Source organism: Apteryx mantelli, chromosome 1 (assembly GCF_036417845.1).
Source record: "Apteryx mantelli isolate bAptMan1 chromosome 1, bAptMan1.hap1, whole genome shotgun sequence".
In the NCBI taxonomy this organism is placed as follows: domain Eukaryota; kingdom Metazoa; phylum Chordata; class Aves; order Apterygiformes; family Apterygidae; genus Apteryx; species Apteryx mantelli.
The window spans coordinates 127614659-127900779 of NC_089978.1; the positions used below are offsets into that span (position 1 = coordinate 127614659).

A 286121-nucleotide genomic window follows, 5' to 3' on the forward strand; every position below is an offset into this window, starting at 1 on the left:
CAAGCAGCATCTTTTGCTTGGCCCCCATCTAAAGTCTTGCATCACACACCATCTCCTCTTTTAAAAGTCTTTCAGCATTCTCCTGAATATTTCCAGTAAGACAGGTAAGATTAAAAAGCCCATGAAACATTACTATCAAGAGGATGCTCTTGATTTTACTCACAAATATACATCCCAACTTTGCTTTTACTCAGCCTGGAGGGATGTTTCCACGCCCAGTACAGCTCAGCCTACCTGGACTGAAAGATTTTCAGTCCTGTTTGCCCTACTCGCTGCAAAAGTTTGTTCTGAGACTTGATAACACATCTAACAACAGTATATTTACTTCACACAGCACTAATAATGGGCCTGGACACACACAGAACTGACCTTGCAAAAATAAGCCCGAGGGCAACATCTTTAAGACAATTTATTCAAAGGAAAATAATCTCTTTCCATCTGTAACATTCGAAGTCTCACTTGAAACAACTTTTAAGAATGTCTTCAAAATACATTTGGCACTTTAAAGGCATATAAAACAAGACAAATGGCAAATAAAATAATTAAGTATTTACTTTTACTGAAAACAGATGTTGAGTCTCGTGTTCTTAAAATCAGACTCTACTTAAAAGTTAAGATAATTATACTACCTCTTAGGGCATTTTTAAAAGAAGAACAGTGTAGGAAACAAGAGGTACCACTCACTGATTAATGAACACCAAAGCTGTGATCCTATACTAGCATCAATACAGAGTCACTGGAAACATGATTTAATAAGATCTTTTAGGCACTCTAAGATTCACATTAAGTGTAATAACTTGTAGCCTTCTTTCTTATCTCAGTACTTCCTTTAATTATCATGGCAGAGGAAATAAAATACTTTCCTGACAGCACAAAAAAGGAAAATACCCTAAATGTCTGAATCAACAGACATTTTAGTCAATACACATTTTCCTGCTGATTTTAAGTGTAATTTGGTAATTTAGAGCTGGGTCTTTGTGATGGTGCAGAGTTTTGGGAGGGAGAAAGTGGCAGATAAAATATAGGAGCATCTTTGACTGTAAGATGCTACTGACTTGACATTTAGCAGACTACTGGAGAACAGGAAAAGAGAAAGAAGGAATGAGTCCATCTGGCTTCATAGCTGATACAGAAAGATCCATAGGAGATGCCTGGCACCTAACACAGCTGGCTGTTACCAGACATGGAAACAAAGCTCACAGCATCCTGGAATACAAAATTTGAGGGATTCACTATTGATGTTGTGATCAAAATAGTGAGCAGCTTTTAAAGGCAAGTTTCAGTGCAGAGACTTTACCTTCAGGACTGTGAAAATGGAAAAAGAGAAAGTCTTTTAATAGCAACTGACTCTCAGAAAAGACCAGAGTATTTAGAGTTAGCATTATTGCTTTTTCAATAAGAGTCCCAAGGCAAATCTTTGGTTTTGCAAAATGACTTTGAAAATGTGTGCTCAGGTAAAACAGACACTGTGAACTGCAGACATTATTGATAAACACATTATATATAGTTAGTCATTCTTGCCTATGCAGAGCGAGTGTAAAAATGATACCTGTTCTCCAGGCAGAATAGCAGAAATGACCACATGAAGTGGAGGATGCTGATGAAGCAGGACTGCTGTATACAGAAGCCTATCAAAACATCTTACAGAGGAAAAAATAAATCAGTTAGCTAAAAAAACTGCTAGCCTGTAAACCAGACTTTCAAAAGACACTACCCCACAGTTTATGACCAACTCTTGGCTCAGGCTCAAGTGAACAGGTCTGTCTAAACGTTACTCAAAAAGTTGCTCTGTGACACTGACCTCAATGTGCATAGATTCAGCATTCCTGCAGGAGCAATAGAATTGGAGGTGTGTGTGGGGGAATATATAGATGTCTCCATCAAAAATAGGGAAGTTTAAGAAATACAAAGGAGCAGCCAAGAGGGATAAATGCCTGTAGACAGCATACTAAATACATTGGGAAAATATCAAAAAAAACCCCAAACAAACCAAAAAGAAAACCCCAACCCTTACACATCAAAAAAAGCTGAATAGGTGAAAATAAGAACAAAGGAGACTAACATAAGTAAAAAGAGTTTGGGGGCACAACTTGTTTGTCACGAAGTCTTTTTGCTCAATTATTTTGTGAGGATTCTAACTATAACAGAGCACAACCAAATAAAAATGTAGAAAACTTCCCTAGGAAAACAATAGGAGAATAAACGAGTAGATTAATGGGAAAAAAACATCTCTGGAGAGGAAATAAAGCAGAGGAATTAACCACGTCTTCAAGAGTACAGCTCACTATCCATCTCCTTCTGCGAGGGACATGGGCTCAAGAAACAAAGGGAAGCACCATCCTGAGAACCAGTCGTTGCGAGGCCAGTCATTGCGAGGACGGGCAAGTTGAAGAGCTCTCCAAGGAAAAAAGAAACCTCCCAGTTAACCTACCAGGCGATGTTATATGGATCCAGCTGTACCCTCTGATGCAGCCGCAAGCAGCAGAGAGCTGTGCAGCGCTAGGGAGCATCAGGGAACCCAACTCTGCGAGAGACCGTGTGTTTCTAGGGGGAAGCTGGAGCCCTCCGTTCAGCCTGGTGGGAGATCAGCCAGGGACCTCTGTGTAAAGAGAGCTCCGCCAGCACTATGACCTTTGGGAAAAACCTTACCTTGATATCCTTTTCATATGCAATTACTATTGTCAGTAGTCTAAATCCCTGCAATTCTGGTCCTGTATAATCACATATGAACCTTTTTAATTAACTGAAGTAATCACCAGAAATAAAGGCTGGTAAAGCTCAAGATAATGGTGTATGTTTTCTGCTGAAGAAACAACTATTTATATTCAAATTTTCCAGGAAAAACCTCCTCAAAGCCACAGAAACATGCATGTTAGAGAAAGGTGGGGGTTGGGGGGGGGGAAGGAAACATGAAAAACTGAACCAGAGCCCTTCTGTCACCTTGTGAAGAAATTCTGGTCTCCTCCACTTCACCACCGCAGTCACCTGCCCCAGTGCCACTTAACACCTCCTGCACAGCCTTCCCCCCACCCCCCCAAGGAGAAGCAACCCCCGTGTGGCGACAGCAGCAGTGGCCGTGCCCAAGGGACACATGGTCATGCCCAAGGGACATGCATCCAGCTGGCAGGATGCTCAGAACTGCTGCCCTGGGGGCACAGCCCCTTGCTGGGGGGACCCCCCCCACACACCATTTATGACATTTGTCATAATTTCAAATATGTCCAATTTGCTTGAAACTGGCCAAAGTTCAGGAGTCATTAGGTGAAAACGTTAAGTGATCACACAAGCCTCTTCTCCTCCAGCTGTGACTCCTCCTCCAAGTCACACTGAACTCAGTAATTCCCAAACAGTAGAGACAAGCAACTAAAGAGGGAGATGAAGAGAACTACAGGAAGTTTCTAAATACCTGTCACACTCTGCAAGAAAGAAATAGGGAAAGGCAAGACGACTCTTTGGTCCCGTCAACGCTTATTCCTTGGCACTGCTGCAGCAGGGGAGTGGTGTTCAGCACTCTTGTAACCGTCAGCTTCTGAAAGACACAGGACTGTGCTCCGACTTGCTAGAGGTTGTATTCATGTTTTTCAATCGCTTACGCTGCTCCTAAATGTACTAAAGCTCTCTATATCATTTTATTATAAAGTAACAGAGGTTATTCTACCAACTTTAAAGACTTTTTTTTTGGAACTTTGTGCTTTCTTTAGTTGATTGATCAAAATAACCACAAAAAAAAAAAAAAGAAAAAGAAAAAAAAAGATACATATATACCTTACGAGAGTATTAGAACAGCATGTTACTTGTTCATTGCATCTTTGATAGCTGTCAAGGACATTCCCAGGCTGATTTAAACCTAGATATTCAGTAAGCTTGCCTGAGACAAATCTGTACAGGAAACATAACTGTCCCATTAAATATCTCAGTTAAAATCCCAAGTAAATTCCCACTACTAAGTGATTTAGTTCAGCCACATCCTTTAAACCTAAATGGCAAGACAGAGAAGAGGTGAACAGTAGCCAAACTGTAATTCAGCTGTTGTACATCTTAGATATTCCCTAGCATGCACTACTGCAAAAAATGAGAATGTTCATTGTTCATATTGATGTGTTTCAAAGCTGGAAACGCATTACAGCATCTGAAAAATGAGATCATGCTGGTTTGGAAAAATATATCTTGATTCTTGGGGAGAGAGCAGAAAGATACACTGGATCCTGTCATGGAGGTCTAGGAATCCAACAAATGTGATCTCTCAATTTAAACTCAAGTGTGAACTTCTCAGCTCCAGCTCACATTCCTGTTGTGGTTTGGGGGAAGTGACGGCTCCACAGATGCTATTAAGAGAAATCTTCAGTCTTCATATTCCCTCTCTTCTAAGTCAACTCACCAATTGTAAAATTTTTTGGACACACAACAGGGGGAGTATGTTTTCCCATAGGCTGGTTCAACACGAGCATCGTCAATACCAGCATTGCCACAGGTCAGACCAGGGGGTCTTCACCTCTGGCTGACGCAGACAGCAGTTCAGAGTGGAAGACCAGTTCAGGCTGTGGCTTCTTTGCTGAAAATGGACGCCCTCTCCTCAGCAGCAGGGCCGACTAAAACCCATACGCTCTGCATGTCCCCCTACTCTCCAGCATACAGTAATAGTTTACAGACATTGCTTTTAAAGCTACTTTCATGCTACCAGAAAGAGATTCAAGACTTTACATCCATCTACTAATTAAACATTGGTCTTCTCAGTCTTTGGACAGTGTAATTCTCTTGGAGGACGACATCAGAAAGGAAGATATTCCGAAGGAGTAATCATTTGGAAAAAGTTCTTACTGATAAATAAATGATGCGCATCACATTTTTATACATCCCTGATACTTTTAGCTGAAAGTTTCATGTTTTTTTTCCACTATTAAATAGATTCACAGAATTCAGATAACTGTTTGCCATAGCCCGTTATCCTCAGCCTTAGAAGGAGCTTCTGCCTGGTGAGGTTTCTGTGCTCCTTTTAAACAGTAAACAGTTACACTGCACTTAAAAAATAAAAATATCCTAGAAAAAATAAAATTTGTTGAAATCTTGAAAGTAGTGATTGTTCTTCATATTTTCCATTCAGCTTTCACGTCAAATTGACCACAAAGTTCTTGTCTATAAGATTCTTCAAAAATTTCTGTTCAGCATCAATGTTATGGTATTCATTCTGAAGAAACATAAGGGAATAAAAAGTTAAATTCAAATTATTACCAGAAGCATCACTTTGTTGCTTTCCTTCCAATTACCCTTGTTACTTGGAGGATATAAGGGCAGGAAGGCTCTGAGGAAGGGACTTTTAAGCATGGACTGCAGTACAGTCTCCCAAGCAAAATGGTGACACTATAGCTCAAAACTAGACTGGACTCTGTAATGAAGACGACAGTCCCTCAGGGGCAGGAATGGATGAGACGTGCTCTCACAGAAGGGCCTTGATTAGCAAATCTCCCAACTCCTAATTGTGACAGGAAGCAGCTGCATAACCACATTTACAACACCAGGAGTCAGAAAATGACTAATCCCTAAAGCTCGTTTCAGGTTCTTGAAGAGAACACATCAGACATTTGTAAAACAGATGTGCCTCACCAGTCAGTTTCTATGCAGTAGGTCAAAACCAACCCATCTTCCACGTTCCCTCACATAAGATCCTGGATACAAGAGATCACTGAGGTAAATGGATTTCTCTGTGCTGTCCTCCAAGATGCACTGAGGGCTGCAGGGAGTGCAAAGAACCTGCCTGCCAAAAAGCTCAGGTAAAAGGTTGTGCCTCAAGCGATTTTGCTGAAAATCTTAATACACAGAATTCAACAAATTAAAATGAATGCAATACAAATACTGCCTAAAAAGCTACACTTACATCAAACAATACTTAAAAACACAATAATACTAATGAATTTATTACCTTTTTGGGGGGCGGGCAGGGTAGATTTAGTTTTAAGATTTTATGTCTTATAGGAAGATATAACGGATGTCTAGTCAACCAGGGATCAACCTTACCAAAGTTTTGGATATACTGCAAAAAGGCACCTGCAGAGAGGAACCTGAACATGAATATTTGTTTAGTGCCAGAGGAAAACCACCTCAGAGCAGAGGACATTTAGGATTCATCAGCAAGACATGAGAGGCTCCAATGGATATTGCCCCTATCTCTCCTCTGCAGGAAAGGGAGGGAGAGAGAAAACAGCCCCATAAGGGACCAACACGCTGCACTGCGGGTCTCAGCACATGGAAGAGAAAATTGTGCTCATGCTGAGGTAAAGGGCCCAGATGGAGATGCTGGGAGTACAGAACTGAAGGAAAGAGCAGAGACATGAAAGAAAACAGAGGAAAGACTGTAGCGAAGCAGGAGCCCTTCCCTCAGAGATGGGAGAAGGCCTTCTGCTGCTCCCTCCCCGGGTGAGCTGTGGCTTCCTCCTCCTGGAACCATTTTTTTCTCTCTTTCTACCACAACCCCCCTCAAAGAGCTGCTTTTCTTTTCTCTTTTGCATTTCTGAAGTTCAGCTCTTGTCCTAACTGCAAGTTTGTGGGTCTTCCACTTTTTCCTTTCCCTTCGCTCTTCTTTTTTTTCTTTTTTAAGAAATTTGGCAACTACGAAAAGTTTTGCATGCAGCTGCCAAAGAAAAAGAGAATGCAAATATGAACACTGCTTATTCATGTTCTGACAATGCTAGTAAACATGCCTACATGAACAAGAGCCACATAGCTTAAAATCAATGTTGGTAAAGCAAAATAGAATGTATAAATGGACAAATGTAATGCAGACATTGTAGAATATGGTGTAGCACAATGTTAAAATCAACTCGGTAGCTCCTCCATAGCTGTCACAAATATGATTATCCACATTTTTCAAAAACAAATAAAGAGTAGAAGAAACTTAAGCAATATTAACCCATGAGCAGCAGACCCCAGGAGAAGACTGCAGACCTTTCTAACCTGCAGTCCACATTTTTCCTTCTGATTGCATTGCCTTCCCCACTTATAACCAACAGTTATATTTCCCTAAGCATGCCCCTCAACATAAACAAATGTACATTACCTGCATCATCTGAGACATCGTGTCATTGCCATAATAGTGCAAAGAACTGTTTCTGTCAGTGAAGTCGTACTTGAAGCCCGCCAGGTGAACTTCATGGCATATGTGAAACGCTAGTGTAATGGCAATTAGACCTGTTGTCGGATGCTTGGGTTTCTACAGTCAAAGCAGAAGGAACATGCACACATAGAAAACCGTCAGCTTGGCAGAAACGGCAAACCTAAGAACAAGGACGGGGCACTCACGCAGCCTAGCTCTCCTATGATGCATGGCTTTGTGGCTGGATCCCCTCAGGGCTCGTAGGGAGTAAAATGCTGCCTGTGGCTTTTCCATGACCAGGGCACCTGCAGTGTCGGCCTTCCCTGGGATTCTCTGGTTTTAATAAGAGCTGAGCCCACACTGTAGCCTTTCCGTCAGCTGAGGCATCAGTAAGGTCTCCCCACCTCTCTGCTTAGCAACCTACTTCCATGAAACTGGTCAGACTTCAATACATTGGAGACCATTTCTCCTCTGTCAGATTTGACTGAATTAGCAGATGGGTTCAACAGTTTCTAGGTGATGGAGACAGATGAACAGAATAATGTAACATGTCTCATTTCTTTACGAAACCAGACTGAAAGCCATTAATGCTACTGTTGCATTAACTTGCCTATATTTGAGCTTTTTCAGAGCAGGGAAATTCCAAAAGAATAAACTTCCCCCCCATTACTTCCACTAGAAGAAATGAAACTGTAGATAAAACTACTTATTTCTCCATATAGCAAATTAGTCAGAAGTAAATGAAAAGTAACATAGCAAGAGCAGGTCATAAACAGTTTTTAAACTGCGCAAAACTGAGAGCACCTAAGTGAAAATTAGTATTTCTTATAAGAACAAAGAACAACTGCAACAACTGTAATCATCTGTCCTATCTAGTGATCAAGTACATTGTTGTTTTAAGAGTAGCTGAAATGATCTAAGAAAGTAAATGAGGCAAGGTTTGTACCAAGAGATGATCTGTTTCATTAGACCAACTGATTAAGTTGAGGGGAAAAAATCCTCACAGAAATGGACAAAATTTCCAGACACATACACCCTTCCTCGCTAAAATAATCGTTTTATCAGAGATCAAAGGAGCCGAACATTTCTAGTAGTTGGAGTCAAACCTCAAAATTGGGCACAAAAGTCATGTGCTTTTTTGAATTCTTACTCAAGTGCTCAGTTCACTTGCCTCTGAAAACAAACTGGGCAAAACAGTACTGGACAATTCTGCATAGGCAGCAAGATGTGCTTGATGATACAAAAAACTATTTCTTTGTATTACATGACAAATGAACAACCCCCCAGGAAAGTTATTAATTTCAGCTTTGTACGCTTAATTAAATCACAGAACTGACCTACCACTTTACAGGTGGATTTTTTTTTTTACCTTTATACAACCTCCAGAGTACTCCAAAAACACCACCAATGTAAAATGCATATAGTTGCCTGAGGGCTCTGCTGATTAGTAAAATAACTTTCTGCCTCTGGGGACCAAGGTCATAAACTTAGTCACGCACCTGTCACAATGTCCAAACTAGACAGGTCCCCAAAATTACAATAGGAATGTTACATGTCAGGATTAGCACGATCTGGAAATCTCAGGAATATCACAGGTTACAACGAGCTCCATTTAACTTTGGCTTTCATAGAACTTAATGTTCACCTCAAAAGAATATATTAAAAAAGCAAAACTACTTTTAAAAGAAATTGTCATGCTTTAAGCATGCTGCTTTGTCCACAAAAACTCGAGGGAAACCAGCATTTAACATAATGAAGGAAGAAGCCTCTATCAAGCAAAATGATCTTCTGTGGGTTCTGCAGAGCAAAACTTGTCAGTGAAATGCTCAGAATCGGACACAGCCTAACAATAACTAGAGAACCCAGACCTATAAGGAAGTTTATTCTGCCAGGCATATGGCGTGGGAATTGGCAGAGCTTTGGAATGGTTCTGCAACACATTTTGGCTCTGCTGATTCTGAGGCAGCACATCTGATTTTACAATTGTTCTTCCCAGATCTCTTCACACCACCACAGTTGCTAATAAAGCAATAAAAACGCTTGCTGGACTGCGCATGAAGGCACACAGACAGAACATAATGCTGGCTTAATGGAGAAGGCCAAGAGAGCAGGGAAAGCACTAGCGGTGTTCAGCCTCTCTTCCAGGCAGAGGGGACTGCAGCCCAGACCAAGGGAGGCAGGACCAGCCCTCACCAGGAAGGCACCATGCAACAGACGGCTCCAGAGCAGATCCTGCAAAAGGCCACCCTGCCAACCGGCTGTGCCCCAGCAACTGCAGATGTGCAGGCTCTTAGCCATGGCCCACCGTCTGTGAGACGGGGAGAAAAACGAGAACAAGTACGCCTGAGCTTCACCAGCTGCTACCTGTGACGTGGGGCTGCAGAGCCCCTAGCATGGGGCGAATGGGACACAGTGGGCACGGAAAGGTGCTCCAAGCACTGCGATACTCTGCTCCGGCTCTGGGCAGGGGCACTCGGTGAGGAGAGGAGCGGAGAGTACACATTTTATCCAAAGTGCCTGAGCAGCCTTGTGCCTCTGCATTACCACCAGGACATCACACATTTCTGTTTGGCTCACTCACAGCACTGATTTTACTTTACTCCCACTGAGGAAGGAACACCAGGAAAAAAAAAAAAAAGACAGAAGGGACTTCGGAAGTCATGAAAGCCTTGGGCATTCGGCAGCCCTTTAGCAGATCATTAGGCTCCCAACTACTCTGCTGTTTTTTCCCACCCTCACTTGAAGAGCTGAAACGCCACAGAGCCTTTGCAAGCATGCAGCTGAACTTGGAATTCCAGTTTGAGAGTCAATAAGGGAGACAAATCCACTAGTAGACTCAAAAAGAAGAAAAAAAATAAACTAAAAAACAAGAAAAAAAATCCACACGCCAAGAAACACCCCGAAAACAAAAAACGACTCCCACAAATATTAGAAAGATTAAGCCAGAAGAAAGGTTGTGGTAGACACTCCACAGCGACAGCTTGTCAGAAGTTTCCATGCCTGTCAGTTGCTTGATCCTGATGAACAGAACAGGGAACAGAACTATATCTCTACAAGCATTTATACTAAATGGCACAGGTCAGGCCTGGACTGCACAGAGGAGGTCTCCACCTTGAAGCCTTACCTTTCATCAAAAACATTCTTTAGTCAGAAACTAACAGCGGAAATGTATTTTTCTGTCCAAATAGTTGGTTAGTGCATTATAATGCTTGGCATCAAATCAGCAAGCACAAGAATGATGTTAGACACGTCATTATGGCAAGGCTGGAATATCCTGTATGCTCCCTATTCTCTACCCCCACGGCAGAATGAAAATGCAGCAGTGTTAGAATTCCTGGCTTTCAGGGTTTTTCTTTGTTGGTTTCTGCTGTTGTTTTTTAAGCTATATTTAATAATTCAAGACTTCTTAATATTTATATAGAGGCTCTTCAGATCTGCTGTGCTCCAAAGCTTGTCCACTTTTTCAAATTTTGTAAAAGGGATTATCTCAGCCTACAAATGCTGTTTCATTTAATATTGATCATAGAACCCATAAGGAGAGATTTTGGCATACAAGGCTATACCCCCCCTTTATTTCTGGACTACATTTTCCCCACCTTTCCGAGCATCACCTCAACCCAAACTCACACAGCAAGAACCTAAAAGATGTTCTAACACAGTCCATTATAATGAAGAGATAATGACTTCTGACTACACATTTGGTTGCGCATAACTAAAAGGTTAACAACAGAAGAAAAAAAGCCTACCTCCTTTTTGGGAAACCTTGTTGGGAAATGAAGCCATTCATATGCTGTTTTTCTGGTGATGCTGGGATCAAGTATCCTGATTTGACTAGATTTGTATATCATGTTCAAAGCTGGTTTCTTCCAAAAGCCTTTAGCACTCTGCAATGGTCAAGGAAATACACATTTTTAAATTTTATAAATTGTTGGTTTTGCTTTTGTAATTTCTCTAGATTTAACCAAAGTGAAATTCGGGGGCAGGAGGTTGAAGAAGAAAAGGAAGGTTGAACCTCCTGAAGCTCAATAAATGCATATGTCAAATTGTGTTCCTGCAGTAGAATAACACCACACAACTGTACAGGCTGGAAAACAGGTGGCCTTGATGAACAACACACACCAGTGGTGTGCCCTCAAGGCAAAGAAGACTAATTGCATAGTTGGCCACATTAATAAGAGCATAGCAAGCAGGTAGAGAGATGGGATCATTCCTAAGTACTCTGTACTGTGTCCAGCTGTAGTCTCACGATTACTGTTTTGGGCTCCCCAGTACAAGAGAGACAGTCAAACTGGGGCCAGTTCAGTAGAGGGCCACGAAAACGCCTTGGGGGCTGGAGCATGCGGCATGCACGATGGGTCTGAGGAGGCTGCGTTTGTTCAACCTACCTTCAACTAACTAGAAGGGGGCGGGGAGGGTACAAAAAAGACTGAGTCAGGCTCTTTTTGGAGGTGCACAGTGAGAAGATGAGGAGAAAATCTACCCCGTGAGGGTGATGCAGCAGTGAAACAGGTGCCCAGAGAGGCTGTGGAAATATCCCTGGTGATACTCAAAACTTGCCCGGATGAGGCCCTGAGCAACCTGGTCTGGCTTTGAAGTTGGTTCTACTTTGAGCAGGAAGTTGGGCTAAAGACCTCCAGACAAAAATCCTTTCCAACATTATTCTATGATTCCACTGAGTGGAAGGGCTAGAGCACATGCACCAGAATATGAAACAGTGCTAGGAAGAGAATAAAAAAAATATTTCCAAGAAGAAAACTGCTTTGGGGTGAAGAACTGATCAACTGTGTGGTGAGAAAGAATACAGAAGCATGTGATGGGAAAGGGAAACAGAACAGACTGACTGGGAGATCTGCTGCTCCTCCCAACTGGGATAACTAAGGTTAAATGCTGAACAGATATATTACATGTGAGAGATGTGTGGCAAGCCAAGCCAAAGTGCATAAATAATTAAACTCACTATTTTCTGACCACTTAATATCTCCCAAAGCCACTTTAAATCACGCGGTTTGAAGACGATGAGAACAGCAGTTGTATTAGGGTCATAGTGGACTGGATCCGAGAAAATGGATTCTGGATAAGAAAGGCGGAAAGTTGTCCTCCTCCCAACATCCTCTTCGTACCCTATAACAGGGCCATTATTCATTCTGCAGAGGACAGACAGACACAATGACTATCCCACACATCCATTCTTACTGTGCAGTGGTCTGTAGGGCAGACAGCACATCCAGGTACACAAGGGTTTAGTGGCACAGCGTTTATCACGTTACACGGTAGAGGAGCAATTACGAGATGCTTCCTGCACTCGCCCTCTAGCGCAGAGACATCAAGCATGTATGGGAATTTGGCCAAGATAGTTCCGAATACAATTACGTGATTGCTGATCATGTATCACTCAAGCAGAAGGCCTTATGATTTTGGCTCCAATGCAGAAAACAGAGAAGACCGAAGAGCATCTGGCTTGGAGAATTACTGATTGTTCTATTCACGCTTCTAGATGATCCAAATCATTCAAGAGGCAATTCAAGAATGTTTTAATATTCTTCACTGTATACTGCATATGGGGACAGAGATTATGACTGTCTACCTGATACTGATACAACTGTGTGTGTGCGCATGTGTGTACACACATGCGTGTGTATGTGTATATACATGTATATATATAAAAAAGCAAATGTGTACTATATTTATGAAACAGTTTTGAATTTATAGCTAATTGTATTTAAATGCATGACACTAATCTATGCAAGGATTTCCATTTCATGAAGAGTAAATAGATCTACAAGGAGCTTTTGAATTCAAAGATTATATCCAAATATGTACAAGACTCTAAAAATAATTCAAAGAGCTTGTTTGCATCATTTCACTATGGTGAAAGGAAGTGTATCTTTTTTTTTTTTTTTTTTTTTTTGGGTAAAGCATAAAGCTGTCGTGCAAGTAAAATTTCCTAAAGAGGAAGATTTTATCTGGATCACTTTCTGTAGTTTTACGTTTATAAGAGGAGCTACAACTAAACAATTCCACATGTTCCATTTTAGGTTTTCAGCATGTTTTTAAAAGCATGTCAAATTCCAGGTTTTGTATAAGGCTTTTTATGCTACTGTTTGAATACTGAAACGGTATTACAAAGGAGCATTACAACTGATGGCAAAGTAACAAAAATGAGGTTGACGCAATCTTGAAATGGTAAACTGAAGTGGCAGCTGAGGAGTTCTAATGAAAGGAGAGTTTGGGGTGTCAGGTATGCTGCCTGACAGGATACCTACTGGCAGGAGGGCTCTTTAATCACTTGCCATCTCACTTTATGCAGAAGAGGAAGTGGTCGTATCTTTCTTCCTTATTACGCAGGAAACTTGTCTGGGATGCTGCTTCACATCAAGGGGCAAACAGAGGGCTCGAGGCTATCACATGCTCAGACTCATCTCTGATAACAGCACCTTGCAGGTGCGTATCTGTAGGCTAGGCAGGCTGCACACTCAGGGTTCTTTTCTCCCCCATATCAATCAGTCTGTGTAACACTGATTTAAAAAAATTTTTTTTTTTAAATGAACGCATGATAGATTAAGTAATTTATAAAACACGAATTTTCATCCATTTTCATTTATATAATAACTGAACTCCAAAGCTACCATCTGAAAACAAATGTTTGTGATTTTCTGCATGCACAGAAAATGAAAAGGAGAAATATTACCTTATTATCACGTCGTATGAGTCAATTTTCTCTCCTAATGTCTTATTTCGAAGTACTCCTCCATTACCAACCACAACACACCTTCGACAGGCAACACTGTGGAACAAGCAGAACTTTAATACCCAGCATTTCACTTATATCATTAATACCAATGTTGAAACATCTGCCTTATGGGCATTTAAAAGATACGACAGGACTATAAAAACATGTTTAAACATGTCACTATGACGGAAGTGCACATTATCGTGAAATAACCAGAGGGATATGCTTGATAAACAGCTGCATTCTCATATGGCTAGATACAAATTAGACAGCATTACTAAGCATCTAGAACACTTACAGGAAGCTATAAAATACATCTTATAATACATCCAATCAAAATAATTAATCCTTTTGAATTCAGAATATATTCACAGTTAAAATGCACATGGAAAAAATGTACTCTATAAATGCAAATGCTAAACCTATTCAATGAAATTCTAATGGTAAAGTTCTCCAGTGAGCTGTCCCAGGGCTTCTAGTTGTCTCTTCTGCTCTATACTGCTTTATCTGAAAGCTAGTAAAATCTGTGCTTTGCTTTTACAAAGAGAGCAAACAGGCTTGCTGCCATGTTTACTCCTGAAATCTTGCCTCTTTAGGGAAGTTTTGCATCCAATATGTAAGACTGCAAAGTCCTCCTTTATAGCACAAGTATTTTGGTTGTAAAATGCTTATTTTAAATTTAGAGCAAAAGCTGTTCACCAGCTTGGTTGCAGTGGGAACGCTGGCAAAGGAAAAATGTTGGTATTCTGTTCAGGCACATTCACACCTTATTGAGGATAAATCCTCTCCCAACATCCCACTCACAGGGTTCTTCAAACAAGGAAAAGGCTCCATGCCACTTCTTATTATAAGGGACCAAGAGCCCAAGCAATAAAGAACACTAGAAGCTATATTAAAGGTCCAGTACTTCCTCCTCAGTCCAAGTTGCTTCAGCCGAGGAAAGTATTACTCGACATGAATGAAAACAGCCTGCTCCAGCCCAGACTGACCGACAGCTCAACATACAAAGCAGTCCCCTCTCTTTCCAGCAGAATTATTAATGTAGTCATGCCCTACTGCATGTGGGCTAGGGAAAAGGGCCTATGCCCAAAGCCAATGCTGACAAACTAAAACTTATAGAAAAGGTGAAATGGGAACAAGTGCCTTACTCCTACTCTTCTAATAACCACCAATGATTTCAAAAGAAGAGCTGGGATGTCAGCTTCTCACCTGCTGCTCTAGGGCCACATCTGCAGAGGGAGTTGTCCGCATTTCATAAAGAATTTTTGATCAGCCTGTTAAGCAGCTCTAAATCAATATGCACCTGTCCTACAAAATCCAGCACCACTAAATACAATTCTCGGGATGGACCGACACGCAAAAAGCTAGCATATCTTTCTCTAGTGTTTCTCAAACAACTTATTAAAAGCCAAATGTTCATAAAAAGAATTTGACCTAATGCCAAAATTCCATGCGATTTGGTGTCTCAGAAATCAGAGTGCTAAAAACCTGTTGATCCCTCTTGTCCCCAGTACGCCCACAAAATCCTTTTCTCTCTACTCCAGGATTGCTCCAGCCCATTCATTTTCCAATTAGTTTTTCAGTCTAGTTTTAAGATCTCCTGAGCAAGTACACAGATGAACATATACCTCCTGGAATATTTATGGTGGGAGGAAGGGAACAGAAATATCCCTTTTTCTCAGTTATGCTTCATTACTCACAGCTATACCATAGAGTTCAAAGCAAAATCCTGGCCTATGAAGAAGCAACAGCAAAGAGAAACTGGGGGGGGGAAGAAAAAAAGAAAAGTAAATCTGGACAAAAAGGGTAATCAGTAAGTGATGAAGGCAGAATGAGGGAGACACATGAAAAACAACACTAGCGTACAGTTCTATCATTTTTTCTGTCATTTTCAGTGGTTTATAGAAGCATGCTGTAAGTTTCAATAGTCTTAAACCTCTTAATTCACAAAAGCCACACAGCTGCAACTGAATTACCATGAGATATAAACAGTAACTGCTACTGGCAGCCTAACTCACCGTGGTACCTCCTGGCTCAAGCAGCCCTCCCCAACACGCTGCAGAGAACCTGGCCTGGCAGTCTGACACATCAAGTAGGAAGTCATCTTCTGGCCTCAATAAGCAGCAAGCAAAATTGCTCCTAATTTTGCTGAACATTTTGTTTTATATCTCTAACCACTTGGTGTGAAATTATAGAAATGGTGCTGACTCCTTTACAGTTGATTTATATTATTCTGACTGTAATAAGCAGCCAAAAAGTTACTTTGAGGAGGCACTGCTGGAAGTGTCCTTTGCAGCAAAGTTTTAAGGGATTCCTTATACTGTGTACCTTCCAACTTTTGGCAGAAGCTATATTTAGGAAGCTTCTTCACTACATCAATCCCTAGCTATTGCAATGATGCCTTCAACTCTGGTGTAAAACTGAACAGCTCTTCATTTTCTCCTCTTTGTACTGCACACCTGGAACGTAATGGGACACACTCAAGGCACGGGTGGGTAAAAGAAAATGTGACATTAGAGCTGGGCAACCAAGGTTAATGCAGCTCCAGAAGCTGGGTAGCTGCTCTCAAATCAAATCCAATGCCTCTTCCCCCTTACTGACTGATATAGTCTGAATCTTGTTCATGACTTTTTAAAAAGTTGACTAATGCTGCTTGGAGGGAAATACAGTGAAATGTGAAGTCTGACAAAGCTTTCAAACTCCAGTCCCCTTAAAAACAAGCCTACTCAAAAAAATGTTATCAGCTGCCTTCAAATAACCAATAAAGCATTTAAGATTGGTATGTGAACTTTTGAAGTAATATCAAAGTCGACAAGCAGATCAAATATACTTGATGTTGAACATAGTCAAACAAATTAGAAAGACCACCTTTTAATCTCTGTCAAGCTCAGGAAGTCAAATAATGCCAACTCAAACAGGAAATTTCACATTAATGTGCTATTTCTGAATTATTCTCCCCCCCCCCCAAGGTTTCAGCTGTCTCTAGTTACGATAGTAAGCCTATGTCTGCAATAGCATAGGTCCCACTGATGATGTTAAGCAGCAAGTGAAATTGTTTACGCTAGAGAATGGATAACATTTACACCTGTGGGCTAAGTGTAACCACACCAAAAACCAGAACATAATCTCAAGGAAACCTAGGTATGAAATGCAGATAAAGGATATGTAGCAAGACCAGACTGCATTTAAAGATACTTAAGTTAAACTGACACGTACTTATGGTAGATCACAGAAATCAGACATACTGGTTTTCAGCAGACTGTTACTCCCAGAGTATTTCGCCAACCCCACTTCTCCAAGTTTCCTTTTTCACAATGTTTTCATATTTAAAAAACAAACAACCCTCACCCCTTCTCTGGATCAACAAATTGGTAGGAAGAGAAATAAATTCAGAGGCTTTAAATGACACCAAGTGTGCCCTAAGTGAAATAGAAGAGACAGAAGGTCCAGCTTACAACCACCAGCACAATACTGAAGAAGGGAAAAAAGATTAAAACTTTAGCTATAACAAGGGAAGAAGCATGCAGAGGAATGACAAGATCACTCTGCTGTTATCATACAGTTTAAATCAGGACCTGTATATACCCTGAATATATCTCAAAGCCTAAACATAATCCCTTAGTCACTCGCTCAAACCATTGCCCTAGGTCACACTGTGTGAAAGAGCCTCTTAATTAAAGGCCAAACATTATTCTGCTTATTTTGTTTATGATGAAATACTGAAAGAAACATTTTCCCACTCATATAAAAGAGAAATATTGTTAAATGGAAATAGCCTTTAAAGGTCAAAAAGCTTACATCTTCCACATTCCACTGAAATACTGTTTCTCAGGGGGGTGGGGGGGGAGAGATCTGGACTTCAACTCTTTCAACACCCCCCATCCTCCAGTAGTCTGCTGAGGAATGCAAATTATTTCCTTTGAGGTTATTTGGTAAAAGAAGGATGCAGAGGTCACATTTTATTGACTCACTACTGTGTAAATGCATTTGAGAGAATTTACTGCTGATAAGCTTGGAGTCCTAAGAGCACCTGTTGAGTTCCTACGAAGAAATAGGCGCACTGGGCGTTCAGTGGGTATTCTGTGGATACACCCCTAGCTTGGAAAAGCCCTCTCCTAGAAGCAGTTCCACGGAAGTCAGTGACATGATTCAATTCAGAAAGGTTTTGCAAAGCTGGACTTTCACACAGTAAGAATTCCACCTTACTTTGGAAACCTGCACTATTTGGAAAAAGTATCCTTTGTAGTTCACTGTGTACAGTTTTATGGAAGTTGCATACAAACACAGCTCATGCACATAGATTTGACACTAACATAGCCTAACATTCACAAAAATACTTTAAATCAGTTCCCCCCCCCATAAAAGTTTACAGGGAAATTCAATTTATATTTCTATTCTGCCAACAAGACTAGGTTGCAGCAATACAGAACTGCCTAATAACAGAGCAACAGAATTACAAGAGAATTTCCTGGGATTATTTCCCCAAGTGCTTCGTATTGTTAAACCACTGTATCTCAGTTATATGGATATATAAAAGCTCTTCCTTACTACAGTGATTCATGCCCTATCAGTGCTGTACAAGTATATTGATGGATTAAGAAAGAAAATATTATATGAAGTCATTGTACATTTGATTTATTTAAAATACTGCCTATTAAGTAGTAAGAGTTCTCATTTTGCTTTTGTACTACTAAGGAATATCACTTTTATTAAAATGAAACATAACTCTCAGAACCACTAAACATATCTGCGTCTTGAATGGAGAACCTGCATTTAAAGGATAAGTAACAATCACCTTACTTTTGATCTATAGGAAGGACACTTATTTAAAGATTTTTATGCTGTATTACAAGGTTCTTCCCTTTACAACCAAAACGATTATAGCACTGAACTTGTGATGTCAGTGAATTTCTAGCACATTTGGCATTCTCTTTCTTCAAACTCCAGACTAGCCTAGTCTCTGTAGACCACCTTTGTATAAATTTCCTGATTTTCACACTCCTGACAGAGAGTAGTTTTTTTGTTGTTTTTTTGTTTTGTTTTGTTTTAACTTCATAAAAGTAAATGTGAACATCCTAAAACTAGATACTAAACACAGGGAAAGGAAGGTGTAGAGGAGGTGAAGAAAACAGTAAAGAAAAAATACCCACTTGGGTTGGACAGGAAAGTTACATTAAAAACAAGATAAGGCTTAGGTTTGAACACAAATTATTTTGTTTGTATTCCAACTAAGTTTAATTAAAATATGAACCTTGCATTTGACTTGAAGCAATAATGTTCTGTTTGATCTTCTTGATTAAAACAGTCAAGTACAGCCAGCCTCATCATTATTTGCATCCAGCTCTTAGGTATTCTGCATATTACCATGATATATGGTAGGTTCTCAGCCCATGTGCTTGACTGCAAATCTAAGAAGTCATTTGCATCACTTGGTAAACACATCATTTTAGTATATTTGCCCACTTTACTGCCCTACCTACAAAGATAAATATATCAAAAGCCTGAAAGAAGTGGCTTCTATCCAAGAGATTTAAACAGGACAATGAAATACAGGGAAAGTGAGTTGTCTAGGGCATGCTCCATTCTGCACAGATACAGCCGCAAACTCGTGACTGCTCGCCTGGAGTGTTTTCTGAAGAGACAGTTAAAGTAAGCTAGTTTACACCAATAATGACTTTGAAAGAGGAGATCATAGGCACTTTCAGGGGTGGTTTCATTTTCCTTGAGTATAAAATGACATTAAAGGAAGATGGCACTGTGTTTAGTCAGCAAACTCCTAGGGCACTTAGGAAAAAAAAATCCATAAGTTTAAGTTACCTCACAGAAAGATTATTCTTGAATGTTGGTGCTACATATGTTTAAAACCAAACTAATTTAAACCTTGGAATCAGTTGCACATTGCTTTGACACCATAGGTCAAATTCTCATCTCAGCTAACTTGTATAACTCCAGGATAACATCACTGATGTTGTTTTTCAGGTAAATACTGAGCACTAAAATGTAGGAACAAAAAGCAGTAGCAAACAAACCATCTCACCTGTCGTCTTCAGTGGACAGGCCACAATTTTGCAGTCTTGAAAGGGCTAAACGAAAGAATTGCTCTAGAAAACAAACAGGAGAGAGAAGATTTTAATGAAAATACTCAGTGGTTCCCAGTTTAAAAATAAGCATGCCATCCTGACTACAGTATTTTTAGTCACAATTGTTTTTACACACTGTGCTTAAAGAACTCAAGAACACTTGTAATTTAGGGCCATACACGAATCAACAATGCCAAAGAAATTCAGGTTTCTCATAGCTCCTCTCCAGGAGGCCTTTCCTGCCCTCATACTCCCTTGTTGGAAAACAGAATGGGATTTGTACCTAAAAACTCCCAAATACAGGTAAATAAATATTAGAGGAGTTTCCAAGACTCACACCCTAATTGGCTTTGGTTTTGCCTTCTACCCACCTTCAGCTGGAAGAGAAGCAGCCTTGACCCAAGAGGAGGGGCTGCACAGCCAGGGCACAGCAACCATGTTACCCATCTGGAGAGAACTCACCCAGCCAGTGTGTGCTAACCGCAAAGCAGGACAGAGGCATCTTCCCAGCCCTCCCTCAGTAAACTTGTGCCCATTTGACACTTCTATAGCTCTCATTGCAACAGGACGTGAATGACTCATTCTCAAATGTGTTTTTCCTGCTTGCAACCCCAGAGGTGCAGGACAACGCACCATCCTCGTTACAAAGACAGAAGGCAAAGCAAGAGGCTAAAGCCCAGATTCGTAAGGGCAATAAAATGGTGCACTGCTCAGTGTTAAAAACTGAAGTCACTTGGACTTTACAACCTTTTTCAAGAGGGCGACTAAGGCTTTTAGTGTCTCTGGCCCAGGCTAAACTGTGCCTGACCAAGGCAGGCAGCAGGCATTACTAGGCAAACACTTTGCCTTGGCGTAGCCACGGAATGGTGGGACTACCCTCTGCAGCCACGGTAACACCTCCTCTGACTACAGGGGCTAGCCTGGTAAAGGGGAAATGTTGCCCACGAAATTGCCTCAACCTGGGGACACTTGCCACAGTCCTCAGGAGGACTCTGGACCCTGATCAGCTTAGCTGTGTTGAGCAAATCCCACAGCACTGACACAGCTAATGCTCCACTGAACAGAGCACTGGCTAAATATCTTCAACACTCCAGCCTATATACAAATGAATGCAAGCTGAAATTAAAGTCCGCTCCCCAAAACTCCTGCCTTTTTGGAGCTTCTCTGCTCAGAGGGGCAATCCCCAAGTAGTGTTTTGTTTGTTAAAGACAAGATCCAGATCAGAGGGACTAAATAAAACTATTAAGTCACTGCTAGGTGCCCCTAAAGAATTGGCATCAGTGAATAGACAACACCAGGTCTAGGGATTCAGATGGCCTAAATGTAATTTATTTATTTAGGCTTGAAAAATAGGTACATACAGAACACAAACCTGCTCTCTTTATTCCATAAGGTAGTTCAAACTTATCACTTCCACGGAACTCTGCCACTTTGATAAAATCATTAGCACACAGGAACGGGTATATTTTGTCAACGCTAATAAAGGGAAAAAAGCAAGAAGTTTCAAAAATCCACATGACATATCTGAATAAACCATATAATTCATGCAATCACTTAGTTTTCTTCTTTTGAAAAACAACAAATGATAACATTTGGTTATTTTAAGTAGGATAAAACTCATGAACACAGGGAAAGCAAGTAAGTCACAGAAAAGGGAAAGATTTTATAATGTAAAATTCAGGTAGCGAGTGAAAGATGAGAGGACTAATTCTCTGGCAGTTTAAGTTATACAGATTCATTAAAGTCACACATACTGAAGAAGTTTACACCATGAGATAGAATATTTGAAAGAAGCTGTGATCCAGTAACACAACCAATAACTTCTGGTATGAAAAATAAATAGTCATGGTGAGAAAAAAAATAGGGGCAGCAAAGAAAATTAAAAATTATTATATATGGTAATAACATAAATAAGAAATGGATTTGAAACAAAGTGTTTTAATTTGAAAATATCATCTCCTGAGCACTTCAGCATGTTTGAGAAGTGCTCCCATTCCAAACAAGTGGCACTTTACAGCTGTGTTAACATTAGTAAGTAGGTTGGGCGACAGGAGCAGATCCATATAGCAACACAATGTGAGGGTCCCATGTCCACATTACACACACTGCAGGGGTTTTACTTTGGACTAACTCTACTACTCTAACCCCCCGGCTAAACACCTGATAGCAGCTGCACCACATCATCTGTGCCCTTGCCGTGCACCTTCTGGATTAGGTTTGTCTGAAAAAAAATCCAGTTCCCGTGCACCACTCTGCAATCAGAAGTGTGGCACATGGGGATCATGAGGGCATATGCCTCAAAAGGGAGTTCCTCCTACAAACTGGAGCCCTAACACGTCACACCTTATGCACGTCAAGATAGAACAAGTCACTTGTTTCTTGCGAAGGCAGTAACCACAGCCAATGGTCATTTCACACCACAGAAGGGACTATGTTGCCATATCTGCCAAGTCAAGCCAAATGAACAAACGGCAGATCCAGTCCTGTCACATGCTACCTTGCCCTTGGCTTCACCTCATACTTAAGGCTGTACGCACTCACTGAACTGGCTGACTTTGCACTGATCTTGCATACTATGTCTTATATTAAAATGCTAACACAGAAGTGTGCAGTCACAAGGAGAAAAATCTAGAGTGTTGACCATAAACACACACACAGCCAGCACATGACTTACTGCTCCATTAAGAATACTAAAGGCTGTAAAAGAAATAACCTCCCTCTCACAGTGTCACAAATCAAATGTCTCACTCATTAAGCTCCATATACTCAGAAGATACTAACAGCGAAAAAGAATCAAGAACTGGACTATAGGTTAACGAAGTGAGATCTGCTAACTTCCTGAGACATCATGCACTAAACATCCTTATTAAATTTAATAGCTTGCCTTGCTGTTCAGAAGCAGCTGGTAAGCTTAGCCATAATAAATAATTTACCTACTGCAAAGGGATTCTTAATTCTAGATCTGGTTCCTTTCCAATAAATAATTCTGCCAGGCTAGAAATCCTTTCAACCACCCCAGGCTATTACCAAAGTGCACAAACCAGATCTTCAGCTCAGGCAAACTACCCCGTCATGCAAATAGGCATGAGACTCAGTCCTAGCTCTGCACCTACTTTATTCTTGCTGTTCATCTCTGAGACCATTTCTGCTTCCTTGCACAGGAACAGGGCTACCCTGCTATGCCTGACAAGGAGTCAGCGTGGGCCCGTTTTGTGAACAAAAGACCTAGTATCACCTCTCTGAGATAAGCAGCTAACCAAAACCTGGGGCTTAGAGCAGTAGAGGACCACTTCGGGAGAAGGAGAAACAAGAGATCCTTGCACATTTGTTGAAATAGTGACAAGATTGAATCAAAGTCTTTCTATCTTGTACACAAAAAGGACTAAACAAAGAAAAAATGGTGCCTTTGCTTAGAACTTTAAGCCTCTTTTAGCCGGGACTTGGTCTAAACACCTTCCCAAGCTTTCCTCAGGGCCCTTCTCAGTGTTTGCTCAGATAAAACACAAAGTCAACCATAAAGCCTGTCTGCTTCTGTTCCTGCGGCAGTTCCTTGATCTCTCTTATCTAATACACATGCTTCTAATATGGAAAACTCCCAGTATTTCCCCACACACATCTTGGACGCACTTCTGTGACCAAGCATCTCCTACATCTTGGGTGGAAGCTCTTCTTTTTTTCCAGCTTCCTGCTTCTTTAAAAAGGATGCTTCCTACAAGTATCTTAAAGCAGAGGACACCTGCACACACAATTCAGTAGTACTATCAGAAAAGCAAACCATGAACAATTTCAAATGTTGATTCATTAAAAAGGGGGAAAAGGGGAAATCTTATTTCATTAAAGGTTGGGTGTATTTGGACGTATTCATGCTCCTTTCCAGACAAATTGAAAAGATTTTCAGAACTTCTCTGGCCGCTACAGAAATGCTGAGCTATCAAAAATCTTAAGCTCTTAATTCCAGGCTCAATCACAGAATGACTGAGTTTTAGTCTTGGACATTAAGGCTTCTTTTACAAGAAAAGAAAGGGGGGGAAGGGGAGGATTAGGGCTTGTATTTTAATCAAGAAAATAGTTTCACTGTTACTAGTTACCATATCTGAAGACAAAATATTTGTTTATTCACTACATACACAAGCATGTCAAGCCAGTTGTGTTGTATTGCCCAGGCAGTGAAGGATGGCAAGCTGAACAATTTGTGTTGCCAGAACCAGGGAAATCAGCAATGAACCCAAGCCCAAGATCTGCACTTCTTGAGGTGAATCAGAGTGTGAAATAGTCCAGAATATGTAAATAATCAATAGTTCTCCTTAAATTGGCACAAGCTTTCCCTTCTTCCCACCTTCTCACGCAGGACTCACCCCAGCAAAGATTCAAATGTTGGTTTCAGGAGACAAGTGTCTAGTGCATTCTTTCTTTCCACAGCTGTGGGTGGCAGCCTGCAAGAGAAGAATTTCAAAGAAATAGCAAGAACAGAAATTTGGAGCATCAACAAGCTGGGGGAACTTGGACAAAAAAAATTAGTAAGTTGATTACTGAGTTACCAACAAGCCAAATTTTCATGATTGCCTTTGTCTGTATTATGAAGACAGATCTTTCTGGTCGCAGTTTGATTCCTTTTACTAGTAAGGCTTTTATTTCACGGTGCTGCTCCAAGGGGTCTGTAATTTTCCTTGCTGTGCAACTATCACAGCAGATAAAACCAGAGGTTAGATGTGAGGGCCACCTCCAGAGAAGCAGAAGCCTTCTGCTGACTCATCCTTGCAGCCCTGCTAGACAGATGTCACTAGGGCTCCTCAGAGATGAGTGGGGACTCTTTCTGGAGGGGGGAGAAGACAGCACCACACAGCATACTTGAAGAAAGCAAGATTCTTTGGGGATGAGTCATTCTGCTCATAATAAGGCCAGAGGGCTAAGACTTCTAAGCACATTCCCGCCTTAGCACTTTAGCTCATTTAAGAACAAACACGAAGCCTGGGAGGGAGGGTAAAGTTCAGTTTGAGCAATGCTTGCATCTGGGCTGCATTAAGAAAAGAAGGATGAAACCACCGCATTAGAGCCACAAGCCAAACAGACCATTAAGGTTAATTGATTTTGGTAACCTCAACTTGCCATGTGAATACTGACACTGAGAAAGCACCCTGTGAAATGTATCAGCTGGCCAGTTAATTGTTTTCTAGCAGCAATCTCACAAACAGCATTTTTTAGGCCTGCTTCAGAGAGAATGGAGGCCTGCATATAAGTTTTAGCATAGATGCTCATTAGTCCAGCAAACCTAATTGCAGGAATTTACTAGGACAAGATCTGCTTATACACGCATTTGCACATCACATAAGTGAAATGCACTTCTGATTTATTCAATTTTAAGCACAAACTTTGTCCTTGTAGTTCTGCTAATTTTGTTCAGGTATACCTCAGAATTGCAGACATTTGGAGATTGTTAACAAATGCCCTTCCAACAATTCATTGCTTATTACAGACAGTCACTGTAAGTGGCCATAAATATTAGCCAAACACTGAAAACATGACATGGACAAATTCATTTCTGATAAACATGTTACAGTTGTGTTCATAACAGAAACAGTCAATGGACACGGCTATACGATGACCAATTGAATAGGGAACCTAGCGATAAAGGATACGGATTTTAATCTCAATCCCTCCCCCCTACCCAAAAACCAACCAACCAAAAAAACCCACAAAAACACTCAACTGCCAAACTTACTGAGTAACTCCACTAGCCTCATAGGAAGAAGAAACCCTCACAGAAGACATCTGTCCGTAAAAGCTAATCCTGCAAAAGGGGAAATGTGGTAACACTGAGTTTTGCTATAAACAGAAGCCAAAACGGAGAGCCATTAATATCAGTTGTATGCTATAAATGAGACAAATAAAGGCAAATCAAAGACTCCCTTTAAAAGCTACCATTATCATCTTCATAATACAAACACACTGTCAGCCCTGGTCACAGCTGTGCAAAGGTCAATGAAATCTCAACTTCTTAGATAAGCACCCTGAATTTTTAGGTCCCAAATCACCTATCCTGCGAGCACTGGAGATAGCCAGGTCTCACCTCCCAGCAATTTGCCTCAATGAATTTCAGCATTTCAGAAGGTGCCAGCTCCACCTGCAGATATTCCCATGAACAGGGCAGATCTCTCCCAAGTCGATTATCAGACATCTAAGGGAGTGAGCTCACACTAAATACACCATGGCAGGAGGGGTGGGGAGTGGGATTCTCACAAATAAGATCTCTCTCACCTGGACATCTGTTTTCAGGAAATTCAGAGGAACATCCTATCTTTGAGGTCCCAACTTCTCAATACAACCAATTCAAATTGGCTGCTAGGTTTAAAACTTACACAAGAGAAGGGGAGAAAGGATGTCAGGACAGAACAATTGCATTCATTCCTCATGGTGCAAAACAAACCCCACAGTAGTAATCAGTTCTACCGGTCACTAGAAAACATGTTCAGTAACACGGTGACTAGGGGTCACAGATATCACACAGTCATGAGGATATTAGCACTATAAATGAATGGAACATCACCATACCAGTAGATGTTATTCCTCCACAAGTTTCCATGAAGTATACCATACATAACAGCAGCAGCCAAGATAAAAAACAGAAGGATTCGTTTCATGACTGGTAGACCTGAAATATAAGAAAGAAATAAAAGAAGAAATGTAAATATAAGTTATGATTTTAAAGTGAGCTTTCATAAAACATCTTTTGACCTAGGAAAGGAAATCGCCATTATCACCATTTAGCCACACTCCATCACCACAAATTTGACTGGGGATCATTCCAGTTTGATTTCTTACACTGGGTCACACAAAGTCCCTGTGACAGAAGCTGAACACCGCACTCCTCCACACCTCATGTACATGCATATTTTGCATGATAACAGAGAAGTATTGACAAAGGCTTGCTTTAGGTTCTCTCTGAAGTTACTAGAGAAATACAGGCTTTTACAGAGCCACAGAGTAGGAAACCCTTTCTGTCTGCTGACAGCCCAAAGAAATCAGCCTCTTGGGTCAGAAGCTGGCCTTTAGGGATACCTGCTCTTCTCTTCTTTCTTACTCCACCCACTATCAGTTTCCATAATTACATGGTTAAACAAGCATGCGCGTTTTGGGGTAGGAAGATAGGCTGATGCCACTGCAGCAGGATAGGGTACGGTCTGCCACAAATTGCTACCAGCTTTTTTAGGACTACTGAATATTCTGAGAGTCTGGTTTTGGTCCCTCAAAGCTGCACCAAAGCTGTCTGCTTATGCTCTGATGTCTCACCCAGTCTCCGACTCCTGACACAGACCTCATGGCTGAGCTGAGAGAAGCATGCTATTCTCAAGCTTCACAAAGTGAGGAAGAGGAGTCAGGACCCAACTTGTGGAAAGCACTTAAGAATTTACTAACTTCTGGAGCAACAGCAGAGAGAGTGTTTGTTTTTCAAACAGAGTTTTCACCTCATTGCACAGTTTAATGAAACAAAACCAGAGAAATACTAAGCTGCTGCATCTGGCACAACTTACTGGGGGAAAGGCAACAGCTTTGCATTGCTCATGTCTAACACACTGAGCCGCTCTTTCAGTAGCTATGAATGAACTGTTGTTACTTAACCTTCTGAAAGTCCAAAATAGCCATTCTGGCCACAAATTACTGTGGAAATTTACTAGAGAGCTATATCCTCCTATTGTTTGCATTTCTCTCCCTATGGTGGTAAGCAGGCTCCGCTAGGAGCACACAATGCATGTTTACCTACTTGCGCATACATATTTTTAAAAGAGAAGGTAACAAACAGTTCTCCAGCAGAAACAAGTCCATATGAGAACAAATGTACTGCTCAGTTTTCCAAGATATAGGCCTTTGGCTTTATGTCTCTCTCTCTCTTTTTTTTTTTTTTTTTTTAATTCTATGTGTCTTTTTAGAATGGAGTTGCTGTTATTTTAAACCTGCAGGAAAACAGATGGCCTTAAGGCACCAAAACTCAGTCTTCAAGATAGATACAGCAAGTGATTTACCATAATATGTTTTATACTAGTAGCATCTTAACACCATACCTTGTATTAAAGACCAAGAAACAACCATGGAGAGCTGCATTTTGTTATTAAAAGTTATGAAGCAAACTATTGCAGCTCACACATGCTTCCACCCTGAAGAAATATCTAACAGCATATCTACCAATATCCATTTGTTACAATGAGTTGCGTGCAACAAGCCAACCACTTCCATAGTTTTTTTATTTCAATATCCTTCACATAAATTTAATTGTAGGGTCAGAGCTGGGGTTTTATAACATCCTCTACCAGTAACGAAGCCACTCAATGAACAAGCTATAATCTGTCGATTTTAAGCATACCAATCCAGACTGTCCTGCCCTGTTTGGGTGAAATACCCACAGGAGCCAACTATTCCAGTTTCAGCCTTTCATCCCTCACTGGGAAATGACACTGTCTCTCTTACAGCTTGAACTCCCTTAATTCCTCACTGCAATTTTTTGATAGCCATTCTCTACTTTCAGAGCTAACCATGAGTTTTTGCAATAATTTTGTAAAAGTCTTTCCCTAAAACCTCAGGAACATTACAAATAACCAACTGATAAGGTCTAGTCAAGCGTCAGCAACTGGCTAATTCACTTGAGAAAGACACTGTTTTCCTTATGTTTTTCATTTCACTGGCAGTGTTTTTAACCTCTATTTCACAAAAGATTGCTAAAATACAATGCCAAAATGAAAATGTAGAAGTGTAAAATTTACATTGATTGAATTAGGGAGTAAAGTGTAGAAGGGAGATAGTCTATATTTTACTCCCTAATTCAATGTAAATTTCAGTTAAATCAACAGAAGACAATGAATCTGCTCTTCAGATAAAGTTGTTAAACTACCATTTTACATTAAAGTTAGAGAAAAAAAATCAGTAATTTAATCAGTTATCAAAGCTCCACTAAGAGAATCCTGCTGAAGAGTCAGACCAAGTTCAAACAAACAAACAAACAAAAAAAAAACCCAAAAAACCCACAGAGCAAAGAGAAGGCAAAGCAGTTCATAAAGGTTTTTGGGGGTGGGGGGGAACACAGAACTTTCTTTTCAAAAAAAAAAGAAATTTTTCTTAATTTCTGCTGTTGTAAGGTATTTACAAAACTATTCATTGTGCCTGCAAAAGCAATCATAATCTTTAACGACTGTCAATACCTTATGCAGGACATTCAATTTGGCGCACATATGATAACATAGCATCATGAATGGTGGCCCTAACTCGGCTGTGTTGTACACAAAATGGTCTCTAATGATATGAGTGTCTTCTCACTATCTAATCCCCCACTGTCTGACTACATTTAGTGCTTTGAAGAGAGAACTTTGCAGTCATGGAAGATGTTCTTTTTAGTAAAGGCTTTTTTTTTAAACCTGTTTTAATAAACAGATCTATTTCTTGTTTACTGAAGAAATTATGGGTATATTTTTACCAGTAACAGCATTTTTCAGTCCTCCCTTCCTCTCTCTAAAATAGCTGAAAGGCATAGAAAGCTAATTAAATGAAAATAAAAACTCCTACGATGCAACTATTGCACTGGAAAATTCCCATACTTAGAGATGCAAGAAAATAAGCAATTGAGAAGACAGGATTCAGATGTAAAATGACAGTCACACTCCAGTTTATTTATCATAACACAGACCCCAGCATCTTGATTTCAGCTCATCAACCTCACTGACAGAGGTCACGGTACTGTTAGGCCAAGGCCGATTGGGTTTAAGTAAAACAAGAATTACAAAGCTGGAACTCAACTACTGAATTCCCTCCTCTTTCCAAAAAGCCTACAGTGACACACAGGAGAGAAACCGAAAAGAAATAAGAAATCAAACATGCCAACATTGGGCATTCTTTGTATATACTGGTTAGTTTTCTGAAAGTAAGCAAGCATCTCTCCTACCAGCCCACTGCGGAGATTCACTGGGCATACGACACACACGGGCTCCTCTCCGCTCCCCTCGGTCAAGGTGGGCAACAAACGCCCTTGCCAGAGTTGCATCTTTACTTACAATTGCTCTTTATTCTTCTACTTCAGGAAGTGCTATATCTGATGAGAACAAATACCTCATAGCCTCTGTTTATCTTTCGACTTGCATATAGGGTTGAAGTAGCCTTGTTACAGAATAAAACAGTCATGCTGGAAGCTCCAGCTGATGGATTGGGCAACCACCTGACCACACTATAATCACCGTTTTTCTCCTCTTAATGCTTGCTAGCCTTCCTTTTCTTCTCATGCTTAAAATTTGATTGTTAATAATACAATGCAGGAGGTTTTGCCATCTGTCCTATTTATTTTGTAAAGCACCTTTGACTATTACTAAAGTAAATATTTAACTAAAAGCGGGTTATTACTAAATTAAATACTACTCATCTTAAAACAATTTCAGCTCCACACCTAGTTTTGTGACAGTTTTTCTTTAACCTTTTGCTGCTGCCAACTAACTGACAGCATGAGAATTTCATCTCATTCAGACCTCAAGTTCCAAGCCCTTGTAGTTGTGGGGATGGAGGGGAAGTGAGCTTGAAAATGTGCTTCGAGTGGACCTTGAAATTTAAAAGGCCAGGGGAAAAAAAAAACCAACATAAAAACATTCTAAAAAGTTTTTTTTTAAATCAAATGATTTAAGACATATTTACTATTTTGTGGGACTGGATTTGCGATTGCCAATCCTGTGATATTGCTTCCTTTTGATCGGGATGTGGTATATATCTTTTGGAACAACTGTGCAGCAGGATGATGAGCAGAAGAGAGTTTCAATGTCATGATTTTTCTCAAGTTAAGCTGCCAAAACGCGGGTATATCATGACACACATACACACATTTCTTCTTCTAAATCTATACAAAGTGTGTCATTAGCTTTCCCAGTTCTCGCTAACTATCCTAAGTATGTGCAGCATATTTCATTCTCTCTTTTTTTTTTTTCCAGGAAGGAAATGCTGTATCAAACAATACGATAGCACTGCAGTAGAGTCTTAACGATATTAAAGTGATCAAGTCATTCTAATGCCTTCTCCTCACATACTTTTTAATGAAGTTTTTCATCATTTCCAATGCTGCTTTCAACATTAGTTTACTAAGAAACAGAAGTCCTCAGAAAGATTAAAATTAAATGAGGAAGGTAGCTGTATTGAATTATTCTCGTGAAGTAGCCCTGAATTAAAACTATGTCTCCAAGACTCTGGCAACAGTGATTTGCTTGGGGAGTGGTAATTTAACAGCTTCTTAAATAGAAAAGATTTCTTTACAACCTCCCCTCACGCCACACACAGATCATGAAGTAGTTATTCCTGTTCTTGAAGTTCTGCACAAACCATGGCATCACAAAACTAAGGTTTTACTTTGTCAAAATGGCATCAGGGACTTCCGCCATCACGCAACATGCGATATCCCAATGCTTTGTCAAAGACACAACAGGTCTTTACCAACAGTTAAAGATTTCTTCTATATTCAAAGATAAGTCATTTTTAGGCTTTCTGCCCTAGTATCTGTAAATGATGAAGGGACAAGGTGGAAAGAGATGGACATAGAGAAGAATTTGTTGACTCTGAAAGCTGGAACCACTTTCCCTTCTAACAGCATATGGAACTAGCCATTTACTTCCCTGGCATCCTGATTACTTTGAAAAAGAGATGGCCTTCTCCAAGAAACCTTCTGTTGTTAAAGAAGGTTTCCAAAGTTTCCCCAACAAAGTTTCCCCTTCCTTTAACAATTTATAGAAGACCTAAAAAGAAGCAGCAAGATGGTCTTTTCTGGAAGTACTCATCAGCAAGCAATGATGTTCTGTAAATCCAATAGCAGATGTAGACACTCGTCATCCCTCTGCCTCTCCTTCCCCCTCCCCCCCCCCAAGAAATCCCTCTTCTCCTTATCAGCCACTACAGACAGAAATTTAGGCTCTCCAATGACATTAATCTATTGGGGAGAGGGCTGGACTAGAGGTGTATCCACCTCCAACCTTTTGCATGGCTGCACAGTTCATTCAGAACAAACTGCAAGAGTTAACAGATTGCCTTTAGCATCTAGGTGCTTGCCTCCCCCTCTTTCATTATCCCACTAATGGTGAAATCTATTCTGTATCATATAAGGTACAGCAGTAAATTTATAATTTTGTGGGGAATTCATTGTTACTTTACTCTGTTTTTGCCTTTTGACCATAGACACTAACATTTTGCTCCCTGTCAGAACATGCCTGCCAGCTGGGTCAAGTAAGGAGGAAAAGCAACTTCAGCAGTCTTTTTCATAGCCAACTGCCATCTCGCTTTGCTTCTGTCCAAAGCCTTCAAGGAGATTTGTGCATCAATTCACTTTTCCTCTTGTGTGACTCTCCAAACCAAACCTACTTATAAGGCCAGAAAGTCTTCCCAGGCAGGCATATCCTTTGCCTAAAAGGTATTGATAAAGAATTCAAGTCCGGTCAACAAACACATTGTCATCTCACCCCCTGCAATCTTAATTCACCTAAATGGGTGGAAGCTGGTGGAAGAAGAAAGTGGGCTTGCTTCCCGAAGGCTGCAGGCAAGCCCAGAAACTAGCATGGTTTATCTCTGTGTCTTGGGCATAACAGACAACGCCAGCACCTTCTCCCCTGCAAACCGTAATCTCCAGTCCTGCCTCTTCTGCATCATTCCCATCAGCACAGCTGAACACAAGGAATCAGGCACAGCAGCTTCTTGTTCTAGCCAAATCTTTACTCAGCTAAGCTCTTCTGCATTTCACCTTGTTCTTTCCTCCTATTTATCTAGTCCAACACAACTTGTTCAGTGATGTAATACCTTTTTCACTTCTTTTTCCTCTGCCTGGGCACCCAGCACCTTTTACATGTGCCCTGTAGTGGGGGCAGGAACAGAAACAGTAAAAAGGAATGGGCCAGAAGAAAGACAAAGTTTGCATGTACTCTGCAGACTGTTATTTGGATAGCAAGTCAACACAGGAATGCAAGCCTGTGTCAGCTACTACAAGCTTTTTGTATCTGGTATCTATTAAAATATAACCCCCTTTTGGCAGCAAAAACTGCTGCCATCCTGTGCTCAGAGGTACCACAAATAAGGATGTGCTCTGTTTCACAGAGATATCACTTCTGGGTCTACTAATGCAAAATTCACCATCACGTTTACTAACACCAAATACTTACTATATGGATGAAAAACAACTGTGCAAAGCATTAGTCAGTGTATCCTGCCTGAAAGCACTGATGTGCAAAATGTAGTGGAGCCTGAGCTTTAGGTATCATTGAAATGGCCCTCAAATAGAAACAGTATTAGGTGTAGCGGTGTGATGCTGAGTTAATTAGCCCTGCTGAGAGGCAGAACATGTTATCTCCATCGTGGGGCTACAGTAGGATTGCTAAGCCACCCTTGAGATCTGAGCTAATATTTTGGCTCAGCACAACACAGTACAGCATGGATCCCTGGTACCAGCTTGAGGTGACAGCGTGCTCTGTAGCATGGCATAGACATACAATTACAACTGCAAGAGTAAAGATAGCTGGCTTGATATTTTTCAGCTGGCAAATGTTGTTTTTAATTAAATTTCCCCTCCGAGAAAGAAAACACTATTCCCTAACATTCCAAAAAGGCTTGGGGCTCTTTCCAACAAATGGCACACTTTTTTTTTTCTTTTCCCCCTTTTTTTTTTTTTTTTTTTGTAGTTCAGTTAAAACACGGCTAACTTGAATTTAAAAGGCAGTCCTGGGTAGATTCAAATCCAGCTTGCAGCTTGGAAGGAACAAGGAAAAATAATAGCTACTGGGCTCTGATCTAACTGGTGCTTTCTAAGTATCACAGATTTGCAGAAACCTTGCCTATAATTAGGAACAAGAATAGGAGCAAGTCCACGGTCTCAGCTTCTTGCCTGTGTTTATACTTCAAGACCAGGACGAGCAAGAAGTGACCAATTTCTGCAAAGCAGCCCAGAAGTCGGGAACAGGCAGTTTTACATGCTTTCCCTGTCCTGTCCCTCCACAGGCCTCCTGCAGACACACTTCGCTTCCTCCCCCCGCACTCGAACACAACCCAGCAGTTCCTGCCATGGCCGAAGCAACAGAACTGCAGTGGGGTGCAAAAGCAGCTACTTCAGCTTTGGTCAAAAGCCAACCTGTGCATGCAAAGTCCAAAGCACATATGAGCTGAGCATGTATAGTTCTGCTTCCTCAACTGGCCAAGCTTCAGTCGAAGCAAATGCAAATGAAAGAAAAAAAAGCCAACCCCCAAATCCCCAAAACAACAAAAATCCCCACCAGTAACGCAGCCTTAACAGAAAGGTTTCCTCCAGCACTGTTGTACTCTCCTAGCTTAACCTTTAAAGCTTTAACCAGCCTAAGCTACACTGCTATTAATATATTACACATCATAGGTGCCCGTAGAATACATGATAGAACAAAATACACATAGAATAGATAAATGCATAGGATTACAGTCTCCTCCCACGTACTGTGGTGCCAGTAGTATTCCTTCTCAGCCCATGTTTTCCCCTCTCCCTTCAGCTCTTCTTCCAGAAAGACTGGAATATAAACAGGCCATGCAACATGTTCTGCAAACCAGAGTTCAAGTCATTTTCTCTCCATGCGTTGGCAAACAAAACTGAAAATGTTTCTGCCATCTTAAGGCAGCTGCTCTTCCTGAAGGAACATGGCTTCCTGGCTTTGAGCTGATTTGTTCCACCCCCCCTCCAAGAGACATGCTACACACCGTGCTTGAGAAAACAGGAAGCGATTAACCGAAAGATAGGCATCCCGCTACAGGATCATTTATTGTTCTTTGCTCACGGCTCAAGGTCAAACGAACAACCCCTCCAAGGTCTCCCAAAGGGAAAAGATGGAAAAAGATGGAAGGAAACAAAGGCTAGAAATAGCCAAGTTAGTCAGGTTTCAACTGGATTCAGTCATAAATCATATCAGCTCACTGGATTTTATTTTTCCCCAGAAGCCACGATCAAGCAAAATAAATTAAGAAAGACCAACCAGAGAATTTTATCTGTATATGTCAATACTCACTACAGCCCTAACAAGATCACCTTAAAACAGGGCTTTTAATAATGCCTAAGATATCAAAACATCTAGCTCTGGCAGATTTGGAGCTGCTGATTTAACCTCAGATCTCACAAAAATGACTGGGAATTATGCAACTAAATCTGCCAGTCAACTTGGGGGAAAGTACAGAATATATATAATCTTAGTCCAAGGCTAAAATAAACCACATAAAAAATGAAGAACAAAAGGAAGCATAAGAACAAAATTAGGGCTCTCAGAGGAGCAAAAATCCTGCTTTTTTTTTATTTTTATTTTTAAGAGGTAGCTGAGAGTACTAATTTACCTGCCTCAATACCAGCACCTGGAGAGTAAAATGCTCCTCATCTACATCAGCAGTAAAACAGACTAATCCCTCGCTCGGTCAAAACAGCACAAATCCAGATGTGTACTGGTTTCAGAATTTGGCCCTAAGCAGACACAGGTGCTTTTTTTTTTTTTTTTTTTAAAGACTAGTTTTCACACTAACATCTGCAAGCTCCAGTCTGGATTAGGCCCAAACACACAAGGACTGTCATTTGATGCCACAGATCCTATTCTTATTTTTATTATTATTATTATTACTATGGGGACTAAAAAGAAAGAAAGAAAAAAAACAACTCACCATCAAGTTATGTTGTGCAGATTTGTGCAGAATAAATGGGCCGGCAAATAAGTGAGAACATGCTCCTACCAGCATGGAACACTGAACAGTCTGATTTTAATTTAAATAGTGTTTGGGGCGCTGACTACAGACATGCTTTGCATGTGTATGCTCACTATACAGTGAAATGCTGATTTTTGCTGTGCTGCTCCCTATCTTTTCTCAACAACTGACATAAAAAAAAAAAAGCAGAAAAACAAGCTGCTTGAGATAAAATTTACTGCCCAAAGCAGATTCTGTGAGTCAGTCTGCAGTGATGTGTACATGCCAATAGAGAGCTCTGAGATTCTCAGGAATGTAGCAAAACAAGCCAATGAAAAGTGTAAAGCTAAATTAATTGAGGAAGGGGAGGGAAAAAGGCAAAAAAAACCAAAAAAAAGATAAGTGGCAACACTTACCCCACACTACTACGCTACTACTAAGTCCTGGAAATCTCCCAGGACAGTGGTGCTGCCAGCTCAGAAGCAAGATAAAGTTGCAAGGCATGAACAGAAGTTTGAGCAGCTTCTCTGATAACGTTAATGCATTCAGGTTCCAGTGCTCTCAACTCAGCATTGCAACAAGTACATTCACATGGCTTCTGGATCTTGAAAATTAACCAGAATACATAACTTTACTACTAACTACTAGTAGAAAGCTAAATCCAAAGTGACAGTGTCAAATTGGAAAAGCTCAAGTATTGGAAATATCAAAGCTGTTTTCAAAAAACCTTTATCTATAGCTTCACTATCTTAGCACTAAAGCTCAAAAAAATCCAAATTATTTACAGCAAAAAATACATAAGAAAAGCTCTAACGAGCAGCTTTGTAACTGAAAATGCACTGTGCATGTGAAGCATTTCTGAGCTAACAAAGAACTATTGTACAGGTAGCAGTAGAGCCTGTATCTAATCCCCTAAAGGCTTTTAGTACTTTGTTCCATTTTTTACCTGTGAATATAGGAAAAATTATCACACCATATCCAAAGCAGGACTTATTCTGAAGATATCAGAAGCTACTAGATACACAGCGTAGTTAAAAATATAATTCACTTAAATGCAATATGTCAAGTCCTCCTAATTGATACCTTCTTTTCTGAACGGGAAGAGCTGCCAATCAGCTTACACCTGTCAGAATAAAATCCATTCACATCTTACTGCATTCATTACTATTTTCAAAGAAATAACAGATTTGTAAAGTAATGGACTTCCCCAGGGGAACAGAGATGTAAATGTATCTGATCTGAACATTAAGAGTAACATTAATTGTATTTCCTTAAATAAAAGCTGAAATCAAATAAACAATAAAACCCCAGGACAAAGGTGCTGACTAAAAGGCATAAAACCAAACCAGAGTTCTTCACAATGCAACTGTATTAGTTGTTATAAGGGAACTCAGAACAGTGTTCCTTCCTACGGAAGAGTTTGCACAAATTCACTTAAATGTTTCTGTGTTACAACTGCAAAGATCCAGAACTATAAAATGGTGGTACAATAGTCTTCATGGGAATGCTAACTTTTAGATGTGTGCCTCCTATAGAGGAATTCACAACCCTGAGTTATGCACCATAGTTTCCATACCTATACATGAGGAAAGCTAATTATCTCTGATTGTAATCTTCAATTGCCATCTGTCTGAGAGGAAAGCTGCCTAAATTAGTCAGCAGGGAATGCTGGGAAAGCTTAAATGCTTTTCTCAGTGCTATACAGAGATGCCCTTTTTTTTAAACGACTTTCAACCCTCAACCCTCGCTGAAGGTTAACACAATCCAGTTCCTCTCAAACTGAAAATGAATGTGTCACTGTTTGTTGTTGTTTTTGAAGAGGCCAGTCATTCCTAAGATCGTGAGGATTCAAAAGCTACATTTTACCCTGTCCAAGCAATCTAGAGTTTAATGTCCCAACAGCTGTCCCGCTGATGTTGTTCTGCATTGACTAAATACCTACCGGCCCAGCCAAGAGCAAGGAGCGAACGCGGCTCAAGGTCAGTGGTTAGTGTTCCTGGCGAGGGACTCAGCAAGGCAGTCACGGTTTCATATAGCCACTTCTGCTGCAAATCATCAGTTACTGGTATCACCTTCACCTGTTACTTTCTAAGGCAAGCTTGGTTTGCTCTAGGTGAAACAGTGTCCATTTCTGCTGTTTGATTCTCAGTGTCAACAGTCATTAAACGCTACAACACATGAATAAGGGTTGCTGATTTTGCAGGACTGTAGTATTCCTAAACAGATTAGCTATCCTTCCCTAACGGAGGCTTTGCTAAGTGCCAGCCTCTGCCCAGGGCTGTACATGCATGTAGCTCCTCTTACGGAGGATTACTCACAACAGAGCAGCAGGTAAGCCCCAGCACAACACTGGGCTCACCTTGCTCTGAGTCACGACAGGATGATGAATTCCTTTGTAGCACAGATTCGCTGCCCCTGCAACCACACTGACCAAAATTGCAGCAGGGATATCACAAGAAGTTTGATACTGCTTTGGGATAAAACTGGAAATCCTCTAGAGCAAGACACTGACGTCTTTTCCTTGCTACCCTGACCACACCAAATCCAGAAACAGCACGTCCCGTCAAGATGGCGATTCATTCTGCAGAAATCACAGAACTCCATTAGAGCAGGAAATGCAGTGAAGTAAAAGGCTTTTTGTTCTATTAGATTGCATATGCTTAGTATGGAATGAGATTCACGCAATCATAGTCTGTATGTGCATGTGCATGCCCCTTCCTTCCCTACAGGACTTTTGAAGCCTTTTGGCTAATTTCAGTCAGATTTGACAGGAGATTAGGGCTTTAATATAACTGAGATCATCACAGGTTTTGTGAAAATAAATAGGCAGCTGTGTAGAACAAAAGCACTATAAGCTCATCTTTCATTGAACATGAGAAAATCTACATGGAGGAAAGACATCAGAAACCAGTTTTCATGGGTTTCATTATTTCTCTTTGTCACAGAATTGTGTGTTCCAGAAATGATATAAGAACTTCTGGACATAAAAAATAAAATAAAACAAAACTTTGAAGAGCCTGGCACAAACATATAAGTTTCCACATTTCCAAAACAGAGTTGCCTGAAGTTAAACATTTTAAATATACTTTTCAGCTGCTTAACAGATAAAAACATCATCTGACTTCAGTAGTCCAACTTTGAAAATCAGACTCCGACATCATCCGACAGAGTGTTTACTATAGGAAATCCATGAATCTGTGAAATTTGAAGAATGAGATGCATGTTCTATTTCACTTCATCATTCTTTCCAAAAAACTCAAAACAACATTCTCAATTTAGATTTGAAAAAAATCTTCAAACTAACCCAAACACTAAGGTTTGGGGCTAAGCCATCTAAGACTTGATGTCCCGCATTGTAAACAAACTACGGCATGCCACAAGCACAGAAGAACCAAGGAAGGAAAGCAGCTCTTCCATTTCCATTGCTCCAGTGTTACTGTTTTATCAGTGCTGCTGAACCATGGGGCACTTCACTACAAACACAGCTGGGAGGCCCTTGACTTTTTGAGAACCACAAATTAAAACTGTCACGGGTGGTTATAAAAGCAGGTGGGGGGAAGGATAGGCCCATATGGCGTTCCAAATTCTCATGTGAGGCAAATAACTGTCACCCTATTTCATTAAATTTTGCAAAACATTTGGGCAAGCAGAGCTAGCTGTAGTTTTCCCTCACCATAACCATTTCCTTTTGAAATAGAGGCTTTTCCCAGCTAACTGAATAAAAGGCAGTAACTTGTCTACACAAGGGACACAGTCAAGACTAGCTACCACATGCTAGCAAGCCTTGGACGCATTCAGCAATATGGACAAATCCTAACTTGCTCTGGCACTTCATCAAGTGGATTTAATATTATGCCTCCATTTAATCTTGTGCAAATTTTCTGTTCAAATGGGCCCTACAGGGTCTCTCCCATCTCCATCCCTAACTCTGCTCCTAGATCCTCCTCAATGCTACACATCGACTCCAAGCTATCTGAAGTGCTGTGAAGATTGGGGTGATAGTGTTTCCAGGGTGCTCAGACATGACACCGATGGAGGTTGTATACAGGCAGGTTGGAGAACTTCAAAGAAACAGGAAATACCTATTTTGACTGCCAAAAGATGAATAAGGCTGTGGTTTCATTCAGTGACGACACTTCCGAGGCAGCCAAGCACCTTCCCCTCTCCTCACTGTGGGGAAACCCACCCCCCCACTAGTTCCCCTCCCCTCGTGTTGTGTCAGAGGAGGACTTGTACACTTCTGTCCTTCCTCCTTCCCTTTGACAGATCAGTTCCCTCCCACAGGCTGTCATGTCATGGTACAAAAACTGTACCAGCACAACACAGACAGCAGCAATAATTAGCTGCCCAGGAGGGTACTACATAAGCCAAAACTTACACGGGGGGAGGGGAGAAAAAAAAAAAAAAAAAGATAGTGGCAGAAGCACAGTCTCAGTTCCTTTCTCATCCTGGGAAAGGGATTCCTCCTCCCATGCCCACACTCAATGTTTTCACATTAATACACGCACACACTTTTTGTATTTGTATTCCCCTTTATCACATGCATAGTTCACTGCCCATCTCCGCTACCAGTTAAGCTGATGACATTCCCCTCACACCATTTTAATTTCACTGCCAGCCACAGGACTCTGAAAAGCAGCAGTGAAAGAAAGCAGCGTCCAGCTACTGCTGTATTAAGAAAGTGTCAGCCTGCAGATTTGGGCTAACAAAGAGCTTTTCCGAGCTCTGCAGCAGCTGATCTTTTTAGTGTTTCCATCTTGTACTCTCAAGGGCTAGAAACTGTTCTTTTAAAAGTAAGTCGAAGAGTCTGTGGAAACCTAAGACTGCTAGCCACTCACTTTATTTATAAAGTTTTCTACTAACGGCTAACGGCTCGAAAGAAAGCAATTTCCATGTTACGGGAATGGAAACCTGCATTGTAAATCAACAGATTCTAAAAAGAGCTTAACTTATTAAGTCTGAACTTCATTTCATTCCTGTCTGTTCTTAAAACCAGTTCCTTGGTTATTCCATTCCTGCATTCATAACAGAGGGGAGGATCGGTTTTGTGGCTTTTCAAATTTTCCAACCTTCTCTCCCCAGCCAGGGCGAGTGGGGGCTATTCAAGGTTTTGCCTTGTTCCTCCTGGCTCCCCGTGGATGCTGGAATGTAAAGAATAGCTCCAGTACAATGTACTGCAGCTTTACTGCTGCTGCTAGGGCCTGGGAGCAGAGCAACATGGAACAGTTACATGTAAACATAGGGTATTATCAAGGCAACGCTTAAAAATTCACTTACTCTGTTACAATGGTGTAAAGGGTCTTCCAGCTGAGATACCAGGGCTTCGGTTTGCCTTCAAGACAGAAGAATGACCACCGTCTTCTAAACACTGAAGAGTTACCCTAGCAAAATGAACTTTAAAAGGAAGTGATAATTTAAGATGATAGATACAGAACAGAGCAAGAAGCATTACTGCAAAAGTATTCTATCATATTCTGTGCCCACATTTATTCAAAGTAATTTTCAAAAGGTAGCGATATTCCATTCAGGTTACCTGTTCTCTATTTTTACTGCACAGCACACACTAGCCAATGCTGCCCATCTCTTTTCAGCTTTTCAAGCTATCTGCACAAATATCAGCTACTGGTATCAGCGATCACAGCACTGAATCACAAAGTGAAAGCAAATTAGTTTCAATACAGCACTGAAAGGTAACTTGCAAAGGAAACAGCTTGCACATCACATTTTCCTCCCCACCTCAACACACATCAAGAAAAGCTGAATTTGTAGGTTCTTCTGTAGCAGGAGGATGAAAGAAAAACTTAATATACAAAGAAATCCACAAAAATAAGTAAAATCAGAAGTTCTATTTCAATTTCCCCTGAAAACTATGAATAGCTACAGAACTAGTCATGTGTACCATTGCGAACATGGAAATAGAAGCAACTGGATTAAAGGGGAAGTTCAGGAGTATTTTATTTTGTTACTAAGCTTTTGGTTTTCTGAGTAAATTGATGGTAGGAACCAAACTCAGAAAGACAAAAAAACCCTCCACAGTCAGTTACTTCATAAATTAATTTCCCAGCGTTCTTTACTAGCTTCTTCATAAAGCTTGTGTAATTGATGAGCAAATTATTCGAACACATGACAAGCAAGGGGTTACAAGCTTTATAAATGTAACTCTTTAAATGTACAGAGCACTTTTTAGCTGATTTAGCTAAAACACTGCAAGCACCTGTAAGGATAGATTTCCATAGAAAGGGATATTTCAGTGATCTTGAACTCATTTCGAATATGTACTTGACGAGGAAGCCACAGTAGAGTATCTTACTACACACACACATGCAATAAAAACAACCTTTAACATTTGTAAGTAAAATAACCTTATTCTTAAGGAACAAAGACAACAGAACCTGTGCTACAGCTCAGTCTACAACTGTGAAAAAAACAGCTTCTCCTTACAGGCCCCCTTTGCGGCAAATTACCCAAGGAGACTCATGGTGGTCCTCAAGCTATATCTTTAGATTGCCCATCTGACTGGGGCCTCTTCCAGGCTGAAATACTTAAATCAAAATTTCCAGCAACATATAAAGCAACACACAAGCAGCAGAAAACCAAAAGTCAACCGGAGCAGGTTATGAGAACTCTCACCATTCTGTCTCAGGAGGACAAATCAAACCTTCACTGAAGGGCACTAATCACACTGTGCCCAGGTACTAACAATGAAAACAAGATCGGGATAAAAGCACAAAAATCATTCTTTCTATCATAAGAAAGAATCTTCCCACTCCCTGCCATCTTCCATCCAAAAGTGACCAAAGAATCAAGCAACCATCCAAAATCCTCTAAAACTGTCCCTGCTTGTAAGTTTTCAAAGCTTGAGAAGGAGGTGAACAAGAAGCCCCTCAAGCACTTGCCACACTGAACAAGATCACTCATTGTCTCAGTTGCTGCCTTCCCCTCCTCAGCGAGGCAGCATCGAGGCAGCAGCCACACAATTTCCAAAGCCATTATCTAGCAGAGGACACGGTACGTATCAAAATAACACCTTGCCAAACACTTTGTTTAGCCTAACGCTGTAACTCACCTCTTTCCCCACAGATTGACAACCCCATACTCACACACTTCTGGTCTTTGAGCCACCCTTCAGGTTTTGCTGTCCAGCCTACACCCTTTGCAGCTGCACCCTTGGGTACCTCCCTGTCAGGCAATCGATCCCACAGAGAAGTTTCCCTTCTGCTTTTGATGGAGACGGGGGAAATTTGGACATGGGAGGTTTCACGGGTTTCAGGGGCGATTTCTACATCCCACAGGCAAAAGAGGTCTCCTGCACCTAGGAAGAACCTCAGGGAGGCCACGGGACTTCTCTGCCTTTAACATTGTTGCTTTAATGAGCAGTGTTAGGCTTAAAGAGTAGCTTTTCAGATTCTGCTTCAGGTTCTGAGGAGAGACAAACACACTGGAGAAGCAGGTACGTGCATCAAGCTGGAAAGAAAGATCCATAGGTTTATTTCATGTAGGTGGGAAGAAAAACAAGAATATTGCTGCTGCACTCTTATGTAAGGAAGGAAAAGTACTTTAGTTATAAAAATATCACATCTGTGACCAAATCAGATGGGAATATTTCCTGTTAGGAAACAGGTGGGCAAAAAGCCTCACACCTATTTCCTTTAATCTCTGCCTAAAGGTTTTTGTGGGTTTTTTTTGTTTGTTTTTGTTTTTGTGAGTGATCAGTCTGGCACAATGACATTCTCCACATTTAAAGTTACATATTTTTATGTATAACATAACACAATGATGCAACCTTTTTGCAGTTCAGCTACAACAGAATTCTCACATTACAGAAAATAATCTTATCCCATTGCAAAGTTCATCCTTTCTAAATTGCTTTGCAGCCATATCGTATGTATAAATAGCTTGACGTAGAGTGGGCAAAAAACAGGGAAACCAAAATGAAGAAACCTAGACAGAAAGTTTCAGCGGGGTAACAGGAGTGTAACATTCACAAAAACATACATCAACTCCCGTTGGCTTTACTAAGCTCTGGTTCAAGCTTTGGATCAGGAAAAATTCCTGTTCACCTCGCTGGAAATTTTAACTTGAAAAAGGATGGCGGGATTGCTCTCACAGTTTTAAATAACTGAAACAGAAACGCCAACTCCACTGCCAAATAATAACCCAGAGACTTAAAAAAGCAGAGAACATGAAACTTCCCGGGTTTCTTTGTTTTTCCCCCTAACTCTACAGAGTGGATTTGCACAAAGGCAGTCTGCCCCAAAAGCCGTTGTTGCTTTCAGTAGGCCTTTGGTATTCCAAAGAGACAGTACCTTCCTTTTGATATTCCCACCAAAAGTGATCTTCGATCGGAACCTGTTTAACTGGTAACCATAGTAACACTGCGGGATTACCAGACCGGAGCAGTTTAGCAGAAGAAAACCAAGCAAATCTTCCCGCGAAGGTTACTTACGGGCTGCTCCTGGCAGCCGCCGGCGGGGCTGCGCGGCTCCCTCCCTCCCCGCCCGCCTCCGCGCGGGCTGTGCTGCCGGCCGCGGCCGCGCCTCCGCTCGCCCTCGCGGCCGCCCCAGGGCTCCCGCCCGCCCGCCCGCGCCGCGCCGCGGGGCCGGGGCTGCGGCCGCCCCCGGGGCTCCCGCCCGCGGCCGCCGGGGCAGCGGGCTGCCCGCCGCCCGGCCCCGCCGCCCCGGCCCGTTACCCGCCCGCCCCGACCTCGCCGCCGCCGCCCCGGCCCGCAGCCTCCCGCGGGTAACTCACCGGCCCGGCCCGGCGCCGGCTCTGGCGGGCGGCGGCCCCCGGCCGGGCGCGGGCTGCCCCGCTCCCGCTGCCCCCGGCGGCCCCGCGCCCTCACCGCGGCCGCTGCGCCCCACGAGCGGGGGGCTGCGCTCCTCGCTGCCGAGCGGGCCGTGCTCCGGAGGCGCTGCAGGCTGCTATTTCCATCGTTCTAGGAAACGCCACCGGGGGGGGGGGAGGGTAGGGAAGGGAAGGAGGGAGAGGGAGGCTACTCTGCAGGCAACGCCGAGACCCGTCTGAATTCAGACTCCAGTCCTGACATTGCTTGCCGCAGTCTCTAGCAAATCTCTTAATCTCTCCTTTCCTTCAGCACAGGAAGTTCTAAGTATCGACTATGTTTATGAAGTGTATTAAAATGCTACACATAAGCCTAACGTCAGCAGTGCTTCCACTGCTCTCACATCTACTCAGCACCACGCATAGCTAGAAGGGGTAGAGCACTAAGCACTGCCACACGTCTCCAGTGGTAATCAAATACGTCGCACAGCAATGTTGTTTTTACCAGGCAGTTTATAAGGACCTCTGAGAAAGCCCTGGGCCATCTCACCTCAGCAGCTCAAAACAATTATAATTTTATTCATTTTAAAGAAGGCTTGTACAGGCAGGTTCCATCGCTGTGGAAGTTCAATTAATTCCTTGCTTTCAGAGAAGAGCGTGCTGATGTATTGCAATAGCTAGTTCTACTTTTGAATATGTGGTCATTTACATGGAATAGCAAAGCTCTTGGCAACTGCTCCCATCAGTGCTTACACAAGGTAGGTTTTAAAATTGGAAGTACACACAGACCCTACGTGAAATTAGCTGGAAGTTCCCCCATTTGAAATAATGCAAGAGGGCAGTGAGAAGATTTCTCACAGCAGAAACACCGGCAAACTCAGGAACAAGTATTTTCTGTGTACCAACTTCTGTGGGTCCTGGCACCACCCTTAAGACCCCCTCAGTCCATGCAACAGTTTACAGGAGCTAGTTTTGCTTTATATTGTAGAGGCATTCACTTACCAGTTATCTATAGCAAAGATATTTAGCTTTAAATCAAATAAATAAAACCGCAGAGACAAAAAAAAAAAGAGAGTATAAGGGTATCTCGCGCTTCATACCAGGGCTGTTCAGGCTGCTGTGGATGGGCTCTTGATAGTTCAAGCCTCTTATTCCAGCACCGTTTTGGTTACAATAGGGCTGAGGAAGAAGGGCTTGCTTCAGCTGTGCCTCATCTGCAAGAGAAAATGTAAAACGAAGCACACTGTGTGTTTAGATATAAATGTGATCTTGGTTGAGCCTGCCACAATTCCTCCTTAATTTATATCAAAGCCTTTCCAGGGGGAGGAGAGCTTTTAGCTCTCACCCAGGTGAGGAAAGGTAAAACGCTGCTCGTTCTCTCCGCGCACAGGCGCTGAACAGCTCAGCTTTCCCTGACTTCAGCCGAGCCCTAGGGACTGTCCCTCCTTTCACTCCCCGGGTGGCGGGGTGCTCGGCCCCGCGTCCCGCCACCGGCCTCGCCGTCACAGCCAGCCCTTCGCTCCCGCTTCCGCAGCAGCCTCGGACTCTCGCAATCAGCTGTTGAAGAAAACCTGTCACCATTAGCCAGGTGGGAAAAAGCCCAGCCAGCCGAAAGCCACTGCAGCAATTTCAGGTGCAGGTTTCTCCCTTTTCCGGGTACCTCCAAAGGCGATTTCCCCTCCTCCGCCCCCCCAGCAAGCCCCAGTGAAAGCGAACAAGCCATCAGGTGAGGAATTACCCCTTTGAAGAGCGGCTGCCAGGGGCAAAATGAAGCCGCACCCTGTACTAACAACCCAGGAGAGAGCCATGGGGTTCCTGGAAAACCTCTTCTCACACTACAGCACCTAACTGCATGGCATGGAGAATTCACATTTCAAAAGAAAATTAATAAAAAATTCTGCCACTGATAATGCAAAAAAAGCCGTTTGTCTAAAATCACGTGCTGCATCAATGTTATGTTTTGTCCAGTGGGCTATATCATGCTAGGAGAAATTGGAGAGGGTGTTAATAATTTAGTGGGCTTTTCCTGTTTCAAACATTATGATTCTAACTACTTATAATCCTAAACTTTTCCACACAGGGCTTCAGGGAGCTTGTAGTATGGTTTTAGCCTTATACTGGAGCAAGATGCTCTCCTATCTTTTCCCAAAGTCCTTTATTGAAAGTGCAGCTCCTGGGGTTTTTTTTGGTGGTACCACTGCCACTGCTGTAGTCAGCCTCAAAAAGTACAGGGAATGACCAGAGGCAGAGTCTGTTCTTAGCAATAGCAGTTTTATATAGCCTATATGTATCAGCAATAAAATCACAGATTAAAAGCAGGGAAATTTTCTCAGGTCTTAAGGGAATATTCCACTTTGTAGCCAGCTGAGAAGGCTTTCAGTGTGTTCTGGGCTGGGAACCAAAGTTCAGTAATTTGTCTTGTTGTGAGCTGAAAATGTCTTGATACTTATTCTCCCTTTTCCCTCAGGTCTTCACCTTTTGCACACTGGTCTTCACAAAGCCAAGCCGTTGTTCAGCTAAGATATCTGCCTTCTAAAACTAGTTCATTTAATGCTGCTGTATCTCTTTCCTGGTACCTCCTCTCTCTTCTGGATATGCACAAAAGCAATTGAAAAAAATCATTGAGGTTGTACAATGAAGCAATCAGAAATTTGGAAAAACCAGAAGATTGGTTACGCAACTTTCCTTCAATCCCTTTGCACATGTGTTTCATGACAGTCTTAAATTATGTAGTCCAGCATTATTTTGTTTTGGCCATGCTTTATTTGCAAGGCCTCTCCTTTGTTTAGGATACAGAATGGACTTTGGAGATGTAGCAGATTTTTGTAGTGTAAGATGCTAGGACTCTACTTTATTCACTGCAGAGGACTGGAGGAAACCTTAAGGAAACGGATTCTGTTCCTGTCTCTGTTCCAGACAGGATGTGTATAATGCAGCTGCATCTTTTGTGCATGAGTTCATGAACGTGGACTAATTTCACGCTAGCTAACTTTGGTATTGATAACAGTATAACACGATCTTTTGGGCAAGCTCAAAAACAAAGGAGTAAAGAACATGTATATGTTATCAGCACCAAACCACTGGCTCAGAGAGGCCAACTCAAATTACTGACGTACCTCTGAAGTCAGTTCCTATGTGATAAAATGTGACGACTTAAAGCAAGTCATTTGACTTCACAGGGGGCAGTAAGTTATGTGCTTATCAATTCCTTGGGAGTCTTGCACAAGGCATCTAACGCTAGGAAGAGTAGAGCACTCACACTTGCAACCACTGTCCCGGGGAGGTATAGTGCTGTGAACAGATGACCAGTTGCTCCTGGTTTGATATATCTCTATATATTACTATAAATACAAAGAATTGTGTCTAAGATACCTGAATCCACCTCTACCTGGAATAAACTGCAAAATCTCCAATTCTAACTGCATTGGTCAAATAACGTAATAATCTAGTTCCTCTACAGTTCTTTCAGTTCAATTTCTTCTGGCAGCTGTAACTATCCATGATGGGCACTGGAATGGAAGTGGGTGTTCATTGTTATCTAAATATGCCTAAATTCAAGAAAGCAAATGGCAATTTGAACCACTAGTGTAGTGCAAAAGAGTATCATTTAGTTCCTAGCCTTTTTCAAAATGATCTCGCAAGCAAGAAGTTAGTAACTAATCTGCATCACTGATGATTTTATTTGGTGGAAAGTATAAGTACTCAGTTCTCTGGAATATATTCTACAGCACACAAACAGAATCAGCAATGATTTGACAGCAATGAAGAGCCTTAAAAATCCTTTGGAGAAAGATGTTACAGGAAGTCAAATGAATGATCCTGCCAGCAGAAACAATGCATGTGACCATAAAGTCAACAGATTTTTTTTTTGCTATTTCAGTTCAAAATCAACTCTCCTGAGACAAGAAACCTCTCCCAAAACCAAACATAAATGCCACAGAAACTTTAAAATATGAAGCAATAACTAAAATAAATCCAAGTAAAATGGAGTCATATTTAAGTTCCAGAAGAAACTATGTACCTCCTGAGTCACTAGTAAACTGAGAAAAAGTTACACCCAAACTCTACCCCTGCTTGCAAAAGAGAAGAAAAACAAAGAGAAAAATTACAGGAAATGGAAGGAAAAAACATTGTATATGAGAAAAGCCAAACTGTGGAGAACACAGAATAAATAGAACAGAAAGTTGCAGCATCCTGAAAGTGATTTCCTCCCCTGCAATCCAGTAAGCGAGATGACTTTGCTAATCTGGCTCTGTGTATGCATTGTACCATGCAGTCTATTATACACCTCAGGTCCTGCAATTAAATGACAATAGAACTGCCCCCTTTATTAGTGATTTTAGGAGATGAATGAAGTTATAGAAATACCAGCTGCCACAACATCCATTCTCCATTCCTTTCCTAACTTTACTACCTCCCATCAGTCCAATTCCAATCTCCGTTGCACCACAACATGAGAACATGCCCAATATATGCTATGGAGCTATGCTCCAAAACCATCTCAGCACAATTCTGGTTCTTAGAGTTCCTGTCAGTCCCCTCACCTCAAGTGCTAGGGGACTGCTATCCACTGCACCAGACTGCACAGGCTGTAGTAAGTGCCAGTCCTCAAGTGGCTTGTTCAGCCTCTGATCTGTGGTTGCGTGGTGTTTCTGCCAGAGACCCTCTGCCAGTAGACAGCTTGCAAAAGCTTGCCCCAGAAATAGGAAAAATCCAATTAGTTGCTGTAGGACAAACCGTCAGAATCCAGAGCGTTAGCCATGGGTTGAAAACATGCGACCCCCACCTAGTTTGACATCACTTTTTCAAGACCTGCCCAACCAAAGAACTATCTTAGGCTGTGACTGCTCTCATGGTACATAATGAATGCTTTTACCTGGAGGTGTGCAGAGTGCTTTCGCCTGTCCCACTATAGCTGCACTGGGCTCTGCAGCACTCCTGTACTCCATCTGGAAGACAGGATACAAGTGAACAAAACGTATAATGGCAAGAAGCATTACAGACATAACCCAGGTAGGCTGGGACACCCAATCCAATGCATTCTAAAGCAGTGAGCATGTTATGACGCACTATTTCCCAAGCAAAATGAAGCCCTCAAGGTATGTAGCTACACAGAAGAGCATCTGCAAAACTTATCAAGAAATATATCATCCAACAGGCACTAAACAGACTTCTGCTTCAACAGGTGTATGCAGAGAAAGAAATAGATCAAAACACAACCACTTGAAACAACAGGAAGGAGAAGGGTAAAGGGGTGGCAAAGTTATGGCAAATGCATTCTGGGCAGCTAGTGGTTTTTACCAGCTCAAGAGCAGTGTTAAACTGCAACTTCCTCCCCTCCATTTGTTGCTGTGTTTCCATTAAACTACACTGTCATATGGACTCAAGATAAGCTTCCCACTTCCCCCGCCATCCTTCCATCTTGCCAATATACTGACATGACTCCCTCTTTATGTCTTTCCAAGGCTAACCCAAACTGAAGCTTCACAGCACTGAAAGCAGTAAGAATGGGGCAAGAGCTGATGCCTTCTCCCCAGCAAGAGGAATGAGATGGACCTCTCAAGATCCGTCTGTCCCGTGCTTGTGACCAGGGGTCGTGGCAGACATCTTCCTTCCCTGTAACTCAGAGGCACAGAAAGGACTGGTGGTCACACAGGAAGCCAGCTGTGGCACCTGGCAAGCAGACGACTGGGAGAAGGCGAGAGGTGAGGTGGTGCACTGGAGCGAGCAACCCTCCTGGCTGTGGTGCTACACGAGACCCTGACTCGCAGCCTGTTGCTGCATCACAGCCCTGGTGCCAAATGCAGCAGGGCTCTGAGCTCAGAGAACAAGAAGTGCTTGTGCCTGTGGCTCTGGGTCCCTACCCAGTTGGCCTCATGTGCCCAGCTAGCTGGCATAAGCTGCTTTGGGGAAGATGAAACACATGCTTTTTTAAGATAGTTCTGTCATTCCTATAGTACCCTGCCAGCACTCACTGCTCTTCATCTGCTGGTGTACTCTTGTTTGTTTTAAGGAGAGGATAGCCTGTGAGAAGCCTTTTCCATTTTAAGCACAGCTCAATGCCCAGTTCTTTTTTCTGTGCATTTTATGAAAAACAGCTCCCTCCTTTTCCCTCTGATTTCCTATTGCACAGCCTATCATTCTGTCCTCCAGACTCTCAAGTTTCTGTCCTGTGTCCTGCTGGCTTCACCCACAGAGTCAAGTCAGTATTACAAGCACCAAGGCAGCTTCTGCAGCTCTCACCTTCAAACTCCTACCTTCAAACTTTTGGCCTATTTCCTTGGCCAGTGTGGACTGGTCTGGATTCATTTACCAGTTTGCAACAGCTAAAAATCTGGAAACAGGTGCATGATTTTACCTCCAGGTATTCTCCAGATTGGGCCTGTGCTTAAAAACATGATGCAGCAATACAGGACATAAGACAGGGCTAGAAAAGTGTACAGATCACCATGACTAGACCTCAAGAAAAAGTAGACTAAGGCTAGGTGAGCCAGTATAAGTCAGGAATGGTACCACAGAAGCCACTGGAAGCCCTGTAATATGTGAACCAGCAGGCTGATTTCAATGAGAGAAGGACAGGCTAAGAAGGAGAATAGTGCTTTGGATGTTTCTTATAGTTAAGACTTCAAGCTGCTTTGAACTCAGTACCTTTTGTGTGAGTACAACAGCTGGGAAAATTTTAAATGCATTTCTTCCCATGACTTAATTATCAGCTTACAAATTCTGCCAGGCAAGGACTATTGCTATGGGCCAAATGGTCTCCACTTGCAAATGGGTTAGAAGACTCCACTAGGTACCCACAGGGAATAGGGCTGGGGGTGTGGGAAGGGGAATCCTGCACTCATGGCACTCCATGCTGTACAGTGCAACCTTAAGGCAGAAAAAAATTGTCTTGGTCTCCTCAGCTAGGGCAAGCTCAAAGAGTGGACCTTTCTTTTACTGCTCTGCTCCTGTTCCAAATAGGAGCCAGACCTGATCCATGTGAATTTTATCAGTCAGCCAATATCCAAGACACTTCTAATCTTAGTACGTTACTCCTTTTAATTCAGTGTTTAACCATTTCATCAAGCCAAGTGGAAAACACCAAATAATATCAGAAGTTTATTTAGATACAAGACATTTGTCACGTAACTTATCATCATTTAATTCATCATACAATTCCCCATTGTACATCAACAGGAAACTTTACTTCCAGCATCCCAGACCACCTGTTTGCAGCCTTTGTTATTTTGTTTTGGGCTGTTTTTAATTTGGACACCTCACTGAAACTTAGCCTTTCTTGTCTGCAGCTAGAAAATAAAGGTGCAAGAAGAGGTCTGTCACTGAAATGTTATTGTAGAAACACTACTAGGAATTGTGCCATGATCAAGTTTAACTTTGCAGATACCATTTGGGAAACAAATGCTGCTAATAATAAACTTGGGCCCAGCTAGCCATGTGTACGATAGTTGCCAGATTTCTTCAAGCAGCAGTCACTGAGATAAAAAGAGACAACACTGACTTAGCAAGTAATGAAAACACTCAGAAAAGCTGGTCATAGAAAATATCTTTGGACTGAGTGCTCAGCAACTGATTCCATTTATATTAAATAGAATAACAAACAGAAACAGGTCGGTAATTATTTTTTTCAACTTTAGAAGGGCAAACTTTATCAAACTAAGAAAACTCATTAGTGAATTTACCTGGACCAAAGAACTGAAAGACTTGAATGTAAGTTTAGCTTGGAATATATCTAAATCAAAGGTAGAAAAACTATCCAATATGTATATTCCAAGCAAGAGAAAAATTGTATTGCGAAACACTCTAGGCCTAAATAAATGAAAAACCCCTACAAAGAAGATTTTAGATAGCAAACAGTGTTGGTCAGCAAAGACAGCTCTGGTGCAGAGATCAAGATGCATGGGAATAAAGCCAGATTTGCCAAAAGTCAAACGAGATAGGCTGCACAAAAAGCTACTGAAATAAACAGCAAATAAAACTTCAGCCATTCACAGAAAAGGAAGACATGTCTTAGTGAGATACTAGATACTATTTCCATACTAGAGGTAGGGAAGCATTGATGCAATTCTGCAAAAACTCTGGTGACATTTCCTCTGGAATGCAGTATATGATTTGGGCTCTCACGTGCAAAAAAGAGTTCTGGAGAAGATACAGAGAAGGGTAACAAGGAGAACTGAGAGTCTGTCTTGTGAGAGGAGATGAAACAATGCTGGCACGAGAACAAAGGGGTACAGACTGGCTGTGAATGTAGCAAACTCCTTGCCATTGCAGAGACCTGGGAAATTGTTGGTGCTCTTGCTCTGTTTTCTGCCCCTCTGTCTGTAGCACATCATCCTGTGGCTCTTTCGCTTTTTCCTACAGGCCTCAAGTTTGTTATAAAGCGTTGGAAAGGACTCTGTGGCACAACGTGAACAGTGATGTATAAAGCAAATGTTCTGTGGATGCTTTTGACCAAGAAGCTCCCTGTGCAAAGTAGCATGGTCATGCCTCAGACCATCCAGCTCCCTGAATACTACTGCTCTTCTGGTGCAAAATCGCTCATTCTGCTCTTCATACCCTTCCCCATAAAGAACTCCACCCCATTAACATCACCCCCCAGGTCCAGCAGCCATAACCTTCTGTCTTGTTGGGAAAAGGCCCCCTCTTTCTTGGGAACCCCTTTGGGCCCACCCTTTTTGAGAGCTCCCCATCCTTGAAGGCATACTCCTAGCCCATCTCCTCCATTTGGGATAAGCCTACCTAAGCCTGCCAGCCAGGAATGAGAGCCTGGGGCTAATTCCCTTACTTGTAACTATAAAAACCAAGACAGCTGCCCTTCTGGTACTTAAAGTTCCCCCAAGCCTTCTCACATGTAGTTGCCTGTGGTAGTGGGAGGACTTAAACTGATGACACCAGTGTCTGTGGAACTCTGTGGAGCTCCTGAGCACGCTGAGACTGGGAATGACGGGAAGTCACGGGGACAGCCAGGATCTGGCAATCCCTCTCGCAGCAGCAGTGGGGGCAAGAAGCCCTGCTCACTTCTGTTGGTTGACATAATGGACTCTGACACAGGCCCCTGCACTCTCAGGGATGGGACTTAGGACACCTCTCCTACTATCTTTGCCTCCATGTTATTTTTGTCCCTGCTCTGGATCTGTGTTATGTTTTCACTGTGCTTGTGCTATGCCTGATAAGCAAGAAAATGATGATCCATTCAAATTAATGACAAAAAAATCCATTTCAAATTAATGGAAAAAAAAAGAGTTTACAGCGGTTGGATATATAATAAAGGAATGATGTCTTTGATTCAGATTCTCAGCAGCACTTAGCCAATTTAGGCTGCCTAAGCAATGCAAACCGGGCGTTAGCCCAGCATAGGAGTCATGCCTGTCTATTCAGTTCTCACTGGGTAAAGGCTAAGAAGCCCTGAGGTGTCTTCTAGGCAGTTCAGCCAGTCTCCTCCTAACCCTTCCCCCTGCACTGACCTTAGCACAGGTGTGCACTACACTCTGTGCTGAATAATGTTACTGCAGACATATTAAACAAGGGCTCTCATGGCAGAAAAGATAAATCCAAAACACTGGGAGCTGGATTTCAATCTCCACGGAGCTACCAGTTTGGAAAGCCCAATGGGATCAGAAGCGAGTCCACTGTTAATATCATTAATAGCCATTGCCTTGAACTAATGGAGTGAGATGCAGTGTGCAGCTCTCCTTCTCTGTGCCAGGCTCTGCAGAATGCATAGGGTCATGTTACATCTTTAGTGCCTATTTTAGGAGTTGTTTTGGAACCACTCTCACTAGTGTACATTTAGTATGAGTTCAGCACAATGATACCACTGAGGATTCACAGCCTTGTTACAGGTATCATGATTTGTCACTTGGTTTTCTTTGGCTGGACATTAGATTTAGAAAGTAGGCATATTTATCTGGCTCAACATACTATTTAAGTGTATAGATAAGTGGGTGCAAAGTCGTTAGTGTAAAGTTCTCCCCACATAAGGGACTTAATTTGACTCCCTAGGGGCCTTCACCTCTTTCTTTTTCTTTCTTAAAAGCATGGAAGGGCTAAGGCAGAACATCTATAAACACACAAAAAAAAGGTTTCTTTTGTAACTGGTCATTGTTTATAGTGACCCAGTTGAGAAGAGGCTACAGACTCTCACCCTCTCAGAAGTATGACCAGAATTAAGTAACTTTCAGTTAACTTACCCTCTCCTTGGCATAGCTGATGTTTGCATCATTACTCTTGCTTTTGAGCTGGTCGTTAGAACTTGTTGTGAATATTGTAGAAGTGTTTGTTGTCTCAGGCAAGCACAAGTGAAGTCCAGTTGTCAGTGCAACACAAATAGTGAGCCAGATTTTGCTCTTCAGTTATTCTGATATAAATCTAGATTCAGTTCCACATTACTGAAACGTTTGTTTAAATCAGTACAGCTAAGAACAGAATCCATCTCCTTGTCTATTTTAACAAACATTATTTGATTTTTTTTCCTGAGGATTCTCTTTTTTCCTCTTTTCTATTTTAGCAACTGGGAAGCTCAGTTTTCCAAAAGGCCTATTCACACTTTCCTGTGAACATAACTGAATCAGAGCTGATTTTTGCCCTGCAGGTATGTTGGAAGAGGAAAAAGCTAATTATAGGATTCAATTACCTGGGACAAACAGCCTTGTTTTGCCAGTTTAGCCAGCTATCCTGTGATCTAGAGCAATTTTGACAACACAGTATCTGCAGTGGTCAGAAGTAGCTGTTCAGATCAACTCTAATGTACATAAATCTAATAATTTTTCAAGAAACTTCTGTTCAAATAAATAACTCTAGTAAGCATTTCCCAATATAGAGCTTGGTATGAGCTTCTAGGAAATAGCCTTGTATCACCACAGCAAATGTAAATAAAATCTTGGTTGACTGTTGCCTAGAACTTTTGCTTAAGCATGCGTAGTTACTGCTGAGTTCAGATATCAGTTTGTTTTATGAAGTGAATAGTTATCTTTAGGTGACAGAGAGATGATCTAAAATCAACAGAAGAGTCCACATCCTGCAGGTGGATATGTTCTTGTAACTGCTGTGATGCTAAAGTGTCATGAGTATGTGGAACAAACGTGAGAATTACCCTAATGCTGCTGTGCCACTGTTGCTGACAGGCACACGTCATTCTTGCTGGTTTACTCATTTAGCTCCTTAGAAGTTCAGCAGACAGACTTTGGGGAGAGCTTCTGGTATCCAGGCCTCCAGGCAGCTTACTGAGCAATTTTTTTTCAGAATCAGGAATATCAGAGGTCCTACAGATCCTGGCAACACTCTTGGGAAGGGGATTCTAGGATTTTCAGATTCCTTGCCCCAAGAGCCTAGAAATTAGAGAATCTCAGAGGCTTCCACTCCCTGGCATCCCGCTGTGAGGGCTGAAAGGGAACAAACAAGCTCCAGGAGCTATGGCAAACCCAGGAGTTTTTGAAACTGGAAGCCTGCACTGCTTTAATCTTCTTCAGCCCTCATTTGTTGAAATTAGCAAGCCAACATTTTTTGGATTTCTGTCCTGTGGAGAACTTAGCAACTATCTTTTCTTTCAGTTTGGAATGAAAACAAAATCTTTGAGTTTCAGAGTCTTCTGCAGTGTGGAGTTACTGTTCTCTCTTCCTGTCTCTTGTTTGAGAATGTGTCAGAATGTCATTGGAAAGACAGATGGGAAAATATAAAGTTTGAACAAGAAGTAATTAATAATTGCAGATATTACATGGCCAGTTTCAAGAAGAAAACCCTCTTTGGCAAAACTGACAGATAAAAAAATACTCATTTCAAAAACGTATCTAATCTTTGGCATGAGAATAAAAGAGATTTAAAGGAAAAATAATTTGAAAACTTAAGTGAAAAACTGTATGTGGAGATTTGTAGAAGTATATCTAGTATGACCACTGTTATGGCTGATTTTACTATACTTCTTTAGTGCTTCTTTATGGCTCAATTTGCTGAAAATGTTGAAGATGCACTATTTTTGGCTGTTGAGCTGATTATACTGAGCAAATGCAGCTTTCCCCAAACAGCAGGAGAAAAAAAACCCAGTACCAGGAAATAATTTCTTAGACTCAAATACTGTAAACTAGAATTAAACAGAGAGCCTGAATCAGATTCTTTTACCTATTGGTATCTTTAAAATGAAGTTTATCCACAATCCTCAGAGGCCATAAAGAGACAGCCTAGCTGATTCAAATACTGGGCAAACAAACAGGAATCCAGGGCCAGCCATCATGATGTATGTTTGTAGTCAAAAACTATTCTACTCTCACATATGTGTTTAAGTTCTATACCATAATCTTTAAAGAACATTTTTTGTCAAAGCAAAAAAATTAAGGATGAAAGATGCTCCACTCTGGAGTAAGTAAACACTTACTTGATTAGTATACTTAGTGTCAAGCCTGCTAAAAAGGAACAGCAAATGTAACTGCCAGTGTAGAAAGAGAAATAAACAATGACTGGTGTCCATCCCAGAAAGGAAAGTGTCATGAATGCACATCCACCAGCTGAAATGTCAGTAAATGTGAGTCTGACTGTCCTGTGCAGGCGAAACCTGTGAAGAAACCTATATCAATTTTACAAAAAAGCAGCTTGTTTAGCTGAAAGTAAGAACTAGTAACTATGAGAACTCCTTTACCAACTACGAAAAAAAAGATGTCCCTGATATAACAGTGTAGAAAACCTCATTCATATCTACAATACAAATTTTCCTCTGCCTTTTACACTTTTCATGTACCTGGAGGCTCAGCTGCATCTAATGGTTTATCTTGTTTGAGTTGGGACTATGTATTTTATCCCTCAACATAATATGGTCTGTTGTGAGTATCAAACCTGACAATGTTTTGTCTTGTAAAAAGCAAAAGACCCAAGCCTAACTATAACGACTAATATTACATTTGTAGAATAAGGAAATACATTTTGCTAAATTTATCACTTGCAATAATGTGAGAAACATTTTGCCATATGCATGCAAGCATGGGTATCTGTTGGGGTGGGGAAGTGACAAGTACTAAGAAGGAGCTCACCAGTGAAACTTTGAGTCAAGAAAAGATAAGACTCAAATTCTGAAGAACTGCCAAACAATTGTAGAAACATGTCCCTGGGAGTGACCTAATAAGCATTTTCTCATACTCAAACAAAATGAACTCTGTTCATTATCATTATCTGAGAAGGAAATAAATTGACTACATTGTTAATCTATGTAGCTACAAAATATAGCCAAGTTTACAGTGCTTGAATTACTCAATGAGTATAAAGTTGCACTAATGATTCCTACAATCAAAAATGCCTGATGGAAATAAGAACAGTTTGCTCAATGCTGCTTGGTCCAGCTAGCTTCTAATAGCAACGATGAGGGTCTGTAAAGCCTTGAGCGTGATCTCCATAACACAAAGGGCTATTAGTCTGTTTCTTATTAGGTACCCCCATCTCCTCAAGAAAGGAGGAACTGCAGTGAACTGATAAAAAGGAGTTTTGTTTCTCTAATGTGTTGTTAGTGCACTGGTCAGCCAACACTCCGTCATTAATGGAGCTGAAAGCTGGTAAAAGAGAGCACCTCCTCTGATGAAATGTTTTAGGCCAACTTCTGGGCATGACCCTGATAGTATCTGTCCTCTAACAGACATTATGGTTTGGTAGAGAGAGAGATATACACATAAAACCTTAGAAAATCAGACTAAGAAACCATCTGAAGACATCACTTAGTTTATCTTTGTACCCCAAAGCAGGATCAGTTCTGTCTACTCCATACCTGACAGATTTTGTCTGAGCTACCCTTAGAAATATGCAGCAATGCACACTCCATAGCCCATATTCTATGAACTTCCCAACCCATGCGTTTCTGTTTGAACTCAGATCTCCCAGTAACATCTACAAGAGATTATGAATCAACACTACTGAATGGCCACTGAAATTTAAAGGAACTAACTGAGGCAAAACAGACATTAAATTTGAAGCTTGAGTTGATAGTCCTGGGTATGAAAATTCTTCCTCTGCCCACGGAGTGGAAAGTCTGAAGGTTTCTAAACAATAAGTGGCCACCTTCAGAAACAGCTATAGCTACCCAGAGAAGCCTTAAGCTCTTCTTGATATATCTTATCTATTAGATTGTGTTTTAACTCCCCATAATAATACCACAAGGCACAATCATGGGAACCACATGCATACACCCACTATTCCCTCACCCTCCTTCACACTGGCCATTTTTTGTTTTAAATAAGATATCTTGGTTAAGGTATAGCTGGTATGCCACAAATTTCTTAGTAGTGGAAGATAAAAACATACAGAGAAGTCTGATAGAGCTATTCTAGGCCAGCATTCCCACAAATGAAGAGCTGCACTCTCTCTCCCTGTGGCACCAATTTATTCCTATGATGTCTTTATTTATTCATAAATGAGCTGTAACCTACCTCTTATCTTGAGTGACTCTATTTCCATGTGGATGCCCTTTCAGTGGTCCTGTTATCCCTCATATCCTCTTGCCAAGCTCCCTTATTTCTGTTCTGCTCTAAAGCATGCCCATTCCTATACCTTAGTTTTTCTCTTTATGCATCTCAGCCTTCAGTATCCCCTTTTTTCTTCCTGTGAAAAGAAAAACACATGTACAACAAGCTTCCCTCCCTCCTCATTCCTCCTTTCAGTCCTGCTTTTCCCATGTCCTTGGTTTCTGTTCAATTCTTAGGCTACTTGAAAAGAGAGACCCCTGCTACCAGGACCTGTGTTCCTAAGAAAGTCCATTTGAAAAGCCAGCCCCATATGTTGCTATACCCTGTACTCTCAGTTCTTAGCCTAGTGCCTCAAAGTGTCCAAAGACTTTTGCATCCAATACTGGAGCACCTTTGAAGAAAAACAAGAACTTTAACAAAATTCCTCTAGTACAGATCTGTTATCGGTCCCCCTGTGTATTTTTGCAGATCTATTTTGCTTGAACTTTGCTAGGTGTTTCCTGTTTGTTGATGTGATACTGAATCCACTGCACATTTAGGCTTTATCTCTACTTAGGCTAAAAAGAGATAGCATTATTGGTATGATGGATTCATCTGTCCTGCAGACAGTCAATGGTAGGCTTGCAATTTCTCGCTGTATAACATTTTCAGCAACAGTGGCTCCAGCTCTGGCTGTTTTCAAAAATGGTTTATCTGAACTGGTTTTAATGCTAGTTAGGATTTTTAGAATTTTTTCTTTTTAAACAGGTCCTTGATGTAGAGGATCCCCCTGCTCCTGCAAAAATTTTTAGCACTTTATGTGCTAGAACTGCACTATATTAAATTAGATACTGTCTTGGAAACTTGTGCATCTATCAAGGGGTGCCACTGCTGTAACACCAGGGCAACCACACCAGAGTTCATACTATTGACTAGTGTTCATAAAAGATTTCCTCCACAGAATTTAACAAATACAAAGTTTTCCACTTGGTTTCAGACATGCATGAAAGTGAAAATATCTCCACAATTAAAGCTGTTGCTTCAGCTTTTGTCAACACACAAGCCCTTTATGGCAGTTGTGGAACTTAACCATTTCTTCTCCTGCTCTCATCAATATAGTTGCAAATGAGTATGTGATTTTTCATAAATAAGTCCAGTGTATTCCTTGACTTCCTAAAACCCTTGATAATGGCCCAACCTGTCATCATATTTGGTGGCGATGCCAGCAGACACTTTTATGCACGTAACAATCTCTGAAAGTCAAACGAGAAATACAAAAGAGCTCAAAGGAGAAAAATACACCAAGACAGTTTTGAAATTGCTCTTGTTGTATGAAGAAGTAAAACCTATGAGCCTCATCTAAACCACTGAAAACCTCTGGAAATTACAAACAGACTGTTTGTTAAGCTTTAAGGAGTGAAACAAAATAAGGAGGAACAAAGGTGAATGCAGTATAAAGCCTTTAATATATTTTTAGGAAATATTTGATCTGGACTGGAAGACGGAGAAGACAACAAAGCCTTTGACATTAATCACAAACAGAAATTTCTCTCAAGGGTACTGTGATGACCTTGTTGAATTTGCCTTGTGATAAAATGAAAATGTCAATATTGCACTATGATTTTAGCTCAGGGTAGTTTGCAGTTGAAGGGGGATGTCTACATTAGCATTACTGTTCAGATCAGGTGAAGGCTTTTGCAGGCAGTCTCCCAGCAGCTCCCACATTCAGCGCTTGGGTTCACAATGCTGAATGGTCCCAGAGCACATGGACTGGATTTCTTTTGGACAGAACTACATTGGAAGATGTGCTCTGTAAGCTTGCCCAGTGTATTCCAGTTGCTAATGGGCATTTAGTCCATGGGACCTAATGACAGCCAGTCCAAATTAACCCCCCAAAAGGTATATAATGTAGGGTTTTCAGCACTGTTTGGCTCCACAAATTCATTCGTATTGTGCCGTACTGCTCACTAATGTAGACATAGCCATAGTCATCTTGAGGTAAGATATATCTCTAAATGCACAAATACACAAGTACTGCCTCTGCAACTTCCTCTTGGTGAGAAGACAAGGCCTCATTGCCAAAATGTGTTTAGAATTCTTCCAAATCTTTTATTATCAATACTTCAAAAACTGACAATTCATTTAATTCCCTTTTATCTGAAAGGTGATTTTCACTGAAACAGTATTTGAAGATTTGCAACCAGCAAGCCTGGTATAGACCAGCACTTTTGAGTGTCAGTGAGTAGAAACCTTGGGCTACTGAGTCCCTTTGTAAACACTTCTTGCTGGAAGAAAGAAGTAGCATATTTCTGTATGATACTCTTATTTTTCTTACCATATAAAAAGTTCCCTTGATATCATAAGCATCTCTTTTTTTCTGCTTTGTAGGCTTTGTTTTAAAATTGGGAGCAAACATCCTTTTCTGAGTTAATATTCAATTAGAGGGCAGTATGAAATTATGGCTTTTAGTGTCCAAACATAATTTTCACATCTAAGTTTGAGAAATATGGTTAAGCATCAGGTAAGGAAATCCTCTAGAGCTGTAATTTTCTTAGTTTTTTTAAAATTATTATTATTTTGCTATTAAATTTCTCACTGTTGCTTACAAAGGTAAAGTTTCATCAAGGTTAGCAGTACTGGGAAATTTCCACAAGGACCCTTCCAGCTACAGGTGTTATTCCTGCAGTATCCTATAACACTACTCAGAACACGTTTGGCCATCAAAACATAAGCAACCTATGTCATTTTATTCACATAATATTCCCTACAATTCTGTGCCAATACAGAATATTTCAGAAAAATAGGTTGTGATAACACTCACAGGTTCTGCATGAGACTTTAAGAAAGATTCCCAGCCCCTGAATCAGTGGCCCAGACTCAACTCCTCTAATGGTAATATTTGAAGTCTTATAAAAAGTACCAAACATAGCACTGCTTTTGCAAAAACGGGAGATTTTCCCTCAGGCAGCAAGCTGTGCTTGAAGCCAAAAACTGAGAAGATCTGTCTCTGCACAATTGTTCAAATCCATTATTATTTTTTCTGGCATTCTTTCCATTCTGATCAATGCAATGTTTCCTGTTGACCTGAAAGGGAAGGGATGACTTCTTTACTACAGATGCTCATTTCCTCACCTTTAGAATGTCAGCAGTGATGCTCACACCCCATGTAAGAAGACAGCTGGCCAAGACACGGGTCTGCCCATTCACTTCACTCTGACCTGGCTCTACTGATCTAGTTAACTTGGCTACCTGTGTAAATTGACAATCATAAATTGATTTAACAATAGATAATGCACTGAATCAGCTTTTTCAATCAAGCTATTTATGACCTGATTTAGGCAAGAGCCTGCAAAGGTGCTTGCATTGATAAAAATAAATCTATTGGATCAAATGAATGCAACTGTCTTGACCTCAGCTGACAGTGCTGAATCAGCGCTCATCTTCCTCTCAGTTTTTCAGCTCTGCATTGTTTAAATGGGACCCTGACATAGGGTGTTCTTGGAAAATGCACATAAAACAATTCTCTTCAGCTACTTAGAGGACTTTCCTAATTAGAGTGCACTCTAATCCAAATGATTAGAGTGATCATTTGGAAAAGATTATGACAAAGTGGAATGAACAGATATAGAGAACATAAAAACTGTTATACTCAAGCCTAACACTGCTTGGGAAGGGCTGCTTTTGTGTGGTTTCATTAATAGAGGTTCTGCACTTGCTGTACTATGTCAGCAGAATTGTTTGTGAAAATATTTAATGATGTTTCCTGCAGAGCTAGGCACCTTCCAGGTTGTCTGTGTCAATAAAAAACTGAATAATGGCAAAGCTAGAAGGAGAGGGACAACTAGGTGAGTTCAACATGTCTGGGCTAAAGTAGTTTTCTATTTGAGACCTCGCAGTATGATAACATACCCACATGGAACAAAAATAAATGTCTGGTTCTACACAGTTTCTCTGTCATACCACATTGCTTTGCCTATCACCATTTATTATGCTGTGATCACATATAGGTATTATGAACCAATATATTAGGGTTGATGTACGTTAGTGAGAAGACTAATCAGGTAGGAGAGTAGAAAGAAGGGAGCGAACTGAGGTGAGCTGGAGTAGAAAGACAATGATAGGAAGAGATTCAGGAAAGGAGGAAAGAGAAGGGATGATAAAGAGGAGAAAAATGTATATAAACAGAAGACAAATTAGAAGATTAAGACTGAATCAAAGAGAGGAAAAAGGCAAGATACTCTAGAATTTCTTTGATAATAATGCTTGCTCTCTGAATGGCTAGAATAATAATTAAAAAATCATCCAAATGATTACCATGGTTATCATGTCCAGAATTGTCAGCCCAGTTTGCGTACCTAAGGAACTCACTTTTCACTTGTGAAAACTTTAACCAGGACAGGGCCTGTTTTCTGTTGGCATTAAAAATCATATAGCTCTCTGCTGCCTCCTCTTCCCATTGTAGGGGACAGACTATGTCACATTGCCTCAGCAGTCACTAAGACCCCTATGTGACTTTAGATTTCTTATGTAACCTAACATTATTTTTCAATAAACGAGCCAAGATTAGGATCCGCCTAAAAGTGTATATGTCCTCAGGCTTGGGGAGAACAGAGCCCTACATCTGAAAAGTTACAGGCACAGCCACAGACTGGTTGTGAAACAGTCACACAGATTCAACAGTAAAGCAGCCTCCTCTCTCTCTCACACACACATTTTTTCCTGACTTATACCAATACATGAGTCAACTGTGAAATCAGCCCAGAGATCTTGCCTTCTAATACCTGCTTTGCCAGGGGCTCTGATGTGACCACAAGAAAGTCATGTCACCCCAGTTCAAGTCTCCACACCCTAATTACTATTTCTTTCATTTTGACTCTTTAGCACTAAGCTTACCCTTCAAAAAAAACCCCACCCAAACGAAGGGGGTTTTAATTCAGGTTAAGGCAGCCACCTGGCCAATGTAATCTGGGCTGGCTGCAGTAGTTTAAGCTTACAGAGAAGACCACAGTTGATAAAGAGAGACTTGCCCTGAATTCTATGTGGAATTGCTTTGTCTTCACTATCATTTTAGCTGAATGCCAGCACAAGTTGATCACATGTCATTTTTTGTTGTATAAGTATAGTCTTTAGTCCTTTGAGCAACACTGAGAAATGGTATGTGACACGGGTACACAAATTTCATTTCAGTAAGGAGAGGTAAGACAAAGTTTATTAGTCTAATAAATCTAACATCATCTGGTTTGGTTTAACCTGCACACTGGGGGATAGAAATAAAGCATAAATACAGTTGTGATGAGTATGGCTTGCTCCAAATTCCGGTCTTGAACTCAGATCCTCAGAGCTTTCGAGTGTGTGACCACTGGCAAGATGGATACTAGAGCTGCTGCTAGGTCCAAACATGCTAACTGCCAGTTCTGTCCTGTAAGTCCCAATGGAGAGCTGAGGTTAGCAGAGGTTTTGCATTTCACTGTTTAGGAACATGTGGCTTCTAGGCTTCACTGAGGCCACCAAAGAGATTCTGGCATCAATTCACCCAATAATGACCCAGTTTTTAATGTCATGAATGCTGCCTCTCACAGCGGAAGGATGAGCCATCAAGATTAGATTAAAGAGAGGATGGTTACATACACAGGATGGTGACAGTCACTTTCATCCTCCAGTGACAGGAGAGTGCCTGAATCTTGATTGTTATTTCGCTTTGACACACTCCCCAAACTAGCCCCCCAGAGTAATGTGGGGAGCATTCATTGGCATAGAACACACTGTTCAAAGAGTATTTTATTTTGCATGCTGCAAAATGTGATCTCCCTGTGGCTATAAAGAATATCCATCACCATTCCTTGAGAATACAGCATCAAAAGGCTCTATTCATATTTTTAGGAAGAGTAACTAGAAATACCCTCTTTCCCTGGTGCTGAAAAGCAGCTTAAAAGGACAATAATGTTACTCCATATTGCTAAATCATGTAATATCTGGTGTTGCTTTCTGAAGGCTAACTCATACAATCACATGATTGCACATGACCTTCAGCTCCCTTGATAAAGGTAATCTTTCATCAGCCTGGTTAAAGATCTAAAGCTGAAAAATCTTAACTTCTAGGCAAGAAGGCAAATAGAAAAGAATCCCCAATTATTATGTATTTTAAACAAATCTTTTGACTTTGGAGTCTTCTTTGAATGGATTATCTCCAGCAATGTTGCATCCCTAATCTTTCATTATGCTTTGCTAATAATCTCAGTGCCTAAGTTAAAATTTTACTTAACAGGCAATATAGTTTTGAGAGAATCATTGGGAAAAGATTGTGCCTCCAGCATGTTTGTATAGTACATGGCAGTAGAAGGCCTCATTTCCAACTGCATGCTGCAGAACTATAAATGGCATTTGAGCAAATGAAACATCAGGCACTGTGTCAAGCATCTTTTTTCCATCTCATTGTTTTCATTTTACTTCTAGGGAACTCTTGTGTGTAAAACAGAGTAACTACTTAAGCGGGATGACCTGCTGCTCAGATAATTAAGGTTGAGGGCTAGGGACTCTGTATCTCTACACTCAGCTCTGCAAAGATTTATAATGTGGCTCTGATGAGATCAGAAGCAGCCAAACTGTATCCATGTGCTATGACTACTATTAATAGCTAGTGTATTGCATAGCCTGCAAGCCACTCAGATCCAAACCCCTGTAATGTTACACACTGTATGAATGCAGAACAGGAAGACAGGCTGAGTCCTCAGAGAACGGACCACATAACAACCCATGCAGTCATTTTTGGGTACTCAGCTTGAAACACATTACACTAGTCTTCAGAACTCCCAAGGGGAAGTAACTCAGCCACAAGAACCAGGGCTGCAAGTCCTCAGCATCCTTCAGAACGACGCTCAAGAAATGAATAAATTCTAGCTAAGACTTTATGGCCAGCATTTCTGGTTGGCAATATTTTTAAAGGCCTGTAGTCTGCCAATAGGAAACTCCAGACAGAATTTAAGCTGTCTTACTAGGGCCCAGAACATTGTAAATCCCCTAGATATCGAAGCTCAGCAATGCATCAGCAAACCTTCTGAAAATGTTGATAGTTGTCATTCTGCACATCAAAATGTAATGCGAAGCAGGACCCAACTAGGTTCTCCAAAGGGGTAGTTAGTCATTGCTTAATGCTTTACAGTTAATATCATTTGACTGATATGCTTCAACAACTCTAATAAAAACGTCAAACAAACAACTTCCTCTCAGCTAAAGAACTCCAAGTACTATCCAGCCTGTTATAATAAAATAATAATAAACAAGAACAATGAAAAAAAAATTCTGAGAAGAGAACCAAAGCAGCGAGATCCAAACAGCTGCTATTTTATTTCATGTCAGCACTGAGAAGCGCAACAATATGTTAAAAGTTTGGGAGGAATGATCTTTATCAGATCTGCACAACAGATTGTAAGAATCAGAGCATATCAGTGAGTAACTTCCTATGGGAGAAATGGGTGATTAGCACAGTTTTCAGGGGGCTCCAGAGTACATCAAAGAATCTGAAGTTCTGAAATTGTATCCAGTGCCTAATCTGGTTCTGTTTTGGCAAAACTCCACTGAAGTCAACTAGGACTTTTGTTCAGTTGAAAGATGAGCTTAAAAGCAAACACACAAACAAAGCGGCTATGTTACCCCTTCCTTCAGAAGGCTTGCCCTTGTGAAAGGAGGTTTGGGCTCTGGATTCTCTCATGCTGAGTCTGGAACTTCCTGGAGGTTTTGAATTCAGTTATTGGATTTGTATCCTATTTATTTTTTCTCAGTTCAGACTGTAAGCCTATCTGGGATTGGGTTCTAAGACCCAATTTTGTTTGGTTTTTAATTTTGCATATAGTGTATAGAAAATAGGCTGGCATCCCTTGTTTAAATGCTGACTATTTTGCTTCTGATTTCAGTGAATCTAAGCCAGTATGCTTAGTGGATCTATTTTAGCTTCAGATATCCCTTGTACTCAACTATTTACACATTCTAATTGCTCGCATTAAGATGCCAGCTCCACATTCTTTGCAGTACAGGCCTCAAGATAAGAAATGTCTGTCCTCCTTAGAGGATACTCCTTCACTGGCGCTCAGCAAACAGGCCTACAATTTCCACGATGATTAAAGAACTGGAGTTCACCCGAGGGTCTGAGTGCCCTGCCAGAGATTCTTTGAAAGGCATGCATTTTTAGCAGTTGGGTAGAATTTGCTTTCATATTCTTTAGGTTAAGCATCCAAGCTTTTGAAAATGGAGGTCACGAAGCAAAATAACTGCTGTATGGAATCAACTGACTAGGCTGTCGCTCTGTCACATACATTTTTGAGCTTAAGTAGTGGAAAGTCTTGATTTTCTTTTCTCTGCCAACTTCCCTCTGCTGCTTTGCCACTTCTCATTAACACACTAACTGGTTATCCTGTGGTACTGTTTCAACATATGTCAAGTCCATCTTCAACAGAAAAAAATACGTCATTAGGTATAAGGTTAAAAAGAAAAATGTATCTTATGGTTTCCTTTGATGAAAGAAACTAGTGATTTATACTTGAAAGGAAGAGGAGCTCATGTTTGGAAAACAGTGCTGCTATTTTTTAAAGAAACTTTAATGTCTTCAAAGCCAGTGACATTTTCCTGAACCCATCTGGCTTCCTCTGCAAAAGTGTATGGGTGGATTTAATGAGCCTTGCACCGTCAGAGCTTACCAGAGCCTACGTCTGCTTTTTTTCACACCAGAGATATGCAGAGTGTGAAAATGTACTACTTCTCCATGCATTTGGTCTGTCTTTCACCTTCTCTCTAGTCTTCGTGTTCTTTCAAACCCTTTCATCATTAAAGGGTTTGCAAATAGAAACAAGATAACAAACCAGAAGTCGTCTCATGTTTAGATTTATCAAAACTTGTGTGACAAATGGAAAATATGCCCTATTTTCTATTTGTAGCTGCGATAGCTTGTATGATACAGGATGTGGTTTCTATGATACCTGGTGCAAATACAACAGCATACATGGTTTTTTTAAGCATCCTAAAAGACAATCAGCCTCACAAGGTAAGACAAACAGGCACAGGTGAGTCCCAGCTGGCAGACATAAAAGTCCCCCAGTCCAAGAAATGGCAAGAAAGATAAGCATGAAAGCAACTCTGAGGCAAACATTTCCTCTTCTCCATCCTCTCCTGCCACCACAGAAAGGCACAACTGCCTGGTATGAAGGAAAGAAGTGTTCTTCATCTCCTGTGAAAGGGGCCATCCCATTCTTGACAGAAAATAAACAACTGATTCTGTGATGTTCATGCCTGCGTTATAGCACTCTCTGGAAGATTTTTGGTGTTGGTGCTAAACTGAGTTGCAATAAAATGCTGTTACCAGCTTTACGCAACCACGTTATTTTTTTGTTTGTATCATCAAAGCATCAATGAACCCCACTGGGGTAGACACTGAAAAAATCCAGAGCCTGGAGCTCAGACTCTTCTTATTTTAAAACAATAGCCAAAAAATGGACCTCTAAATGCTCTTGGTATTTAGGATGTACATATTGAATAAGGTACAGCTGGAATTTCTAGAATAAATCTCTGGCTGGTCTTAAGGATAGTTCTTCAGTAAAGAATGAGAAAGAGAATATAAACAGAGTGACAAAAATTCAAATGTATTACTAAATAAATCACTGGTGTTTCTGTCTTTCACAGGAGCAAACAGAGTATTATCTAGAAGGGATGAGAATGTCAGATACTCCTCTCCAGACCCTACAAAAGCAGACATGTGAGACAGAGAGTAGGAAAAGAGAGAAAGAAGGAAAACATGAGTCAGTAACCATAAGTCTGATGTTAGATGTAATTTTTCCAATATCAAATAAATTAACAAACACTATATAATTTGTCTGCTAGCAGAGACCTTACACCCATGAAACTATCTCAGTATAATGATTTCATTAGAAAAGGCTAAAGATTCACTTCCAAAAGACAAACAGGACTTTCACCTTGACCAAACAAAGCAAGTATTGAGTTGCATATAATCCTCAAAGGAGGTTTGACATACGTACAAGACCTTACAGTTCTCCAGCTCTCTCTTTGGAACTCTTTGTATAATTGATGATTTATTTTACAAAGGTGCAAGTACCTTGTTATGGTAACTTTAACAAAAAAGGCAATCTTTGATCTCTGGCTTTGGTTGTATCAGGGTAAATCTGAAGCAATCCCACTGTGTTATGCAAGTTTCTCCAGACACACACACGCAAACTGAAGTCAGAATCTGTAGCTCAGGTTCCAACCTGAACTGGAAATGAGACAGATGATAAGTATTTTCAACTCCAAGAATGAAAAGCCCTATATAGTGATGAGATAGTCACCTTTACTTACTTCCTTGAATTGTCATCAAGCACCAAACAGTGCATATTTTAGTACTGCAAACTAAATGGAACAGAGTCCTGTAAGACACTTATGAGAAGCTGCCCTTTTAATTTGTTTTTTCAGAGTAAGTAATTGTCCATATTGACATGTCATTTTCCTCCCACAGAAGCATAAAATAGGGGCACTGATTTTACTGTGAACCTTTTTTTCTTTTTCTGTTTCTGGCAAGTATCCTAGATTTTGTAATTTAATATTCCTGCCAAAAGCACTGGAAACATTTGAGATGATCCTCATGAGATTAAGGACAAACCATGGATTACATTCCTGGCATTGGACTGCACTGGAAGCCTGCATTTTTCATGCTGTTCCTGAATATTTGTGAGCTAACCAAATAAGGCCACAACAGAATTAAGAATAGCTTGATGGTGTTTTAATTTTTGTTCTCAAAGCATCCCAGGATCTAAGTGCACTCTTACTCTTAGTCTTGAGAACACACTCAGGTCAAATGCATGTGTTTTGCTCATTAGCCTTGCATATTAACAAAGTGAGAGCACATTGTGGTATGGCTGAGGACATGGCTTTAATTTTTTTATTGCACAGTAGTAAATGCATGCTTGGCCGTGAATCCTGTTCCGGTTCATTGATGTCAGAGGTCAGTAACATAAGGACAGTCAAACTGAATCAGACCAAATCTATAAAAGCCAAGCTCCTTTCTCTGACAGTGGCCAATAATGAGTACTTTGGGATAGAGTCCAAAAAATAGGGCAAGATTGACTCTTCCTTTAAAATAGTCTAGTGAGGTCTAGTAAGTTGCTGTTCAGGGACAGGGAGAGCCAGAGGCCAGTTTTGCATCTGTGCATTTAAGAGCCTTTCCATGATTTTGTTCAGTTCCTTTTTTGAGCCCCCTTACACTGCTGGCCTCTGTAACACCCTAAGCCCATCAGTCCCATAGTTTGTTTGGACTATGCTATGTAAAAAGAATTTACTTCTATTTGATTTAAGACTGTTGCCTGGTAATTTCAATGGGCAGCCTGACTGTATGGGGAGAGAATAATCCTTCCCTAACCACTCCCTGTGCCAAATATTGGACACATGGCCATTCGCAGTAGAATCACTATCTGTCCAACCACCTTGTGCTGGGGCAGAGGCTGAATTTGAGGTACAGATGGAAGTATAGAGACAAGACAAAGAACATAATTTTATCTTTTGCAGTCACTATACCCACAGACTACAGGGAAAACTTTCAGAAAAATTATATTGTATCGCCACCATTTTTGAACTTACTAAATAATATTTAAAGCCCTCAGAGATCTAGTAGATCACCTTTGCAGAAGAAGCCCACAGTTTTGTACTTTAAACAAAAGAAACAGCTCAAGCTAATGAATGACACTTGTTGAACTTCACCGTCAGTGTTAGTACTTCTAGGAGGGCCTGGAAAACATGTTAGCTCAGACATTTTCCATGACCCAAGGACCAGAGCACTGAAAAAGTCAATCAAAATACATCAACCTGCTTAAATGCAAGCTATAACTTGCCAACTGAGTTCACGAAGAAACTGTCAAAAAATTATACTGGAAAGTGTACAACAAAAATTAAAACATATTAAAACATATCAAACTCTGTTGAACGGTTTGAAAGCCATTTGTATTTTACAAAAGTGCAATTGATATAACTGAGATAAAGACAGTAAATCCAAAACCCTGACTTTAAATTAGCAAGAATTCATTTTGTTTAAAAATCAGAACATTGCCTGTTTCCTATAATATAAGATTATTCCTCAGAAAAGGTGGATATTCTCCCAAATGCTCAAATGCTTTGATGAAGACCGCCGAGTTATCCAGTATATAACATTACTGTAATCCTCTCTGACAAAACAGCCCTAAAAATGTAACAGGAATGAGCCAATGTGGTTTTAGAGAAATATCTTACAAAATTCTACAGACTAACAGAGAATATTAACATTCGCATATGTTTTTTAATCATCTAGAAAAATTCTACAGCAGTATTAATAACTCACTGTTCTGTTACACTGGATGGTTCAAATAATGCTCCACAAGTGTGCAGGACTTAACGAACAGTTCTAGAAGAGGTTAATATCATTCCAGCCTTCTTATTATATTTCCAATATCTTTTCCTTTACTTCTTATAGCTAAATACAAAATGAAAAAGAAACGGATCACAATGATAGAAGAGGTTCACAGTAATATTAGGGTGAGGCAACTGAATGAATATTCAGCTATTGCAGTATGCATATCTCCTTCACTTTTCCCAGTGAGCAGAGGTAGCCCCTTACTTGTTTAAGAAAGAGACTGTAACCACACTAATGCTGGATTAAAGTCTAGGTTTTAAATGCATTTTAACACTGTTCAACTCAACTTTACAAGCCAAGCAATTTAAGTAGCTATAGCCTATCTTAAGAAGCAACAAAGGCAGGCAGGCCCCTATGACCATGGTTTTCATATGGCCCAAGGTCTCCTGGTTTTAAAAGCAAAAGCAGTCCTCTACATCTTCCTTTTTATAGATAGAGAACTTCTCCAAGGTCTCTTATTCAGAAAATAAGAGAGAGAAATCTTATTTCTCAAGGAAGCAGGCACAGTGCTTCTGTGGCTGGTTTGTATCTCACATTAATGGAGACTGAAGTCTGGAAGAGAGGAAAAGTTTAATACTTGTGAGAGAGTAAACTTTGCAGGAATTTTCCACAAAGAAGAGTAAAGACAGCTCTCTGGGTACTTTAAAAGAAGATTCAAGGTGACAGCCCTAACTACTTGTGTTTCTTGCAGAAACACAAGTCTTGGGGAAAAAACAGTGATGAGCATGTGATAATCTAGCTAGGGACCTTCAAGGGAGTTTTTAAAGAGTTGGGGAGGGAAGACATCAGGACAGGGCTCTGGGTTTTATTAAACTGGAAAATAAAGAAACTGAAGATGTATCCAGAAGGCCAAGATAATACAGTACTGAGATCCAGTATTGTTTGGGACAGTTTGTTTCATTTAAATGCTGAAAAGACTGAAATCGCACAGAACTCATGACAAAGCACACTTTGGCAAGAAGGCTGAGTTATATAAATAGATGAGGAAGGAAGTGTGATGCCGAGGTGGTGGAGCTGTTCTACAAAGTCTTATTTCTTGTCAGAATTTTTGAGATCTACGATAAAAAAGTCTTATAGAACAAGTTCTTGGCACATACTAGTACATAAGAATTGCTTCTGCGGCTTTCAATATATGAGCTTGTTTCTCAGATCACTTTTAGTTCTTGCAAGCCAAACCATACCTGACATGGCAGTAGTTCAGCCCACTTGGGAAAACCAACTTTTAAAAAACATTAATGGTTTCCAAACTAATTGTCATAAACTGCCCCATAGACTTCTTGTCTCTGCCCTTGCTATCCACCCCTCCCCCAAAGTAGACCACCTACACTTATCTGTATAGGGGCTCCTCCTCTTCTCCACTCTAGCCCAGGCCTGAAAGTCGCTGTCCTTGGACTCGCCTATGTGCCCTCCAGCTCCATCTCAGGCCTGAGTATTTCTGCTTGGCAAAATTGCCCTATACACAGAGCTAGACCAATGTAAAATAAAAGATTAAGAAATTCAGGCAATAAAGGAAACGAGAGTTGTGATTCAGCAGATGGTGATTTCTCTCAGACTAATATCAGAGTTCTGCTGAGACATTTATAGATGGGGCTTTTAGGCGCTCTTTTTCAAACCAGACACAAAACTGGGTGCTAACAAAACATCCTTCTTTGTTTCTCAGAGTTGTAAGAGAAGAAAATTTTGCCCAAGGCAATGGGTTAATTGAGAAATCCACTAAAGTGTTGTTGAAGATCTGCAGTGTTTCACTTGAGAAACACAACCATTTCACAGGTAAACAATGTCTTCCTGGTATATACTTTGCACATGGCGACAGTGGTGGCCATATGAGGAATTAGTAGACTAGAATTCTCCATCCTGGCAAAGAGACACCTTAGGGAAGACTACGTCAGAAAGGCATGGATAGGAACAACTGTTCACTGTCTCTTCAGATATATAAGAATGAGGCACTATCAGTGAAGCTAAGAGAAGCCAGGTTCTAAGCATGCTCTACAGACCCATGGAGCTCCTTGCTAGAGGATTTTCTAGCTGCAGAAAATCTAATTATCAAGGGAGACTGAACAAGCATTTAGAAGACAGATCTATTGATAGCCGCTAGCAAGATAAACCACACCGCTGTCAGGAAATCCCTAAACTTGAAGCACTCAGAAGCTGGAAAAGCACCTGGGGAAGTATCACGTATGCTTGCCTCATTCTTCCACTACTCTGGTGTCTGCTTTATGGCTTTTGTTTTGTTTTTAATCAGACAGCTCTGTTTTGTATTTTGTTCGACAGTACCAGGTCCCAGTTCCTGTGCACGTTTCAAGGGTTGAACCAGATTCTCTTGCTGAGTTTCTTGCAATCCTGCTCAAACAGTATTTCCCACCTGATCTCCCGTCACCTCTTGTTGCAGCTACACCTCTGCAGCTCATTCTCTTGCCAGCCCCACAACCACGCATGAGGTCTGTAGGGTAGGCCTTGAAATCACAGGCTGTGGGATTGCCTGATTGTCATAGAGCCTGAACAGGGCTTGCTTCTCCACCCACTGACCACCCTCCTCTGTGTCAGAGGCTCCTTTTCCTGGAGACAGCTGGAGACCCCATGGCTAAGATACCTCATGGCCTGAGTAGGGGGATGCCACAGCCCAGCAGACCCATCAGCAGCAGTCTCCATGGTGCCACTGTCCCCATGGAGTACATGGGCTTCCTCAACTGCCGGCCTGTGCAGACACAAGACAGGCAGGTCTTCCCTAAACTTGGATTGGAGCTGCTTCCCAGAACGCACCCATCCACGTGCTAAGTTCCTGGTGGACAAGAAGACAGTGAGCTTGGGCCACTGCTGGAGCCAGAATGTGGGGATCAGACAGTGCTTGGTCTGAATCAGTCTGGCCATTTTACATACATTTCTTTAAAGGCACAGCCCTCACTGACACTCAGGAAATGAGTCCCACATGTCAGGTACTCATTGCACCAAAAAGTGCCTTTGGATTCTTCAGAATGATAAGTATTTTGAAAATGGAAAAAATATTGATGAATAAACTTAAAATCCAATGAGGTTTCTATGCTGAGGTAAAAGACCTCATTCTCCCCTACCCTGTCCCTCATTTCATATCCACCGTGCAGGAGAAAAATGACCGTATAAGATTTAAACCAATGGAGTAAATTAGGCTTCCTAGTTAGATCTGGTCATTGAATAATAACCATTGAAAAACTTGTACTTATAGCTTTTATGAACTAATAGCATGGATAAAGAGTATGTGTGGGGAGTGCTGTATTTTGTTTTTTAGACACAAGTAGTTTTGGAGGTGCTGCTTTACTTTTCAAAGGAAATAACAACACTTCTGAAGAGTTTACCTACTACTGCAGATACATGTTTTCAAATACTGACAAGAAAATTAATCGTATAATTTGTAGTCTCTTACTTGACAGCAATTAATTTAATTAACAGGCCTTATCATTAGTTTTCTCGAGGCCATGCAGGAAAACCTGTTCATCTTCTTTTCCTTGAAAGCCCTGCCTGACCTTATCCCTGCAGTACAGTTCAAGGGTAAGATGGTGTATTAAGCTTATGGTTTCACAAGACGGTAAAACTGGCCTACCCGTACCGAGGCAAAAAATGCCACAGACGGGAACCATCAGGAGTCCAGAACTGACAGCTTCTAAGTGGCCACAACGCTCCTCTTCTGTACTGTCTCTGATTCTTATACTGGTTGTCTTCCTTGTCAGCAAGGGTGAGCATAGCACCTATTTCCATGGAAACTGCCTTCCCCTTCCTAAAACTCTCTCTCCCCTGTTGATTCTCCACATATACATTGCAACCCTCCCTTCCTCCCTGCTAATGCTAGAGTGGGCAGTGGCACTGCTAAAGCTACATTTTGACTAAAATTTCTATTTTAATAACTGCGACTGTTAGAAAAAAGCTGAATAGTATACAATGTTTACTTACGTGTTTCTTACAGAAGTGTCATCAGCAAGTGCAGACTGTGAGATTCTCTGATTTTTAAAATCTTGAAGACTGCAGCAAACTGTACTAAACAAATGTGAACAATTACAAAATGTTACTGGTTTTAACATGATTTAGTGCTGTTAATTAAAGATGAAGTAGAACCTAATGACATAGCTCTCATCCTGCCACTATGTCTTACACCAACAAAAGTTCTGGACACACAAGATAAGGAGACAGTTCTGAAGCTCTTACAACCCAGCAACTTGGGTTGCTGGGGTTACTACAGCCACAGTAAGAAATTTTAGCACCTGGGACACTCTCCAGCCTCTTGCCTTTCCCTGTTACAATTTCTTTCCAGAAATAGGCAGCAGGCCTGTTGCAGCAACCTTCCAGCATGCTCATTCTCTCTCACATTTCACACTCCTAGGTGCTCCTCCTAATCATCACTCCTCCTGTGGGCGTTGGTGGTGGAAAAAGCTCCTAGGGTTCAGGCCTATTTGCCTTTTTGCTCCTCAGAGAGGCCACCAGGTGAGAACTCCTGTGTCACCCTGCCATTGCTATAGCTCTGTTCAATACTACTGTCTCGCTACAAATACTTAGGAAGATGCAGAGATAATTCATACTAACAGTGTGAGGTTTTGCCCACGCTCCAGGGACTAAATACTAGGTGGTGAATTATGAATCTGACTGTATGTTTTGTCTCACTGTTTCTCAGTGCTCTTAAGTTCATGACTTATCTGTAGTTTCTGAAAAACAAAAGTCTGGAAGTTTCTTGAGCCCCTCACCTTTACTGTAAAAATGAAAAGTGCCTCCCTTACAACTTTATATGATTCAAGTCTGCTTTCTGCAAAAGGTTAACAGCAAACGTTTGGTCCTCGGAGAGCAGGAGACCAATATCTTATTTTACAATATGATAAAACTTGTAGTGCTGTCTGACACCTTAGAACCAAGACTTCTTGACAGACACTGCTGAACCTAAGGGAGCAGAAGCTCATGATTTTAGATCCACTAGTCTGAAGTTCAGTCCTTATAGCTATACAGGAGGATTTCAAAGACTATAAACCTCCAGACCTCAGTACAGCTGCTCAGTCAGGGCAGCTTCAACCACATTATCACAGTGTATGTTTGTTACTCAGAAATGGCTGCAGACACAAGTCTCTTAAGACCTGTGAGCTAACCCATCTGGCCCTTTCACTCAACTGTAAACAACGCACCAATTATTCCAGGGAAGAAGTAAGGGTGTGTATTTTGGCTTCAGGATGGACTTTCATAACAGCAAACATTACATTTAGTCGGTATAAACAGCTACAGTGGCTGCAAGAAAAAAATAAATATTATGACACTGGGGCAGGGGAATTACTGTGTTTGACCTGGGTCTTGGTATAAGAAATGAAATAGGGAATCCAGTCCAATAGATCACTTCTACTCATTCTTCCCCTCTCCTTGGAAGCCACGAAGAGAGGACCTGCTTTGGGTTTTTAGCCCTGATGAAGCCACATGTGTAATAGCTATGCCACAGGTTTTGGATAATTCTTGGTATTTTGTGAGGCTGGTGTTATGTAAGTCTGAAAGCGAGCTGAAGGGCCCAGAGGAAGTGGGAAAACAAGAAAGAGACCTCTCATTGCAAGGAATATTGCATACCTGGTCCAGGATACTAGTCCATTTCCAAAGGAGGTTGCATACAGAGTGTTTTGGGGCCTGACTGCTGTGCCGAAATTGCTTCAGGAGGTAGACTGAAGCAATTTCTGCACAGCAGTTTCTTGTTCTGTAGCTCCCTTCTCCTTACACCCAGGAGAATCAATCCTGCATTAATGAAAAACAAGAGAAAAAAAAGGGGGATTAGTATGAACCTGCCACCCAGGCAAACTACTGAGATCAGATAGAGAAGGAAAGGTTTTCACCTTTTCTTATGACCTTCACATCACCTACTGTTGTCAGCTCAGTGCCCAAAGCTTTTACTTCTGTCTTTGACACATACTGAAATATTAACTTCATTCAGCTTATTCTGTCATGCAAAACCTTTGTTTGGCGACCTCTGTTAAAGAGGAGTATTCTTCCAACTTTGCAAGTTCTTGGCATCACTTTGAAGTTACAATCAAGGCTTTGTGTGATACAGTAAATTGAATGAGATTGGCTCTTTTAACTTTAGAAGCATTAGAAATCCCAACTTGATGGGGAATTTTTCTGTTCACAAGGAATCCTTTTCTTCCAATTTTCTGATAAGCTACTGCATTAACTGAGTACACAAAAGTATCAAACAGCCCCAGTTAAAGAATTGTGTCTGTCTCAGTCTGATCAGACTTGATCATGCTTCACTACCTTGGAACATGCTGCGTCCCTCGTTCTTTTGTTAGTACTCTATTTGTGCATAAATACTCACAGAAAAGAAAAGACAGACAGGAGCTAAATACACAGTGTAGAGAAGCTTCAGGGCTTTCTTAAAAAGTAGAAATAAAAAAAAAAAGAAAGAAAGTTAGCAATATTCTTTTCTTCACTGCAGGTCACCTTAAATAAAAATGTAGTTAAGAATCCAGTTCTTCAAATCTTCTTCTTGAAGGTTTACATCAGGGACAGTTGTGGCTACAAAGTAACTGCAGATTGCTTCACTCTCAAACAAAACACACTCCAAAACCCTCACTACCACATTACATACAAATATGAACAACATCAAAATGGATGGCCCACTAAGTGCAACATTCAGTCAGCTCACCCTGTAAATTTTCAGCCAGACATTTAAAACTGACACAAAGATTTTCAAGGGAAGTCAGGACCTTGGAAGTCCTGCTTTTAGATTCAGCAGCAAGTGCAGGAGGCTGGCCTAACCTAAAGCGGTTGCAGCAATAGAAATTCTGACCAGATATGAGAAGAAAATTCCTCTTGCGGGGAATTTTCCAAACACAGGTGAAGAAGGGAAGCCCCAGCTACCTCATCCAGCTCTGGAGCCAGCCTTGCTGTGAGTCCCTGGGGGTTAAGCTGGAAACCACTGGAGGTCCTTTCCAGCCTGAATGACTCCAAGACCTCAGTTTGGAGTCACTGGGTGCCAGGGAAGGGGCAGGGCTGCCATGCCCTCTTGCAGTGAGAGCACCAATGCAGTCTGCACAAACCACCCGGACAAGGCCCGCAGTGGAGAAGAAGGCCTGGGGCTGGTGGAGCCAGGTTTCCCAACTGGTGACTGACCACTCAAGCCAGTGATGGAGTTAGGTCTCCTGGAGAGGCTTGAAACAGGAGGAAAAAAGAAAACTCTGCAGAGGAACGCAAGGATAATCCTTCAGCATAGGAGACAGCGTGGACTAGGACATGAGTGAGAGAGAGCAGGACCTATCCGGGGAAAGGCTCTACAGCAAGGCCATGTGAGGGTGGAAGCATAAACAGAGCGAGATGAATGGAAGGAAGAATAATGAAGATGAAGGCAGGTCTGTGAGAAGAAAAGAATGAGTGGGGAGATCTGAGGAGTGCTGAGTCCAGAACAGCAGAAACGATGGCAGTAGATAACACAAACAGCATTTTTGTCTAATTTAGGGCTGCAAGAAGGGGTGAAGCAAGGATGCCCAGAAGGTGAACTCTCTAATGAAGGAGAGAGGTTGTGTTGGACCAAACTCAAGACAGGAGTGTTTCACTAAAGGATGTAGCCTGCAGGAGAGAACAGAGCGGCAGGCACTCTGCAGCAGAAAGAATGAGCTATGCAAAGAGTGCAATTTTCAAAACAAGAACATCACATACAGCAGTGCTTGCTTCGTCCTCCACTGGGAAACACAAACTATATACTGATAGATCTGCAAGATTTCCATGCACTCTGAGCACAACACAGCCCAGGGAAGCAAGCACTGTTTGAAAATAATCTAATATAGGCTGAACCTGGGTCTTGTGAACTCTGCCAACCAGACTGTATTGCCCAACACTGCAGAAACTAGATATCCATGGGATGGCTTGTACGACTGAGCTCTATCACAGGAGGCACTTTTGAGCCTTGCCTCCTTAAAAAATTGACTAGATTACCCTATATTTAATTAAAGTGGTGCAAATCCCCACATGGTTATGAGCAACCTAAGTTAGGTTCTATGTACAAAGGTATCTAAGTAGGAAGAATTCACATACCCTTTTGAACATCTTTAAGTGACTTCATTTAAAATTAATTTTAAAATTACACTAGTGAAATTCTCTCTCACACACAAGCCTTTCTTTAGTAATTAGTTATTTTCTTCTCTCTCGCTCTGCTGTTCCATCAGTCCCTAACATTCATAAGCCTTGCACAAAAGGATGATAACTTTTCAATTTAAATACATTATACACATATAAACTATTTTACACCCATCAAATTATACCTTTACCTTAGTTCTGATTTATGGGGTTTTTTTGTTTGTTTGTTTGTTTTTTTACGTTAGAAACACTTCTTTTTCTCTTCCCTCTCTCAGTCCACAGCATCCACTTACTGGGACACAGGGCTGTGATTCAATTCAAATTGTCTGCTAAAAAATCAGTAACACTTGACACACATTACTGTCACTGAAGTGTATGGTTGTCCCTTTCTTCAGTTAGCAATAAGTTCCCCAGGCTAGCAGCATAAAGATTTACCATTGGTGTCCAGAAACAATACAGTGCAGAGAACAAGATAATATCATTCAGAGTCTGCACTCAAACTAATGTGGAAAAAATAACGAAATGCTCAGCAACATGAATGCATTTTACATGTCTTTTGGTCTCAGCACTTACGTATTCTTTGCATTACAGTAGTGTCTAAATCCCACTAAAAGAACAGAGCTTCACTGCAATAAGTAGCATGGAAGTGGGCATAATGTGCATTGTTTATCATGAAAATGTTTAGGTAAATCTAATGGATGCAACTTGAGAAGAAACTGAGCTATCACAGCAATCTAGGATAAAGAAATGTGGGAAGAGCTGCTTCATGCCTAATTAAGCAGACTTACCCCAACCCATAAGGATGGTAGTGCCCTTCTCACTCAGCCACAGAGCTCTCCTTGAAACAACAGATGCTGTGCTCACTCCTATCACCAGTGGTTCAGGTCTCCTGGCACATCCTGTCCTCCCACAGGCCTCAGAAAGATCCTGCCCTCCAGCTGATGGCAGAAAAGAGTCCAAATCAGAGATCTCCCCTTCATACTGCCAGAGTTTCTGCAGCTTCACAGCATCCTCTGCTGCCAAAGAGCAGAATCAGATCAGAAATGAGGAAATGCACTGAGCCTTCGAGTGGACATTATTGCTTTACACAACCCCCATGAAATTACTCTCTAATGAAAAGAGCCAGATAATGAAGCCCTGAAAACCACCCTTGAGGTTGATCTGCTCTTGAGTACTACAGAGGTAAAACAGTCCTGAAATGACAGGAACCCACCATTTCCAAGAAAGACCCATACCTGGGTACAAACCCTGCAGGGTTGGGGTTTTGAGGTAGCTTTTATTTTTCTCAGCCAAACCCTGTTGTGGGCTCTCAATCAATGTCAGATCTAATAAATGTCTCCACTTATTAGAAAATAATTATAAATTTATTTAAAAAATAGCATTAGTAAATCTGCTGCTTGAAAGATAACTCACATAGCTCAGTTCAGTACAGTACCATCATCCACTGTTGTGCTGTCACTTAAGTGTTTGCTTGAGAAAAAAATGTGGCTTTATTTGTTTGCTAAAGTCTTTTGTCATTGTTCTAGTTGGTTATTTGTTCTGCCCCACAATTGATATAGCTTCCCACTGGCTTCAAGGCAGCTGAGAAAGTAGATAATCAGTGTACTGGATGTGGTACCATCAGCTGCAAGAAAAATAACCCCTGAAATCTATTGGAATTTTAAGTTGGTACCTTTCAACATTTGCCCCTATATTAACCCATCTCCTTATTACTCTGAATTCTCATTTTGTTAGAATGAGTCAGTGCTTTAATTTTAGAGAGAAAGAAGAAAGCATAAGCATGTGCTGGCTGAAATCAGTAGGAAACATGCTCATTAATTTAAATTGGAAGAACAAAAAAGAAAACTATACTCTGTGGATCTACACCAATAAAATATAACTGACTTGCTTAAATGTCAAATTCCACGGTTTTTTGAGGAGTGCAAAATTTTTCTTAGCTTCCATTTCATTTCTTCACCTTTTTGTGATCCGAGCACTGGAACCCCGGGCTTGTAATCCATGTCCAGAGGGTAACGGTTAGACTTGATACTGCAGGTTAGGGGCTTGCACATGTGCAGCTTGCACTGTCACAGCGCACAGGAGCCTCGCTGTACTGGTCACTCTCCAGAAATACTTAGAGCCCGGCTTCATGAACCAAACAGCACTGTGGGCCACCTCAAAGGGGGTTATGAAGTCTCTGCGCCGCTTAGCTGCTGCCGTGCGTCAGCGATGGCACACGGCTCGCACCCGGGGCAATAAATAGGATTATAGCTCCTGGCTCCCCGCAGAGACCCAGGTGGGGTGGCAGCGCCGCCCCGAGGCACTGCAACACCCCGGCCCTTGTCCGTACCGGTACAGATACACATAACCACACACACATAAATAAGTATGGGTATATACACACACACACACATATATATTTACATGCATGCATACACACACACACACACACACAAACACGCCGGGTCTGTATGTATGTACACGGGCGTGAACCCCCCGAACGTGCGTCCCCGGCCCCGGTCCCGGTCCCGCCCCATCTCCCCCCGCCCCGGCCCCGCTCCGCCTCTGCCCGCCCCGGCTCCGCCCCATCCCCGCCCCGCGCCTGCCCGCCCCGGTCCCGGTCCCGGTCCCGGTCCCGCCCCGCCCCGCCCCGCCCCGCCGGCAGCCCGGCGCTGGTGCCCGAGATGGCGGCCGCCGCGCAGCTGCTCCGTGGGGCTGCCCGGGGCCCGCCCGCCCTCGCCGCTGCCGCCGCCGCGGGCCGCCGCGCCATGGGCTCCGCGCCGCCGTCGGGGGCGGCGGGCTGGCGGCGGCGGCGGCGGTCGGCGCTGGCGGCGGCGGCGGGGGCGCTGGGCGGGCTGGGGCTGGGGCTGGGGCTGGGGCTGTGGCGGCGGCGGGGGGCCGCGATGGCGGCGGGGGAGGGCGGGCCGGGGGAGGAGGCGGCGGCGGAGGAGGAGGAGGAGGTGCGGCGGCTGTGCCAGCGGTTCATGGCGCCGCCGGTGAGCGGGCCGCGGGAGCTGTGGCGGCGGCGGCGCCACATGCGGGGCCGCATGGAGCTGCTCATCATGGAGACGCAGGCCGAGGTGTGCCGCGCCCTGGCGGCGCTGGACCGCGGCGCCGCCTTCACCGTCAACACCTGGGAGAGGAAGGAAGGTGGGGGACCCGGGGGGGACCCGGGGGGACGGGGGTGCCAGCCCGGGGGCCCTGCCCCGGCATTTGCAGGAGGCCACCAGCGCTGCTGTCAGGCTCAGTAAATCCACGTTTCTCCCGTGGATCTCTCCTGCCCCTTTGCCGTCAGCCTGCGTCTGCTGTAACATGGTGCTGTAACACAACACGCCTTGAGGAGACACCTGCCTCACAGGGCGCTTTGGTGGCAGCGGGACAGGGTAACCCCACTGGCGCGGGGCACACCGGCAGATGCAGAGGGGGAGGGTGGTTTGGGGGCACGGAGGTAACCCTGGCGCGGGGCACTTGTGTTGGCAGGTGGTGGTGGCATCAGCTGTGTGCTCCAGGATGGCCACATCTTTGAGAAGGCAGGTGTCAACGTGTCCGTGGTGTTCGGGCACCTTTCTGGAGAGGCTGCGCAACAGATGAAAAGCAGGAAAACTCTGAAGGACAAAGATGGTAAGAAGACTTGCAGAGGAGCTAGGGAACTGTAACACGTTTATTAACTTATTGTCTTAGGGATGGTTTGAAAGCAGAACAAGGCCTTTGCGCTCAAGCAAAACATAAAGGCCAAACTTATAAAAGTATAAAGTACTTATAATGTACTTATAAAAGTATAAAGTACTTATAAAAGTATTGCAATCTCAAGGAGGGAAGATTTCATTTATAATGTGGTTTCTAACTATTAAGCATTTCACAGGGACTTTCACATCCCTAAAAAACTGGTATCAGAATGTTTCTCCCTCTCTCTTGCTGCTTTAAGCAGCGTAGTGCAGCCACAGGTCATTTTTTTAATAATGGCATTGTAGTTCAACAGTGAAATGGCACGTGAATTACTCACTAAAAAGGTGGAGGGAGAAAAACAAAAAGGCCTGAAGACTAAAGAGGATTTATTGTTATTCTGACTTGAATTGACAGCTGTAAAGTAAAAAGGTAATTCTGAGGGCAGAGTGGGGTGGAAAGCTTAGAAGTGCTTCACATTTTAAGTGGTCTTCATCTAATGTGTGCTTTTTTTTTTTTTTGCTGCATTTTAGGCCCAGTATAAAAATGTATTTATTTTTTTCTGAGATGCATTAAAACATTTGTGCATGGGAGTAAATTGTACTTGGATTGATAACTATGTGACACAACATGAGAAACTTTCAAATAGTAGAACAGTAGCTTGGAAGCTGGGGATAAATAGTGAGACTCTTCAAATAACTTTATGATCATCTTTTTCTCTAGGGAAACTGCCTTTTTGTGCTATGGGTGTAAGTTCTGTTATCCATCCAAAGAATCCTCATGTTCCAACTGTGCATTTCAACTACAGATACTTTGAAATTGAGGAAGCAGATGGTAGGAATTGTAATTCAGTGAAATTTGTATGAAATGTATGACTTTGTATGAAGGAAGCATGAATGCATTGTTACAGTAAGAGGTTGAGAACCAGTCCAGTTTTTTTCCCAGCTGTACTAATAACTTGTTTTGTGGTACTGGATCTCTTAATCTTTGGGCCTCTGTTTATGCATTTGTAAAATGATTACAATGCTTGCATCTCCTATAGTAAAAGCTTTTGCAGTTTACTTTTTGCAAAGTACAATAGGGATTTCAGATTTAAGTAAAACTGTAAGGTGATTATAAGTGTATGTAAAACATCTATTCAGAGAAGCAATTCTGTGAGTTAATAGAAGAAAGGTCTGTCAAGGACTGATAAACATGCTGGTCAGGATATGCCTCTGTCCCTGAAGCTGGGAGCACATGCTGTGAGAAGCATTGTTCTCTAATTGCATCATGGTTTGGTTTTTTTTTCCTACGTTTCTGCAACTTGCTATTGTCAGAAGCAGAATTTTAGGTGAGGTGGTCTAACACTGAGTGGCAATCTGTATATTATGGCAGTACATGCACCAGTGGTTCAAACAGAAGCTCAAAGAGGTTTTTCTTTGAATTCTTTTATCAGAGCATTATGGACCATTTCCAGTTAATTACTTCCCCTTGATTTAATAATGATGTTTCCTTTCTTTGGCACGCAATAAAATGTTTGTGGATTCTGGAAGTAACCAGGAAGTTGTGGTTTTCTTTCCTTGTGTAAGCAATGAGTGGTGTGACAGTAGGTGTTGTCAGCCCCGCATCTTGTGAAATTGGCCTCCTATAGCATCTGGTAGTCAGAGCAACCAATCCAAAAATATTGGACAAGTTTCACTGCTTTGAAATGTGTTTCATATCTTCTTGGGGTCACTGGTCATCACACTACCTTGAACTAGAATTTTTCAGGACTTCATGAGGGAGTGGATACAAACTGAGTAACGGCTTTATATTGTGAAAATAGTTGTTAGTTTTCTTGGTGAACCACTAGCAATGTATTTCTGTTTGGAAGCTAATAAATAAGTGTTGCTTGTGCCTCTCCTATAGGGACTAAACAATGGTGGTTTGGTGGTGGAACTGACCTCACTCCGACTTACTTGAACAAAGAGGATGCTGTACACTTTCACAAGACTCTGAAAGAAGCTTGTGATAAGCATGATCCAAAGCTGTATCCCAAGTACAAGAAATGGTATGTGGGGAGAGATGCACTTGGGTTGTTTTTTGTGGGAGCAGAAGGTGGTATTGGATAGTTCCAGTTAAGTGTATTCTAGGGACACTAGTTTCTAGTCTGCCTTTTGATAAGTATCAGGAGATCCTAATAAAAACCAGCAGATAAGTACTGGGACAAAACATATTCTACAGCAATTTGTTATTTACAAAAGCCTGAGTTTTTAAAACCAGAGGGCTGAAAACTAGGATCCTACATCCATAGCCTGAATAAAAAATAAGCTGACTCTACAAGATATTGTAAGCCCTTATCTCTGACACAGACCTCACCAGGTGACCTAAAAATTCCTTTTAGCCCCTGGTGTCAAACTAGGACAAGATTTTTGACCTAGAAGCCCATGGACTTGCACTAAATTCTGCTCACACTGAACTCATGGTAAATGCACATGACTTTAGGGTGAACTGTTGGACCAGCACTGCAGTTTTGAAAATCCCACTCCAGTTCCTCTGCCTTTAGTCTGATGTTACTTTTTTTGCCAGGTAAGTAAAGGAGCTTGTCCTTACTGTAGAAGTGCCATAATTTTGATGGAGCTGTCCCTTTTTTTTTTTTTTTTTCCAGTGACACATTCACTGAAAGTTCAACAACATATTCTCTAAGGATATAGACTTTGTATGTTCTTCTTGAGTTGAGAGATGCAGCTGATGAAATCTTTCATTGTTAGCTGGATGCTTGCTGCTCTATGGCTGATATCCTATCTGCTACAAGCTATGGTATCTTAGAAGGAGCATTACTCTTCTGTAAGCTACCAGGTCTTGTCTGAGGACAGGAGATAAAGTGGGTGGTATAGCTTGGGTGTGAACTGTTAGCAGAGAAGCACATGTTATCTACAGTCTCGCTCTTTGAGGAATTTTTGCATGGTAATTCTGAGGGCCTGCCTTAATGGTTGGGTTGTTGCGAATCCCTTTGCAGAGCAGTAAGCTGTCAAAGCCAACTGCCTTTTTTTTTAGTTGGAGAGAAGGACTTCTGTTCTTAATCTGAGGGCAGCTCATGGGAGGACTACATTGTACCCCATGGACAAAGGCAGTTTTTTCAATCCCAGCTGAAGTGTTTGCTGTAAGCAGCAGCTGTGTAGGGGCACGCTGTTTTCACTGCCAGAGTAGTGTGAATCTCTGCTGTGCCTATATAGAGTTGCCCCTGTTCCCACCTTTCTCAAAACAGAGAAGCTCTTGTTGCATTTGCCATGCTGTCTTCCTGATGGAGCTTTAAAACTTTTGGGTCAGGTTTGTTTTCTATTGCATTTCTGACTCAGTTTTTTTTCCCTAACTCTTCCTGTGGCCATAAAATAAAAAGTTAATTCTCCCAGTGAATAAAAAAATAACTTACATTATCTGTAATGTCTCCACCTCTCCTGCTGTATAGTTACACCATTTATATTACTTGAGAGGTGTGATTGTGGATGGATACATGTATGGAAGGCTAGTACTAAACAAAGGCAGGGTTTCCTTGCTGTTGGTGGGTTTTACCCACTACTTTCCCTTTGTTCCTTCCCCCGCTTGCAGGGCAGGGCATGGCTGCCCCAGCAAGTCAGAGAGGGAATGGATGCAATGAATCGGCTAATTTACAGTAGTTGCACACCTACACACTTTTCTCCCAATAAATATAAAATTAATTCCCTCCTCTCATAAACTGCACTTGACTCTCTCACAAACTTGAAAATGAGCCATGAACAGCCGCTAGTAGAATGTCTCCATCTTTCAGGATTAACTATTAAAAAGCCTGCTTCCAGAGAAGGCTGCCACATTTTTTTTCCCTTAAGTGGTGGTGGCTTTTTAATTTGGTCCTGGGTTTATAGCTTTATTTAGTTTTGATGGAAAAAATAAAATAAATTCTTTCACCAAAATGGCAAAAAGGATAAAGAGATTCTCTTACAAATCTATTTCATGTTCTCCCAAAAACTGTACAAATAATTTGGGATTTGTGTGCAACTCTGTGAACAAAGTCTAGAAAGAGCTCTTAAGGTGAAATTTTGAACTTCCTCCTTGTAGATAGAGGATGTGGATTGAAATACTCTGTGTGGAAGTATCTATTTCAGAATCAGCCATGGTGTTTGGGTGATGTGTTCATTAACTATGCAGCGATATGTAGCTCTGCATCAACCATCTAATCAGAGCTTTACTGTAAGTGAATGCAGGACTGCGTTTTGGGTGGTCCCGTACACTCCTGGCTCTCAGCAGTCAGTGGAAAAATGGGGCATCCAGCACACTGTAGGGAACTGACTTTTCATCAATATTTCACTAGTGGCATCCTATGCTGTGTAGCTGTTTGGAGTTCTGTTTGTTTCTTTGAATGTTGTGTATCAAATTCATAATTGTCTGCCGCTTCTTCTAGGTGCGATGACTACTTCTATATCAAGCACCGTGGTGAGCGAAGAGGGATTGGAGGCATATTCTTCGATGACCTGGACTCTCCCTCCAAAGAGGAGGTATTCCAGTTTGTGCAGAGTTGTGCCAAAGCCATTGTGCCTTGCTACATTCCCATTGTGAAGAAGCACTGCCATGACCCCTTCACGCCAGAAGAAAAGCTATGGCAGCAGCTTCGCAGGGGGAGGTGAGTACTTAAGGAGCAAAATGATGCATGGGAGGTGAACAAAACTGGAGAGGAAAGAATTGAACTAGTTATTCATGGTTGCAGGATTTATGACTTGACGTGCATTTTATATCGTGTCATGATGTAGATTAAGTTTGCATGAATAAGTTTGCCAAAGAATTGCAATATTATTGTGTACAGAACTGCTTTTGATGTCCAATGCTAGATTGCCAGGGAGGGTGCAAAGAAGGTACAGCCTTGTCAATATTCCCCACTATCCTATGTCGCAGCACAAGCAACTCTTACAAAATGCCACAGCTCCTCTCTGACTCCTTCAAAAGCTGGGAGAAGCTGCTACGTTGTGTAGCAGGCATAGGGGTGCATGTGTGTTTGTGGTGTACTGAATCCTGCACTCTCCTTCAGTCCCATGATCACATGAGGAGCATGAAGGTGTCAGTAAGGGTGAGGGAGTCATGCTTCCTATTCAGAACTAAAGCTAAACCCCAGAAAGTCATGGAATAACTGCATCTAGGGTTGCTTTCAGCTTGTTAAGTACGTATTTACTCTCTGTGATCTTTTTCTTGGTGTTGAAATGAGTACACAGTGAAGTCTTTTAAAGGCATAGAGGGGTTTTGTTTTTCCTGACATAGTCTGAAGTCACTGTAAGTTTAAAGACTTTAGAGGTTGCTTATTAATATGAATAACTGTTAGCACTTAAAAGCTTAACTACATTGGTAGATAAAACAATTGCACTCCTCTCTTTGACTCTGTATCCTGTGATGGTGTGAGTGCATGGAGAAATGAGAATCAACATGTACTTTGCGCAGAAATGGGGAATCTTTAGTTTCTGCCTTTTCTGCAGAGAAACTGAGTGAACCTGTGAAAGGGGCATAGAGAGAGAATGAACATTCAAGTTTAGATCACTGTCCTGCAGCAGTTACTGGACTGTGCCTGAGACTGTTGGGCTTTGCAGGATCCAGTCTGTGGATGGGTTGTAACAAACTTGGTAAGGTTATATAAGGGGGAATAGGTTCCTTTAAGTTGCAGCCAGGACCACCTCAGCCTGCTTATTTCTCTGTGTATCTTTTCAGGTCATTGGGATAGGGAGAGCTCCCCATTTCTGCAAGTAGATAAAGAGCTCCTCCTTTCCTGTACCTCTGTTAAACAGCACTGGCTGTTTAGATTACGCCTGCTGAATTGCCATTGCTCTGTTCTGGTGCTGGGGGCAGAAAACCACCTTTGCATTCCCTCTGCTCTGGGACTTACAGGTCCCAGACAGCACTATGAAGCTGTGTGACTTCTGCTGCTTTCCAGGCCCCCCCCCAAGAAACTGAAAAACTTGCTCTGATCTTGCTTCTGATTTGTCTTCCAGAAGGACCTTCAGCCTGCAGAACTGTGCAGGAGAGTTTTTCACATGGTCATTTCCAGTTACTTTAAGACTCTCTTTATGTCTGCCACAACCACACAAAAGAGCACTAGCATAACCAAGCTAAATTTGATGGCATCAAGTTTACTAGCAGACTTGAGGCCTGGGAGAAGTAAGCTAGCACAGCACCTTGCACAATGCTCTTCATGAATGGTTTGTCCGTTCTTGTCTGTTAGAAACCTGCCCTCTTTAAAAGAGTTGTGAAACAAGTAGTCAGGGCCACTACTTCCTATGCTGTGTGGAGTGATGAGGTCACATTTTCTTTCCTACACAGAAGATGCTAGAGAACAGTTGGCCCCAAAGCAATGTTCATTCTGTGACCGAACAAGGCAGAAAGACAGGCTGTTTTTATTTGCTATTTTCTAGTTGAAGAAGGTGCAAGCAATTTCTGATAATAAACTTGTTCTTGTATTATATCTCTTTACTCCCCATAGGTATGTGGAGTTCAACTTGGTTTATGACAGAGGTACAAAGTTTGGCCTAGCAACACCAGGATCAAGAATTGAAAGCATTCTTATGTCTCTGCCGCTGACTGCAAGGTAAGGGCATAGTTACACGGAGTTGCAGGCAGGCACTGTTCTTATTAAAATACTTCATAGGATTAAATCAAAGGTTTGTCTTGGTGTCCAGTCTCTTAACAGTGGTTAGTTTATGCCTAATAAAAGAACAAGCCAAATATATGCAGGTGCTTCTCCGGTCTGGTACACTCACCCAACTGCCAATAATGTGTGGCCTCGATTATTTTCTGGCAAAAAGTGATTTTTTTTTTTTTTTTTTTTGTTGTGCTCAATACATCTTGAGATATTCTGCCCCCCCCCCCAAAAAAAAGAAAAAAAGGTTTTGTTTAGTAGCTCTTTGAAACCATGTGAACTTCTGACAGGCCTGACAAGCCTGTGGCAAGGTGTTCCTCAGTAACCTGTCCACTGTATGAAAAAGTGCCTCTTTATTTTCTATTTGCACTTGATGATTTCATTTGACTGTTCAGTGAGTAACCAGCTCTTCTTCCTGTTCGTTGTCTCCATAACAGTTTGTATTTTACAGGATTCTGTTGTTCTTCATAGTCCATTTTTCAGGCTGACAAGTCCCACTATTTAGTCCTTGTACAATAGCTGTTCCATACCTTTGATCATATTTGCGACTTATCTCTAGGCTTGCATTTTACGTGTCCTTTCTGAACTGGTGATGAGGAACAGACAACAAAAGCTACATAGGCATATGCAAGATGCAGGTGTGCTGCTGACTCATACAGTGGCATAATGATGTTTTTGTTCATTAGTCCTTTCATAATTCCTAATATGCTGTTTGCTGTTTTCCACTAGTGACAAGCATTGAGCTGGCCTTTTCACAGAACTGTTATGATGCCAAGATCTTTTCTGGCAATAAGAGTTAACTCAGTCTGTCACTGTGTATATAACTTCTTTCTCTATGTGCATCACTTTAGTTCAAAAGTGAATTTCACCTACCACTTTACTGCACGGTTGCCTGGTTTGATATTAACTTTCTTGACTGTCTCTTCTATTTTGTAAATGACCTTGCTTAATCTTGTAGCACAGCAACTCTGTCACTTACTGCTTTTTCCCCTTTCCAGGTTGCTTTTAGATATGCTGAATAGCACAGCACCTATCATGCACTCTGAGACTCCTACTAGTGGCCTCCCTCCACTAGGAAAATTGACCTTTGCCTGCTACTGTTTAACCATGAGGACAGTGCTGTTCTTGGCATGTAGCTTCATCCTGCTGCCAACACCAGACATGTTCCTGACAAGTTGGTGTAGCATGGTCCTACTTCCTGATTTCATTGCTGGGATGGTCTTACCTGCTTTCATTAACATAAATAACTCACTTCACAGCATGAATATGTTCTTCTGGGGCAGGGGCAGGGGAGAGAAAAGGATGAAGTTATACCCATCCCTCCCTGACAGCTGATGCTCTCTTCCTCTGTATCATGCCTCTTGCCTGCCTTTTCAATAAACAGTGGTCTCTCATCACCTTTATTTTTAAAACCAAGAATGAACATGGACTGGTAGTGCTTCCAGTCCAGCTTCTGGAAGAAACTGTCCTAGGCAGCTGAAAATACTCTGTCAGGGTGAAGTGACAGAATTTGAAGCTGGCAATTTCTCTCAGGTCTTGTGGTCTATCTTTTGTCTAGGTTCCTTTTTGACTCATCTTCCTCATGATACTAGTGTGTCCAAAAACAAGAGTTAAATCATCTCTGCAGTGAAACCTGTATGGATTAAGGGGTGAGGGACATTATTCTTTTTTCTTTGTTCTTTCAGTCTTTCCAGAAGTTGGGATAAAGATCAAGTTAACGTTTCTCCTGTCTCTCAAGTGTTATTATTTGGTTTTGGTTTTATTGAATTTAATGATTTGTAGGCATATCTGTCACCTGATGCGTGAGCATCAACTATGTAACTTTGGCATCCTCAGAAAAGGCAACTCAAATCCAAACACAGCCCGATGTGGGACAGGTGGCAGCCAGCCAGGCAGTCTAAGTGATTGTCTCCCCTCTCCCTGCAGGTGGGAATACATGCACACCCCGCCAGAAAATTCAAGAGAAGCAGAAATCCTGGAAGTCCTGCGCAATCCCAAAGACTGGGTGCACTGATGCATATCATGAAGAAGACGGGATTACTTATACTTAGCCATTAAAAAAGAATAAGAACACCACAAACCAGCTCACTCAAACTGCCATTGCGTGGCATTTTAAGAAAGCTGTTTATACCCTTATCTGGTGCCTTAACAATGCTGTAGACTTGTCATAACTTGCAAATATGTGAAGTAATTCTTTAAGAGCCGGTTGAAGAGCTCATGTTGTTATTGCCCCCTGTCGATGTTGCCTTGTGAAGGACTGGTGATACGCTCACAGGACTAGTGTGCATGTTCCAAGAACTTCCTCAACTGATCTGTCTGCAAAATGATGAACTACTGTGAAGTGTTCTCATGTGAAATGAAAGCATTTTCTGCACCGAAGAAAAAGCGCTTTTTCCAAAATATGTGCTGAATGGCACTGCTTATACTTGGAAAAAGATAGGATGATTTGGAAATATATATTTTTTAAGAATAAAGGGTGTATTTCATATGATTTAAGCCTCCTTAGAATCTACTTTCAATTAAGTACCACCTTTTTCACAATTTTCTAAGTATATTTTGATATCATCCACACTGACTTGCAAGGGAAAAAAAAGGGGGCAGAGAAACTACTAGGGCTTCTTATTTTTAATCTTTCTGGAGAAGTTACACTGGTTGCTTTGTCTTGGGTATAGTCCATTGTGCAAATATACCTAGGAAAGTGGAATTCAGAGGCATAAATTACACAGACAAAAATGTTAAGCTGTGTTTCACATCATTTTATCTATCAGGGAAGCATGTTATTACAGTGTCTTATCAATATTTATACTGCAAAAGTCCTCTCAAATGTAGTGAGTCTTTGCTTGAACATGCTTTTTCACCATATTGGACTGAAATAAGGGCTGCCTTCTGAAGGGGAAATTGGTTCAGCTGCAGCTGATTGTGATCCATCAGCTAGTGTGGGAGATGAGGCTGTCTCCCCTTCCTCTTCTCCCTCACCTGGGAGAGCACTGTTAGGGCAGTATGCATTATGTATACCTGAATGGTCAAGAGTGGGCATTTATTGTTGAACTGTAAATGACTGCCTTTATGAGCAGAGGGAGACAAGGTTGGAGTTATAACCCCCTACTTGCAGCTGTTTCAGTCTTTATACAGGGACGAGCAGGTGGGAGTAGGACTGCTGGATGTTACTGCTGGGGCAGAACAGGGCATCTAGGTTTATTCCTGGGGCTGTCTTGCCAGTTTGTCTATGTTTACTGTTTATCTGACATGAGACATCCTTTACTATCTGATCAAGATAATACAGTGTGATGGCAAAAACTGAAAAAAGAGGAAAGGCATGACATACTGTATTCCACATACTTGCGCAGAAGCAATGCTCAAATCATTATTTGTGAATGCTTAAATCCAGACCAGATTCTGTTTCTTTTGCTGAAACTAAGTAGCATTTTACTGTTAGCATAGCCTTATATGTATCAGCAGTGCTTCAGAAATAATGGAAGTGACAGATTTACCAGTACCATATATGCAGTCTGTGCTGATATCTGAACGTCTCATGTAAACATGAGGTGGTTGTAGCATGAGTAAAAATGTAATTTTTAAACCCAGTTCAGTTACATGATTGCAGCTTTGTGAGAATACTGTTTTCAGCCCACTTTCCTGCAGCTTAGTCTGCAGCAATAAAAACAAACCTGCTCTATATTTAGGGGAGTATCAGTTGTAGTAAAAGGGTGCAGCTAATTTATGCTGCTGCAACTTGTTTGCACAGAAAGTCTTTCAGTGGACTGTGTGTTCATTCCTTGGACATTAGGCCAATTTGGGCCTCCCACTTAAAAGCCCCGATTATAAGGAATAAAAGGTCCATCTTTGTTCTAGTGTTAGTATGTCTGTTGCTTTCTTTTCTTTGCTAGAATATTCATAATTTGATTATACTGTGAATAAAACAGCAAAAGCTGGAAATCATTGTGGTGCTGGCTTCTCATAAAGAGCAAATGCAGAAATAAAGTTTGATACCATAAATATTTGCAGCAGCAATACTGCATGCTAGAGGATACATGAAGCATTTCTGTGCAAGTAATCACTGGCTCTTGAGAATTTTTGAAGCTAGTTAAAACTGGATACTCTGCTTGTAAGAAAGAAGAGTCTGAAAATGGTAAAAGGAAATTCTAAAGACTTAGAATTCTATTTTTTTCTAGTTTCTAACATTCATATGGTAGGCTGGTTGCTTGAGATTTTTGGGGCTGATTCAAGTTTTGGTCAAATACATTACAGGAGTAGAATGGGTTTCAACACTTGTCTTCTTGTGGAGCTGAGGATCTCCTGAGACAGTGGCATGTGATGCCAGTGAGATTAAGCTGAGCCAATATGCATGTGGCTTCACAAAACAAAAACTCCACCCCAAAACTTCTTCTGTGAGTTGGTTTTAAACTGAGGTTGGAGATATTCCACACTGTATAAATCAGTAGAAATAAAAGCAAGACCAGAGTAGAGTTTCATTTCTACCAGAATAGAAATAAAAGCAAGACTAGTCAAATAAAATAGACTCTGCACCACACACTTTCAGTGGAAAGCCCCACTTTCTCCTTTTTTGATACGAAGACAAAAGAATCTGTTTTCTTCCAATGGTCTTTACTAGTAGTAACTTTTAAAATTTATAGCGCTAACTCCCAGAATCAGTGAACCCCTATCTGTTGGTAGTCTGCATTTTTCTGTTGGTATAATTCCTTTCTGTTGGTGTCAGCAACTTTGTGGGCTGTTACAGAATATGTGAAATCATGCCAATAAGGGAAAAGTTACTTTTTAAGCAAGCATTTGAGAAATATTAGAGAGCAATTATGAAGGCTGATGAGACTGATAGTGAACTCCTGTTACATGGTTTTAGGATGTGCCTTGGGGCATGGCTTAGCCAATCAAAGCACCTGCCCAGTAAGCAGGAGATGCTGGGTTGCAGTCCCAGTGGTGCCTGGCTCTCCAGTTTCCTCCACGTGGCACAGCCTCGAATATGGAAGGAAAGCAAAGTAGAAGGAAAGGGTGGGTAAATGAGAGCGAGAGGGCAGGCCGGGCACAAAGCTTTGTCATGCGTGCTCAGCCATAGCGGCTGCTCCCCAGGGAGGGGGCCCGGGGAGCAGGCAGGAGGCCGTGCGTGGGTGCTCACCTGGCGGCAGCTCCTCTTCAACCCTTTACAGCGCTCAGTGCTTCCGTCGGGCCCGCCTGCCGCACTTGCCTTCGCCCGCGGCCGCTGCTCAGGAATCCTAACGGCTCTGAGGGCAGGGCCAATCCGGGAGCAGGAAAAGGTAACATCGCCTCCCCGCCGGGGAAGCGAACGCCGGTCCCGCGCGCGGCAGGCGGGGATACGCACCCCTATCCTAACGAGGAGCAGGGCAGTAGCTGCCTTACAGCACATACCAGCAAACGGTTCCTAGCGGGTCTCTGTGGTTAGCTTTTGCGTGGATTTCCATGCCCGAGAAAGATTCACTGTAGCTAGCTTATGCCCTGCTGCCCTCTGCTCATCGTCTCATGTATTTCACTCCCCCTGAAACGAAGAGGAGCCCACAGCAGGGCTCGGTGAGCAGTGCTTCTGTGATTGCTCACAAGGGGAAGGATTGCAGTGAGTACATATCTCTGCAAGATGGGAGGGAGAGTTTGTGTTGGCTAGACCCAAGGGTGGTGGTGGGTAAGAAGAGCAAAGCAACGCAGGCCCATCCTTTGCAGTTTTGCACTTAAATTCGTCCTCAAATCTAGTCGGTGGCACTCTCTGCAGTCCAAAATCTGTTCTTCCTGACCACAAAAACAGGCTGCCTTCCTCCCCTCTCTGCTGCTACTGAGTACCCACTCCTTTGTGGAAACCAGGCCACTTACAGCTGCTTCCCACTCTCCCGAGAGAGACTCTCCATATTCAGCCAGGGAGCTTAAAGTGGGTTTTTCCTCTTCCTGCTAGTGGGCAGCTGAATTAGCAGAGTAACAACAGTTCTCATATCCCTCCTCCCTTACTCTACTGATTTACGTTTTTTCTTTTTATAAAGAAAGAGCTAATACAGAGAACAGCAGCAAGGCAATCCTTCCCTTTGGCTAGTTTATATTCCTGTGTTATAGTTTCTCCTCAAGGGAGAGGGGGGAAAAAATGGTAACAGTCATTTATTTCCTTCTCTTAGGGAGATCAAAAACCGCTTGGCCCGTACGGGGATCGAACCCGCGACTTTGGCGTTATTAGCACCACGCTCTAACCAACTGAGCTAACCGGCCAGCTCCACCATACATTTTCTCCACACACACACCTCAGCCTACTGCCGCGGGAAAGAACCCGCCGAGGGCGTCACCCCCGCCGGCGCCGAAGGCCGCCTGCCCCACCCTCAGCCTTTAAATGTCCTTTTTCTGTTATTTTTAAAATAACATGTTGGATACGTCTTTAGGACCTTTTATAGGATAGCACAGATGTTAAGGGAATCACAGCTCAGCCTCTCAGAAACACATCAAAGCAGGCCTGTGAACGACGAACAAGCATTCAAATAATAGGAATGGGAGACCGAGAAGACTCTAGCTACCAATTAAATCTAAACCTGTCTTTTCCTTGAACCTGCTTTCAGTACAATTCATGAAACTGTTGATCATAATATATTCTGCTTTAACTGTCCAAGCTAAAAAGAGACATAGGGGCGATGAAATGAAAATCGTTAAAGATTTTAAGTTTTCTCTGTCTCTCCCTCCCTCATCTCCTTTTTCTGCAAGGAGCGTTCTGTAAACGTAAAGGAGTTTTTGTACAGCTGTACGCAGGACAGGAGGACGAGACCACGTCTGTCAGGACCTGTTGACGCTGGGGCACTGCACCACCCCCGCTGTTTTGCCTCCCACCACGCCAAAATGGCGGCGCCCCTCCCCGTCGGGGAATCGAACCCTGGTCTCCCGCGTGACAGGCGAGAATACTCCCCACTATATTAACGAGGAGCGGGATACTGTCACAGCCCGCCCGCCGCCGCCCCAAGGGCCCTCTGCAGGCGCCCATGCCGCCCCCTCGCGGGCCGCGGCCCCGCTCTCCGCCGCGGCCCGCACACGCCCCGCTGCTCAGCTCTGCACGCAGGGCTCGCTCGCACCGGCAGCAGCGCGGCCCGCCGGTGTCCCCCCCGCACGGCCTCCCTGAAGCTGAATCCCCCCCGTCCAGGGGAAAGGGGCATCGGCGGATGAGTTTCAGCCTTATCACCTAGCAGAAAACTGCGTGTGGCCGCGGTCACGCGGCCAGACCCTTACTTGCGAGGGACGTCGCGACTGCCCCGCGAGGAACAGGGCCCACCGGCGCAGCCGCAGTGGGGGGCGAGCAAGCCGTGCCCGCAAGGCCGCCCATTGCATCGAGGCGCCGCTGCAGAGCGGCGGCGGCGGAAACAACTAGCAGGTATCTCCTCGTTAGTATAGTGGTGAGTATCCCCGCCTGTCACGCGGGAGACCGGGGTTCGATTCCCCGACGGGGAGGCGGCGCGGCCTTTTTGCTGCGGCGGTACCTGGGCGCAGCCCCCTGACTCCAGCCCGCAGCCTTCCTTTTTCCCCTGCTTGCCCGCCGCTCCCTCTGCCTTCCCGCGGGGCGCAGCGGGCGGCCTCCCTTCCCCCGGCAGCCCGATCCTGGGCGGGGAGCCCGCGGCGGGACTGGAGTGGCGCGGCGGCGCGGCGCGACCGGGGCGGCGGCGGCGGCCGTGATCGTATAGTGGTCAGTACTCTGCGTTGTGGCCGCAGCAACCTCGGTTCGAATCCGAGTCACGGCAGGAGCCTTTTTTTTCCCCCCTTTTCCCGCCGGTGCCGGCCTCTCCCGCTCGCCGCGGGGAAGGCGGCTCGTCCCCTCCAGGCGCGCCCGCCGCCGCCGTTAGCCTCTTGTCGCTGCCCAGCGCAAGGGAAACCACCGCGGCCGCTAAAGGTGAGCCGCTGCCGTGCCTGCGGGGGCCGCCAGTGCGGCCCGGGGTGCGCCCCTCAGGGGTCGCGATTACGCAGAGAAAACGCAAAGAACTGCAAAATGAGTGGCCCGTACGGGGATCGAACCCGCGACCTTGGCGTTATTAGCACCACGCTCTAACCAACTGAGCTAACCGGCCCATGCGTACTTTTTCTCCCGGCACGCACAAACGCCGCGCCGCCGCCCCGCGCAGCGAGGGCCGCAGCGTTGTGCTGACCGCCGCGGCGGCTTCCCGGTGCTCCGTGCGTGCGGGGCTCTCCTGGGGCTGCGCCTGAGGACAGGGAGACGGGCCCGCCGCAGAGCAGTGCGCGGGGACGGTGCAGTGAGCCGGGCTCGCGGCGGTTTTGCTCGCTCGCGAGGGAAAGCTTCGCGGCGGGTGGAAGCAGCGAGGGAGGGAGGAGAGGGGGCAGTGGCAGAGGCGCAGATCCGCGCGGCGCGGGAGCCGAGGGCAGGGAAGCAAGAAGCAGAGCTCGCGCGGTAGTCGTGGCCGAGTGGTTAAGGCGATGGACTAGAAATCCATTGGGGTCTCCCCGCGCAGGTTCGAATCCTGCCGACTACGTGTTTGCTTTTTTCCCCACACCCAAGCCACGTTTTGACGACACAGTTCCCCTCCCCCCGTGCGTTTCCCTGCAATCTTTCTCGAATCCACTTGATATATTTGCGCAGCTCTCATAAAAATTTTCGGCAGTAATAATGAAAAATGAGAGTTCTGAACTTTTCTCCAAGAATCCTAATCCAGAGCAGACAACATGACAGTTCTCCAAACCCAGCCTTTCTTGGCCCCCTACAGGCTTCAACACGTTTCTCAGTAGCAGAGCACTATTTTCTCCTTCCAGCTCCCGCTGCGGTTCCCTTTGGACAGCAGGGTGGGCAGCTTATTACTGCCGGCATAGCGCCGTGGCTTAGCTGGTTAAAGCACCTGCCTAATAAACAGGAAATTGTGAGTTCGAATCCCAGTGGTGCCTCGACCCGGCGGCCGTTCTGCTACTCCCTTTTGGGCGAGCCCAGGCGCCCGCAGAAACACTTGACCCCAGTGACCGGGGAGATTCCCAGCCCTTCTTAGACAACGCTGCACACAGCAACTGCAGGCCTCTTCCTGGACTCTCTTCCAACGCGTCCAAGTCCTTCCTGGGTGCGTGGTGGGGTTGTTACATGGGGTCGGGCCAGAGAGCAAGGTAATGGGGACACTCATACTCTCCTTCTTCATTTGAACAGCAGGCCCACACTGAACACTTTAGAATCTCCTTTGCTGAAAAAAATAGTTTCTGGAATGTGCACAGTGTTGTGCCTGCAGCAATCCAGTATGACAGGGGGAGCTCAGAGGACAGTTTGGGTACAGGGGTAGGTAGGGTGAGAAAGGAGCTCATTTTTGCCATTTCTTTTGGTCCTCCCAAAAAGGCTGACTGCCTTCCCCCCTTAGGGGTGGATTGGCTAGCACAAATATGGATCTGGGCCCATTACCTTCAGACAAGAAAGTAAGCTGACCCTGGCATTGGACCTTCAATGAAGTGTAAGCTCTTGGGAACACCCTACTTTACCCTGAGAATCCCAGCTCCTGCTTGCTGTAGTGATACTAGATACTAGCAGGGAAGCTTCATCATTTTCTCATACTGGAGACCCTCTCTCCCCCAAGAAACACTGCCAGCTTATAAAAACAAAACAAAACACAACAGATGCATGCCCCCAAGCAAAATAACAGCAACTTTCACCCTTCTTTGTTCTGAAGGTCACCCACGATAAACTGCAGGTGACTCCAAAAGAACAGGTTCGCTGTCTCTGAATTTTGTTCCCTTCTGTCTTGTGGACTTTCCCGTTGTTTAGGCACTAAGTACAACTTCCACTGATAACCAAATGGAAGATGGGGGGAAAAGAAAGGTGCACCAAAACGAGTGGGCCACTGGTACAGGGATCAAACCCACCACCTTGGCTTTATTAGCACCATGCTCTAATCAACTGAGCTAACCGGCCCCATTGTCTTCAGTGCTCCACGGCGCCCCGATCACGGCCACCCCCTGCACAGAGAAGAGCAGCAGAGGCATCGACGCAACGAGCGCCCTCGCGGCAGCCCTCTCCCCCTCAGCTCCTTGCCCGCTGCCGTGCAAAAATGCTGCCTCCCCTCGCACCGCCTTCGCGTGACCCCCCGATTTGGCGGGGCCCCGCGGGCACAGCCGGCACCGGCACGAAGCAGCCCGAACCAGGCGCAGGAAGGAGCCCCCGGCCATAGTCCTGCCTCCTCCCTCATTCCCCCTCCCTCGGCGGCGGCGTCCCACGGCCACGAGGCTCCAAAACGCGCCAACCCTGGGGGGAGCCAGCAAAACGCATTTGTCAGGAGTGGGATTCGAACCCACGCCTCCAGGGGAGACTGCGACCTGAACGCAGCGCCTTAGACCGCTCGGCCATCCTGACTGCTAAAGACAAGTTGCCCCCGGCCCACTTCGGCTCTGCCGCAGCACCCACGGGCAGCAGCCAGGCACCGGGCCTGCACCCAGCGGCACCGGCTCTGGGGCAACAGGACCAAGCACAGCCCCGGGCTCTCGTTCCCAGGGCATGGGGAGGACAGCAGAGGCTTTGGGGCTATAGCACAGCTGGTGAGAGGAAGGTACATATGTTTGGGGGGTTTTTTGCCCTCAAGACTAAAATATTTTTGCTTACAGCTTTGAAAGCAGAGCTTGCTGTTCACCTACAGCAGCAGGGAAGCCTCACCAGCCAGCAGCTGCCAGGGCTCTGGCCACCAGTGTCTAGCAGCACACAGTGGCCATAGCCTCCCTCTCCCCTAAGAAAGGCCAGGGAGGGGGAGAACCACCATAAGCAGAAGATGGGGATGGGGGATTTGAAGAGGACTGTAGCAGGCTATGGCTATAGAACAGCGCCAGGGCCATACGCTGGGGGCTGCAGCAGGGCCCCAGCACCTCGGACTTGTACATGCAGGGTGCCAAAGGAGACTCCATTTAAGCTTTTGCTCAATACAAAACCCAGCAAATTGGTTCTCCCTCAGTTCTCCTTCCATAGGGTAGGTGGGCAAAAGTTTTCCGTGACAGCCTCTGCTCCATCAACATCTAGGACAATACCTTATATGTACTTCTATATATAGACTATCCCTTTGAAGCATCGTTAAACATTTCTTTATACTTGTTAGAAGCCCCTCAGTCACACGTTAGTGACTGCACTGTTTTCAAAGGAAAGCCTGATGCACTTGAGGCCTCAGGTTTGATCATCTCAAGCCATAGTAATTCTATGATAAATTCCATAATAATTCTGTGATAATTGGTGACACCTATAATACTAAAATCACTGTACACAAAATAGTTTTCTAGATTCCAGGTGCTTTGAATTTTCTGCACACTTACAATAGCTAAGCTAGCTTTTTAATACCCAGTATCACAGATGCTTTTTCTAAAGGACAACTTTGACATTCGCATATGTGAATGCTACTCACTCATGATATTAGCTGTCTATAAGGTCGTGTCCTGTTAAGTACTTACATAAGATGCCAAGTATTGCAGCCTTGCTAACTCCCTATGCCATCATCCTTTCCTGAATAGATGTTAATCTGGTTTGTTCTGCTTTACTTCTAGAGAGCCTGTAGAAGAAGATTTCAGAGTATAGTATGAGAGACTAAAGGGAGATGGTTTTTTGATAGAGGAGTGGAAAAAAGCACCCTCTAGGTTCTTTCTTCTTAAGAGTATTAGTAAAATTCAGATTTTTTTCCTATAAAGAAACAAGGCCCTGTTAGTTTTGTGTTGTAGCAAGATGTCAGTGCCTGGTTACATGTGGGCTAGCATTGCTTAGTAATATTTTCAGAAACACTTTTAGCTCACAGCTCTGAAGACAGTGCAAAACAAACTCAAATGAAGAACACCCCATAGCCTTAATTCCCCCCATGTAACATAATCAGTCATTAAAAAAAAAGGTTGATCTTGAATACCAAAAACATGTATTCTTCATTAAGGTATTAAAGGGATATTCTATTATATAGCAATAAAAAGAAAGCCATGTTCTAATTTCTCTTAGCTGTACTAATCTGCCATTTCAGAAGACAGTAGCTAGAGATACTTGCTAGATCTTCAGCTTCAGATTTTCTCTGAACTAAGCTGAATGTAGAGCGGACTCAGTCACTTCATATCCCATAGGTTTTTTGGGCCTCCTAAGAGAGGCTAAAGCCCTTTCCAAGAAGGAATCCCCAAACAGTAAAAGCAATTCATCCTAATGGCAGTATCTGCCATATCTAACAGTTACACTGCCTTCAGACTATGGTTAAATTAAGCCAAAGAAAGACACACAGGATAAACAAATAATATGTACGATGGACTGATTTAAGCTATATCTAGCAATATATCTTAAAGAGGAAAACACACTAGGCTAACATTTACTCCAAGGAAAGTGATAGGAGCTCAGATCAGAGAGTGAGCATGAACTCCAGAGAGGCAACTATAGTCCAAGTTCTGCTCACGTATACTTTTTCAATAAGGTAATTTTGGAAAGTTAGCCCTTAGCCCTCTGTTTTGTGAAAACAGGCAGTCTGATATGTTTTGCAGAAAACCAGTATGGTAAGGCACATGAGAAACACACTATATTCCACAAGCTGAGAGTTTTAAGTATGGTTAAATTGCCTAGGCTTGATTCTGAGAGCCACTCAAGGCATTTCCACCACAGCTGAAGTTATGGACATGTGTGTGTGCGCGTGTGTGTATGTACGCACACATATACACACATACACATTACACAAATACAAACAAACAACTATTTCTCTGTCCCCAAGTCCCTGTATCTGTGCAATAGGCTGGAATAATCAAACAGCTTCACTTGCGCATCACATCATATCAAATCCAGGCAGGTAAGAGAAATGATTAACACAGCAGTATCATATGCTACCAGGACAGTGTCATAAGAGGAACCACTGATCAGCAAATAAAGCTCTCCATCGTTTAAAGGGATACCAAATGCTATCATCTTGTTCCATGGGGAACGGCCATAAACAGGGACCAAAGTCTAATTACTTATCAGCACTTCAACATGTCATACTTTGCCACCTACCATCAGAAATAAACTCTTCAGCAAAGGGAAGGCCTCAGTTTGGAATGGGTCTTGTTATGGGAACTGTGCTAAATCCCAGAGAAATGGTGCAATCAATAGAAAACCAGAATATGCAGTGGATATGGCTATGGACATACCAAGGTGAGGTGGAAGCAGAGGAGATGCAATACCAATAAAGAATGTTTGCCTAGAAACTTCATTCACTAGCATACATCAGTGCTAAGAGGAGAGAGACTACAAAGCATGAGTCAATTACTGGCAGCTCAACTGCTATAAGAATAGAAGTATCTTTTAAGAAAGAATAACAAGAAAAAAAAAGTCTACATTGAAAATTTTGCAGTGGTGAAGCCTTACACTATTCACTACTTGAGAGAAAAAAAAAAGGAGGGGGGGGGCAGATTCAGGTTTCCTTTCTGTTTCAGAGGAACATACCAGAAATCCAGTCCCCTGCTTGGATAATATTTTGAGCAGGGCAGAAATACTGCTTCTTCACTTAAATATAAAATGCTCTCCTGAAAGTAAGGAAAATGAAGTATTTCTCTAAATCTTTCCTTCATTTTGTTATTAATACATTCTAAAGCTTGTATCATGTTCTTTTACTATCACTCTTAAAAAACAATTTGTTTTTTTTTTGTTGTTGTGTGTGGGGGGGAGGGATCTTTTATCATGTCCACCCAACCTCATCGTTCAACCTCTGATCTTTCCTACCTCATGCTCATCTCTCACTTCCTTGCTTCTCTTATGCCTGTTTCTCTCCTATCCTGAAGAGGAAAGAAAAAGTTTTCTAACCAAAAAGCATACATAAGAATCCATGAAACAAGCGTTTGTTTTTAATATTGATTAAAAGTATTTTAAGCAATAGCTTAATTTATAACTTTATTAATCTTTGGACACTATTTGATTTTAGTATTAAAACAAATTCCAGAAGCCAATAACTTCCTTTCCTGAAACAGTTTAAAAAATTAGCTTTTTTCAAAATAAAGGAGCACCTTAAACAGCAGTTCTTTGCTGAAGTCTCCTCAGGTACTCCTAGGTACAAAATTGCTTTCCATTTCTGTTGTAAAGGATAAATTAGATGCCGAAGAGAATTTTGAGGTCAGCCAGAGTGAGCTTAGAGAAGGACTCTCCTTTGCCTGACAGCACCTGCTGGGCGAGATCTTTCTTCCTGGTCTGGAGTTCTACTATCTTTTCTTCCACCGTTCCTTCACAGACGAACCTAAAAATAAAAAGCCATCTCATCTCAATTGCTAGGAGAAAGTCAGTGTAGTAAGCCTTTGGAAACTTATTGAGAAAGTGCTTGTCTCAGTTAACTATTAGCAACCTATTATATGACTGACCAAGTGTACCTGTTCACAGAAGACAGCTGTTCTTGTATCCAGATATTTTTAACACTTCAAAGAAAAGTCTGATGCACTTGAGGCCTCAGGTTTGATCTCAAGCAAAAGTAATTCTATGATAAATTCCATAGTATAATAGGTGCCATCAGTTATCATAGAACCACTAAAACCATTGTACAAAAAATAGTTTTCTAGATTCCAGATGCTTTGAATTTTCTGCACACTTACAATAGCTAAGCTAGCTTTTTAGTACCTAAAATCACAAATGATTTTTCTAAAGGTCAACTTTGACATTTATCAGAAGTGCTCTGTATGTTTATGTTACTGATATTAACAAGGTCCAGACTTAGGGAGCATGGTGTCTATCCCCAGACTGCTAATAAAAAGTCAGTAAGCACCCACAAGTGGTTATTGCCATAAGATCCTCGACTGCCCTGCGATGTTTAGTTAACGCACCCTCCGGGTGGTTCCGAACTGCTCCACTTCACTCTCCAAGACAAACCTGCTCAGAGAAGGTAGGGAAGGATGTGGCTACTCCTAAGCATGGCAGATGCAAGACTATTTTTGGCCCTTTATTTAGCACTATAGCCACTAAGACCAAAAAAAGTTTGATATTTAATAGCCATAAGAAATGGCAATTATTCTCTTGTCCTTACAATTAACATCTCCATTCCACAAAAGATAGGGACTAAGGGGTTCCCAGGAAGGGATAGGATATTCCCACCAAACCATGGGTCAGTGTTTATTTAGGGGAAAAAAAAAAAAAAAAAAAAAAAAAAAAAATCACTGCTAGCAATCCAGACAGCCCCATAGCACCATACAGGCAAATGCCACATAAGAATATCTTCATATATTCTCTTTTACCTCAGTGACCCTCAATCCCACCTTCAGACCTTGTGCCCAACATGTCAGAAAACAAGCCTCAAACCAAGGCCTTGTCCCCCAAACTAAAGACAGACAGTACATGAGCAGCAACTGCCTCTTTTACTGCTAAGGATGATCCTGACCTGTGTATCATAACATCCTTCCGCTGCCCCACTCGGTAAATGCGGTCACATGCCTGGTCCTCGAGAGCAGGATTCCTGCAAGAGAAGAAAGTTTGCATAGCCTTGGAGCTTATTAAACTCAGGAATAACAGAAATACCAAAGCATTTGTCTGCCTCCAAAACATCCTGTCTTCTTTCTCTGTAGAACAACTACAACCTCCTCTCAAATTACCTTAGGTTTACTAGCTTGATCACCATTGATCGCCATTAGTCAGCCCAGCCAGATTTCCCTTAGCCCTGGGTAGAAATCTGCCACAACTCCACACACAAAAAAAAAAAAATCAGCTTTTTGAATTAGATCATTGTTCCACATAATTCCATATTTCTATCCAGTAGTTAGTATTCACAGAAAGCTGAGTAGCTGGTAAGGAAAGGGGAAAGAAGCAGAAAGGCAAACTCCATTGAAAAAGGCCTTCACTCATGAATATTTCCATAAGAAACAGTTCACTGTAAGACAAGCAGGGACAGGGATTACTTGTTGCCATAACTTCTATAATGTAGAAGTGTCTCCTTAATGCTGCTACTCAGCAGCTACCTTATGCTGTGCTGAAACGCATTTTCATAGCCCTGTAAAACTCCAAGGCACACTAGCCATACTCAGTCACTGACTATTCTTTATCAATTTGTTTCAAGACAAACTCCCTGTGGGCATCACTGCACTGTTTTTTTATTACTGCAAGAAGTTAAGCCAGGGACTGCCAACTCCGCAGTATCCTTTTGTGACACAAACAGCATACTTAGGCTTCTCTGGATTGTTGTTATTCCCCCCCCCCCCCCCCCCCCGATGGTATTTCATAGCAGTGAGCACTGACAGATTAGAGTGATTTGGAGGAAGGCTGTATTAAAAACACTTTTCTGCAGCTAATCACTAGCCCTTACTCTCAGCTAAAATCTTCCCTCCGACCCAATTGTGTAAGAAATCATAATACACAAGGTAAGCAAAAAAAAAAAAAAAGAGCAGTGTGCCCTGCATACATCCTTGGAGATGAAACTTTTATTTGTCTTTACCAGTGCATGTCAAGGAGAAAGAGGTGGTTGCCTCCAATCAAGTTCAGACCAACGCCTCCAGCCAGCAACGAGACCAACATTACCTTCAAAGGCCAAAAGAGAGTTAAATTGAGGAGTTCATTTCCAGAAAATGAACGCTTCATATACTCCACATACTAATTAGTATCAAAGATCAGACCAAAGAAAACTGTTCATCATACTTATATTCTATAGGTATATTTATTAGGATATATTTAGGAGTTAGTTTGATGTTAACTGATGAGATACAGAAACCTGGACATGGAAGCTGTGGCTCTAAGGCCAGCTTATTACTGCACATGTATCTCACACACACACACACACACACACATATATATATATAAATAAAAATAAATATGTATATGCTATTCATTTCACTTTGATTCCACATAGCCTCGTATTCAGAAAATGATGAGTAGCTGGTGATGAAATGGCAGATGGTCAATTTAGAGATGCTTTCTTGTACAGCAGGAAAAGAACCCAATCAGTAAAGGACAGAAATATTTGTTATATGCATTTGTTGCTCAATTACATGGTTAAAGTACACGGGAGGTTAAAATCCTGATCTTGTTTAAGAAGTTGACTCATATAGCTGGCAGAGAACTTCTTTAAGTTAAAAGCTAGGAGGAGAAAGATCTGTTTTGTAGATAGCATCTTGTGCAAGAATTCTAGCAAAGAAAACTAGCTAATGCCCCCCATTCACCCCTTCCAATGAGAGATCCATCCTCAGAGGAGGCAGCCTGTCCTCCCTAAATCACAGCAATGTCAATGTTCAGATGAACACATACCACTATGAGCAATAACTTTCCAGCAGCTGGAAACAATTGACCTGCTCTGAGTGGAACCGATTGGCCCTCACGTTCCACATTACCCTTTGGGGCAGAAAGGTTTTTGAGCATACTGAAAACTCAGACAAGCTTGGCACTAGCCTAGGAATTGCATGATCTCAATACAGAAGACTAACATCAGGGAGAACTTTAGCAGCTGCTCCTGCTCATTTTAAGATATACATTTGTTTCTGCAGCTACTCTTTTCCCTGCTGATCCTGGCACCTTGAGATCCAAATGGAAAGTGGCACCAGTAAGTGGAGTCATGAAGTCAGTTATCCCATCTGTTCACAGCAGTGCCAGTAACTGCTTCCCCACCCAGTTTCATACCTGAGGCCCTTTAGGATTGTTATTGAACTCTTCTACCACATCCATTCTTTGTTTAGGATTGACAGAGCCGTCCACTGTAGCATACTTCAGGCCTAGTCGCTGGAGGTGCACAGCCACAACTTTCAGCATACTCGTCCACTGAGACACAATAACACTGGAGACAGAACAGGGAGTTCAAAACAAGTGCTGTGTGTACTGTAACAGTTTGCTTATTGCAGTGCCTCACCCAAAAGAAGTAACATAAGCACTCTCCCTCACTGCAAACTGGACAGAGAAGTCCCTTCCCAATGCAGAAATAGTTAGATTCACCTAGTTAGTCTAGTGCTAAACCTGTTGTGAAAGGCTAACACCCGATAAACTTAAGACAAATTAAGTCTGTGACTCTCAACTCTATTTTTGGATTTTATGTTGCCACCTGTCATCACAATATCAGAGTATTTTCCACAAAATTAATCAATAGCAACAAACTTGGATTTCCCTGATCCTCTCACTCCCCACATTCTCTAGATTAAGCATTTTGGGCAGGCAGTAACTTGTTCAATAATTTTGTGTTAAGGAAGACAAAGCTTGTACAGTGAGAGCTGCAGGACTTCAGCAACACAATGAGATCAATACATTCATTTATATCAGGCTCAGTTCTAAGCAGCGCTTTATTCTCCTGCCTTTTTTTTTTTTTTGGCCAAAGCTGAGGGCAAATATTTTTCAGCATGATCAAATTCTTCCCAAGTCTGTTTCTGGAGAAAAAAAAAAGTGCCCTCCTGGGCCTCTCAAGGCCTGAGATTCTTCACACACTCCCCTAGTTTACACTTACCTACTTCTTAAATTACATTCAGTTTCAGCTCTTTCTTTTGTCTTTCCTTGGATTTTTCTCACAATCAGCTTTGAAGTGCTACAGTACTGTCAGCATTTTATCGTACCAGGAGTTTTGCATTCAAGTGTTTTAAACGACCTCTGTTACTGTCAAAATACACCCGTCTTTCAGTCATTATGACAAAAAGTGCAAGTTTGCTAACCTTTTCTGAGATTCTGAGCAACTCTGGATAATTTTCAGTTCAGCCAAGAGGTGAGCTATCTGCAAGAAAAGAGTTAGTCTGCTTGCTGTCTCAATCCAGCTTGTACTTGGCTACTCTTCACTAGAAGAGAAAGTGAGGAAAATTACTTAAAGTATAATGTCTTTTCTGCTCAGACTTTCGAGATACTTTAAGAGTCATTGGTAAGAACTCCCACCATGGAAAACAGCGTAAGAAATCAAGCGATACAAACATGTATTATAGACTCCAACCATTCTGTGAGAAGCCAGGTTACTACCATCTCTCCTCTCACTGCCATCCCATTTTCTCTAGTTCTTCACAAGCAGCATGCTCTCATATGCATATTTTTCTAAACTTCTTTGGATCCAGTACTCAAGATTTGCACAGACAGTTTATCAGCATAGCCAGGCTCTCACAATTTTATCAGATACCCATCAAAGCCTGATAAGTTGGAGCCTTCCTGGAAGGGGGCTGGCTGATCATCAATCTACTCATCTGATTTCATCTAAACTGCCAGGTTATCCTGATCTGCAGTTGTCAAGGATGACAATTCATTAACCATTTAAAGATGAAGTGCTGAAATCTAAGTTTCTCAAGGGAGTGCACAAAATTACAACCAGCACACCTACCTTGGTGCTCTCCTTAGTGATTTCAAAGAGATCCATTTTAAAAGCTGTGCCATTGAGGTAAACAGTTGCCTTGGAATCAGGAGTCTGGAGCTCAGACAGGGTCAAAGCACTAAGTTGTTCCTCAAGGGAGAGGGAAAGGCCTTCACTGGTCAAGTTAACTTGGTCCAAAGCCTGCAGGAGGTTTTTTTTTTTTTTTTTAAAAAAAAAAGCAATAGCAATATAATAAGAGATGGCAGGCAAGCCTGAGATAAAATTCAGTACTGATCTTCAGTCTGTGCAACCTCTGCTGAGGTCGGTGGGTTTGAAGGAAGCTATCCGAGGCAATGTGAACACAGAACCATAAGAAACACCCTGTTGGGTCAGACCAACAGTCCCTTTGACCCCATATTCTGTCCCAGGCAACAGTTGTTTAGGGATAGCATGTGAGCTCAGCCCTTTTCTACGGTCCAGTCTCCTCAGTGTCCCCCCCCATAGCATCAACTTTTGTAGGATTAAAGATGTTTGAGGGAACATTCCTGCCTGTTCCCATAGTATCTGGACTTATGCTACAGCCACTTTATATGACAGAACAAACAAATTCTGAAAGATTAGCCTACTTCATGCAGGGCTGACACAACTTGGATTGAGGGAAAGATAATTAAACAGGCACTCTGACACACAAGCCTTTAAAATAGGCTGCACTTGTGGGCTTTTCAGGACTAGATTAAGATCAAGACTTAGCCTCCTCTTTTTTGCTTCTGTGCCCTTAAAATCCCCCTCCCCCCCCCCTTTTTTTTTTTGATCTGAATAAAGGCATTTCAAGAGCCACAACTGGCCGTACAGACCATGCTGGGGAACTCAAGTGACTTCAGCAGGAAGTATGCCCAACTACAAACCTCCCATGCACTAAAGCATGGGGTTCAAGAAATGACTTAACTCATACACCCCTAGCTAAATGATCCAGGAGTGCTACAGCACACTTACCAGTTAACTTACACAAATAATTCCCCCCCCAAAAAAACAAACAACAACAAAAAAACAAAATCTGCAAAGAAACCCCCAACCATAAAAACCTCCCACCCACGCTACAAGACTATGCAATTACCATTTTCAGTAAGGAGAGGTGGCAGCAGCACTGACGGAGCCTCAAAAGCATAGACAAGATGTGAACAGTACTTGAGACCTGGGAGGCACTTTGGGAGCCTGCTAGAAGTTCCTTCTGACTGGTTCCAAACTCCTGTGCAACTGCCAAGAAAAGAAGGGAGAACACCAAGAGCTCTCAGAGGCATTTCCAAGCACTGGCCCAGCCACTTCCAGCAAGAGTTCAATCAATAAGAAACAAGAACCAACAGGCAAGCAAACTCCTGATTTAATGCAGAAATCCATCAAACCCCACTTTAAAAAATAATAAAATAACACAAATAAAGATATCACATACATTATATATCATAATATCACTAACACTGACACCTCTTCTCTGAAATATCACTCCTATTTCAGGAGGGAATTTTAAGCACAAACAGGTTAATGGATTTGCCCAGAGCCACGGAAGTGAGGACAGACCTTAGGAATACTGACTCAGCCCCACTTTAGTCACTACCCCATACTGTCTATTAACAATCTCCAACAATTACTTTATCATCCCTTCAACCATGCCTCCTTTATTACTCACAGCAAGTGAGCAGACTGGCGGATTCAGACCTACTGATACTTAAACAGGAGTCCCCTAAAAGTTAAGCAGGAGGAGACTACAGGTATGACTTCAACACTTCAAATCCAAAGGCTGTACAGCAGGATTCTCCATAACAGCAGTGGCAAAGTGTTTCTCAAGGAATTTCCAAGTCTGTTCCCCCTCTCTATCTGGGCACTTAACAGAGGCACTTCTACAAATATTTTTAGGGGAGGGTGTTCAAACCTCTCTCGAATGGGTTACCACCAGAATACTCTCTGCATTGATTCTTCTGCTCTTGTCTTTTTAGATAGGACTGTAGTGTTGACCTGGAAAAACAAGACAAAGACTGTGGGATTTAAAGCAGGAAGAAAAAGGCAAGTGTCACCTGTGTAGCAAACAAGTTGATGAATTACTGAGGTAAAGAGGGTTTCATTAACCATTCAGTATATTTCTTGAACTACATTAAGTTACGTTCCTCAGGTCACAAAAAGCCCATTTTGTTTAACTCAAAGATCACAAGCAAGATCCATTTTGGAAAACGCAGAAGAAAAGTCTTATTATCAAAATACTTTAAGCATAAGAGTTAGGTACCCAATAGACAATATTATTCATAAAAATACAAAAGGACATCTTTAAAGGTATACTCAGAAGGAAGACTTTTTTTTTTTAATAACAACATTGTTGAAAGAGACCCCGAGTATTAGGATAAAAAAAAAAAAAGGGCGAGGGGTGCCACAGGACTCTATCATTATATTTTCAGACAAAAATGGAGGTAAAAATGTATCAGCCTTCCTTTACACTAGTGCCCCAGCTTTTGCTACTACAAGTAGGATATTTTCAAACTTGTTTGACAGATAGTCAGAAAGGGAAGAAGTTAACAGGAAAAAGAACTGGTCCAAAAGATCTTCTCATCTTGAAGAGATTGTAACTTTTCATACTAGGAAGAAACAAAAAAAAAAACCCACAAGAATGCCCTATCTCCTCCTACATTCATACCTGGATCTTGCAAAGAGCACGTTGTACACGGATTGCTCCTCTGCTGAAAGTTTTAACTGATGCAACTGAGTGCTACGCTGTGGCAGAGATACCTGAAGTAAAAATACAGCAGATCAGATGTATATAGCGCAAAAACCTTACAGAGCATCACAAACACCAGTATTTCAAGAGTTAACACAGTATTCTAGGTCTCAGAAATTCCTTTCTTCATTAAACTTAACATTACTGCAGCTATGTCAAAACATAGATGCCTACAGAACTCCAAGTAGCCCAATTAATACTCAAGATATTAAATTTTTTTTATTCCAAATCAGCCAATAACAAAAGGCAAGAGGAACCTAGTATGGCCTGCCACATAGCTACCATGGAAAGAATGATTTATTGCTTTGGGGAAAAAAAAAAAAATAGCTTCTCAGTTCCCCATTCAGAATTGGGCAGTGCACCGGAACTGCACCTTAAATAGACTTACAAATATACCAGTGACCCAATACAAACAGTCTGTTAAACTGAGTAAAGAGTAATGCAGGAAGTCAATGCCCCAACTTGCACCAGATCCATTTGATGCCCAGCAGTTTTAGTTCTCAGATCTAGCCTAACTTTCCGCTAAATAGACATCTACTTGAATTAGTTTACACATTCTGCTCTACCGGTGATTTACAACAAAGGTTTAATTCTTCTCCCTAGCTACATTAAAGCTGTGTATTTCTGTTTTCTGGATAAAGAGTCAAACCCACAGACACTTACTCCTCTTACTCAAGGGACTGCAGGGGATAGGAAAACCTACTCATTAACAGACTTATGTGTGTAAAGAACTAACAACTGGCTGTTGTAAGGAAAACAATGGAAGGAGTCTCTAGTTGTGGAAAGAGAGGTTCTTACCAAGGGCTTGCCAGATGAATCCAGCTGGTCCTTAGTTCTCCGTAATAAAAGGCTCCTGGTTAACAGGCTCAGCCTCTCTCCTCCCTTCCTTGTATTGTTATCTACCTGGAACTTCCACACCTTGTATTCATCAAAAGGAGAGCAACGCAGAAACCTGCAACAGGAGGGAAGAAGGAGACTTCATATCAAGTGAAGAGAAGTTCTTCAGTTACTCCTGAGTGACCAAAACCAAGCTCCTTGCTATCCAGAACACCACACTTCCAATTCAGCCACATCTGCTAGGAGTGGTAAAACACATTCAGTTTCAGCACACCGATAACATGTTTGCTCAAAAGTCTTAGCACCACTGGCACTGTGAAACGGTCTTCCTAGTTCTGTACCTATCACTTTCTCTTAGCTTATCATCTCTCAAGCATCACCATTAAATAGAGTACATCAAGTAGCACAAGCATTTGCCAAAAGCCTATTTGTGTGTTATTTCAAAATCCTGTGCTTTTTAATTAAAAATTAATTTCAATTATACAAAATTAATTTCAGATGTGAGTTCTTTCTGGTCCTCTAACACCCTCCATAATCTTTCTCCACTCAGCACTGAGGAGTGCAGAGTGCTTAACCTGCATATCATTTGTTTAGAGAAGCCAGTTTTTAAACTTTTCCTTAAAAGCCATTGTAGCACAACACTCCCTTTAATGAGCTTCCTACCAGGCCTGCCTGGGAGGAGCAATGATTATCATATAAAACATCTGTTCATTAAAATTGGTTTTGTGGGTATTCATCTTGGAGACAAAGGAGAGTTCAACTAATTTCCTGTTTGTCCCCTATGAAAGCAGAATAGCTGCAAGCAACAGGTCAGTAGCGCATGGGCAGGCTTGTGGACTGCCCCAGCAACAGGCTTGTAATCCAATACCCATAAAGTTAAAACCACTAGTGCCACTATACCCCTTATGTCTTAGAAACCTCTCCAACTTTAAAGCAACTTCAGCACTCTGTCACTGTAGAACCACTGGAAGCCCTATCCCATTTCTTATGGGCAGGAAGCTCACCTCAGCAGAGAGTACATGTCCAGCAGGTTGTTCTGTATTGGTGTCCCGGTCACAGCCCATCTGGCACTGGCTCTCAGCTTGCACACGGCTATAGAGGTTTGAACCTTTGGGTTTTTAATATTGTGAGCTTCATCCAATATAACTCGAGCCCAAGCAACCCTGAGCAGAGGGGAACAGGGATGTGACCCACCCTGAAAGAAAAAGCAGATTATATTTACAACCCAGAGCAATAATCTGTTTAGGCTGTCTAAAGAGCCACAAACCAATAGATTATTTTTCTAGCAAGAAGCCTTTTCCTTACATTAGTCAGCACTAATCTGAGCTCTTACTTTCATACTTCCTGCTGTGAGTCTTTCTGTTTCATTACAGTAGGCACTTCTATCTCAGTAAAGCATCTCTCCAAAGCTTCCACAAAAATTAATAAACAGAGACAACATGTTTGCCTATTCTTGATGACAATTTCTAACCTTCTGCTGTTTTTCTTACATGCCCTCCCAAAAGGCATTCTGGATCAGTCCAGTTTTGCTAAGCTGGGACAAAGGACTGCATATAACTACTCTACAGCGGCATATCCTGCACTTTTAAATACAAGAACTCTCTACGGTTTTATATGGACAATTGCCACCTTTAACTTTGAAGAAATTCAAAGGACTATTTGCTTTAAGAGCTGCAAGTGGCTCCATATGCAGAGCTAAGTAACAAAAATATCAAACACAAGCAAGACAGAAGGGACTGGATTCAAAGCGTACTACTCCTATAGTGTGTAACCAAGTTCAATTGGTATTCAGCAATCATTTTATCCATTTCATGGCCTGGCAAACATATTGCTGTTTCTTCATTTAAGACAGCAGCATGTGAACTGCCTCAATCTCAGTTCACACTGACCCAGAGCTTAAGCGTGACAGGCTTCCTGTAGTTTAAAGGGATGTTAGCTCTCCCAGCAGCAAAGAACACTAAACAGGAGATTCTAGCACTCCTTCATGGTCTCACCTCAAAGGAGGAGACGTTCATCATCATGCTCTTCTTACAACTACTTTTTATTACAACACTGAACATCATTAAAATGTTTAAGATTACTACAAAAATAGATTTATTGTGAATATTTTTCCCTGTCTTCTTTCTGCACTTCACAGCACTTTCTCTCATCATTTTGTTTTGTTTGTGCAAGCCCAACAGGAGACTTATAAAAAAAATCTTCAGTCCAGTGCTCCCTGTACTATAAGGTGCTCCTTGAAACAATAATGGCTTGTACTACCTTAGAACAAAATGTTATGGCAACAACATGGTTTCTCACCCCCACGTCATGGTCCTCAGCAGGGACTTCCCCCTCCTCTTTGCTTGTGGGAACCTCCTTGGAGAGAATGCTGTAGGTTGTGACAACAACATCATATGCAGAGATCCTGTAAAAAGGCAAGTACAAATCAGGAGCAAGAACAATGAGGAATTCATTTTGCAAAACAAAACACACGCTCAAGGTTGAAGAACACCACAGTTCTACAAGAGCTGAAATGCAGAGAGTTTTACAGGAAACTGAGCTTCATAGCAGTCAAAGAATGGTATGTTGTCCCCATTTTATGGATACTGAAATTAGACAAGGCTAAACACCAAGCTCAAGAAGACAGCGAAAGTCAGTGATATTGAATCCACACCACATCGCTTAGAACTTGGCACCTAGAAACACTGCTCAGCATGGCCAAAGTGGCATAGAAAGTTTTCTGACTTACCCATATAACCAATTTGAAAAACAAACACCCCCACACACCCCCTACCCACAAAAAGCACAAGCATGGAAGAAACTGCCACTGACAATCTCTGCAAGCAAGAGACTAATTTTAGAGGACGTAAGCTTAACTTTTTTTTTTGGTTATCAGGAGCAACAATAGCCTGAACCAGAACCACTCAGCATCGGTACAGACCATTATAATTTTGCTATATAATTCTAACAATAATACATCTTAACAGATATCAGTCTGACCTCCTGAATCCTCTGCTTTTTCATACTTCAGGTTCCTTCCATCAATACTAGAGTCACTGAATTTCAGTTTTGATATACAGAATCTCTTGCTCATATTTATAGTTTTGCACTTACGCCTCTGCATGTTTATCTCGGTTTGGCCCATGGTACAGATAAACCCTCAGCTTGCCATAGCCTACATGTCTGTCAATCTCTTTCTTCCAGTGGTGGATCAAGGAAGCAGGACAGATGATTAAAGTGCCATGGGAAGGGATAACAGTGGAATCTGCAAGAAAACATTGCAAACAGATTTTCAATGTCTTTATGTTAGACTACAACAAAGACAGAAGTTTAGCGAGTCAAAAAAAATTAAGATCAGCCCACTTTTCCTGTAAGCGCAGTTTGCGAAGCAGACCTATCCACATTGTATTCCTTGGGGTGGTTAGTTCTGGGAGGAAAAAAACCTTACTTAAACACTAAAAGCATCACTTCCTCTCCACTCAGAGTTATGCTATACATCTGTGCAGCTCCTTCAGATAAGTTGAAATGTCAGGAGTAAGGAACTAACCTTGATCTTTCTTGAGAATGTAATTCCAAATAAATGCATCTTTTCTGTTTTAGGAACCACATTTTGAACCACATAAAAAGAACCAATTATATAGTCAATAAAAGTGGGAAAACGGAAAAAATTGTCTCCATGTTCATGTAATTGGTTGGACTGTGACAGATTTTGGGGTCACACAGGAACCATATTGTTTCTTAAAAACTTTATAATGTCCATTATCTCCATAAACAAGGTAAAGTAATCCCACAGAAAGAACCAATCACATGGAGATAAGGAGTAATTAATGCAAGTCTTCATGCTAAGAAAACTATGTAAACATTCAACTATTTGAAACCACCATTTACTGGATCTACCCAGTTCAGGAAGCTAATCAATTCAAAAAAAAAGAAAAAAAAAAAGCCAACCAAACAAGCAAAAAATACCCCTCCCTAAAATAATATGAAGTGACAGGTTGGGGAATCTTGCACATCCACTAGAAGAACATATGACACTGATCAAGAGAAAGGTCTCACAAGGCAGTGCTGTAAATATTAAGGCTAATGGAATTTCCCTACAGAAGGGAAGTACGCACAGATGAGAGTCTTGTTTTAGGAGCCATTAACCTATAATGCTTTAGGCATTTCAAATGGCACTGTTTCATAACATATATACTGTATAGTAGAAACAATTCTGTACCATTTTTGGATAGCCAGATTTCTAACTTCTCCTTTCTTTTCTCTGTCTTCAGCTTCTTCTGAGTCAGAATGAGAGCAATCATTGTTAGAGTCTTCCCCAAGCCCATGTCATCTGCTGGAAAGAGAGAGGCAGACAGAAATTGCGATGACCTGCAGAAATGAGCTCCCCGGACTCAGATCTACTCTGAAACAATTAACACAACAGAAAGTACCATGGAGAATCCTGGAAGCAGAAGTCTGACCATTTCAGGGCACAATTTAACGATGGGTTAATAGCTGTAATTGGTTGAAATACATGGAAGAACAAGCCCTTTGACATGCCTACAAATAACTTACTCTGAGGCTAATAATCAGCTATGTGCCAAGCTTTTCTTGGCATAAATCTGCCCCCAAAATCCACTTCCCCATTCTGTTACTTACCCAGAATACCTCCACACGGGCTCTGGCTCTCCCTCCAGAGTAGCCACGCAAGCGCTTGCTTTTGGTGCAGCAGCAGTGGAACCTGAGAGGATGAGATACAGGATCTGAAAGAAACACCTTGCACAGACACTTCTGCTTTCTATATCAAACTATCCAGCTCTGCTGTCCTACTACAGTTTTACTAAAAGGAAGTTGTCTACCCGTTGTTGGTTTCTACCCAAGAAAAGCAATTTCTGCAGAGAGGAGGCCAGCAATACCATAGGTCAGACCCACTAATGCTTCTACACAAACCATCCTCAAGCCTCACACTGCTCTGAGAGGATGAGAAGGTGGCTTATGCAAGTGGAAAAATCCACCTAAACCTGCCATGCTCACAACAGGTGTCACTGTCAAGGAGTGAGGAACTGAAAGCACTTTCTCTTTTCTCATCAAGTGTAAGACTCCTACAGGCTCTTAGGAAACATGAAGTGAGGCTAAATACTATCACCATGTGACATTAAATGACTTCCCTGGCATTGAAAGGGCCCAAGTGAATCTGACAAATGATATGATATCTACACATAAATGCACCACCTTGTAGAGGCATGTGCCTTCCAACACCTTGCACATAACCTTATAAATGGGTTCTGCACCACTACACAAACCAAGAGCTGCTCTTTAGCAGATCAGAATGGACTGATCTGGAGTCTATTGAGTTACACAGACTCAGTCTTCTGCAATGCTAAGAAACTACTTCTCATAGCTCACTAGGAGACCTAACTGGGAGAAAAGAGCAAGAAGTTTCTTGCTAGACACCTGCCTCTGCTCTGCTAGTCACGTACATACAAATAATAGTGAGTTTGTTGCACTGTCTGAGGTACTACTACTTCAAGCAAGAGGGTAGAACATCAATATTGGCAGTCTGAAACAACCTCATGGGCAGGAAGCAATTAGACTGCCTTCTCCCATCAGGTTGAAAAATGGGAAGTTATTTCAAATGTGAAGGCATAGGATGCTCTAGGGCATCATCTCTGATGTTACACTTCATGATGAAGGTGACAAGAAATCTCTAAATTCAGCAGTCAACATCTTTTCTTGCTAACTCACCTTCAACCCAGAGGGATCTTCAGCCACTGTTTGCTCTGTTGGACAGGATTCCAGAGATTTGTGAAGATGATTAATAGCATCGCTTGTGGCACTGTGTACAGCCCTGATTCGGTCTTCTGCCATTCTTCCTCCATAAAGATTCTGCACGCCAGAGTTCACTAGAAAGACACGGTATTACAGGTGAGGTACGTTTACAAAGCTAAATCTCCCAAGCACAGTTTTTAATCTCAAAGATGAATTTTAGTGGCCACAGATGCCTAGGGGACAGCATACAGCTCTCAGTAACAGAAGTTTAGGGCCCTCACATGTCCACAAGCTTCAGGTTTCTCTGAGAAGTAGTGCTCACCAGTGTTCTCTAATGAAAAATCATCTTCCCATACTTACTTCCAAAGCCACGACTGCAATATTCACTGGAACCCAAAGAAGCAGCAGCAGAGGGGTGACTGCATGAGCCTGAAGAGGCCCCTGCTGTAGGATCCCAGAGCGGAAGCGGTGTTATGAGCTTTGTACCACCTGGTCTGTCAAACAGGTCAGGCAAAGGTTCTTTGTGACAGCCACTCCTTGCACTATCCTCCCCTTAAGAAGAAAGGAATTGCAGGTTGAAAAAGTTTCACAACGGACCTCAGAGTTTTGTATTTTAGCCTTCATTTTGCAGACAGCTGTCCAACGGTCTGCTGTGCAGAAGGTTTTTAAGTGGTCATGCACAAATGAGTAACAGCAAGGTAGCAGGTTACCACGGCAGCTGAGTCACTGCAACCGCTCACATGCATGGTCTGAGCCTGCTCCTAACTGACAGACATTGAGGCCTGAGCTGAACCGCATTGCGAGGTTTATACCAACACAGTCAACTTTGCAACTGTGACCAGGTTAGTGCATACACGAGGCCAGTCCTGTGCATTGTTCCCATAGGATTTACTCTAGTTGGAGACACCTTTCTTGTCAATGTTTTGGTTAAGGAAAGGACATCCAAAAATGAATGGGTCAAGAACCCTGAGCTATCCTCTCCTTCCTAAAAGAGTCTCTCTTGCTTAAAACCAGACATGGTACAAGACATTGGAACTGATTGTTCTGTGGTGGCCTGGAGTTACTGTTTCCTTCCTAGAGAGCTTCAGTTTCCAGAGCTGACAAATTAAATTTTTTCATCAACATAACTGATAGCATAATCACAAAATAATTCCACTGTTGAGGTGACGGTGCAGCCAGCTCAACAAAATGCCTCTCTTCCACAACCAATTAATACTAGTTAATAGAATTAGGGAATTACTTTACAGGATTATCACACTGGAAGCAGCTTATCTTGTATATGATAACTCATACATTTGGTCACAAAAGGCAAAATAAACTCCCGGCATAATCAGCAGGGTCCTATACTGCAACAAATAGGAAGTTAATGCTTCACTGGCAAGTTTTCAAACAGACACTTGCCTCAAATCACATAGCCAAAGCTGAAAACAGAACAAGTGATGGGTCCTAACCATGGAAGAAAACTCTCTCAGGAAACCACCACCCTTTACAGAGAAAATGTTTGAGTTCCTCCATTCATTTCCCCCCCCACCCTCAACTGTGTTCATCTTCAGTGAATCACAACAGATAAATTCTGTAGAGCCCACGTGCCATGTATAAATTCATGCTATTTTTCCATAACATTAACAACTATAGCAAGGTAAACTGCTTTGCAAAGTTTCAAGGTTGGGGGGGGGGGGGGGGGGGGGAGTCCTACCTTTTTCTGTAGTGCCTCCTGCTGAAATGTTAAGAGCACTGAGCGCAGCTTCCAAATCCTGCACTTGCTTTAATAACCGTTTTCCTTTATCTGGCAGGAGCTGCACATTCACTGTAGCCAGTGTACTCTACGAAACAAGAAAATATCCAAAACCTGAATGTGCTTTACTAACATTGCTGCCCACAGGGAACAATCAGGAAGTCAGAAGTTTAAAAATGGTAATCTTATACCATGACAATTCATATTTTAACACAGTTCTACAACCTCCAAAAGCATTTAAGTGCACTTCAGTGTGCTTAAATAGTCTTTTAGCAGAAAATAAATTAACAGTTATTGTACTTTAGAAAACATGGAAGGATGTGGGGCCTCCACCTGTTTGTGAAACAGGACAGACAGTCAAGTGACTTGGATGATCTTTTAACATCTCTCCAAGCAACCAAAGTCCAGGCTACTTGCGCTTCTCTGTACCATTAGGAACAACACTTCTGATGGTTCATTCCAAAGTTCTGTTTTCAGCTCTGGGCAAACAGAGGGATTTTTTAATAATAAAAATTCTGGAGCATATTATTGGCAATTATAAAAAAAGCAGACAAAGAGATTGCACCACAGTATGAGTTTTCATGGCTAGATCACAACTCTTTCTCTACAAGGCCAAAAGAGACAAACAGAAACAGCCACAGTTAAGAAAGTTCAAGTTCGCTGCAAACTGTTCCATCTTATACAAATTACTTTCTAGTTAAGAGGCAGACAACCTCAGGCAAATCAAAACTGGGCAACCCCCAAAGACAGAAGGCTACACTGCCTTAGGGGAATTGTCTCGTGTTTGGTTTTATTTTAGGTTTTTTTTTTTTTTTTTTTTTTTAAATCTGTGCCTACACTGAATTTCTCCACCAAAACTCCAAATATTTCAGAAAGTTACTGCTGCGAGGGGATACTGCCTTCTGCTGCCTGACATGAGTGGGAGAAGTCACCTTCAGCATAGAAGAAGAAAAAGGAATAACAGCAGCAGTAAATGACCTTCTTCTGCCTCAGCTGCACAACAAGATGGTTGTGAAGAGCTTTAGGGTCCTGGGGTCCTTCTGTGTGAAGTGATGCTGCAGCTCCTGACAAAGATGCTCCCTGATTGCTCTTCCCTGAAGTTCCTGGAAGCACCTCTCTTGGCTGCAAACCCAGCACCAGTTTCTCAGGTTCACCTTTCCCCGATGTGGAAGAAACAAGTACTACTTCATCACTGCCACCATGAGATACTTGATCAGCAGGCTGTCCCAGCTCTGGCCTTATTTTTAGCTTGCATGGTGCTGCCTCCACCCCTGCTCCTCCCTTCAGGAGAGTGTGTTGCAATGCTAGTTGCAGTACTGTTGGGGAAACTGCATTTTCTTCAGACCTTGGTTTCATCTCTTTGTTCTTCTCACCAGTGCATTCTTTCTCTTTGGTTTCTTTATACCCACAGCTTTTTAAGTTTTTCTCTCTACACTGCCCCTCCTTTGGACACTTGGCACTTGTGCTTTGATTTCCAAGGCTTAGTGAAAAGGAATTGGATTTTCCACCCGCCTCTTTCTCCAGATATTCAGAAGACGACTTAGACTCCCTGCCACTGCCACCATGTTTCTCTCCATCCCAAGGGGTGTTTTTTGCTTTCCAAGTCTCAGACAGACTACATTTAGATTCAGACACCATGCTTTCCTTAAATTCTGTGTCATTCTTATTTCCTTTGGATTGTTTCTGTTTGGTTTTCAGTCCTTCTAGAGGCTCTCTCTCTATGGAGGAGTCTGAGGTTGATTTCTTTTCTTTATCTGACACCAGTACACTCTCTTTCTCTGGTTTCCCTCCTTTTGCTCTACTTTCCTCTCCAATGCCTTGTTTAATTTGTTTCCAGGATGATGGTTCACAATTCTTGTCTATCACTTTGAACGGATTTCGTTGACCACCAGGATTGAAAGGAGGTACTGAGGTAGGCCGTGATTCTAAATTTTTTGATGCTTTGGTAGCTTTTGGATCCTGAAATACAAACAAATTATGAAATGCTGCTAACTATGAATACAACCTAGTTACTTCAAGCAAGATTTTGGTCTCTATAAACATCACCTTTCCTATCATTTTAACAGGGTAAAGGTAAACATTTCATCCTTTTTTTTGTTGTTGTTTGTTTTCCTTGTAAAATCACTGCTGCTTTTCTGCTGTCTTTGCCATTCCCATTGTTTTGGGGGACCCAGTCTCAACAGCATCCTTCTCAAAGAAGGAAAACACCTGGAGACCAAACCCAAGTCTCTGAGACTGGAGAACAAGGATTACTTCATACAATGCATTTAGGAGTAAGAGAGGTCTCACTTGGAGTACAGCAGGCTGACAGCCTGTTGAGCTAGAAAGTGCGAACTCTCCTACTGTGTAATTTCAGAGCAAATTGTGTGTTACAGAATGAACAGTCATTCTGGAACAAGCAGACACTCTAATATAAATGACATACTCATACCTGCCACGGGATGCTTCCACACCATTTCTTCCCATTCAATTTACTTTTAAGGCATCGATAAAATAGCCTACCGGAGAACAAAACAAGACTTGAGCTGCATGAGTCAGTAAAGGAACAACTCTAAATGCTCTTTAAGAAGTAGCTTGCACCAAAAACATCAGAGAGAAGATCTCTTGATCTGCACGTCACATCTGGACTTCTGTATAGCCAAAAGTCAGTGTTAGCAACATATAGCTTTTACAACAAAATCATTTTTTGGATAAATTTTTGGTCTTATTATTTTTCTTTGTCTTGAAATGAAAGTTGAAGATGTAGTGGCAAAACATTAATTACTGCTCAGACACCGACTATGATCAAAGCCTCAGAAGACTCTTGTGATTTCAAAGGGCGAGAAAATAGCTAATCTTTTAGTTATACTGCATAGGCCACCTGGTCTTTAAAGCACTTCAGGAACAAAGACTTTGGATGAGACTTTTTTTTTTTTTTTTTTAACTGGCAGCCGACAAGAACTGCTGCAAGAGTTTTGTCTGAATTACAATTGTTGAATTTAATGCAATCATCACAAATCTTTGATGAACCTAACAACAGAGCTATGTCTAATTCTGTTAAAAACAATCCTTTTCTGTTCATTTAGGTTTATGCATTTGAACACAATTACAAATAAAAAGAGCAAACATTTTGAAACATACTGTGTGAAGGCCTCAAGCCAAGATGACTATTTCAGGCAGTTTTAAAAGGAAGCTTGGAGTGAGCTGTCGCCAAATAATTCCTAGTGTTGAAATCAGTGGCTACCATATAGTCTTTGTTTCCACTTTGGGCAAACTTACCTGTATTCATCTTTGTCCTGCTGTTGAATCAGGACTTGCAGCTCCACCACATTTCCCTCATGGATCAAACAGTAAGAAGCAGGAATACTGAAAATAAGAGATTAAAAAAAAAAAAAAGAAGAATAAAGGCAACACAAGCTGCCCACAGAACAGCAACGGCAAGAACATTACCTGGGACAAAACTTAGGAAAATCTTCTCAGAGACTACTTCACTAAGAAAAGAGTAGTCCAGAACTGCTGAGAGCACTAAATTTCCCCCCAAACAGTCAGAATGCTAATCCTTCTTCTTTTCATTTGCAGGACATAACAAAAATTAACAAACTCCTGTTCTATTTCTCCACATATACTCAGGCCACTAGAATTTTCTGCATTGCTTCAATGCAGAAGCTTGCAAACCTCTAGAAGCCAGAATCTGAAATGTAATTAAAAATAATCAAGAATAGATACACAGGTGAATCATCTGAACAATAAATGCACAGGTCTCTAGTTATCAGGTGGTGGTCTACATCTGATGACAAAAAAGCCTGTGAGCTCAAGAGAATCAATGGGCAGTTGGAGATACTAGGTGATTATCTGATTCTTATGCATCTCCTTTACCATAATACCTATTTATGCACAGGCACACATGAAAAGCCTTAAATGGCACTTACCTAAAAATAGAACTATACGAAGAGAGAATATTCTATAAAAAGGAGAGTGGATACCATTGGCAGAGCAGAGGAAAATCATTCTCTTCTTCCAAATATATAATCTGGTTGTAATGAGATACTCCATTTTCCATAAGCCATGCTTTTCATACAAAAATAAGAAAAATCTAATCTAATCTGCTGCGATGGGTTGCCTGCCTATCCAAGTGACCAGCACGTTTCCCTCTCTAACCTCTGTGTCCTTCTCCTTAAGGCTTAGGGCTGACTGTTTTCACAGCACCTATTACAATGTCATACATTAGCCCACTAACAGGACTCATAGGGACTACAGAAATGAATAAGCTTTTATGGACTGTGAAAGAATTCAGGTGCTTAAGTGACAAAAATGACAACTTGTGTTCTTTGTGTGCTCAAACTGCTAGTTTTCACTGCTTTATGTACCAGAGCACATACAGAGCAGGCAGCTTCACCTCAGCAGCACCCCCGGAAGCAACAGGCCTGTCCTCCCCCACCTCGTTTCCACCCCCCTCGCAGCCTGACTGCTGCTGCGTTACCCTAGGTCAGCTGCACACCCCCCTCGTCGCAGGCCCCCCAGCCGCCCGCCCGCCCACGGGGCACGGCCCCCCGCCCCCGGGACCTACGGCGCCGGCAGGACGAAGCCGCAGGCCGCCGCGCCCTGCGCTCCGCACACGTAGAAGCTCTTCCCCTGGTTGGGGCCATCGCGGACGCCCGTCTTCAGGACGCAGAGGGACCCTGCGGGGAAGGGGAGAGGAGAGGAGAGCGGGCCGGGTCAGCGGGCCTGGGCGCCGCCGCCGCCGCGTTGCGTCGCGTCGCGTCGCGTCGCGCCGCAGGCTCCCGGCGGCCGGGCCCCCCCCAACCGTCCCCGCGCGCGCCCCCGCCCCTCACCGTGCCCCGCGCACGCCACGGCCTCCATCACCGCGCGGCAGCCGGCAACCGCCAACCGCCCCAGCCCTGCCCTCGTCCCCGCCCATCCTTCACATCAGCCAAGCCTGCGGAGCGCCTGCGGACCGGCCGCCCAATCGGGGCGGGGCGCGCGGGGCGGCGGAGCCAATCGCCGCTGCGCTCTGAATTCTCGCTTCTTCTCTCCGCCCCGCTTCGCTCCCTGGCGCTCTGCGCAGGTTCTGCTTTCAAACGGCGAGGGAAAGGGCGGGAAGAGGAGGGCGCGCTGCCATTGGCGGCTGCACGCCACGTGAGGGCCTCGCGCGGCCGCCCCCGGTGGGCGTGGCCGTCAGGTTCTGCTCTGGGCTCATCCCGCGCAGCCTGCAAATTTCTGCGGATCTGCAGCCCTGTCGTTGCAGGCAGAATCGGGCCTTTTTTTTTTGTCTGAGAAAGGAGAAAAATGGGCATTCAATGTATTCCGCCCCCTTTGTTACTTTGGAGAACAAAAGCATGGTGAAATATCTCATTTCCTGAAGATGTTCATTCAGATTTTGAAGACCTGTCAGATTCTGATGCTATTTAATTAACTCAGATGTAAATTTGCACAATTTCAGTTACAGAATCACAGAACAGTTGAGGTTGGAAGGGACCTCTGGAGATCATCTAGTCCAACCCCCCTGCTCAAGCAGGGTCACCTAGAGCACGTTGCACAGGATTGCATCCAGGAGTGTTTTGAATATCTCCAGAGAAGGAGACTCCACAACCTCTCTGGGCAACCTGTTCCAGTGCTCTGTCACCCTCACAGTGAAGAAGTTTTTCCTCATGTTAAGATGGAACTGTCTGTGTTTCAGTTTGTGCCCGTTGCCTCGCGTCCTGTCGCTGGGCACCACTGAAAAGAGTCTGGCCCCATCCTCTTGACACCTTCCCTTCAGATACTTGTACACGTTGATAAGATCTCCTCTCAGCCTTCTCTTCTCCAGGCTAAACAGGCCCAGCTCCCTCAGTCTTTCCTCATAGGGGAGATGCTCCAGTCCCCTGATCATTTTCGTAGATGAAGCCAATTAAGCTACTCTGAAGTGAAAATGTGGTAGCACAACCAGCACCACTGTCTTAACAGTTCAGCTCCATCTTTAATTACGGACTATAGAATACTGTCAGGTAAACACGTTTATGGTTTTGTACCTTTTAATTTACAACCAACCATGTATTGTACTTCTTAAGGCTCTGAATCTTGTTGGCATTTGGCCAGGCGTATAGTACCATGCACTGCCTGGAGGTTTTATCAACTGTTTTTTACTGAACTCATCAATTATTTGGTGGACTATAAGGAGGTGCATTTGATAGGTCCAGCTATGATCTCCAGAAGCCCAAACCTGGAGTGATTTATGCAGGTACAGCTGCATACTGAAAACCAGCAAGAGGGGTGAAGCCCGTATTTCATCCAGGATTTGCCCTTGTATTTTGGAAGTCTAATTCCAGGTGCCACTGCTGCCATGTTCATCCATTTGCTTTAGACTTTACTTCCATGAAGTTCATTCTACTTTTTAAATTAAAAAGGTTTTAAGTAATTTTAAGTTGAAATAACAGTAACATAAACAAACATTCTGGACCATTAGAAGCTGGAAATATTTTTTCTTTTGCATTTAAGGTGGGGAATACAATTTTAAAAATCTGTGCACTTCTTAATTACTGGTTTCTTTAATGACAATTCAAGTGAGATAATGACACTGGTAATAACAGAATTATGGAGAAGTTATAATTTGTTGTTTAATAAAAAATACTATTAGCAACATTTACACTAAGTAATGGATTAGTGAAATTAACACTGAGAGCCAGTCAGTCATGATGTAAACTGATGCAACTCTACCGACCCGCCTGAAGGCTGAATTTGGCTCAGTACCTTTGTGAATTATGTGCTTTTTACATAGTACTAACAATTTTGTGCTTTTACATGTGCCTTGGTATTTTTCCCTCCTAAGTACTACACCATTTTGGCCTAGCACCTACTTCTTTCCACGAGTATCCATTCAGTCTCATGTGTGCCCTTTCAGTACCTTCATGCTCAGTGACAGCTTTGCTCAGCTCTTTTTGAAGCAGGAATATGAAATAAAAGGGAAGCAGATAAAACATTTCGAGCCATGTGAGGCGAGCGCATACCTTCAGGAGTGCTGACTACAGTAAACAACTGTGACTGTAACGTTCATGATAGCAATAATGACCTCAGTCCACGGCATTTCCTAGCAAGTACTGGGACTTTGTTTTTGAATGTCTGCCCAAAGGTGCCAATTTATTTGTTTAATAGGCTAGAAAGGAAAATTACAGGCATGAAGAGGAGCTGGAATCCATATGCTGCTCTCTAGAGCATCAGCTCTCCATACTGCCCAAACTAGGCTTCCTTTTGTAAGTCTTAATTCCTGAATTACACAAAGAAGCATCTTACTGGTGCTTAAGTGTTCTTGCTTTAACAGTCTGTTCTTAATCAGCAAACCATGTACTGAATTTTAAGCATGCACTTAAATCTCACTTGGGAACGTAATGGGATTCAAGCTGGTTCATAAAGTGCTTTGTCCAGAGATGGACAAAAGCTTGTGCTGCAATACATTTCTGAATTGGGAAAACAGACAAACAGGATGTCTAAATACAGTACTGGACTGAGGCTCTGCCTCAGAAACAGTTTGTTTCTGTGGCTTTGAGCAAGTCACACACAGCCATAATTTAACAAGTGTACACCCAGCTTTTGCCCAGATGGAAATATCCTGCCCCGATTTCCAAAGTATCTGCAGCAAAAATTCATACAAACCGCTTCTGGGGAAAGTCGGGGGGAAGGAGACACAAAGTATGCAAACAAATGCAGACTCTTGGTCCTTAAGTCCATTTGCCATCCACTCCCAAGAAATTATCCGACTAATCTATGTCTCTCTCTTTGAAATAGGCAATAAGGCAGGGCTATAACCCCCACAAAGTAAGGAAGGGGCCAGCCCAGGAAGGCACAGAAAGGTTCCTCAAGATGGGCATTCTCTTATAATCCAGCTCATTTTCTCTTTTCATAACAAACCTTTCCACCTTCACAGCTGGTTTAATTTCCAGCAGCTTTTTAACTGTTGCTGAGTCCCCCTTCTTGGCAAGCAGGGCTGATAAACTGTCTCACAAAGGCCTAACAAGGTCATGTCTGTACAGTGCTTAGAACATGCAAAGTGCAATATAAGTGCTAAATGTTCTTATTTCAGAGGTTAATGAATTAAACTCCAAGGAATATATGCACTGAGGTAACTATTGCTTAAATACTACAGTGTCTTCCGATAAAAAAAGAATTCAAATAACTCTCAGAGCTTCTCTCTATAGGAAAGATGAATCCTGAATATATCATTAATATTAAAGTGGTAATACCTCATTTATATTCTGTCAAACTTTCCACAACTGTAGAGTGCCCTTTAGCAAAAGCAGAATCTAGAAAGTGAACTGAAGTTTTCTGAGAAACAAAGAATTTTGCATGCCATTCTTCCACACCACCTCTGTGATATTTATAGCACTGGTCTGCTTCCCTCCATTACATCTGAGAAGTTAGTGTCTCATAAAACAGAAACAACGTACAATCCAGTTTCATATTCAGCATTCTAATGGTTGAACAGCTGGAAATATCATCAGCTAGCATGGGTAAATAGGACCATAATCTGCATGAAAGTTCAGATATTATGCCTTAGTTAAATCCATGCTCCATCATTTGGGAATCTGCAACAATACATTGTATGAAACATTCAATGCACAAGCTCCTATCAGAGCACTCGTACCTCCAGGTCTGGTGTACAGACTGATTATCCAGGCGGTCAGAAAAGGATTTCTGCACTACTGTATAAAACATTGTACATACCTTTCCTTTTTCATCCCTATATCAATTTTGGCCACTAATGGACACAAGATCTGATGGGCCAACGATGTGGTCCATGAAACCAAATCCTGTGTTCTTACGCATTGTGTGATAGATTTAAGACATGGCACAGAAAAAGTCAATAGCACACTAAACAGTAAACAAATACTGCTGTAAAATGCTGATGTAAGTATATACCACAATTCAGCTGGCTTTCAAGTGTTCTTCACAAAACACTGAAAACATCCCAACAAGGTATCCCATTTCTGTTAAAACAGTAACAGCTGTATTAGGTCATGCTTAGTGGTTTCTTCTTGTTTTTTTTAATTCTACTGCTCCTGTCAAATATTCCCTTCATCGATGCTTTGCAGCTGAAGTCTTTGGCTAGCATGGGGTCTGGTACTACGCCGTGTGTTCATACTGCTTCCTGGCAGAGTCCGCACAGGGAACAGAGCTCCTGGTAAAGCCTCCTCCCCAAATAAGCTGATTTTCACATCTGCTTCAATAGCTTTTGCTAAACTGGATGCATAACTGTCCAGAGATTTATGGACTTCCGCTTTTACATGAAGAACAGAATTCTTCGCAGCTTCTGGAAGAAAAAAAAACAGTAGAACATTAACAGTCAAATAGCATGACTGTGAATTCTTCAAGACTAATACTGGTCCTCTTGTAAAGATATGATCATGTCTGCTGCAAAATAACACTCTACACAGCACCTTTACCAAGAATAGCCAGGGTTCCCAAACCATTCTATGAACATGAAGCGACCCTAAGTCACGTAGAGAAAGATTATCCCCAATTCAAGAAAAAAAAAAAAAATCTAAAGAAGCAAAGTGCTTATACATATATGTTTAACTTGGAATTAAACAAACGTTGAATGATTTTCTGGATCTGAATCTATGCACACAGTAGTTTACTGGTCTGAATTTGAAGCCAACTAAAGTCAAAGGCCATCTTTCTCCTTACTACACAGACTACATATGAATAGGGACAGTGGAAATTGCCTGAAATCAGGCAAGAAGTCATACAGGAGATTGGAACAAAACTCTCAGTTCTTACTTCCTTTGCTGTGCACAGCACTTACAACCTTACAGGCATTCTCAGTGCACTTAAACTAAGGTCTCACACTTACTGACGTGCAGTGTAAGAGCTATTTTATAACATGCTTTAAGCCCAGCAAACACCAAACTTTGTGTTTATGGATTAGCAGTCCCCAAATTCCAAGTGCTTCTTCCAAGTAGTGAAGAAAATCAGCAAAGCCTACTGTTCTTAGGCTTAAATTTGCTCTGCTGGCTTCCGTACTTCCACTGGAGACGCTGTTGAGTTCTGAATAACAGGAGAGGTTGAAGACTGCTGTTGCAGACAGTAGAATACTTGTTCCCAGCCTTTTATTACCTTGGATACACCTAGTATCCAGGGTTGATGTTGGTGCTTTTATAACATCTATATACTTCTTTACACACCAGCATGTTGGGTAACACTGGTATTCATCCTGAATATAACACTCCAATGAGGCTGCTGAAATCATTTAAAACCTGAGACACTCCTGACAACTCCAAGACATACCAAGAAGACTTTGCTAAACATGCAGGGAACTATTGCACTAAGATCTCCCTCCTCCTTTGAATCCCACAAAAAATTAGATACCTGCCCCTATCTAATCCCTTAGGAAGATGATGGGAAACTTATGGCAATATACTGGTCCAAGAAAATAGTCAGCTCATGCTGGGAGGAGGGCAAGAGTGAATTTTGCAAAGACACTTACAAGAGAAAATTCCACAGAAAGTGTCTCTCAATAGCAACAGTATTTCAGAATAATAAAAATCAGTCAGTTTTTGTTATTATTTGATTCTTACAGGCATTATCCTCATTTTTGTGCTGTCTGCAATCATTTATTAATTCATCTATTCATGATCAAGTCTTCTAGTCCATATTACCATAATTATCAGCTTACTTTACCATATTTTACAATCACAGCAGCACTTTGCTATTACAGAATCAACAAGTGAGCTGACTGAAAAATAAAATGCATGTGGCTCATCTACTTTCACCTACTGCGAAATATGCAAAAAGTAAATGAAACAATGAAAATGTATTCAGAACATTTAAATCTGTAAATGGAAGGATTTTAACTCTGTGAATGACAAAGTTGAAAGGGGGCAGCAAAGGAAACACCGGGATAATGGAATCAAAGTACGAAGGCAGGAAAATATATTCCTTGAGAAATGTAAACAAGATAGACTGATAGCAGCTGGATGAGTGGAGTTGCAGAGAAGACACTGCTGTGCAGCATAAATGGTGTGTATGCAGTGAATCCCAGCTTCTGGTTCTTGTCATTATCTGGTACTACTTGAGAACCGGAAGACTGACCTGCTCTTACTTCTGCTGTTCCTGCATGAAGGATCAGGTCTCTCTGGGTGAGCAGAGAGACACTGGATACATTCTAACACAATTATGAAGGTCCTGGGAGGTTTCCTGAGAGGGCAGCATAGTTGGTTCTGAGTATTTCCATACTTACCCTCTACAAACCGACACAAACCCATACAAACCCACCTTTAATTTGTTCCACTTCATCTTCAAATGTCACTGAACTCCTCCTTCGAGGAGGACAGATGCAGTGCGGGGGATGAGGGCCATCTGAGCTATAATCTTCTAGAAGCATTGCATCTGTTCCTGAAACAAAGCAAGAGTTCTCAAGCAAAACAGGGTAATACTGGGACACAATAACAAGGCCACCTGAAGAAAGGAGCCAAAATTTAAGTGGTGGCAAAAACTTTTCAGTTTATAGCAATCCTTTCAAAAGATGTCTAAACCAGCTTTTGAGGGTAGATTTCAATTTGAATTAAACACTGCACATAAAAAGAATGAGGTCAGAGTTTTAATTGAAAGGATTTGGAAGTATTTTCATTAGCTATCTAAAACCTCAAGCAGCTCTGAAATCAGCTGCAGAGCTTATAACATCTATAGGACATCAGGCAAAGGCGAAACCTTACCTGCAGTAAATAAAGGGTGAAGTTGAGGGCAACTTCCTCCATGTCCTGATCAAGACAGGGGCCAACAGTGCCCGTGTTAGAGGCAGACAACCAAAGCTGCCAAATGTCACACTTGTAATTAGCACTGGATGGAAATTTGAACTGGGGAGTTTTCTGTTCAATTTATTTTGTCTCTAACAACTTACCTGGACTTTCTTAAAGTGTATTTTAATGGGGGAAAATCCCCTGTTGGCTGGGAATGATTTTCCTCCGCTGAGTCACTTTTTCATGAAACATTTTCTTCTTAACCTCCCTGCACTTTGCTTTGCACTTTTCTAATCTAAAATATGGTGCACAACAAAATTCATCTTGACATCTTTGCCTTGCTTTCACACAAAGGGCAAGACTGCAGCCTAGTCCACCCTTGTGGTGCTGGTCCCCCTGCTGTAGAAGCAGAACATATGTTTCAGGGAGACACTAGGACAATGCCAAGCAAGTACTCTTCAGGGAAACTGCTGCTGCAAGGCGTAACTTGTGTGCGCTTGGTCTGTGACACTTTACTTTCAGTCTATTTACTCCTGTGGTGTGACAACTGGCCAAGGACAAAGAGCCTTCGCAGGTTTCATAGCTCCTCCAGATGGTGGCTTTTTGCCACTCTTCACCCACTTGAATGCTTTTGAGTCCCAAATTTATTCTTTCATAGGGTTTCCAGGGCCAATTTTACAGAATGCGAGAGAAAGACATTGCTGGGGAGGGGATGTGCCTTTAGACAACATATTGATCCATGTCTGCATTTTGCTGACAATTCATTGTTATATAGCAAAGTGATAAACTTTTTAAGGTTTTTTTTTTTGGTGTATCCTTTCATATGCCTTTTCCAACACACAAGAGACAGAAGGAACTGCTCTCCTAACACACAGTACAAAATGAGCTAATTACTTTCTGTGCTGTTCTGGGGATCAATTGGGGTTTGAGGCTTTGTCTACTGCAAACAAAAAGGAAGCCCTTACTGATGTCCAAGGGTACAGAATCAAACTGCTCCTCATCACAAATGTAGTGTGCAATGGAAAGGTAGCATTAGGAAGAAAGAGATACTTTCTTCGAGGCAGAATTTTAGCATGATTTTTCAAACACGCACTGAGTGAAGAGACTAGCCTCTCATACTTACAGGGTAGATCTTTGTCTTTGGAATAATTGATCGTAAGGCAGCATTTCTATCAATTAGGACTCAGATCTTCTACCTCAGTATCTGGTATACAGCTGGCACCACTTGGATTTTTCCTTTCCTACTACTTTATCTGCTTTTTTACAATGTGAAAAGACCAGCTTTTTACCAGGGTAGATACAGACAACTGCATTGCAGGTCATAGTTCCACATACTGCAGCAGACAGCATTAGAGAGGGACTAAGGCTTCTCCTCTTCAACTCCACACAGCAAGGGTGTAAAGCAAAACTGTATTTCACAGAGGATCACTATGCATCCATTCCCAGGGTATGGACTGCATCCCCTCCATAACAAACGCTGGCACTTCTAACAGTATTCTGTATGTATCTGGTTTGGTCATTTGTTTAAACTGTTCAGTATCATTCCTCAAAAGATGCTAACACAGCATGCTCTGAAGTGATGCAGGTTTCACAGGATGCTATTCTCCTCTGTCACATACAGCTACAGAATATCCATAGCTGTCATAAAACTAGTTTAAAGCAGCTACAAAAATAAATCCCAGCTCCCTAGTCTTCCTTTACAGAAGTAAGGAAGAGACCTCTAACACCAAGCAAATGTTAGAAGATCACTCTTCAGTGTCTATAGAAGAGAAATGGTCTTTCAAATAATCTAATTACAATTAAGGATTTTAGAAAATGTCCCTAGAATGGTAGCTGAAATAACTCCCAGAAAATCCTGCTACAGTTCTGGATAGAAAATGACTGGTAGAACCCTGTGTTCTTTTCCAAACCATCTTGAATTGGGAGATTTTAAGTAGCCATCATAACCTGAAACTATCTTAAGTGGTTTTGTTTCGACTCCAGGATGAATAAGACAATGCCTTTTACAAACTAGGAAAAGAGAAGCACATTCTCCCCAGCACTTTGTTGCTCTGTTCCTTGGGGATACAAGGAAGGTCCCTGAAGAATGACAGAAACTAAAGGAGAAGGGCAGGAGCAGTGTATCGTGTTCCCAGGAAGCATTACCAAAGGAAGGTCATTAATCCCTAGAGTAAGCAGAATTTTGCAGGTAGACACGTTCAGAGCAGGAGAGAAAAACAGCAACTGCAGCAGTTCTTTGTGACAACTGGATGCTTCATGTTATTCCTCCACCAAGAACCATCTTTGTGTGAATACAGACCATCCCAGAGATTTCCCAAATTGCAAGTGCAATCTTCTGCCCAAGAAAAGAGAGCAAGAGACTTTTAGTTACCTGAATCTTGCGAGCAGCTGAAACCTGTGTCTCCTGTGCTGCTGCTGTTTCCTAATGGCCGTCCACCTGCCATGAGGGCAGTGAGATGGGGAGATAGTCCCAAATCTGCAAAACAGTTTAATTCTCATCACATACTGGATGTTTAGGGGGTCTACAACAGTAAAATCCTCTTCCAGTAATACCCACTGTATTGGCTTATTTACCCTTCTGTCCGTAAAACTTACCCCACTGATTCCAGTGTACAGCATTTGGACTTCCCATCTTAGAAACCCAATCAGCAGCTTTCAAGCATCCTTAGAGTTCTTCTATATGGCAAGTCTCCTTTCTATCTATGCCATCTCCCTCCCACTCTTTTTGCAATTGCCTGTATTTATCAGCAAGCCAGGCTGAACATAGAGCAGACATACTCAGAGAGATGGGGACTTTCTCCAGATACCTTCTAGCCAGAGAATGAACTGGTAGCCACGTGTGGCTGTGACAGACCATTAGTGTAGCAGGAAAGTCACTAGTGAGGTTGGGGCACCAAGATGCCTGCCTTCTTTCACATCCCCAAAACAGGAAGGGAGGAGATTCTAGGATTCCTGCAAATGTGCTGTCTTTGGATCTGCTTAAGGACTGTTTTTTTTTCTCTCAGCCTCCACCTGATACAGCTGATAAATTTGAAGCTGTCAGTTGCTCGTCACTTGGAAAGAGAAAGGAACTTTCTGTCTTTTCCCTCTCACCTCAGTTCCCAATGAATTCATCCACAACATCTCCCGGATACAGATTTGCCAAAGGGAGGAGTGTTAGCAGCTTGCGGTGTGGCTGCAGCTGCAGAATTCTTTCACTTACATGGAGTCTCTCCCAGTGATTCCAGGTTTCAGAAAAGACAATGGATGCCTTGCTGCTCTTCCCTCCCTTTTATATTTCAGATCTTCTTTCCCAATTAAATAACTTCAGTTCCTGCCTCTGCATGCAATGTCCCGAGGAACACCATGAAGATGTCCTAGTTTTGGAGAGTTTCAGAGCATTCTGAACAGGATCAGGAAAATGATCAGAAATCAGGATTTCATTGGAGCTCTTGGCCTGCAACTCAGGAAGGTGTCTAATAGGTTGTTTCTTCTCCAGTTATGGTATTTTCTTCACAACCATTAAGACTAAAAATGGAGTTTATAGAAATTTAAGACCAGTGTAACTTCAGTGAAGCTCAGAGAGCTGTAGCATAAAGCCAGGAATCAGAGCATGAGTGCCACAGGATATATTATTGGTAGTGCTCAAATTTGGATTACATAAAGTAGTAACAAGTACATATGAAGAAGATCTTGAGAGAGAAAAAAAGTTTTTTTCTTTCTTTTTTTTTTTTTCAATTAACCTCATCACCATGTCTTTTTGGGAAAATTTTACTAGAGTAGGAGAAACTCCCACAAAAATCAGCCTCCTTCCTGGTGTCTATAATAATTTGAACAAAAGACCCCTGAAACCTCCAGAAACACCCCACTTGCTTACAGAGCCCCGAGACATGCCAAGTACACACAGACACTAAGCACTGTTCTTACTAGTACTAAGGAAGAGTGTCTTTCGTAACTACATATCTTACCTGTGATCCTATTGGAAATGCTAAATAGCCTTGATGTCCTGTGCCGCTGAACAAAGGACTCGCGGTAGTACCGATCCCCAAAGCACATTCCTAGTAGTTCCTTGCGCACCGTTTTGTTCCACAGTCCATAAATCAGTGGATGGCAAATGGCACTGGAAAAGGACAACCATGTAGCTAATGTCTCCCAGGCAGGGGAAATACTATTTTTTCCCCAAAGTGCCTCTGATGTAATTACTACCATGTAAGGCCCCCACGTAATCACAAAAGCACCGATGACAACCAAGATGGTTATGAAAGCTTTGCACTGGTTGGCAGAGTAGACAACTCCTTGGAAAGCGTTCCTTCGGCTGCCTGAAGATGATGTGGAGGTGCTGGAGTTCTTCCTCCCATTCCTCTGAGATTCTTCCTCCACAATAACCACGCTACCACAGTGGATTTTGCGAGCTTTAATCCTTGCCACACGGAATATGAATCCATAGCAGATCATCATGACCAAGAAAGGCAGCAACGCACACCAGATCTGCCAAAAGGCAGTGTAGCCAGCCTCTTTATGCCAGGCCGCCACACACATCCATTTGAACTGGTCAAATTCCAAAGATGACCAGCCAAAGAGAGGAGGAAGACAGCCAATAAGGGAATGTAGCCACACGTACACAAGAGCTACCACTGCTCTGTTGCCTGTAATCTTCATTGGGTAAACCATCGGGTACAAGACAGCATAGTACCTGGTGGACAAAAAGGAAGAGTCAATAGGAGCACAAAAAATGTACAGTAAAAAAGGAACATATTTTAATGATATTGGTATCTAGTCATCTTTGTAGAACACGCTCTTTTCTCCAGACCTCAAAGTGGGCTCAGAGGCCTTGTTATGAATAGTTTTATTTAAGAATCACATCTTTGCCGGCAAGACTCTGAAAGTCACCTGAAGGCACACATGCAGCTATTAACTCTGTCTCTCTGTGTGAGTGCATGCTTTGGATATATTTGGAATTTTGTTTACTTATTGTTTCTCAAGTAATATGTTATTATACCATCAACAGCTTTAAAAAAACTCTAGATGCATGACAGCATTTTGCATTATTGATGACAACACTTTCTTCTGTTCTGTGTCAAAATCTCATAGGGGGTGAATGAAATCAATGGTAAGTCGTTATAATGTAATGTATGGTGATCCACTGCAGTGCTTCTCGACCCTGTGAACAGCCAACAAGTCCTTCTGTGAAACGACTAGGCAATTTGTTTTCACTCATTATAAGAGAGATGCTTACCGGTCTATTGCTATGAGCCCAAGAGTGAGCATGCTGGCTGAGCTGATCAGCATGTAGAGCAGCGCTGAGAAGTTGCACCAAACAACTCCAAAGATCCATTCCCTCCTGATGGAGCTGGTGACAACGAAAGGTAGTACCAGTACAGAGAGAAGAAAGTTGGAGAGGGTCAAGCTGAACACAAACTTGTTGCTCAATGTGAGAAGGTAAGACTTCCGGTAGAGGGTAACAACAATCACCAGGTTGCCCAAACAGATGAAAATGGCAATGACAATTATAGCAATAGACTCGGTGACTCTGACAGCCCCGTTTTCCTGTGTGGTGAGGTTCCTCAGGCCCTTCACATTGATGAGGGAGGAATTGCTGCTCATGGTCAGAGTGTGCAGAGCTGGAGCAGCCAAGACATGCTGAGCAGCTATAAGCAGAAAAACAACACTCAGAGACATTCAGGCAAGATTTCCTTACACCCTCTCCAAAGATCAAGGGCTCCTTTACTCATATTAATTAAACTTTACCTGTAGGATACAGGAAACCATTTTAGATGGGAAAACAAAGGGGCAGGAAATTGCCCATGGGCACACCAAAGAGGTTAATGACAGAGTTAAATCCTGAAGAGGGGAGAAACCGTCTGAAAGACAGAAAGAGGTAGATGGAAAGGGATGGGGGGAGGAAGAAATAAGGAAGAAAATTAAAACATTTTATTTAATATTTTTCTAGGGATCTTACTTGTTTCTAAGTACTGATCAGCCATACTTACCAGCTGTACATCTCACTCAGTCCCTTCATCTAGGCTGTGAAGAAACAATAATGATGCAACTATTAGTCTTTGTTTCTCTCAATTAAAAAAAAAAATCACTTTTTTTTTTCCTGCCTGCTTATCCTAACATTGTATTCTGCCCATGTAGCATTTTCTGGTGGTCTGTGGATGCCTGGCTAGTCATACCCTGCTGACTCTTAACAGTTGCTAGGTAACATTCAAAGAATCAGGGAGCACTGCAACATACTCTCCTAATGTCACTTCTCCACGTACACGATCACCTTAGCTACCACAGTGATCACTGCCCAACATCCATCCCCCTAAGTCATAACCTCAGTTTTGCGAGACCTCAGTATTTTCCTCAGGTCTGCAGCAGTCTTCTGCCTGCTGTCTACCACAGGCATTCCTAACTGCTTCATTCAATCCTTCACCCATCTGCAGGCCAGCACACTGAAAAAAACACCAAAAATGCATGTATGAAAACTGAATAACCAAAAAAGGAGTCCACCAAGTAATAGGAAGTTGATCTTAACATTTTTTGGAAATCAGCGACCCACTAAAGGTATCTCGCTGAGACTATGCCCATCCATTGTTCCCAAATGGCCAGGAGTACTCAAGAACCTCTTCCCTCTGTGAGGCTGTTATGGCCTTAGGCAACATTGTCAGGCTGGAGAGCCGTATTTTTTCAATTTTTATCTATGCCTTCCTAAGGGCCTAACTGAAGACATTATTGAGCCATGCTTTGTAAAATCTAGCTTAACTCTTCTCTAGTGAAATTGTCAACTGTTTGCAATAGTGTTTCTCTTAAAGTTTCTCTTTAAATATGCCTGCACCACCTTTGTGAGTCTTTCCAACACCTTTTAAAACACATAGATTTTAGAAAAGAGGCTATCCAAGACCAGCCATAGCCTCTACCTATACTAGTGACACCCAGGTAACATGCTCCTACCCTTCCCCTCAGAGCTGCATCCAGCCCTGCTTTACCCAAAAGGAGGAAAAAGTGCCCAGCAAACCTGCCCAGCAGGCAGCAGGGAACAGCTGGCTGTTAAGCAGAAGGGCCAAAGGGCCTGGCTCTGTGGGCCCCACCTCAGACAGGGGCAACTGCCTGGTGGGACAACCAGGGGGGTGGCGGCCTCTTTGCCCAGGGCCAGCACTGCTAGCAGTGCCAACCACACACTGGCTGCAGGGCTGGACGGCCAGTCACCGGCTGAACTCCTCTCAGGGAGACGAAGCAGCAGGGAGCAGGCACGCTGACACACACGCACGAGCAAAGCCCTTGAGAGAAAGCCAGTGCTGCTTCCCTGATTAAAACCACGTGCGGTTGCAGCACCAGTTGGCGAGAAAATGGGGTGGGGGGGAGAGCCGCGGCTAGCGGAGCGTTACTTTGTTAAGCGCAACCCGCAAGGGTTAAGCGAGCGGAGGGAGAAGCAACATCTTCGCGGAGCACCTTCGAGGCGAGGGCCTTCGCCGTGGGGCCCGCGGCGGGATGCCGCAGGGCCGGGAGGCAGGTGGCGGGAAGCAGCCCCGGCCCCGGGCAGGGCCCCCTCCCCCGCTGCCGAGAGGCCCCGGGAAGAGCCTCCGTTTTGCCCCCTCCACCGCCAACAACGCGCGGGGAAGGGGGGCAGCCTCCACCGGGCCGGGCATCCCTCAGCCCTCCTCGTATCGCCGCGCCGAGCCCGCCCTGCCCCTCGGCGGAGAGCGGGGTCCCCGCCCCGCTGCCGCCGTAACGGCCGCTCCCTTCCCCCCTCCCCCGCCCCGTAACGGCCGCTCCCTCCCGCGTAACGGCCGCCGCAACGGCCGTTGGCCCGGGCGCGCGCTGCCCACACGCACTCACCGCCGCGCCGCGCCCGCCGCCGCCAGGGCGGGACGTTTGGGATTACAGCGCCCCGGGCCCCCCGCCGCCGGGAGAGAGGCCCCGAGCCGCGGCCCGACCCTCCCCGCGATGCCCATGCCCCTGCCTCCTCCCCGCCGCCCGCGCCGCGGCGGCCCCCTCCCCTCCCCTCCGCTCCCGCTCCGCCTCTCTCCGTTTCCTCGCCCGCCGTCCCCTCTGCCCGGGCTTCCTCGTCACCTTCGCTAGCGCTTCCTCCTCCGCCGCCTCTCCCCGCACCCCTCCGCCCCATCCCGCTCGACTGCCCCGCCGCCGGGGCGGCACGGAGGGCTGCGCGGCGCAGGCGGTACTGCGCTGGTCCCGGAGGGCAACGCGGGGCGTTTGAACACCCATCGTGAGGGGTCGGCGATACAAACTGCCTCTCCGAAGAGGGCTGCGTCTGGCTGACCTCAGCTTGTGATGCGAGATCAGGGTCCCTCCAGCACCGCTTGCTCTCATTCAGCTGTATCTCCATTTGGGGAGAGAGGGGTCTTTTAGCAGGGCTAAAAGACTATCTATCTACTATCTACTAGTAGGGCTATCTACTGTGCCGCCTTGGGAAAATAACTCAATTACCCTGCCAAATGGGGACAATATCATCTACCCCACAGGTTGGTACTGAGGCACTGTTATTGGTCTGTGATATGTTAGATCCCTTCACAGCCTTCATTCATTTGAAACCTCGGAGGTTCAGTAGGAAGGAATCAATTTTACACAGATTAGGAGGTGAAATGACTTGCCCAAGCATATAGAACAAGTAAGTACACAAAGTAAGGCACAAAGAGGGACAGATCCTAATTCCTAGACTTCCCAGACTATGAAATGCTTTTAAAAGAAATGCAGGTGTAAATTGGGGAGGGAGGAAGGCAGATATATTTTTTTCAAGAAGCAAGACATAAACTGCAGCATAAAGGGCCAAGGGTAATTAAATACCTTTTTTTGTGCATTCCTAATTCTGAGCTTCTCCATATCCTGGCAAGGCCCTTAGTGCAGAGGACAACTGCTCTGACTGCAGCTTTGTTGTGTAACTTAGAATTTTGTGTTGCTCTGTAATTTAGGATAGATGATAGTTCTTGGATAGATGTAGTTCTTTGTGACATGTGTGTCACATTCCCATGGCCATTCTCTTGGCTTGGCCTGACACTGCAGTCTTCCAAAGGAACAAGCAGGACCGCCTGTCATTCATGCTTATATGCTACAGAAATTTCCTGGGGAGTTGGTTTGTCCTTTTGATGACACAGAAAACCAAAATGAGCATCCAGCCATCCATACTGAAAAGTTTTTAATCAGTTGTATCAATCCTTTCATATAGGATTTCAGGTTTACAATACTATCACATTTTGTTTGACATTCAAAGTCATCTTTGGACAGCATTCAAGAAGAGATCAAACAAATGCAGGAGACTGTAAATGTATGTACACATGTAATACATTAAAAAGAAAAAAAGGTGTTTGTATGTAGCAGCAGAAGACAACTAGTGACACTTCTTGATCCTCTGAACATATCAGTCCTAGTAAGGAACCTTCATGACTTAGAGCTCCCAGCGACTGCTCTTACACACCTGTTAGCAGAAACACCACATAAATCCTGCATTAGCAGGAACACATATTGCCCCACGAGCTCCGCTCTTAGCTCCCATAGCAGGGACAGCACAAAGGGAACATCAGAACAAGAACTGGTCTTTCTGCTCGCTGACTGGCCTTAGCAACTCGCCACCGGTGAGAGCCGCGGGCGGGCCGGCCCGCTGGATACACACACTTTGCACCTGTGTGGCGTCTGCAGCTGGCTCCGCGGGAGACTCACCTGAGCTCGCCGCCTTTAAGCGCACGCCGCGCCTAATTGCCTCCCCCATCGCACTTCAAACCCCCGGCACAGGAGCTCAGGGACGCCCACACATCCTGGGGGCGTTGATGGGCTCCCACAGGCACCACGGACACCCCCAGTCGCGCCTCACAGCGCAAGAGCCGAGGAAGCACGGGCGCCTGGCGTCACCGCCGCCCGCCCTCATCATGGCGCCCGGCCGCCTCCGTCACGTGACACCCCCGCCCCCGGCCGCGTTCCCTCCCGCCCCGCGCCGCCGGCTCTGCTCCCCTCCCCGCGCGCGGCGCCGCGCGGCCCCCATGGCGCCTTCCGGGGCTGCGCGCGCAGCGGCCCGCTCCCGGAACCGGAAGCTCGCGGAGGTGTTAGCGGTGCTGCTACCGTTAGCGGCCTCCGGGCGGAGCGGCGGGGCGGGGCGGGGCTAGCGGCCGCCGCCGCCGCCGCCTCTTGCGCCGCCGGCTACCTTGTCCTCGCTGCTGCCCCCTCGGTGGGGCCGCCCCCCTCGCCGCCGCCATGCACCCCGTTTTTCAGAGCAGCCGCCGCGACTTCACCTTCGGGCCCTGGAAGCTGAGCGCCGCCCAGACGCACATCATGAAATCGGCGCAGGCCGAGAGGTGGGGCGGCCGGGCCGGGCCGGGTGGGGGGCGGCGGCGGCGGGGCGCTCGCGAGAAATAACTAATGCCCCGAGAAATAAGTAATGCCCCCGCGGCGGGGGAGGCGGGCTGCTGTTCCCAGCAGCTCCGGAGTTTTTTTTGCCCTCGCTCCTTCTGCGAGTGTAAGCTTGATGCTTTGGCTTAAGAAGTGGGGATGGTTTGTTTCACAAATGCGACAGTTTTCAGGGATTGTTGTTGTTGTTGTTATAACTGCTAACGCTTTTCTGTTGGAAATATGGACTTCTGCGAACTGAAGCCTGCTGACTATAAGCTTGGTTTTCCTAATTATTTTTTAAGAATAATTAGGGACCTTTTAAATGTAGTCTATCGATTTTCATAAGCTATCTTATGCTAATGGCTATTTTAAGATAGTGGGTTTCATTAAAAATTAAGTATTATAGTAGTAATTTCCATTCCTCTCATTGTAGTAGTAATTTACATTGCTGTAAAACAGTTGGAAAAATGTTTCTGTCAGCATCAGGTACTTGAAGTCAGATTTGCTAGTGTAGATCTGAACAACTCAGCTCTTTAGAGCCATAGCTGTGCTTACAGGCAGTTGAATTTGTCAGATCCTCCTTTTTTGTGTTTTTGTAATAAATATATGGAAATTCTATTAGTCATCTTAAATGTATTTTGGTTCATATTGCTTGTAACTTTTCTGAGGGTAAGATCACTTGCTAAAATCTCATCTCTTGAAACTTTACACTTTTTTGTTGTTTTATGTAAAAAAATCAATTTTTTGTTTTAAGTGGATGTGTTCCTCAAAACAGATTAAAAATGACATTTTTTCATTTTTGTCCTATGCTTAGTGGATAAAATAATCTTCACTGAATGCTTTTAACTAATGATATTGTAGTTTTTGCAGTTACATGAAAGAAAATATGAATCTTATGTTTTAGTCATTCTCCTATAAAGAGTACCCGACATCCAGTTAAGCTATATCTGGGCTCTATTTTTATACTATCTCCCACTTTTCAGGCATGTTTTTGAAGACTTCTCTTGCAAGATGCTAGGTCATAAAAATTAAGATCTGTATTTTTACAGTCAGGAGGATGTTAACTTTTCATCATCTGTAAACCAGAGTTAGAGTTGAACTGCCAGTCTAGAAGCCAGATTATCTGCTGTGCTCCTCTTCTGAACTATTCAGTTTCTTTAACTGTAGCTGTTTTAAAATAAACAGTTGTTGGTAATTTTATTTTTTTTTCTGCAGAAATTATCTTCATCCTTTTTGATGTTTTTCAAGACTGAAAGAACAGAAAAGACTTTGCAGGGTAGGGAAGAGAAATCCAAAATTAGCTGTTTGCAAGCAGCTCTTGGTACTTGGCATGAGCGCTCAAAAATGAACAATTCCTCTGCCTCAAATCTGAAGAGTCACTGCCACTACCCAGTTGCAGTACTTTTAATCAGTTTCCTTTTATAATGTATTTCTTTTGGTGTTTTGCCTTGTTTTTTTTTGATTACTTGGAGAACGTAGTTATTACCTATAGGAGTTTTATTTCTAGCAAACATATGTCACAAAAAAACCCTGAGCAACCCCTATGGAAGGTGAAGGATTAAATACGCCATAGCTGCAGAACTCTCTCGTGGGCTAGAGTTAATTTTTGCAGGTCAAGGGGGCTGCACTGGATGAAATGGGAAGTTTTTAATTTTATGCTGCCTTCTCTGGGAAAAACATAGAATCTTATTCTTCGAGTCTATGAATCCGCTATTTTCACTTCAAATCAGTCAGCGTAATGTTCTCTTGTATACAGTGTTACAGAAATAACACTTTTGTACAGGCATGCCTTACTATTTATCAACAGGAAAGTTGTGAGCTGGAATTTTCTTAATCCTTGTATTTAGATCCGTTTCCTAAAGTTTTCTTCCTTTCAGATTTCATGTTCTTTTTAACCTTGCTATGAGTAAAGTAGGTAGGTAGAGATGGGGAGGAAATGCTAGAAGTGCATGAAGCCTTCTGGTGAATACGTTCAGTGTAGATATCAAGTGGGTGTGTATATATAAGTATAAAAACTGATTTAAAAAAAGAAAAGGTGAAACAAGTTGGTTTGGGATTTTCTGCAAGGGTCACGCATACTGCTTCTGTAGTACTTCGTTTAGTTGGGTCTGTGGCTATGGCTTTTGTGTTTAGAGGTTGCCAATGCCAGTACATATTCTCTACAAGCTCGGGAAGGTAGTGATTTGAGCACAGCAATATCTTCTGCACTTCACCTCTCAGGTATTCTGCTAGGATTGTTTTCAGCTTCTTTCTGTAGGCTTCTAAAGATGGAGGTATGGACCACTGTGTAGTGAATTTAAACTTGCTGACAATAAGCACTCTTTCCTTAAGCTACTTCTTGGGAACTTGCAGAAGTAGGTCATGGACCATCCAGTGTTTTTTCCCTGACTGAAAGCTGCTAAATTATGCTACTCGGATATTCTTGATTTCCCCTCATTTGAGACTTTTGTACAGGACTGATGAAGAGGGAAAGATTTAGGAACATTTTTACACTGGAAAAGGCATTTCTGATCAATGATTCTGCAACTCATGACAGATTTTTTAAATTGGGAAAATAACAAAGTTTTGTAAAACATATTGATGGTATCACTTTCAAATTATTGTGGTCCAAGTAATACTTTCTTATTCAGAGACATGGACTGCTTTTACCTGGCTGGTGCAATCACAAAGTCTCTCTTCATCTAAGTTTTCTCTCTCTGTGCAGGTTGGCTGATGAATTGCACATGCCTTCCCTGCCAGAAATGATGTTTGGAGACAATATCCTAAGAATACAACATGACCATGGTTTTGGAATTGAGTTCAATGCAACAGATGCTTTAAAATGTGTCAATAATTGCCAAGGTATGATCAAAGTGGCTTGTGCAGAGGAGTGGCAAGAGAGCAGGTACAGTATTTTATCACCAGTGGGCAAGTACTAGTGTTTTATAGGGGAAACTGGGATAAAGCAGTTAAAGGTACAGACTGAGAACTGGAATTCTTGAATACCATGTTGCATTTGTTTCTGCCATAGATATACTGTGTGATTACAAAAGTCACCTAGCTTTTCTTTGCCATAATCGTCCTATCTGCTAAACTGTGTTAACTATGTTTTCAGTTGTGTTGTGACTTGCTTAAAATAAATGGCAAATTTAACATGGCTTAATCCTGTTTCCATTTATTCAAAATTAATAGGGCCCTGAGCATTGCAAGATTGTGTCTTTTGGTATTCAAAGTGTAGAATGCTGTACATGTTCAAGGACAATTACCATGCATAAAAACTAATTGTACTGCTTACTATTTACCAAATTAGTGGCAGAGCACCTATGAATAAATTATAGAGAGAAATCAAAATTCTCATTAAAATTAAGTTGAAGTGCAGTGTTAATGATAGCTGTGTGTTGTCTGCAGATTGCTTTCTGTCTGTTTAAAGAAGAAGGGATCTTGAGCTATAAAATTTTCAACAATGTTGAATTAAAATCTTTATTTTGACTGATAGGACTGAGATAGTGCTTGCACAGGAATTCTGGTAATGGTTTCTAATTTACAGTGTAAACATAGATGTTGTGAAAGAAGCAACACTGTATAGTTCAGACTTCACATCGTAATTCTAGCATGGGCAATGGTGCTATTTAACTTTTTGAAGAGTAAGGACATGAGTCTTATGTGAGGTTGCAATTTCTTCAAAGAATTACTACAAAGCGTGCTGAATTCTTTTTCCTTTGTTGAGGAGTGAGACTGAGCACACTAAGGAAGTTGTCAAACCATATGATTGGACTTACACAACAGACTACAAAGGAACGTTGCTGGGAGATACTGTAACATTAAAGGTGACTTCTTTTCTCCTTAAATGCTTATTACATAGTATTTCAGTCAAGCACTTTTTTTGGAAGCTGTGGTTTCCCTTTCAGTAAGCTTATATAAAATCTCCTATGGTTCATAGGACTAAAGAGTTTCTGACTTCAAAGTATAGTTTGGACTTTTCATGTCTCAGCAGGTGTGCTTTTTTTTTAATTGGCTCATGGCTCATTTTAATTTTTTAAAGCATCTTATGATTATATAAAAGGGTCTCATATGTTCCTGATTAAGAACTTGCTCAAAGACGTAAAGCGCACAAGAATCCTTAGTGCTTGCTGGATCCCCCTTTGAAGCCCTGAGCTCCTCAGATACGACAGAACTATCTCAACTGCATAGTTCTCTGGTACCTTTACTCTGTGTTGCTTGCTGCTTTTTGTGATCAGGTACCCAGGTCTGCCTGCTTTCAGTGGCTTTGTTTTTCAGAAACAGTAACTCATATTTAAACTGTGACAGATCCTCCCTTGTCTTTATTTACTTAAAGAAAGACTGATGTTCCCAATTTCTCTTTACTGTGTACAGACTGTTTGCTGCTAACCAGATAATATATATTAATTCACTAGGATTGGTTTAGCTATAGATTGTTTGAGTTACTCTGGAATTAAAAGCACAGCATAAAACTACTGTCTTGTGTGCTCATAGTCTTTAGGCAGCAGAAGTATATGAATCTATATGGAGAGCACAAGATGGAAAACATACTGGTATTTGATTTTGAGGAAAGGCTTTATTACAATGCTATTTGGGGTTTGTAGTTTGCTAGAAATGCCGAGTGTGTGAAATATTACTTATAACCCAGAACTTCCCAATCATATGTTAAACTCAGGGTGTCTTCTAATGTTTTGAAATACGGAATGCAAGCAGAATTGTTGCAACTGGAAACCTAACTAAGCCTGTTCCCTGGAGGTGATTTATTTGGAATTTTCCACTTCAGATTTTTGCTTTGATTGATGTTTCCTCTTGGAAACTTTGGTGTTAGTTTTAACTTTTCCTCTTAGACTTGTATGTGTGTCTTCAGCTGAGTGCTCTAAAGTTTTTTCCCTTTAGAAAACTAGCAAGTGCAGGATTTTCAAGATAAAGACAAACTCTACATATCTGGACATCAAACTAATGTGCTAACTGTTCTTAATCTTGTTCTTCAGGTTGTGCCTACAACAGAACACATAAATACAGAGAAACTGAAAGCCAGGGAGCAAATTATGTTTTTTGAAGAAGTCCTTCTGTTTGAAGATGAACTTCATGATCATGGAGTATCTAGTTTGAGTGTAAAAATAGTGAGTACTGAGAGGTGTATGCAAGAGACTTGTTGACCCAGCTGGCTAATGTATGCAAAATGTAGTCCCTTTTTGCCTGTTATTTCTTCTGGAATTTAAAGTTTAAAATGCAAGGTTCTTTATAATTTTATAATCTTTATAATCTTACAATTATAATCTTGTTGAAAGCTATGATATATTAATCTTGTTTTATCAGTTGCTTCAGTATTTGTGAATATCTGACCTAACAGGTGCATACCTAAAGTAAGACTTTGTAATATGCTGAAAGGAATATCTTTATTTTTGCAGAGAGTTATGCCTTCCAGCTTTTTTGTGTTGTTGAGGTTTTTCTTGCGAGTTGATGGTGTACTTATCAGGATGAATGATACAAGGCTTCACCATGAGGTAAACACTTATTCTTTATATCATTCACGTTTTACAGATGTTCCCTTGCAGTATCACTTTCAGAGAAGACCTGCTGATATTCCTGTAATCTAATACTGATATTCTGGGGTGTAGAGGTTACCTGAATTGAACTTTCAAGTGTATTTTATTATTATGGTGGCGCTGAAATAGTGACAGAGTGCTGGATGCCATTGGGCTAGGTATTGCACAAGCAGAGCAGACTATCCTTCATCTGAAGTAATCATTTAGTTATATTGGACAGACACAGATTAGAGAGGAAGTCAGAGAAGAAAAACAGACAACAGTAAATGGTGTGATACTGTTCTTATGTTAGTAGCCCCTGGCTTCCAGGTATATTTTTCTGGCTTGTCTACCTCATGACTACAAGTTTCACTCTGCAAATAACTGTCCGTACAACACTGAGTCCAGGCATCTTTTAAACAATATACTACATACAGTTGTGGTTCGCTTGTTCTGTTTAGCTCCATTAGTACTGATTATAGGAGTTCTAGCTGAGTAAAAATTAAGAAGCATAGTTCTTTTTTGTGCACAGAAAAGTGACTTTGGGGAAGGAGCAAGATTGCTAAACTCTTTTGTTGTTTGTCAAATGGTTACTAAATTCAGTGTATTTACAAAGCTCATCTTGCACTGACGTTAAATGATAATTTTATAATTAACTTTTGCAATTTTTCCCATTAGGCTGACAAGGCCTACATGTTACGAGAATATACATCCAGGGAAAGCAAAATATCAAGTTTAAAGGTATTGTTTTTTTAAATGTTTTCTCTGTGGGGTTTTTTTTTGTTTTGTTTTATGGTCAGCATAGAAAATACTATATCTGTAAGCCTTTCTTTGTTAGGTTTGGAATCTCTGGAGAGGAAAACCTCTTCTGCTTGTACAGTGCTTATTTCAGGGCAGATTATCATTTGTAAATGATCAGTTCTGAAGATCACATGACAAGATATGGGACTAGATTACTTTTTCTACTTTTGAGTCATCAGACTTCTTAACAGAACTGTTCAGCCACAAAATCAGGCACTCCATTTTCTGTGTTCATGAATTTCAGGGCTGGTTATATACTTCCCTGTGGTACTAGTGGTTAAGATCTGTTTATTAGCACAGACTGATTCAGTTTTTCTGGTGCAGGTGTAATAGCTCACCTTAGAATTCTGATATTGGTTCAGTATCATTTGTGGCACCTTAAGAGTTGCAACTATTGAATTTTATTCTTGACCCAACACTGTGACCATAGATATTCTGCTTACTTTCCTTCTCCCTTATTTTTCTTCATCTCTAAGAAGTGACTTATGTGTTACCAAGCTTCCAGGGGGATATTTGCAAAATGATTTTCTTTTTGAAAAGAAGGACACTTTATCATTTCTTAACAATATATGATCCCCATAAAAAGCACTAAATCCAGTTATGAGCCTTTTAATAGTTTTCTGGTTTCTGAAATACAAGTCAAAGTGACATAGGTCTTATTTTACCTCATGCTTCAAAATGATCATCTACGTGGTTAAATAATTTTTCTGTCTGTCCTGATGGAGAAGAAATATGTATGGCTTTTCAGCTCCCTAGATCAGCTTGCAGAAGTAAAGCAAAAAAGATTTCTGCTTCACTTACATTTGAAATAATTGGAACAGCAGTATGATTCTTTGCATGTTAGGAGTAGCCAAAACATAGGTTGTATTTTAATAATTTTGGATACACTTCTAGATTATAGAATGTCTTTAGAAAGTTTGAAGGTGGTGTGCCCAGAATAGATTTCTTTTTCAGGTATCTTGTATGTGGTTAAGCTATGCCATCTACAGGAATCTACAGAGAAAGATACAGATGAAATTAATTGGTTTCATAAGTTATTCAAATATGAAATTACAATCAGTAATTCATATTAATGTCTAAACAATGTCAGTGTTGGACTTAATAAAACTGAGATCTATGCTGAGAAAAGCATAACTATTAATAGCTGAATCTGAGCACCTCCAGTGACTTTACTGCAGTTACTAGAAGGCATTAATCATGGGATCTCATGAGGCTCTTGTCTCATCTAGAATAGACCATAAAATGGACTGTTAGCTATGCTGAAATAATAAATATGATTTAAAACATTGTGGCTCCTCTTGAATTCTCTCATAGTTCTTGTGGTCTTATAATCTGCTACTTAAAAATACTGAATACATTTCCTTATCCCATTTATCACGCAAGAAATGGAAGATTGTATGTATGTACATTTAAAGTCATAAAGTAAATTTTAATAATGATATCTGACTTCAAGTGTTTAAAAATAATTTGGGTAAACTATAGGCTAGACATGCCCAAAAACTTTGCTTGTGAAATTCATCTTTATTACATTTTTCATTTGTTTCATGTAAAACTTTTGCTTCTTAGCATGTTCCACCTTCCCTGTTCACGGAGCCTAACGAGATCTCTCAGTATCTGCCAGTAAAGGAGACAATTTGCGAAAAGCTAGAATTCCCAGAGAAGCTGGAGCCTGAACCACAAGCATCACTGGAAAGCACATGTGTGGAGTCTAAATAAATGTGACTTTATATGGACTTGAAGTAGACTGGAGATCATGTGATCATGTGACCATTACCATTGTGGGGGGGTTTCACTATTTGTGGAATAAAGAATTTGGCTAATTTTTCTGTAGCCCTAAATGAACACAGAACTTATTGCAAGCAGGTTTTGATGATTTTCTTTTTTGTTTCATCTTTTTTTATTTCAAACCTGTATCTGTAGTTAATGATAGACTGGTGGTGAATTATAGTCTTAAATGGCAACGGAGAAAGACCCCCATGATTTGGGTTCTGTTTAGTTCAGTGGCTAGGTAGGAGTATTGCCTGGACCCTCCACCACAAACACTTCCAGGAAGATCTTGTTGTTCTTGCTTCAGATACCAAGAGACTACTACAGTTCACAAAACTGTGGGGAAATCTTCTATAGTTTAAAAAAAAAAATATATATATATATATATATATATATATATATATATATATATTGTTCCCTCTGCATATGTTTTGGGCTTTTGGTCCTAAACTATGCATATTGCTTGGCTCCCCGTACTGCAAGCTGATAACCAATTAAGTTATTTCTTGGAATCTCTGATCGGGACTTCTTACTTAGAAATATTCATTTTATCTAAGAATAGCTTTAAGGAGCAAAAATAATTGCATTTGTTTGACCCTATATAAAGGTAAAAAATACTTTATTCATGAGCCATCAACTCCAGAGCAGGAAAAAAGCTGCCATATGTCAGCCATATTTCTCTAGGCAGCTCAAGAAAGTGTTACTTGGGGTAGATGAGCTGCTAAGGTCGTGTGCTATCTTGGAAATGCATTGTTCTGTATTGACCTTCTGTTGGGCATATCAGCTAGTGCCCATGTGTGATGGATATGCTGCCCTGACGATCAAATTGTTAAATTCCAGGGTGGCTTATGGCTGGCAAAGCGAGGGGAGTTTTTAGTCTCTTATCCCTAAAGGATGCTGGTATTTGCAATTTGAGGAAACGTGAGCTTATGTAGCTTTAAAGGAATGCTATCATGTATTCCGGATATGTAATTTTGATTCATTTTTTAAGTTCTCTAAGTTTTAATATTAACAGAAATGTGTTCACATGCATATTCAGAGTTTTAACTCAACATTTTGTGGATTAAACATTTACACACTTATATTTCTTTTGGAAACTCTAAATTATGTTAATGGTTTACCATAAGAATGAGGGAGCTAAACAGACTAGTCTAGGTTTACTGCTCACACTCTTGTTAAGTGCAAGAAGCAAATGACATAGTGAAAGTAGGCCTTGTGCAAAACCTAAAATAGTTAAGAAAATGGCAAATAAGAATGTATGAATTTTGATCTTCTGGAGTTTTTTTTTTCTTAAAATTCTAAATATTCTACACTGCGTATCTTCATACAACCAACCTACTCCCAACCTCAGTGTAGTTCTTTGGAGGAATGGTTTTCACTTGAAGACCCTGACATTTTTAGAGAAAGTGTATTGCCATCTAAATGACAGTGGTCTTAATAAAAACAAACCTGCCTTGTTCTATTTGAGGCCCTCTGGTCTAATGACTTGATCATAAGATTGAAAAGCAGGAATCTAACTGCAGTTCTTATCATTGATTTACACTGTAACCATGAGGAAGTCGCTTAACTTCTGTGCCTCGGTTCCTTGTCTGTAAAAATGGGACTAATACATGCCTAGCTTACTGAAGGTTTGTGAGGATTATTTTGTAAAATGTTTTTCTTTTTCCTGAATACACCTTCAGCCTTATCTTTGGAAAGGGTTATTGCCAAAAAAAAAAAAAACAAAAAAAACCCTTATAATCAATAGAATAAAGTGAGTGAAGTGAAATTAAAACAAAATCTCTGAAAGAAATGATCATCAGGCAGGCATGATTTGGAGTGAGTGAATTTAGGGCCATTTCAAAGGGGGTTGAGATCCTGTATATTCCCCTTTTCTGAGTCCTAAATTCTTTTTTTTTTTTCACCTTCCTGAACTTGTTTCCTAATAAAGACTTCAGCATCAAGATGAAGAAGGGTGGGTGTACCTGGCTGCAAATGAATGCAGCGTGAATGTGATCAAAATTAATTTCACAATAGGGATAATTTAGGTCTCTATGTGGCGGAGGGATGTGAGGGAGAATAAAAAGGAAGGAAACAACAAATGGGGATGAAGGCATATTTTGCCTGTAAAAGCAAATCATGGCACTTTTTTATTCTAAGTGTACACTATTTTACATGCCTTAGAGGCTTATAAAAACACACTTTAAAGTCAAAGCTGGTAGTGACTAAGAGGGCATCTGGCAAAGTGCTGGCAAGAATGAAATTATATCTGCATTTCTTACTTAAAACTTTCAGGTTTGGTGAGTGATGTTGACATTAAGCTTTATGGGGCTGTAGTGGGGAAAATGGGGAAAAACCACAGAATCGACACCTAGTGTTGAGAACAGTGCTGTGCATGTTTAGCTTATATTGTGTATTTTATGCTGTCCATCGCACTTACTGATTTGTGACCTGCTGATACAGTTGTCTTGACTGGACTTAAATCCCTGAATATATAGATAAGTGATATCCATCTATTTTGGGTGCTGTGCATTTGAGTGGAACACACATGTTGGAGAAATCACAAGACTATGTTCAGAAAGTTAGAGTTCCCACAAAGTAAAACATGGAGCGCTTCTTGTGACTGTTATAACATGTAGGTTATCAAGAAGCAGTAAAATTAAAGTGGTGTTCTACAAGCTCTCTGGTGCAAATTTTCTAGAGAACAGAACCAGATCAGATGTATAATTTTGGGGGGAGAGAGTGGGGTAATTCTCCAGCTGTTCTGTGGCGAGTTTAACATGTGGCAGTTTATATTCTTACTTGTATGTTGCTAAATAAAATTTACCCAATATTTTATAGTTCTGTTTTTATCTGAGCAAAATAAAATGAAATAACTACTTGTGATGCTGAACTTTGCCTGATAATCGAAATGTTGCGTCCATGTGTCTTTTATAGCCTGTCATGAGAACTACTCAGCTTGGTGGTGAAAATAAGCTGGAGGCTTTTCCACAACAGTGGGAGGCCCATGAGATGGATGGAAAATAAAATCTACAGGACTATTAATATAAGCTTCGCTATTAGCAAATAACAGATTCAAGCCTCATGGGAGGAGATAAGATATAACTAGAAAAGTAAAACTGGCAGAGAGTGGATTCTCTTTTCTGAAGTTTGGAAAATATGAGGGTATTGTATGTTTCAGCTATTTGTATGCTTATAATTTGTTATAGTTCTTGAAGAGTTAGAAGCGTCTGACTCTTACAGAAGGTGGGAGTGTTTACTATCTCTTAAAAAAAAAAACAGTAAATGACAATGAAGATGAATTCTCTGCCGTGAAAACCAGGGCTTGGTGCTGGGCTGATCTTTCTTAATCTCACCGCTTTTGAAGGTTTCTAACACTAAAGCTCACCGACCTGTTAGAGGACCTGTGCGATGCAGGGAGAGGACAGGGCCGCTCGCCCGCGGCGGGGCTTCGCTTGCCGAGCAGCCGTCCTGCCGGCCGGACCTCGTCCCAGGGGGGCTGTGGGCGTTGCACCCTCCGCCGCGGGTGTGAAGCCAACGGGAAGAAACCCCAAATACCCCTCGGAGAGGCTGAGCGGCCTGGAGGGGGCTGCGTTTGCCCCCCTCACCGTCAGGCAGCGGTTACCCTGCGGGCAGCGGGCGTCCCCCCGGCGAACTACAGCCCCCAGCAGGCCCCGCGGCGGCGGCGGCGGCCTTTATCTACCTGCTGAGCGCAGGTAGCCCGCGGCGGCGCGGTGCATGCTGGAGCTTGTAGTCCCGGTGGAGGGGAGAGCGGCGCGGGGCAAGGCAAGGCAAGGTCGCCGGGGCGCGGGCCGACGCGGGCAGCATGGACAAACTGAAGCGGGTGCTGAGGGGGCAGGACGCGGAAGAGCCGAGCGGCCTGGCCGAGGTAACGGCCCGTTCCCCTTGTATCTGCCTCCCCGCGTGTGGCGGCTCTGTCGACGGGGAACCTGGGTGGCGGTTGGCGGGTCACGGTTGGCAGATGGCGGTTGGCGGGGGCGCGGCGGCGAGGCGAGGCCCCGCGCCGCTCCTCAGCGCCGCCGCGGCCGTCCCGGGCGCGGGTCGGCCCTCGGCGGGACACTGCGGCCGCGGCCCCGCGCTGGGCCTCGCTGCCCGGCGCGCCGCCGCGGGGCGGGGGGCGGTGGCGGTTCGCCTGCAGCCGCTTTCTAGGCGGGTAACCCGAAGTAAAAAGAGGAAAAAAGAGAGAGAGAGGAAAAAAAAAGGCCAGCGGGTTCATATTCAGTAAATAACTTTTTCTTTTCCCTCCCTGTCTGTAGGTTATTGATGCAACTTCATTAAGTTGGGGCACCAGAGTTAAAGGCTTTGTTGCTTGTTTTGTAATAGGATGCCTCTGCTCTGTCTTGGTAAGGACTTTTTGCTAGGTCTCTTTCCTCCCGACCCTCATACTTGAGTTTGAAGAGGCTTAATAAATACGGGCTGTGGTGGTGTGCTGTTGCTCGGATTTGAGCCTCTGCAGACATCTGACTCAGCTCCACAGTTGGATGAAAGGTGTTAATTGTTACAAAGAATGCCAATAAACACAACTGATGTTTTTTGTGGCTCTGCACTTTGGACTTAAGTTTTCTTCATGCTTCTTTTGTGTTGTGATGCTTATTGGATATATTTCTTCTGCAATACAAAAACTTTTTTTAATGTTCCTTTTTAGGGCAGTTGTCTGCTGTGGATACCAAAGAAAGGATTGATTCTCTTTGCAGTGTTTTACACATTGGGGAATATTGCATCTATTGGGAGGTAACAATTTTGTTTAAAGCACTTGCCTAATAAAGGCAGGAAATTGGAGTAGAATGACAGGTGATGGTGCATGAGTGGCGGAAACAGTTGCATTTGTGTGAGGATGTTTGCTTATGTAGATCATTCTCTTGTTGCTAACTCTTAAGGAACAACACTGTTCCAGTACTGTCTTCAAATAGCAATAAAATTTGTTATTTTGTTTGTTATTAGCCAATGCATTCAAGATTAAAGTTACTCAGCAGTAAAAAGAATCACACTCATGCTTTAAACTTTGAGGTTATTTCCTCTCTCTCCCCAGGATAAAAATAATTCTTTGTCATGTTGTGTTCTGTAATGGTCAGTGTTTTTTGGTGAATGACTGCCTGGGGCAGTCTGAGGTAGACCTGTTTACAATGGACATGAAAGCTTATCAAAGTCAGTGTGGCTATGTTTCAGGAACCTTTATGAATGACATAACTTTGTAAGCTAGGGAAGCTTAACAGGGAGCTAGAAAGCGGAAGGAGTGGAACTGGAAATAGTATGGTAGCTATGCATGAGATTAAAAAAATACCACCTCAGATAAAACTTTCACCTTGTAAAACCCATGCTATATTAATCATGGGCTCATCAAAAGAGGGATGCAAATCTGGTGAGGGATCAGAGAACAGGTGCAGGCCTGAAAAGAGTCCTTTATGTAGAGAGACCGATACAGATTGCCTGCAGTCTCATGCACAGTCTCTGAGGCTGCTGTTTTGAAGAGCAGGTTAACAAGCATCTGTCAAGAATGATCTAGCTGATCTTGACCTCTGCTTCTAGCCTGACAGCTCTGCTTTGCTTATATTAATCATAACTTAACAAATGTGAATAAAGATGTGGAATAAATAGCTTAGACAAAGAAGAGCAGGAAGGAACATTGTACGTTCTGTTTCTTTTGTTGTTATGCAGTATTTTTTTACCATAATAACATAGCGTATTGGTAAACTATATGACAGCAGACAACTTAACAAAATAAACCTCCTTTAATTGGGATCTAATTTCACTTATGCCTCTAGATTTTCCTTGTTCATCTTGTTTTCTTTTTTGCAGCACTGCTTTCCTCATGGGACCAATGAGGCAACTGAAAAAGATGTTTGAGCCTACTCGTTTGATTGCTACGGTTGTTATGCTAGTAAGTATCAAAGGAATCCCTCTTACTGTGTGCAAACTTGGAAACAATTTCTATTGTAAATTCCTTTCATGGACTTTGATATAACTACCTTTCAAGATGTTGCTTTTAAAAACATCCTGTATATCTGCTATAGTAACTATATATGTGTAATACCAGAAAGGCACTTTCCTGTTATGAAACACTGAGTTGAAGACAGGTTAATATGCTACATGAACATTAAGGATCTGTGGTTTGTATATGTGTGAATCATGCATATAGTTTCAGTGTGCTTGAGGTCATGTTGCTGTCATACTCTCGTGTTGCTTAAAAGAAGATGATAGGCAGGAAACTTCTTATTTATTTTAAGTTGTACAATGGAAGCTGTTAGAAATAGCCTACTCTGCATCACTTTGTCTTCTTATCTCCTATCTGATTTGCTGTAAAGAGCTGTATAGGTATTTTCACCTTGATTAAAATATTAATTTCATGACAAAGCAACTGGGGAATCTCTGTGGAAGTGACTGAGAATTTTCTGACTCGTTCCTGTTTAAAAGTGCATGTGCTGCTTTTTTTTTTTCCTTGTGTTCCTGCATTTTTCTCTTGGAAAGTTTAAAATTCTGGAAGGTGGTTTAACATATATGTAACTGCCTTTTCATTTTCAGTGTGAATATTGTCAGAGCATTCATTTGGTATCAGTACTTCCTTTTTTCTTTTTAAACATCTAAAGAGGCTGCAGGCAACTGATACAGCTTAAGAAAATCTGCTGTGTATGCTCTTAGCTATACAGCATGCGAAAGGCCCTGTTCTTCTTCCTTCCCCCCCCCCCCCCCCCAAAAAAAAAGTATACATTTAAAATGCCTGTAGCTGGGAGTATACCTGGGATATCACTTACTGGAATAAATAAAGCCAGTTCTTGGATGGTATAATATGTAGACAATCATCACCTTAAAACTGCTGGAAAAACTAAATTTAGTATCAATGATCAAGTTGAGGTTAAGTGTATGATTTCTTTGGCAATGAAAATATTATTCACTTGCATATATAATACTAACCTTTTATTTTCTTAACTAAGCAAACAAGTGCAAATCGTAACTTCTAGTAGCACCATGCTATGTGTGCATTGTGAGGCTGAGTTAGACATTGATGAGGGACAGTCAAGTACCAGCGTGTGTCATAGCTAAATAAACTGGCACACCTTAAATTGAAGATGAAGATTTGCGATAAAAGGAGGCTCTTGTTAATCTGAATGTTAAACAGAAAGTAATCCAAGATGACCTATTAGCCTTCAAGATTTTAGTTCAGTGAAGGCACAATGCAACTGTTTTTAAGTGCAAATTTGAATGGCTATGTTGAACTTTGTTGAACAAGACAGCTATTAAGCAGTAGCTAAAAGTACTTGAAAGTGTATTATAACTTTAATTTATACAATTTCAGTAGTTATGTAACTTCAACCCCATGGTAACCCTGAGAGTCAACAGCAAACATGGCATGAGCAGAAGTAGAAAGATTAGAGTTTTAACTGGAAAGTCTTACTTATTTAAAAAAAAAAAAAAAAAGTCATGGTATATACATATGATATCAAGAAGTATGTGGGAAGAAGCAGGAACCTACTGATGTTGCAAAAGAGCTGTAGGAACCTCCTGCTATTCTTCCTTTGTAGCTATGAGCTTACTTTCTGGAAATATCAGGCTGATGTTTCCTCATTAATTCACTTCAGAAATGAAATAGTGCATTTTAAGTAAGGGGAACTCTTAGGAAGATTTGAATAAACTGTGAAATATGTAGTCTGTTTCCACCTTTGTGAAAGAACCCATTACAATGTCATATCTATAAAAATTGGAGAGTTCCTATATTTATTGAAATTGTCTGTTCTCTTCTAGTTGTGCCTTGTACTAACACTGTGTTCTGCTTTCTGGGTGAGTACTTGAGTCCTGGGTGTATATATAACTGGAATATATTTTAAAAATAAGTCTTACATGGTGACCTCATTGTCTGCTTGTTTTTCTGTTTGTTCTTTTTCTTCCTTTCAGTGGCACAATGCAGGACTGGCGCTCCTTTTCTGCATCATGCAGTTTTTTGCCCTGGCATGGTAGGTGACTTCTTCTCCCACTCCATTTTCTATTACGCCTAACCTCAGTCGCTGAATTGCCAGAGGATTTTGACCTTGTATAAGTTAAAAGGAAGGAGAATTTTCCACCTCACTGGTCTAGATGTGAGACAAAGCACCTATAAACAGCTGGCATGTTCTTGCTCTTTACTCTTCTATTTGACTTCAGTGAGTCTGGAGGTGGAGCTTAGGGCTCCATTTTTGGGAGAAATTCCTTTGATTATGTTTAATTTCTGTGAGCTTGAGATAAAACTACTCTCCTCTCGCTCCCCCGCCACCCCTTCTTTTAATCAATGTATTGCTTACTCTTTTGTATTCCCCTTTAGACCATCCTGAGTTTGTCAGGTTAAATGACTAATGTGTGCCAGTCAAATTAAGCATCAGTTTTCTTCAAGTTATTGTATGCTTTGTATAATGTACAAGTAGTACAGAAGTAGTACAGAAACTGGAAGTAGTACAGAAACTGATTAAAAACATCCAGCCACCCTCAAGACTAATCTTATCTGCCTGTAGGCATTGGAGCATGGAGAGTATTGGAGGCAGGAGAACTGTGTTTTAAAATACTTTTACAGTATGCCCCATGACTTTGCCATACTGTTTTACAACCTGGATGGGCTAAGATGACTTGCAGGGATATTCATGTCATAGTTGTGCATTTTGCAATTATATCTGTTCAGAGGAACAGAGGGTTATTCCTCTTGTGTGTGACTCTAATATAATCTGACATAACAGTAACTTTTAAAATGTTCCTTCTTAGGTACAGCATTTCCTTCATACCATTTGCAAGGTAAGCCTCCCTCTCCCTTCCCTCTTACCTTTTGTCATCTTAGGGTTTAATGATAGAGAAGATTAGTTATAGGAGTATTTTAATGTATGGTTTTAAAATTTTTTTCTATGGTGGTGTTTTAGGGGGAGGAAACTGTAGTTGGAGCTGAAAATGGGATTAAGCATCTTCTGTAGTGGGAGAATACAATTTAAATGTACCAAAATGAGAAGGCTTCCTATTAAAATATGCAATTGCACTGACCATACGCTAAACTTAAGGCTTGCCTTTGGAATATCTGTGTTTATCCAAAATGCTCCTAGATAAGTATATCCTTCTGTGTACCTCTCCCCACAACCCCCTAGAGTATTTGTCTAATGCTTGAGCAAGTAATTTTCTGTCCCATTTAATCAACCTCACTCTTCCTCATTCTACCCCCTCAGGTCTGGCCTAGGGGTGTAATTTCCACTGCAGCTAGGCTGGTGGAGGGTGAGCAGACCTGCCTGTCTTTAGTCTGTTTGTATGGTCACACAAACCGCCTAAGCGTGATTAATGCTTGGCCAGCTGATTTAACGTCAGGAGCGTCAATGGTGTGGTAGTTACATGGAATGAGTCTCATCAAGCAGCATAACTGAGATGACTGTTTTTTCTTTTTCTCCCACTCATAGGGATGCTGTGAAGAAATGTTTTTCAGTCTGTCTGACCTAACAGGAATACTGGATGCTTCACAAAGTTCTCGAAGTATAGTAGAACTATGTTAAGATCGCTATGTATGTGTTTTCCTACTTCTGTTTTAAACACGTGCCTTTTGGCTTATTGTTGGATGTTCCTTGTCTTAAATCCAGTGTGTGCAGTTACTTGTTTTTTGTGAGCAATGATGCCTGTAGGGCAGGGTGCTCGTGTAATTTAAATGAAGCCCAGTCTGGCAGAAGAACTGGGCCGAGTTTGATGTGATAATTCATGTGTAAAATCATGCATTTGTTTGGTTTTGCAAAATTAGCACTGAAAGTGATGGTATGGAGTCTGTAAAGCAGAGTCCTTGATTCTGGGACTAAACCAGTTTGGAGGATCTGGCTTTCAAGAGAGATCAGTTGCCAACTGATTTTTTTTTTTTTTTTTTTTTTTTCCTATTGAGAACTTTTCCTATTGAGAACTCTTCTTTTTAAGTAACTTTCTATCACTTAATCTTTGCACTGTTTACCTTGGATAATGGAATACTGCTGTTCTCTCCTTTTTGTGCCTCTTGTAAAATTTTATGTTTATGATACTGCTAAAAGGTTTAGTTCTAAATGGAAAGACTGTTTTGGAGTGAGTATTTATGAAATGTACGCTTCTTCAATGAAGTATTTCACTTGTGGTTTAGAGTGACAGTGTTTCCTTAAAATACACGAAAGGGACACTTTCCTCTGCAAAAACTTGCTCCTGTGGGAGGAGCACTTGCAAAGTAAGGTAAATAGAAAATTTCTAGCTGCCAGGAACCAGAGTTCATCTTGCCTACAACTAACAGCAGTATAGCACAAGGCAAGAAACTGAAGACTTTCAGATGAAGTGAGGTGCTTCCCTTCTCCCCTAGCTATAGTATAGGAGAAGTGCAAAACTGAGGAAATAATAGGTAAGCTAAGAAAGAATTTGTCCCTTCTCAAAGGACAAACTTTTTGCTGATAAGGTAGAAGTGATAAGGTGTTAAATCGGCAGAGCACTGGGTAGGGAGAAGACACTGTTCTCTTCTGAATTTATAAATAAGCTAAAACTTCAACATGCCTTTTTTGTAAATGAGTTCAGTTTTGTTTCTCCTAAAGCACTCAAACACGCTAGTGCATTTCTTCTGCTTTCAGGAGAAAGGACAACATGCTATGGGCTGCCTTAGTAAAGAAATCATGTAACAGTCAAACGAATGCTGAACGTGCCTCTGGATTAGGATTATTTCATACAGCCAAATTTCAAGGCCAATTTACATTCTCTTATTTTTCTGAGCTATGTATAATCATTTACCCCCAAACCACCGCAATGGTTAATAATGTAATATCTGAGCTCGGATTCCTACTTCTGCTCTATGGGATACTGATTAACCTCTTGACCATCTTCATAACCATTGTTTCCAGCAAGATAGTTTGTTATCCTGTGGAATCTGTATATAAGCTGATGTCTCTCTTTCCACATCTACCTGGAGGTCTGTCACTTAATGCATTGCATTTGCACGGCAAGTGTGTCCTTGACTTGCAGCACAAAGAAGATTTTAACCTAGCAAATGTCTGGATGTACTTGGCAAAAAAGCAAAGCCCACAGTGAAAACAAGTAATCCTGGCTTCCAGAAAGTTACCAGAAACTGAGTTAATTCTAAACCTTAAACTTAAGTGTCCTTCTGTTGACTTAAAGTATAGTACATCCCACTGTCAGGATCCTCTAGAAAAAACATTCTTTTGAGGATGTTATAAAAGGGGGATTTTAACAGGCTTTCTCTGGGTTCCAGCTGACTAGTTGCTCTTACAAAGCTGTTCAGAACAAAAAAATGCCTTCTTCCAAGTGTGGCACCACTATATTGGGAAGAATCAATTATACAGGATGCTGTTCCTCAAGTGCTCTGTTCTGGTGCTTTTATTTCCTAGGAATTGGAAGTTAGTATCAAGATCACTAGGTTGAGTATTACTTTCCTTGAAAGGAAGAATTAGTTAAAGGCCCAGGAGAGACTGGGAATTGAGGGATATTGATACTTCCTTTTTCTTGACTCTGATGTAAGGCAAGTCTCTAAACCATGTGACTTTCTTTTTTTAACAGGGAGTTGGTTCAAAATCTATTTTTCTACTGTTAAGGGACCCTGTGTTAGTCTTTATTAGGACTTTGATAAGGTTTACAGAACTCTCTTGTATAAGGACAACTAAAATGCATCTCTAATGCCTTTCACATTCCAGTATTTGTTTAGTTTTAGTATCTCTGGGTGCTGCTTGAAGACTTTAAGTATAGCATACAATATTTTTCCTGTCCCTCTCCAGGAAAGTGCTCTTAACTTGGATAATCATTCCAGGTTTGTCAGCATAATGGAATTTGACTTCTGGGATTTTTCCCTGTGCTTCAGATCAGAAGGAGTAAAAGCTTTTTGCTTATTTCTTGACCAGCTTGTACAGAGTTGTGGTACCCTGCCTGATTCTAGCAGTTTTCCAGCAAGAACACCAGAACTGTTATGTATGCTGAATATAACTTTTTCAACCAGCATACTAGCTATCTGGAACCTTTTATATGACTGTTGTGAGCACAACCACTTAGAAGTTGAAAATCTAGGCTCTGGAACTACTTAGCTCACTGCCAGTAGATATTGGGTAAACTTGTGATCTGTGGTATGGATTTTTTTTTTCTTCCCTATCCTTTCTAAATCTAGAATTCCAGCTCAACAACTGTTGATTCAAAAAAAAAACAAAAACAAAAAAAACCCCCACCTTTTTCTGATTTCGTAGCACATGTGGCTAAGTAATAGTACCCTTAAGGGAGGGGAAATCAAAGGGAGATGGCAAAGACATAAGTTATCATCAGAGTGCCAGCAGGGTTTGTTGCCCTTTGGTGTTGTAATCTTTTCTTGTGAAGGTCAAATGGTAGGACAGACTCACCATATTCTTGCCAGTATGTGAAAAACACTCAGGGTTTGTCACTTCATCTATAAGTGATTTTTTTGATTTAAAATAACTCTTGTCTGTCAGAACAAAAGCTTTCAGATTCTTACTCATTTGCCAGTAGCTGTGCTCAGATTATTGCCAAGTTTGACAGCAAAAGATTCTTATCTTGTTAAAATACTTTATGCTTTTATTGTACTGCATACTTAATCAAGGAATAAGCTAGTATATAAATATTTCCTCTTGCCCAGTTTCAATCTGAACTAGATCAAACCAAAAAGGCGCCAATTTTTGTTGTCGGTAAAACAAACTTCATGTTAAGTTTTGATATTATCAGCTTGGCAGGAAGTATAGTGGGCATTTCTCAAAGCCCTCCCTAGCTTTCTATCTTAACATTCTTCAAGGTTAAAAAATGTTTGTTGTGTACGCTCTATTGCAAATACAGAAAAGCTTGTATTTTAAATGACTGCAGACATACAGATTGCAAGGCTCCCTCCATCAAGTCCTTGCTCAGTTGCCTGGAGCACATAACTCAAGGCTGACTTTCTTAAGGAAACTTGTATGATGGTGGATGCCCATGTCAATAGAATTTAGTGCTCTACTTTTTGAAAGCTTCACCGTAGGTCAACTTGCCTATCTGCTCTTTGATTTGTTGCAGTACAGGTAAAACAACCTTAACCAAGCAGCCTTAGCATACATTTATAGTATGAAGTGTGCGTATTTGGGATCAGGGGACTTTCCAGATCAAGTAGAAATGGAAACTGGGGAGGTGAGGTGGGGATGAGGGAATCTTTTCCCAAAGTGCTGAGATGCTATGCATGAAAATGTGTGAGGGGAATTTCATCATTTCAAGGTTTTGCTCTGGATGACATGATGAAGTCCCCTGTAAATACTGGTATTATCTGAGGTGGTTCTACAGTGATAACGTGAACAATCTGATCTTGTTTAGTATTTACAGTAATAAGATTGCTAATGAGCTATTGCAAAACCCAAAGAAGAGACTTCTGCACCAGGTTAAAACTATCTAAAGAAATCATGTAAAAGAACATGTTTTAGGTTTTATGTGTGGGTAATTATTATGCAAGTTTTGGGGGAGTCTGCAATAGGATGTCTTCCTGCTAGGTGCAGGAAGACAGGCCTGAGTTGATCATAACTTGTGGGTAGATGGCAACAGTCCTATGAGCAAATATGCAGTCTGAAACTCATGTTCTGGAAACTTGGGTATGGGCTCCAAATGTCCTTTTGCTGTGTGATGAGAGATTCAAAGAACCTCTGCTTGGCTTCTGAGAATGGTTCTTGCTCAGTGTTGGTATTTAATTATATTAGTGAAGGTAAGATCACTGTTGCTATTGCAGGCTCTCAAAACTGAGGAGGATGACACTTAAGCACATTTGTCTTAAATATAGATGTTTACAACCCTAGCAAATACTGACCATGTAGAAAGTAAAGCACAGAAATAGTATATTTTCTTAAAACCTTGTGCCTCACTGGGTCATGTGACCAAAACACTAAATTTTTTAAGCAACTGTGGAATTGTTTTGTAAAATAAAAACCAAACTCTCAACAATGTTTTATATATTAGCTGATTATTTGCTGTTGTGCTTTTTCTATGTATTTACCCTGTTTGATTTCTACTTTGATAAACATCTTTTTTCATAACTTGCAACTTTCTCTGTAATTAAGTTAAATCTTTAGACTTATGAATGTTCAGTTTTTCAATAAAGTTGTCATTGCATTTAAATGAATTGCTCTATGGTTAGTATGGAGTTGATGCTGACTCTCCAGCTGATGCTGGAATTGCTATGGGTTTGTTTGTAACTAAGTGGTTATGTCTCTTCCTCATTTCCTTAGGTGTGGACATAATATGTGCTAGCTGAGGGGAATCTTCATGTCACCACTGCTGTGCAGCTGCTTCACCCAACATGAATCTAGCTTAAGTGCTTATTGGCATAGCTGCATGCACCTGGAAACTGGCTAGCACAACTACAGTAGTTAACACTGGGTGTGTGTGTGTGGGGGGGGGAGTTGTGTGTTGTGCCCCCCCACCCCTTTGCATCAAGAATTAATCCAGATGTGCCAGCAGACTACTGGTTTAGTCCACAATACAGAGCAAATAATTCCTGATGCTATTCTGTCAGCAAAGATTAGAGTTACAAAGCAGCATGCCTCTGGCTCTTTGTGGAATGAGCACACTCTGAATGCAGACATATAGTGTAAGTAAAAAGCCAGTGATTTAGGAATACCTGTGTTAGAAATGGGATTAGAGGCAATGATTTTTTAAAAGGCTTTGGCTTTAAGACTTTCAAAAGCATTCCTTTTAGGCTTGTGCCCAAAAGACATCCAAGCAGTTGCTATGGATTTATTTCTCCTTGGCAGTGTATAGGGCTCTGCATTGGGCTGTTCCGTGTATAGTAAACTTAGTCTGCTTTACAGGGCAGACCCAAAGCAGTTGCCTCTTGCTACAGTGATGGTGAGACTTGTGTGCTGTGGAAGACTGAGGTGTCTAGAGAGGACTATTTCGCTTGCCTGATTCAGCCTCCTGCATAATAAACTGTTGAACTTTGCCACATAGTGCTTACATTGAGGTCTTAACAGCTGAATGGTTTAGAAAAACATGAAATCCTGATTTGGTGACTTTAAATTATGAATTATCAGCTGCCCTCTAGGAAAAGCATTTTCTGTTGATGATTTTGCTTCTTGGAAATGCTTTGAAATAGTTTGTCAGTTGTGCTACAGCATACAGCCCCTGAAACATATTTCTACATTTTTGGGGTAGAGTTGTTGGTACCACATTAGAATTTGGTGGAGGCTTCAGTACTCCTAATGTCTGCCTCTTTCTCTTCTCTCTCCACAAGGTTTGACTTGCATCCATAAAATACTCCCTCTTGCAAAAAGTTCAGTGTTAAGGGCTGAGAGGTGTGTGGTCTGTGTGTGTGTGTGTGTGGTGTGGTTTTTTTTGTCTTTGTTTTCTTCTCTTATTTGTCTTGCCTGTTGAGTTCAGTGTTGGTAGCAGTGTTAGTGGGGTGTAGGCTTGTACTTGCCTATCCATATAGGGAACACTCCCCACACTTTCTGAAGAAGGCTTTTGATGAATTAGAGATATGTAACAGGCATATCTAAGCTGCAAATCTTGGGAATGATATTTTTAGTCTGATATTTTTAGTTAGTCTATTTGAAACCCTTTTGATCTTTCATGGGTGCTCTTGTGGCAGCTCTCAGAGTTATTCCTGAGAGTTTGGACTTTAAAAATCTCTGTAGGAACAAGTGTGGAATAGCACTAGTATAGTAGAAAAATGATACATTAAATATATAGCTGGAAGACATGATTTTGATACAACTCTGAAGTGTTATATCTACCAAATATCACAGGGAGTGAAAACTGATACATGCCCATGAAAAAATAAGCTGTTTTCTAGTTGTGTGTAATAGGGTGTGTCAGGGCTCATACCTCAGAGTCAAATACTTAAACTGAGCTATCTTGCATAGTTTTCAAAAAGCTTTGGCTCACACATCCGAGTTTTGCTCTGAGATGTAAGAAGAACGTAAAAGTATGTTTAGAATCTCTCAAGTTCTGTGGTGGTGGTGTTGGCCTTTTTTTTTTTTTTTTTTTTTTTTTTTTTTACTGTCTAAGTTTAAAAAGGGGGACAGTAATAGTTATTTACTCTGCGGGATAATCTCTGATTGGAGACAGCATTGAAATTCATCAAGTTTGCAGGGCAAAATAGGGAAAACTATTGCTTTTTTAAGATACTTTTATATTTATCACCAACGTGGCTAGATCAGGATTTTGCAGGGGGATGGCCTTTTCTTTTGAAAAAAGCTTTCTCTGGAAGGCTTTCCATGCTCTCTGGACTGATCTCAATTATAAAACCAGGCAGGGAGATAATACTTGAACAGGCTGCCTGCATAACTGCTAAAAACATACCTGGTTGGAATTGCATTGATACTCCCTTCTCTCCACCCCGACATTAATGAAAAAGCTAATCTTCTCTAAGTCTCTTATAACCTAGCAATCTCTTTAAAGGGCTGGGTCCATGATTAAAAAACACCAGGAAAGCAGCTGTCTTTTTATCCTCTTGTAATTATTCCTTGGTAGTTGATAGGTGTTGATTTCCTCAGAGTGTCATGGTGATTGCAGTTACATTTCCCTGCCTCGTTGGGACTGAATGTTCAGAGGGGGTTACTTGTTTCAAAGCTTCGGTGGGAGCTTTGGAGATGGAAAGAGTGAGTCTTGTTTCTGGGATTTCATCTGATCATGAAGAGCTGCCTTTCATTTGGAAGCATGGGTCTAAAGGCAAAAAACAAAACAAAAAACCAACCAGCTATCCAATGTCAGGTGCAAGAAAGGCTTCTTTAATTACCTTTTTTTTCCTGCTGTATCTCACCAGCTGTTGGGTTTTAGAACAAGTTTAATTAGAAAGTCAAAAATAATGTCCTGCTTTTTCCGTGTTAGAATTTGGTGAATAATCTTCAGTAAATGTTGGAAGATGGTTCTTTCACTGCTCTCCCTAGACCTCTTTATTTCATTTAAAAATAGGAGTTGCTGAATTCTTCTTGGTAAATCCTGGACATGGTTGGAGGTGGCTATGAGTGTTGTACTTGCATGTTGACTTGCAGTGGTTAGTTCTGACTGGCTACAAGCCACATGGTGTCTGCCTCCTGGCTGGAACTGCCCAGCTCTCCCAGCTGGGGTTTTGAGGAAAGTTAAAATGCTGTATGTTTTCTATGAACATTTTCTGCTTCCTCAGATGCCCTACTGATTGACTTGTTGAATTAAACAAATACAGAAACCAAGTGCGAGAGGGGTAGTAGTTTTCTGCTGTTCATCTGTGCTCTCTCACAGTTTCAACAGCAATGATTATCAATTACCATATTACTACAGTACTTGGTAAGTGCAGGTACCTCTTCCTTTAAGTTAGGCTCGAGGAATTTTAACTTCCTGCCAAGAAATAACCCATCTGAGAACAGGTCACTCTCAATGCCCCAGGAATACCTACATCCAGGGATGTTAATCTGTTTGTGTCTTGGTTTCAGGATTTTTAGACTCAGAAAACTTCATCTTGCAAGAAGGCAGGATGGAAAAGGGATGTTTGGGAAGTATTGGATGTTGTTATTTCAGGTGAACAAAGAGACGCAAGATTAAAGGATGTATTTTACTTTTCCTAAAACAGGCTGAATATTCAAAGTAAAGATTTACACCCTCAATATTTTTTTTAGAAATGAAAAGTTAATAATAAGCAGATTACTCTGGCTATGAGCCTATTGATTTGGTTTCCCCATGGCAGTTGTACTGCTAAAGTCTCTATGTCATAAAGTAGAGCACACTCTCTGATCACATTCGGCTGATCTTTTTTAATGCATGCAAACTTGTTATTTCTTTGCTTAACTTCTATGTTGGAGAGAGATGTCAGTGTCAAGCTGTGCGTTCTGCATATGTTGCTACATGCATCACAAATCGCTCTTAGAGTTTGAACACTCGCAGCTGAAATGCCCATTCCCACACTCAAAAAAAAAAAAAAAAAAAATCCAAAAAACAACAACAAAAAAAACCAAAACACACCCAACCAATCCCCATAAGCCAGCCACAGATAACTACTCTCGCTCTAGAAAATGTTGAGGTTGCAGGCATCCTGAGCCATGCTAATGTAGTTATAAAATTAAGGTTCATGCTCTATGAAAGGCAGGTATTTTAAGAAATTGGAGTATTTTTCTCGGGGACAAGATTTTCAAGCATCAGGCCCTTTGTTTAATTGGTAAGTGTAAGTACCCAAATGTAATTTTTTTTCTTACTTTTATTATTGTGTGGGGTGCAAATTTTAATATAGTGCTCCAAAGAAAAAACCTTCATGCTTCTCCCTGAGGAGAAAAATAAAAGCTAGCTATACTAGCTGTAAAAGCTAATGGTACTGGTGTAAAATTTCCTTAGTCCGTGACTGGAACAGATCCATTATCCATCCCATGATCGTGTAACCTTCCCCCTCCATAGCTCTGTCCCAGGAGTGTGTTTCTTAGCCTGTGCTTCAGGCAAACAGTGCGCTCTGGTTGGCATCTCCCTTCCTTTCTTTGCCTTGTGGCTGTGTCTGTTTCCAGTCCATCTTAGCTGAGCAAGTTCTTTACCTCTAGCAATTCCCCAGCTGCTTTGAGTGAGACACAATTTCACTTCCTCCTCACTTTGAAACCCTTCCACCAGTGTGAACTGTTATTTTTATGCACGCTTTGTTTCCCTTATCCTGAGCATCTTGAGGAGGGTAGGTTGGATCTGATTTGTTTTTTCGTTTTGTTTTGTTTTTCCCTCCTGAGGGTCTAAGCTGTTACTGCTCCACTTGAAGACAGTGGGAGAGATGGGCAGTCAGCATGGCTGAAAACCAAGGTGCTTTTCTTTTTGTCTGTTTAAAAAAAAAAAAACAAACAAAAACTGTGTAGCTGCTGAAATATTACTACTGTTGTAAACGCTTGTCACTGTACTTGCCTCAACTTTGAATCTCCTGATTTCTAAGCAACTAACCCTTAAAAAAAAAAAAAAAAAAGTCATGTGGAAATAGAGCTTCAACTAAAAAAAAAATTCAAAAATAACAGGAAACTTTGTTGTTTAAGAGCTGTCAGAAAAACTAAAATCTCTCACAGTATTTCAGCCAGCTTTGATTTCTGTATTTACTTACATTTGTATATAATGAGACTAAAAACTGTCTCACATAGTCTCTTATGTGATTGCCATGCCATTTGATCTCCTGCAGCATATGCAGGGAACAATGACAGTTGTAGCACTTCTTTTTTTGAAATATTTGAAGAGGAGAGCTGAAACAGCAAGGTATACCTATTATCTGTCATGCAATTATTTTTCTAAATGCTAAGTGGCACACTTAAAAGTATCTAAATATCCTATAGATTTTAATATACATGCTTCAGTTGTTCAACACAAGTGGGCTGGATAGTAACTAGAAATTGCTATTTGATGCCCAAGAGTGTAACATATGAGGTGCGAGCTGACTGATAAAATAATCTAGGTAATCTTGTTATGAGTTGACAACTAAACCAAGGTACATAAAGGCTGAAAAGAACAGACAGAAGGAAGACACTTTAGAGTGTGAAGTTTGAAATTAGGATTGGGATTACCCAGAGATAAAAACACTTTAGACCTGTCTAACTTGCACCTTTTATGGTGTTGAGATTGCTGGGAAGTGAAGGTTTTCTCCTAAGGTGAACAAGTATCTCCTATTCTGCAGAATATCAAATTGCTCCATACCTGGAGCTGTGCTGTGCTGAGGGCTTGTAGCCAGAATCTACTCCCTCTAGGGTTTGAGGGATTAGTAGGACTAGTTACCAAGTTAGGTGACATACAGCACAGCATCCACAAGCTCTGGCCCTGCTGCTTAGGTAGGTGGTACCTCTTCAGTTTTTGAACTGCAACAATTGTTGAGCCTTGTAAAAATGGATTTCATTAAATCTTGCTTTACAAAGTTTGTCAGACAACTTTTTTGTCTTCATAAAGCACATCAGTGATCCACAGTGGTGAATGCATTGCCAGCAGTAGGCCCCAAAAAGCAAGTCATTTCATCTTTTAGAAAGAATGCGAATATAAGTTCAACAGGGGCTGTTCAGTTAAATGAATATTAAGTTTGCAATGGATAACTAGAAAATACATTCTCAAATCAAATTCCAACAGCATGTTTTTGAATCAAGTCCTAACTATGTCATGTCCAACAGACCAGAAACTTCACAGGCACTATCAGAGCTCGATGCATCGGGAGAAATTAGGCACTTAAATGCCTTACTGTGTGCCAAAGCCTGGTGTTCAGGGGTCACTAGTATTCCCATGGCCTTCACTTAACCCTTTAGCATAGAACTGAACCCAGGTCTCATGTTGCCTGCTGAGTGCTGAAATTGGTAATCTTCAGGGTAAAATGGGGACACCCTGCATCATTGGCCTTTGGGGGGAAGTGGGTATGTGCAGTTAGATCAGACTTGTCAGAGAAAGTGTCCCAGCCTGAGAGGAGAGGGATTGCCTATTTTGGGGATCTTGAGGGAGCTTTTGCGTGAAATAGGTGCTGAGGAGGTCAGCAATGCCAGGCCTGAGGCAATTATGCTCACACCCAGCCTCAGGAGTGTGGGTCCACCCCTGGAAATGCAGCCAGAGGGGGGCTTGGGTGGTCACAGAGTGCAGCAGAAGTTCTGCAAATGTCAGTGGTGGCCAAGGTATGGACACACAAGGCATCAACGGCAGAGCGTAGGGACCCTACCTGCTCCTTGTGTATTGAAACCTCATTGCAGAAGGGTCTCTTACTATTACACTTTATTTTAGGAATGCAGAGGGAAAAGGTTCATGCATGTGTTCAACATGCTTGATGAAAATATCTTAAGACTTCTTTCTCTGTGTAACAATCTTGATTATTACCAGCTCCTTCAGCTAGAGTCTGCATCAGCGTGAACACAATTTCCATGCATTGTTTCAGTCTGGAAATGAAACAATTTTCATTAATGGAAACCTGGTTCTCAAGCAGAACAATTAGACCCACTTCAGGTTGAAAAAAGATAAAAGCATGCTAATTTGGATGGAGGACTCTTCTTTCAAGGCAGCCAATTGAGTCATCAGCCTGCCACCCACCTGACCGTCTGACAGGTAATTAGGAGATAGTCCTCTTTTTGTGTGGAGTGTGTGCGTAAACCTCCACACGCTGGTGTCACTGCCCATTGGGACTCCTAGGGGAAGGAGCTAGTCAGTGGCAAAGGAGCAAGGAGAGCACATTTGTCAGACTGTGCCCAATGAACTGATCTGCATTTAAATTTAGCTTAGGATTTTTGTCTTTTAGCAGCTACCTGAAGTTTTTGGCAGTAAAGCCAATATGACAGACCTGGGCTGCAAAAAGCCCAGCGACTGCACCGTCTCCAGGCTACTCAGCATCGTGGAGAGCGAGCTCCGGGCTGGGAGAGACAAAGGCGACCCCACTGAGAAACAGCTCCAGGTTGTCTTGGAGGATGCTACGCTCTGGCAGAGATTCAGGGAAGTCACTAACGAGATGATCGTGACCAAGAACGGCAGGTGAGTGATCGCCTCAGCCTTGTGGGCTAAGTGTAGACAACAGCCTGAGGGGCATTAAGAGCCGTAATAACAAATGCTGCGCGTGCATGGTAGAGAGAGTGCTGTGAGGAGCATGCAACAGTGCTGTCACTGCAATCTCCGAGTCCCGTAAAGACAGCATATGAACAGAATGGGGCATTGCTGCTCTGTTTTGGTCACTGCTAAACCATTCCTGCCACCCTTTATTCCTGCTTGTGAAATGTGCTGAAGAAATATATTGTTTGACTTAAGGTTGCATGAAAAGGGGATCCAACAGGGAATGGATGCTCTCTCAAAACCTTTTGGATCACTTCTTGTACCAGTAACAATCAGGTTTCATTAGCAGGTCCTTGCCTGTAGACATCAAATTAGTGTTCAAAAGCAGATCAATGTTGTTACATCCAGTTGCAGATACTCCTGTCTCTGTGGCCTTGGGGGTAAACAGCCCATGCACACAATCTGTTCTAAAAGGAATATATTACATCTGGGCCGTGTGTGGCCTGTGCGCGCAGTCCAGGTTTGCATGGTCCCACAAGTGTTTTGCTCCATATTTATTGCTGGTGCCCTTAGAAATCAGTGCAGAGTATTGCTTAATCCACAGGGCTTTAGGAAGACAAAACATTGTAATTTAAATGGATTACATATTTTACTATTTGCTGAGAACAGAAAGGCGTAGGAGAGGGGAGTACAAAACCTAGAGGGAAGAATACTTTATTCTGTACCAGGCACTGGCTTGCAAGAGGCTCTCCAGAGAGGTTCTGCTCTAAACTGGGCTGATAACAGAGTCCAGCCCATAACAGGCAGCTACAAGAGTAAAGTTCACCTGTTCATTGGTACTAAGGTTTTTATTTAATCTATCAATCACCACCGCTGCCACCACCCCCCCACACACACATGCACGTGTTTCTTTTGCAAGACTTTCCAGAAGATCTGTGTAAGAGAGAGGAATTAAAAGAGATGGGAAGAAAGATCTACTCATATGGTGTGACTTTTATCAACTTTGCAGAAAGAGACTTTGATTCAGCAGAATGGTTGGACAAAATTGTTGTTGACTGTAGCTTGACAAGGAAAGTGGGGTGATGGCAGTCAAGGAGGAAAAATCTAGTCTGTTAGCTCAGCAAGGTTATCTCCTTGTGAGAACAGCTGTATTCCCAAAATGTGAGCTCTTGGCCAGCACGGCCTATTGCCACTCTTATTCCTCCTAATGAGCTATAGGGACAGACATGTCTTCCTGTTGAGGCTCTCTGTAGACTCAGAAGCTGCTTTTGCTTCATTTAAATTGCTTTAAAAATTGCTGTTAGGCCAGAACAAACTTCTGCGTGGACTTTCACCTAGTGTAAGGATACTTCAACTGGCTCATCAGCATAAGTGAAAAAACTGAAGTAAGACAGGCTTACCTCAAATTAATTAAATGGGTCCAAAGAATAACACCTTTACCTATTTTTTTTTCATTTTTTTCACTCTCAGCTAATGTAAATTATCATTGCAGCTGATATTATTTCACACTAAAATGTCAAGGTGAATGTGTAGATATAATCTTTTCATGATGGTGAAAAGGGAATCTATCATTATTTGCATATGCCTGGTTACTTTTTATTTGATTGTGGAAGCTTCTTTATTTTCCTTCTTTCTAACCTTCACACTCCTTATCAGCTTTATCCTATTTTTCCTAAAGCCAGTGACAGTTCTATTAATGCCAATGGGGGCAGGAACAGGTTCTTTCTCTATGATTAGACTACAGCAATCTCAAAATATAAAATTCTAAAAGTATATTACACTGTCCTCTGCATACATCCTTATAACAAAGTTACTGTACTGCTGGGGACTATGAAAAAGGCTCTCTTGCATTTCAGAAAGTATCTTCTGTTACAAACACATCAATGCACCAAAAAAAAAAAAAAAAGAAAAGAAATATAGACAGTGTTCTGCAGCAAAATCCCTCCTGAGAACTCCATGCATATGCAAAGGGGATGAGCACTCCAATGAGTGCTGAGTTTTTACAGGTTCAGGAATCTTCAGTGAATGTCTCCAGAGGGATTCTCAAAAGAAGATGATGTTGATTTAATTCTACTGATGCTTAAATCAAATAGAACTAACTCCTAGTCCTTCTTGCAGAAGGATGTATGAGCGCTTTTGAAAACTGCATTCTAAGAGTAACAAGAAAAGACAGTCTGAACTTCTGTGCGAGGAAACTAAGACAGTTTGTGTGGACACAATGTTAGCAAAAGACACAAATTAAATTGAAGGCGGATTCAGGAACATCCCAGAGAGTGCAAGGCTGACTGACTAGCGATCCTCAAATACAAAACTCTAGCATGCACAGTTCTAGCTACTTGTGTCATTTGTAATTGGTACTGAGGACTACCAAAATGTCATAATTAGATGAAAGAAATTTTACATAAATTACAGGAAGTAAGTGTCTATGCTCAATGACAAACCAGAAACTTCAATGTTAATATATAGATATGCCTCCAATGCTGTATTATAAGGGCACTCTAGTGCTTTGTTATAATGATCACCTGCCATAGCAATACACCTAGGTATGTAGGAAAGTTGGATATATTCTGAACAGAACAGACCCTAGTGAAATTAAACCACATCCTCTAAAGCAAAAAACATTCCAATGGGTATAACTGTTGCTGTAATGCTGATATGGTGAGAATCACTGTTTTTTATCTTACTCATGTTTATTGTATTCAATTTGCATTTCAATATTCAAACTCTCAGTTTTCTGACTGAGACTGTTTTCTGTCTTAGTGTTTATATCATATCAGCTATGTAGTATCCTGACACTTTGCAATTTGTGTTATTCCCTGGAGGCAGGGAGGTTCCACTAGTGCCCTTTGCATAAGGGGAAAATCTATAGTGGATCAATGCAGATGAACACATTGATTTTTAAATGCTAGACTTTAACACTTTCATCATTTGTGTGAGGTCATGTGTATACCTACCTGAACGTTGAAACAAAAAGTCTGACTGAAAAAAATTGAAAGAATGATCATTTGTCATGCTAAAAGAAAGACAAAGCACGTGATTTTAAGAGCAAAGCAACTTAATCAATGGAACAAGTCACGTGGTGGATTTTCCATCATGGCAGTCTGTACAGTCAAGCCATGGTGGTCCACATGAGTTGGGAATTACAGTGTGTGAGCAGGGATTAATACAGGGAAGTGCTGTAACATGTTATACAGGAGGTTAAAGTTCATGACAATTGTGTTCTTTTCTGGCATTAAAAGTTTGTAGATCTTTTGGCGATAAACTCAAGTATCTCATTAGAAAGGCAGCAAAGCTTGGACTGTGGGCAGAGGAATTAGCAATGTACATGTGAGATATAGTTCTGAGAAATCTAGTGAAATTAAATCTTAATGTGGATGAATTTTCCCCTCTACTCCCAGTTCAGCAAACCATGCAGAGTGTTGCTTTGAAGACCGACTGTAGGGGGAGCTGGGGATACAGGGAGCAACGCTTCTGTACTTTTTATCGCATCCCAGTTGGGTAGCTGCATGATGTTATTGTTCCAATGCACAGATTCAATCCAGTGCATCCTCGTCAGAAATACAGAGACATTAAATTAAATGTAGCATATAAATCCTTGGCTGAGCTGCAATCTTAGTTAGAAAGATCATGATTCAGTATGTCTTTCTAAGTGTTGCATTGGTCCTGTATCACCAAGTATTTATATTAGATGATTTTTTTTTTTCTCAGTTCCTGTGTTTTCCTGTGAGCAGAAGGTGATGAACATGTGCAGCAAGAGCTGTTTAAAGGTGTCCAGAAAGGAAGGGAGTGGGTGGGATGTGTTTGGGGTATAGGAGATTGTGTCAGCGATCTGAAGCAGTATGTCTGTGTGGGCAGAGACTTTTGATGTCCCTGGAGAGAGCCTGAAGTTTGAATTCCCTTCTTGTGAATGTTGCACGATTCGTACTGCTACCTAACTAAGTCTAGAGGTTTACCCTTCCTTAGCCCCATGGCCAGGGACCTCAGGCAATTGCTGTGTTTTTTTTGGTGTAACTGATCTCTCTGTATTGTAGAGAGCTTGAAGATGCATTGGCCTGTGAATAAAAATCTGGCCTGGTCCATGACAGTTGCCAGGAGAGGGAAGAGGTCAATATGGAGGTCTCTGGGGCAGGGCACCTCATGGTTGTATAGGAAGAACGTAGGAAGTGAGATATAGCAGCTATAATAATCCTCCACAGTAATGACACATATTCCTTGACAACTTAAGAAACATAATGAATTTGATATCTTTGGGAGACTGCTCTCTTCTGCTCCCTTTTCCCAGTTCCCGAAACTGTGGGAGCCCTTCTAACTCCATTGCTGTAGGCTTTTTCAGGCACTGAGATGTCTAAGTTCCAATATCAATACTTGCTTTTTATTCTGTTTAGGGAGTGTTTCCATTGTCTGGATCTATTTCCTAAAGCCAGATAAGGGTGTGCTTTCATACTATATTATACATCTTCTGAATGAACTCTGTCCAAAAGCAAATTTGTGGTATGTGGTACAGATCACAAATATTGGGACAGAGAGAAAACTGCTGTCTGGGAACTGCTGCAAATGTCCTTTACTAAAGAAAAAATAATAATTAGAAGGGAACTGAGAAAAGGTGTCATTGTACCTTTAAGCTCAGAAGGATCTATTCAAGGAAAAAGATATTTCAAAGTACTTTCCCAAAACTAAACAAAGACAGGTTTTCAGTTTTAAATGCACAAGATGATGGGAAGGCTAGATGATGTAGGTTTTAGAGCATAGTAATGGTCAACACTGTATCTCAGGTGGAACTAAAAGCCAAATAACCTGTCTTAATTAAGCTGATGAGCAGAGGGAGAGATGGAAGATGGGACCAAATTACTGAGAGAACTGCCAAGTGCAGGTCTAACAGCAAGTATTTTAACCAGACTTACCAAGCTGGAGATTTACCTAATGATAGTAGAATAGCACATGAATACTTATATTTAAGAAAGGGGAAAATGTGTTTCAGCTAATTACAGACTTTTTAATATGTCCCTGTAGTAAGAGTTGAGGATGTATTCTGAAGGAAAGGGTAATTAAATGTGTGGAAGACAATGGAATATGAGATAAAAGGCAATTTACTAAATTTAAGTCATGCCAAACTAATTTGATACAACACTGGTAAAGGAAATAGATATTTTTAGACAAAGAAAATGTAGTAGACTTATTAAGGCATTTAGAGCCTGGAAACCATTACTCAAATGGGAGATGATGGGGATTAACATAAGGACTATAGGATGTATTGCAGTGGAAGAAGAGGAAGTGCTAGACTTCCTCCAGGCCTGACCTTAGAATTCTCTTTCATTAATAATCTTGGCACAAAAAATAGGAGTGAGTAAAGTGAGGTTAAAAAAAGAGAAGAGTAGAAGTGACAAAATTGAGCAGACTATACCCCAGAGCTGGGGTTGCCCATCTCCGGCTGCTAAGCTTGGTATCCAGGAGGTTCATTAGTTGTAAGTGACAAAAGAGAGGGAGAAGACCTGGACTATCAGTCCATTGAAGGATGACTGAATGCTACCAAAGTAATAAAACTAATGTAAAAGGAAATCTGATTTGAGGACACATCAGGTATTTCCAGAGAGAAAGCAAAAAAACCTGCTATAGGTCAAAACAGGCTGGAAGGACGGTATTCTGGACACATGGATTATTGAATTACAGTTCTTGTATGACCTTGCACATTTAAAAGACATTATTTCCATTGGAAACTTATACAGAGACAGGAGCAATGCAGATGATGAGAGGAACGAAGAGCTTTTAGTTTCCTTTCATAAAATAAATCCTGTCTTACTTCGCTTAGCTCACAAAGACTATGGAATATGACCATCCCTTCAAAGGAAGGGAGAAAAACCTTCCTATAGGAGTAGTGTGACAGGAGTCTGAGTACCTGACTGGGATTATGTCCTGAGTGCTCATGATTGCAGGATGATTCCAGGGTACATATCCAGCCTGCTACCAGAATCAGACAAAATGGGACTTGGCCCCTGGACAGAGTATGGGGTGCGGGTGGGGATCGAAGCACCAAAGAAGGGCAGCTCATCACAGGATTCTGCAGTTAATGCAGTTAACCTGTGCTTCAGCTCACCTTCTCAATCACTTTCAACTCTGTCTAACCCTGTTCATGCCTTCTTGTTTCACACCTAAGGATGTACTTAGCATGTCTAAATCCCGTGGACTCTGCTGACACTGTACACAGTGCGTGAATTAAGCACATTTGTTCATAAATCTTTGCATGATCAAGGCCTTACTGCCCTACTTTAGAGATAATTTAGAGATAATTTTTATTTTATTTTGATCACTTGGACAAGAATGTGTTAAGGGAAGCATTAACCTTTAACAGACTTTCCTTCAGCTAGAGAGAGGGAGAGAGAGATGGAGATGGAGATGGTTTTTCACTTTGAGCTAATCTGTGAGTGTCTGGTTGCAAACATACAGAAGAGTCTTTCAAAACCAGATTCCAGTGTCTCTTCCTTTTCTGTTTCCTGAACAGGCGGATGTTCCCTGTCTTAAAGATCAGCGTATCAGGCTTGGACCCAAATGCCATGTATTCCTTCCTGTTGGACTTTGCCCCGACCGATGGCCACCGCTGGAAGTATGTCAACGGAGAATGGGTGCCAGCTGGGAAACCTGAGCCACCAAACCACAGCTGTGTCTACATCCATCCAGATTCTCCCAACTTTGGGGCCCACTGGATGAAGGCTGCCATTTCCTTCAGCAAAGTCAAACTTACCAACAAGCTCAATGGGAGCGGGCAGGTATGGCTTCGTGTTTCCCCATGCACCTCTTGGCTTCAATCGCAAGCACCTACCAATCAAGAAATATCAAGGGTGCATTTATGTAATTATAGAGGCCCTTACAGGCCTCTTCACCCACAGATGCCAATTATTCTCTGGAGGCCAAATGTAAACAGGAATAAACAGGCCTTAATTGGCGCTTTCAGATTTTAATGGACTTCTTGATGTTAAAAGAGACAGAGTGCTGTGGTTTACTTAATCATCAGGGGGCTTTTCAGAGTTGGTCTTGTGTGCTGGGGTTTTTTACACAGGACTTCAGAGAAGGGGGGAAAAATGGTCATGGGTATTAGGTTTTTGTTGTGTTCCCCCATGTTGTTTGGTGTAAGTGGAATGTTGGCAGGAGTCAGATAGCAGAATAAAAGGCTGCTCCTAAATGAAATAATTACTATGTCTGCTTCTGCATCATGATAATTATCAATACTCTATTGAATCAGCTTTGGCCTTTGGAAAGAAACCACATGTACCAGAAATAAGTGACTTTCTCTTTGAACCCCTTAAAAATGCAAACAGGAAAATTAGTTTTGTTTCGTCTTTTATTTTTGATGATGCATCTGAAGGTAAAATATTGCACAAGATCTTTTGTTTGCTTGTTTGTTTTGTACAAAACTCCTACATTGGATGATACTTGTCAACCCATAATCAATTTCTTTCATGTAAATATATGTTCTCTACCCATTATTTCTATTAGGTTTGTGAGGTACCTACATAAGCCTAGTACCCTCATTAGGTAGGAAATTATCTCCATTTTTACAGACTGGAGAACAGAACAGAAAGATGACCTGACTTTTTCTAAGGTCACACATGGAAGCAGCACAAGAGCTATTGTGGAGCATAAAACAGGATCTGAATTTGCCAAGTACTGGTCCTGCCTCCAGGACCTCAGGAGAGTATGCACTGGGGAAAGGGAAGGGAAGCTCCAGAAAACCAATCTGGAGGGTCAAATAGACCCTGGGAAAAACTAAGGGAGCCAGATGTGTGTATATATAGTAAAGTGCGGAGGAAGAAAGTAGAAAGCAAGGGAAGAAAAACTGAAGGGAAGACAAACCAAACAAAAGTCACTAAGTGGTAAAGGCCTGGAGCTCTCCTTGTTTTCTTTTGAAATGCAGGCAACAGTGTTAAGGTAAACTGTGTCCCCACTCTGTGCTTCAGCTTCCCCTCCTGTGCTGTTGTTAAAAAGTAATAGCTGTCTAACAGTGCTTTAGGCTAACAGCTGTGTTATTCCACATATAATGTGCACAGCACTTTTCAAAATATGAATATTTTTAAACATCTCTTTCTCATAGTAGGGAGAATTCAGCACTGTATTAGGCTTCCTGAGGAAGGCATGGTGCAGAATCGCCACTATTCACAGCTTTTAATGCCAGATTACAGAAACATCTGCCAAGACTTCTTTAGGTACACTTCATCGTGCCCAGAAAGATGAGCCAGGTGACTGCTCTAGATCCCTCTTGGCCCTGTTTCCTGTGATAGTGGTTCTGAGTCTTTCAGATAGTAGAAGTAGGACACATTGTTTCTTAACTGCTTGAACAGCCTCTCTAGCAGTGGAAACCCATTAATTTGAAGCCCTGAGCTGTTAATGCAAATATTCGCTACTGCTGCTGTATCAAAAGCTTTAAATCCAAGTCCAATGAAGTCTCACCCTGTTCAGCCCTGTGGCTCATCAGAAAGGAGAAAGAGATCTGCCCTCCTGCCCTCAGTAACCACAAACTGGGGAGTTTTAGCAGTGACATTTGGTCTATTGCAGAGCCAGAGGGAAAGAGCAGCTGTAGGATACCAGAATGGGATTGGAGTCTGTCTGTCTGTGTTTTGTTTTCTGCAGATAATGTTGAACTCCCTGCATAAATATGAGCCTCAGGTACACATAGTTCGCGTAGGAGGCCCCCACCGGATGGTGATGAACTGTTCCTTCCCTGAGACTCAGTTCATAGCTGTGACTGCCTATCAAAATGAAGAGGTAGGCGGGTGCCACGCTGTGCTCTTGGTCATCGCTGATGAGATATATTAAAAGCTTATTAACTACAAGATAAGCATGTGCCAACAGGCAGACCAGTCCTTATCTTGTTTCCCCATTAGTCCTGCAGTAATGCTCTATCTAGTCTAATGCTCTCTTGTCTTTCTGGAGCAGAACGTTATTTAATCCAGTGTCTGGTTGCATTAGTAAGCCAGATTTAGTTTAAATATCCTGCCACTGCCATCCCAGACTCGTCCATCTGTCCTGGCATCCCAGGAAGCTCTTACTGAAAGAAACCTATGGTCGAGATCAATATCTTTATAACTCATACAATTGCAGAACAGCACATCATTCCATGGGAAAACTTTCGCACAACACAAAATTGTAATAGAGGGATGCTTTGGAACGTGACTATTGCTAACTCATATCTCTTGTCTCTTAGCTATTGTTGCTGTAGATTTGACTTGTATTTGTAAGAAATCCAGCTTATAAGCTGTCTTGAAAGGGTCCACCATACCACAGAATTTGCCAGACTAGACCATGCCATTAGGCTGCCCCTGTTTGTTTTCTGCCTGTGGCACCGATCGATGTACAGTGCCCTGCAAAGAACGAAACTCCCTTACAACCAGCCCTGGATAACGTAATGTGTGGGGATATATTTTATTTGGCTAGCAAGACAGTGCCACTTAGTGTACTCTGGAAGATGTTTTGTCAAGTCGCTGTTCCAAATTGTCTTCACTAATATGCCTTGTTTTTTGCAAACTCAAGATAACAGCTCTCAAAATCAAGTATAATCCCTTTGCCAAAGCCTTCCTGGATGCAAAGGAAAGGTGAGTTCAGCTTCTTTTTCGTTTCAGTAGTATTTTGCTGCTGATATGGTTAAAGCTGTGGCAGCACAATGTGAAAGATCAATGACGTAACTTAATCTCATTTCTGCTGTCTTAAATCTGGAGCCACTCCACTGAAATTAGTGGGGAGGCTCTCTATATAAATGTTACCACAATCAGGTCTGAAGTGGGTGAGTATTCTCTGGAGGATCCTACGACTTAGTACTGTCTACACAGAAAGTCTGAAATGAGACAGTGTGAGTTTCCCCAGTAATGTTATACTTCACCTATACATTGTATTTACACTCCAGTTAATCCCATGATTTGATATCTCAGGGAGAATAAATGATAATTGCAGATGTCAGAAAGCAGAAAAGCAGAACTGAAGTGAAATTGCACTGTAACTGTAATGTAACTACATTGCTATTATTAAACTTGTATGAGAATGTGTGATATGTTTATTAAAAGTAATTCTGTAGGAGATCACTATATAAGATATTAGAGATGCTTCTGTCCTCAGAAAAAAATTGTTGTTTAATTATCTTTCAAAGATTTACTTGCATCATCCATGCTAACGAGTGTGGTTGTTCTGTCTCCATGATCTAGTAGCTGAACTAGCCATGGGACCATATGGAGGTTTATGAGCCCAGTACAGCCTTTAAAAAGGGGCTACCCAAATCATCGATTCCAGTCCATAATTGCAAATCAATTTTGTCTGGACCAGCTCAATTTTCTGCCATGCGATGTCCCCCACATGCCTGCAGGAGAACCTGTCTGTCTCTCTTAGCAGTCTCCTGATGGCTAAGGAAGATGCTGAGTCTCAGCCCCAGGGTTGCCAGCTGGGGAAGGGGAGCGCTGTCTTGGGCTTGCCTGGCTGCGCAGGAGGCAGAGTCCCACTTTGCGGCAAGTGAGGCTGAGGCTGGTGATGCGAGCAGGAAAGGTGCCCACCGGTAGATGTAGAATTCCTGGTTCAGCCCCTAAATTCAGCACAAATTTAGGAATGGTTTTTATGCATGTCACAAAACGTAAGTTCCTACTTCCTTTATGGCAGAGTGCAGATATATCTACTACTGCCTAGTGAGTGGTTAAATAGGGTGGAATCTCCTCCTTTTTGACTTAATTTTCTATTTAATTTTTTTAGTGAATAGTTTTCGTTTTTTTACTTCCTTTCATAACTTCTCAATGAGAAGACTTACCACTGAATGTTTCCCTTTCAGAAACCATCCAAAGGATGCTCCAGAAACAGTCTCTGAAGGTCAACATATGACATATTCTCACTGTAAGGTTTTTATTCATGCGAGCTGAAAGTGTTGTGTGATATGATTGGCGCTGGGAACCTGGGACTTACTTAACTGGATCAGACCAGTGCTTCATTGTGTCCTAAATTCTGTTGTTGAAAGGGACCCTTAAAAGAAATGGTTGAAGAAACCTCGCAGTAGGAAATCATGTGACAGTTTCCCCAGAGGGATCATTTTCCTTATAATCCATTTTTTGATACTAGAGAAAATCCAGAAACAAGATGATTTATGGCATTTCTATGGTTCCCCCTCTTTTTTTTTTGTATTTGTGAATATTTTTGTCACCTATAAAATTAACTTGCACTGGTGAACAGCTTGGAAAAAAGAGGGGGGAGCAGAGATTGTGTTCATTCTTGTGATGGTCAAATTTTCGTTCACTCATTCTTTGATACTGTGATTTTGTTTGTTTGTTCCCAGGTCTTGTTTTTGGGTGTGTGGGTTTTTTTGACGGTTTTCTTGATTTTTTTTTTTTTTTTTTTTTTTTTTTTTGATTGCCTGGCAGTTGCTCCATTAAGCCAGTATCTTGGAATCTGCCTGGTATTTTTGAGGCACAGCTGATTCTGCAGGAAGGCTGATTACTTCCTTTACTCTACTGAACTGTTTTAGTGCTATAATAGTTTTGTTCTGTCTTTCCCCTCAAAGTGGGTGGCTGGCTGATTTCCAACCCAGACACAATGTGTGCGTCAGGAAGCTCTAACTATCAGTACACCGGACCTTTGCCTCTGCCAGCTCCACACGCTCCCCACGGCTGTGAGCGATATTCAACCCTCCGAGGACATCGGGCTGCTCCGTACCCACCTTCATACATGCAGAGAAATCACTCACCTACAGGTACAACTGTAATTTTTCTTTGCTTCCAGAGAACAGACACAATCAGCCTGACTGACCCTTGTTTTACATTAGCAAAAGCAGTAAACCGAGCAAGACCTGAAGCTAGGAAAGAACATGATGAGTCTCTTTGTAACAGTCTGCACTGAACTCTGCACACACAGAGTATGTTTAAGGCAGCAAACACAGAAAACAAAAGGTACAGAGAGATAGGTACAAGAGATAGGTGCATTGTAACTGTTGGCTATGGATAAGAGTGAATGATCTTGCCTAAATTACAGCTCCCAATTATACAAAAATATCAGAATATTGCAGACCTGCTTCTAACATCATGTCATGAAGCAGTCGCCCTCTCAAGTAGAGCAGTCCTTAGGAACGTGGAGCTGACTTGCAATGATGGTGTTTTGGTATTGCCAGAATGTCTTTTGAGTCCCTTCCACTCTCTAGATTTGGATGTGGAGTTCCAGAAACTGATTTTCCTTTGTTAGGAGGAAATTGGCTGTAAACAAGAGGGAGGATAAAGTAATTTGTTCTCCAATTATGATTTAGTAAGGTGTCATGTTCAATTGAAATATTTAAGCTCAAAGTATAAGGAAACTTGTATCAAAACATCATCAGTCATATGTCAGTCATTATTAATCAAAGACTATTAGTCATACTTTTCCAAAATGCATATCTTATGTCTATCGTGCTATATCCTCTCACATACCACATCTGGAATTACAATGGCACCTTGCTACTCCCTTAATAAAGAAGAGAATTTTGTCCTTTTACCTACGGTTGGGAACCTCTGTCAGCTGATAAGATTGCTTCCTCGGGCCTCCCCATTTTCTGTTGTCCTAAGACAATGTCTGTGCAATAGTCACTGAGGATTTGTATTTCTCCCCCAAAGTGAATTTGTTGGAGAGCTCCAGCAATAATCTTCAGGTATTCCCAGGACATGACAGCTGGACTTTGCCATCCTCTCCACATGCTAATTTGCTTTCCGTGCCACACACCAAGGGAGGTGCCAGCCCTGGGCCCAGGTAAGGTTACAGGAAAATTACTGGTATTAGGAGCAGTGAGGCTTGTAGGTATGAACAAAGCCTTATGACAATCCTGATTTTGTAACCAGTTCTGTATCTGCTATTGACCTGGTACACAGTCTTCCTTAGGCAGGTCATTTCATCACCTCAATTTCCCATCTGTAAAATGGGGGTGGGTCTATTTACCTGAAGGGCCTGCTTGCTAGTAACATTCATCTGTGTTATAAAAATGTGAAGCCCTACAGGAATATTAGTTACTAGTATGTACACCCACTTGCTGATGTCCCTCCAGTCTGCTCTCCTGTATAGAATATCTCAAGAAAGGAAGCCTTTCAGAGGTCTTTGAAAGTAATATTTTGGCACAGAGTTCAGCTTGACTATTGTAGTTTTAGCCTTTCTTATCATGCTTATTAATATGCATACTGCACTTGCAGCATATTGGATGTTTCATCAGAACTGTGCTCTGGAAAATGATTAGGAAAGTAAATGACTTTTTAGGAATAAAAAAAGGAATTCTTCAGTACTGCTAAAAGATGCAGTAGAACTTGATCTAAGGAAGAGGAAACAAATGGAGATCTCGTGTAGGAATGAGAAATAGGATGCCTGGCCCTGGGATAGAGAGTTATCTAATATTGAAAGCTAGGACTAGCAAATAGGAATAGGCACAAAAATCCTAGCTTTGTCACCAGAGTGGTTTCACTCAGGGATGGGTTTCCAGGTGAGATTAGAGGAATGTAAGCCCCCATGGCTAGCCATAGTCTCCCCATATTCTTGGCACAATGTCACAGTTTCTCCTCAGCTTCTCAGTCCCATGCAGCAGAGGCAGGGAGCCACAGCGAAGATGCAGCACCACAAGGAGGGTGAGGGGACACCTGGGTAGGCTTCTCCTCATCTGCAACCTCATGTTCCACATCCATTCATATCAAGTAATCCAAACCAGAACTAGGCTCCTCTCTCATAGCCTGGTGTGGATGAGGGCGGAGAGGTCTCTACACCCATTCATGTCTGAGCTGCACCTGCCCTTGTGATTCACACTTATTCCCAAGCTTCAATAAGCATCCATAATTTAATGTGTGTCCCAAGTGCCCAATCTGAGATTCCTGGACAGATCCTTCAGAGAAGATAATCATCTTCTACTCCAGCTGAAATAAATGGGAGCTTTGCTTTTCCATAGCACTTCTGAAAATCAGGATCTTGGCATAGCCACAAAGAACCTGGGTATCTAAAATTAATGGACATTTTAAAGCCAAAATATTTTTATCTCTGTGCTCCTCACTAGTCTCTTGTGTGAAATGAGAATCTTACCTACATGCAGGGATGTAATGAAGTCTAGTTCATGATTCATTATAGACATATTGTTAATAGAGCAGTAAACCATTCTGGGAGGGGCTGAAACTTAGACCCTTTAGAATCAATTAATTAACAAGTATGTCCCTTCTTTCTTCCCAAAATAAATGCACACATTTCTTCTCTAATTTGGGTGCCAGAAAAGTCAGTTGAAATTATTTTAAATGTAAACATTTACAAAAAAGATTTTTAAATCTTGGCACTCACATTTATTTATTTGCACGTCTCTCTCCATGCCTCTCTCCAAGCTCACCAGGTCTATCTGTCCTTGGTGATTTTTCAGTTAAGATACCCAAGGCTGATCTAGCTCAGTAACCTGATTCAGACAGCAATCTTTTACCAGATAATGTACTTGACTGTACCAGAGCAAATCTTGTGATGGGGAAAATGTTTTGAAATAAGCCATTCAATTTCTACTGCTTTTTTTCCAGCCATTACCCATGTCTGTGGACGGTGAGCAACAGTGCTGTAAATGTTGCCAACCCAGGGAATGAGGTGAACAGCAGCCCTTCAAGCATGTTCCTAAGGGGTAATGTCCCCTTACCCGCTGGATCTTCATCAGTCCAAATCCCTCTGCAGGGGACAGTCTCTGGCAGTGTGGAAACGCAAGGGGAAACCGCTCTAGCCAGAGTAGCCGACTCTGCATGGACATCCTCGCACTCCTTTTAATGGACAGGCAGCTCACAAGGGAAGCTCAGCCAAACAAGACTGACACTAGCAGTAAAGGACCCCCTACACTCGCAGCTCAGAGCAGGGATGTGTATGCAGAAAGCCAACTTCATCAAGCATCACTTTCCATAATGTACCTCTTGAGTGCCAGAGAAGCCAAGATGCATAATGCAAAGGCAGGAAATGTTAGAGGAGCCAACTTATTAATGTAACCTTTCTGCATCATTCAGGATGATGACCAGAAAGAATCTTTATAGTTAGCTTTGCTTCTAAATCACATCAAAAAAAGTCAGATGCATGAGTCTCAATGAAGCAGACATGGCAGCTGGATATTTACATGTCTTTTTTTAAAGAGTACTTTCTGTAACTAGAGGCCAAGTCCAGGGAAATTGTGAGCAAGTTCCCTGTATGTAGCTTGAAGGGACAGCACTGCTTTAAAGACATGCAGAATGTAGAATTTGTCACACAAAGGTTCCCACAATACCTGAAACTAAATTCTTCAGGGGATGAAATTACAGCCTGCCACCCTCATGCCACCTGCATCCAGTATTCTCTGTCCCCTTCCCTTCCGCAGCTTCCGTGTGCTCTTTGTGTGCTATATAGCAGACACACTCCAGCTGAGAAAGTGGCTGCATTGCAGCAGCAGGTGAGGGGCATCTGATATAGCATTTATAGTCTCATGTGAAGGTCTTGGAAATGGAAAGTTTCAGTGTTTTACTATATATGTGTTATACATGGGCAGAGGGAAAAGAATAACAAAAAAGATATTCAGGTTGCAATTTCCCTTTGCTTTAGGTACAGAGTACAAATAAAATACAAATTATTGGGTTATTATGGTTCCAGTGCCTTTCCAAGATGTGAACTGAAGCACCTAACAGCCTCTGAAGGAATTGAAAACAGCTCAGCCAGAAGCAAGTGGACAGGACAGGAATTTTCTATTCCTCTGTCAGTGCCTGGCTGTGTGATGTTAAGCATTCATCTGTTTGTGCTTTTGTCTGTTTCAGCTCTTCTTTTCTTTTATTTTCTTTTTTCTTTTTTTTTCCCTCTCCAGGTGACAGCTTTTCCTCTGTGTATGTGCAACCTCTAGCCTAGTGGAGGCTGATCCTCTCTGAGATATCTAACCACTAGTGTAAAGCAAAACACAATCCCCCCCAGACCTTCCTTGTCCTCTTGCTCACCTCCTCAGGCAAACCCCAGCAAGTTCTTTCATGGGCAAAAGCTGGCTTACGGGCTTGCTTTGCACTGCTGCTAGTTCCTGGCATAAGGAAGTGAGCAAGCAAGCAGGAGCAAACCTGAAAACACAAGCTGCAGCCCGTGCCGCTTCCCCTTTGTCTGGCTGAGCCCCCGCCAGCAGGTTGCTACGTCTGCAGCGAGGGCAATTCTCCCCTCTTTCCTCTCGGGTGAGGACTGAGGGGACAGGTCTTGCCACAGCAAAACAGAGACCCAGGCACTGGCAGACGCAGTGTGTGCGTGTGGAGGCGAGCATACAGAAGACTGTTGTAGTTTGATCCCTTGCAGTTTTTTTTTTTAAGCTAATTTATGTAGATATGGCCCCAGCTGTATAATGGCATGCTCCACAGCAATTCAGTTCTGTTTGAAAAGTCAGGAGTAGTGGTAGGGACTGGAGAGACAACCCTCTAAGAGGAAAGCCCCAGCAGGGGTATAGAAGAGGTTTCTCCAAACCTCCTCCATGCTGGTGTCTCTGCATGGGTGTTCCTGCTTCTGCCAGATATGGTGGTGCTCCTCTGTGACTCCTCACCTATGCTGTTGAGTATACACTCATTACATACGTGTATCTACACATTTATACTGTGTACTGGATGCAAGAACAGTGTTTTATTTTGGATAGGCATTAGGAGGGCAGCACCAAGGAGGAGCAGGTTTTCAGTCAGGTTGTCAAATACATATCTGTTTGGTAAACTTGCTAAGCTGCTCTTCCACACCCTGTTACCTGGGCCCTGAATCATCCCCTTGCAGTGCTCTCGGTGTTAATGCAGCTCCCTCGTTTCCCCCATCTGCCCTGCCTTTAAATTTTTTGCAGGCGAGCTGAGGTGGCAGGATGCACTTGGGAGTGCTGTTAGTTTTACTGAGGTGTGCTGCTAGCAGCTAGAGCAGAGTCATGCAGTTGTTTCAGATGTGCAGCTCTTGTTAACAGAGGCATTGGGCAAATAGGAGCTAATAGCAGAGGGTAAAAAGCTCTGTGGCCTACTATCATGCTAATCATTGCCAGTTCTGGCTTTAAATCTTCCTTTCCAAACTCTATCAATAGCTCAGTGACAAGTTTCTCCATGTTGTCTTTCTCTGCCTTGCAGCCAGAAGTGTAAGAAGGTGTTTCTCTCAAAAATAGCTCTGCTTTACAGATGAGGTTTATTAACCAATGTATGCTACCCTCTTCTGGCTGTTCAGCTCTCCACACTCACCACAAATCACTGCTGAGTGTACATAAGATGACTATAGATGCTAAAAAAGGCAAGCAATGACTTTTTAGCGTTCCAGGATTTGCTATGCTTTCCTCAGGGTTAAGGAGTCAGATAATTTGTTTGTTTTCCCATAGATTGCATTTCTGTAATGAAAGGTTGATCATAAGAAGTTATGCAAACTGCATTTTTATTTCACAAATAAACAAGCTAGGAGAGACTCCAGTTAGCTTTCCTGATAGTTCTGTAGGATTGAGAGGATTAAAAAAAAAAAAGGATCAAAAGGAACAGGCAGGGTCATTTTGTCTGTCTTAGCACTGTAAGAGTAGTCATGACTCATGCCACAGGAGGCAAAAAGTTCTGAGATCTTTGAAGCAAACTTAGTTTTTGTCATCGCAGAGAACCTCATTTAGCCAAAGCCCGAGAAGTGACATGGAGAGAGGAAAAATTACCCTGGGCTTGCTCACTACCTGAAACTCTACCGCTTGCACGTCGGCTTTGGGAATCGCTCTTTAGCTTGGCCAGGTCACTTCTGAGGAGCAGCAGTGATGGGTCATGCTGCTCGCTGCACCGTGCTCCCTTGGGTGGCAAATTTCCTTAAACTGTATATAAGCCATTCCTCCCACGACAAACAGTATTTTAGACCTGGATTTGCCCCCACAGTGCCCTCATTCCCCTTATAGACTTGTGCTTGCCATTAAAACCATACAATAATCATTTCTGCCTGCATATTTCACCGGTCACTATAAACAATAGCTGAAACTGCAGCAAGGTAACAAAATAAAAAGTCAGTTTTTATATATTTTGGCAATATTATATGTGTAGTCATTTCTTGATTTTGTGCAAGAGAAATAGATCCACAGACTGGAAAAGCTAGAGCTGCTTTCACATCTCCAGGGTAAATATACTACCTGACATTAATATTAGTTCAAATTAACTGGATTATGCTGAGTCTCTTGGGCCATGAAATACAGTAGGTTTTATTATCGCTGAGCAGGAAAGCCAAGGGGCATGGGCTGCAAGGAAGCCACATCGTACCTGTGTCGATCACGTTTCTAATCGGGACAGCTAGAGGGCAAGGACTCAGCAGCATGCCCCTGTACGGATCTTCGTGTAATTACACAAATAAACCATTTGTTTTGCATTTCTGCATTCATACTGTATACAGCTAATAAATGCACAGTTGCAATGTGGTTTGTGAGACATCACATTTGACCGGACCAAAAAAAAGAAGAAAAGTAGTAAAAGTAGAAGATCAAAATGGTAAAAATTAAAATATTTTTTTAAATAAAAATTAAATAAAAATTAAAGGCAAATTATCTTGCCTCTAATGCTGGGCTCCTGCCTGGCGCAATTCTGGGCAGCCGCGGAGCAAAGAGAGCCCAGCCCCGCCCCCGCGCTGCCCCAGCCCCGCCCCCTGCCATGCCCAGCCCCGCCCCCGCGCTGCACCAGCCCCGCCGCAGCAGCGGCTCCGCCCGCCCAGGGGGGCGCTGTGGGCAGGCAGCGGCGGTGCCATGTTGAGGCGGTGTGCCTTATTGCGAGGCGATGGTTTAACAGCCCTTTACGGCTCCTTTTCCCGAGGTTTCCGGCCCCTTGCAGCACCGCGGGCGCCAGCCTGCCTCAGGCGGGCAGGCAGGCAGGCAGGCAGGCAGGGGGTGCGCAGCCTCCCTGCCGCCGGCCGAGGGCAGCCCCGGCCCGAGACCCGCGAGCCCGGCGCCAGCGTGCCCCAGGGCCCAAGGGAACAGCCGCCGGGTGCAGCTGATGATGGCTCTTGAGGCGAGTTTTTGGAAGGGGGCTAAGCCAGTTTCTTCGTTCTGGAGGAGCAGATTGCATTGAACGCCCACAGACACGGTTTCTGAGAAGCCCGGGCGAGGCCTTGGAGGGGCACGAGGCAGGGGGTCGCGCCGTCCGCCTGCGGGCACTCCTGGGGCATCTGTGCAGGAGCCCGGGCGGGAAGGGGCCTCCTCCGTCACTCGGCCCGCTTCCTTGCTCTTGTGGGTAGACTTTGGGCCTCTTTGATGGCACCATTTCGGGCAGAAGACATTGTGGCCAGCTGGGGACAGACAGCAGCAGCCTCTCAGCTCATAACATAAATAACGCTGAGCATTTGGGACCGCCGTGGCAGCCTGGGGCAGGGGGATGCAGAACTGCCAAAGCTGAGACAAGGCACAGGCCGAGTCTGCACCAGGCGTCTTCTACCTCTAGCTTTTCCCTCCGAGTTTTATTTTCCTGGCATTTATTTCCCTCAGAGATTTGACTGCAGCTCCATGGGTAGTTGCAGCGCTCTGCGGTGCTGGCAGAGCTCTGCATGCTGGCTACAGTTATAGCTGCTGTGAATATTTGAACTACACCTGAGCTCCTGTGACCTGCTAATTTGAACAGCAGTGTCCTCAAGATAAGATACGTAGGTGCACAAGTCTGTCTCGTGAATTTTAAGATCCCAGGTTTGGATGTTTAATTGTGGCACATGTGCAGGCCTGTCATTTTAAGCCTACAAGGAGGCTGTTTTCTGTCAACTTCCATATGTAGGTTACGACAGCTGGTTTGTGATGCGGATGTGTTAGGCAACCTTAGTGTCCTCGTCCCACAAAGATACCTGCAAACAGGGTACCTCATGTGCTTCATGTTCTCTTTCTTGAGTTCCCTGTATCTCTTTTCCTCCCTTTCCTTTGCTGTTCCCTAAGCCTCCCAGGTAGCTTTCTAAATGCCCTGAGAAACTGAAGATTATGGATCTGATCTGGACACTACTGTGCAGCCCCCCGTAGCTCTGTTCTTCGTAACTCCTCCATAAATGCTCTGCGACTTTCTCTCCTTCCAAAGTGGTGTTTCAGGCCAACAGCACACTTGGTTCACACCTGATGACCTGCATACATGCCAACAGAAGGGCTAGATTATTAACTTTGCTTTTCAAAATCCAAGACTATATTTTTAGAACCTCTCTTTGCTCCCTTACAGACAAAAGACTGGAAAGTGGATATGTACAACTGTCCTGCAGTCCCCGGCTCCAGTTCAGATCTTTCATGGTGAACCAGCCTTGGGCGCACATCAGCTCAGGTATCTATCTGTGCCTCCATTGCCATCTGAGAACAAGCAGCAGTTAACCTTCTCTGAGGTGACTTTCCCCCTTTACGCCCTCCTCCTGCCTCATTGCCCTCAGGTGACCTGTAATCTCTTCTCCTGCCTCCCCTCTGCTCCCCAGGAAGTCCTGCCTCTGCACTGCCACTAGACTGCTTGTCACTGGACTCCCCCTGGGGTGGACCTGCTTCGTCTTTCTGAGATGTTTTAACTGAGATGTTTCCAAATTGTCATTTGTTTGGGAAGTTGGATGACTTTTCTCCAGCAGTTTTTCCACACAATAGATATTATGAATTTCCTTACTCATGTGCGAGGTTACAGGCACCAGGAGTTGTGTTGTATAAACAAAGACTGGGAAGGGCAGTAAGGAGGGAGAAGGAGAGGGCTTTGAAGCAGCATGTGCTCTTTAAGGCCCATGAGGAGAGGGTGAACCATCACAAATGACCTCAGGCTTATAAATTTTGGGAGATTGTTCTGTGAGGATGTCCTGCCTACTGTGGAGGTGTGTTGGGATGACTGCTCAGATTTTCCTAGTATGTACTGATTCAAAAACACACAGGCATTTTGAAAAGGATGGGTGTTTGACTAGATACATGGCTTGCAGGGAAGAAACCCTCTGCCGCATAGCACAGTTCAGCCAGGTTTGTAGTAAACAGAACAAATGCAAATGCCATGGCCTGATTCCCAAAATGTGCGGTAGGCAAGAGCACATCTATTTGTAAACCCCATTTTTGTTAACATCACTCTGCAGTGCCTTCCGGGCTATGCTGGGGCATTGGCTCAGCCCTGATGGAGGCAGCAGGGTGCTCCTGCTTGAGTGTCCAGCATGACCTCTGGGAGTGTCTTGCTGTCTCCTGCTCTCCCTGACTCACTCTGCATTGCTCTGCTTGCCTCCATCAGTTATGCTCACGAGTATTATCTCAGTCCGAATACTGAGGGAGTTCAGGAAATCACTGGTACTACTGGCAAACCTCTGTGGCAGCCATCACTCTGTTTTCCTATCAGAGATGTGACTCAAAGTCGCACTGTAAGCTGTACTCTTCATATGTGCTGGTCTTGATCTTTTATTTTTCAAGTTTTTTTTTTTTTTAATGAGCTGATGTTAGTATGTCCTCTCTCCTAGGAGGACGGTTATATACTGCAGGTGAGGAATACTTTATCACCTATGTTCATCCTTTCTTTCTTTCTTTTTTTCTCCCAGTGTGGGATCTTCACACTAGTGTGACAGTCTTATTATGGGACCCTGGACTGAGATCTGTGTTTGACTGCTTGGCGTCCCACATTCCTGGGCTGTCTAGAGCTTTGTGCTCATGAACTGTTTTTGCAAAATGCGGATTATTGTTTGCATCTGAAATGCCATTTGGTTTGCAAAGTAAGCAGAAGCCATTTGCTTCTGTATTAGGATTCAATCAACCACTGGCGCAATCACAAATTTTCTTAGCAGACAGCAATTTTCCAAGGGCCAGATCAGTTCCCACAGTCTCAACTGTCTAAGAAAGCTGTGTCACATCTTCTGAATCTGTAAAACATGCTCGGTAGTGTCCAGAAAACTAGGCCTAGTTGCCAGTATTTCCATTTTCTCCTGTTTTTGTGACTTTTTCTGCCATGAAATGTCAATTCTCTGACCTCTCTTTTGGCTGGAATTTAGCAAATGCAGAAACAGGGAAATAAAGACTGGTAGCCTTTAAAGTTAACAACAATTATAAAACTCAGAGGAATCTGGAATTTTGTGCTATTGGAAAATATTTGTGCAGTTTAAACTTAATTGTTACTGCTTGTCCCTGCTGAGATTTAATACCAGACACTCAGTTCAGCACTCAAGTGAACTCTTGTCCTGAAGGTGGTTCCAGATTCTTAACTTTTTTTTAAAATTATTATTTCTATTTGTCTACCAGTAAAATGAGCGTAATAACAATAATATTTAACAGTATTTGTATTTTAGCCGTATAATATACAGCTCATTTAAGCTCAGCCCCGGGGCTTTCAGCCTGTGATTGAGCAATGCTGTTGGTGTGCCTGTCCCCAGCTCTGTTCCCCAGCTGCTGTTTGGCTTTCCTGACTTGAACTTGGACCTGGCTTCTTGCCTTGCCTGGTGCTTTCCAGGCTTACTGCTGTCATGGCCTGGCTCAGTGGTGTGGGATCGAGTCCAGCCTGCATTGGTTGCCTTTGGCTCCTGTTCCTGGGGGAGCAGCCTTGCAGCTGTCTAACATCTGTCTGCCTTGATGTGAACCCCACCTCTAATGAATGGCCATCTTGATGCTGTCCTGAATAGCTTCAAACCTGTGTGGGTTTGTCTTTGTTGTGGATATGCCACTTGGATGGTCTGAATGGTGACACTGGAGATGTCCCCACTACTGAGGTTTTGGTTGAGGGTCAGGCTCTACCTTTACATGCAGGTGAAATTTTGATGAGAGGACCATAAGAGACCTAGGAAAGAACCATTTTACTGCAGAAATCTGTTGTCAGTTGGGAAAAGGAGGTTGTTTTCCACTTGCAGGATGGCTTCTGCTGAGTGTTAGTATATTGTGAAAGGTAGGTTCCCAGGTGGGGGGCACAGAGATAAAGCTATTTTACACCTATGTTACACCTCTGCGTAGATACTGTTCACTTGTCCTGTCTGTTCAGATTGTAAACTCTTCTAAAGGGGGATAGTCTCTCATTATATTTTTTCCTGTCATGTCTAATTGCATTTGGAGGAAAACAGTAACAAATATAATAATGATTAATAACAGCAGTGGCTTAAAAAAACCCTGACTTTACTGATAATATATGGCAAATTAAGTGTGTATGTATACAAAGAGGTGATTTTTTTGTCTAAATATTTATTGTTGCTACTGCTATAAAGTGTTAGTCCTGTATTGGGGGGGAGGCCACTTTGATGCATAGTTTTAAATCTTTTTGGAAAGGTCAAAGCTTTGTTTAAAAATGTTCAAAATGGTGGTTGAATTCTAGTATATTAACTCACAATGACTTTCGCTTTTGAAATTGAGCGTACTTATGGCTTAAAAATTAAACATCAGAAACCTGAACTTCTTAAGTTGAGGTGTTTGTTTTCACTTCTCCAGACTCCCCTTCTCCCCCCACCCCCAGCCCCTTGCTTTCTGTCCCAGTGTGGAACAAGGAAAATTTTGATAATCTTTCGCAGGAAATTCATATAACTAAATGCTAGACCTGCTAGAACTATATTATCTGGTAAGAATAAAGTAGGATTTTACTGCTAAATTATGTTTTTCCACCTAGCTGTACACTCTTTATGAAGAAAGATAACTTGTGGGTTTTTAAAGAGGGCTTTTCAAGGAATTATGTTTTAAAAACCTTAGGTGGACAGATTTAAGCATTTTCAAGTGTATATATGCATTTTCTAAGTCTGTTAATGCTCCAAGCGTACTCTTTCTTCTAGTAAAGCCAGTGAGAACAGCACAAAACTTGCTGAAGAAGTTATGCAATAAGTCATTTTTCTATAAACTCAATGTACATGCTTATGCTTGGGTAAAAAAAAAAAACAAAAGATCTGCTTTTCTCATTCTGCTTATTTGTGTCCTTACATGACAGTTTTGACTTTGTTTCTGGATACTATATCTCTGCATTTCTTTTGCTCTGGCCTCTATTCAGATATTTCCCCAGGGGATCATGGGATATGACACCTAATATCAGAGCAGAACTGTGGCAGTCTAAACAAGGGGAAGGCGAGTGTGGAGTGGATATAAAATAAGTATACAGGCACAGGGCAAGACTGGCTAAGGTCCTGAAGGCGGTTGTGACAGACAGATGTTCTGCTGGTGCAAACCTCCCTCCCTTGGCCGTACTCTCTTGGTCTTGGACAGGTCCTGCTCTACCTGAGGTAGTAGTGTAACCTGGTAGACTGAAGGGCTGAGCTGACTCTACCAGGGTGTGCATCAGGGAATTGAGCTGTCCTGGGGTGGACTTTCAGCTTTTGTAAACTGTCACTGTGCCAGGGCAATTCATCATGGAGCATCTTCCTCCTAAGCTGTACAAGGCCTGCAGACTTTAATCAGATTTTAGCCTTGAGACAAGCCCTTTGTGTGTGTGACTAGGAGCTATGAGCTATTTGTAACCCTTCCCATAGCAGTAGCTGGCAGACAGGAAACTGGCCGTGTTCTGCATCTGATGTGATTGAATGCCCTCAGGTCCATGCTGTCCCCCTGCTATAAAAGCTCCTCTCTGCACAAGCAAATAACCAGACAAAAAAAAAAACTATTTCTCTAACATATGTTGCTCAATTGAACCAATTTCTTCCTGAAAAGGCAAATCTCCAGAAGGGAGACATTGCTTTTGGTATCTTCTGTCAGCATAAAATAAAATGCTTTGTCCAAATTGATTTTTAAATCCAAGATTCAAATAACCTAGAGCAGATTTTCTTGATGTTGTCTGTAGCAAGAGCTCTAGTTTCTAGAGCGTGTATATGTTCTCAATTTTTCTGTTAGAAGGGTTGATATAAATAGACAATCAACCTAAGACTTTAAGATTGGAAGGGGCCTCCAGGAGCACGTTCTATACGCCTGCTATTGCAGGGTCGCTGTGTCAGCTCCTGATCTCACTCAACACAAGGGAGTCAGTGGGAATTTTGGGCAAGCAGGACTGCCCTTTTGGTAGCAATCTGTTATTGGATTAGAACAACCATATTGTAAAGTTGCAACCCCAGCCTTAATTTTGCTGGCTGACCAAGCCAGGGTTTGGTGTCGTTTCACGGCCCTTTCGTGTAGTAGGCTTTCTGTTCCCTGGCTCTTTCTGGAGTCCCTCTCTGTGCTGGTTCCAGCTGAAATTATCCATCCTGAGCTTGGTGACCAGAGCTGTACATGGTATTGCAGAGGCAGTCTCACCAGTGTCTTGTATAGTGCCACACATACTGTCTTCTCTCCTGGGAATACTTCAAGAAATTCATCCTGTGATCATATTTGCTTTTATCACAAAAGGTAATCTTCTACTTTGGGCAGCATTGATGAATCACAAGTGACCTTTACTTCCCCTTACTGTTAGTGAGATCTTATGGTTCAGAGCTCCTTGTAGCTTTTACAGTGTTGTCTGAACCAGCCAGGGGACTTGTTAATGCTGTGAAATTTGCTTTGCTAAAATATGGGTGGTCCCAGAAAACCTGTAACAGAGGAAATCTTTGAATAAGGGAGGAGATGCCTTGTTGGTTATGAGGGGTAAAATCCTGGCAGTATTTTCCCTGACTTCAATAGGATAAGGATTCAATAAGGATAATCCTTTGTCCTTTCACAGTGTTTGGCTGATTAGATCAGGACCTTACACAGTTGTCTAATAACCTTTGAATGTGTGATTCATTCCTAATTTCAGTATAAAAGGAAAACAGTGGGGAGAGAAAGAAGAGTGGAGAAGTAGGAAACAGAACCTCCACAATGTGTTATATATGTTTCTTTAGTTTCAGCCAGGCCTTGATTGTCCTTAAGTGAAAGAAAAAGCTTAGCCACTGCATCCAGTATTGCAAAGAGCTGGGTGATGTGTTTTGACCTGAAGAAACAGGAAGGGGGTTGCAGTTGCCTACCATAAATAAGCAATTGAAAACTATCTTGCATCCAACAGCAGTGTCAGCTGCCTAATTGGATGCTAAAAATATCCCTGCCAGCCTCTGAAAAGTACATGTTTGCATGGTGGTGAGATAACTGGTACTTTGGCCTCTGTACAGGTTGCAAGAAACCAAGCGCTAACGTCTGAGCTAATGGCTGAATGTGTGATGGCTGTGTCTGGTTGAGCAGGCTGTCTGTCTCCGGCCTCTGGCTTATGCTGCGGTGCTGGATTTTCAACAGAAATCCAGCTCCCTTCTGCACTCTTGCTCCTTCAGAGTTATATTCTGACTTTGCAGAAAGCTTGTTTTCAGGGTAACTTTTTTTTTGGTGGTGTTTTCTTTTTGTTTAATCATGAAGGGGTAAAGCTGGTTCACAGATAAGTGATTATCTTGAGGCATAATTACATGGTACAGCCTCCAGTACAATTTGCACAGTCCAGAGCAGAGGACTTTTTGTCTTTAACTATGATTGTTCTGCTAATGCCAGCGGCAGCCCAGAGCAGTTTTTCAAAAAGGGAAACGAAAAAACAGAAAGAAGTGTGGGGGAGGGAACCCTAGTCAAATCCAGTCTGCAAGTGCCTCTACATTTTGCTTCCCTTCTGCCTGGCAGCAAGTTGCTGGTGTAATTTTTTTTTTCTTCACAATCCAGCAGATGGTGTTAGATGGCTATTGAATGACTCACACAGGGCTCAAAGAACATCTTGTTGATGATAGAGCTGAAAGATGCAAGAAAAAACAGTTTTGTAGGGATGTACAGTGAATCTGAAAGCTGAGATATGCTCTGTTTTAAGCATCTGTGTGTGGTTTCAGCTTACTACTAGTGGGGAGGGGAGCTTCATGGCTGTTATACTCTACCTCAAGCTACGTTTTGTGACGTGTTGTATTTTTTCTACCAAGGACATAACTGTGTTTGACTCCAAAGCTGCAGAATGGCTATAACTAACAACACCCAACTAAACCCCCTTGGGGTTGTGGGTTAGAAGAAGGATGTTTAAGTTACCGCTTCTGCTTGTTTTCATTGTATTTTTCTCCTTGTGTGGCCCTGAAGAGGGAGAGTGACACTGTACACATTCTCTGCAGTGCACTGCTGTGACAGGAATATCTCCTAAATCACACAGTCCACACAAAGGAAACAAGTGAGGTGGAATGAATAAAACATGAGCTCAGCAGGTCCCACACAGTCCAGTGGGGCTCAGAGATGACATCAGTGAGTGTCTGACGCTATCCATTAGCTGTGGAGCGAACATACTGGGTCTTGGTCAAGCTCCCAGAGCACCACTGTCTGTCTACACTGCTGATTTGGATCAGTTATGGGTGATAATATTACCTGTGGAAACTGATAAGTGTGAAGTGATTAATGCCTCTGCATGGGGGAAGAAATAATCCTTATTATATATACACAGGGATGGGCTATAATTTATCTACTACCATTTAGGAAAGATCTTGGTGTCATTGTGGATATTTCATAGATGATGTCTGGTTTAGTGCACAACAGTTAAAGTCTAGCTACTAGGAAAAGAGCACATACTAAAAAATCCATTTTGTGGCAGTATAAATCAACAGTGTAGCCCACCTCTGGGATATTGTAGCTGGTTCTAATAACTCTACCTCAAAAACAATATAGCAGAGCTGGAAAAAAATATGGAGAAAGGCAAGAAGAATGGTCAAAGGTCCTTCTCTGCCTCTGAAATGATATAGCAGAACTAGAAAAAAATGGTGAAAGGCAACAAGAATGGCCAAAGGCATGAGCTCACTTCTACTTGAAGGGCTTTAGTTTCAGACACCTTGTGCTGGAAGATAGGTGACAGGGGCAGGGCATGGGGGAGTGCTGTAAATGATGTGGAGAAGACGAATAGGGAAAGAATATTTGCTGTTTCTTGTAACACAGTAGTTAGAGGGGATGCCCAAAATGATTTATTTTTAGACCTGCTGGTTAATAAATAGAAGCTTCTTCTCCTGAGTGGAATTTATTGCCACCTGATACTTTTTTTTTTTTTGGGTGGAACCCAAAGAAATAAATGAATCAAAAATAGGGTAGGCAAATTCAGAGTGGAAGACTCACTGGTGGCTATAAGATGTGACTATGAGAATGCAAGTTCTGACAATATGCCGGAAGAAGGGTCCGTCTATACATCCCCTTTTCAGTCTTTTGCCAAGCCTAATCTTTGACAGGTCACCTGTAGGTCTGCGCTTCTGGGTTAGTGGTTACTAAGGGAGGCTACTGGGAATACTGGGAATGGGACTATAGACTTGTGAAGGTTTTCCTTTCCTGTGAGATAATGACAGATGTTTAGTGGTGGGTTTGAGTGGTGGAGGTACAGATGTCCTCTCCTGTACCTTGTCATTCGGAGAGTTGCTTATAAAGCTCAAATCTAAATCTGCTTTTGACTCTTAAGCAACCTTTATTCTAGGACCCGAGGGTTGAATTCAGGTATGCTGTTCAAATTCACCTTTACATCAAATAGTTAACAACATGGTGTAAAAAATCATCAGCAAAGCAGTCCTGACATGCCAATCAAGGACATAATTTATGCAATCCCAATTGTTGTGCAAAGTGACAGCTTTTAGTGATGGAATAATGTATTCTCCTTGGTAGACTTGTTCTTGAGCAGTCATTAAGAATAGCAAGCAGTAGGGTATACAAATGTCCTGGGTAGAGGCACAGAAGTCATGCTGCTCTATGATTTTCTCATTTTATCTGCTGATAGGCTGCAGGACTAGTGTTTCTTGGGAAAGTTTTTTAGTTGTCTCTCTTCCTGATAGTTGTGCCTCTGAGTGGATGGAGGCTGGCTCCTGTCCTGTAGTCCATGAAAATTAGTACATTAATCCACACCCAGTAATGAGAATAATTTAAGTTTTGATATTATCTCTCATCTTAAAGGATCCCAAAGCAATTAATGGGCTCTTAAGGAAGAAGGGAGCCTTATCTGTATCTGATCTGGGAAACCAAGTCGTTCTGAAGTGTGACAAACCCTTGGTTAGGATGTCAGCTGGAAATCATGGCTGTGCTGGGCACTACTCATGCCTGAATAGTTGATAAAGCTCAGCTGAGGGATAGAGTGAATATTTAGATTTTTTTGGCCTTCTTTGTCTTCCTTAAGCAAATGAAGAGAAGAGGTTTCAGGACATGTAGTGTCCATTCTGGCCTGTGTAGAAATTGTGCTGTAAGGATACCTGTTTTCTGGTACTCCTGGCCAGCTTGCGATATCCCTCACAGAGAGGAAAGAGACTGTGATCGTGCCCTCCACCCTGGGTCTTTAGAGAAGATTCTTCATTACTAAGAACGGCCATGTGCTTCCTGTCCCTGGCTGACTCAGGAAGTTGGGAGGAGAAGAAAAGAACATATAAGGAAAGGCATCTGGCCAGTGCTATCTCAAAGCCCTTGCTAGTTTGAAGGGAACCAATGCCATGGGCAGTAGTACCAGTTTGATGCCTGCTACATGTGCAGAGCTATACTATGTCAGATCTGCAATGCAGATAAACAGGCTGAGCATGTAATGTGCTGTGCTTGGGCATTAAATCTGTCTCCTTGGGCTTGCTTAGTTCTCAGTTACTTTTTAAAAATTGCTTTGCTGCTTTCCTCCCTTTTTCATGTCTGTAAATACAGTCCTTAATGGAAATGGACTCATCCTCAGCTCTGCAATACTAAATTCTCTTAAGATACTGATTTTCATTTTGCTAGTGTCAGTTTAGCTTATTGGCCTCTGAGGCAGCTGTATCCCCATCCTATGTGGGCTGAGGGGGAGCAGAGGCTTTCAAAATGGTTCCTGGGTGGCCAAGAAGGTGCAAGTTCATAATAACTGTTGCTGTGGTAACAAATCAGCACTGTCCCTGCATTGAGTTTTCACTAGTAGGTGTTAATATTTGAAATAATTAACCTGGGCTGGGAGCTGCTTTTGCGGCATAGAATTGCAAAATGGGATTAACCACTTGAGGTGTGCTAGGCAAAGAGACCCAGTCCTTCACCCAAAGTGCTGGCTGTCTGCTTCTCACCTTCAGAGACTCTGGAGACTGGATGGCTCAGAGGACTGGAGAAGGGGTAATACAGCCTTTGAGGGCTTTTGGCTGTTTAATGGTGTAAATTGAAAGTGTGACTATGTTAGCCAGCATTATAGCAGACAAAGTCCGTAGGCTTTCCCTTACCTTTTTATTGGCAGTCTTAGCAAAAAGTCCACAATCTAAGAAACTAGTCCTCTTCTGATTCACTCAGAATCCTCCTTTCCTTGCTAATGGCCATTAACCAAGCAATGTTGGGACTCTGCACTGGTACTATCCATGCTGAGGCCAGGTCTTCAAAGCCTTCAGGACAATTTTCACCCGCTAAACTTGCACTGAAGGTTGCTATCAAATGGAAGTGTTGCTCAGGGATCTAAATATCTTTCTCTTCTCCTCATTATGTGCTTTAAAACTACTTGCTCTGTATTTAGAAGCCATCTAGAAAGATTAAAAACACTATTTCATGTAAAAATATTGTCTCCTGGCTGAAGTAACATCCAGTATTATTCAGCTGGCCTGAATGCTGTATGTTTTTATTGTGTTTTGGTGTTCATTCACAAAGAAAACAAAGTCAGAGTAATTTCACTCTGTTTATGTTCAGTTTCACTTTCTAGTGCTCATGTGCTAACTCCCTGCCCTTGTGTTATCCTTTGCATCATCCTCCTGGGGTAAGGCAAGATTTCTCACCAAAATTTTCCTTATTTGGCTTTTTATTTTACTTTTAGTGTAGAAAGATGTTTCTTCTATTCATATAGCAACTCTGGAACTTGAGAGGCCTATTTTCCAGAAAGAGGAGTTCTGGTTTTCGGAATGAATTAAAGTGTATAATCCTTCTGCTTCTGTATAGTCTTTTTTGTGTGTGTGTGTGTGATAACTGGATTTCATGGGCTATAAACCTCCTTTTTTTTATGGCCTCTCTTCCCACTGCCGTTCCATCCTTGCTTTGTTCCTCACACAAAATGTTTTGTTAATATAAAACACGAATATTTCTTCCAGACTTCTCGATGGTGTTGTAAGATATTTACTCCTCTTGTAAGGTGCATGCAGAATCACATTAATGGACCTTAAATGGACAGATTTTGCTTGGTGACTTGGTAAAGGGCTTTCAGAAATTCCAGATACGGCAAATGCTGTGACATGAAGATCCCATTCTATTTTTAAACACTGTTATCTTCTATGAACTTCTGACCTCAGCAGCTTTTGCTTGAAGAATTTTACAATTGTTTTTTGTATCTCCTTATGATACATGTCTTGAATTTAACCTAATCTCTGTTTGCTTCCATTTCTCAAGGAATTATCATCCCACAATAAACCAGTGTTCCTATCTGTTTTCAGTGATGAAAGAAACTACCTGTCTTCCAAAAGTGTAAAACTGCAGTACCTCATCTTCAGAGTAATTTGGTGCCTGAGAATCAACCGCTAGTGGTGACTGCAGACACTGGCAATGTAAGCCTCCAGAACTCAGATATGCCCATTTTTAAAGGATACATACACTTAGAAGGTGCATTTGAGTCAGGATGTGGTCTCACAACATAGTTCTTAAATTGTTAAGCTGCATATTTAAGCCATATTACAATCTGGTAAGACTGGAGTACCATGGGGGATACCTTTCCCACGAGTTTCTGTCCTGCAGAATTTTCTGAACTTTATCAGGTCAGAAAACCAGTCATAGTGGTAATTCACTCATGGCCACCTTCCAACATGAGCATCAGCTGGTGAATCTTCATTCTATCTTCAATAGGATGAGGAACAAAGAGCTACTGGCCATTTTACAGATGCTACAGAAAGCTGAAGGGATTCGCCTCCCTCTCCTTCCCCCCCCCCCCGCCCCCTCTTTTATCTGTAGCAAAAGAATGTAGCTCCATTTTGGAAATTGGCAAGGTAGCTAACATGATAAGGAAGGCTTCCCACCGCTGAAATCGTGTCCATATGTCAAGTCTTTGAAACTTGAGCACTGGAGCCTTCCTTCAGCAATCTGTATGTTCTGCCCTAGATCTAGAATTATCTAGTTAGTATCGCGTTAGTAGTTGGAGCATGGAATGAAGTTTGGGTGAAAGGCAAAATGCCTGATGAATTCAAGAAGGTAGTCAGCATTCACTTGCCTTTCCCTGCTCTCATATTGCAAGTAACCTCTGTTAAAAGCACTTTCTTACTCCGGTTGTACCATGATAGAAACAGGCTGGGGCATTGAAGAAAGATGATCTGGAAACCTGTGAACTGAAAAATGAAACTACATTGAGTAGGAGTGTAGAGTCCCATTCTCTTCTCCCCATCCTAGAAGAGAATGACTGAACAAACTGTATTTGCAAATAGCTAACTAGTGCCCTTCACATCCGTTTGTACCTGTGGAGGCCCACAGTAAGGGGTAAATACCCCGTGGGGTAGTCCCACAGGGCCATGGGTATTACTGTTTCCTGCAGGGAAGATTTCACCCAGCAGACTTAAGTGGCTTCTGTTTCTTTTAGCTGGTTTGCTGGTTTTCCACTTGGATGGAAAACCAAGAGAGGTTCAGAGTGGATGTAAGGAAAAGCCTTTTCCCCATGAGGAAAGTGAAGTGGTGGCACTGGTTGCCCAGCAAGACTGTGCAGGCTCCATCCTTGGAGGTTTTCCAGACCATTTGGATAAAGCCTTGAGCAGCCTGGTCTGACCTCAGCTGTCCCTACTTCAAACAGGGGGTTGGACTAGAGACCTCCTGAGGTCCCTTCCTGCCTGAGGTATTCTGTGGGCCTATGAATGTGAACTTCCCTTAAGCCTAGGGCAGTATAGTGATGTTTAATGCAAGCCTGTATTGACAAATAAAAGCCCAAATTCTCAGCATTGTTCACTCATATAAGTTGGGTCAAGGTCTTAAGAACACATCCCAGGAGGAGGTGATCTATTGGAAAATAATAAAAGTACTGGAGTACTGCATCTTTTTAATCCCTGTGGGGAAAAGCTGGAAACTGGAGTGTCTCCAAAATGCAAGCATCAGTGTGCATTTGGTCTAGAAGGGGCTGCTCTCAGTGCAGTTTCCTGCTCCTCACCAGTGCCTTTCTTGCCTCTGGCAGACCCTCAGTTTGTCTGCTCTCTAGCAGAACAAGAGCTCTGTAATTAGAGTGTACGTATGTAACTATAATTCCCTGCGTAGACCCTCAGTGGCATAAATGACATCAAAAAAAGGCATATGTACTCAAGCTAAAGTGAGTGTGAGTGTGTATGTGTGCGTGTGCACATGCTCATGAGGAGCTTCATCAGCAATATTAAAATCATACCAGAGGAGTCCTGCTGGCAAATTCCTCTTTGTAGAAGAGCCTGTCATACTCCTGAGCTTGATCTGAAAGGGCTCATTTGGCTTAGGCTTTCTCTGTCAGTGAAATAGTCCAGCACCTTCATACAAGATTCAAAAGCCCAGGAGCTCATGTGATGTCTGGCCGTTCACACCAGTGTGCTAGACACAACAGAACAAATCCTGTGTCAAGTTTTGCAAGTCCTCCATGGCAACTGCTCCTTTCCTCAAGCCGTGATTCCCCTTGCTGGGCTGCTAAAGGGGCTGCTGCTCTGACAGCAGGGCCCTCCCCACCCTCCTGTGGCTGCCCAGCTCGGGGATCTTCAGCTGTTCCCATACCATAACCTCCTTTTTACAGGTTCACCCTCCCAGACCTGCAGCTGCCATCTGTCGTTGGCTGACAGGACCCTTAGAGGACCAAGTTTTTCAGCTTCCCTGCTTTGTCAATGAGACAGACAGCTACAACCAGTCTCAGGCTGTGGCCCTTTACAAGTCTGGAAAAGTAGCTGCTTCCCTTGGTTCCCAACAGAATGCTCCTAATTCTCATGCTTGTCTGATCCAGAGTTTCTTATTAAATGGACTTTGGCTGGAGTAGGACACCTCGGAGCAGGTTTATTGTTCTGCAGGCTTCACTGTGCTAGTGTATAATGTGAACTGGAATGCTTTGCTGAAAATGTCTTGATGGCAGGGAATGCAAACATTTTCATTGTATTCTTGCTGCTGTTTCTTGGCTGGCAGTTTTTGTAACGTGTTACTGGATGCTGGAGAAGGAAAGAAACTGAACACTGTTCATATCACGACAACTGGGAGGTAGCAAGCTAGTTGTTTATAGTTTACAGGGTCAAAAAATTTTTTGAAAGAGATGATCTAGCAGAGTCTTTTGAAGCTGTGTGTTCTGTCTGCACAAAAAACTAATTTTAAGTAAAATGAGACATGATCTTGCTCTTACACAGTGATCTCTACAGGTGAAGAGCAGAAATGAAAAGACCATCTTTCCCTCCCGAAAAACAAATGCATAGAAAAAAAGCAGCCCACCCACTTCATCCTTTCACAGCCAAATGCCTAAGAAATACGCCTACACTGTTGAAGGTCAAGACCAGTCTGGAAGGTAAACTGCAGAGCAAACTGCCTCCCACCAAAAAGACAGGCATATCTAATGGATTGCTTCCAGACCTGAAAATAAACTTCATGTTTTAGCTTCAAGTAGCCATCAAATCACCCTGAAGCTCTGTGGAAGTTAGTCTGCTGAGCCAAAGCAGAAGTTGCTGTTCTAGAGACTTGCTTGCACTTAGATACAAGGTAATTGTTCTTGCTTCAAATGATAGGTTTGGGAGAGGTCTGGCGGGTAAGCAATTCCTAAGCTGTTCAGGCCTTCATATGCTTACGTAACTTCTTGAACCCCTCTGGGGAAACTCTGAGTCAAATAGACAAGTTCCTAAACAGAAGGACCATTATGCCAGTGCTCTCACATCTGTCCCTGAATGGCCCCAGAGTAACACGTGCCAAATGCGTTTAAGACTCCAGCAGACATAAAATAGGTAACTGAAATGAGATTTACCTGGGAGGTCTAAGAGTAAATGCTCTTGGTTCTAAAGCGTCTGCTATTTGAGCCCACAGAAACAGCTCAGGATCAAAATTATAAATTAGTGTGGCAAATATTAGCTTCATTCCTTTGCTTGCAGCACAGATGCTGCCCTCACTGACCTTTTTCCCATCTTACTTTTAGGATTGCCTTGTCTGTAGCTTCATCTTACTGTAACTAATATCAGACAAGTGGATGTCTGTGCTGTTCATTCCACTAACAACAGGGTCAGACCCCTATCAGCAGCCATTTAAGCTGCCTTCAGGGGATAAGTTAGTAAATTCATGATGTAAAAATGAGGAGATGAAAACAAAGGACATCAGATATAACTTTATGAAAAGCATTCAGTGGGATCTAGGATGTCCATGTATAGAGTAGGCAAGGACTTGCTTTCTTTTCTCATCACAAGTAATTTGACATCCAGTGCATTTACCTCAGAAGGGTGATGGAGAGGGTAAACTTTAGGTGTTGTTCCAGGACTTTGATATTGCTTAGCCACGACATTTCAGCTCTTTTCAGCCATATCTTTGTAGTGGAAAGGTGCTGAATGGGACTTTTCCAAGATGAAATGACTTGCTTAGGGTTGTTCCCTTAACTCCTAGGTCAATACTGGATTTGTGTGCTAGAAACCAAGCATGCAGGCCCTGCTTTACAGCATGCGTTTAAAACATGAGCATTTGGCATTGGCATTGAACGTCTTAGATTAATTTCTAGGGCAAGGTATTATTATTATTATTTTGCTTATAGGCATTGCTTAGTGGTAAGGTAGTAGAATATTTTCTGTTAACAAAGCCTGTCATGGCTCTGGTATGCGGGTTGGATAAAAATGAGTGTTATCTGTTCCCCTGCCCCTCTTGCCAATTTTTTTTTCCTTTCCCTTCTTTAAGGCCCTCGACTGACACATTGAAAATGCAAATGCAGTTTGATAAGAATTTCTGTGACTTGGTTGCATTATCTTTGCAGCTCCTGGTTTCAGAGGACCTTGGTACAGACAAAATTGATCAACAGCAGGAGGAGGAAAATAGCTGTTGCCAAGGCAACCAATGATGACTCATCTCGGGTAGCAAGCAGCAAAAGCTGTGAGGCTGCAGTAATTTTCCAGATGCTTAATCCAGCTCTGGATTCTTTATTTCTCACTCTGAAAGGCAGAAATTCTCCTCTGTCTTTCTTTGCTCAGAGACCCATGCACCCTGCAGCCGTACGTGATGCAGAGAGCCGTCCTTCGTGGTGCTTACCCAGAATGGCGTCACAGAGACATCTCTGAGCAATGCAGATGAGCTGCTCAATGGATTGAACTGTAGCCCCCGAAGTTAGTAAAAATAGAGCTGTTAACTGCCCGGCTGCAAAAATACCCCAGTGTGTCATTGGCTCTCCCCCCTGCATATTTACCAGCTGGCGTCACATTTACTGTAACTCTGGCTATGATATTATTAAATCAGTTCATCTTGTTCCTTTTCAGCAATTAGCAGGCTGTGCAACTATTTAATTGCCTGTGCTGCATACAGAATATGCTAAAAGGAGCAAAGTGAACTACATTCAACACATGCATGTGAATAAGTTAGCTTCTCTTTTCCATAGCCTACTTTTTTTTTTTTTTGGCATGTGTTTAAAAGTCTGCATTTGATGAAATGGATCAGGTTAATAGGTTTATCCAGGAAAAGAGGCAGCAAAAGGAGCCACTGTAGCACTTTCTATGTTACTTGAGGGATGCTGACTTTGCAGTTTCCCTGCAATGTCTGCAGTGTAATGCAGCCAGCCCCCCATTTGGGGCACTGTTAGAAATGTCTGCATAATTGTTCACCTGCTCTGGTGGGATGCTGAGTTCATGATTGTGGCCATGGTGCTGAAAAATCCCAAAGTAACTAGTTTAAAGCTAGCTTCAGCTTGTTTACATGACCTAGTGCAAAGTACATTTATTTCTCTCTTGAGAGGGAGGAGCGATTAGCGCTGGGTGGGAGTGGAATTTGATTTCCCTGTTCCAATTAGGCCATTGCCCATCATGGGGAACATGAGCCAGTTCCTCAGCATGAGGAGAAGGAAAGTCCTGGGGTTAAGGGGCCACACAGGCAGAGGAGAGCCCAGGGTAGTTCATTCAAAGTGATTTTGGGAGGGGAAAGTTCGTTCTGTTGAGATTTCCCATGCATCTTGGCTGAGTTGCTCTTTGTGCCTCAGTTACCCTTTGGTAAAATAGATGATCTTGACTTTCTCTCTTGACTTCTATCTATTTAGATATTAAGCTCTGAGAGGGTGAGTATGTCTTACAAAGAATTTGTACAGAGCCAACACCTATTGATTTCCCTCTATTCCGCCCCCCCTGCCCCTTCACAGTTGGGAGTTTTCAGCACTGAGGCATTTAAAAATGCTGGTTGGATGCAAAGGGCTGTAAGGCTGGGAAAAGTGGGGAAGAGCAGTGGTGCAAGGAGTGAAATGCCCTTGCACCGAGGCCTGGCCTGACCATAGCGATGGTGCTGATGATGCCAGTTGCTGCCCCGTGCAGCCTCTGGAGGGCAGGCAACCTTCTGTCAGAGAAGTGATACCATCAGCTCCTTCTGTCACAGTGCCGCCTCTTGCTTGAATGCCCTTGTTAAAGTTTTGGCAGGGTATGCAGTGGAAACAAGGTGCTTGCATGAGAACTGAAGTTATCATGGAACAGGTTGATGTCTATGGAGACTTTGCTAGAAAGTTACTCTTTCTAGAGGCACAAAGTTTCAGGGATGTAACAAAATGAAAGCCGAATGAAAGATTGATTTATTCATCCCCAAAACATGGATAGGAATCACCTGCTGCCTGGGTAGTATGACATACATAACACTGAAAATGTTAGTCTGATCATCTGCAATTTCAGCAGCAATTACTGCAGGCCCGCATAGGTGTGCTAATTGCATTATACCATAGATAGCTATTTAGCACCAAAAGGTCTGTAATCTCCCCTCCTCAGATTTGTGTGTACCTAGCAGTCTCCTAATGTGAAATCATCAAATATTATTCATTGCATTAAGTTCATATATATTTCAAAGGTCCTAGAAGAGATGCTGGCCACTCCTTTATGTTTGTAAAAGAAAAATAGTTTAAGCTGACCTGTTTAATGCTATAGTATTAATTAGAATTTATTATTAATAAGGATGCATTGACTTGCTAATGTGTTGTGTGATTAGTTAGACTTTTAAGTAGGTTGCCTGAAACCTCGTGGAAATGCATCTGCTACACTGACTGAGGACAACAGTATTTGTAATGAGCTATATGCTGGTTTCTTGGTTTGTTTGTTTGCAGAAGGCATTTTCTGGATGGGAGCTGCCTAAGGCCACAGTATTCAATGAAGGTCTCACTGTATTTCTAGTCTTTTTGTGTCTTCAGAAACAACAGTTAATAAATGTGACTAGATAAAACTTTTAATAGCAGCCTTGGGATACTTGGTGTTGCTGTACAAGTTACGATATGCACCATTAGCCTCTCTTTTCCTGAAAATATGTGAAATTGCATTTCGGTTTTCCCTCTTTTGGACTATCTTTCTGAAGGCCTTTTTTCTTTTTACCATGGGGGCACTCTTCCAAGATCCCTTGATGAGCATCCTATATTATAGGAGTCTGGTAATGTAGAAGTAGTAGTTCTCAACTCCCTTCAAAGCCATTCAGTGCAGTTCTGGCACCAGGCAGGAAGAGTCCCTGCTGAATGACCTGCAGACATTTCATATCCCTTCTGCAGCCCAGGGCTCTGGATGAGATGAGCAATCTGGCCTTGCAGGGGAGCAGAGGGTCCAGCCCACGTGCCAAAATCTGACCTCCATCACCACTTCCCACCTCATCGTTAGTCACCAACTCTGCAGTTGTTAGGTTTTCAGTGCATTGTGCAAACAGACGTAAATAGATTTAAAACAACCTGTAGATCACTAAGGTCTTTTTCTGGGACTACAGTAACAGAGGTGTGAAGAAGGTGTTTTCAACGGGGACGCACTGAACATTACAGTTCAGCATGTATATGATTTCTAAGCCAGCTGGCAGGTTGGAGGTGGGTGAAGAGAAGCACCATCCATCATTGCTGTTAGCTAAGGTGACATCCCACTGAGCTGGCCAGCTCTGCAGCCCAGCAAGGAGCTGGCATTGCATCTTTGGGGAGGGAATGTAATCAATAGCTGCCCTTGACTTCACAGAGCTCCAGGATCGTTTGTCTCCTTGGGGAATGCTACACAGATAAGCAAAGATGCAACCTATCTTGAACTAACATAAGGCAAAATGTCTCTTACAGGAGGGAAAAAAAATACTAAAGCTGTAGGAATGGCTTAAACTAAATCCTAGGTTATAAATGCTGACAGCAGTTTTTCATTTCGATCTTGAAACACTCTGTTCTCTTTATAACATGCTGTATCAAATCCCTCTGATCCAAACTATTGTTTACAGAAAGTAGGAATCTCATGTCTTTGGGACATGAGGCTTTGGGGAAACAGAAATTTAAAATCCAGGTATATCACATCTCATGCTGGTCTATACCAGCAAGGGAGATGGGAGTTCAATTTATATTTCAGTCAGTGCTTGGCACTTCTCTATGAAAATTCCCAAGCAGAAGCCAGCTGCTTCTAATTTAGTTCTGGCATTTGGATGACTGTCCTTTGAAAGCAATATCATCAGCTGTTGAAGAGAAACTGCACAGTCATCCCACTAATAAGATTTATAAATCAACTCCTTCTTAATTTTCCTCCATAATATTTCCTGGTAGTAAGATCTATTATTTTGATTAACAGTTTTGCAAAGGAAGCTGTGAAAATGCCTTTTACTGAAATCTTAAAAGCTACACTTTTTGAGAATTTTTTGGGGGACAGGTGCTGGATCTCCTCAAGTAGGTGTCCAGCATCTGGCATAGCAAGGTCCTAGTGGATATGGCTGCTGCAGTACCCTGAGCACTACTAATACTCATCTCAGTGCTAAGAATGCTCTGATTATGCTCTGAGTGCACAGGATTTTCTAATGCCAGGACAGTGAATGAGAAGGTTGGTCCTACACTACTGACATCACCATGAGCTTTACTAGAAGAAGGCAGAGAAAATCTGCATTCCTGATTTCTTTGTTTATGGAATTTATATTTCTATTTGCTGCTCTTTTAAAGATACTTACTTGAGTTTCTCATGTCTAGAGATGCAGGGAACTGTCTGTTAGTGAAGATTTTTTTTTTATAGGACATACAGAAAAAGCTACTTGTAGTCAAGGTCCTGTGATATTAAAGTTCCTGTAATCATTAAGAAAGAAAAAAAAAAAGATTCCTTGGTTCATTTTTTTTTTATTATTCTTTATAGTCTTACTTTTCTGGGACTGAAGAGGAGCATAATACTTAAAGTGCAGGCAGGCCAGAGGTTTACACAGGGTAGAAGTCCCCTTTCTTTGCCTCATGAAGCCTTTACAGTTCAGTCTAAGAGTGCTCTGTTTTTTTTCGTGTGTGTGATTTTTTCCCCTCCCCCCGTCCTGTGCTGCTGTGAATTGTTGATTCCATTTGTCTCTCCCCGGTGTGTCCCAAATATCCCTGTTACTCCTGGGCACCAGTTCAGAGCTAAGAATGCTGTCTCCTATCTTCTGTGCCTTTTCCTAAGGTGCAGTGAGATTCCTCTGCCGATTTGCCTCTGAAGTTCAGGCCAAGTCTGCTCTGCTTAGATAAGAACTATCAGTGGTGAATGGGGCTGTCCTTCACAGCGAGCAAAGTTATCTTTAGCTTTCTTCCTGTGCTGGCTACTTGCACATTTCCCCACTGAACACCGCAGAATTTCCTCTGCTCAGCAGGGTGTGGGCTCTGAAACTTGATTGTACTGGTGTAGCTAGGTGGTTTGCTGCTGAGCAGAGGTTTAAAAAAGTCAGTGAAGAAACTCCAAAGATGCTGCTTGTTGCTTGCTTTTTTTAATATTTATTTTTATTATTGCATCTCTGTCAGTGACTGCTTCAGCTTTGAGGGTAAGAACCCTTAAATGTCCTCACCTGTCCCTCGCTCTGTCACAAGAGGTGACACGAATGACCTGTCCTTGTAAAGAAGTTGGGTGAAGACCACTGTGTTGTAAGAATAGCCCTTTCTAACCCATCTTCTTCTAAATTCCCCTGAAACAGATCATCTATGTATATAATCAATTCTTGTGCATTGGATAACAACAACATGTTATATCCCTGTCATTCATTGGTCTGAGGCTTCTGTTGACAAAGCAGGTGTTCAGCACCTTTTGCTAGCACTGTTTTCTCCACAAAACCTTTTTTATTTTAAGTAGCGCTAAAGTTTCCCAGATGAACAACAAGCTCCTTGGGATACTTGGGAGCATCAGTGGAGTCTCAGAAATTTCCTCACCCATAGAATCCCATTCCCAGTCTCTGCTATCACTTCTATAATGTGCAATCGGAAGACACTTGATCTAAACCCCTTTATTTCAAAGAAATGAAAGGGTAGAAATAAACCCTGAAAGGCAAGTTTTGCACTTTTCATCACCTTTGTTAGATAAGAGCTGCATGTTTCAAAGACTGCTCCATTATTGAGGAAGTATTGTGGAAATGCATCATATTGTCCTCCTGCAAAGCACTTTAATGCCTCCATTTTACTTGGAAATCAACTGAAGGCCCGATAGCACTTTGCTGCCCTGAAGTAGACTCTTAAAGCAGCCCTTGGAGCCCTTGTTTTTGGTTTAGAGGAGCCCTGCCTGCAGCTGGAGCCTCATTTACCTTGTCCTTCCAGCAAGTTCAACTTCCCCAGACTGGGAATGAAGAGTGTCTGATAACGCAGGGGGTTTCTCTTCCCTGATACATGGGGTCAGTCTAAAACATCCCTCTGTGCGTAATCATTTTGCTGTTGACTGAGGCCATTGCCTTTCAGCCTGCTGGGAGCCTGTGAAGTTATTACACAAGCACTGGTATAATGAAGTCTGAGCTGGCTTTTTCATTCAGCTTTATTAATACAGGTCTTCAGCTATATTAAACATTCTCGAGATTGCCATCTACAGCATTTGTAACTCATTTTTTTTATATTGACTTTGGGGTGAAGGTGTCTTTTTTAATAAGAATTTGTGCCTTTATCTGACATGCTGCCTGTCAGTATAACAATAAACTTTCGAAGTAAAGTTTAAAACAATATAGTCAAATCACTCTTACTTGAAGAAGTTTTGCTAGAGCACAGCATGACTTCCAGAACTCTGCTCTTGTGTGGAAGTTTCATATACACCTGGTAGAGCTGGCAAAATTTCAGTGCTTGCTATTGCAGAGTTAGCACAGTGGCTTTCTCCTTGAGCACAAGGCCTAAACCAGGGAGGTTTTGACATAATCCTGCATGGGAAATGATGGCAAAATGCGACTTGGTTGTTTTTTAAATGATAACCTCTTTATTTCAGTGCCTTTTGCAAGTATGGGAACTCATGCATGTAGAGTGTGCTACCAATGTTTCTTTACCTACCAGGTAAAACTGTGTGGCAGTTCCCAGGAAAAGGGCATGCGTGAGCAGAGGGTAGGTGGGAAAGTACAGGGCCTAGGCACTATCACTGTTCTCAAGGATGGCCCTCAAAGGTACGGGCTGATCTGTTCCCCATGCTCAGTAGTGGTAGCTGGGCAAGGAGGACAGCCCATAGTGTTCCCTCCCTGAGGTTGTGGAAGCCATGCCGACTACAAGGGTTTATGTGGGGCAAGAAAAGTAATCTGCCTCAGGGCCTTTTACTTGAAGAGCTTAATGAAGGCTGCAGCCTTTTGCGCTGTGATGTGCCTTAATGCAGAGAGGGTCCCAAGCTCAGCTTTTGCTCTTGGCTTTCCCTGACCTCCGAAAGTGGCCGCTGCTCTGACAGCACACCCTCCTGGGGAGCAACACAGGTTGATCTGACCAGGTTGCTGTAGGGTGCTCCAGCTCCCAAACAGGAGCACATCTGCAGTAGCCCCCACCCTTTTCCAAGCGAGGTGGAGCTGCAGTGATCTAAGCCAAAGTGAAAGGTTCAGGGACTTGCTAATGGGCAACAGAGCATTTTAACCACTGACTCATACCACCAGTTTGATCTGTCAGGCCTTTCTGCTCTACCCTAAAAGAGTAAGCAAGACCCCAGTACCATTTCTCCTCCCTTCTTAAAGTTGCTTTTAATTATGAGCTGCCAGAGCTCACAAATCTTCTGGAAGAAGTCATCGAGGGTGGACAGCTTCCAAACACAGGCCACCTAATCACGTTCCTGCTGCTAACAAAGAGAGCAGGGGGAGCCATCAGCTCGTCTTTCTGGATGGTGAAAGAACAGTCTGTGTCTCCTGAATGGAAACCAAGCGAATTCCCCCTGGGAACAAAATGTTCAAGGGCAGTCATTGGCAAACAGTTCCCAGACTCCAGCTGGAAATGCAAATAGTTGATTCCCCCTGGAGCCCATCTGTATTTTCACAAGGTGCTATTATGGCAGTGTTATCAAAAAGAAAGTGGCCAGTGAGTTTTCCTCTGACCTGATGGTGCACTCCAAGTAGTTTACAGAAATGAACAATTCATGCCCTTAGACTTTGCTTGTAAAGTGTAGGAGTGAATGGGTCAAAAACAAAAAAACCACAATGCCCCAAACAAAGCAAACAAGAAAAAAACACAGGAAATTTGTGTCAGAGGCAGATGCAACTTACCTTTTGTGAAAAGGTATTCTTTATGTATACTTTATTTGGTGTATTATTACTTTGACCACTGACATGGTAAAACATATTTGGCTTACACTGCAGTGTGGGAGATTTAGTCTAGATCTTAGGGAAAAGCTTTCCAGAATGGGGACAAGCCATGTAAGGAAGTTATATTGCTTGATATTGGAGATGTTTTAAAACTGGTCAGACTAACATCTATTAGGGATTATCAAGGTAAACTTTATCTTGCTGCAGAGCAAAAGGATGGACAAGATGACTTGGAGAGCTCTTTCAGCTCTGTTCTTCAGTGTGCTGCGTTTCTGGAACAGGCAGTTTCCTTCTGCTAACACAAATCTGACTCTGATGGTGTGCTACTACTAGTACCTGATAATCACAGAAATGGCTTTAAATAGCTAGAAAAGGGAAGCTGGGAGACCTGGGTTCTATTCCTGATCCACTATATGGTTACAGTAAATCCTTTTGCTTTTCAGGCAAACCATCTGCGCCTTATCCTTGTCTCTTCTCTTCAGCTTGTAGATTCATTGGTGCAGGGGCTGTTTCTCAATGTGTGTTTGCAGAGCTCTGAGCACAAAGCAGCTCCAATCCTCCTAGAGGCTGCAGATGATGACTTCTAGTTTCATTTACGGGTGAAGGAAGCATAAAAGGCAGATTTTTGAACACATGTAGTATTCTCTCTTAGTAAACCAGGTCAATATTATTTCTAACAGGGATGTTTTAAAACATTGGAAATTGCTCTTGAGAACAAGTTGTGGATGAAAAGGTAGAGCCAGAAAGAGGGGCAAATATATCTGCTTTGCAAGACCAGTATTTGCCAGTGGTTCCCTCTCTTGTGATGGGGCTGAGGGATGCTGCACTGCTGGCAATTGGTTAATAAGTAATCAAGATCTGGAGCCAAGCACCTGAGTACCTCTTGTTACCAGCTGGGACTCATGCTGCAGGTTTGGGCCTTGGGCTGTGCTGTTTTGGGCTTTTGTGCCTTTCCTTCAACCTGCTGACTAGCTCTGGATTCTTGTTTTCAGTTGAAAGGGGAAATAATCACTTTGAACTTTGCTTCTGATGTTTGTTTAATGAGGTAGGTAGACACGCAGAGCTTCCTGCCCTCTCTCTCTGCTTTTGTCTGACGTACCTCATTTTTTCCTCGCAAAGAGCAGTTTGGGTAGTTTGGAGAGGTGTGGGAACAGTTTAGCTCTCTTCCTTCATAGCTGCCTGGTTTGTTCTTCCTGTGTTTCTTTATCTGCTCCTCTGAGCACTCTCAGTCTGTTCCAGGTGCTACAGATTGAACATGGTGTATGATTGCACCTGGTAGTTAGCATTTTAGTGCTTTAAAAGTGCTTTAAAGTTTCTACTTTATAGCGTATGTCAGCAGGAAGCAGTTCAATGAATATTTTGATTTTTGTAGCCATAATGCCTAACATTCAATCCTATGTTAGTTTTCTTTCTATTCCCCAAATGCCTAGTGCTGCACTGATCCAGGCCTGTACCTTGCCTTAGTCCTGGAGCACAAGCCCTGCACAAAAGAGTGGATAAATGAGAAAGGCTTCCCTGGCACTGCCTGCTGCTGTGGAGGCTGGAGCAAAACACCTTGCATCTAGGTAGGGGAGCAACTGGGATTAGACAGCACTGTTTCCCAAGGAGGTCCTCTCAGGTTTATAGCCCCAGGCTGTTGACTACAGCCCAGCGATTTGAGTGTTTCTGGCAGCAGGATGCAAGCTGAAGGTCTGGCTGTGAAAAGAACTTAAAGTACTGAAGCGTTTGCTCGTCTCCCCTTGCGGAAGTTTATCAGCTTTGGCTCTCAGCCCCTGGTTCTGGCCACAGCAGGCAGAGAGGAAGTGAGGCTGTGAGCAGTTGGTGGGTGCAAAAATGTTATTTCCCAGGGGAAGGAGGAGATGCTGCCTGTTGTTCTGCTGAGAAACTTCTGCCTGGCTTTTTACTTTGTATCTAGCTGTATATAAAGTCAAATGCCCTAAATGAGCATACATAAACAAGTTTAAGCATATGCTAACATGCTTTTGCTCAAGTGCTGTCCTGAAAAGGTGGTACATTCCTGACCTGGGATCTTACTGATATTTATTGGTAAGAGAAGTAAAACACATCATCTTTATTCTTAGTATGACTTTCATAGTTCCTTTTTTAGAGAATATTTTATTTTAAACCACATTATGCTATAGATTCCCCCAGAACTGAGGTGCATCAGAGAGAGAAGTTTTCAGGGATCTGTGAATGAATCTTTTATGAAGGTCATTTAAAAACCTGTTGGCATATCGAATGCTCTGCCTGGCTTGGATAATGAAATTATTCAGTGCAGATACCTGTGGTTTGATACATGTTGATGTTTTGTTGGCAGATCGCCTTTTTAACTCTAGCTTCTTTAGCAATGATATTTGGATGCCAGAACGTGATATGGGAATGGGATGAGGCAAGAAGATGCCTTTTAAAGTCAAAAGAGCACTTGGAAAACTCAGCCAATAATGACAGTAGAACTGCACGATTTATGATAGGTCTTTATTATATGCAATTGATGACATCCTTTATTTTATCAGTAAGCAGCAGTGTGTAGCTGATTCCACTTTTGCTCTTCACAGTAATGAGGCTAGAAATTTATTAAGCTTCTGATGCAAGAGGGGCAGACCACAAGATGATGTCTGTAGAAGAAAAAAAAATCTGCAATGACTGTAGACAGAAGCTATTTCTTGTGGTTCATTAAATGTATAGGATTAAAAATAAAATGAAATGTTCAGTATAATTACTAAAAGAGCACAGCCAGAGTGGGACCAGCCAGATTAGGTATGGCAAAGACTCCTGCATTGATTTTTATGTTAAAAATACAGTAGAGGCAGATAGCCATTGAAAAATGGCTTTTCATTCTCATTCCAGCTATTCTTATCACTCTGACTAATTCTGGAAACTCTGCCTTTCTCTGCCTTGAAAAAAAGTGAAGACAGATACAAGTTTGCACTATTAGCCTGCAATTTGCCATCAGGCTACAAGTAACTGCCTAAAATACAAGAATGATTCCTGGGAGATGTCATCTGCCAGGGGGATCTTGGCTGGAAAAGTGACGTGTTATTGCCAGTGTTATGGGGTAATTGGGTATTAGCTTTTTGCATCTAGAACCATGCAACAGAGTTTGGAAACTGTAAAAGACGGAAGGAATGACTCTACCGTTGGTACCCCAGGACTGAAGCTACCACTTGAATGAATGTAGCATGCTTTTTAAAAATTATTATTGTTGATAAATAGATGCCTTTAAAAATGAGTCTTCTGATTTAAAAAAAAAAAAAAAACAACCTAATGCTTCTGCAGTTCTGTACCAAGCATGTTCGTTCTATGAATAGAAAGCAGGAAGCCTTTTTTGTGATTGCCTTCTCCACAAACTCAGACTGTGGCTCTGTGTGATGATGGGTCCCATGTTAGAAGGGTCCCATGTTACAAATCAGATGTGCCAGGTACATACAATACGAAGTGTTGAACTAGTACAAATTCTGCCAGTTCAGATTTGGTCAGAAAATGTCAAAGAGGTAATTTTGCCTCATAGCTTTTACATCACATCAAGTCTAATCTCTTCTTCTGCAGCTGGGGTAAAAGAACAAAGCTGGCCTGTACACTGGATCATGTGTTCTGAGTCAATTAATAGAGCTGCAACTGAGCAGTTGTGCCTAATCCTGAATGAATTCGTCCTGCTGGCTGATTCAGTAGTGCACAGCTCCCTTCTTGAAAGCCACAGAACTCCAGTCAGGCTGTGGGTTTGAAAAGTCAAACTTAATCCTTTACTACTTATGCACCATCATCAGTAGTAACGACAGCTCTGAAGTTGCTTCTGAAGACGTTTGCAAGCAGGTTGCTTTTGCTAAGGATATGGTTACATGTATACTACTTTCAGTGGTGGTACTAACTTAAGCAACTAAAACTCCTGGTGTTTGGCTTCTCTTTCTCTTCCCCCCCGCCCCTTTCCCCTTTTCCTCTTTTTCCTCCTCATGGGGTGGTGATGGGGAATGGAGAGATGAGAAGGGAAGAACGATGCAAGGCAGAGATAAGCATGAATCTTTTAAATCAGCTTTGTTATCAAGGAAATAATCACATGGAATCACAGCGTTGCTTTCAAAGAAATTTATAGTCTGTGAACTCATGACTGGGACTTAATAAAAATCTGCTGATGTGGAGCAGAATTTAGTGTGCTTTTTCATGGCTGGGTTGCCTCTGTGGAGTCAGTAGGAACAGAAAATAGGAAAAATAACCTCAGGTCAGCCAATCCAACACTGTTGCTTGCAAGGAACAGATTTTTATTTTTATTTTTTTAATATGTGTGAGGAGAAATAAGAGGACTGTTTTACGTTGTGCTGTTCCCACTGGAGTCCTGACATTTCATAGCATACATTCAACATTGTATATCAACTACAGGTGAGAATTCTGTGTCCAAGGCCTTACCCATATTCCATGCTTATTGTGAAACTTCCAACTCAAGAAAACTTGGATCCTGAAAACTTCTGTGCTATCCTTGGGACATGTCCTACCTTGGGCCTGTGTGCAACACAGTTTCCAGGGGTTTTTTTTTGCCAAGAATGGAAGGGAGAGGAGGATACTGTAGGCAGGCTGGATAGTGCTGGTCTTGGTACCTCTTCCCTGCAGAAGCCTGCACCTGATTCGACAATGGTGAGAGGATAATCTTGCCAGGCTGGGTTTTCTCCTTTACTCCTAATGTACATGTGTAAGTGTGAGCTTAACCAAAAGTACATGTTACTATACTTGTACTCCTTCTAACATTGAATGTCTAATTTACTTCTCAGCTCTTCCCTTCCATTTACAGAGCTTCAGTATTTGTACTTGTGTTCTGGCACTGTCATAGAAAAGTGCCGTCTCCTCCATTCTTGACCTTACCTCCTGATGGTCCAGATAACCAACTGGGTGGTAACACTGTTTTGTGAGATCAAGACATACATAGTATTGCTGCAGACATAAATAAATAGAGGGAGATGGGATCAGCAGTGTAGTGCAGCAGAAAAGACAAAAGGACAGTAAAAGTAGACTGAGGCAGAGGAGTCAATATAGTCATTGCTGTAAGAAGCCAATTGTCTGAAAGAAAAAGTATAAAGAAATGACCCAAGTGAAGCAAGACTTTGTGGCTCCCTATTGTAAGTTCATAATGTGTCTGGCCATGTACGTGTGAAGGTCAATGCTATGTGCTGGTAAGATGGGTTGGCTATCTTAAAATAACTTTCCCCTGCTCTTCTCCCTGCCCACCTCCAGGGCAAAGGTGTTAAAACCTATGCATACATTTGAAGAACCTCAGTCAGGAAACTGAGGCAGGCAGCTTTTTTTGGATTTCTATACATTTTTCAGGAAAATGAATGACTGTGTGCCATCATTTAGTCAGTGAAGCCCTAATGTGCTCATATAACTAAGCGCATTAGGCCATAAATCATTCACATATCAAGTGAACCCATCCCATCACTTTCTAATTGTGAAGTGGCACCAGCTTCCTTATGAGTCAGACTGAATCTTAATTTCCATTACAAGGTGACAGTGAGGAATTTTGTCTTTGAAGTTGCCAAGTCAAAGTGCTTTTGGTTTTTGGTTTAGTCATGGCTAGGGGAATACTTTCATCATGCTCGGTGGTAGCAGAAAGACATCAGAGGAGGGTATTTCACCGAGCTGGAAAACACCCCTGGGCTTTTTGGTAAGTTTTAGTTTGGGAAGAGGAAGTGAAAGAGGATTGAACCTAGTTAGGTGGATTATACCTATCGGAGAGGAATCGGTGCATGCACATTGCCTTACATTTATTTGCAATTGTTGGCTGTCAGAATGGGAGTGTCAGGGAGGTGTGTGCACTGGTGAAGAGCTCTCCTAAGAGGCACCAAGGTGCTAAAGATCCTTCAAAAACCCTTTCTAGAAGTCTACAAAGCTAAACAAAACTCATCAGACTGCAGGTTGGGCTGCAGTGGCCCGATCCTTTCAGGTCTTGCAAAGATGTGAGGACAGCAGAATGAAAGATGCTTTCTAATGAAGTGAAGATGCTGATAAACCTCTTATGGCATGTTATTTTAGCATTTTGGTACCCCAAAAGTACCAAAGGTGATGACTTGCTAGGTGCTGGGGGTGATGCGGAGGGCTCCATTTCAGCAGTGCTACTGCTACCCAAATCTGCCTTCTCCCCTTCCATCTCTCTCTGCTCCCTAAAAATACACTCTTCCGTCTTCCCTGTAGAGCAGATAAATTTATCTATGTGAATGTGCCTTCAGTAGCCCGTTGCAGCACACTTAAAACCTCTGCTGAACTCTTTCAGTGTGACACCAGCAGGAGACTTGGGTTCCCAATGTGATTTTTTGCCATCCTCATATCTCTTTATCTGCTAAAAGCCTTTGTTGGCTTTGGGAGAAAAAAGATGTTACATCCATATGAGTGTACTCCCCAAAAGAGCGCTCCTTTGGAAAGTGAGCGAGGGGAAATGGGAGAAAGGGCTGGGGTAGTGCAGCTCCTCTGCGGGCGCGGGAACTGGGTGCGCGGGGCAGCGCGAGGCGGCACGGGGGCCTTTGTGACAGCAGCGCCCGCTCACAGAGGTGACTCTGCTGGGTGCCACGGCCACTGGCATGGCCTGACACTGTGGGACCGGCATGTGGGCTGGCCACACTGCTCGCCTTCGCTCGGCCGGCTTGATTTGATCGAGGTTGGGCAGCGGTTCCCCGGGGGCGTGCAGGCAGGACTTCTGCTCGAAAGGCTTGCGCTGCAGACAGAGTAGGTATTTACGAAGCGGTCATGAAAGGAAAATGGGTGCTGTTGTTGCACAAGCAGGATGGCTGCGCCTCTCTGTGACTTCACTTGTCTCTACCTTCAACAACATTTTTCTTTCAGTACTTTCTAGTGTTAAGTCCTTAATTTTCCTTCCCTGGGAAACAAACTTTCTAGCGTGTTTTTTTTTTTTTTAAAGCTGTTCTCTTTTAATATCCGTATGCATACTTACCTCTGATCACAAGCATTTGTCTGGAAGTATCAGTGTGGGTCTCACTGAGGAGCCTGTGGCTGTAACATCTTAGTATATGCAATTGTTATGTCTCACAAGTGTCTCCTGTACTGTAGTAGAGATCTCTGGAAAATCTGGCAGGCAAGTGGCTTCAAGTGGTTTAGTCCATGACAGTCTCTTTACTGAGTAAATATAGTCTCATTTTGAAGTGAGAGAACTGGGTAGAGAAATATGGGGGTTTGGTAGGTGTCTTGGATTGGGAAGAGAAGCTGAGCAGAGGAGTATGTGTAACTTGACTCTTTCTTCCCTTGCTTATTAGGCCTTGTGGTGGGATGAGCTGTCCAGATGCTTTTACAGTTAGTGGAGGAGCAGGTGACTGAGGCTTGTGTTTAAATACACAGTGAACTGGATTCTCCAGGATAAATTCACTCTTTACTGTTCATATCGTGGCATGCAACTATTTCCTGGCCTGTCTGATCTCCTGGCGTGCCGACAGCCTCCAGGCTAGCCATCTGCATTTGTTCTGGCACGGCTGCTTGCTTGGCGCCAAAGAGGAGAGGGCAGGACTGAACGCAGCCTGTGTCTGGGAGAAGGGGAGCTGGTGGGTGCCACAAGAGCAATCTGTAGCTGGCAAAAGGGCCAGCTCCAGCTCATGCCCTGCTTCTCTGGCTGCCTCTAGGGCTGGAGGTCAGTTGCAGCTCTCTGTCTGCTCAATAGATCTGAGCCAAAATGTAGCAGCTTGGAAATTGTTTTAGTGCGGCTGCAAGGCCCTGTGTAAACCGATGGATTTAGCGATGGAGTGGCCCTTTGCTTATACAATAAGGGAACAGTACATAGCCAACTTACATACAATCCATATGTGCCTTGCCATACACATACCTGGGAAGGCAGTACCGGGTTACAAGTATTCCTGACCTTCACATTTCTTTATCCTCATCCAGAGATGAGGTTTTCCAATCGCCTTCCTCTGGGCACCTCCAGAATTGGAAGTTTCCTAGGAAAAAGGCATAATGTCTCATTGCGATGTTTAAATGACACCACAAGTGATGCAATGGGAACGTGCGTGAGGGTGAACAGCATGTACCAGATCCTGATGCCAGGACAGGGCTGGATGCGCAACACAGGGCCGGGAGACAGAGCACATCATGTCATGGAGAGCCCTAATGGAAGGCTGCGACTGTAATCTTAAGAGCTGCTTGAGATCAAATGCTTGCTTCATTTACTCCTTCGGTGGCCCTAATGAAATTACTGAGTCTGCCTGGGCAATAAGATATCAGGTCTTGCATCAGAATTGGGTTTGTAATGGCTGCAAGTGTCATTTGATGCATTATCTTATCTGAGCTCCTGAAAGAATAGCCATACTTCTTCGTGGGCAGCCGGAACTGGATGTTATGCCTTACTCTAATTGCACCAAGCAATGAAAATGCTGCCTGCATGTGTATCTTAATGGATGTAAATTCCTGCTTTTTGTGCAGTTTGCCACACCTAGACAAATGGTTCTGAATAATGCCATCTTGCTCACTAAGATGCGTTTTCATCATGCAGCAGCCTGACAAACCATCGAAAGCCCAACGGAATGGTCTTACTGGGAATTTTTAACCTGGTCCTTCCAGCTGGGCATCTACTAGCCCATTTAGAGTGAATAGCTGCTAATGGTACTTTAAATGGCATGAGGAATGGCTCCTTCCATCTGTGGAAGTGAGGGGCTGGTGACCTGGCAAGCTGCCATGTAAAACACAGTTTGCTCTCCACCTCACTTCCATGGGCTGCACCGGTGCTTGGGTGAGACACGCTGCACCCAGGGAGCATTCAGTCCCTCCAGTGGGCACATTTTAGGTACACTGCGTATCTACTATGAGTTCTTGTTTGTGTTGCTGCCTAATTTGAAATGGGCACAAAGCACAAATGAGGGCTCACGTGCTGTTGGTATGGGGATAAGGAATCTGTTTCTGAGCAGCACCAGGCTCGGATCAATTCCTGGAGAGCCACATGTACTCATGTGCATTTATTTTCTCCAAACATCAAGCAATCTACAACATGTGAAGCAGAGATCCTAAGATATGAAATGGCATCTCAGTGTGGTTAGCACACTCAGGTGTTCATGTAAATGTGTCAGTCTTAAGGTACTGTGAAATAAACTAGCCGGATATCCAGGATTACCTGCAAGTTCAGTGTTTGGCAGCCTAGCAGCTGAGGGACCCCACTGGTCAGTAGCTTCTAGATTACAGTTTGCTATTCTATTGGCATTTTTCTTTCTCTTGGGGTGTTTGTGAAAGCAGTGGGAACCTTCATCTTTCCAGCTTGCAGCTAGTACATGTTTTGCCTTTCCTAACTGAAGACACTTTTGCAGATAAATGGAGAGGCTTAATTAGACTCTGCTTTGTGGGAGAGAAACTGCTCAAAGGAGGACATTAGAGGAGAGGATTATTGATCTTTATTTTTTCCTGGAAAATGGAATTAAGGAATGCTGTTTTTTGTGGGCTACAGCCACTTCTCTTGTTTACTTCTGTTATGCTCATTGTGTTTTTAACTAACTGTGGTGTGCACTGAATGAATCGGGTGCTTCTTGTGATTAAACCAAATGAATTCCCTAGTTAGCCTAATTATTTAACCCCTCTAATGCTACCCCACTTCTGTCTTTTGCTTACATATTTAAAAAAAAAAAAAAAAAGTGGTTCTCATTGCAAGGCACCTGGGTAGTATGTGGCAGTACATTATATTTACACTCACAACAGCTCTGTGCAGTAGGAACATGCTATATCCTCTGTTTTAGGGATGGGGATCTAAAGCATGGAGAGACTGTCACATTTTCAAAGCTATTCAGACAGGTAGTTTATGGTTTGTATGTGTGTTTTGTTCTGTTTTTCAAATCTTTCCCTGAATTAAAATCACTGGGTTGGAGACCTGGGTCTCTTAAAATCCTGCTGTGGCTATCTTTTTGTAATTTTAGGCATCTGAATACATTGCAGAAAATCTCTTAGGGACAGAATTTCAAAGGTCACGTAGGGAGTTTGGGAACTGATCTCAGCTCTGCCAAAATGCAGAGCTGAATCGTTGCTGACTGATCATTTTCCTGCCTTTTCCTTTTCCCACCCAAGCACTGTGGTAAGTGCAGAACAAGGCGGCAGGGTAAGGCACCCAGCTGTATTTCACGGCATCATTTCTGCAGTGGCCATCCCTTCCTGCCCTACTAGTTGACACCATGCCACTTTTCTGAGGAAAGCGTATACCCTCTGTGAGGCATGCCCTCATAAAAAGGAGACGGGAGCACAGTGCTGCGCTGCAGACACTGCAGCTCTGCCTCTTTGAAAGAAATCTGCTCAGGGTTTGCTAGAGCGTGTTGCACAAGGTAATTTATCTCAGCAGTGCAGCAGCTGACACAGAGTCCCTAGGGAAGCTGCTGGCAATGGGAGCACCTGCAATCCCCATGCATGCTGACAGTGACGCCATGCAGCTGGCAGCTCTGCAAAAATGCAGCATGTAAGTGAGGGGTGTGTATGTGACAGCTCCCTTTGACAAAACTATTGCACGATTATGGCAGAGGAGAGGCAAAGATTATAGATTATCTGACAGTTTCCCAGCATGAGATCTGAGGAAATCACAGCCATCTCTTTTTTTGGTTTGTTTTAGTGATCGTTTTATGGCTGACAATGAGCAACAATGTGATCTAGCAGTGCAGGTGGGGTGTAAGCTGGATCCTGATCCCTTCTCACTTGCTTTCTTCCCCTCTCCCCCACCCCCCAAAAAAGTAACTTTTACTGTTAGAGTTGATGTATGTCATCAGCTGTGGATGCTGCTAATGCATCTTCGCGTGTGAGCCTGCCTCATGTTCTCTGTGAGTATGTTTTAGCCCCAGGTAAGCCAGTCCTTTAACACACCAGCAGAATAAATCCATCTAATATTTATGATGGAAGACATCAGAAATTGCATTTCTGTTTTCCAAGCACAGTCATTCAGTGATAAAAATGGAATTGCTCCTGCTTTGAGTTGTGCTTGAGGCTGATTGTGTCTGGACCCAAGCAACCACTGCAGGCTGCCACATTCTGAGAAGTACCTGGGCTCTGTAGTATTATTACAGGGTAACTTGCTCAGATGACGGGCTTTTGCAAGGATTAAGGCAGTGTGGATCCTGGCTTAATGCTGTGTGCCTGAAAGCAAGGATAGAAAGCAGGTAGAAAACTGCCATTTTGCTGATGCTGGTTCAGCACTGACAAGAGGCTGAAGGTGTAGTAAAGTCAGAAGAGCTTTGTGTGTAAGGCTGAGCAGACTGTCATGCCGTGACTGTGTCATTAACCTGAAGAAATGATCAGAATCATTGGTGCTGGGAATGAGACTGCTGCAAACTCTTAATTCGCTGAGGGCAACTGCTGGGTTAGGGTTTGCACCCTGGTTACTATCCCTTTCCTTTTAATCGGGCTACAGCTGTTCTCTTTGCAAGGTAGAAAATGCAGAATATGGGATATGCAGAGAGCTCGCACGCTGATGGCACAGCTGCAAGCTATCTTCTTGCTTCTGTTGCCCTCTCGCTGTGGGTGGTGAGCGCTGGATAAAGGCTGTGCTGTGCCGTGGCAGAGCACCAGCGCTTGGTGCCTCGGCTCATGGCTTGGGCGCGTGACCTGTGGTGCAGTGTAACGTGCCATGGGGAGAGCAGAGCTCTGTCTTATCTCACTCTTTGTCTATCTCTGCCTTGGTTTCCTCTGATTTCACGGTGCGAAAGGCTTTCTCATCTGTACCTGATCTAACGGGGTTGGGGAAGCTGTGCAGATGTATAAATGATTTTAAAGTGCTTCAAGATCTGTTGTTTTACATGTGAAACCTTTTTAAAATTTTCCTTTTCTCTTAATATATACTTTTGGAGGCTGTAAGGATTAGCTGACAAAACTGATTCGATAAATACAGCATACATTTGTAGCAGGAGGTCTCCTCCTGCAATTGAGACTGGGGGATGAAGTGGGCTAGAAGGAGGGGGGATGTTTACAATCCTGTTCCTAAATACGATTAGTGATAAAAATGTAGGCAAGAAGTATACAAGGTCTAAGGCTCATTGCCTGGATTGAAGTCTGGTAAGTTTGTACTGCTGCTGTGAGCTTGCCCTGGCTGGAGTACATTGCTTTCAGAGCTATGGGGTCAAAACTGCAAGGAGGAGCACTGAGCAGGACTTGCTAAAGCAGCACCTGCATGGATTTCCCCACACTCTTGTTGTTCAGTGCTTCTCTAGTTTACAGCACAGAAACTGCATGTAATCGCCTGTAAGTTAAGAATTGTCTATATTCCACAAGATCAACTGGTCCATCTAATTTGATGCATTTGTTGCCAGAACAAAGCAGTGGTTCTCCTTGTGCTGTACCACGCTTTTTAAAACCATGGTAGCAAAGTGAGCTTCTAGTTGCTGTCATGCCAGTTATAGTGACTACTACCACCTGAGTCAGAGAAAGGTGGCCCCTCACCTCCCTCAGGTTTCTTTTGTGGCACCTGGACAGTTGTACTATGTCATGTCATGGGAAAGAGAGGGATCTGCTTTCTCTTCCTCCAAATCCCAAGAGTAATCTCTTCCTACCCTGAAGGTGGCCCGAATAACAGTTAAGCACCTAAGGTCTGTGTGATCATTTCCCTATCCATACCATACTTATGGTATGTGGTTTTTTTAAAGTATGGCCTATTTGGCTCTGTAACTTTGGAAACCAAGTTTAAATACACAATTTTTTTCAGGCGCACTCTTTTTTCCCCTTTTGGTTTGTTTTTGAGTTATGTACACTGTCTGCAGTAAAACATACTGACCAGGCAGTAGAATCACAGGCCTTGGAAACAAAAAGGGTAAGGGGCAAAGTGCCATCCGTCAGTGCAAGGCTGTGACTGGTACAAACCAGAACGGTGCAGAGTAACTTGGTGCAGCTCGTGGAGTAAGTGGAACTTCACTTGTTGCTTAGGGAACTGAGGACACGTTTGTGCTGTGTGGTGGAGCGTATAGTATCAGCTTGGTCTCTTTCAGTTGCTATCACTCAGCAACGTTGGTTGGAAAATAATGGTTCATATATTTTTACTGAGAAACTGATATTTTAGCCAAAAGCATTCCTATTAAAAAAAAAACTTTGAAAGTAGGAAGTAAACCGTTTCATACAAGCAGAAATCATGATTAGAAAAAAACTCAATTTTCCACCTAGAATCCAGCATTGAGGAATTCTGCTAGTCCCAAATTTTCAGTCTCCAGCTCTTCTACAACAGATGTTAGATCAATTTATGAAGAATTTTCAGCTCTTATCCAGAAGGCAATGAAATGGCTGTATATACATATTTTCATAAGTTTTAGTGCCTTGGAGCAATCAGTATTCTTGGTGGAAAATATTGAATGCAGAGATCTCTTTGGGAGAAAAAAAAAAAGAAAACTCTTATGTCATAAGCTGTAAAATGGTATGGAATATGCTAATACAGTGAGCCTGATGGTCATACTGAGCAAGTGAACCGGCTGAGTCCAGAATTGACATTAGATACCGGCTGTGATGCTAGGTATGTGCAAGTCTCTCTTGGATGCCAGAAAATCTATAAAAACTAATTTAATATAAAGTTACAGAACAAACACTTTTTTTCTTATATTTAATTTTTAAGATCTGACCTCAGTTACATGTCCATTGAGGGAGCCATATAGAGTAACTAACTGAAGGCAGTGTCAGATTTGCTGTGGAGGAATTGTGCAGCGTCTGTGGCAGGGCAAAAAAACAGGTAGTTGTAAAATCCTGATGTCTTTCTGCACAGAGGGGGCTGGTTCTTCTCTTTTGTGCTGTAATATTAACCCAGAATAGCTCATATTGAGTTCACATGAAATGATTCAGAATATGACTCTGGAGTTTCATGGCTCATAGCTTCTCTTTCTCTCTCTCTCTCTTTGTAGTGTGTAGATTGTCTTCCAAATATCAGCTGCACACATGTCAAATACCTTAATAAGCCCAAATCTGACAGAACACAAACAGCTGTACAGAGTCAAATGTTCATCTAACCTAGTATCCTGTTTCTGACAATAACTAAAAGTGAATGCCAGGGAAGCACAGCATAACAGGTCTAGCAGCGGGGGTGCTTCCCCCAGGTACTTTCTCAGCTGCAGATTGTTTATGGCTCAGTGACTTCCTGACCTGGCCATGGGCTGTATGTATTTTAGTAATCCTCATAGGATTTCTCTTCTGTGAATTTGTCCAACCTCCTCTTGAATCCACATCAACTTGTAGTGTTTAGAGCATCCTGTGCAGTGAGGTCTACGAGTTACCTGCGTGCAGGGCCAGGAACCATCTCCTCCGGATTGTTTCCAGCCTGTCTCCCACCAGCCTCATTTGATATTTGCTGATCCTCGAACTGGAAGATACAGTGCAGAGCTGATTCCTCTCCACACACAATCCACGGGATTTAGGATTTTATAGTCATCTCTTTCCCAGACTTCATTCCTATAACAAATGTCTCTACTGTGTTGCCATGTGACATATCACCATTACAATACTGTAAAAACAGAAACAAGCCAGATTGCTAGGACTGAATCCGTCTTCAGTGCTTTTATGGCTTCTATTGGCACAGTGTCTGAGTATCTGTGAGGGGGGAAGTATCATTCCGATCCTCAGGAGAGGAGAAGGTGGCGTTATTGCCTACGCCATACTGCGCAGATAGACCCCGTTTGCTCTGCTTGTGCTCTGGGCTGCCCAGAGCTCACAGCCAGCTCACATCCAAAAGCTGCATAGTGTGATGCCAAGCTGATATATCCTGTCTCTGCAGGACTTCTAAATGAAGGCTCTATGCTGTGCTAATGTGACTACACAAACTCTGTAAGGAAGCTGGGCTGTAGCTGGTTGTGCCAGAGAGCCCATGGAGGAGATGTGGAACTGTGTGTCTGCACCTAATTTTGCTGGCATGTCCAAAGTCATCTGCTTATTGTCACGGTGTGATGGGAGAGTGGAGTAAACAGCATCTCCAGAGTAGTACCATAGTGTTAACCCATCCTTTCTATTTCATGCAGAGTCTGCCTGGCTAGCACAGCAGCTGCTGCTGAAACAGAGCTTTTCCAGTGCCAGCTTCTTCATTGCAATGCAGGTGTGTGCTGCTGCTCGTATCTTGGCAAGTAAAGCCAAGAAGGCTGTAAAATTCACTCTTGATTTTGATTGAATAAACATTGCTGGATTCAAGGCTGGCTTTTGCTACAAGCACAGCTCCTTGGGCAGCAGATTGCCAGGGAAAGCAAAAATAGTCACAGCGCTATTGCCTAGACCAAAGCCCTGAAAAACTACATCTGTGGTGGCTGCTGCCAAAAGAGGAGACAGAGTGCGTGGGACTGCAGTTGCTGCTGAGTGGGGAGGAGGAGGAATGGCATCCCTCAGCAGCAGCCCCTGCTGTAACCTTACATTTCCCGTACCCTTGGCAGCAACAGAAGCAGTAAGGTTCCTCTCCAGAGTTGTACTCTGCCTGGCTGGGTCCTCCCTTCCTCCCTTCTCTGCATCTCCCTGTTCTGGGGCAGTAGCACCCAGCCCTTCATCTGGACAGCAGCAAAAATCCGTTTTCCCTGTGCTGCTGTAAACTGTTGGAAAGGAGGGATAGTTCTAGCTTTTTGCTATATTGAAAGAGATGGTATTCTTCAAATAATAGATATTGCTAAGAAATGCTAACAGCTATATGAATAGGAGGCCTTTCCTTGCTTATGTGTAAATCAAAATAAATCTTCTAGCCTAAAGAATGGCTGTTCTCCACCTGCAGTCATATCCAGGGCTTGTTTCTCCCTTCTTTACCTGAGGAATAAAGGTGGTGGGGCATTCTGCATTCTTCAGGTGTGTGTGGCTTGAGCACTGTCCCGTAGCAGGGACATTGGATACCCCAGTAATACAATAGCTCATGAGGTGGTCCATGTCTGTTTTCAAATATTTTCATTCCTCCCTCCACCCAGAGAAATAGCATGCAAAGTTAAATGCTGGCCAGATGTTCTCCATGATCTCAGACAATCACTGCTTGATGAAAAGCAGGGAGGATCATCTGCAGGTTCCTGCTCAGCTCAAGGACTGACAAGTGGCATCGCAGGGAGGTGGTGGTATTCAAAGCCAGGCAGCTCTTTCTGCTGTTGCAAGTGGACCAGGCAGAAGACGGTTGTCCACAGATGGTATGGTGGCACAGATGGCAACACTGGGCTTTAACCCAGGTGTCCTGAAACACTTTGCTACTTGCGAGATGCCGGATGTGCTCCAGGTCTTTTGAGCACCTGTACGCTGTTCTGACCTGAGGGGCTGTTCAGTGCCCTCTGTGCTCCTGCTTCTTTCCCATGGCAGCATTGACTGGGACACATGACTGCTGTGATGTGAGAGGAACCTTGTTATAATTCAGTCTGAGAGAATTTTTAAAAGGTGAATGTTTCCAATGTGGTAAGCTGACAAGAAGCTATTTCAGAGCTGTTCATTTAGCGAGGCTGTTGCTGGGACGCTGATGAGCAGTGATACCTTTCTCATTGGGAGCACCAGGAGTCAGAGAGCTGCTGAGAAGCTGAAACAAATTGACAGGGAAGAGAAGTGATGAGGGGCCTGGAAAACTTGATTTATAGGAATGATTAAAGTGCTCAGTATGTCAGACTGGGATAAAAGACAGCTGAGATGGGACACAACAAATGGTTTTGTAGATAAACCAAAAAAGAGGAATTATTTAGGGTCCCTTGTGAGGGCAGAAGAGGAGGTAAAGTACTGAAGTAAGGAAAGGGAAAACTGCACTGGATAACAGGAAAAACTTGTAAAGAGGACTGTGTATTCAGATGAAGACCTGGATATTCACCTGAATACATGAAGCAGTCTCATACCTTGAAAACCGCAGTCTTGGATGGGCCCCATTGCTGGTAAATCCCAGGGAGCTATCCCGTACCAGCTCCCAAGGAGCTGGGTTGGCCAAAGTTTACACGTGTTGCAGGTCTACATCAGAGCTTGCTTGTTCAGGGCACTGTATAAACTCCCCATAAGAATGTCCCCAGGTGGGAGTCTAGGTAAAACAGAAGGAATGAAAGAAACCAAGAGTGGAAGTGACATGCCTGGGCTCACATCACTAGATATTGATGATCTATGGAAGAGAATTTAGCCCCTGCTACCAGATCTGGCACTTTGCCCTTTGGGCCGCCTGCTTTTTTTCAGCCTGGGATGACCCAAGTCTCCCAGTCTGTGAAATTACTGTGGGAGGGTATGTTGCTTGTTCAGGGGGAGCCATTCCTTCTCTGAGCATCTTTATGAGACTACTGGCCATGTCTTCAAGTACTAAAAATAATTTCACTTCCTCTCTAGGCTTTTATTTGTGCCATTCCCTTCTCTTCTGTTTTCAGTGTTGTCTTTTGGTCATGCCCTTAGGCTTCTCCTGCAAGAAGAATGTACTGATTTCCTTGTTTTAGTCTCTTTTCTACTTCCTGTTTTTCATGTAACCTCTGTAATGTTAAGTGCTCTTTCAGTGTGAAAGCTGTCATGATATCAGTGCACTATAAGCATTGAGGGGAGAAGGGTGACCAGATCATCTAGTCTACATTCCTGATATTGACACAGTGTTTCCTCGAGTGAAATCTGATTTAGTTTTAGCATTCCCAAGCAATGGATTTCTCACTATTTCAGGGGTCAGCAATGTGTTTTTTATTAAAAAAACAACAACAACAACTCACAGTCTTTCTTTTGCTGTCACGTTGTTTGTCTTAACAATGGTCCCTTGCACTACACTTGCCAATTTGCCTTCTTTCTTGGTATTATATGTTCCAAAAAACATGATTGGGATGTGGCACATTTCAACCCCTTAGAGATGAGGTCAGTATTAGTATTGCCATCTTACAGGTGAGGAAACTGAACCACAGAAGGGAAATTAGATCTTGCAGTGAGGCGGGGACTGAACCCCCAATACGTAGTTCCCAGTCGGATGCCATCTTCACCAACTGGCTCTGCTTAATGTTACTGTTGATCAACTCCGCTAGAAATATTGATCAAGTCAGCCCCTTTCACTTCACCATCACTGCCCCTGGATCTGCCTGCTGTCTTTAGGAGCCGATGTATCAGGAGTGTGAGGAGACTGGGTGTGTTAAAGCCTCAGCTTTCGTGGGAGGCTAGGCCACCTCTTCCCGAGAATGGAGATGGACATCCCAATGTAACATGTAACTACGCCATAAGGAGCCAAACTGAGTCCTGCTTGGTTGAGCTGATGCAGCGCATCATCTTCTGTTTCTGAATTGTGCTTCTCTATGAAAATATCAGCTGACATAGCAGGATCTTATTGGTGTTTGTATTACAGTAATGCTTGGAAATCTACCTGAGCACCATGTGTTTCTGAGCCCTTCTGCACTTAGTAAGACATCTCATATCGTTAGGGCTTACTGACTATAGCAATAGTACAAGTGCATGGAGCTATGAAGAAATGGGTGTTATTCCTGTTAGCAGATGAAAGATGGCTGGTTACATTAAATGTTTGAGAAGGCTGTGGCAGAGCTGAGACTTGAACATATATTAGATAAGTGCATACTTTAACCACAAGCACTTATTTAGGGATATTTGCAGCTCTTTCAGCAGCACACCTGGCAGGTCAGCACCCCCCCCCCCCCCCCCCAAATCCAACATACCCTCTCTATATGAGAAAGGCACACAGCTGTAGAGAACTTAAGCTGCTTGCTGCAGACCCTGAGCATGAGTTCCAGTGTCGGTCTGGGCTTGCATCACAGGCCATAAACAGGCACTTGTCTCCATTTATGACTGGGAGAGACAAAAATGGCCAGATACTGTGATAGCTACAGCAGTCTCTTGTGTGCCATTGCTTGTAGAAACAGATATGACTTCTCAGTTTTAACCCTGAAGGAGGGATGCTTACAGTCTGCCTAATAGTCTTTCTTCCAGTAGTATCTAAAAACTTCTGTCAAGGACTAATACGGTGTTGTGCTGGGTGTTGTGTAGAGCTGAGCACAGTGAACTTTTCTGGTGTTCAGTAACAGAAAAGTTTATTGTCTTTGGCACCAGTCCAAAGCTCTGATGGTCCTAGGCTTGTCACTAGTGCTAATGATTCATTGCTGCTGTCCTGCTAGGATTTTGATTTGGTTTTTTAAAGTTACTTACCTATAGCCATTTAGCCAGTCAGTGGAAGAGGTAGAACCAGACTTCACACACAGCTGGATCTTTTCCTTTAGCATAGTTTGTGACTAGATCATTAGTTAAATTAAACTTCAGGCTGACATTATGCTGGCAGAACATTATTACCTAACTTGGTGTCTGTCCAGAATGCCAGAGGTAATACAATTTTCCAATGGACTGCTTAAAGTGAATTATCTTTTTTTGCTTGCTTGTTATTTCCTTCCTTCCCAGGTGGGAGTAACCTTGTAAGTGACTCTGATTAGCACAGATGGCTGCATCTCCGTTATTCCAGTCCTCCCAGCAGCCTGCTCTGATCTCAACAGATGGAGTGGGCTTGGTGCTCCAGTGTTAGGAGTTGCAGAGGACATGTGTATGCTTAGTGGAAGCAGCAGACTGAGTCACTAAAATATTTATGGTGTTCTTCCTGTTGAAAAGATTAATGCGGAGATGAAAATTAAAGTGCAAAAAAAAAAAAAAAAAAGAATCGCTAAGCTGTGGAAGTAACCGGGTTCCCAGTATGGAACTATATAAACAGCAGAACTGTGGAGATTGATTTATGAAGAACAAAGAAAGGAGAAATTTTGTAGAGCTCATTTAAATGATGACAACTGCTAGGCAATGAGGAAGGCAAGACACTATTTAAAGCGGGACACAAGGGCATAGCCAAAAGCAAGGGAATGAAAGCGAGCATGCAAAACACTGGCTGAACATCCCAGAAATGATGCGGGCAGTGAGATCTTTCTTCTGCTTCCTAAAGGCGAGTGGAAGAGAGCCCGAGCGCTCTGGATAAATTAGTTTTGTATTGAATGAAACACTTAGGGCTAAACCGTGTCTTAGAACTTTATGGCTGTGCAGGGCTGTAGTAAGGGAGGAAATCTGGGCTATTTGGACCTCGGATCTGGCTGTGCGAAGGTGAGGGTTAATGTTAAACTGGAGGCAGGCGCTTAGGCTTTCTTCATATTTGGGGATTAGTTTGGAGAATTGGAAGGTAAGGCAGATGACATGCACTTTGGGAAAAAGCTCTAGGGAACTAGATCACTGTGTCACTACACTTCTGTGTCTCTGAGACGGCAAAGTCCATGCTCCCTTCGCTTATCCATGGTTTGGGGAAATCCTGTTCCTTACAGTTTCTTTGGAAGGGGCCAGCTGTGTTCCTTCCCATAAGGTAATTAGTGCAGTCGTATCTGATTCGCTGAGTGAAATATGCTTTGAATATCAGATGATTTACCACCCAGATGGAAATTGGCAGTAATGCCAATTAAATCAAAAGCTTACAAAGTTTGAAAGCAGTGTGAAAGTGGAATCAGACCCTGCCATTTAACAATGAAGCATTTATGATTTTTGAACTATTTTTGCTTCCTGGAAAGTATCCTGGAACAATACGTGGTAGGTCAAAAAATATCAAAATGCCAGAAAGTACAAGGATAAAATCTTGGAGCGATGTGCAGCTCACTCAACTTGGAACAATCTTAGTCTCATTCAAAGGCCCCTTTCAGGTTATTTACCCTTTCCACTATGATATACCCTAGCTCATAACCTGGTTCACATAATGCTGCCTGCTTGGTAGTTTGGTTTCTTAGTTTTGATTAAAGAGATTAGTGTAGTAGGTGAGCATCCAGACACTTTTGCTGGTATCCTTTTTGTTCCTAACTGTTTCCTGCACAGGAAATGCAGCATCCATGTTCAGTGTCCACGCAGTGATCTGCAGTGAGGTACTATAGTGCCTTTTCCGATCTCTAGCAGTTTAGAACATTTTTCATAGGGAACAGCTAAGCCCATGAGTACTATTTAATTCTGATTGCGTAGGTATAGAAGCAGGCAACACGATCTGTATGTGTCCTGTCAGAAAACAGGAGCTGCTGTACTGTCCATCTAGAAGAGAACAGCTACCTTCTACCGGGGCCAATGCATATTCTTCAGAAATAGGTGTAAAAATCCCATCTATACTTAATGACTCAGATTGGATCAGTGAATAACACTTCTTTTGTGCCCTGTGTGGAGAGCAGCTTTCTTGTCTGAAGTAAAAGAACTGAGAACAAACTATCATTTTTGTCTTTACCGGTGTGACAACAGATTCTGTGCTTCATCACACACGGATCTGAAACCTTTTATTGTCTTTTATGAAGTTACTATACTTGCCACAGTCACATCCTATACCAATCAGTTTTCTACTTTTCTCTTTTCATCTTCCCAGACATTGTAATGCATATAGTGCCCTTACTTTCTGCCGTTTAATCTGGGCTTGGAGTCAGACTAAATGCCAGAATTTTAGTCTGTGGAGGACTTTGAATGTCACATTGATGAATTGAGCTTTTTCCTCCTTTGGTCTGTAAAATGTTCCTCTAGGTCACTTTCTTCTTCTCTTTTCCAGAAGATGCTAACACTTGATATGGGAATCATGTAGCTAACCTGTCCTGGGACTGTCCAGCCTTCTGCTCTTGATAAGTCAGCTTAGAATTTTTTGGAGAAACTCTTTCCAGTGGACTCCAAGGCTCTTCTACAGCCATTTATTTTATTATGATTTAGTTTTCCTGTCAGTCACTGTCATAGATTTTTGTGACTTTAGGCTGTGATGACAGTGAAAGTAAATATTTTTGTAGCAGTGCCAATCATGATACTTGTTTGCTGTGGTTTTTTTTTAATGTTTTGCTGTCTAACGCCTAATATAGTCTTCCCTCTTACTATACAGCAGGTAAAATTATTTACCTCTTCTAATGTTTCTTCATCTGTTTGATGGGTGCCTTTAGGACAATGACAGCCATATATTTTCTTATGATAAACACAAATTTTATTGATAAATAAGACCATTTGTTTGGCTTCGTGTGCTAACAGTAGTCCCTCCTTCCCTTCAACAATGTATTGAGCAGATCTGGGCAATATCATCAACAAAGCCTAGTATAATCCAGATAGGTCTTACAATATTGCATTACATTTCTTATTTGCCTGTGATGATCTCATCCTCTGTGGACTGTGACCCAGTCCATACAGAGAACAGTGGAGTAGTTACATGCTCTTTCCAGACTCCAGTTGTAATTGAAGGCCACTGGCTGATGTAGTCGTCTCCAAGTACATATTCAGTGCCACAATCTTTTGGACCTTGATTATTTTTGCTAGTAACCCATAATATGCTATAAACTTCCAGAGATGTTTCTTTTGTTACACACTTTTAAAGACCCTGCAGTAGCCTGTTAGCATTTCTTACAAGAGGTGCCTGCTGCTCTACACTTAATATGTTGGAAAGCAGTGGTGTAGTTGTTGTGTGAGCTCTGTGCTCTGAAACTTGCCTCTTTTTTTTCAGACCTGCTCATCAATTTGCTCCGTTCTGTGGTGATGTTGCACTGAGTGATGTGTACTTTCTCTAGGTATTACATTTGGGCAGGTCATCTATCTTTGGCAATGTTACTACAAGGTTTCTTCCCCACTGGATTCTCTTTCTTGTTCTATATCTTATTTGAAAGTCTAAAGAAACTCTGAAGGATTGTTCTGTCACTTGACTTAAGCATCTCTTCGGTAACCTTTTCCTCTCCAGCTGCTTTGCTATTTTTATGTTTAATAATGGAATTTTCTTTCAGTGTTACAAGTTAATTATACATAGCTCTAAGTATTTCATGTTATGCTACTGCTTTGCTGACTTCTCTTCTGAGCACTTTTTTGAGCTTGCATTGGGGGAAACCTGTTTTGGATATTCATTTCAACTGCCACTCATTTGGAGGGTCATCATCCGTTTTAATTCCAAAGTCATATAATATACCCTTCAAAAGTATTTGTAACTAGAAAAAAAAGCGATAATAGGTGTAGAAGGAGTATTCTATGCTGAAATGCTGAAAGTATGGAACTTGTAGCATATGCATTTCCTGAATGAATGACTTCTAGGATTCTCATTTCAAATGTAAATCACACATTGCTTCCTACTTTTGGATATGTTTGCTTGAAAGTTTCCAAGTCTTTGCATCTTTTGCTGAACCTGGACATAGATTTGTACCAAAACCATAAAGTAGGAGTCTTAAAATATTATTCACCACCTGAGCTACAGTCCTGTACTGTATGCACTCAAACATGTTAGGAGATGATCACACTTGTTAGCATTATGATTGCTGTTTGTTACTAACTCACCACATTCACTTCCTTCAGTAATACCTGTGTGTTGTCCAGAAACTAAGTCATGAATAATCTTATTTGCTGTTCCCAGAGCACTGGTTTGATGCCTAGAATTCTTTGGATAGTTCTGAGGAATGTGAAGATTTTTAAGAATCTGTTCCCTCTCACCCCCAAACCGAAGCAAAATACCAGGAAAAAAAAAAAGCTGTTGTGCTATTTCAGGCACTACTGATAGTAGAAATCTCTGGCAGTCCAGATTTCAAAATCAAGGAAATTTATGTAAGTGTTCAAGTTTGGCTGCTTTTCCAGGCCCTGAAAGCTGACCTCTTAACTTCTGGCTGTAAGTGCCCTGCTACTCGTTTTTAGCATCCTTAGCAACGAGTAAGAGCCGAAGGTCAGACCAAATGTGAAGTCAGATCAAAGGCTCAAGAGTCAGAATAGCTGACATTTTTTTCTGAATTGTCGTACTACAAACTTATTTTGGCTTGGGCTCTTTTCACCTCTTACATCATTGCCTGTAATAAAGATTGGCCCCTGGAGCTTGACTGATGGACAAAACCAAATGCAGCCTGGCTTCTTTGCTGTTTTATCTCTCTCCTTTGGGTTAAATACAGGATATCACACCAGTGCTTTGCTCCTGTATTGATTTCCCTATGTTTGCAGAGTAAATTTCCAGGTCTCTTTTCCATGTGCTGACTTTTCTAGTCTTTGCTGCACAAAAACATGGTTTTTTAAGTAGCTACATTTATTAGCTATGCACTGATGTTGCTACTCGTTGCCTGTAGCAAGGCTGCTCCTATTGCAAGGCTATGGGACCCCACATCAGTCATGACCTGAAACAAAAGAGTAGGAATTTGCCTTCCATTCCCATCAGGGTAGTACCCACCCACCTTCACTGCCACTCATCACAGCTCCTTTCCACAGGAACAGTGATGGCCAAGTGTCATGGTGTTTTGAGGTCAGGAGACCGAATTTTCACTTTCCTCTGTGACCCCACACCTGCTTTCAGGTTTCGGTGCAAAAGTCATTTCTTCCAATGAGCTTTCCCCGCATTGTTCTGTTTTTCACAGGTAAAGAAAAAAATTAGACAATGCTCACATTCTTAGAAGTGCAACCAGCGGTCTCTCCCAGGTGCATTGGGCAAGAGAGAGAGGGTGAAAACTCAGGAGGTGATAGTCTCTGACAAAAATGAGGACAATACATGGCTTGGCACAGGTAAATCCTTATTTTTTTAGAGTGACTTGAGGAAACAGAGAACCAGTGGAACAGTAAAGCCAAACCGATAGAAGTGTGGTGCAGGACAGCCAAAGTGCCCAACAGCCTGGTGGGCTCCCACCAGAGGTACCCTTGTGTTCTGTAAAGAGCCGCCTCTATACCAGCAATCTCTGAAATAGCCTCCTGTTAAATACGCCAGCTTTAAGGAGGTGACTTAGGCCCCCAAATTCCGTCAAATTTCAGAGGAAAGTGAGTGCCTTGCACCTTCAGACTCCTTTCAGTCCCTAGCAGGTGATTTGTGAAGGATTTAACGTGCTTCATTGTTTAGCGGAGACTCCTTGGAAACGCTGGAAAGGAAGTCTCTCACCTGGGTGCGCCAGTGCGGCCAACAAGTTAACTGGGAGCTCCCTCTCCTGGTCGATGGGAGCTGCTCCAGCACTGAGGGGGGCCAGGGAGGGAGGCCTGGCCTGTATGTGCTAAGGAATATATATGTCACCACTCAGCAACAGGAGGACAAGATGACAAAATACAATTGATTTCAACTCACTGTGACTGAAGACAACCGTACTGGCAAGGTCAGCACTATGAGTATTGAAAAAGAGGTGAAACCTCTCCCCCCCAAAACACTAATTCTCCCATTATCTTGCAAAGATAAAATGCACATGCACTCACAGCATTGAATTTTCTCTGTTTGTCAATAATGCCCACTCTTGCAGTTACCACACAGTGTGACTTCTTTTCTATTGCTCAGGGTCAGGCAGTGCTTTGCCTTGTTGCTTTCATTGATTTCTGTCTCACACCTCTTTGTATTTAGGATATGACAGAAGAAAGCATCTCTCCCTTCTCCCCTCTCCCATGCTGGCTGTTGAGTTTCGCCTTCCAGGGTTCACTCTGTTGTGTACCTGTCAGTCTCCTCTGACAGAGACTTAATATCGGTGGGATGGTCTGCAAAACAAAATGGTCTGAAAGCAGATCAAGTTACTGTGTCTGCACCATTTAACAAATCCCTCTCAATCTCTTGTGCCTTTGGTTCTTGCTGCATATGACTGGATTCTCCACATAAGTGTCAATGATTTGGGAGAGCAAAAGACTTAAAGAGCTAACAGTGGACCAATTTTGAATGCCACCAAGACAAGGCGCTTTCCTGCTGATTATCTCCATTTTAAATGAAGTGAAGAAAAAGCTGATGGCATGAGGGTGGGAATGGTCATTTCTGGAGAATAACAGAGTGGATCTGTTTCTCAGGTATGGGAAATAGGGGGATGTGAGGGAACAGAGAAGTAGTTTGAAGGATGTTTGTCACTGAAGGGTGGAAGGGAATTGTAGGCATGGTGGCTCTGTGTGTATGGATATGGATTGGTTTTAGGAAAACGAAATGCGTCTCTGGTCATGACAGGAAAAAACAGTGGGATGGAGATGATTTTGGGGGAAAGTGTGGTAATGGGATCTCATATGATCAAGGACAGAACATAACTGTTTTGAAGGGAATTATATGTCCAAAGATTAAGAGCAGCTTGAAAACCAACAAAGTAAGGAAATCTAGGGCAATCGCACCACATCAGGTCATTGAAGATTATTTACTTCACTTAACTGGCCTTTACTGCTAGGAAATATCCTACATGTCATTCTTGTTTAACCAGCCTGTAGTCCTGGGTGAGCGGCCTGTTGTTGCAGAACAGCGAGGAGGGTGTCTGTCACAAAAGTGGTCTGCCTGAGCCTAACCTGTAGCTTCCCTCTTGCTCTGCAGATATGTCTTGTATCTTGTAGCCCCCAGTGGCCGAGAACAATCATGTTGTTGCCCACTTGGGGTGGTTGAGGTAAGTCTGGCCTCAAGTGTCGGTGTTGCGCCTTGTCCTGTGTGACAGTGGGGACTTAACTGAAGGCTCTCGAGAGGTTTTGAAGGGCTTCGCTATGGCTATGGACAGTGAAATGAGAACACATAATGAAAAATTGGGTACCAGTTAATGTCATGATGCTGAGAGTAGCAGTGTCACTATCAGTCAGGATGGCCGAGCGGTCTAAGGCGCTGCGTTCAGGTCGCAGTCTCCCCTGGAGGCGTGGGTTCAAATCCCACTCCTGACACCTTTGTTTTGCTGGGGCTGACCTGCTGGAAAGCAGCTCTGTGGGGAAGGACCTGGGAGGTCCTGGTGGACAACAAGTTGACCATGAGCCAGCAATGTGCCCTCATGGCCAAGAAGGCCAATGGTATCCTGGGCTGCATTAGGAAGAGTGTTGCCAGCAGGTCCAGGGAGGTGATCCTGTCCCTCTACTCAGCCCTGGTGAGGCCACATCTGGAGTGCTGTGTCCAGTTCTGGGCTCCCCAGTATAAGAGAGATCTGGAGCTGTCCAGTGAAGGGCTACTGAGATGATTAAGAGACTGGAGCATCTGTCATATGAGGAAAAGCTGAAACAGCTGGGACTGTTCAGCCTAGAGAAGAGAAGACTGAGGGAGGATCTTATCAATGTGTGTAAATATCTGAAGGGAGGGTGTAAAGAGGATTGGGCAAGACTCTTCTCAGTGGTGCCCAGTGACAGGATGAGAAACAATGGGCACAAACTGAAACACAGGAAGCTCTGTCTGAAAATAAGGAAAAACTATACTGTGAGGGTAACAGAGCACTGGAACAGGTTGTCCAGAGAAGTTGCGGAGTCTCCGTCTGTGGAGATATTCAAAAGCCATCTGGACAGGGTCCCAGGCAACATGTTCTAGGTGACCCTTCTTGAGCCAAGGGGGTTGGACTAGATGATCTCCGGAGGTCCCTTCCAACCTCAACCATTCTGTGATTCTGTGATCTGTTGGCAAGGATGCTGTGGTAGGACCACAGCATAGGAGAATTTGCTCTGTGTGACAAGCCCACATGTGGGTGAGGTGTCATGAGGTGATATGGGATCGGGTGGCCTCAGGAGCCACTAGAACAATGGACCACTCAGGCACTTGTAGTCTAAGATGTCTATTTTAAGACACTTGCACCCTTCACACTCCCATCAGCCAAGGCCCCAGCTGCTCTGTCCAGTTTAGGCTGGCACTATGGACCCAGGAGCAGAGGAAACTCAGTCCGACTGCTCAATATGCCTGAGGCCTGGCTGGTGGCCCGGCCCCTGCACGTGGCGGGTCCAGCCTGGGCTCAGACTTATACATGGCGGCAGGCATCTGTGTATAGAGTTCCTCCAAGAGGCTACTGTTTTCACTTTGTATTGCTTTTTTTGCTGTCAGTGCTACATGACAAGCACCATCTTGCTAGTCATGTAGCACCAGGCCAATCTCTGTGAGTTTCCACCTGTCTAAAGCCAATTGGTGTTTGTTATCTGGGTCACTGTCACCTTCTAGCTTCCCTCCTCGAGGGGATTACAAGGGTGTGAAGTTGGCACCAGTTGCATAACAAAGTTCATCTCTGCTGCTTTGTTTTTCAGTGCATAGCTAAACCATTAGAGTAGGGCAGAGCTGTCAAGGTCTCATTTATCAGAGCAGGGTTTTCTGGGTAGGTTTACTCATGACAGCTAGGTTTTCAGGAAAAACTATGTATGTGACTGCGGAGCTTTCTCTTGCTTAAGTTGCTGGTGCATGATTAACTACTGAGCTGAGGAAGTGACAGGGCATCCCTCAACATAGTAAAGCAACGGAGATGTTGGATCAGATAAGGGGAAGTGTTAAAATTCTGTGCTAAAATAACACTAGGCTGCTGTAGCCGGCATGATGATGGGGCTGTGACAAATATAACTTGCTGATCAGATCTGGCAAAAGGCTGTTCTGAAGGCTTCAGTTCTTGGTGACGGGTGCTGATGGGTCAGAGTTCAGGGCTTGTTGTGCTTGGTGGGAGATGAGCATTTCCCCATTGTTCTAATGTGAAACTTTCATTTTTGCAGCCTCTCTGAGGAAGGGTTGTTTCAAACGTGACCCACAGACCAGGCTACTTGCCTGCACACCTGGGTGCCATTCACCTGGGAAACACAGATTGGAAAGCTGGGGCACTCTGAGCAGCAGAGAGCTCAGTCCCGTTCCTGGGTACATGTATGGGATCTACATAGGTGGACCTTTGCTTTGCAAGGATATGAGATCACCTGGAAGAGATGAAGTTCATTGTTAATGGAAACAGCTTGTGGAAACTAAGGAAAAGGATGTGTTTGCCTACTTTTCTCTCTCAACATAGAGGCTTTCACCGTTTCATGGAAACGGCTACTTTTTTGCTTTCACTGCAGTGTGCTTTGCCTCTGTACTGAGGTCTTGGCCCCAAATTGTAAAGCACTGCGGGTTGCAAAGCACACAGTGGATGGTAAAACCACAGCTAATCCGCACGCAGTAAAAAGGACTCATCAGACCTCTGGTTTGAGATGCAGAACTGAGATATGAGAGCGAATGAGAGGGGGAGGATGAAGGGCCAGGGAGAGGAGGGGAAGAAAGGAGCCACTCCAGGCCCCTTTCTGTCCCTTCTCCTGGGTGGCTCCATTCAATCCAGCAAGTCCCCTATAGATAATCTTTCTTTTCCGTGTCTGAGTACAGGCATCACTAGCCAAAGACTTATTGTATTGATGAGCATGCTCCCATCATGACAAAATGGAGAACGATGCCTGAAAAATAACTGTGGCTCCACCACTTAAATTACATGTCTGGGAAAATCATGGCTTCCTGGAGCACTTGCTGTTTACGTTTACCTCTTGAGATGCTTCTGTTCAACTATGTGATACGTTCAGTGCTAGGAAAACCCCCATCCAGAATGACATTATAACAGCTTTTTGCTAACATGGTGTCCGTGTCTATTTGACAATGGACCAAGAAGGTGATCCTAGGTCTTGCAGACAAATGACTTTCTGATACAGGGCCAGATTATCTGGACGCTTTCAACCTCATACGCATTAACACCCATTCTTTGTGCACGTTAATTCCTCTTAACTTCTCTCCATCCAGTTAGCCAAATTAGTTATCCAGTGCTTTTGCAACCCTCCACAACAAAGCCAGCAGGCTACAAAACATGGAGGGATACTTCTGATCTTTCCTTTTTTCTGTTTTGCGTCCTTCTGCATCACACTGCCTGTTGACTCTGGGGGTGAAGTGGGTCTGGTCAGTGGTACTCTGTATCCTCATTAGCTGTGTGGAGAAGGGAAGAGACAGTGACCTGGAGAATTTTGCTGATCATGGCAATTTGTTTCAGCCTGTGAAATCTGTTAAGGTTTGTTTAAATACTCTAGGAGGAATTAAACATCTTGGCAGCGCAGTGACAGATGAAATTTAACACGGATAAGGCTTCCGTAATGGCTACTGCCAAGAGTAATCCAAGTTTCTCTGCACCTGCCTGGGCTCTGAATTTGCAATCTGCTCTGGAGGCAGATGGTTAGGGTAGAGGCTATTGCAGATATTACAAGAAGATATTAAAAGCACCTCAAATTACCTGTTATGAGATAAATACTCTAGAAGGTTATTCCATCCATATTCTTCAGAGGCATAAGATAACTCCTCTCTGAGGTGAGGAAGAAAATGTTATGGACATGGCTATTGTTTTCTTACAGAGCATTTTATCTCTTCTTGAAGCATTAGTACTGGCTACTGCCAGGGGAACAGGATACCAGACTGGGTTGTAGTTCTGATCCAATGAGGAAATAAATTATATTTCTATGTAAAAATTATAATGATATGCAGTACAGTGCCTTGTCATATCAGTAAGCTCTCAGGTAATACTCAGTTCTTTAAAAAACAAACAAACAAAAAAAAGAACTGACACTTTGTTAAATGCTGAATCTGTGAAATTCTGTGCCTAGTTGGACAACAATTCATTCAACAGGACAAAGTTTGCTCGTATACAACTTTCAAAAAGTCTAAAAATCAAATGTGAGAGGTAGATTTTTAAAAGGGTCTGGAAAACTCCGCAGTCCCAACAAGAGCGAGTTTTGGGCTACCACATTGGCTTCCCCAGGAACGAGGCACAGCAGAGCATATGAGAAGTACTCTGATCTCTTAAGGTAAGGAGTATAGGGTGTACCAGAAACTAAAAGGAGAACCAAGGGCAAACATTGCATTTACATGTTGCATAACACTTTTAATGTTTATAGTGAATGTTTTAAACCCATAAAACTAGGAAATACAGGCTTTCTCAAAACAAGTATAATTATTGCCTTACAAACACACAGGGTGGACAATAAATCTTTTCATAAGGTGATTGAATGACACAGTTATAGATAGCTTACTCCATGATTTACCAGTTCAGTGCCAGGTTACAACCCAAACACTTTTTCCTGGAGCAATAATTCTTTGGGAACCATTATAACACCAGCCTGCACAGCTCTTTTTTCTCCCTCACTTTGCCAGTCTGATGGATTTCCATCTGTTTTGCAAGTATTCCTGTACTGGGAAAGTGTTGTTTGAACACTCTAGAGGTGAGGTTCTCCTCCTTGCATGCAGTAGCAGCAAAAGAAGAGGCAAGATAAATTCCCAGTCACCCAACTGTGCCTTACGTGTAACACCTGGGCGTGGGAAAACAGTTCAGTCATCAGGGTCTGGCCATCTTGTGCTAAGTCCATTATGGGGCCAGCTGCCATCACTACGACATAGTGTGGGCTCACAGGAATAAAACTGAAGCCAATCATTTCATAAGGTCCCATGAAGAGCTACTGGAGGAAGCTCATGTTTTTCCCATTGTAGAACTGGGGTCTGTTAATGTAGAATACCAAGGTGAAAGTGGCAGATCTTTTTGCTTTCAGTCTGGAGCTACAGGTATATGTTGTCTTTGACAGAGTGGTGCAAGTCAGTGCTGACTGGGAATTTGAAATGCCTAGTAACATCTCAAAATTTTGCTTTCATCCAGTGGTCTGTCTGGGAGCTCAGGTGCTTTTTCCTCAAAGCTGTGCAAAACACACTAGGGCAGATTTTGAGAAGAATCTCATGCTTGGCTGTTCCCAGAAGGGACTGTGGGAGCTGTTGGGCAGTGAGCACTTTCAGAGAGGGGCACCACTCATGACTATAGTTCTTAGTACTGGCCTTGTATCCATCTAGTTCCTAAGACACATCCTGGCCTGATGTATTTAATTGTTTTCTTTCGGGGGGAGCGGAGGAGAAAGAAAATAATTTGTTTTCCCAAAGGTGGAGCTCTTGTATGTGCCTCTGCCACGTTAGTTTGCAAACTGCATGTCTTCTGTAAAGCGACCACAGGGATACATTGCACCCTTCACACTCCCATCAGCCAAGGCTGAGATAGGTACTCATTTGTCCGAGGAAACAAAGCAAAGAATATGATTAGCTCCTCAAATGATGAAAAATGGGATTTGAAGCCAGTCAGCTTTTACTAGCCAAAGACTTGGCTCATGCTCTTTAAAAGCCTGCTTTTTGTTTCCTTTTTTATCATTTCTTGTGTTGGGAAACAACTGTTAAGTAAAAAGAGAAAAGACATCCCAATGCTCTCCTGTGTGCCTCTTCCAAAGTACAATTGAAGTTCAATTGAAATTGAATTCTGAGTGACTGCTGCCGTTTTATGAAAAGAACATTTAATTGTTGAAAAATGTAATAGTATCAGCATTCATTGATTTGCAGTCTGTACTCTGCACTTGCAGCAAACATGTTTACAGCAGCCTGTGTGGCTAATTCATGCAAGTGGAGGTAAAGAACCATAAGAGTGCCTGTGAGCATGAAAAGGAGTTCATTGTACACTTTCTGCTGAGGATCTTGGAAGTTACAATAAAATTTAATGGGTTCCAGTCATGTGGTATCTTACAATTATGCATCATTGCCTTCGAGTCAATAAGACCACCAGTGGTGCTCCATTTGCTGGTACGGGTTGATACTGCCCTGCACTACGCTGTACTTTGCTGCGGGAATGCCCAAGTGCGATAGTAACTTGGCTGGCCAATGAAGTGTTATATACCATCCTGCAGCTGCTGTGGATCATCGGCTTGTTTAGCAATTTTCAAGATACTAATGCAGTCAAATGATCTAGATTTCATTCTCTCCTCCTTACTGTGCAACCTGTGTCATTCCAGCCCAGTACCTCTTAGGCTATCCTAATGTCTTATGACCAAATGAATGACTTGTATTTAAAAAGATCATTTAGTCATTTTTCTTTCTTTAGCTAGAATTGTGTTGTGTGAAGGTTATGTTTTGGGAGAAAGGAAAACAGGAGTCTCGACACAGCTGGTCTAATTCCTGTTTTACTGAAAACCATATGTCTGCTTCAACCAGGACTTTGATTTTAAACCCAATCTGTCATATCTGTAGGATATAACATATCCCACAGCTTGCATTGTATAATTACTGTCCTGTTGGCAGGCCCAGAGGAGAGTGCTACTAATGTATACAAATGGAAAATGAACTGTCTCACTCCACAACAGGAAGAACTGGAAGTGTAATTTTTTTCACTGGTGCTATTACAGCAGAGATAGTAATGATAGAGGCATTTTTACTGGGTATTTTTACAGTGAGTTTTTAGGCAATGCCTAAGGTTGTCTGCAAAACAGTATGCCCTATTGCTCCTTGAGGCTGTTTGGATCCATAGGTCTGAATTCTGCTAGTGTATGGACTACACAAGCTTCTCCATCCTCTTCAGGGAGTATAAAACTCATTTAACAGCTACCAGCGGGGCAGCATTCAGGAGGCTTGCCTTGCTGCAATAGGCCTATTTTGTATAGGAACCAAAATCTTACAGCATATATATTTGTGTATATATATGAAGTCTCCTAAAGATGATGTTCAGGTGCTGTTGAGCGATTTTCATCCCCTAGCAGAAATCAAAAGCAAAATTAAGCCTACCCTTTTTTCAGGCAAGCAGTGCAGGAGAGAGGAAGGACTTTATGCCATGTCTAAAGATCAATCTGCTGAGGTTCTGCTGGAGCATAGACAGAAATAAATTCTGGAGTGATGGACTATCTTTTGATAATGCAGACAATGATGTTTGGTATCATTCAGGATCCCGATGTTTTGTTTCATTCACTGTCTTACACAACAGAATTTTTATAAGCCTGAGCTTCTGCACAGCCCTGCAGCTGGCTGCAGCTGGCTCTTGCAAGAGCCTCCTACATGTGCGTCTCTGCTCCATGATACTAGCTCTGTAATTCGTTAGTCGGGAGCCAACATCTACTAGGACATGTAGAAATGGTTTTGGCTACATCTGTTGGGGAAGATGTAATAAAGTCAAGGAGCATGTGGTTTCCCTTAAAACCTCTTGTGCCCCCTTGCATTTTCAAAAAGTTTTAGGGAAATTAGAGAGATACAGAATTTACAAGATATTGTGCAAGAGGGCTAATGGGAAGGAGTTGCTATCGTGACTTCTGCTGTTTGTCTAAGGGTTTTGAAGGTAGCCAAACTTGCTGGTTTGCACTGAAATTGTCAAAACTCTTGGGCTGACTATCACAAAGTCTTCTAAGAAGTCTTATTTTCAGAACAGTTTATTCCGAGGTGGTTAAGAGGAAACTTGCTACTGTCCACATTCTCCCTGAGCCTGAAACTTGATTTGTAAAGGCTATTTAGATTCTCCCTTTACAAATGACCTGAAAGGTTATTATTGATTTCTCGGCCAATACCCATATATTTTACAGACCTATATTGTGTTTCCATCACTTTGTTAGCTGAAGTGAGTCTTTAAAGGAAGAAGTTTTATTTCTGATCTTACTATGAAAATTGTGAGAAAAATTCAGCTTTTTTTTTTTTTTTTCTAACTGGTCAGGAATGAAATATCCATTGAGACAAAAAGTTAGTGTGACATTTCACTTTTTTTGAGGTTCCAGTGATTTATTCATTTCTAAGTGAAATTTTATCTCCTATGGAGTAGAATTCACATCCAGTATCTCAGTGATTTATGCACCTACATGTTATTTTGGGCATAACATGTTTTATGTTGTTGTATGAACTTGCACAGATCCTTTGGCCAAGAGGGGTTTGTTAGAGGAAACTGTTTGGCTTAGGAGTTGCCAACAAAATCCTTCATTGCTTAGTCTTTCCTCTAAATTTCACATTGGGTGACAATGTCTGATAGTCACAGCTTGTTTTATGGTGGCCAATGTGAAAAGAATTGGTGTTATCAGTCAGATCTGAATGGATGGGCACACATCGAAGGACCGTAGTGGATGTCTGAGTTGTGGTGGCCGGTCTGAAGGTCCACCTCCATTATAGATTTACAGCATAAGGTCACTCCTGCCTTCCTCTTCCATTTCCCATTGGCAAGGCAAGGGGAGCAACCCTGCTATGGGTTATAGCCCCCAGGGACAGAGCTAGCTATCCTTGGCCCTTGTCCTGGGCGCCACAGACAATTATGGTAGAAGAACCCTAGTTATTTCTGCCCTCTCATGGGCCTCATCTTTTCATGGAGACTTATATTTTTAATTTAGGGAATGGTTCCTCCAAGTCAAGTTCCAGATCTGTTTCTATTGCTACTTCTGCCTCATACCTTTTCTGCTGATCAGTGGAGGATTTTAGTTTCATCACTACAGTTCACTCGAAGTGTGGCCACCTTCTTGTTTTCTAAAATCATAAAGCTGCAACCCAAAGGCAGGAGCTTGGTGTGGACTGGCTATAAATGTTTGCAGGGATTTGTTTCTGTGACAGAAATGGCCTAAGAAGAGTTGTCTGGGTTTCACAAGTGAAAGCACGGCTTGTTAAAGAACACAGCAGTCTTGTGGCCAGGAAATGTTGTTTCTTCATTGTGTGAAATATGTGGTAAGGGAAGAAATAGGTGGGGGAAAATACGTCTGTGATGCCGCATGCTTGGAGGGGAAATGTTAGCCAAGTGAAGGGACAGAGTGTGTGGGGCAGGGTTTGTGTGAAGCACATAGGTGGGAAAGGCTTTGTGGGCAAGGGAGTTCGTGAGCATGCTGCGAGTTAATGAAGAAGAGAGTGGGCTTTGCTGCCAGCTGCATTGTGTGCTTAGTAATACTTTTGTCTGCAGAGGAGGAGGAACATGGAGAAAAGGATGGTGTCATAGGGCTCTCCTGAGGTAATAAGTATCCTGTGCTTTGAGGAGACTTAACCATAACCATGGGTTATCTGAAAGGTTGGAGTGGAGAATATTTATACTGGTTCCATTTCCTTCCCTTTCAACTAGTCTCTGTAGTTTTGAAACAGCGGCTTGGGGTGAGGCCTTTATAGTCAAAGCCCATGGAGACATCACCAAGCATTGACTCCAAATCATGCTCACTCTTTCCTCAGCATAGGGAAGCACCCCAAATGCTCCAGAGGTTAGTCTCTGAAACACGGGGGTCTGCAGAAGTTAAGGTTCAACTTCTGTAACGGCTGGTGTACCTCTTGTCTGGCTTTGAGCATTAGAGAGCAAATAATTCAGGCAGTGAGTTTTAGTAGTATCTGGATGCTTAATTAAGATCCCAGTTTCTGGATCCTATGATGATTCTTGGGTTCCCTGCAGTCTTTTTGGCCCCAAACACCCTTTTTGACTCCTCCTTCTTGCAGAGCTTCTTTCTGTGCTGAATTGGGTATGGCTGTGCTCCCTCCCAGGACAGCTACATCTCATTGGGCTTGGACAGTGGTCTGTCTATGCCATCCCTCTGGTGTAGAGACATCTCTTTTGCAGTTAATTGCAGAGTATCCAGAGCACAGTCTAAAAGCCAAGCATGGCACTGGCAATGCTAAAGTGCTGCCTGGCGCCACCTTGTCCCTGAAGCTTCAGGCTAAGCAAGTAGCAAATTAATTGCTGGTGACTGGAAAACTTAGTGTTTCTCTCCATTTCTTTGTGCAGGAAGATCCAAGCATAACTGAGGATGCCTGCAAAATTTCATTTTTAATCGAAAAATAAATAAATAATTCTTGCCTGTTCAAGTTAAATCCAGTTACTTGCCAATGAATGTATGCACACATGTTTACCTGGCAACACATTCGCAGGAGCCTGTGCCAGATCTGTGGTGCCTGGTGCTCTGTGGTATTTACCACGTTGCAGACAGGCTGCTAGTCCCCAAAGTGCATCCCATCAAAGCCAAGCTGTAAGCTGAAATTAGAATAATTTTGGGCTGATAGTTCAGCTAAAAGAAATGGCTTTGCACTGAAAGGGGCATTGAAAATCCATGAGGGAGAAATTCAGATGTGCCTTTTAAGGACAGGTTTATATGATCCTGCCAACTGTAGCGTGGAGATTGCTACAGTGGTGACCTCTCTGCATGCCCTTGGCCTTTTCTTTCACTAACTTTTCCCGCCTCTGATGCCCGTTAGGTCTGTGACAAATGCAAGGCTTTTGCTTGTTGCTGCAGACTTTTGTTTTTAGTTAAAGAGCAAAGCTACAATAAACTCTCCAAAGGAGGCATGGAGGAATATGTGAGAGTTGGGTCTTCACTGCATCCTGCTGGCTTTGAGCCATACAGAGGGAATGTGTGATGGCTCAGTTGCTAACTGTAATTTGTGGGAAGGTGAGACTTCAGGCGGATGTTGGTACAGGCACTTGTAAGCCCTTATTTCTGTAGTAGATTCCCAGGTCTTGGGGGTAAAAGGACAGTAATTCAAGGTGAGGGTGAAACAAAACTTGCCAGCTAATGTAATGCTTTCAGTTCCACTGACTCTTTTAGGCTGAGGGTCTGGTGCCTTCTGCTTCTGTTTCAGGTAGATTTAGTTTCGTTGTAACTAGTTATTATTGTTGGCATAGGAAGCAAGGGAGCAGCTGCCTCTTTGTTTGCTCTGATTTTGAATTTAACTTCTGGCAAAGGCAATTTTGTGCACAGGATCAGAGATTTCTTTTGCATCTATTTATTATGAAACTAGATAAATAAAAGTCTGTCAGCACAGAAGTTGAGGGAATGGAATCATGCCATTGGGTGAAAAGCCAAAGAGTATGAAAGGAATTGGATACCAGATTTAAAAAAAACAACAGCATCAATTATGATACAACAGTACCTTTTCTGTCCTGCCACATAAATAGTTTGTTTCTATATTGCATAAAGTGTTGGAATCTTCTCTCACATGAGGCTAAGAAAGGATAGAAAACTGTGATTTAATTTTCATGGAAAACCCCTTTCTCCTACTAGCTCCCCAGGACCTGCTCAGCGAGCAGGAGAGCAGCAGAAGAATATGCAAATAGGAGAGCTAGAAAACCTATGTCCAGGTTGGATCTCGAGTCAGTGAGAGAGGATAAATTTAGGGGCCAATTGTACTTGTTTGCAAAGATCCTTTTTAGGCAAGGAACAGGAAAGGGGAAAAGAGTTAGTAGAGTGAACATACAATGGCTGCAAAACTGGCAGCAAGAATTATACAGCTTTGCTGGAGAAGACCTGAATTGTATTTTGACTGGCTAAAATATTATTAGGCTAGATGTCTATTTAACTGACTGCATCTTGAAAATCCTTAGCTATATGGTGTATTGCAACTTAACTCTTGGTGCGTACCCACTGGGAAGCTAAGCAGTTAGCTTTGAGCATATCTGTTTATAGTAATGTACCAAGCACTGTGGGGAGCTAAGAAGGAAAGACCCGTAATTAAAAATATCTTTTTGGCTCGTCAGGCCTCCCACAATGAATTGTCTGAAATCTGCATTATCTTTAGCTTTAGATATTCAGCCTTGTAATAGGCTTTTCCATATATTGCTTATGGTCTGCAGGAGACACATTTTTTGTATCTGTGCTCTGTGAATTCTCAGTTGTCTGTGCTTGGTCTTTCAAGCCTATTTCAGTTCAAACTAATGACCTGAGAGAACTTCGCCTAGGGCCACAGATGGTTAAATGTACTTGAATCAATTGGCATTTAATAGCCAGAACGAAAGTGTATGGAGCATAGAGCCAGTATAGAAAGGGTATATATGGCAGGCACATATGCTTAGGAAATTAACATTGGGAACTTTTTCTTCTTTTAGTAACAAACAACTTCTTCTGAAAGCTCCAGTTTGACAAATCACTAAGAACATCCCGAAAATCAAGCAGGATGCGCCCTCCTTTTACACTAGAGTGCTCAACAGTCTATAGCCTATATTAAAACACAAATTACTCTTGTCCTTTAGGAACAAGGTGGGATTTTAACATGTATAGTAAAGACAAGGACTAGTTTAGAAACATCTAACCATGATGCTGAGCTGAATGTTGCTGGGAATCTGTCCCACAGCTGCGTCACCTCAAAAGCTATTCCGAGTCTAGAAATAAAGCATCTTTTACTTGCATTTGTGAAACAGCTAAAAGGCAAGTTGACCATGAAGCAGATATCCCATGTTAATGGCAGTTCCTGCCATTGAGTTACAAAACTCATTAGGAGTTAAAGGAGCTAGAAATAATCCAAAGCCATAATCATGAAGAGGCAATTGGTAGTAGCCAATCTCTAAATAAGAAAGTAATGACTAATATGATATATATATTTTTTGTATGCTTTAATCTTTTTGCAAAGCAGAAGTAATGTGGCCTGGATGTTAGAGCAAAGGACTGGGAGCTGAGGGACTCACTCCGGTTTCTGAGACCTAGTCTGCGGGACTTGCCATACTCACAGCCCTAGATTTTGGGCATCTCTTGGAATGGTGGGACTATTTTCAGTACAGTCCCTTAAAATGGGAGGGACATTTTAAAAAATGCAATCCCACCACTAGGTGGGGGGAAATTGTTATCCTCACAGTAGTTGACAGTGCTCCTTACTAAAAGGAGGGGAACAAAAAGTTTTACTGTACATGCTGCTGCTTTACTGTATATGTTCTTTTAAAGCATGGTCCATCTGAGCCAATGTAGGTGCCTGCAATCTAAGCAGGTCACTTCGACTCTGTATATTCAGTGAAGAACAATAGCCACCTCAGTGGTTGGTTTTGTCTTTTTCTGAAGTAGATCTCTAAAACTAGTCAACTGGATCGCTTTGTAGAAGTGCTTCTTTCCCCTGCCCTTGACTGTAAAGGGGAGCCTAAGGGGATTAGCTGAGGTGGAGATGTCTTTGCTGTAGAAGAAGCAGCACAAGGCAGCTGAAACCAGTCCCGCGCCGTTTCTTCACTACCTGCAGATGCTGCCTTTCATGCTCTCCCTTGCTGGGAAAGCCCTGCTGTACCATGGAGAGCAGGATTAGGGGGCCTCCTTCTGCCTTTGAAATCTAGGAGACTTGGAAGGAGTCCCCTTGTTTCTATTTCACCATCTGTCCCCTCATAAACAGGGTAACCTCATGGGAGGAGGGGTGCTTCAGTACAGCCGGGGGCTCCCGCCACAGCCGGGGCTCCTGCCTGCTGCAGATTAGTTGGTCTTTCTCATCAGTGTCACACACGCTTCAGCCCTCTGGTCACGTCGGAGGGAGATTTGGAGTCATTTCCACACCTACCCCCTTCTCCAGGCAGCTTTCATTTTAGCTCATGAAAAAGTACAAAAGTCAGGGGGGGTTTCAAGTAGGGTTTTGGGAGACACTGTTTATTTTTGTAAAATGTGTGTCCATTCACAGTATCTAAATTAAGCCGATAATGGCCCTTCAGGTAGTTCTTCATCTTTAAACAGGTGTTTCAGAGAACCTTTGGGCTTGATTCAACCCACAGAGAAAATTAATGGCAAAGCTCTTCTAAGTTTCAGTGGTGGTGGATGAAGCCCAAAGTTCAATCAACAAATCTAGATGGGCTCCTTTACGCAATTTTTTCCAGGAAAAATGTTTGCAATTACAGTTTAGTTGGAAGCTGTTAAATTACAAAAAAAATAAAAGTGCTCCCAGTCTGCATCTCTCAAGGGTATCCAAGTTATCTACTTTCCTGATTTCTGTGTTCATGTTTAGTTAAAAGGACACAAGTTATCTCAACCTTGGTCACTGATTGTTTATTTTCATCTCTTTTGCTACCTTCAGATGCAACCTTACATCAAAATGGACAAAATACACCTGCCTAAAGCTCTAAATGTTGCAGAGGCTTCCTGCTTCCTTTACAACACATAAAAATGTGGTTTTACTTAAGAGCAGTTCATGGTGAAAAGTTGTCTGAAATGCACCTTTGTATTTATATATTGCTGTTTTGTATTCAGTACTTTTTTTCTTTTTCAGGCGGGAGTCTTGTTTAGAGGAGGTGAAAGATTTGGAGGAAGTATGTGTGTGGCAGGGGTGGAGAAGGCCCCACTGGGGATGATTTCAGAGCTTCAAAGTCCTGTAGCTTGTTCTGCTACTGGCACAGTAGCAGTGAAAAATTTCCCAGGAGAATGTTGGCTTTGAATAAAAAGCTGGAGTTTCCTTTCAGGAAAAGCTACCTGCAAATTTTCTGTTTAAATCAATATCTGGAAGTGAACTGATGATTTTCATCTTACTTCGTCTTAAAATAGTCTTCCGTTTTCATTATTTTTGAATGAAAACCAACCCAGAGTTGTGTTTTATGTAAGCTGAAATGAAACAAAAATCATTATTTTGTTTTGCGTCATACCAAAAGCATAAGCTTGAAATGGGATTTTTCTTTTCAGCCATACAATTGTGAATAAAGGTTTCATCACTGGAGTTTATCACTGGAAAGCATATCTGGTTTTCCAGCTTATTTTTAGCTATTAATAAAGTTGCACAATACCGTTTAGACATAGATAATGTTTATTGAAAGGTAAGAATGTAAAATATTTAGGAATGAACGGTTGCAGTGCAATACACTTACGACTCACTCTTAGGGTATCCTTGCTTCCATGGTCTGTCCTGTTGCATTTAAAGGCACCTAGGAGATGCATAAGGACGGCCATACAAATATCATTGATAAAGCAGGGCGTTGGGAAATGAATGACATCCAAGGGGTATTGAGATCCGTCTGCTTCATCATCATCACCTGTGCCTGTCGGCAGGGCCAGTGACAGGCATAAGAGCAGCAGGCAGCTGCCAGGGTAAGGAGGCTGCAGGAGGCAATAAAATGGCCTTTGCTTTTGCTGCGCCAAAACCCTGCAAGCCAGGCTGCTGCTGCCGGCGCTGGAGTGGCGCGAGCGCAGGGCTGCCCCTTCGTGCAGCAACGGCCTCGGCCACTGCAGCTTCTAGACCCACAGCTCTTCAGCCCACATCCTTCCCTTTCCCCTTCCAGCTTGTGCCTGGTCTCTCATTCCTGGACATCAAAACTGAATTTTGTCTATGCTGATGGAAAGCCTTGAGCTGGCTCTGCTTGGCTGCGTGGTAAATGGACTCCAAGAGCCTGCTTCTTGCTGCATTAGGCAGTGCCAGGGCATTCATCACCTGCAGCTGCTGATCAAAGAGGGGAGAGACTTTTCCTTGAGAATACCTCCTTGCAGATTAAATTGTGCACGTTGCTGGAGTCAGTTTGATTTTTAGCAGACTGTCGTAAATCTGTGCATGTCTCTCTCTTTTTAGAACAGTATCTGCCTTTCCTTTTGAGATAAAAAGCTAGAAGAAAGTCAAGCTGACAGTAAAAATAATTCTTTATATGTATAGACAGTATGCAAAAATACATTCCAGCAATGTCAGCTGGAGAATAGAACTGTTTATTTCATTCGCTCTTTGCTTTTCCGGCCCTGACATCCTAGATTCTTTGGAAAAGCGTGTTGTTATAACTAACTCCGGGTGCAAGTTATACATAAATGGTTCCACTTTTGGTGCAGCTCTAACACCAGAATGGAAGTCTTTGAGATATCAGAAAATAAACTAATTCTGGTCATGAGGTTTGAACCGCTATCCTACCTTGATAAATGGCTGGGGTAACTGGAAGCAGCAAAAGAAGCTATCCACTCTCTAATCTTGTTGGGGGGAAAAAAAGAAGTCATCTGTCCTCAAATACATCTCTCCTCTTGTCAAATGACTGCTGAAATGAGAGTTGTGTTCTCTACCATTTGCTTTAAACTGTATGGAAATAATCTTCCAACACACTGTCAAAATGAGTTATTGTGTTAGCGTTATATACGTGCAGGAAGCTGTAAGCAAAGTGTCAGAGAAAAGGGGTTAGAAAAGAAAAAGCAGACTAGTATTTGGGACTCAGAGATCTATATTTTCTGCCTGGAAATATAGATCAGGAAGATAAGCCATGTTGGTCTGGGATGTCTTTTAACCTTACAAACTATCTGGCATGTACTTGGATAGGAGCCCTCCTACTGACCGACATCCGTACCAGTCTGGCAATGGTAGTGGTGATTTACTTTCCCTCCAAACTAACCCCAGATTGATCCAAAGGGGAGTTTTTAGACTTCATGTTGCAGGAAATACTATCCTTTAAGTAAGATCTAAAACTGAAGGTTTAACCTCACTTTTTATAATTTCATTCCCCTCATTCTTGAAAACCTTCGAGAAAACCTTTTCACAATAGTTTTGGTACCTGATTCTTGCTGTGGTAAGATCTGATTTGCTCAACATTTCTTGCTCCCTGTTTTCAGACTCCGTTTTGGATGTGAGTTAAGCTTGAATCATTTTTATTTCAAGCCCTTCTCCCTGATGCTCTTGTAATTTGGTATTTTTTTCTTTTGTTGTTTGTATTTTTAAAATAACGGTTCCTCCACTGAGATCTGGGCCTTCCCTTGTTGCCCCAGAAGCTGCAGCTGCTTAGGCCAGACGGACTCTCTGCACTCAGTCCTTGCTCCCTGACGCCCGCAACCTGAATACCAGGCAGAAAGGGTGGCGATGACATTATCGATACGCTTTTCATTGCAGAGCCCTCTTTTCCTGTTTTCTTCCATTTGCATATCAGTTATTTATCCTTTTAATCTGATTTAGACAGGCCTTTTTCATAGGAGGTGGTGGACATTTTTAAAACCTTTGTAAGGCTGCATCTGGTGTTACACAGTGTTTGAAATGATTTTAGCAAGAGTAATGAACTGGGAACAAATGCCTAACTTGGAGACCACTGGGGTCAAGGGACCACTGATGCACTTTCCAGGAAGAATAGTCATCTTCTCAATATGATCTTGATAACATGAATTTAAAGGCTGTCTTGAGGCAGTGTTTTTTGTGATACATTGTACTTTCTGGCCAAAGGCACTGGGAAGGAGTTGACTTTTGATGTGTTTGGCTGAATAAGTCCAGTTGGAAAATTTCTGACTCTGGATAGCTTTTTCAGTGAAAAAATAGGGTTTGTGACAGTTCTGATGCAGAAAGGCTCCTTCCCTCAGAAATGTTTGCTTTTATTAGAAAAAATAGAGGTTTAAATTCATTATTATTGGTGCATGGTGCTGCTTCTGTCTCTGGTTTGCATTTGGAAAAATAACCTTTTCAAATCGGTAAACATTGAGCCCAAAGGTGGGGCCTGGAAGTGTGTGCAGGAATACAGTTCTCTGTTTTTTCTCTTTTGTTCTGTCGCAGCTGTCACAGAGGGAGTTGGGGCAGCGGTTCCCCAGCTCTGCTCTCAGCTCTGTAGCAGATAAGCTCTGGTAAATCACTCTGCAGCAGTTCAGGATGTCACTTTTCCCTTGCTGCCTGTCCTGCTGTCAACCTGCTGCATTTTACGGTTGTGTCGCAGGACTAGCAGCTTGGGCTGTGTGTCTCTGTCTCAGCTACTCTGGCTTGGCATGTTAGTCTGGCATATGAATTTTCTCTGCTAATGAAAGTGGTTTGCACAACTCTGCTGGGCTGGGAACTGGAGCCCCAGACAGGTGCACCAGTCTAATTTGATACAAAATTGGTAGAATTACAGCAGAAACAGAACTGACCAACTTTGTTGCTCCTGACTTTTCATTTTCTTGCCTTTTCTAGGCGATGTTTTATTCATGCCAGCTCATTGTGCGTAGTGGACTTGAGCAGGCTGAAGGTGGGAACGCTGTCAGGTGCAAGGCAAAGGTGGTTTGAAACTTTATCTGTGCAGTTTTACTTCAAAGTGGAGAAATTTCTGCTCAAATCTTTCATGTGTTCCAGAACATTCACTTTTAATCTGAGCAGGCATTAGAGGTTTAAAAAAGAATCTTGGAAAATATTCCTGAGAAAATGAAAAAAAAAATTACTTAAAAGAAGTCACATGGACTATACTTGCTATTATTAAGCCTTTCCGCTGTAGGTAGTACTGCCCATGTGTTTTGCTGTGGCTGTTTTATAGCAAGGGGCGGTCTGAAAAATGGTCTCTTAAACTTGTATCATTGCCCACTTAGCTCTCCACAGCACACGAGCTACTATTGTTTAAGACTAAACAGAGTTCCTCTTGTGCGGCTGCCTGGGTTCTAGATGCTTTCTGACTCCAAGGAACCAAGCTTTGACTCATTGCTTATACAGCAGTATTCAAATGCTTGGTGCTTCACCACCCAAAACACAAGTCTTTTTTTTTTTTTTTTTTTTTTTGAGGAGATTGTAATTTCCTGGTTTTCAGTCACGTTCATATTCCTCTTGAAATCAGAGGAGCATCCCTGGATGGTGAATAAGGCCCAGAGACTTTGAGATTGTTTCTGGTTAGGTATCTCCACTGTGGTGACTTGATGTCACCAAGCTTAGAATTTGTAATGGTCTGTTGATGATAACAACTTGGCCAGTGGTAAATCTAGAGCTGCCTGATCTGAAAGATCTCTGTTCTGTAACTGCATCTCTGTAGGCTCATATATGCCCGGATATCCTTAAGTGTATGCCTAAATTTTTCACAGGCTCAGAAAAGATAGGGAGCCGGACAACAGTGTGCTGGAATGGGTATGCTTTGAGGGTCCTGGGATAGCACTGCTTTATGTAGTTACATCTCACATAAACCTAAAGCTACCATGAACCACCAAGTGGTTTTGACAAGCATAAAGGGGAGCAAACATATTTTGATTTACAATTGGCTTGGTGTATCCTCAGCCCTCGGTTTGTCTTCCACCAAGTTAAATGTGAAGAACAGAACAAAGGGCCATTGTCTGGGACATGCTCTGCTGGCTTCTTATGTCTCTCTCTCAGTCTCTCTCTCTCTCTCTTTAAGAATGCATAAGAAAAAGGAGGGTCAAGCACTAACAGGTGTAGGAGGGATCCTGCCAGCCTCTCTGGCTAACTCAGAATGGTTTCCCTGGAGATGTTTCATTAATGAAGCAACTGCTGTTCTCATCTGGAGAATGTGTTTTAATATTTTACTGGTTTTATCTATTCTTTCTTTCATGTAGGACTTCTCAAAGAAGGTACCAAGCACAGAGCTGAACTGGTGAAACCGACTCCAGTGGCTGCTGCAGGGAAGTACTCACCGACTGACCCTTGCTTCTGGCTCTGCTGAGGTAGATGAGTTCACATTTCATGTAGCTGGCGCACACCTCTTGCGATAGCCTGCCCAGACATCCTTCCCTCTGAGTATTGTTTATGGGTTTGTAGTTTCATTAATAAATAACATTGGTACAGGACATGGGCTGCTGCAGGGTTCACTGCTTTATTACAGATGAGCTGATTTATACATGGCTAAAGTCTGAGAGCAAGACTTCCCCACATCAGGAACGATCAGCTTTTAGCCATACTCATTAGAGGACTTTGGCTCATACCTCCTGCTCCTGGAATGGGTGCGTGTCCATGCCATTCCCAGCTTACCCAGGGCCATGCTACAGCTTTCACCTCCCTCTGTTGGGTTCAGTGGTTTGCCCACCCGAAGGCTGAAGGAGTGTAACCTTGCGTCTTAGGGCATGTGCTTCCGCAGGGCACATGGGGAGCTCTGTCTGCAGCTTAACAGGTGCAGCAGGCTGGTCCTGGCCTCTTGGAGGCAGGGAGAAGACAGCGTACGTTGGCCACTGCAGCCATGCAGGACACCAGGACTGAAGCAGCTAGCATGGTTTGGAGCCAAGCGCCTCCTCCTGTCCCATGTCTGAGCAGTGAGAAGGCTCCAGGTCCAGGTGCCGTTGTGCTCCTCATTCCCCCCTTCCTCGGTTCTGTGCTCTCTAACACCCTGCTGCCTCACTCAGGAAAGCCAGGCTGGCCTGAAGAGCGCAGGGGCTTGGTGAGGGGCTGAGCAGCAAAGATTAAGAAAGGAGCTCAGGGTTTGGCTGTAAGACTTGTTTATATGTTTACTGTTGCCTGGGCAAAGCACAGGGCAGGGAGAGATGGAGCTAAAAATAAGAAAGATGGGAGTTTAAATGAAATAGGAATAACTAAAAGGAGAGGGACAGGGAAAGTAGCAGAAATAAATAGGGCAGCAGCACCAGCACGAAACAGAAAGTGTGGCAGGAAAACAATGATGAAAGCAATCACCAAAGCCCTCTCTTCCTACATCATCTTACAAGCAGCTCTACACACAGCTCACCTTGTGTTCACACCAAATGCAGTCTGTTTCCTGTGGGGTTTTGTGTAGGTGTGGAGATCCATCCTTAGAGCTGCTTGCCACTTAGCTAGCTCTGCTTGAGGAAAGGGACAGTTGCCAGGAGAAAGCTAGGGAAAAACAGAAAACTAATACTGGGATGTAGCCACTCTTGCAGCATCTCACCACCAGCAGAGTACAAGCACCTTACTCGGCTCCTGTGAGAGAAAATGAGGGGGCCTCTCCGGAGACTGAAGAGATGCGCTGATCTCTAGTACAGACCAGAGGTCTGGCAAAGGGAAGAGCATCAAGTCAGCAGTCAGACCTGCTGCTTATTTTAGTTCCATTAGAAGCTCTAAAGCCCATTTTTATATTGGGAAAATGCCTGCATTTTTAATGGGCTTTATATCCATAAGATTATAAAAGCTTTCAGTGAGCATCTGCTGTATCTAGGAAGGTTGTTGGGACTAACCTTCAGATTTTAGAGGCTGGGATGAGGAATCTGCTGACAGGGCTTTGAAATAAGACACAGAAAGAACAGGCTGATTTGTGAACCTGAAATAGACTGTCACAGGAAAACACCCTTGCCTACTCACTGGAAAAGCTCAAGACAAAAAGCCTCATAATAACTCTGTATCTGAGCAATCCTATTGACTCCTTTGTGGAAAGCTAAGTTTGAGTGTCCGTGATGTGGGGATCTTGGCTAGCTAAATCTGTATCTCATAATAGATCTGTTACATACATACATGTTGTGGGGTGACTTACAGTTACCAGGAAGCTGCTGTACCCTTTCTGGCAGTATACAGTGAGAAGAATCTTGCACTGTATATATGAGTATGTGTAAATGTATCTGTAGCTATTTATATAAAATGAGGAGGTTGAAACAGTGCTGGTTATTTCTGAAAACTCTTCTGAAACAAATCATCTATGCTTCTGTCTAGATAGTGTGTATCTGTCTAATACACAATTTATTTCAAATTGTTTTTCAGAAATGTCAGCTGACATGTTCTAAAAACATCACCTCATTGAAGATGGAGCTGATGTCTTTTTTGGAGCCACCATTTATCAGTGTTTTCAGTCACAATTTGATTGTCATCTAAGACAGGTGTGTTCAGTTTCTGAAAGCACATAAATAAGGAGAGAGACTTCAGTAATGTAAGGAATTTTCGTTATATACTTGGCAATGTTTGTTTGATGTTTTCTCTACATAAACAATGCAGTAGAACTTGCTGTAACACTTTACAGCTTCTGAAAGCTTCCTTCAAGTCATAGGTTTCCTTTAGCCTTGCCACCCTAGAAATAAAAATAAACCAAAAAGTGGTTAGCTACCCTGGCTAGGGGTGCTGTAAAAGCAGAGTGAGTGCAACCTTGACCTAATGAAAAAAGATAAATCGTTTATCACAAAATATTTTTGTGACCTATTTTTTCCCCTTCTGAATTTTGATGTTTCAAAAAAATATCGTTGATTTACAGGATCAGCAAACATCAAAAATTTTTTGTGAACAGCTTTGAAAACATTTCTCTTGCTCAAAGCTTCCTCCTCACCCCATCCCAAATCAGTTCTAGTTCAAAATGAGCGTTAAATAACACTGAGTCAGAACACAGGTTTACAACTGACTTGCATGGAGCCCAAACTCTATCCACAGCATTCAGTACGGTGATGAACCAAAGCACAAACAATGGAGAATCAGCTCACTGCTAATCTCGTACAATCAAATGAACTTTCTGCTTTCTGCTAATATCACACATAAGTTTGTTCATCTTTTTTTTTATTTAGAAAATGTTTCCATCCTCTGATATGGATGCACATAAAAAATGTATGAAAAATACATAAAACTGATGCATATTGAATTGACTGCAGTAAGAATGTCCTTGCAGTTCAGACAGACCAGAGGCCTTACATCAGCAGATATTTTCTGGAAATAACTGAGACTTGACATGTTCAGAGAATTCACTAAGCAGTGGGTAAGCAACTGATGATCTACACAACTTGAAATTTTTGTGTAGTGCTTAGGATATTTTTAATTGGGTAGATTGTTTTATAAAGTAATAACAAAGACAAGAGTCTGGCAGGTTGGAGTGTTTCTTAAGACTCTTAGGAATGGCTTGGAATCAAGACTCTTGCTTTGTTCCTAGATCTAACACTTACTTGTGCTTTAAAAAGAGGTATGCCACTCAGCTTCTGTCTCATTTTCCCATTACACAATGTATATGTAAGATGTGTGAACAACTAATTGCTGGAGGTGTTATACTAATGCAAGTCTTAATAGATACTCGTTGTGCAAGAAGACACTCTCTGATGGAACAGACTATGAAAGTTTAAAATTTTTTACAACCTGAGTTGGTGAAAACTCAAGAATACCCATTGGAATGACCCATTGGAAACCATGAAATACAGGAAAAAAAAGGCAATTGTTTCCATTTGGAAAACTAAAAAAAAGTAACACTAGAGATTTCTGTTGAATTGAAAACTTCTTTTCTTGAGGGAAAAAAATAAACCATTTTATTTATTCACTTATTTCAAACACATCTCAGCTTCACTGGCACTTCAGTTCTTCAGGCCATTGCCAGGAATTTAGGGTCAACTGGCATTCCTTGAGAAGGAGGACAGATTTGGTAATCTATGATCATGCTGCCTCGAGCAGGGATTCTTTGGGCTTTCGGGCTCCTAGTGTGGAAGCCGACATATCTAGCATTCACTTGCTTCGGAGAAATGCTGTGATATCTGTTCCCTTGATGCTGTGAACCCCAAAACTTTCATAATTTGGAACTGTGGGTTTTCAAAATGCAGCACTCCGGGAGGATTACAGAGCATGGGCTGTCCTGGGGCCATGCAAAACACACATCGAGTGGATGTGTGATTGATGCACATGTGTTGAGGCAGGATCACTTATGCTTTTGAGAGTCACCATCGTCCCTGCCGGCTTATGGTAGGGAGAACAGAAGCTCTGAGAACCCAAGTTTAAACCACGGTTGTCAACACTTGCTACAGAGTCTCCCAGTGAGCTCCTGGTGCTGTGCAATCTTTCCCATTAAGCTCTTGGGGCAGTCTGAGGTTGAATGACTGTTGTGGTCTTTGGGCTCTTGACAGCCTGTTTGGGCAGTAGGAAGGAACCCAGCCCCTGAATCAAGAAAAATTCTTTGGAACTGTGACATTTCCTTACTGAATTTTAATTTTAGCAGATCACAGTTTTCTTTGTTGGAAAAGTTAATGGCGAGCTCTAATTATAATTTTGTAGTAGTGCAACTTTATGTCAGTGCACCGTTTTCTGTTAGACTGACTTCCAGACAGCTCTGCCAGTGTTCCCCAGCTGAGCAGCAGGCCCTGAGCATTTTTCTCTCCCTCCATCCTGAACTGTTGAAGAGTGTTGCTAGAGAACAATTTCACACAGCTGCTGATTTTCAGTGCTGATGTGATTGTTTGTGCATTTGTGTGGAAGAAGTAATCCACCACAGTTACTTCATAAGGTTTTGTAAGGCTTTATTTGTTTGGTGATGCTTTGAGTGAAAGATAGTGTAGGTGCAGAATAGCAGTAATAGAGGTCAATTGTACAAGAACTCATAGCAAAGGAGTATTGGCATAACAAAAATTTTCCCATTTATTGTATTTTGCTAAACAATGGGTAACATAAGGATAGGAAGAAAAACATTGGACTGACTTGAATTGAAAATGAGAGAAAAACAAGCTTGTCTTAGCATTGATTATGTAAATAAACATGGAGAAAAGGCTTATCTACTTCTGGCAAATAGCTGAAATGAATATTTCAAAATAAGACCTCTTCTGCTGCTCAGCAGAAAAAAACCTATTTATATTGTTAGCTCAGTCTCTCCCTGATGCTCATCATATGGTTTAGAAGGGAGAGAGCATTATGTTTCCAGTCACCTGAGCTTAGCTGGGAAATTGCATTACACTCACAAAGCAAGCACAGATTGGATTTCCAGCTTTGCATATGCCATCCCACCTTCTCAGCTGTAAAAGGGATAAGGCTTGTGAAATTGCTATAGAAACACTGTTGGCACCTTTACTGTTACAGTCCTTGGCTGCTTTTCCTGTTAGTCACAAGCTGGTGACCACAGAGACCATCCCCCATGTGAAAAGTAACTTGGTTTTATAATTGCATATAGTGGTATTGAGATGATCTAGATTGAGAGGCCTAGGACCTTATGCCCTCCCTTCAGAGTAGATCCAACCTGAACTCCATCAAAACTGGCTTTCTTTGTCAGGATCCCCAGCACTGTTTAAAGGTACCACTGAGGAAGCAAGATGAGAGATTAGTCTGTACAACCTAGATCCACACTAAGTACAGGCTATGGAAGTGCCCAAAGGTTATTATGAAACATAGGAAAAGCTGAAAGCAGCAGCTCAGCTCCTACAGAGAGTGTGTGCGTGGGGAGAGGTGAGTGTTTACACCCTTACTTAAAAATTGTATTAGACTATCACTTCCCTGGAGGAACAGAAGTGCTGTGGATTCAGTGCGGGGAGGCAGGCCATGTGAAGGCAGTAAGTGATGAGAGGGGGCATGCCTTCAAAAAGTTTGACAAAAGCCGTTATAGACAGTTCTAGGTCCTTGAGCTGAGTCTGGACCTGTCAGTGAAGTCCAAAGGTATTGGCAAGAATAGCTGCCCATCAGCAGGTCAAAAGCAGCTCCTTCATGGTGAACAACCTGCCAGCTGTTTTCACAAATTCCTGTTGCTATTGATCTACAGAAGATATGGTCACACCAGTGATATGGGAATAGTAGAGTCTTTTTAGCCCATTAGCTGTCCCTCATCCATCTAATGCCTTGTATCATGGCTTGCTAAACAAACTCCTCAAGCTTTCAGATTTTATAGTTTCTTAGTTGCTAGGAAGAATTTTTTCTCATCACCATCAGCAACCCATGATGCATGGAGCTCCAAATCATTTATTATCAACACACAACACACTAAATACATGCTGTGTTTTCCTCATCCCATTGCATGAGGACCTGTTGTTGTTTCAGTGGAAAACTCCCCTGCTGAATAGCTAACAGAACAAAAATGTGCTTTTGGTGACACAAGGGCCATTCGCAGTTGTGTAAACAAAGAGAAGGAATTTTCTCACACTTAGCTAAACAATAAAGTTAGCAGAAAGTCATCTCCAGGGTGATAATGGCTTTGTAAAGACCCTGATGAAAGGACCGTGCTACCCTGCATCATGCTTGAAGAAGCGCAGGAGACCCAGCTAGTCACTGTGCCTCCTGAATGCCCACCCCTTCTTCCCTCAGGAAGGCTGAGCTCCACTGTCTACCTCAAATGATGGAGTATGCTTGCAGGAATCTTTTTGTGTGCTTGAACTTGAAAAGTGCTTTTCACTTGAAAATTGTGAACTTAACATCAGTTCAACAAGTGTTTTCCTAATTGAGAGAGAAATTTAAGCAGTTAAAGTAGTAATCTGTGGCTTTAAACTGCAGGACTTTTTTCTCTGTCAGCTAAGTTGGAAGTTAATGGGGCAGCCGCATTTTGTGTTAACGAATCTGGCCTGCAGTAAGGAGAGACACTGCTTTGCATGTCTGGAATGGGTTTATAACCGGGTTACAGTTAGCTCTTTGTAATTCTAGCTGATTTGATGTAAGGCCAAAGAGAGAGATGGAGCAGCTCACATAAAAATGCAGTCTCATGCAGTATTATTTCATTCTTGGCAGTTCTTTTGCCTTTTTATCTTACCTAGTTGTATGCAGAGGATCAGTGACTCCTCGCTGACTGTACTAGCTTGCATTTAGAGACTGGAAGGATAGCTCTGGCTGAAGGAAACATGAATCTTGCACAACCATGACTGCCTGTACCACCCAGAAGCAGAAGCAGAAAGACAGTCATTCATACAGCGTTGACTAAATCCATGAGAGACCTTGGCAGAGAAAAGGAACTAAAGGTTAGTTGATCTGAACAATCTCAAACTAGCAACATCCCAGAGCAGATTGTTTTTCTAAAGTGTGGAAACACTTTCCAGTAATCTGCTTGAACAACAGCAAAAAAAATTCCCAGAGGAGTAAGCAGCTAAAGCGACCATGATTTTGGTCAGTTAAAACTACAGGGCCAAATTCTGAGGGTCCTTCACCTGTATTCTGCTAAATTCCTGCTGGCATCAGAGAATTTTGTTTGAGAGGTTAGTAACCATATGGTGATGGTGGACTGAGTGAGAGTGAGCTTGGCTGGTTAAATAGTTCTGGATCTGGTTATCATTTGGCTGTGAGCACTGGAAACACCTGTCTGCCACAGAAGGTGAATAGGCAGAAGGACTTTATTGTGCCCTAGAATCACAGCTGAACTGACAGATGAGGATTAGAGAAATAAATAGGACTGCATGTTTTTGACCATAAGATCTAGAGCTTAAAAAGTGGGGTTTGCCCCTCTCAATATGTTATACTTCCCTGCCCCTCCTACTCCTAAAGTTTTGCTTGCTCTTACTTTAAAGACTCAAACACTAGATCTTCTATGCCTTTTCACTCCCGAGGCATTTAATATATATATTTTTTACTCATTTTTCTACCTGGAATGACTTGAGCTTTTTTTTTTTTTTTTTTTTTTTTTTAAAGTTATGAAACTTGAAAGATGAGCATGAGCATGAGGGCATTTTTCCCAGTGTCCATCAAGCTCTCGAACGCTCCTTCCAGGCTCCCTCTGCCTTCGGGGCTGCCTGCGAGGACTGCTTGCCTGATGGCAAAAGCAAGCCCCAAATGACAGCAGACTGGTGGATAAATCCAGACAGAAAGGGAGGCTTCGTGAAGCCCTTAGCACTGGCCTTGCTTTGCTGAAGCAGAGGATAGATTTTTGTTTATCATGAAACAGGGAGGGTGGATAGGGACTATGTCCATGGGAAATTAACTGGAAATACTAGAGGGGAGAGGAGAACAGTTTATTACAGGGGAAGGCTGAACAAACTCTGGTAGTGCCCTCCTCCAAGGCCAAGTGTCTTCAACTGGTGGTGGGCCTGAAGTACAGAAATACTGACTTTCCATCCCTCCTTTGACACTGTGCTGTATATGAAGGGAGTTTGTATTCCACAAAGGATCTTAGCTCATTTAGCAGCTTCTTCAATTTGTAAGGAAAAAAATTGTAGATTAGTTGATTTGTGTTAAATATATTCTTTTAATTGACTCCCAGAGTTGCAAGCTTCCTGAATTTAGGGGTATTCCTTCTTTGTTCTCTGAGTGCTTTGAGGGATGAACAAAATTAAATTGCAGCAAGTACAATGCAGCAGTGTGTAAGCCCTGGGCAGCTCTTAAAGATTTGCTGAAAGGGATAAAGAAACAAGTGACTAGGTGGTCATAAATAAACCTCGACTATGTTAAGTTACTATTTTGAACATTCAGCTAAGTTGTGCAATCTGCCTTCTCTTGCTGCTCTTCTGTGAAGACGGCGTCTTTCTGTCTGTGTTTTTTTTTTTTATTGAGAGTGGTGTCTGTGATCAGGACATTGCACCGAACACTGAAGCAAGCTGTTCCATGCAAGCTAATTTCCACAGTCGTTATCTGAGTAAAAATGAGGTTTTGCTGGACCTTCCCGCACCTGCCCTAATGCAACAATTGCTTTGTTCATTGTGGCTTCCCTGTTTGATGGTTTTTCCCCTCCTTTAGGCCTTTCAGCAGCCCACCACTTTGTCATATGTGTAAATGTCAGCTGGCTTTAAAAATGAATCAGACCACTATTTCTGCCACCCTCAGATGCCTGATCACCCCATCTCTGTTCTTGACTTCTAAAATGCTCTCTGTAATTTCTCAGTATAGGCCAAGGTGGGCTAATTTAGTATAATAGATCAGCCCAAAGTGAATTACTGGAACTTGTTCTATCCTTCAGCCAAATTTCAGACTCCTCACACCTCTTTCCTTAGTTGTAACAGCTAATACATTTAGTACGACATCCCACACCGTATTAGCATCAGTGCCAGGACTTGGGAGGGTTTGCGGAACTACTAGTCCCACATTTGGGCTCAGATTATGCCAAAATACAAATTTCACAGACAAAGAGAATTCATTTTCCAGGAAATGAATCTTTATTAAGATTTGTTTTATTTTCAAACTTTTAAAGCTTTTTTTAAATTATATGTGCAATTGATAAATTTTTCTTTAACGTTTAAACATGAAATTTTGTATAGATTTTTTAAAAGTTTAAACATGAAATACAGGTATAAACTGTTGAAACGGTTTAATCTCTCAGGATTTTTTTTCAGTTTGCTGTTTGTTTTCTAAACACAGTAGTTTGCCAAGGTGGACGTGAATTTGCAAATTGTTTTGGTCTACCTGAAACTTTATTTTTTTAACCTAGACATCAAAGTTTCAGTCACAACATGTCATCTTGCTTTACTTCAGCTGCAGGAGTAGTATTCTTTAATGGAGTGAAGTGATATGATGCTGTGGCTTTAAGGATCTGTTCTGTCTTATTCAGTGAGCACAGATTTACTTGAAGGGCCCTGAAAAGGCTCAGAGAATTCAAACCCCATCTTTCCATCTCACTAGCAATGACTCATGTAATATATGCATTCCCATATTATGCAATGTGGTTGCAGCTGGAGAGCTGTTGACCTCACGTTATAGTTAATTCCCAGAAAATCAATGCAGAGGTAAAGGGTTGAATGGAGCCCATGTTTGTTCAGAGACTTCATTGCTGCCTAGTGAGTAGCAGTTTCAGGCAGTTCGAGGTGTGGGTGGCTTGTTTGCTGTTTCCTGCTCTGTTTGGTGCTGTGTTGAGTTTGCTGCTTTAAGTTTGCATCATCATTTATGAGTGGGTTTGGGAGACAGTGTGGTTCTGAGAGTGCATTTGGGAGAGACTGTGTGGTGAAGGCATGGATATAACTTTGGAGTGGTCTTAGGAATAGATATGGCCTTGGGAGTGGGGTTGGGAGAGATCATGGCCCTGCAAATGCATTTGGGGAGGAACTAGGAGAGCAGAGAGTGTAGGCTCAGGAGTGGATGGGGCCTTACAAAGGCATTTGGAAGAGGATGTGGTCGTGGGAGGGGTAGTAGGAGTGGATGTGGTCCTTGGAGAGAATGTAGTCCTCAGAGAGCTCTTGGGGGTAGTCTTTGGACTGACTTTGCCTAAGGATTTGAGATCTCCTCTTGCCTTTTGTGTGTGTTGAGCCTGGCACTTATGGCTGCTGTGGATGGTCCTTGCATGCACTGGCGGTGAGCCCTCACACAGATCTTGTGACATGCCATGGTGAGCAACCTGCAGAAGAGAAGCCAGGCAGCCATTAAACTTCTGTTTTCTAACCCAAGATTCACTGTGAATGTTACAGTGAGACTTTTTTAATTCATTGGTCATCATGTATTCTATACAAAAGTAGACAGCAGCACCAACTCTTTGTACGTTGCACATGACTGTAATACGTATTTTGCAAAAACATGTGTATAGTATATACTGATATTTAAAAAAATGGGAGCATACCTGGTATTCTGAGACTTTATATGAGATCATGATGCACATTTATCTCCCGGTAACACAGCCCAGATTTGATAAACTGCAAGCTCATGAGATCATAGGAGCAAACAGAGCTCCTAGCAGGAGTCATAGTTACCCCAGACTCTTCCTCAGGATTCTTCCACTTGGCTCTGTTCAGTGCACTGGGCTTCTGCCTACTCCACCCCAATCCCTTGCTGAGATTTCTTCCCACTTCCTGGGTCAGAAAGATCTGGCTGTTCAGTCAGGTTTCTACCAGCTTTTGTGAGCAACATAAATCCCCTGGACCTCTGAGGCTCACCCCTGCTCAGTCACCTAGTGACTGCTTCATGGGGGAACTGCAGTGGGTGAGCTGAATGCAGTAGGCTGATGTGAGCTGGGCGGTGAAGTGTCTGCTCTTCTGCCACCCTGCTCTTCTGTGATGGTGGTGTGTTTGTATAGATGAGTCTGAAGGAGATCAGTGTGCCAGATACTCACATGACAGCATTTACTGGAACTTGGTGCTTTTCATAGCTGACAAGCTGATGTCTCAGGAGGTTTATGTTCTCACTGGATTTCCTGTGCCTGCTATATATGTAGCTTGCACAGGTGTAAGAGAACAAAAATCCCAGTTGTTTGAGTTTGCATGAAAACTGAAGGTGACTATTGTAAGAGAAGACATCCTCACCCCTCTAACGTGTCTTTGCTGTTTTCATAAGTCTACTGTATTTCATTCACTCTCCTGAGATACAATGAAGTCCTAGTAAGTAGCAAGTTCCCAGTGGTGGCTTCTTTGTAGAGGACTGTATCAGGGTGCGTGTGTACAGCTGTTTACCACCCTGGGGAGATTCGTATATAACAAGTAGTCGGTGAACAGTGCCCAAGAGCTACTCAGCTGAAGGATGAAGGTGCCTGGCAAAGAGCATCATCCATGGTTAGTTGTATATGGCAGAAAATAGGTATGTTTGTGGAGTAGCAGTAAGTACCATTAGTGAGAAGATCTCAAATTATTCTCCAAAGATAGATCAATAGTTATATAGGATAAAAGCACGCATCCCTTTTTCTCCGAGTATATAGACTGTGCTGCTTTTATTTTGGGTGCCAACTTCCAGAAGTGTGCGGCACCTGTAAATTCTATGTGCACAGCAGCTCCAAAAATGAAGGTTAACTTGGTTCAAGATAGATGTCCAAAAATAGAAGCCCACCCCTGCAAAAAAGCAATCAATTTTGGAAGGCATGAAGTGTAAGTGTCAAAAGGCTAAGAGCTCAGGAGTGCCTGCTAGTGAAGTGGTGCTGATGCCTGTGGTTATCCCTCTCTTCCCCACACAAGTGTGTTGTGCAGGGGGAATGCGCTGAGGATTTGCTGTGATGGAGACGTTAGCGTGAAAGTCTGTGGGCAGCTCTTACCAAGAAGTTCATAGCACCTATGGACGTGTTCTCCCTTCTGTGGGATCTCCCTGAGAAATCAACTCACACTGCTGCAGCCACCTTTCTAAGAGAAACCAGGAAATGCCATGAGCACAAAGGTCCACATCTGTAACTCCGTTTCTCCCCTTTTCTACCTCCAGTCATTCCTTTCTCTGAGCCTTCTTTTGCCTGTACTCTCTCTCTCTGCCTCCACACTCCTTTTTAACTACTCCCTTTGCCTCTCTCTTCCTCTCCATTTCTTCTCTTGACGGGACCAATCCATCTCCCCTCTTTGCATTCCTTGCAATTCTTTTTTTCCCTGAAAATGTTTGGACTGCCTGTTGTGCCTTTAACAGGGCTTTTTTAGAATAAAATCAAACTAGCCTTGCAATGAAACAGCAAATTCTTGAAAAATATTCTTACAACATATTCTCCAAGCCATATTTTTCATCTAATTTTCACTTTGTTTTTGACAAAAATCTCTCCTCTTCAGCATGTTAGTCATGAGAACTATTAGCTGCCTTCGTTACTCCTCTGAGCCTTGTCACCCCCAGCATTTCCCTTGTGCTTAATAACAAAGAACCCAGAGTATCTTTACAGAAACTGTTTGTTGCATGTTTCTCCACACATGGGAATGTTTAATAGCAAGTTACTTATCCCAGAAAATACATATACCAGGCCATGAAAGATTATTGACAATGTTGCAAACAAGGCAGATGAGATATAAAACTTCTTTCTATGAAGTTGCTAAGCAGGAGCAGCAAAAACAACAGCAGTAAGCTCAGTGCATGTGTAAGTTATTTCATGAATAATCTATGTATGAGCAAGAGGCATCTTTGGTTTTGTTTTTGCCTTGTATTGTGGATGAGTCTTTTTGTGTATTCGTTTTAGCATTTTGCTTGGTTTGCATAGGGCTACCTGTGACTGTTTTGTGCCTGTGATTTTTGTGCTCTGATTCACATGAATGTTTTTCTTTCATTCGTGATTATGTGTACACGTGAGAACTTTAGCGACAAGTATGGTCTGTGCATTCTAGACAACATCAAAGCACCACTGTAAGAAGATCATGTAAATAATGGGCAACAACAGTCTTAAAAGGTCTTAATTGTACAAAGTCAGGAATAAGATTTCATAGTATAAATCAGTTATACCCTTTTGTCTTGAATGCAGTTTTCATTTCCAGTATCCCCCACATCCATGAAATATTTATCAGCAAGATTAGAACCCCAAGGAAAAGGTAAGATACAGTGCCAAAAGCTTGACAGACTGATAAATGAGCAGACTAGAAGGATTATAGCTATACAGATTAGAAAAGGACAAATAAGAGATGCAAATAAACTATGCACCATAAAAAAAAGAAAAGATTGTATCTAAAATCAACTCCGGACTTTTCATAAAATATGTCGTTAACCCATGCAGCTTATTGCCATAAGGCATTAGTGAGATTAAAAGGCATTACCTACAGATATGACTTCAAGGTTTAACAGTTATAAGAGAGGGAATAAGAAATTTCTAAGGCGCAGAAACTCTCTTTGCATTAAGACAGAAGCCTACCGCTAATTGACAGGGCATAAGATGAAATCTCCCATGTAGGCAAGTTATGCCACAACTGCCCTAAATAAGATTTCTTACAGGTTTGATCTTATGAATTGGTTCTGGCTAAGAATAAATCCTGAACTCATCAGAACACTGGTGCAACATGGTTGGGAATTCCTGCCTTCCTGTTGGCTTGAAAATTTACCTCTCACTCTGTGCACAGTGAAGATGCCAAAGCCAAAAGATGACCGGGATTGCTGCAGTTTGGAGTTTCATTGCTGGTGACTTCTTTGTCAAGACAGAGAAGAAAGTGATTAATATGACCCCCCTTTCATGGAGTTTAGGTACTGTTATTCAGTGGTCAGTTCCTGTTTTTGCTAAAAAGGGTATCTGAGTAGTGGGAAGGGGGTACATAGGTGGAAAATATTAATTTTGGTGACTGTGAACCAATCCTTTCCTGTCAGTCATCTATTAGTGAAGGCTTTTCCTGCTCAAACCCTGCTGTAGTTGAAGTTCTCTGAAGAAAGCTTTGTTTAGGCTGTTTAATTTTAGCTACTTTTCTGCAGTCCTGTGCTGTCTAGGTTTGAACACTGTGTATACAGTCCCATGAAGGCACAGAATGACACTCAGAGTTATCTCATTGACCAATGGACCACTTAAAAGGAGAACATGAGTCAAAGAAAAGTTGTTTTTGTTGATGGGAACAGGAATGAAGTGCCCCAATCATAGCAGCTGTATTAATCAATGGTCACTTTCAACTATATCTTTAGATGCAGATTTGGAGGGGTACCATGCGCATCCTCCATGGGTTGGGACTTGACAAAACTCTTCTGCTTCCTCCTGACTTCCAGGGAGCACAGGCTGATACCATGAATCCCTTGGGCCAGTTGAGGAAAAGAGCAAAGGATGTGCTCTCACCTGCAGGATGCACCCAGCAAGCCACTTTGTGAATCACACTTTGGCTAGGGGCTCTGTAAGGCAGTCACGAGGAAGTTTGTGGGGCTTCAAAGCAAAGCATTTTTTGCAGAGATTGCAAATATGTTCCTGTAATTCCAGACCAAGTTTGTTTGCTTCAAGTGTAATGATTCTGTGATTCTGTGATTTCTAAATAGCTTTTGAGATCTTTTTTTCAGTTTTTAAGGGCTTAAGGCAGGAAATAATCACTATGATGTACAATAATCAGCCCAAATCAAGAGACAGCTATTGCATGAAAATGTACAATTGAAAGTCATTAATAGAGCAGGACTTGAACTTGTATTTTTGGCATCCTTTTCGTGTGTCTTGTTACAGGACCACCCTCTTCCTTTGCATTAAGAACATCTTTGATAACTTGGTCTAGAATCTCTTATTCTAAGCCGCAGCCAGACAGGAAGGAAAAACAAAACCTCTCTAGGAAAGATCCTGCAGTGCAACCCCCTTTTATGTGATCTCTTTAAAAGACCAGATCAGAGGAAACAAAAGCAGGAATTCAATCAGAGCACATGCTCTGAAAATGTCTCAGATGAGCCTCACAGAGTCAGAAGGTTCATTTAAATTGCAGTCCCATCCCTTTTTTTGGAATAGCTGTTTGTTGTTCCATATAACAAGCTTTTAGAGGCTTTTCAAACTCCCTGGAGATCAGGTTCTGGAAAGTTTACCCATGGCTTGCTCAGATCATTTTCTGGATGGGATCTTTTATGGACTGATGCATCCTATTTCTAACCATGGCGAAGTTATTAGAAGAGCTCTTTTTTTTTTTCCTTCCCCTCTCCTCAGTGCTTTTTTCCCTGTTTAGAATTCAGAAACACAAAGGCAGATTGTACAAAAGTGGAAACACAGGTTCTTGTCAGTCTGAACCAGCTGGTTCAGTTGTTTTAATGCTGTCTAGGCTAGAGGGTGGGAAGAATCTGGAGAGGTAGGTTTTCCCTGCTTTGGCATTAGCTCTTTGTTGTGCTATTCCCCCCTCGCCCCCCCCACTCTGCCCCCTTTAGCTCTCAAATAAAATGGGGGGAACGCTAACCATGACCTGGTGACAGAATATTTTGAAATCTTCTGTGCAGCCTCTGCAGGAGTTGCTTCTGCATTGTATCAGCAGGCCTGCTCCCTCATTCTCAGAGCTCCTAAACCAAAGTGCAAGTTGAAGGAATGAACTGGCTGGACAGGACAAGGTGGGAAACGGCAGCCGTAAATAGTTCCCAGTGGTAGTAAGTGCACAGGCCTTTTTAGTAGGCAGTAAGGGGAATTAGAAGAACACCCTTGGAACAGGTGAAATATCACTGCAAGGACCTTAGAAGTGCCTAGAGAGAGGACGGGCTCATTCAGACAGGCAGCAGTGATGATGGTGATCAAAAAAAAGCATTATTTACACTCTTACCACTCTGTCCAAATCAAATGCCCAGCTAAAACCCATATTCTGAATTACACTGTCAACCACATGCAGTATAATGATTTTCAGATGTTTCCAGTTTGCTGACTCCTAAATATTTGCCAGTGGGAGAGTACAGCTTGGGGCCTCCAGGTTTATAACACATCTTTTCAGCCTCTCTTTCCCAGAGAGGATGAGGAGCTCACCCTAGCACGCATGCCACAGAGCAGAGGGACTAAATCAAGTGAGCAAATGAGCTGCTACAGACTCTGACTTGTTAAGGACTAAACTGCAGCTACCACCTACCACTTTCTTCTGCAACTCCCTTCTTATTTGTTATACCCCTACCTTCCCTCTCACCTTCTGGTGTGCTGGTTTGCCATAAAATTTGAGTCAGTGTCTTCTGTAGCAACCCCAATAACTTGTGTAATTCAGTTGCAGTTTAAAATGCAAGGTTTAGCTTTCCAAAATACATGTGCTGCATTACTCCACAGGGAAGAGAGAAGGAAAGTATTTGTATTTGCTGTATGAACATGCCTACACTTCATGTCATGTAACAGTATTTGGCAAAATAGCACCACCGATGTGTAAATGTTTGCACACAGGTACCCAGTCCTCCTCCCTTCTCTTCTTCCCATGTATAGTATTGAGCAATCTGTTAAAATATGGGATTAGTTGATGAAAACCTCCAGTGTAAAGTAAAAGACAAACAATAGAGTCAGAGGGCATGTGCAAAACAGTCAAGGAATATCCATGCTTGTCACTGGGGGTTTGGGATACTGAATGTTGTAATAATGGTTTCAGGGAAAGCTGGTTGTTATTGTAAACACACTTTTGCAGTTCCTTAAATATAAACAAACTTAGCGAAAGCAGTACAGCTGCAGTTACATCAAGTCATTGCCCAGGAAGTATGGTTTGTATGCAGAAAGCCAACATGCCCCAGTGGGGTAGTGTGTCCTCTCTGCCTCTGTGGATGTCAGTGAAGCTGTGTATATTTACAGGAGCTGAGGGTCTGTCCCACCCTACTCTCTGCTGTTTTCACCTGAGCTAAAGATCTGAGCGCAGAGCAGCTCTTCTCTCTGTTGGAGACTGGTGTTTGGTGTGTGAAAGAAGGGAAATGGTGGCTTGTTTCAGATGTTGTTGCCCTCTGGTCAACCATGTGTATTTGGGGCACCCTTTGTGGCAGAGTGGCACACAAAGCTTACAAAAGGAGTCCAAGGGAATCAAGGCTGGTAGTACAGGCCACAGCCTGGGGGCATGAGGAGGAAGGGGAGCAGTCACCACAAGCCCGCTGTTCCCTATCCTACTTGGAGAAGAAACATGTGGGCAGCCAGGTGCAAGGAGGATGTCAGTAGAACCACAGTGCCAGACCTTGAAACGTACCTTAGAGCCCAGCTTCCGTTGGGTTTTTTGCTTGTTTGTTTCCCAAGTGAGATGTTTCCTGAGAATATTGAGGAGACCCAGACTGGTTCTTATTTGCGTTGGATGGAATGACAGCAATCTATTTCTTCATTTTCCACTTTCCTTTTTTTGTGAAAAGGAGGTTAAAACACATTTTCCATTCTTTTTAAAGCATTTGAAGAGTGAAGGGGAAAAGTGCTACGCAGGAGCAATGCCACTACTGGTGAGCCTCCAAGTTGCACACAGCTAGAGAGGACAAAAATAGCTCACAACTGGAAACTGGAGTCCACAACTGGAACCGCAGTAAGGACTGGGGTAAACAGTGGTCAGGGAAAGACAAGGAGGTCCCTGGAGTTTAATGGCTGAGGAAGAAGAGCTGTTAAGACCATAGTAATTAACGCCCCAGAAATGCACAAGGGTCATTACAGCTCTTGCAAGGAATAGCAAACGATATAATTATAAAGTAGGATGATTCATTCGCACCAACCATCATTAATCATTTTATGAACTATGATGCGGGTGAGCAGATATAAAATATTAATTGCTATCTGATGGTTAATTAATATATCCTCAGGTTGTGATAGTCCTAATTAAAAAATTAATACTCACTTCAGTAAGATGAATTCCAGCATAAGATACTACTGAGTACAAGCAAAAGCATTAAAATCCTGCTTGCCAAAAGCATGGTTTTAGTTAGTTCTGGTCCTGGATAAATTAGATCAGTGGGAGCTGATGCTACTCATCTGAGGTAGCTTACCTTAGAGATACTTTTATAGATGACCTGGTTTTACAGCCTGCTGGTATTCCTGCTGAAGAAGGGAATAGAAGTATTTCTGTTGTCTGTAATGTGAGGCGCTGAGGCCTTGAGATAGGCAATTCAGAATGAATGAACACTGAGTAATTTATATTCATACTCCTGAAACATCCCATCTCAGCATTTCTTTTTACCTGTAAAGCTCTTCTTACCAAGCTTTTAGCAACAGCAATTTTTTTCTAATATAATTGAAATCAAGGACTTCAGTAAGACGGCATTGCTCCATGTAATGGAGACTCAGTAGCCTTCCTTGGCTCTATTTTGTATTGTAATATGTAGAATCATCCCTCTCTAGCCTGCCTGAGCAGTGGCCTTGCTTTAAAATCTGCTATCTTGGATAGTGAAAACTAAATGCATTTCCCTCCATGGGACTGAGCCATGACAAAATAGGAGCCGCAGGAGACAAATTCTCTCTGCAGACTTAACCAGGGCAGGGATGTTTAAAGACTGGCTTTTCGAGTAGTACGATCTTATTTCTGTAGTGTAGTTTGGAAGTGCTATAGTGTCACCTGTATCAATAACAGGTTACCTGCAGTGAAAAGCTCTGCAGTTCAGCAGCAGTGCAGGCTATGTATATGTGAGTAATGAGAGGAAGTTTACTCCTGGAGCCCCTCTGCTCATACCTCTCCTCCACCCTTCAACCTCCCCAAACCCAGAAGTTTTCTCCCTCTTTGCCCAGAGCCCTTCTGTGTCTGCTTCTGGTAGTGTGAGGATCATCCTAGGGTTATATGAGGACTGACTTTTAAGTACTCAAGCTTTTGAAGAGGTGTTTATTGTCTGAAATACGGGCTTTATAGCTGAAGCATGGTGTAGAAAGCCCAGAATCAGATTGCTTTTAAACTGTTGTGAGTTGGAGGAAGCATCAGCTCTAGCTAATTTGCCTAAAAGGTCTCAGATTTGTGCTGTTATCTTAGTGTCCTTTTCAACAGTCTCCATCTGCACTATGTACAAGCAACAAATGTACCATTTTACTTCAGGTTTGCAATAACTTTATTAATATTCGGAACCCTCTATTAGTACAACTTATTTAAAAAATGTAATAGATGTTTACATCAAATATACTTAGTTTTCTAGGGCAGGGAATCACCATGATTTTGGGAAGTAGACTCTTGCTTCCAGCTATGGTTTGTACTTGATTATTCAGAGAAAAGCAAAAGAGAAAATAAAGCATTTGGTTAAGGTCTATCTCACATGAAGGTGAAACAGAAGTAACTTCACAGAAGTCAGTGGGCAGGAGAAGTCAAAATCCAGTACAAAACTGAATAGAATTACATTCATAGTCAGCCTGAATTACTCAAGGTCATCCCTTAGTGAGAGTATCTATACATCATGGTAGGCTGAGACTAAAGTTAGAACTAACAGTGCAATACTACATATAGAAGCAGAACGGCCACGGATTTCCTTCTGAATATTGCACCGGTCAGGTAATGCCATGACACATGAGATTACTTTACTTGTAGCTTATATAATTGTGAGTAACCATTAAATTATCAAGAATCTTTTCAAAGCCAAGCATTCAATGCAGAACATGTTGATCTCCATCAGCATTCGTCTACACACTGATACAGCTCCATGGGAGGTGATCTTCTTTCATAGCTTGTGAAACAGTCTGCCACTCACCATAAAGTGCCATACTGGTCAGAATAGCGAGGGACATTAAGCCACAGATAAGATGATGTCTACCTTCAGTTGTAAAGAATCATTAGTAAGCATTTCAGAAAATAAGCAGTGTAACAGAGTCCAGCTATAAAATAAAGAAGCCATATTCAACCAGCGATGAATAGATTATGATGAGTTCGTGTTTGTTCAGAGATTTTATTGCTAATTAATAAATAGGAGTTACAAGCAGATACTCAGGCTTTCTTCCCTGTTCTGGGCAGGACTGATGATGATTCCATTATGTTGGCCTTAGATGCTTGCCTGGGACAGGATTATTTGCCTTTGGTACTACGTTTCTGGTCTATTTTCTTTATAGCAGCCTGTACCCATTTCTGGTCAGGGTGTACGCAGATCCTGATGCCTTTTGCGGTGATAAACCTGCAGGAAGGGAGAAAGCAAGCCAGGCAGCCATTAAACTCTAGTCTTCAAAATCAGGTTTAGTGCTTTTGGGTTTTTTTGCAGAATGTGTGAGGACCAGTGTGATTAAAGTATCTTACAGGCCTGAGTTTTTGGCTGTTACTTGAAATAATAGCAATTAGCAACATCAGTTCCCTATTTATGGCATATGCTCCACCCCAACCCCTCGCTGAGATTTCTTCCCACTTCCTGGGTCAGAAAGATCTGGCTGTTCAGTCAGGTTTCTACTAGCTTTTGTGAGCAACATAAATCCCCTGGACCTCTGAGGCTCACCCCTGCTCAGTCACCTAGTGACTGCTTCATGGGGGAACTGCAGTGGGTGAGCTGAATGCAGTAGGCTGATGTGAGCTGGGCGGTGAAGTGTCTGCTCTTCTGCCACCCTGCTCTTCTGTGATGGTGGTGTGTTTGTATAGATGAGTCTGAAGGAGATCAGTGTGCCAGATACTCACATGACAGCATTTACTGGAACTTGGTGCTTTTCATAGCTGACAAGCTTTCTGATGTCCAGTTTCTGTGTGGATAGGCTTACACATGTGTATTTGCGCATAGGCTGACTTCCAGCACTCCCTAGTAGGGGTGAAAAGATAAATGACAAGAGCTTCAAAAACATGTTCACAGCTAGCCATAGTTATTACTTCTAAATTGTAAGTCCAAGCAGGTTTCCAATTTTGGTTAGAACATCAGTGCCTCTCAAGATGTACAACCAGAATACCACTTGTACAAGAGAGCTCAAGGTGTCTTTTGTGAGATGTCCTACTATCTCTAAACTATCATTGCTATTTTAATTAAGACACTAATCTTCATCCAGTCTCTTCAACAGTAGCGTATCATTCTGCTGCCAGTGAGCAGCTGCTTCCACTAGCAGAAAAAATATTTGGCACCATGCATGATGCTGTCATCTGTATCATCTACATGTAAGTGTCCACATGGAGTTGCACTTAGAACTGGCACCTTTTCTGGGCGGATTTCAAATGTCATCTGAAGGTGGATCAGTACTATTATCCCTACTTTCCAAGTGAAGGACAGGATGTTACTCTGTTTCACACAGGACATCCAAAACTAGCAGCAAAAGAAAAAAAAGAAAAAAAAAGAAAAAAAAAGAAAAAGGGCACTGTTGAAAGAAAGGGTTTATAACTGTCAGAAAGCCAGGGTTTGCATACTCTTGCTGTAATGCTAATTTTATAGCCGGTGAAGGGCTGCCTAATCCTCTCTTCCATCCAACATTTGCCTACATTCCAGGGAAATGCTCTGATGATAAATATTAGGGGGAAGTCAGTATAAAATTCTCTGGGCAGCTATCACCTCACATGGTGATAACTAAAAGTGACAGCTCATTTAAGTGAGATACGTATACATTTTGTATTATCGCTTGCTAATTTCTGGCTTCCTCCACCTTTCAAAGACAAATTTGAGGAGGCATGAGGGGGACAAGCAGAAACGTCAGAATACAGCAGTGTATTCTTTCTAAAGTCTTCATTTTGAAAACTTTATAAAGAAGCTGGCTTGAGAAAAGTTCAAGAGCCGTACAGGTACAATTTGCAAAGTATAAAAGCTGCTTCACATAATCTTATTGGATGTGAGCTTTTCTTTGTTTGAAATAATTGGAATAGTTCAGGAAAACACACATCAGCCTCTGGAGATGCTCTAGCATAACTAGTGCATAGGTACTGGCACAGTTGCTGTAACTCTTGGCTTTCTGTTTGCCTGAATAGTCACGAGCAGCTCAATGTATTTTCTCATATTTCAGCAGAAATATATATCTGCATCATCCAGATTGGTTTCCAAAATATGGCAACCATTAAAGAGTTCAAATGTAGTCAAACAATCCTTAGTATCCCTGAAAATATTCTCTCTTCTGCTAGACCGTCTCCAGGGGATATGCACTGGGAATATAAGCAAAGCTTCTTTAAGCCTGGGAACAAACTCAAACTGCTCTGTGGGACAAAATCTGCACCTGTAACTACCATTTTCTCCATTTTCCCCACTTTCTATTATTCTTCTTTCTAATCCTTTACCCCCTACATGCTACCTCTGTGTGGTGTTTTACACCTGGGTGACGTTTACAGCAAATCCTGAAGAATGACATTACAAACTGGCAGTCTGTGATACCAAGGCACATGTTGCTGAGATGAGCAGCAGTAGCACTAGTCAACACACTAGAATCTAGTGCGATCTGCTTCTAGTAGCACTAGGTCAACATCCTCAATGTGTAGCTACATAATTTTGTGAATGCTTAGAAGGTCTCAGTTTGGTTTTGGTGTGGTTTAGTGAAGATGCCTTTTCTGTGTGTTCATCTTTGCATATTTTTGTGGGTTTACATATGGCTTGCATATCAGTGTTTTCTGTGATTTTTTTATGTGCCTGTTTGCATGAATCTGTGTATATGTAGACATATGCTTATATGTGTGTGTTCATGCGTTAGCATGATACACATAGCCTCATCCAAAAGTCACAGTCCTAAATACGATTTCAGACAAACTCATTAAAACATGGGTGGTTGTAGTCATAAATGGTCTCAAACAAGATATTAAATTATATGAAATATTGAGATATAAGACATTGTATAAATCAATTGCTTCCCTTTGCAATTTTTGGTTTTAGTTTACCCATCCATACCAAAATACTTATCAAAATATTTGTCTAGAAACAAGCAGATAGGTAATATGCAATACAAGACTGGAAGAACTTTTAAAAATGAGGACATTAGCAGGATTAGGACTATAGTGTTAGAGAAGGACAAATAAAAAGGGATATAATAAAAATGCATACTAAAGTAGCTTATCTAGAAAAAGAAAAACACAGTGCGTCTGAAATTGGCTCAGGAAATTATTTTCATAAAATATGTCATTAACCCATGGAAGTCATTGCCATAAGGCATCAGTGGGATTAAAATGTTACCTATATGTATGACTTCAAGGTTTCACAGTTATAAGAGAGTGAATAAGGCACAGAAACCCTCCTTCCATTAAGACAGAAGCCAGCCACTAATTGACAGGGCATAAGATGAAATCTCCCATAAATCTCCTTAGTCCATAACTGCATTTCTTGTGGTTTTGATCTGGATTTCTTACAAGTTAAATCTTACGAACAGCTCTGGCTGAGAATGAATCCTGAACTCATCAGACCCATGGTGCAAGGTGGTTGGGACAGCAATGTGCTGTCTTCCTATTGGATTGAAAACTTACCTCTCACTGTGTTCACAGTGAAGATGCCAAGCCAAAAGATGACCAGGATAGCTGCGGCGTGGAGTTTCATTGCTGGTGGCTTCTTCATCAAGGCTGAGAAGAAAGTGATTAACATGAGCCCCCTTTCATGGGGTTTATATATTGTCATTCAATGGTCAGTTCTCGTGTTCACTGTTGGGGGGGCGTCATGGTAGGGCTGACTGTAAGTGGAAAAAATTGAGCAGAGGTACTTTTTCTGGTGACAGAACCACCTCCTTTCCCTCACCCATCCTTTACTAGCCCCCCTGTGAAGGCTTTTCCTGCTCAAAACCCCGCTGTGGTTGCACTTGCTGCTGTGTTGCAGGTTGGGTTTATTTCAGGCTGCAGAAAGTGAGAGCTCTTGTTCTGCAGTGGAAACCTTTAATAAATGTTCCTGTCCTTTCACGCCTAGATTCAGAGAGTGTTAGCTAAGCCCCACCACAGAGGCACAGAAAGACAGTCAGAGTTACCTCTTTGACCAGTTGGACCACTTAAAAGGGGAATTGTGAGCTAAAGGATAATGGAAACAGGAATGAGTTGGCTTTTTTCATAGTAGCTGTAGCTTGTTGGTCACTTTAATGCGTAACTTTAGATGAATATTTAGAAAGGTATCACCCCCATCTCCTATGTGTGGTGGAGCTTGTCAAAACTTTTCTGTTTTCTCCCTGTGCTTTAGGGTCAAAACTGATATCACTAAGTGCTGAGAGAAGGAAGAATAAATACATCTTTACCTGCATCATACAGCCAGATCCACTAGCCCTGCTGTTGGTCATCCATAACTAAAATACAGTGGTTTCAAAGAGGACTAAGAGGTTATAAAGTATAATTCTTTTTATATTGTGGTCTTTCTAATATAAAGAAGGGAGCCCAAGAAAGTCCCCAGGCAATCAGATAGGCACTATTCATATGAGAGAAGAAAAAAAGTTCATTGCACTCATGTGTAAACATAGTGTTGATAACAAGTCTGTCAGCTTGTTTTTCCAACTATGCCTCTATCAAAGGAGTCCTTACATGCAGTCTGTGCTACAGCAGAGTAGTATTACTCAGTTTTACCTGTCTTTTCCATTTTGCACTAAGGTGGTGTGAGTTACTGGACAGCATTGTTACATGCCAGTCATTTTGTGCCTGTAAATATTTTCCAAGCAAGCTGTGAATCCCTAAGCAATACCTGTATCAGCGCTTGAACTGGCATCTTCATCTAGAGCATCTGAGGAGAAATCTCCCCTCATTCTTTAGGCTCTTGAGTTCTTCCATGCCCAACAGAAAAAGCCATGCTTTGCTAGGTCCACTGAGACCCAGCTGGGACCCAGTATAAATAGGTAAGCACCAGGCTGCCTGATGCATGAGACTGTAAGGCAGTGGTGCAGACCACTGTTCAGAGCAAAGCCTGGAATAACTGCACATTCATATGAGCCTGAAATTTCCCCTGCTTCTGCCTGCAGGCCTCATCTCAGCTGGTCACTTTCATTTTTCCAAATTCTTGATAACATTAATATAAATTTGCATTGCACAGGGGGAAATGCAGCATGTGGGAGTTGAATTACTTCCCTAAGATTCCACAAGAAAATTAAGAGGGAGCTAAGAATTGAGCTCTATTATTTGAAGTCTAGGCTGTAATGACTGCTCTGTATCCTGGGGAACAGTCTGTGGTTCTTATAGGCAGAGAAGCACACTGTTTTGTTTACTTATATAAATACATTCTTTGTTGCTTTTGGCTTGATTCTTTCATCTTATGTATGCCATGCAAACCAGGGAAAAGCAAGGGCAAAAGCAGACTGTAAACAGGCAGAAGATGCTGCTTTGTTTGAATGCCTGTTTCATCCACTTGCAACACTAACGTAAGTTGCAAAGAAATGGAAAATTAGACCCAAAGCTTTGAAGCCAAAACTTCAAGCAAAGCACCTAAAGCACATGCCTAAGGTCACATGGGGGAGTAGTCATACTGACCTCAGCAGCACTACCAGAAAATGTAATGTAAAGTCCAAGCACGGTGGCAGCCTGGTGTCTTGCTGAACACTGCCTGAAATCACTCCTTGAATGAGAAATGGGAACTCATTGCTATTTGTCAGCTTTGACATGCAAGATAGCAACCTTATCATTGACAGTAGAGAGAGTTTTCTCCACATTAAGAAAGGAGATGCTTCCCTACTTTTGCCCACTGATATGGTACGTACGTGTACATACAGACTCACTGATAGGGTATGTACAGCTTTGAAAGGGCAGATCACCAACTGTACTGAGCATGAGCCAGCTCAGAGTCAGTCCTGCTCACAGGAGCTCCTGCAGTCTGTGGATTTGTCCCTGATGTGGCATTACAAAGCCTGTTGCTTATTCAGATCCACAGTTTTCCCACTGTTCTTAAGATGGGATGAAAAAAGTGCCTTGGGACAAGTTTTTTTCCTCTTTGTAGCCCTTGGTTGTCACTGTCTCCTGGGCTGTCCTTTGGTGTAGCTAGTTTACCTCCAGTGATGTCCGCTTTTTAGAGGAGAGGTTTAATGGGTGGGAGTGCTAGAACCCCATGTGTGGACATTTGTGATCTCTGGCATTTTAATGGGACACACAAGACTCATTTGTCATGTACTCTTAACACCACAGCTAACTGCCACTGCAGTGTGGCAAAAGCTTAGTGCAAGAAGATCAGGCATACAGTCTTTCTGGCTTCTTGCTGCAAAGTCAAATTAAAAACAGCTGATATACCCACAGTACTTTTCCTATTACTGCTTCTCAGCTCTGGATAAACTGAATGCTAACGATGCTGGTTGTCTTGGGGCTTCACTGACACTTGTATGGCTCACTCATCACAAGGTGCTTTCAAAGCACAAATATAATCTAAAGTACCGGAGCTCACGCTGGAGTGAAACAATCATTTGCAGCTTGTGATACAGCCACAGATGAAACAGATGGTATGATTTTGGAGTTCTTTAATTGTTCGTAATGACTGACTAGTGGATAAAGATGATTAACATTAGCATGATGCTTCCCAAAGCCTCAGCTGCAGGTATGATGTTTTGTGGGCTATGACAGCTGTCCTTCCTCCCTCTACCAAATCTCATAATTAACACTTGCACCCTTTGAGGGAAAGCAGGTGCAGACAGTGGGTATTGGAGGTATGGATGTGTAGCTGCAGCAGTATCTAACCTTTGGAGCCTCCTCAACTACAGAAAACTCCAGGCTTTGGGTCAGTCTCTTAGGCTTTCTATATAATGTGGGGCGAGAACCAGGCTTCTATAACTGGGACCTGAAAAGCCAAAAGCATTAGGAAGTGGTCATAGG

General features: G+C 42.4%; 8 protein-coding genes, 1 long non-coding RNA gene and 7 other non-coding genes across 30 annotated transcripts; 9 read left to right on the plus strand and 7 right to left on the minus strand.

The window, feature by feature from the left end:
* Positions 1-4860: 4860 nt before the first annotated feature.
* ST3GAL6 (ST3 beta-galactoside alpha-2,3-sialyltransferase 6) lies at positions 4861-81363 on the minus strand. 12 transcript variants are annotated; one of them, XM_013950087.2, is made up of 13 exons: positions 81201-81363; positions 76748-76909; positions 75107-75190; positions 26447-26546; positions 25617-25685; positions 24253-24330; positions 21270-21373; positions 19855-19918; positions 13776-13871; positions 12045-12231; positions 10834-10971; positions 7052-7204; positions 4861-5185 (listed from the first exon to the last, which is right to left on the minus strand). In XM_013950087.2, the coding sequence occupies exons 4-13, from the start codon at positions 26533-26535 to the stop codon at positions 5105-5107; spliced, it is 1059 nt and encodes a 352-aa protein (XP_013805541.1). In that variant the 5' UTR covers positions 26536-26546; positions 75107-75190; positions 76748-76909; positions 81201-81363; the 3' UTR covers positions 4861-5104. The 12 variants fall into 12 exon arrangements, with proteins under 12 accessions (XP_013805541.1, XP_067157542.1, XP_013805540.1 ...); XM_067301441.1 differs by lacking the exon at positions 81201-81363 and adding an exon at positions 80032-80184 and having other exon boundaries at positions 75107-75185; XM_013950086.2 differs by lacking the exon at positions 81201-81363 and adding an exon at positions 80032-80184.
* A 543-nt stretch (positions 81364-81906) lies between these two features.
* CPOX (coproporphyrinogen oxidase) lies at positions 81907-91986 on the plus strand. Its single transcript, XM_067301466.1, has 7 exons — positions 81907-82372; positions 82703-82843; positions 83609-83719; positions 84773-84914; positions 87282-87500; positions 89340-89444; positions 91422-91986. The coding sequence occupies exons 1-7, from the start codon at positions 81907-81909 to the stop codon at positions 91507-91509; spliced, it is 1272 nt and encodes a 423-aa protein (XP_067157567.1). The 3' UTR covers positions 91510-91986.
* A 3654-nt stretch (positions 91987-95640) lies between these two features.
* TRNAI-AAU (transfer RNA isoleucine (anticodon AAU)) lies at positions 95641-95714 on the minus strand. The gene has a single exon. It is a non-coding gene; the product is annotated as a tRNA-Ile (tRNA).
* Positions 95715-96466: 752 nt separating this feature from the next.
* Positions 96467-116554, plus strand: LOC136992613 (uncharacterized). The gene is made up of 3 exons (XR_010884978.1): positions 96467-96877; positions 110623-110689; positions 116480-116554. It is a non-coding gene; the product is annotated as an uncharacterized lncRNA (long non-coding RNA).
* On the plus strand, positions 96861-96932 carry TRNAD-GUC (transfer RNA aspartic acid (anticodon GUC)). Its single transcript has one exon. It is a non-coding gene; the product is annotated as a tRNA-Asp (tRNA).
* Positions 97148-97219, plus strand: TRNAH-GUG (transfer RNA histidin (anticodon GUG)). The gene has a single exon. It is a non-coding gene; the product is annotated as a tRNA-His (tRNA).
* TRNAI-AAU (transfer RNA isoleucine (anticodon AAU)) lies at positions 97470-97543 on the minus strand. The gene has a single exon. It is a non-coding gene; the product is annotated as a tRNA-Ile (tRNA).
* TRNAS-AGA (transfer RNA serine (anticodon AGA)) lies at positions 97882-97963 on the plus strand. Its single transcript has one exon. It is a non-coding gene; the product is annotated as a tRNA-Ser (tRNA).
* Positions 99728-99810, minus strand: TRNAL-CAG (transfer RNA leucine (anticodon CAG)). The gene has a single exon. It is a non-coding gene; the product is annotated as a tRNA-Leu (tRNA).
* TTF2 (transcription termination factor 2) lies at positions 103302-124566 on the minus strand. 3 transcript variants are annotated; one of them, XM_067301482.1, is made up of 23 exons: positions 124503-124566; positions 124238-124349; positions 122950-123036; positions 122123-122189; positions 120670-121650; positions 119653-119779; positions 118317-118508; positions 117933-118090; positions 116847-116928; positions 116428-116538; positions 115323-115473; positions 114528-114633; positions 113234-113424; positions 112191-112344; positions 111312-111403; positions 110559-110641; positions 109749-109888; positions 108665-108835; positions 108018-108076; positions 107005-107158; positions 105830-105912; positions 104783-104857; positions 103302-103654 (listed from the first exon to the last, which is right to left on the minus strand). In XM_067301482.1, exons 1-23 carry the CDS (start codon positions 124528-124530, stop codon positions 103510-103512), a joined length of 3549 nt encoding a protein of 1182 aa, XP_067157583.1. In that variant the 5' UTR covers positions 124531-124566; the 3' UTR covers positions 103302-103509. The 3 variants fall into 3 exon arrangements, with proteins under 3 accessions (XP_067157583.1, XP_067157576.1, XP_067157585.1); XM_067301475.1 differs by having other exon boundaries at positions 116428-116541; XM_067301484.1 differs by lacking the exon at positions 118317-118508 and having other exon boundaries at positions 116428-116541; positions 124503-124565.
* Positions 124567-126245: 1679 nt separating this feature from the next.
* GPR161 (G protein-coupled receptor 161) lies at positions 126246-139257 on the minus strand. Of its 2 annotated transcripts, XM_067301496.1 has the most exons (7): positions 139182-139257; positions 137348-137381; positions 136594-137005; positions 135326-136050; positions 133750-133854; positions 130915-131034; positions 126246-128950 (listed from the first exon to the last, which is right to left on the minus strand). In XM_067301496.1, exons 3-7 carry the CDS (start codon positions 136959-136961, stop codon positions 128703-128705), a joined length of 1566 nt encoding a protein of 521 aa, XP_067157597.1. In that variant the 5' UTR covers positions 136962-137005; positions 137348-137381; positions 139182-139257; the 3' UTR covers positions 126246-128702. The 2 variants fall into 2 exon arrangements, with proteins under 2 accessions (XP_067157597.1, XP_067157589.1); XM_067301488.1 differs by lacking the exons at positions 137348-137381; positions 139182-139257 and having other exon boundaries at positions 136594-137036.
* A 2208-nt stretch (positions 139258-141465) lies between these two features.
* On the plus strand, positions 141466-149818 carry TIPRL (TOR signaling pathway regulator). The gene is made up of 7 exons (XM_067301506.1): positions 141466-141646; positions 144385-144564; positions 145387-145486; positions 146651-146782; positions 147071-147166; positions 147866-147928; positions 149555-149818. Exons 1-7 carry the CDS (start codon positions 141546-141548, stop codon positions 149702-149704), a joined length of 822 nt encoding a protein of 273 aa, XP_067157607.1. The 5' UTR covers positions 141466-141545; the 3' UTR covers positions 149705-149818.
* Positions 149819-153520: 3702 nt separating this feature from the next.
* On the plus strand, positions 153521-163825 carry SFT2D2 (SFT2 domain containing 2). The gene is made up of 8 exons (XM_013950057.2): positions 153521-153623; positions 154012-154098; positions 154401-154486; positions 155552-155633; positions 157493-157528; positions 157643-157701; positions 158477-158506; positions 159151-163825. The coding sequence occupies exons 1-8, from the start codon at positions 153561-153563 to the stop codon at positions 159188-159190; spliced, it is 483 nt and encodes a 160-aa protein (XP_013805511.1). The 5' UTR covers positions 153521-153560; the 3' UTR covers positions 159191-163825.
* Positions 163826-170924: 7099 nt separating this feature from the next.
* Positions 170925-185881, plus strand: TBX19 (T-box transcription factor 19). The gene is made up of 8 exons (XM_067289812.1): positions 170925-171121; positions 177633-177897; positions 179756-179890; positions 180656-180717; positions 181932-181993; positions 182655-182843; positions 183733-183865; positions 185644-185881. The coding sequence occupies exons 1-8, from the start codon at positions 170925-170927 to the stop codon at positions 185879-185881; spliced, it is 1281 nt and encodes a 426-aa protein (XP_067145913.1).
* Positions 185882-240714: 54833 nt separating this feature from the next.
* On the plus strand, positions 240715-240797 carry TRNAL-CAG (transfer RNA leucine (anticodon CAG)). Its single transcript has one exon. It is a non-coding gene; the product is annotated as a tRNA-Leu (tRNA).
* A 38703-nt stretch (positions 240798-279500) lies between these two features.
* LOC106490634 (lymphotactin-like) lies at positions 279501-282978 on the minus strand. Its single transcript, XM_013950073.2, has 3 exons — positions 282831-282978; positions 280095-280212; positions 279501-279606 (listed from the first exon to the last, which is right to left on the minus strand). Exons 1-3 carry the CDS (start codon positions 282976-282978, stop codon positions 279501-279503), a joined length of 372 nt encoding a protein of 123 aa, XP_013805527.2.
* Between the last annotated feature and the right edge of the window lie 3143 nt (positions 282979-286121).

What these genes read in the sequence shown, in the direction of transcription:
- ST3GAL6 (XM_013950087.2), bottom strand. Translation starts at nt 26,535, where the DNA reads ATGAAACGAATCCTTCTGTTTTTTATCTTGGCTGCTGCTGTTATGTAT. An exon ending in GAGGCTAGTGGAGTTACTCA is followed by an intron (nt 24,331 to 25,616) that starts GTAAGTTTGGCA and finishes CTTCTCTTGCAG; the next exon opens with GCTGCCACCCACAGCTGTGG. An exon ending in CAAGGTTTCCCAAAAAGGAG is followed by an intron (nt 7,205 to 10,833) that starts GTAGGCTTTTTT and finishes CTTTGACTGTAG; the next exon opens with AAACCCAAGCATCCGACAAC.
- CPOX (XM_067301466.1), top strand. Translation starts at nt 81,907, where the DNA reads ATGGCGGCCGCCGCGCAGCTGCTCCGTGGGGCTGCCCGGGGCCCGCCC. An exon ending in CACCTGGGAGAGGAAGGAAG is followed by an intron (nt 82,373 to 82,702) that starts GTGGGGGACCCG and finishes TTGTGTTGGCAG; the next exon opens with GTGGTGGTGGCATCAGCTGT. An exon ending in CAGCAGCTTCGCAGGGGGAG is followed by an intron (nt 87,501 to 89,339) that starts GTGAGTACTTAA and finishes TACTCCCCATAG; the next exon opens with GTATGTGGAGTTCAACTTGG.
- TTF2 (XM_067301475.1), bottom strand. Translation starts at nt 124,530, where the DNA reads ATGGAGGCCGTGGCGTGCGCGGGGCACG. An exon ending in GTGGAAGCATCCCGTGGCAG is followed by an intron (nt 121,651 to 122,122) that starts GTATGAGTATGT and finishes TTTGTATTTCAG; the next exon opens with GATCCAAAAGCTACCAAAGC. An exon ending in TCACTAAGGAGAGCACCAAG is followed by an intron (nt 108,077 to 108,664) that starts GTAGGTGTGCTG and finishes CTTTTCTTGCAG; the next exon opens with ATAGCTCACCTCTTGGCTGA.
- GPR161 (XM_067301488.1), bottom strand. Translation starts at nt 137,036, where the DNA reads ATGTCTCTGAGTGTTGTTTTTCTGCTTATAGCTGCTCAGCATGTCTTG. An exon ending in CATTTCCAATAGGATCACAG is followed by an intron (nt 133,855 to 135,325) that starts GTAAGATATGTA and finishes ACTGTTTTGCAG; the next exon opens with ATTTGGGACTATCTCCCCAT. An exon ending in TGAAGTGGAACAAATTAAAG is followed by an intron (nt 128,951 to 130,914) that starts GTGGGTTTGTAT and finishes TTTTTCTTCCAG; the next exon opens with AAGCTGCGAAGAATTCTGTT.
- TIPRL (XM_067301506.1), top strand. Translation starts at nt 141,546, where the DNA reads ATGCACCCCGTTTTTCAGAGCAGCCGCCGCGACTTCACCTTCGGGCCC. An exon ending in CTAGTTTGAGTGTAAAAATA is followed by an intron (nt 146,783 to 147,070) that starts GTGAGTACTGAG and finishes TTATTTTTGCAG; the next exon opens with AGAGTTATGCCTTCCAGCTT. An exon ending in GCAAAATATCAAGTTTAAAG is followed by an intron (nt 147,929 to 149,554) that starts GTATTGTTTTTT and finishes TTTGCTTCTTAG; the next exon opens with CATGTTCCACCTTCCCTGTT.
- SFT2D2 (XM_013950057.2), top strand. Translation starts at nt 153,561, where the DNA reads ATGGACAAACTGAAGCGGGTGCTGAGGGGGCAGGACGCGGAAGAGCCG. An exon ending in AGCCGAGCGGCCTGGCCGAG is followed by an intron (nt 153,624 to 154,011) that starts GTAACGGCCCGT and finishes CCCTGTCTGTAG; the next exon opens with GTTATTGATGCAACTTCATT. An exon ending in AATATTGCATCTATTGGGAG is followed by an intron (nt 154,487 to 155,551) that starts GTAACAATTTTG and finishes TCTTTTTTGCAG; the next exon opens with CACTGCTTTCCTCATGGGAC.
- TBX19 (XM_067289812.1), top strand. Translation starts at nt 170,925, where the DNA reads ATGACAGACCTGGGCTGCAAAAAGCCCAGCGACTGCACCGTCTCCAGG. An exon ending in ATCGTGACCAAGAACGGCAG is followed by an intron (nt 171,122 to 177,632) that starts GTGAGTGATCGC and finishes TTTCCTGAACAG; the next exon opens with GCGGATGTTCCCTGTCTTAA. An exon ending in TTCCTGGATGCAAAGGAAAG is followed by an intron (nt 180,718 to 181,931) that starts GTGAGTTCAGCT and finishes TTTCCCTTTCAG; the next exon opens with AAACCATCCAAAGGATGCTC.
- LOC106490634 (XM_013950073.2), bottom strand. Translation starts at nt 282,978, where the DNA reads ATGACAATATATAAACCCCATGAAAGGGGGCTCATGTTAATCACTTTC. An exon ending in CACTGTGAACACAGTGAGAG is followed by an intron (nt 280,213 to 282,830) that starts GTAAGTTTTCAA and finishes CACCCCTACTAG; the next exon opens with GGAGTGCTGGAAGTCAGCCT. An exon ending in GTTCCAGTAAATGCTGTCAT is followed by an intron (nt 279,607 to 280,094) that starts GTGAGTATCTGG and finishes CCCTTCCTGCAG; the next exon opens with GTTTATCACCGCAAAAGGCA.